This window comes from Dendrobates tinctorius, unplaced genomic scaffold (genome assembly GCF_039654945.1).
Source record: "Dendrobates tinctorius isolate UK_male_01 unplaced genomic scaffold, ASM3965494v1 ptg000016l, whole genome shotgun sequence".
Taxonomy (NCBI): Eukaryota; Metazoa; Chordata; class Amphibia; order Anura; family Dendrobatidae; genus Dendrobates; species Dendrobates tinctorius.
The window spans coordinates 512999-801356 of NW_027361684.1; the positions used below are offsets into that span (position 1 = coordinate 512999).

Here is a 288358-nt window from a genome sequence, read left to right on the forward strand (position 1 = left end):
TCCGGTGACTCATTCATAACACCTTTCTTTCTTTCTCTCTCCCTCTCTGTTCTTTCCCCTTTTTCTCTCTCTCTTTGTTCTTTTTTTTCTGTCCCCTCTTTCTTTCCCCCTCTGTTCTTTCTTTTTTTCCCCTCTTTCTTTCTCTCTGTTCTTTCGTTTTCTCTCTGTTTCTCTTTCTTTCTCTCTCTCTCTCTCCTTTCTTTCTCTGTTTTCTTTTTTCTCTCTCTCTGTTCTTTCTTTTCCTCAGTACCCACAATGCCAGCCACTGTGCCCTCAGTACCAGTCAGTGTGATCAGCAGTGCTAAATGGGTGTGGTTGTGGCGTGGACATGGGTGTGACTAGTTGTGAAATGGGTGTGGTCGGGCGGCCGGTAACCAATCATCATAGTGGAAGTCGTCTGTTTCCATCAACTTTGTTATATGTGGGCAGTGGGCACCTCTAGTAAGGTGGACACGAGATGGCGGGTCTTGTCACCTCTGCCTCACACATAAGTTACTATGAGGAGTACTTTTTTCCTGCCACGTTTCTTTCTTGGCCTACTGAGAGAAATGTTTTGACCAGTTGAAAGTTATAAAACCTGAGGATTGTGCATGTGTGCGCTTCCGGCATGTAGTAATATGTGTGTGTGTGTGTATATATATATATTTACTTACTCCGACCCCTATATAAACCCTGCCACTCCGACCGCCATCCACTTTCCCATGCTCCTGTTCCTATCCTAGGGTCTTTTTTGTCCCCCCTTGGTCCTCCACATGCTGAACATCTGGGACATGACTAATATTGCGCAATGTGCGCTTGTTCATCGGCAGATACAGCGTCGTGTCCAGTGTGTGAGGAGACGGCGACTTGTCTGTGGCGTCAACCCCTCTGCTGCCATGTTGGGCACAGCCTGTGATGAGGAGCGTCTCTTCCTGTGTATCCGGCCACAGGCTGCACACCGGAGGCTGCTCCTTCTGTCTGGGGAAGTTCATGAAGCAGAAGCCTCTGTGTGACTCATGTGAAGTAACTTGTCTGACAGGTCATGGGTCCAGGTCAGCAGGTGATTGCAGACTATTAGCTGGTTTCGATGTTAGGTACAGGTGAGTCAGGACTAGATGTTGGGTGGAAGCCTTCCAGTATTTGTAAGGCCTCGTGCACACGCTGAGTATTTGGTGAGTTTTTACCTCAGTATTTATAAGGCCTCGTGCCCACGCTGATTATTTGGTGAGTTTTTACCTCAGTATTTATAAGGCCTCGTGCACACTGAGTATTTGGTGAGTTTTTCACTCAGTATTTGTAAGACCTCATGGACACGCTGAGTATTTGGTGTTTTTTACCTCAGTATTTGTGAGGCCTCATGGACATGCTGAGTATTTGGTGTTTTTTTACCTCAGTATTTGTGAGGCCTCATGGACACCAGGGCTGTGGAGTCGGAGTCGGAGTCGTGGAGTCGGAGTTAGTTTTGGTTGGAGTCGGAGTCGGTAGAAATGTACCGACTCCGACTCCAGCTTTAAAAAAAATGTATTAATATTTCATAATTGAACTTTCATATGAATTTTATAAATGTTACTCAAATATATATGTTCTATCAAACTATGAACAACAGTGATAAGCAGTTCTGCTGGAGATAGAGACATTTCTTACTTCTTGTGTGTCACTGTTCTCCACTGCCCTTATCTAATCTTATACTTGGTTAACCTCATGCTGCCCCAACCCCCCTACTTACAATGTATGAAACTGAAAGTGAAAATGTGTTGCAAATTCTTAGTAGTAAAGCTCCTCCTCTAGACTAGATCATACTAGGTGTGCATCTTCCAAGCATCTCACAGCTGCCTGCTACTCAGAAGAGGAAGACTGTAAGAAGTATTATCCTTTCAACAAACTTTGCATCAGTTAACTGTGAGTACATGAGGAATAATAACAGTATTACTGACCACTATATCAGTTGTACGACCTGGCAATAATTTTGTACAATTGTTTTTAGGAAAAACAATTGTCATTTGGATTGTGAATGCAGAATTAAAAACCTGAGAAAGTCAAAGAAGCATCACATTAAATCAGCTGTATTTGAACATTTCACCATCACTCAAGATAGAAAACATTATGTCTGTCAGTGTATGACAAATGATCCAGATGAAAACAAATGCTGTGAAGCCAAGATGAGTGCATATTCAGGCAAAGATAAAAATGCTCCTACCAGAGCTTCTAATCTAAAGAGACATTTACAGCGCTTTCATCCAGAAGTACTGAAAGCAGTGGATGAGAAAGACTGCATCCAAACCAATGAACCAGTGCCCAGCTCTTCCAGCCAAACAAAGGAGAAGAACTTTGCAGCCATCAGTTGCAAGATATTTTGTCAGTGACAAAGTTACTGTGACAATGACAGTAGATACATGTAAAAAACAGATCATAGAGCTTGTTGTAAAGGATAGTGTGCCTATTTCATTATTATCACGACCAGCTTTTATGTGTCTGAATGGGGAAATGGCCCGCAAGCTTGGTGTTTCTCTGGAGAGAGAGAGAATTAGAAAATTAGTAATCGAAGAAGCTTTTAAACAAAAGGAAGAACTTAAAAAAACTCTCAAGGGACGCTTTCTGTTTCTTAAAATGGATGCCTGCACACGTCACAGAGTGAACTATTTTGCCATCAATGTCCGATTTGTTTGTGACAAAAATGAAATAGTTACCAAGACATTGGCAGTAAAAGACACCAAAGCTCATCACACCAGTGAGTTTCTCCAGGTCTTGGTGGAAAAGGTTCTGCAAGACTATGAACTTAAAAAAGAGCAAGTTCTTTCTGTCGTAACTGACAATGCTTCAAATATGATAAGTACTATTAAGCTAATGAATGAGAGTAATGATGGTGACCAGCAGCTAGAAGAACATTCTGGGTCCACAGACACAGAAATGTTTGAAGTAGAGGAACACAGTATTGTAACTGAGGAGCAAACTGAAGTTGCTTCAGATGAACAGCAACATGATAGTTTAGATGATCTTGTTGAAACTGTGTCAATATGTTCTTTCATTCATCACATGCGCTGTGTTGTGCATACGCTACAGCTGGCTATAAGAGACAGTCTGCAAGAAGGACATGCTGCTGCACTGATTGGCAAGGTGAGAAAATTGGCTACTGTTGCCAGAACCCCTAAAGTTGACTCAATTTTGAAGAGACGTGCTGGAAAAGGGGCAATTATTGATCAAGCCACATGATGGGGCAGTACTTACTTAATGATTCAGCGCTTGGTTGAACTGAAAACCTTTCTTGTAGACATGGCTAACCCTCAACTGACGCTAAATGAAAGTCAGTGGAATCAGGTGACTGAGCTGGAAAAATTGCTAGAGCACCCATTTACAGTGACTAAAAAATTACAGGCAGAGGACTTAACTCCAGGTATTTTCTTAAAGGAGTGGAAGAACCTGATGTTTCGCCTGTCCCAAAGAGGAGGGTTAATTGCAAGTGGCATTGCTACATCAATGAAACGGAGAGAGGAGCTACTATTACAAAATAACATTCTTTTGGCAGCTGTTTATGTAGACCCAATGCATCCGATTCTTCTAGATGATCAACAGCTAAGTAAAGGAAAAGAAGCTCTGTTTGAAATAGCAGTAAGGATGAAAGGGTTGCAGAACAGTCAGGAGGAACAAGGAGAATTTGGTCGTCCTGCCACATCTTCACCCTCATCATCAACTGATGAAGAATTTAATTTCTAAAAATATTTGGATCACAAGGACCGTGCAAAGCGTTCCCGCATAGAAGAAGAGTCATCCCCATCAAGGAACACAGCCAGTACATTTCAGCAGAATTTTTCATGTGCACTAAAAGAAATTGAGAAATTTGACCGTTCATCAAAAATAACAGTGCAACAAGCGATTCCTCTGTATCCTGACATTGTCAGAGATGTTGCCCGAGTGGTTACTGCTTTGCCACCAACACAAGTTAGTGTAGAGAGGTTGTTCTCTGCTCTCAAAATAATTAGATCAGATTTGAGGGCATCCATGAAGGAGGATCTGACAGAGGCAATACTTTTTCTGAGGACAAATTTATAGATTTCTTCTTATTAACTGCATAAAATGGTTTATTGCATAATTACTTACAGTTTAGAAAAGTTTATAAAAGTTATTTGCTATATTCTAATTGTATTCTAATAAATGTAGTTTTTGCTCTAAGTGGTCTGATTACTTATATGATGGTGAGAAACTGAATAAGCACGATGTTTAATATTTTACAACAGTAAATTTGTTGTTATGAATTTGCCATTTATGAAGGAGTCGGAGTCGGAGCCGGAGTCGGAGCCGGAGTCGGAGTCGGAGCCTGATAAAATCCAGGAGTCGGAGTCGGAGTCGCAACTGTGGCTTACTGACTCCACAGCCCTGATGGACACGCTGAGTATTTGATGTTTTTTACCTCAGTATTTAATCCCTTCCCGCTCCTCGACGCACAGTATGCGTCATGAAAACTAGTGACTTCCCGACCACGTCACATGACCCCGTCACAAGACCGGGGGGCCCACAGAGTCTGAACAGCCCGCAGCCCGAGGCCCTGGCTACCCTTAATCCACCGCTGGCTAACATGGTACTATACACTGTCTGTGGAACTGCTGCGGATCCGCAGCAGATGCCGCAGCGTGTGCACATACCCTTAGACTGTTTTTTTTGTACAGGTATTGCTTATTGGAATTAAGAGCAATTCCATTTAACATGAAAATATTCACTAAATGTACATTTTTATCTTTCATCAAGCTGTATAACTTCTATTAGTTATTTTTCTTGCAATTAATGATACAATTAATTACAGTGCTCCTGGACTCCGGGATAGCGTCTATCTATTTGTGCACAAGTGCACAGAGGAGGAGATGGGTTCCATTCATTCCCATGTCTTAAAAGATAGATTTCTAGAGAGCATGGTGCAAAAGGAGCTGATAATACGCTATTACAACCCATAATAAAACTAGAGCAAAGTTCACAAATTTTCAGACTTCACATTTAACCATTCTTTACTTTATTGTTCAATTGTTCTTGGTGGTATCAGCAAAATAAAAAAAATTTTTCAAAACTTTTCATTACTCTTTCATTTGCATACTTTACAAAATCAGCTTAAAAGGGGAAATTCCAACTTGGACATTTATGGTACATCTAGTGGTTGTCTTTGGGAACTGTTCAAGTGTACAGGAGGTATGGATAAGGTAAAACAAGTACCAGTAAGTATTCCATCACTATGTTATACTAACGCAAGAATCATGCCAAAGAAATAAAATAATTGCAAGAAATACAGTATATGTGTTTACTATGTGTACATATATATTTAACATCTAGACACTGGAACTTTTGTAATACTTAGATATTGGGACATTTACAGTATTTTACTTGGAAAATAATGTCTATATTTAGCAGCAAAGTATTAATATTAATATGCGTGACAACCCTTTCAATATATTTTTAGGCACAGCAGGGAGAAGAAGGGAAACATTGATATTGCTTTTTTATGTAAAAAAGTGTTTCGGTAACAGAAATATCACAAGAAATGTGATCATTTCTGGACCTGTGAGGGTCTGACAGCTGAGACATCCACTGATCGCAAGAATAGGAAACTTTTTTCCACTGTTAGAACATAGTGGCAGTGTGCATACTAGACCACCGCTCCATTTATTGTCTGTGGGACTGCCACACCCCATTCTGGCGACCTGTAGGGGTGGGGGTTCTCACTGGTTGGAACCCCAAATTATCCAGGATTTAACACCAACCCTGTGAATAACCCTTGTGAGAATCATGTGGGAATAGTGGATGAGGGCAGGTATATCTCGCCCAGATTCCTTTCCTATGTGGCCTAGTCTGGTCAGTATCGCACCTGCTTACTAATGGATAATGGGAGGTGGATATAAAAGGATGCCAGGTGGTTGTGTGAGTGTCTCAGCCTGGGAACACAGAGAGCCTGTCTGTGTGAGAGACACACGTGAGTGGAAGCAGTGCCCACTGCAACTGTGGTTTGGCTGGTCGGGAGAAGCCCGCCAGTTGGTAGTTAGGTAGTCCATTGTTTAGTTAGTGCCGGACAGGCAAGGATTTGTTTTATGTTTTATTTCCTTTTGCATTGCTTTCACCGTTAATAAACCTGACCCAGGGTCAGTTACACCCGAATCCCAGCTCTGCGCCTGAGTTTCATGCTGAATGCACGTGACCTTTGACCCCAGCAAAGGCGATACCGGAGTGTTTTATCACATTGTGGTGGAGAATGCGGGCATCACATTGCAAGCATGAGCATGGAGGACGTGGTGAAAGCGCTGGTACAGTCCACCGCCGTCTAGCAAGAAGCTAATCGGGTGATGATGGCCCAGCTGAAGGAGTTGGTGGACATGACAGTTACCGATCGTTCGCTTCTCCAGCAGGTGGCGCAGCACTTGGCAAGCTTACCTGAGCTTAACCTGGAAGCCGAGTCGAGAGTGATTCACGTGAGTCGGTACTGGCAGAAGATGACGACCGAAGATGATGTCGAGGCATACCTGACCACGTTTGAACGGACGGCGGTGCGAGAAAAATGGCCGAAGGCACGATGGGCTGGCCTGATTGCCCCGTTTCTTTCCGGTGAAGCCCAAAAGGCGTATTATGACTTAGAACCTGAAGCTGCGCAGGACTTTGACAAATTGAAAGCCGAGATCTTGGCCCGGCTGGGAGTGACGACCGCTGTCCGTGCACAGAGAGTGCATCAATGGACTTATCAGCCGGATAAACCACCGCGGTCACAGATGTTCGACCTGATCCACGTGACGAAGAAGTGGCTACAACCCGAGGTGTTGACAGCGCCAGAGATAATCCAGAGAGTCGTCATGGACAAGTACCTGAGAGCTCTACCGCCAGCCCTGAGGAAGTGGGTAAGCCATGGAAATCCTACGACGGCAGATCAACTGGTGGATCTGGTTGAACGTTACTCCGTGGCGGAAGGACTCCGAGACGACGCTACCCCACTTCGTTCTTCATCATCTCCACGTGGAACCAGTAAGACTGTTCCAGGGAGATGGGGAGATGGAAAAATCCCTAAGACAGTGGGGGAGGAAAACGGGACTGCCCGCACTGCAAGGCCGAGAGTAACGAACTATGGCCTAAGCAAGGGGCCCGTTAGGTGTTTCCGCTGCCAAGAGATGGGAGATATTGCTGCGAACTGTCCGGTCACTACTGAACCCATGCAGTGCGACGTCACAGACTCTAAAAACCGCATGTCTATGGTTGCACGGGTAGTGAATGTGAATGCCGGTCAAAAGGATGTGGAAAAACACTTGTGTGATTTAACTGTTGATGGCAAAAATGTGGTGGCATTGTTAGACTCGGGAAGTGTGGTGACTCTGGTGAAGGCCAGTCTGGTGTAAGCCCCGACTGGACCATCAGACAAATTTTCTGTAACGTGTGTGCATGGAGACACCTGTTCGTACCTCACCACGGTCATATGCATTACAACTTCCTATGGGTCTGTGCAACATAAAGTGGGACTCGTCCCGGCGTTATTGCATGATGTTATCCTGGGCCGGGATTTTCCCCACTTCTGGCAATTGTGGGAGAATCAGTTGATACCCCAGGGTAATAGTGTACATGATTCTTCTCCCAGGGCACGTGTGGGTCCCGAACCCCTGGAAGAGGTCTCCCCGGAAGACTCTGGGGAAGAGTCTGCGGGAAATGACCTGCCGTTCCCGTTTTCAGTCATGGCGGGTGATACGGAGGAGACCGGGGAAGAGGAGGAGGCCGACAGCCGTCCACCTCCCCGTTTGCCGGATTTAGAAGTTCAGAAAGATGACTTCCAAAGCGAGCAAATAAAGGATCCTACCCTTTCTCAGGCTAGGACAAATGTAAAAGTGATAAATGGGGTACCCGTAGAACCTGGCTCTAGGCTGGCATATCCTTACATGGTTCTGGAGAATGATTTACTCTATCATATAGAGAAAAAGGGGGAAGATACGGTGAAACTATTAGTCGTGCCAAAACCCTACTGGTGGCAGGTGCTGGACCTGGCCCACGGACATGTGATGGTAGGTCACCTGGGAGTCCAGAAAACCACCGAAAGGATATTACACTGTTTTGTTTGGCCAGGCATGCATCACGATATTCGTGTATATTGTGAGTCTTGTCCTGACTGCCAAGCCTCTGCACCTAAGCCCCGGTTCTGTAGCCCTTTGGTACCCCTACCTATTATTGAAGTCCCGTTTGAGAGGATTGGGATGGATTTAGTTGGGCCCCTTCCACGGTCTGCACGTGGACACCAACATATCCTGGTCATCTTGGATTATGCCACTCGTTACCCAGAGGCCATCCCTTTGCGTAACACGGCCACCAAGACGATTGCCAAGGAACTGGTGCATGTGTTTAGTCGGGTCGGTATACCGAAACAGATACTCACCGACCAGGGGACTCCCTTTATGTCCAGGGTAATGAAGGAGCTCTGCCGGTTGTTACAAATCGAACTGTTACGCACATCCGTGTATCACCCTCAAACAGACAGGTTGGTCGAACGGTTCAATAAAACTCTGAAGCAGATGCTGAGAAAGGTGATAGACAAGGATGGGAAGAACTGGGACTATTTACTTCCGTATTTGCTTTTTGCCATCAGGGAAGTACCCCAGTCTTCCACGGGATTCTCGCCTTTCGAGTTATTGTACGCCCGACGTCCTCGCGGACTATTAGACGTTGCAAAAGAAACCTGGGAGGGTCAGGTCACTCCGTTTAAAACAGTGATAGATCACGTCACACAAATGCAGGACCGTATTGCGGCTGTTATGCCTGTCGTCAAAAAACACATGATACAGGCTCAAGGAGCCCAAAAAAGAATCTATGATAGGGGCGCCAAGATCCGTACGTTTGCACCCGGAGATAGGGTGTTGATCCTGGTCCCCACGGTGGACAGTAAGTTCCTGGCAAAGTGGCAGGGCCCCTTTGAGATCAAGGAAAGAGTTGGTGAAGTGAACAACAAAGTATACCAGGCGGGTAAACGGAAACCTGAACAGATTTATCATGTAAATCTGATAAAGCCCTGGAAGGATCGGTCTGCCTGGTCAGCGGAGCTGGCCCGTCCTGTCTGCTCGCATACCATACCGGAGGTACGGGTTGCAGAGACTCTCTCGGAGCGGCAAAAGACTGAGGTCAGGCAGTTTCTACTTCACAACCAAAAGTTTTTCTCAGAAAAACCGGGGCAGACTATGCTAATGAAACATGACATCGTAACGGAACCTGGTGTCACAGTTCACGTAAAGCCCTACCGAATCCCGGAAGCGCGCCGTGAAGCCGTTTCCCGAGAAGTGAAGGCAATGTTAGAGTTAGGAGTCATTGAGGAATCGCACAGTGCGTGGTCCAGCCCGATTGTGTTAATTCCTAAACCGGACGGCACCATCCGGTTCTGCAATGACTTCAGGAAACTGAATGCGGTCTCAAAATTTGATGCCTATCCTATGCCCCGGGTCGACGAGTTAATAGATCGGTTAGGAAAAGCCCGGTATATTACGACCCTAGATCTAACAAAGGGGTATTGGCAGATCCCTCTGGCTGAGGCTGCCAGAGAAAAGACGGCATTTGCTATGCCGGAAGGTTTATTTCAGTATGTGTATATGCCGTTTGGACTGCACGGGGCACCGGCGACCTTCCAGAGACTGATGGATCGAGTCCTGAGGCCACATAGGCGGTACGCTTCGGCCTATTTGGATGACATTGTCATTTACAGCTTGGACTGGGAGACTCATCTCCAGAAAGTACAAGCTGTGATTGACGACCTGTGGGAGGCAGGTCTAACCGCGAACCCCAAGAAATGTCACATCGGGCTAGAAGAAGCCCGGTATTTGGGGTATGTAATTGGGAGGGGTGTTGTTAAACCCCAGGTTTCTAAGATTCAGGCGGTTCAGGACTGGCCACAACCTGTCAACAAGAAGCAGGTGCAAGCCTTCCTGGGGATCGCCGGCTATTATCGCCGGTTCATACCCAATTTTGCAACCATCGCTACCCCCCTGACGGATCTTACAAAAGGGAAAGACTCCGTCATGATTAAATGGAGTTTAGCGGCTGAAGAAGCCTTCCATAGCCTAAAACGGGCACTTTGCTCTCAGCCCGTACTGGTGACTCCGGACTTCCGCAGCGAGTTTGTGGTACAAACGGATGCCTCTGATACCGGTATCGGGGCCGTACTCTCACAAGTGAGGGACGGAGTGGAACACCCAGTCCTCTATCTCAGCAGGAAGCTGAATAAACACGAGCAAAGGTATGCAGTCGTGGAAAAAGAGTGCCTCGCCATTAAGTGGGCTCTAGAGGCCCTCAAATATTACCTGGTGGGCCGAAAGTTCAGGCTGATCACTGACCATGCCCCTCTCAAGTGGATGCACTTGAACAAGGAACGGAATAGCCGGGTGACCCGGTGGTTCCTTGCCCTGCAGGCCTACACTTTTAAGGTGGAGCACCGCCCAGGGGTACAGATGGGAAATGCAGATGCCCTGTCCCGAGTGCACTGTTTGGCGGGTGTCATTGCTCGACCGGAGTGGTCTGAGCAGAGGGGGGGATATGTGAGAATCATGTGGGAATAGTGGATGAGGGCAGGTATATCTCGCCCAGATTCCTTTCCTATGTGGCCTAGTCTGGTCAGTATCGCACCTGCTTACTAATGGATAATGGGAGGTGGATATAAAAGGATGCCAGGTGGTTGTGTGAGTGTCTCAGCCTGGGAACACAGAGAGCCTGTCTGTGTGAGAGACACACACACGTGAGTGGAAGCAGTGCCCACTGCAACTGTGGTTTGGCTGGACGGGAGAAGCCCGCCAGTTGGTAGTTAGGCTGTCCATTGTTTAGTTAGTGCCGGACAGGCAAGGATTTGTTTTATGTTTTATTTCCTTTTGCATTGCTTTCACCGTTAATAAACCTGACCCAGGGTCAGTTACACCCGAATCCCAGCTCTGCGCCTGAGTTTCATGCTGAATGCACGTGACCTTTGACCCCAGCAAAGGCGATACCGGAGTGTTTTATCACACCCTTTAATTGTTATTTGTCTGATTGTCCACAAACTCAGGTGTTTTGGCCAAAACTTACCAGATCTCCTCCAGTCCGGGCTTTTGGGTACAAGCTCTTCAAGCATATTTCAGACATTTGTGTTATTTAGAATCATAGAATGGGTAGAGTTGGAAGGCAGGATTCACTAAATCATCCCAGTCAGATGTCTATACAAGCCTCTGTTTGAAGACTTCCATGGAAAGAGAACTCACCACCTCTCGTGGCAGCCTGTTCCACTCATTGATCACCCTAACTGTCAAAAAGTTTTTTCTAATATCTAATCTGTGTCTCCTCCCATTCAGTTCCATCCCTTTGCTTCTAGTCTTTCCTTGTGCAAATGAGAATAAAGATGATCCTTCTACAATGTGACAGCCCTTTAGATATTTGTAGACTGCTATTAAGTCTCCTCTCAGTCTTCTTTTTTGCAAGCTAAATATTCCCAAATTCTGTAACCGTTCCTCACAGGACATGGTTTGCAGACCGGTCACCATTCTGGTCGCTCTTTTCTGAACTTGCTTCAGTTTGTTGATGTCTTTTTTAAAATGTGGTGCCCAAAACTGGACACAGCATTCCAGATGAAGTCTGACCAAAGAGGAATAGAAGGCAATAATGACTTCACGTGATCTAGACTGTATACTTCTGTTAATACATCCCAGAATTGTATTTGCCTTTTTTGCTGCTGCATCACACTGTTGACTCATGTTCAGTCTGTGATCTATTAGTATACCCAAGTCTTTTTCGCATGTGCTGTTGCTTAGCCCTATTCTTCCCATTCTGTATATGCATTTTTCATTTTTATTGGCCAGATGTAGTACTTTGCATTTTTCCCTGTTAAAAACCATTCTGTTAGTTGCTGCCCACTGCTCCAGTTTATTTATATCTTTTTGAATCCTCCCTCTCTTTTCTCTAGTATTAGCTATCCCTCCTAGCTTTGTATCATCAGCAAATTTAATCTTATTTCTAAAGTTATAAGTCTAGGTTCACAGAGTATTTTTCAGGTGAAAAAATGCAGTTAGTTTTTCAAGAGGAATCCACATCAGTTTTTTTCTGAAGTGTTTTAAGAAGAAATCTTGAAGTGTTTGAAGTGTTATTTTACACAATGCATGTTACAGCCTTTGAACCAGTGTGAAGTTAGGAGTAGATTCTGCTCGGACTCCACAATCAAAGAAGATGACATGTCACTTCCTTTTTTAACCAGACTTTTTTGGAAACCTCTTTGGAAAAAGAAAATGTTTTAAAAAAACTCATAATATGAGCATCAAGGTGGATCGTCCATTGAAATGAATAAGAAGAATTTCTAAGGGTATGTGCATGTAACGCATTTTTTAGGCAGACTCTGCGCGCCTTCGTCCAAGAGACGCCATATGCACATAGTTTATAGGTACAATTCATAAAAGCTTTGAAGAGTCGTAAAATTTAGGTGCATCTGAATTTTGTGACTTTTTTGCATCTTCACTCCAGTCTGGCCCAGTTCTGCCAAAATGGTATAGCTGAGGCACGGTTGGTACGTGACACCACAGCTCATCTAATTCATGATGAGCTGTGGCATTCCGTACTCCAGAAATCTTACTCCAGTCCCTGAGTGGAGTAAGATTTCTGGCGTAGCGCACAGCACTTGTCAGATGCTCCAGCTCCATAAAGAGGCGTGCACTTCTTCATGAACGAGGAGCGTCTGGCTACATCAACGCTTGGCTCTATGAGCATTTGAACTGGATTTTGGAGCAGATCTGCTTTGAAATTCTCCTTAAAGAGCTCCGTGCGAACTTAGTCTAATGGCTGCTGTTTATCTGAATCTTTTGTTTGTTATTTATGATGATTAATGATTGCATAGAGGCAGCATTAATCGGAGAATTGATTTCCCTCCTCCTTACACCTGATTGTATGGCATTAACCAGTACAAATTTGTAGTTTATGGTTATTACTGTTATTAACAGATTAGAGATCTCAGTGGCTTAAACATTACCCCGGCAGTGCAAGAACTCATACAGGGCATATTTATATGTGCACATTGTGTCTTTTCTCCGCCATGCAGTGTGTGTACCGGTGCTTGTACACTTTATATAAGATCTTAATCTGTGCGGTTATTGCCGCTGGTCTCTCTCTCCTCACCTGGTATCTAATACGGGACTTCTACAATGGTATGTATGGCTGACTTTCAATACTATCCATTTTATATAATTGAATTGATCCAATCCAAACAGATAAGTAATAGTTATTTCTAAATTTAATAACATTCTCTTCGCTATGGTAACTTTGAATCATCCTGGAAAGCACTTTAATTATCGGATATGTTTGTAAAATTTAATCTTATCTTGAAAAACGTAGACATTGGATGAAAGGGATAAATCCGAGCATTATTTATAGGAAAATACTTACAATTCAGGAAGCAGTCACAGGGCTTTGTACGGAATAACATATTGTTATCCAGTGTTTTGTAAGAGACAGGAAAATTCTGCCTATTATTATCATTTTTTTACTTTGTATTTAAAAATACATACGAAAATCTCGCCGAATATAAACTGTGTAAAGATGACATGATAGCAAAGAAATACGACGAGGAACATTGCACTCCCTGCATGTTTATGTATCTGTGCTAAAGAAACTTTGGACTTCAAAATCGATCTCAGTTGCATCGCTTCTTGTTGCTTGTAATGCTATTGGGAAAAAGTACAGTTGGATAACCAATCAGGGTTGTCAGCCGTCCTGAAATTCTTTCCCCTCTCCGTTCAAAGAATGTGATGTGTCCTTGAAGTAGGAGAAACCTGTACAGAGTTTATGACCGTATTTGTCACCCTTTCTGTTCTTTTTGTAGCTGTGCTCTCTTTTCCACAGTTCATGTGCACAGTATATAAAAGGTTTGACCTTACTCATTTCTGCTCTATTTTCTTAGACCCGTGTTTGAGACTCTTAAATGAGGCTCCACGGACTTTATTTGCATATTCGTATTTCTCAGGGAGCAATGCACCTAGGATTTCACTGATTGAGCGCCTTTGCCGGCTGCCGCACTGTTTTCTTTGACTGGTCTCCTTGAGGTCAGTGATTGTTTCGTGATGTTGGTCCTACTAGGCATTGCTCCCACCTAGCCAGAATCCTACTCCCACACTGATGAGGGGCAACACCCCGAAACAGCTGTCTGTGGATGGATCCCTGGCCTTGGTAATTCCCTTGTCATATCTGTAAACTCGTAAAGAGCTGGATATTGACTTAAAGGGACACTAAATATGGTGGTAATGGTGGTTTCCGAAAGGAGCCACTCCTTGGCTGGGTCCTTCCCTGGAGGAAGATCTGGCTAGTCCCGTGTTTGAGACTCTTAAATGAGGCTTCACGGACTTTATTTGCATATTCGTATTTTCTTAGGTGATAGACACTGTGGTAGTATATCTATACTTTTATTTCCTATAAATACATTTGTGTGTTTTTCCCTTGGGTACTTTACTTTATTTTAGAAAAAAGAAACTTTTCAAAAAGTTTTTTCAATGTTTTTTTAAACATTGTTTTCCTATATTTTTTCTATTTAACCCCTTTACCACCTTGGGTTTTTCCATTTTTTAGTTTCTGTTTTTCGCTCCCCTTCTTCCCAGAGCCATAACTTTTTTTATTTTTCCGTCAATATGACCATGTGAGGGCTTGTTTTTTGTGGGACGAGTTGTACTTTTGTACAACACCATTGTACTTTTGAACTAGGTTCTTTTTTATTTAAGTGGTGAAAAAAAATCCAAAGTTTCTAAACAAACAAAAAAAAGTCACCATTTTCCAAGATCCGTAGTGTTTCCATTTTTCGTGATCTGGGGCTGGAGGAGGGCTTATTTTCTGAATGCCGAGCTGAAGTTTTTATTGTTACCATTTTAATGCAACCAAAAAACGTAATTCTGACATTTTAATATGTTTTCTCGTTACGCCACTTAGGCTACTTTCACACTTGCATTCTTTTGCGCTGCGCGTGTTTTTAATGCGTTTTCTTGTTTTTTGCTCATGGTTTTTATAAAAAAAGCATGCGTTTTTAAACGCAGAGGTGCGCATGACTATGCGCACATCAGCGCTCCCATAGACTTTAATGTGGCTTTGGGTGAATTCCGTGCACATTGCGTGCGCATGCGTTTTTTGAGACAGGTCGGACGCACCAAAAATGCAACAGGTTGCATTTTGTGCGCCTGGGCGCACACTACAAAAATACGCATGCGCATACAAACGTGTACAAACGCATGACAATGCGCACCCATGTTAAATATAGGGAAAAAACGCATGCGCATGTATGCACAAAAACGCAGTGCAAAAAAAATGCATGTGTGAAATCAGCCTTACCGATTGGATATTTATATATTGACTAGCTGAAGAGCCCGGCGCTGCCCGGGCATAGTAACTAACTGTGGTTAGTTATAGCAAATTATAATTATCCTCCATCCCATAGTCCCGTGCCCATATACCCATCATACATATCCTCCATCCCATAGTCGAGTGCCCATATAACCATCACACATCCTCCATCCCATAGTCCAGTGCCCATATACCCATCATACATATTCTCCATCCCATAGGCCCGTGCCCATATACCCATCATACATATTCGCCATCCCATAGTCGAGTGCCCATATACCCATCATACATATTCTCCATCCCATAGGCCCGTGCCCATATACCCATCATACATATTCGCCATCCCATAGTAGAGTGCCCATATACCCATCACACATCCTTCATCTCATAGTCCCGTGCCCATATACCCATCATACATATCCTCCATCCCATAGTCCCATGCCCATATACCCATCATACATATCCTCCATCCCATAGTCCAGTGCCCATATACCCATCACACATCCTCCATCCCATAGTTCCGTGCCCATATACCCATCATACATATTCTCCATCCCATAGGCCCGTGCCCATATACCCATCATACATATTCGCCATCCCATAGTCGAGTGCCCATATACCCATCATACATATTCTCCATCCCATAGTCCCGTGCCCATATACCCATCATACATATTCGCCATCCCATAGTAGAGTGCCCATATACCCATCACACATCCTTCATCTCATAGTCCCGTGCCCATATATCCATCATACATATCCTCCATCCCATAGTCCCATGCCCATATACCCATCATACATATCCTCCATCCCATAGTCCAGTGCCCATATACCCATCACACATCCTCCATCCCATAGTCCAGTGCCCATATACCCATCACACATTCTCCATCCCATAGTCCCGTGCCCATATACCCATCATACATATCCTCCATCCCATAGTCCCATGCCCATATACCCATCATACATATCCTCCATCCCATAGTCGAGTGCCCATATACCCATCACACATCCTCCATCCCATAGTCCAGTGCCCATATACCCATCATACATATTCTCCATCCCATAGGCCCGTGCCCATGTACCCATCATACATATTCGCCATCCCATAGTCGAGTGCCCATATACCCATCATACATTCTCCATCCCATAGTCCCGTGCCCATATACCCGTCATACATATCCACCATCCCACAGTCCAGTGCCCATATACCCATCACACATCCTCCATCCCATAGTCAACCATTATGACATCATAATGAGCGGCGGGGCTTGATGATATCAGCGTCGCCATGGCAACCATTGTGACATCACAATGAGGGGCGGGGCTTGATACGCACACACTGTTTCCCCATTATGTAGATAGGGGCATTATGACATCATAATGAGGGGTGGGGCTTGACGCGCACACACCTTTTCCACAGTATGTAGACAGGGGCAAAATTGTTTGGTGAATTGGAACGTGCGGGGTTAAAATTTCGCCTCACAACGTAGCTTAGGATGCTCTCGGGGTCCAGACGTGTGACTGTGCCAAATTTTGTGGCTGTAGCTACGACAGTGCAGATGCCTATCCCGGACCTACACACACACACACACACACACACACACACACACACACCCAGTCGATCCAAGAAATATCAGCTCTTAAAGCGAAACCCAAAGCACAAATGCAAATCTAGCTTCATCACATGACGCATGCCCCTGAGATAGAATGTGCACCAAAGTGGATTTAGAAGCCCAGTGCGCCAAACTGGCTCTTAAAGGGCCGACGCGCCTAAGTGATTCTTAAAGGGCCGGCGCACCAAAATGAGTCTTAAAGGGCCGGCGCGCCAAATCGAAAGCTGAGTGACCCCAGGCTCCAAATCGGAGGCTGTTTGACCCCGGCCTCCAAAACGGATGCTGATTGACCCCGGCCTCCAAATCGGATGCTGATTGACCCCGGCCTCCAAATCGGAGGCTGAGCCACCCTGGCCTCCAAATTGGACCCAGAGAGGCCCCGCCCACCAAATCGGACCCATAGTGGCCCCGACCACCAAATTGGGCACTGAGGGGCCCTGCCCACCAAATTGGACCCTGAGGGGCCCGCCCACCAAATCGGACCCAGAGTGGCCCCGCCCACCAAATCGGACCCAGAGGGGCCCCGCCCACCAAATCGGACCCAGAGGGGCCCCGCCCACCAAATCGGACCCTGATGGGCCCCGCCCACCAAATCGCACCCTGGTGGGCCACGCCCACCAAATCGGACCCAGAGTAGCCCCGCCCACCAAATCGGACCCAGAGTGGCCCCGCCCACCAAATCGGACCCTGAGGGGCCCTGCCCACCAAACCGAACCGAGTGGCCCTGCCCACCAAATCGGACCCAGAGGGGCCCCGCCAACCAAATTGGACCCAGAGGGGATCCACCCACAAAATCGGACCCTAAAAGGCCCCACCCACAAAATCGGACCCTGAGGGGCCCCACCCACAAAATCGGACCCTAAGGGATCCCGTCCACCAATTCAAGCCATGAGGAGCCCAGGCCACCGAATCGGATCCTGAGGGCCCCACCCACCAACTCAGACCCTGTGGGGCCCCACAGGCCAACGTGGCTCCTGAGAGGCACCCACAGTAAAAATGGATCCTGAGTTGAAAGTCTTGCAGGGGCAGCAGGCAAGTCTCTTTTAAAGGGGCAGCCAGGGCACCATTTCAAAGCACTATCTGTACTTCCTTCAGGAAATACACATCTAGTATTATTATTCAGTTGATTTCCACAATTAGTTGGGCCCGAACCGCTACACGCACAAACTCCGTTGAGGTGTGGTTTCGAAGACAGCGTCCACGAGTGGTGTGCTAAGTATTTTTTGTGTCGATCGGATTTGTAGTTTTTGCGCAATTTGCGTTTGAAAAAACATTTTCCTGTCATTGGAATGAACTGTCTCAATGCTTTTCAATGGGGAAATTTTGCCACAGACAAAACATGCCCTGAGGCGATTGAAATGGCAGTTAAGCTCATTGATATGCACAGGCACATCCAGTTACTATACCAACGCCTGCGAACTTCACATGACGCCCCCAGGACACAGATTCTGCCAGATAATATCAGCTCTTAAAGCGAAACCCACAGCACAAATGCAAATCTAGCTTCATCACATGACTCATGCTCCTGCGAGAATGTGCGCCAAATCCGACCCCGTCCTCCAAATCGGAGGCTGAGCCACCCCGGCCTCCAAATCGGAGGCTGATCGACCCTGGCCTCCAAATTGGAGGCTGAGCCACCCCGGCCTCCAAATCGGAGGCTGAGCCACCCCGGCCTCCAAATCGGAGGCTGAGCCACCCCGGCCTCCAAATTGGAGGCTCATCGACCCCGGCCTCCAAATCGGAGGTTCATCGACCCCGGCCTCCAAATCGGAGGTTCATCGACCCCGGCCTCCAAATCGGAGGTTCATCGACCCCAGCCTCCAAATCGGAGGCTCATCAACCCTGGCCTCCAAATCGGAGGCTGATCGACCCCGGCCTCCAAATCGGACCCAGAGTGGCCCCGCCCACCAAATCGGACCCTGAGGGGACCCGCCCACCAAATCGGACCCTGAGGGGCCTCGCCCACCAAATTGGACCCTGAGGGATCCCGTCCACCATTTCAAGCCATGAGGAGCCCAGGTCACCGAATCGGATCCTGAGGGGCCCCACCCACCAAATCAGACCCTGAGGGGCCCCACAGGCCAACGTGGCTCCTGAGAGGCACCCACAGTTAAAACGGATCCTGAGTTGAAAGTCTTGCAGGGGAAGCAGGCAAATCTCTCTTAAAGGGACAGCCCGGGCACCATTTCAAAGCACTATCTGTACCTCCTTCAGGAAATACACATCTAGTTATTATTCTACTTCTCCGCTTTTTCTGAAATTAATGCGGCCTGAACCGCTTGACGCAGAGACTCCATTCAGGCGGCATTTCGAAGCCCTCTGTGGGGATAGGTGTGCTATATATTTTTGGAGTTGATCCGATTTGTAGTTTTTAAAAAAATCGCATTTTAAGCAAAATTTTTCCCATAGGAATTCATGGCAACCTTTCCATGACCCCCAACTGACATGGATTGAAGCCACAGCGCAGGTGCAGTGACCTTACAAAGATGGCAGCTATGCAAATGCAGCTTCCACACATGACCCGTATTATAAAAGAAGCTGACAGATCGCTGATTCAAGGTCTTAAAGGCAATGAAAACACCTCCAACTGCATATTAACACATAAAGAATGGGAAAACAAGTTCACACAGTGGTGGACTGTCCCAATACAAGAACTACACCCACTCCAAGAACATATCAAACATCAGGAGAAAAATAGGAGTCAAAGGTAAAAAGTATGTAGAAAGGTAACAGACTTTATTAGATATTAAGCATATAAGATCACACATAGAGCGTAACAATACATAATACACAATGCAATCCAAGATCAGTACAAATTTAAAGCGGCGTTGTGAGCCAGCGAAACGCACGTTGGGGTCGGACATTTGGACGGGGGACTCCCCTATTACAGCCACCTGACCCTGGTAAGCTCCTGTGCCATACACATAACTTTGATGGGAATTTTCTCCAGCGTTACTATGGGTCTTAGCATGGGTTTTTATACTGGGAGGTGTTACTCTATGGGATTTTCTATGCCAGTCCTCCTCCTTCTCTTTCTGCATTTGTATTGATCTTGGATTGCATTGTGTATTATGTATTGTTACGCTCTATGTGTGATCTTATATGCTTAATATCTAATAAAGTCTATATAAATAAAAAATGTCTGCGCTGAAATATACGCACTTGTTTTGTAGAGCACCCTGGTTATAAAACTATAACTATGCGTCACCAGAGTAATTTGCAGATCAGTAAAGACATTTCTAAAAAAATATAATATAAGCTCATGAAAAATTAGAAATAAATAAAAAACTGCGCAATGGACATATAAAATATGGGAACACTGTGGACAAAACTATTAATACCTCAAAATGTGTCAAAACTAGAGTTGAGCGAAACGGGTCGAAAAATTTCAAAAGTCGCCGACTTTTGGCAAAGTCGGGTTTCATGAAACGAAACCCGACCCTAGGATGAGGTCGGCCACGAGGTCGGCGACTTACGCGCCAAAGTCGCGTTTCAAAAGTTTGTTTTGCGCTCTTTTTCAGCCAATCAGGATCCACGGACACTGTGGGCAACGTGATGACATAGGCAGGGGTCACCACCATCTTTCAGAAGGGCATGCAAGTGATTGGCTTGCTTTGGTGGGCGTCACAGGGGGTATAAAAGGGCGTGCACGCCGACCGCCATCTTACTTCTGCCGATCTCAGTATAGGGAGAGGTTGCTGCTGATTCTGTAGGGAGAGCGTTAGGCAGGGAAGAAGACAAAAAAACTGCTTCTGCTGCTAGCGATTTGGCCTGCACAACACACCAGTCACTGTGTGTGCAGTGCAAGGGGAGGCTATATAGTGGTGTATCAGTGGTGTTGGTTGTTGGGCTGCCTTCTAAGGCTTCCTGACATTCCTGCATTGCTGTTTACCCACTGCTCCGCAAACTGCTTTTTTAAAAGCAATCCCAATTTTTTTTTTTGTCCTGAGAAGAAAAAAAAACTGCTTCTGCTGCTAGCAATTTGGCCTGCACAACACACCAGTCACTGTGTGTGCAGTGCAAGGGGAGGCTATATTGTGGTGTATCAGTGGTGTTGGTTGTTGGGCTGCCTTTTAAGGCTTCCTGACAGGCTCGCATTGCTGTTTACCCACTGCTCTGCAAACTGCTTTTTTAAAAGCAATCCAATCTCCCTTATCCTCTAGTCCCTTTTGTCACAGCTGTGCCATCGAGCCTGTGACATAGCGCTCAGATATCAGTGGGCCTCACACAATCCAAAAGTGTCCAGTGTCCAAAAGTGTGTGCAGAGATTCAAAATCTCCCTTATCCTCTAGTCACTTTGGTCACAGCTGTGCCATCGAGCCTGTCACATAGCGCTCAGATATTCATTGGGCCTCACACAATCCAAAAGTGTCCAGTGTCCAAAAGTGTGTGCAGAGATTCAAAATCTCCCTTATCCTCTAGTCACTTTGGTCACAGCTGTGCCATCGAGCCTGTCACATAGCGCTCAGATATCAGTGGGCCTCACACAATCCAAAAGTGTCCAGTGTCCAAAAGTGTGTGCAGAGATTCAAAATCTCCCTTATCCTCTAGTCACTTTGGTCACAGCTGTGCCATCGAGCCTGTCACATAGCGCTCAGATATTCATTGGGCCTCACACAATCCAAAAGTGTCCAGTGTCCAAAAGTGTGTGCAGAGATTCAAAATCTCCCTTATCCTCTAGTCACTTTGGTCACAGCTGTGCCATCGAGCCTGTCACATAGCGCTCAGATATCAGTGGGGCTCACACAATCCAAAAGTGTCCAGTGTCCAAAAGTGTGTGCAGAGATTCAAAATCTCCCTTATCCTCTAGTCACTTTGGTCACAGCTGTGCCATCGAGCCTGTCACATAGCGCTCAGATATTCATTGGGCCTCACACAATCCAAAAGTGTCCAGTGTCCAAAAGTGTGTGCAGAGATTCAAAATCTCCCTTATCCTCTAGTCACTTTGGTCACAGCTGTGCCATCGAGCCTGTCACATAGCGCTCAGATATCAGTGGGCCTCACACAATCCAAAAGTGTCCAAAAGTGTGTGCAGAGATTCAAAATCTCCCTTATCCTCTAGTCACTTTGGTCACAGCTGTGCCATCGAGCCTGTCACATAGCGCTCAGATATTCATTGGGCCTCACACAATCCAAAAGTGTCCAGTGTCCAAAAGTGTGTGCAGAGATTCAAAATCTCCCTTATCCTCTAGTCACTTTGGTCACAGCTGTGCCATCGAGCCTGTCACATAGCGCTCAGATATCAGTGGGCCTCACACAATCCAAAAGTGTCCAGTGTCCAAAAGTGTGTGCAGAGATTCAAAATCTCCCTTATCCTCTAGTCACTTTGGTCACAGCTGTGCCATCGAGCCTGTCACATAGCGCTCAGATATTCATTGGGCCTCACACAATCCAAAAGTGTCCAGTGTCCAAAAGTGTGTGCAGAGATTCAAAATCTGCCTTATCCTCTAGTCACTTTGGTCACAGCTGTGCCATCGAGCCTGTCACATAGCGCTCCGATATCAGTGGGCCTCACACAATCCAAAAGTGTCCAGTGTCCAAAAGTGTGTGCAGAGATTCAAAATCTCCCTTATCCTCTAGTCACTTTGGTCACAGCTGTGCCATCGAGCATGTCACATAGCGCTCAGATATCAGTGGGCCTCACACAATCCAAAAGTGTCCAGTGTCCAAAAGTGTGTGCAGAGATTCAAAATCTCCCTTATCCTCTAGTCACTTTGGTCACAGCTGTGCCATCGAGCCTGTCACATATCGCTCAGATATCAGTGGGCCTCACACAATCCAAAAGTGTCCAGTGTCCAAAAGTGTGTGCAGAGATTCAAAATCTCCCTTATCCTCTAGTCACTTTGGTCACAGCTGTGCCATCGAGCCTGTCACATAGCGCTCAGATATTCATTGGGCCTCACACAATCCAAAAGTGTCCAGTGTCCAAAAGTGTGTGCAGAGATTCAAAATCTCCCTTATCCTCTAGTCACTTTTGGTCACAGCTGTGCCATCGAGCCTGTCACATAGCGCTCAGATATCAGTGGGCCTCACACAATCCAAAAGTGTCCAGTGTCCAAAAGTGTGTGCAGAGATTCAAAATCTCCCTTATCCTCTAGTCACTTTGGTCACAGCTGTGCCATCGAGCCTGTCACATAGCGCTCAGATATTCATTGGGCCTCACACAATCCAAAAGTGTCCAGTGTCCAAAAGTGTGTGCAGAGATTCAAAATCTCCCTTATCCTCTAGTCACTTTGGTCACAGCTGTGCCATCGAGCCTGTCACATAGCGCTCAGATATCAGTGGGCCTCACACAATCCAAAAGTGTCCAGTGTCCACAAGTGTCTGCAGAAATTCAAAATCTCCCCTGTCCTATAGACACCTTGTACCTTGTTTTACATTACTATATAGTTTGTTGGATTTTGTCTACATTTCTACCAAAAATGAGGAAGGCTGGTGGAAGAGGCCGTGGAATTGGGCGGGGGTTGGCAGCTGGTAATGATGGTGTTGGTGGTGGATCTGATGGTAGTGGCAAGAGCAAAATAGGACCGAATGCAGGAGGTGCTGACCCTGCGTCATCATCTGGCTACATAAGGCCTCGAACGCTTAGTTTTCTAGGAGTTGGCAAACCGCTTTTAAAGCCAGAGCATCAGGAAAAAGTTTTGTCTTACATTGCTGACTCAGCCTCCAGCTCTATCGCCTCCTCTTCTTCAGTTGTAAAAAGTAAAAGCACTGAGTCGTCATTGGAGGCTCATGTTCATGAACCACACCTTTCCTTGTGTCCTTCACCCCAACCAAGATTGAAGGATGACGCAGGCCATACTACTGATTACTCCATGGAGCTGTTTTCACATACCATGCCTGGATTATCAAGTGAAATGGTGAATTACCCAGGCCAAGATGAATCTGACATGGAGTGCACTGATGCACAGCCGCTGATGGATGATTCTGCTGGTACATTCACTCAGAGCACTACATTGTCCTCGCAGTGTACAGAGCCAGATTCTGACCCTGATGAGACTCAGGTGCCCCTTCCCGCACACTATACCACCATACACGGTGACACAGAGGAAGGTGCACATGACATAGAAGAGGAGGTGATGGATGACCCAGTTGTTGACCCAGATTGGCATCCATTGGGGGAAGAGGGTGCTGCTTCCAATAGCTCAGATGAGGAGCATCCACAGCAGACATCGACATCGCAACAGCTGTTATCTGGCAGGCCTGGAGCACTCCAAAGACAGGTTCCAAACATCAAAAGAGTTGCTGGACAGCTTGTCCAGAGGGTCAAAAGATCACAGCGTGCTAGGCCGCAAAATGTCTGCCAAAGTAGGAAGAGTGCAGTGTGGCACTTTTTTGACCAAAATCCTCATGATCAGGCCAAGGTTATCTGTAAGAAGTGCGCAAAGACCTTTAGCCGAGGGAAAAATCTGAAAAATTTGAATACCAGTTGCATGCTTAGACATTTAACCAGCATGCACTTGCAAGCGTGGACACAACACCAAACCTCAAGTGCCACATGTGCAACTGATCACAACGAAGGTAGTCAGCAACGCTACATTGTTTCCCCCACTGTAAGCCCACCGGTTAGCACAGCAGCAAATGTTGAGGTGTCGTTGCAAGGCCACATCAGTCAGGGAATCCCACTGTTATATCCACGAAAGACTGATTCTAGGCCATCAGAAAGAACACCAACTCCATCACCATCATCAACCCTCTCTCAGTCCGCCCTGTCCACCGCTACTTCCACCATATGCAGCTCTCAAGTCCAGCTCACCCTCCCAGACACTATGACTAGGTCAAGAAAGTACTCAGTCTCTCATCCGCGTACACTGGGTTTGAACGCCCACATTGCCAAACTAATCTCGTTTGAGATGATGCCCTTTCGGTTGGTGGAAAGCACAGCTTTCCGCGAACTCATGGCCTATGCAGTACCACGCTATGACCTACCCAGTCGCCACTTCTCTCGCAAAGCCATCCCAGCCCTCCACCATCATGTGAAAGACTGCATTGTCCATGCACTCAAGCAGTCAGTGAGCGGAAAGGTGCACCTCACAACTGATGCATGGTCCAGTCGGCATGGCCAGGGCCGTTACGTGTCCATCACTGCGCACTGGGTTAATGTGGTGGATGCAGGGTCCACAGGGGACAGCGGTGGTGGGACAGTGCTGCCTAGCCCACGGTATAGGAAACAGTTGGCTGTAGGCGTTCGACCCTCCTCCTCCTCCTCCAGAAGCGAAAGCTCGTCCACAGAGCGCAGTCGTACGAGCACTCCATCTGCAGCTGCCACTGTTGCACACGATGTGTCCCCCTATCGAGCAGCTAGTGGAAAGCGTCAGCAGGCTGTGTTGCAGATGATGTGTTTGGGCGACAGACACACCGCCGAGGTGCTGGCCGAGTACTTGAAGCGACAAACTGAGTCATGGTTGGGCAGTGTACATCTTGAGGCAGGCAAGGTAGTTAGTGATAACGGCCGTAATTTTGTGGCAGCCATAGCCCTTTCAAAACTCAGCCACATACCTTGCTTGGCTCACACCTTGAACCTGGTGGTGCAGTGCTTCCTCAAAAATTATCCGGAGTTAACAGCCCTGCTCCAGAAGGTGCGAAGACTGTGCGCGCACATCCGCCGGTCGCCTGTACACTCCGTTCGTATGCAGAAGCTACAGCGATTGCTCCACCTTCCCAACCACCTCCTCATTATCGACATTGCAACAAGGTGGAACTCCACCCTGCACATGGTGGATTGGCTGTGCGAGCAGAGGCAGGCCATAATGCATTTGTGGGAGGATACACGGCCAGGCACTTTGAGAGCAGACATGGAGTTGACAGGTGTGCAGTGGTCGAAGCTGAAAGACCTCTGTAAAGTCCTTCAGTGTTTTGAGGAATGCACACGGCTGGTAAGCGCAGACGACGCCATCCTAAGCATGAGCATCCCACTTATGCGTCTGCTCATGCAATCTTTGACGCACCTTAAGGAGCAGGCGTCTGCAGCCAATATTGATGAGGAGGAAGAGGAGGAGGGAATCCTTGATGACATTCAGCCATTGTCTGCTCAGGGACCTCTCCTGGACGAGGTGGAGGAAGAAGAGGAGGAGGAGGATGATGATGGGCATGATTACTTAGGGGAGGAGGATGCATCTCGTGGGGCAAGTGAAAATGTTGGCGTGGCAAGGTCTGGTACAGGGTTTGTGCGTGACTGGAGGGACGTGGATTTGCCAGAAAGTGCTCCTCCACCCAGCACTCGCAGTGCATCATTGACACCGGGAACATTGGCCCACATGTCAGATTATGCCTTGCGGATCCTAAAAAGGGACCCCCGCATTGCCAAAATGATGAACGATGACGACTACTGGTTGGCCAGCATCCTGGATCCACGCTATAAAGGCAAATTACAAAACATCATGCCACAGGAGAACCTTGACCTAATATTGGCTAATAAACAAGCAACTCTGGTAAATCGGTTGCTTGAGGCATTCCCAGCACACAGCAGCGGTGATGGTTCTCACACGAGCCGTACGGGCCGGGGGCAGCTTGGCAGAGGTGTTCATGGTACACACAGCAGAAGTGGCGTTGGAGACAGGGGTTTCATGACAATGTTGTGGACTGATTTTTCAAGTACCGCTCACACAACTGGTAATACTGCATCGATGGAAAGTGACAGGAGACAGCAGTTGTCAACTATGGTTACAAACTACTTTTCCTCCCATATCGATGTTCTCCCACACAGGTCATTCCCCTTTGACTATTGGGCCGCTAAACTGGACACCTGGCCTGAATTGGCACAATATGCCTTACAGGAGCTCGCTTGCCCAGCTGCAAGTGTGCTATCGGAAAGAGTCTTCAGTGCAGCTGGATCAATCCTGACAGAAAAAAGGACCCGTCTGTCAACCCAAAATGTGGATGATCTAACCTTCATTAAAATGAACCACGCATGGGTTTCCAAGGATTTTGTCCCACCTTCCCCTGATGACACATAGGGTGACAGAAAAATGGCTTGCTTTGGTCCACCTCTTCCTGGGACTTCACCTATTTCGCCTTTTGCATCAGCTGAATGTCCAACATCAACATATGCCACTTTCTAAAACTCCCTAACTGTGCTGCCTCCCCCCCATGGCCGGGGTCACCACCTAGCGCACGACACCGTGCGAGTGCCGTTGCCCTGGACAGGTGGGTAGGTCGACTCTTGGGCGCGGGCACTGGCACAGGGTCCCTCATAGTGCAATCAAGTGTCTCTGACGGTGGTGGTGCACACCCGCGGTCAGACACACCGCTGTACTATTCGGGGCCCAGTGCCAGTACCGATGCCCACGAGTGGGCCCCCCTTGCTTGGGCAGGGCCCCAGCATTTGCAATCTTTACCTCTCCCTGCTCCTCCGCTGTGTAATCTGGCCGTCAAATCCATACTGTGCCTGACACCGTCTGAGCCTGCCTCCTGATGTATAGACATATATTTTGAATGTGTACGCTATCCATACATGTTATCTGGGGATACGGTACCCTTTCTAACCTTTGTGCAATCACGTGCAATCCATACTGGGCCTAACACCGTCTGAGCCTGCCTCCTGAGACATATATTTTGAATGTGTACGCTATCCATACATGTTATCTGGGGAAACGGTACCCTTTCTAACCTTTGTGCAATCACGTGCAATCCATACTGGGCCTGACACCGTCTGAGCCTGCCTCCTGAGACATATATTTTGAATGTGTACACTATCCATACATGTTATCTGGGGAAACGGTACCCTTTCTAACCTTTGTGCAATCACGTGCAATCCATACTGGGCCTGACACCGTCTGAGCCTGCCTCCTGAGACATATATTTTGAATGTGTACGCTATCCATACATGTTATCTGGGGATACGGTACCCTTTCTCACCTTTGTGCAATCACGTGTAATCCATACTGGGCGTGAGAACGGCTGGCGAGCTGTTAAGCAAGCTACAGCACCTGTGGTTTGCACACGTAAGTTTTTCATTTTTTCAGGAATGACGGTTAGGCCTAATTCTGGAACTGCGGTTGACCTGCACTTACTGGGAAATCATTGTTCGTGGGTAATAATTGTAATCAGTGATCCCCATCACTAACGTTGTTCAGCGGGTTATCTGCACCTGTAAGCGACAAACGCTGGCCTTTTCAGTGTAGCGCACATGCAGCCACGGACATGTAAGGGCATGACACACCAGTTATTGGCCAATCTCATGTGCCAGAGCCTCACGTGTCCCTCTAGTAAGCCGGACTCGGACCGCGGGGCATGACGGAGTCTCGTTCGTTAACGGAATTAAGCTTGCAATGTGTGCATCTGTTCTGTAGCTGGCATGGTTGAGGTTTCCCAGGTGGAGTCGAATTTAACCGTAGGCTCCACTCCTGGTGGTGCCCTTCTGGACATTCCTTTAAGGTTCAGCTTTGCAACCATACTGCCCACGTAAAACAAACACTTTGCCTTCATGAACGCTGTTTGGAGGGTCATGACTCGTGGGAATAACGCCGCCCAATCAGTTAACCTGCTAGAGAGATCCTTCGTTGCTCCCAAGCATGACATCACACTCCCTAGGAAGAAGGTAATGCCACTGTGGCGACCGTACTCCTGGGGGCGACACAAGTGCACTGATGCCCAGCCACTGCTCGATGAATCTGCTGGTACATTGACCCAGACCACTACATTCCCCTCGCACGCTACACGACCTGAATCTGACCCTGATGAAACTCAGGTTACCCTTCCCATATACAGTTCCATCTTACACGGTGACAAAGAGGAAGCTGCAGATGAAAGTGCAGGTTCGGCCCACCCGCCATCAGACACACCACCGTACTATCAGGGGCCCTGTGCCAGTGCCATCGCCAACGAGTGGGCCCCCCCTGCTTGCTCAGGATCACAGCACTTGCAAAGTTGAAATACTGTGCAGTGAGATGGAAGATGGGGACGACGAGGAGTCCAGACAAGTACAGGGATTCCCTAGCGAGGAGACTTATTTAATTGTTTTCAATGTTGGGACAGCAATTTTTGGGGAGCACTATACTCTGGAGAATGATAGATGGGGCCCACCATACACTGGAACATTCCAAAGGTGGACATCAGACACTGGAGCAGCATTTACAGGGCCCATTATACACTAGAGCATTAGAAATGGGGCCCATTATGTTTGGAGCATTATTTGGGCCCATAAGACAGTGGAGCTTCATCCATGGGGACCAACATATACTGTAGCATTATGTGGAGCTCATCATATACTGTTTCAAACATTATATGGGACCAATGATTCTGTATGGAGAAATAGATGGGCCTCTTCATGAGATGTAAAAAGTGAGGTATTTTTCATTGTACTATACCGCTATTTCTCTGCCGTATCGGAGCATGATGAGTTGTGGTATGTGTTAAAGGGGCGCTCTTTCGCCCAGGGCACATGAAAACCTGCAGCCAGCCCTCCCCCCCCACAACTTTAGCCAAATAACCCCCATTTTTCAGTGCGTAACTTGTATTATGAAGTTAATTAAGGTTGACAAGCTTAAGTAAGAAGAATTGATGCTTTTGGCATTCAAATGGGCACTGTAGGTGTGTTTCCTGTCCTCCTCTCACTGCCGACTTTTATTCCCCATTGACTTACATTGGGTTTCGTGTTTCGGGACGACCCCGACTTTTCCCTATAATCGGACGATCTTGCTCGACCCGACTTTTGAAAAAGTCGGGTTTCACGAAATGAAACGCGACCCTAAAAAACCAAAAGTCGCTCGACTCTAGTCAAAACGTATACTCCAATGCATATAAGGGTGGCGGGAGTGTGGCCGCTTACTTGGAGCTGAACTGATCTAGTAAAGTACCCTGGTTGCGAGACTCTAAGTCCCCAGATTAGTTTGCAGATCAAATAGAGGCGTTTTTAAGAGAATAAGCCCATAAAACAGTAAGGCTTTGTTCACATACAGCGTTTTTTAGTGGTTTTTACCGCGGTTTACACTATAAAACTGCTAAAAATAAGCTTCCCAGTTATTTCTATGCATTTTGCACTTTTTGTGCACATTGATGCGTTTTTTACCGCGAAAAAAACGCATCGTGGTAAAAAACGCAGCATGCTAATTAATTTTGCGGATTTTTCCGCGGTTTTGGCTTCTTCCATGCGTTTTGAAACCGCTGCGGAAAAAAACGCATCAAAACCGCCGCGGAAAAATAGTTGCAGTTTCCTAATCCTGTCCAGCTCTAAGGAAGCGGTTATATTCCCGCCCACTCTATATGAACTGGAACACACTGCTGGACACATTTGAGGTATATTAACAGATTTGCTCATAGTGCTCCCATAATTCTTATGTTCACTGCATAGTTGGTGACGCATAGTTATAGTTTTATAACCAGGGTGCTCTACAAAACAAGTGCGGATATTTCAGCGCAGACATTTTTTATATATATTATTTTAAATTACAACAGTGTGGTGTGTTGCCTTGTCGTGCAGCGGGTATCGCCCTAGAAGTACTAGCGCCCCCAACTATCTATTCTTTTTTATCTAATAAAGTCTGTTACCTTTTTTACATACTTTATCACCTTGACTCCTATTTTTCTCCTGATGTTTGAAGGTCTTAAAGGCGCAGCGACGCCAATGGCTTCTGAAAAGCCCCACCCAGTGATGGCTAACCTTGGCACTCCAGCTGTTGTAAAACTACAACTCCCAGCATGTCCTTGCAACCTGCAGCAGTTGAGGCATGCTGGGAGTTGTAGTTCTCCAACAGCTGGAATGCCAAGGTTCGCCATCACTGCAGTCAGAAGCCAAAGTGGCTTTAGAAGCCTAGTGTGCCAAAGTGGCCCCTGAGGGGCCCGGAGTGCCAAAGTAGCCCCCGAGGCAAAATGGCAACTTGTGTCAACATGGCTAAAGTGGCTACCAAGTGGCCAAAGTGGCTACTGATGTGCCGAATGTGCCAAAGTGGCTACCATGTGGCCAAAGTGGCTACCGAGGTGCCGAATGTGCCAAAGTGGCTACCAAGTGGCCAAAGTGGCTACAGAGGTGCCGAATGTGCCAAAGTGGCTACCAAGTGGCTAAAGTGGCTACTGAACAGCCGAATGTGTCAAAGTGGCTACCAAGTGGCCAAAGTGGCTACTAAGGTGCTGAATGTGCCAAAGTGGCTACCAAGTGGCCAAAATGGCTACCGAGGTGCCGAATGTGTCAAACTGGCTATCAAGTGGCCAAAGTGGCTACTGAGGTGCCGATTGTGCCAAATTGGCTACTGAAATGCCGAATGTGTCAAAGTGGCTACCAAGTGGCCAAAGTGGCTACGAGGTGCTGAATGTGCCAAAGTGGCTACCAAGTGGCCAAAATTGCTACCGAGGTGCCGAATGTGCCAAAGTGGCTACCAAGTGGCCAAAGTGGCTACCGAGGTGTCGAATGTGCCAAAGTGGCTACCAAGTGGCCAAAATTGCTACCGAGGTGCCGAATGTGCCAAAGTGGCTACCAAGTGGCCAAAGTAGCTACCGAGGTGCCGAATGTGACAAAGTGGCTACCAAGTGACCAAAGTAGCTACTGAGGTGCCGAATGCGCCAAAGTGGCTACCAAGTGGCCAAAGTGGCTACCGAGGTACCGAATGTGCCAAAGTGGCTACCAAGTGGCCAAAGTGGCTACTGAAATGCCGAATGTGTCAAAGTGGCTACCAAGTGGCCAAAGTGGCTACCGAGGTGCCATATGTGCCAAAGTGGCTACCAAGTGGCCAAAATGGCTACCGAGGTGCCGAATGTGCCAAAGTGGCTACCAAGTGGCCAAAGTGGCTACCGAGGTGCCGAGTGTGCCAAAGTGGCGACCAGGTGGCCAAAGTAGCTACCAAATAGCCAAAGTGGCTACAGAGATGCCGAATGTGCCAAAGTGGCTACCAAGTGGCCAAAGTGGCTACCGAAGTGCCGAATGTGCCAAACTGGCTACCAAGTGGCCAAAGTGGCTACTGAGGTGCCGAATGTGCTAAAGTGGCTACCAAGTGGCCAAATTGGTTACTGAGGTGCCAAATGTGCCAAAGTGGCTAACAAGTGACCAAAGTGGCTACCGAGGGGCCAAAGTGGCTACCAAGTGGCGGCCAAGTGGCTACCGAGGTGCCGGATGTGCCAAATTGGCTACCAAGTGGCCAAAGTGGCTACCGATGTGCCAAATGTGCCAAAGTGGCTACCAGGTGGCCAAAGTGGCTACCGAGGTGCTGAATGTGCCAAAGAGGCTACCAAGTGGCCAAAGTGGCTACCGAGGTGCCGAATGTACCAAAGTGGCTACCAAGTGACCAAAGTGGCTACCAAGGTGCCGAATGTGCCAAAGTGGCTACCAAGTGGCCAAAGTGGCTACTGAGGTGCCAAATGTGCCAAAGTGGCTACTCGAGGGGCCGAAGGTGCCAAAGTGGCTACCAAGTGTCCTAATTGGCTGCCAAGTGGCCAAAGTGGCTACAGAGGTGCCAAATGTGCCAAAGTGGCTACCAAGTGGCCAAAGTGGCTACCAAGGTGCCGAATGTGTCAAAGTGGCTAACAAGTGGCCAAAGTGGCTACAGAGGTGCCGAATGTGCCAAAGTGGCTACCAAGTGGCCAAACTGGCTACCGAGAGGCCGAATGTGCCAAGTGGCTACCAAGTGGCCAAAGTAGCTACCATGTGGCCAAAGTGACTACAAAGGTGCCGAATGTGCCGAAGTGGCTACCAAGTGGCCAAAGTGGCTACCGAGGTGCCAAAGTGACTACCAAGGGGCCAAAGTGGCTACTGAGGTGCCAAATGTGCTAAAGTGGCTACCAAGTGGGCAAAATGGCTACCAAGTGGCCAATGTGGCTACTGAGGTGCCGAATGTGCTAAAGTGGCTACCAAGTGGTCAAAGTGGCTACCGAGGGGCCGAATGTGCCAAAGTGGCTATCAAGTGGCCAAAGTGGCTACCAAGTGGCCAAAGTGACTACAGAGGTGCCAAATGTGCCAAAAAGGCTACCAAGTGGGCAAATTGGCTACCAAGGTGCCGAAAGTGCCAAAGTGGCTACCAAGTGACCATAAGTGGCTACTGAGGTGCCGAATGTGCCAAAGTGGCTACCAAGTGGCCAAAAGTAGCTACTAAGGTGCCAAATGTGCCAAAGTGGCTACCAAGTGGCCAAAGTGGCTACCAAGGTGCCAAATGTGCCAAAGTGGCTACAAAGTGGCTACAGAGGTGCCTAATCTGCCAAAGTGGCTACCAAGTGGCCAAAGTGGCTACAGAGGTGCCGAATGTGCCAAAATGGCTACCAAGTGGCCAAAGTGGCTACCGAAGTGCTAAAGTGACTACCAAGGGGCCAAAGTGGCTACTGAGGTGCCAAATGTGGTAAAGTGGCTACCAAGTCGGCAAAGTGGCTACCAAGTGGCCAAAGTGGCTACCAAGGTGCCGAATGTGCCAAAGTGGCTACCAAGTGGCCAAAGTGGCTACCGAGGTGCAGAATGTGCCAAAGTTGGTACCAAGTGGCCAAAGTGGCTACCGAGGTGCCAAATGTGCCAAAGTGGCTATCAAGTGGCCAAAGTGGCTTCTGAGGGGCTGTGTGCACCAAAGTGGCTACCAAGGATTCTTGCATGCCAAAATAGATACCAAGGGGCCAAAGTAGCTAACAAGAGGCTCCACACATCAAAGTGGCTACCAAGGGGCCAAAGTGGCTACCCAGGGGCAGGGCCCTGCATGCCAGACCTGCTCCTGAGGTTCATTGGCACCAAAGTGGTTTCTGAGGGGCCCTGGGAACCAGACTGGCTCCTGAGGGGGCCCGCACAACAAAGTGGGTCTTGGACTTCACATACTAAAGTGTCCCCTGAGAGGCCTCGCATGCCAGACTGGCTCCTGAAAGGCCCTGACATCATAGTGGCTGTTGAGGGGCCACACCATGCCAAAGTGGCTTGTGAGGGGCTGTACTACGCCAGTCGCTCTGGCTTTTACCAACCTAAGATGATTTGCACCACAAGAATGTCCACAAAATATTTCCATGAAAACGCGATATGCGCTTTTGTCCATTTTTATTTTTCAGGGGTACAGCTGCAATTAAATGGTTGCTATCATTACTAAGGTCCCCATCACACTGAGCGAGCATCCGATCCATGACGTTTCAGCAGTACCCCGCTGTGACGGCGGCAATTGCTGCGTGTGACAGTGGGATACAACATCGCAGGGGGCATTCCTGAGCATGGCAGATCCCAGTCCCAGCCGTTTTCATCGCTGGGGTGTCATGCAGCATACACTCCCAGCGAAGAAAATTGTTGATTGTGACCGCTGCGCTTGCAACGCTGCGATGACAGGTATGCGACGTTGCAGCGTCGCAATCGTCAGCGGTATCATTCAGTGTGAAGGGACCTTAAGGACTTACTAGGCCACTAATTGTACAATTTTATTGAGTAAATAGGGACCCCTGCACTGCTATAAGAAATGTATGTGACAAGCTTCACTGACTTCTATAACAAATGTTAGTGGCCTGATTAATGAAAATTGCCTCAGAGTAAAACCATTTTGGTTGTCCATAGCAACCAGAGGTCAGCTTTCATATTTGAAACTGCTGAGGTAAAATGAAAGCTGACCTCTGATTGGTTGTCTGTCAGGCAGTTTCACTGTGTGAGGCCTGCTCTTCCTAATCTGCTAGTCACCTTCTAATTTCTGTGTTCGGTGAATAACATAAAGCAGAATTTCTGAAGGAATTTCCACTGAGGTAAATCTGCCCCATAATCTGCCCCTAAGGGTGTATTCACACGTGTGAGAGGAGCAGTTAACAAATCGCTGCCATTTTTTTCTCATAGCAAATTTTGCCATACAGTATTATGTAAGGGCTGGGAGCCAAAAAATAGGGTGAGTCATTGTTTCTTTCCCGCAGCCCTAAAATACAGTATTTCACCTATGTTATTAATTTCCATGGGGGGAATTATGCCGTGCTTATTCCAGCAGATTTGCTACAGGTTTTGTGGCAATAAGGTCGTTTCACACAGGAGACTCTTTGGCGCGAATATTGCCGGACATTTTAGCTCTACAAATAACAACCTATTATTTTCAATGGCCGTATTCACATGGCCACATGACATCACATGGCCACATGTGAATATGCCCATTGATAACAGTGGGTCATGATTTTTAGCAAGAAAATTGTCCGCAATTTTAATGCCAAAAAAATCGCCCCTGTGAAACGGCCCTAATGCTGTGGATGTGCTGCGTGTCTGTAACAATTTTGCAGTCTGCAGTAAATTTGGGAAAATTTACTAAAATAGGTCTCAGGCATACAGCAGAGTTTTATCATTGATTTTTCAATAATGTCTGGAGGCGAAAACCAGGAGTGAAACTCAAAGACAAAATTTATACTGGAAAGATTTGCACCAATTTTGTATTTTGCAGCTACTCCTGATGCTTTTACAGGGCTTTTCATGGCCCCTTTATAAACGTCTATGCTAAAGTCACCTGCAAAAATGCCCAGCCAGATGTTTTTGCAAGCGATTTTCAAGGCTCCCGTAGGTTATAATGGGCAATTTCCCAGCACTAATGCGCTTAAACGGGCTTAAGTACACACAGTCTGATCTTTACATCCGAATTCGACCGATTATTTATTCTGACTGTGTGTACTAGCCCTAAATGTGACTTCATTAGCTACATAAAAATAGTTTGTTTCCATTATGGCCGTCCCTATTAACCCCTTTCCTACAATGGACGTAATATACCGTCCATGTGACCTGGGACCTAATTCCCATGAACGGAATATTACGTCTAATGCGATCAGCTGCACTCACGGGGGGAGCGCAGCTGATCGCGGCCGGGTGTCAGCTGATTATCACAGCTGACCCCCGGCACTATGTGTCAGGGGCGGTCACGGACCGCCCCCGACACGTTAACCCCTTGCACACTGCGATCAAACACGATCCCGGTGTACCGGGGTTAAAGGGAAGCATCGGCAGGGAGGGGGCTCCCTCCGTGCTTCCCTGAGCCCCCCACAGCAGCGCAATGTGCATCGCTGCTGCGGGGGTCTCCTTCCCTGCAGGTCCCCGGATCTAATATGGCGACGGTGACTTTTGGGGGCCTGCAGGGAGCTGGCTTCCTCATGCCTGCAAAGCGCAGGCAAGGAGGAAGCCTGCAGCAGTGCCTGTGACAGATTGCTGATCTGTCATTGCGATCTGTGATGTGACAGACCAGCGATCTGTCACAGGACAGTGATGTCCCACCTGGGACAATGTAATAAAGTTAAAAAAAAAAAAAGTGTAAAAATAATTTAAAAAAAAAAAAAATCGCTAAATAAATTTAAAAAAAAAATATTCCCTAATAAATTCATTTTTTGGAAATAAAAAAAACAATAAAAGTACAAATATTTGGTATCGCCGTGTCCGTAATGACCCACCCTATAAAACTGTCCCATTAGTTAACCCCTTTAGCGAACCCCTTAAAAAATAAAAATAAAAAACGAAGCAATAAATAATGATTTATTATCATACCGCCGAATAAAAAGTGCAATAACGCACGATCAAAAAGACGCATATAAATATCCATGGTACCGCTGAAAACGCCATCTTGTCCCGCAAAAAACGAGCCACCACACAGCATCATCAGCGAAAGAGTAAAGTTATAGCTCGCAGAATAAAGCGATGCAAAAATAATAATTTTTTATATAAAATTGTTTTCATTGCATAAAAGCGCCAAAACATAAAAAAAGACATAAATGAGGCATCACTGTAACCGTACTGACCCGAAGAATAAAACCGCTTTATCAATTTTACTGCACGCGGAAAGGTGTAAACGCACCCCCCAAAAGAAATTCATGAAACGCTGGTTTTTGTTCATTCTGCGTCCCAAAAATCAGAATAAAAAGCGATCAAAAGATGTCACGTGCCCGAAAATGATACCAATAAAAACGTCAACTCGTCCCGCAAAAAATAAGACCTTACATGACTCGGTGGGTCAAAATATGGAAAAATTATAGTTCTCAATATGTGGTGCTGCAAAATCTATTTTTACAATAAAAAGCGTCTTTTAGCGTGTGACAGCTGCCAAATATAAAAACCGCCATAAATAGTAAATCAAACCCCCCGTTATCACCCCCTTAGTTAGGGAAAAATAATAAAATTAAAAAAATGTATTTATTTCCATTTTCCCATTAGGGTTAGGGCTAGGCTTAGGGCTGAGATTAGGGTTAGGGGTGTGTTGGGGTTAGGGTTGGAGTTAGAGTTGGGGGGTTTCCACCTTTTGGGCACATCAGGTGCTCTCCAAACGCAACATGGCATCTGATCTCAATTCCAGCCAATTCTGCGTTGAAAAAGTCAAATGGTGCTCCTTCCCTTCCAAGCTCTGCCATGTGCCCAAACAGTGTTTTACCCCCATATATGGGGTATCAGCCTACTCAGGACAAATTGCAAAACAACTTTTGGTGTCTAATTTCTCCTGTTACCCTTAGGAAAATAAAAAATTGGGGGCAAAAATATCATTTTTGTGGAAAAAAATATGATTTTTTTTATTTTCACGTCCGGGCATTACAAACTTCTGTGAAGCACTTGGGGGTTCAAAGTGCTTGCCACACATCTAGATAAGCTCCTTGCGGGGTCTAGTTTCCAAAATGGGGTCACTTGTGGGGGGTTTCAATAGTTTAGGCACATCAGGGGTTATGCAAACGCAACATGATGCCCGCAGACCATTGCATCAAAGTATGCATTCCAAAACGTCACTACTTCACTTCCGAGCCCCGACGTGTGCCCATACAGTAGTTTTCTCCCACATATGAAGTATCAACGTACTCAGGACAAATTGAAAAACAACTTTTGGGGTCCAAATTCTCCTGGTACCCTTGGGAAAATAAAAAAATTGGGGACTAAATGATCATGTTTGTGGAAAAAATATGATTTTTTTATTTTCACGCCCGGGCATTATAAACTTCTGTGAAGCCCTTGGGGGTTCAAAGTGCTCACCACACATCTAGATAAGTTCCTTAGGGGGTCTAGTTTCCAAAATGGTGTCATTTGTGGGGGGTTTCCACTGTTTAGGCTCATCAGGGGCTCTCCAAAGGCAACATGACACCCGCAGACCATTCCATCAAAGTCTGCATTCCAAAACTTCACTTCTTCCCTTCCGAGCCCCGACGTGTGCCCATACAGTAGTTTTCTTCCACATATGGGGTATCAGCATACTCAGGACAAATTGGACAACAACTTTTGGGGTCCAATTTCTCCTGGTACCTTTGGGAAAATAAAAATATTGGGGACTAAAAGATCATGTTTGTGGAAAAAATACTAATTTTTTATTTTCACGCCTGGGCATTATAAACTTCTGTGAAGCACTGGGGGGGTTCAAAGTGCTCACCACACATCTAGATAAGTTCCTTGGGGGGTCTAATTTCCAAAATGGTGTCATTTGTGGGGGGGTTTCCACTGTTTTGGTACATCAGGGGCTTTCCAAACGCGACATGGTGTCCGATCTCAATTCCAGCCAAAAACGTCAAATGGCGCTGCTTCCCTTCTGAGCTCTGCCATGCGCCCAAATAGTCGTTTACACCTACATATGGGGTATTAGCGTACTCAGGACAAATTGCACAATAACTTTTAGGGTCCTGTTACCCTTGGAAAAATAAGAATTGAGGGTGAAAAGATCATTTTTGTGGAAAAAATGTTTTTTTAATTGTACCGCTGTACGTTATAAACTTCTTTGAAGCCCTTGTGGGTTTAAAGTTCTCACCACATATCTAGATAAGTTACGTGGGGGGTCTAGTTTCCAAAATGGGGTCACTTGTGGGGGGTTTCCACTGTTTAGGTACATCAGGGGCTCTCCAAATGTGACATGGCGTCCGATCTGAATTCCAGCCAATTTTGCATTAAAAAAGTCAAATGGCGCTCCTTCCCTTCTGAGCTCTGCCATGCACCGAAACAGTGGTTCCCCCCCACATATCATGTATCAGCGAACTCAGGAGATATTGCACAATAACTTTTGCAGTCCAATTTTTCCTGTTACCCTTGGTAAAATAAAAAAAATTGAACCTGAATTATTTTTTTTGTTAAAAAAAAAGTTAAATGTTCATTTTTTTTTAAAAATATTCAAAAAATTCCTGTGAAGCATCTGAAGGGTTAATAAACATCTTGAATGTGGTTTTGAGCACCTTAAGGGGTGCAGTTTTTATAATGGTGTCAATTTTGGGTATTTTCTATCATATAGACCCCTCAAAGTGGCTTCAAATGTGATGTGGGCCATAAAAATAAAATGGTGTTGCAAAAATGAGAAATCGCTGGTCAGCTTTTAACCCTTATAACTTCCTAACAAAAAAAAATTTTGGTTCCAAAATTGTGCTGATATAAAGTAAACATGTGGGAAATGTTACTTATTAAGTTTTTGTGTGCCGTATCTCTGTGATTTAAGGGCCTAAAAATTAAAAGTTGGAAAATTGCGAAATTTTCTAAATTTTCGCCAAATTTCTGTTTTTTTCACAAATAAACACAAGTTATTTGAATGAAATTTTACCACTAACATGAAGCACAATATGTCATGAGAAAACAATGTCAGAATAACCAAGATCCATGGAAGCGTTTCAGAGTTATTACTTCATAAAGGGACAGTGGTCAGAATTGTAAAAATTGGCCTGGGAGTTAACGTGCAAACCACCCTTGGTAGTGAACAGGGGCTGGCTGGCACTTTTCAGCCGGGGGGGCAATCACAAGCCAGTGGCCCTCCAGTTGCGGTGCTTTTGCCCTGCTTATTATCTCTGGCCGCTGCATTAAAGCAGCAGAGATAATAGGCTTTAATAACAGGCTGGTACATAGATATGGGAACAGAACGGAGCTAGCTGCATATATATGGGAGCAGAACCAAGTTTGCAGCCTACATAGATACTGTAACAGAAGCAAGCTGACTACATAGACACGAGACCAGAACCAAGATTGCTACGTAGACAAGGAAACTGACTGGAGCTTACTACAGAGATATGGGAGCAGAACCAAGCTTACTACAGAAAAATGGGAAAAGAGCGGAGCTTACTACAGAGATATGGGAGCAGAACAGAGCTTACTACAGAGATATGGGAGCAGAACCAAGCTGGCTGCCTACATAGATACTGTAACAGAAGCAAGCTGACTACAGAGATATGGAAGCAGAACCGAGCTTACTACAGAGATATGGGAACAGAACAGAGCTTATTACAGAGCTATGGAAGCAGAACCAAGCTTACTACAGAAATAAAGGAGTAGAACCGAGCTTACTACAGAGATAAGGGAGCAGAACCGAGTTTAAAACAGAAGTAAGGGAGCAGAATCGAGCTTACTACAGAGATATGGGAGCAGAACCAAGCTTGCTGCCTACATAGATACTGTAACAGAAGGAAGCTGACTACAGAGGTATGGAAGCAGAACCGAGCTTACTACAGAGCTATGGAAGCAGAACCGAGCTTACTACAGAAATAAAGGAGTAGAGCCGGGCTTACTACAGAGATAAGGGAGCAGAACCGAGTTTACAACAGAGATAAGGGAGCAGAATCGAGCTTACTACAGAGATATGGGTGCAGAACCAAGCTTACTACAGAGATATGGGAGCAGAACGGAGCTTACTCCAGAGATATGGGAGCAGAACCAAGCTTACTCCAGAGATATGGGAGCAGAACGGAGCTTACTCCAGAGATATGGGTGCAGAACCAAGCTTACTACAGAGATATGGGAGCAGAACGGAGCTTACTCCAGAGATATGGGAGCAGAACCAAGCTTACTCCAGAGATATGGGAGCAGAACGGAGCTTGCTCCAGAGATAAGGGAGCAGAACCAAGCTTACTACAGAGATATGGGAGCAGAACAGAGCTTACTACAGAGATAAGGAAGCAGAACAGAGCTTACTATGTCTACTACAAGATACAGAAACAAAACCAAGCTTATGGCATACATATTGAACCAGAATCTAGATTACTACATCAATACAGTATCAGAACCAAGGTTACTGCTTAGATATGGTACCATAACTCAGCTTACTTACAAACATACAACTCCAGAAACACGGACATTTAAACACAGAATATGGCAGGGGCATTGCCAGGGTCCTTAAAGCTCAAGGGTCCAAGCCCCAAAAAGCATGTCTCCCCATAAGACCAACCTTTAGCCATTTAAAATAGCATGTATATATAATTACAGTATACCACTGTTGCTACCCAAAAACACACAATGCAAAGACCAATATGATCAATATTACTACTATAAAAGGCCAAAATAATACGTCTGCACAATGCCCACTACCATTACCACCACAACGCGAATACATAATATAATATGACCATTACCTCTACATTACAACACACTCTAATCAGACCAATGACACCACCATACACCTTCTACTACATAATGAACGAAACACATTAAGCTGTTACTAAATAAATCAAAGAAACAAAAGCTACTAAAAAGAGCACTAGTCCCACCTTACAGGAACCGTATATTGGTAGATACCAGTCCTGCAGAACACACACATGATTACAGTCAGGGCTGCCACTAGGAATTTCGGGGCCCCATATTGGCAACATTTTCGGGACCCCTTGAGACTCCACCCAGGCACCACCTCAGTTCTGCCTCCACACCTCGAGCCTGCCAAAGTCCGACCGCCCGCTCTTGGAAAAACTCATCTTCTACACCACATCCTCACCAATCTATTAACAGTTCCCAGCAAACACCAGATCACATACATAACCAGCAGCTTTTGTTTTGGCCAAAATAATTTTTAAGCCACCACCACAACAAGGTAGACTCTTTTGGCCGGGCCATATTCTACTCTTACTTATTAAACATTTCCTAAAATATCCAATACTCTTTTCAGGTTTATTTTTATTTATTTTTCTTTAAGGGAATGAGTCGCATATATTTTTTAGAATGACCATTAATACCATATACAAGGGACAAAAATTGTCACACCATGACCAGACCATATATTACCACCACATAGCGAGCGAATAATACCATATATAAGAAACAAATACCTCCATACCATGACCAGACCACATATTACCATCACATAGTGCCAAATAATACCACATACAGGGAGAAATACCGCCACACCATAACCAGATCACATACTACCACCATATAGTGACTTAATACTACAATACAGATCTTTAATAAAAAAATACACAACACTAATGCCATTAAACACAGGAGCTTTGTATATAGTGTACAGGTAATACAGAGCTCACCAGTGACATTATACACAGGAGCTCTGTATACAGTGTCAGTGTCCAGTTAATACAGTGATTACCTGTGACATTATACACAGAAGCTCTGTATATAGTGCACAGTGAACAGGTTATAGTGTATAGTGTCAGTGTACAGGTAGCACACTGACTCACCAGTGACGTCTCCAGCTGATGTCCCTCATCTTTGCTTTTCTTTTTTATGCAGCCAGGACTCGTCTCTGCATAAAATAACACAAAGTTACCTTGAGCACGGCTTCCAGAGCACATTCCCCATTTTTCCCCTTTCTTCTACACTACACATCTAAATACAGACGTGCACCCACCATTAATATATAATAATCCACCATTCCAAATATAAATTATAATTCACCACTGCGCCCCCACCAACAATAAATAGCCCACCTAATAAATATATACATTAATTAGCCCCTGTACTCTTCCTCCAATTCATTACCAGTCACTGCATCATCAATGTCCCCCAATATGTGCCTCCTGCTCCCCCAATTCATTATATCTATATGCCCCTTCCGCCCCAATTCATTGTCATGTCTTTCTCTCCCACCCTCTATTCATTATCAACTGCTCTACCCCACATTCAATACATCATTTACTCCCATCACCCTGAAAATTCATTATTTGCTCCCCCCAGGTCCTCATTTGTTCTCCTCATCCCCCACCTTCAATTCAATTGCTGTCCCCATCCCTCATTTCATCATTTGCAGTCCCCCTCACTTCATCATTCGCTGTCCCCCTTTCCCCCTCTCTTCATCATTTGCAGTCCCCCTTACCCCCTCACTTCATCATTTGCAGTCCCCCATTCTCCCCCCATTTCATGTGCAGTTCCCTTTCGTTCAGGTGCAGTCCCCTATCTCCTCCCTCACATCATCATATGCAGCCCCCCCTCCGTCATTTGCAGCCCCTTCCAATATTTGCAAGCCCCATTCCATAATTTGCAAATTGCAGCACCCCCCTCCATCATTTGCATCACCCCTTTCATCATTTTCAGCACCCCCGCCATAATTTGTAGCCCCCCTTCATCATTGGCAGCCCCGCTGTCATCATTGGCAACACCCCCTCCATCATTTGCACTGCAGCACCCCCCTCCATCATTGGCAGCACCCCCCCTCCATCATTGGCAGCACCCTTCCATCATTTGCACTGCAGCCCCCCTCCATCATTTGCAGCACCCCCCTCCATCATTTGCAGCCCCACTATCATTTCAAGCTCCCCTCCATCATTTCCAGCACCCCCTCCATCATTTGCAGCCCCCTCCATCATTTGCAGCACCTTCTCCATCATTTGCAGGCCCGCTCCATCATTGGCAGCCCCCTCCATCATTGGCAGCCCCCTCCATCATTGGCAGCCCCACTTTATCATTTCCAGCACCCCCTCCATCATTTGCAGCCCCCTCCATCATTTGCAGGCTCCTCCATCATTTCCAGCACCCCCACCATCATTTCCAGCACCCGCTCCATCATTTCCAGCACCCCCTCCATCATTTTCAGCACCCCCCTCCATCATTTCCAGCACCCGCTCCATCATTTCCAGCACCCCCTCCATCATTTGCAGCCCCCTGTATCATTTGCAGCCCCCTGCATCATTTGCAGTCTCCTCTGTTATGATTATGAACTCATTTTCTGCTCCACCAGTTGAGAGTTCCCCTTCAGTTCTCCCTCTGGTGGTGACAGGAGGTAGTGAGGTTGGTTTAAGTGGTAGTGATCTGTCACCTGATGAGGAAGATGACGACTGGATCTCTGGAGTATCAGACTGGATATAAGACAGCCGACGCCCTATCCTAGTGTTGGTGATTCAGTCTGCTTCTCAGGTCCTGGACTTCAGCTCTCTTCCAGTCTTCTCAAGTTAAGTTTGTTTTTTGCTTATGTTCACACTTATATCCAACCAGTCCCTCATAACTAAATGAGCGGCAAAAGAAGAGATCCCACAATAAACTTGAATTAAAAGGTATATATTTTTATTAACAGAATTCTAAAAACAATGTGAATAAGCAGCAAGATAGCCATGATAGAGAACACCTAATTGAAAATGGGCTATAACATTATGCAGGGTATTGCACAGATCACAACACATGAGTAAAGGGTTATTTAATGTAAATCCATTATAATAAATGATAAACAATGAGGAATTCTAAGTGGAGAATAATCCCTTAATACAATAATTAAACCACCCTGATTAAATCCATGCTGCATAAGTAAAATACACCATACACATGCTGTCAAAAAAACCCCACCAAATGGCAATAAGCCACAAGAGGAGATAGACCGTTACCAGAGCTCCATTATTGAGGACCATGAATCAGTCCAAAATAAACCCAAATAGAAAAAATGAAAGGAGCCAATGATATCTACTTGTGGCACTGGATCAAAAGGTGTCCCCACACCCCGACGCGCGTTTCGCCACCAGCTTCTTCCAGGGACGTGTCTACAGGCAGGGTGACCATGCTTTTATATATCGAGAGGCCAATCAAAGAGAAGAAAGGTTGTGAGGGGTGGCACCCGTCAGTATGATCGGCGCATAGTGCGTCCGCCCACCTCCCCTAGCTCACTTCCCGTCGACGCTCAATGGCACGCAAGCTGTATGTTGCGTGTCAATATGTGAGCGTCATAGGAAGCGACAGAGATGTGAGAGGAGGCACATGCGCACCACTGTCAGATCGCCCCTTACACAAACAACTAAGGAAGCCATCGGCAACGACCCAGATATGGGAGGATACTCACACACACCACTATCTGATCGCCCCTAGATAAAAAGAGATGGGAACAGGCAGCTAAAATACCAGTCTTAGTATCTATGATCCAAGGACATGAAAAAAGACATAACCAAAAAAGGGGGAAAATAAAAATAAATATAAAGGTGGCAATGTGAATTGATTAAAGAGCCAAATAAATCCTCATATCAGAACAATATGAGTATATAAAAGTGACTAGTGACTAATAAAGTGACAGTGCATGGCCAAAATATATCCATATTTTACCAACGGTGTACATAATTTATTATTATACTAAAAAAGGTGTAATGTCATACTCATATAGTCACAAATGTGAATATAAAATTGGGAAAGTGACATTCAAAGTGACGGGTGCATACTAGAAATATAAATTGTTTATTATAATAAGACAATACCATGTCATCATACAAAAAACATATCATATAAAAGTGCTACACAATTCAGAGAAATAAAAAAAGGGCCATGAAAGAGCAAGAAGAAAAGGCTTCTTCATTCAGTCCTTTATTCGCTGGTAGCTGCAGATCCCAACCTGGATGCCGTGAAAGAATTCTCAAGAAAGGCCTAGGTGAAACTAAAAACACAACAGTTAGGCTGAGTTCACACGTGGCGTTTTTTTCGCGTTTCCACGGCGGTTTTAACCGCGCGATTTTGCCGTGAAAACGCGAAAAATAAGCATCCCATGCATTCCTATGGGATTCCGCAATGCTGTGCTAATGCTGCGGTTTTTACCGTGGCGGAATCGCTTCGCTGTAAAAAACGCAGCATGCTCATTAATTTGCGGAATCGCGGCGCTCCCGCACCCATAGGAATGCATTGTTCCGCTTTCTTCCCGCATGTGGCTGTGCCCACCATGCGGAAAGTAAGCATAACAATTGCGGATGGTACCCACGGTCCAGAGGAGAGGAGACTGTCCTCTGGGCTTTGGGTACCATATCCCTGTAAAAAATAGAATTTAAAATAAAAAATATTGTTATTCTTACCTTCCGGCGTCCCGCACAGCATTCCCGCCTCTCTCCACGCTCCCGTTTCCAGTAGTCCTTTGCGAAAATGCCCGCGATGGCGTCCGTTCTCGCGGGATCGCGAAGTCTCGCGGTCATTCGCGCGACGTCATCGCGAATTACCGCGAGACATCGCGATCCCGCGAGAACGGACGTCATCGCGGGCATTTTCGCAAAGGATTGCTGGGAACGGATGCGCGGGACGCCGGAAGGTAAGAATAACACCATTTTTTATTTTTTTTTACATTCTATCTTTTACTACTGATGCCGCATAGGCGGCCTCAATAGTAAAAAGTTGGTCACGCTCGTCAAACACTATGTTTGACGAGTGTGACCAACCTGTCAATCAGATCTCCAAGCGATGCTACAGATCGCTTGGAAAACGCTAGCATTTTGCAAGCTAAATACGCTTGCAAAATGCTAGTTTTTCCGCGGAAAAATCGCGGGAATTTAAAATGCGATTTTCCCGCGGAAAGGAATTCCTGAACTCTTGCGGTAATTTCCGCGAGAGTTCCGGTACGTGTGCACTTAGCCTTAGAATATAACATAAAAACGCTAAAAAGCAAATAAAGAATCCCCACCCTATAAAATGAATGCCTCTACAAAAAAGAGGAGAAACCCATGTTCTCGTTCAGACCAGCAGGACTAAGAGTACCCAAGCGATAGATCCACCGACATTCCAATTGAGCTAAAGCCCTACCCAGATTACCACCTCTAAGGCCCAAATCCCATTGATCTATGGCTTTGAAAAGTAAACCCCTAGGGTTGCAATCGTGATACATCTTGAAGTGTCTGGGTATGCTCTTTAGAGTTGTCATATCTTCAACCGTGGCAGCCTTTTCAATATCAGGAACATGTTCTCTTACTCTCAGTTTAAATTCTCTTGTAGTGAGTCCCACATACACTTTCCCACAGGGGCACTCCGCATGGTATATTACCCCATTTGATGTACAAGTGAGATGTTTCCAAATGTGGAATGTCCTTGATCCATGAGCATTTTTGAAGGTCCTAGTTTTAGTAAGATTTAAACACGCCTTGCACAGGCCACAAGGAAAAAACCCAGGATTTAACACTTTTTTATTATTATTAGATGTGTTACCTTTATCATAATGACTATGGACTAAAAGGTCCTTTTTACGCTCAAGCAACATTGATGGTCATTTGGTGGATCTTATCCTAATTTTACTGGAATTTATCCTGACGCATAATGTTTTCATTTTTAATGGAATAATCTATCGTCAACTCCAAGGTACAGCTATGGGGGCTTCTTGTGCCCCCTCCTATGCTAACCTCTTTTTGGGGGCGTGGGATATAGCCGGAAAATGATTCAGAGAGGCTATAAAAGAGCTTTGACCACGTCTAGAAATGAGCTATTATTCAGTGGCAAAAAGAAAATGACCAAAGAGGATAATACACAGGTACGTTTCATATCTACTTTTAATGGCCAATGGCAAAACTTACGGGAGATTATTCAGAGACATTGGGACATTTTATTATCAGATCCCATTTTGAAGCAAATTTTGCCAGAAACACCACAATGTGTTGCCCGACGTTCAGTCAATTTTAAGGACCTTTTAGTCCATAGTCATTATGATAAAGGTAACACATCTAATAATAATAAAAAAAGTGTTAAATCCTGGGTTTTTTCCTTGTGGCCTGTGCAAGGCGTGTTTAAATCTTACTAAAACTAGGACCTTCAAAAATGCTGATGGATCAAGGATATTCCACATTTGGAAACATCTCCCTTGTACATCAAATGGGGTAATATACCATGCGGAGTGCCCCTGTGGGAAAGTGTATGTGGGACTCACTACAAGAGAATTTAAACTGAGAGTAAGAGAACATGTTCTTGATATTGAAAAGGCTGCCACGGTTGAAGATATGACAACTCTAAAGAGCATACCCAGACACTTCAAGATGTATCACGATTGCAACCCTAGGGGTTTGCTTTTCAAAGCCATAGATCAATGGGATTTGGGCCTTAGAGGTGGTAATCTGGGTAGGGCTTTAGCTCAATTGGAATGTCGGTGGATCTATCGCTTGGGTACTCTTAGTCCTGCTGGTCTGAACGAGAACATGGGTTTCTCCTCTTTTTTGTAGAGGCATTCATTTTATAGGGTGGGGATTCTTTATTTGCCTTTTAGCGTTTTTATGTTATATTCTAACTGTTGTGTTTTTAGTTTCACCTAGGCCTTTCTTGAGAATTCTTTCATGGCATCCAGGTTGTGATCTGCAGCTACCAGCGAATAAAGGACTGAATGAAGAAGCCTTTTCTTCTTGCTCTTTCATGGCCCTTTTTTTATTTCTCTGAATTGTGTAGCACTTTTATATGATCTCTTCTTTGTATGATGACATGGTATTGTCTTATTATAATAAACAATTTATATTTCTAGTATGCACCCGTCACTTTGAATGTCACTTTCCCACTTTTATATTCACATTTGTGACTACATGAGTATGACATTACACCTTTTTTAGTATAATAATAAATTATGTACACCGTTGGTAAAATATGGATATATTTTGGCCATGCACTGTCACTTTATTAGTCACTAGTCACTTTTATACATTTATATTGTTCTGATATGAGGATTTATTTGGCTCTTTAATCAATTCACATTGCCACCTTTATATTTATATTTATTTTTATTTTCCCCCTTTTTTGGTTGTCTTTTTTCATGTCCTTGGATCATAGATACTAAGACTGGTATTTTAGCTGCCTGTTCCCATCTCTTTTTATCTAGGGGCGATCAGATAGTGGTGTGTGTGAGTATCCTCCCATATTTGGGTCGCTGCCGATGGCTTACTTAGTTGTTTGTGTAAGGGGCGATCTGACAGTGGTGCGCATGCGCCTCCTCTCACATCTCTGTCGCTTCCTATGACGCTCACATTTTGACACGCAACATACAGCTTGCGTGCCACTGAGCGTCGACGGGAAGTGAGCTAGGGGAGGTGGGCGGACGCACTATGCGCCGATCATACTGACGGGTGCCGCCCCTCACAACCTTTCTTCTCTTTGATTGGCCTCTCGATATATAAAAGCACGGTCACCCTGCCTGTAGACACGTCCCCGGAAGAAGCTGGCGGCGAAACGCGCGTCGGGGTGTGGGGACACCTTTTGATCCAGTGCCACAGGTAGATATCATTGGCTCCTTTCATTTTTTCTATTTGGGTTTATTTTGGACTGATTCATGGTCCTCAATAATGGAGCTCTGGTAACGGTCTATCTCCTCTTGTGGCTTATTGCCATTTGGTGGGGGTTTTTTGACAGCATGTGTATGGTGTATTTTACTTATGCAGCATGGATTTAATCAGGGTGGTTTAATTATTGTATTAGGGGATTATTCTCCACTTGGAATTCATCATTGTTTATCTTTTATTATAACGGATTTACATTAAATAACCCTTTACTCATGTGTTGTGATCTGTGCAATACCCTGCATAATGTTATAGCCCATTTTTCAATTAGGTGTTCTCTATCATGGCTATCTTGCTGCTTATTCACATTGTTTTTAGAATTTTGTTAATAAAAATATATACCTCTTAATTCAAGTTTATTGTGGGATCTCTTCTTTTGCCCCTCATTTAGTTATGAGGGACTGGTTGGATATATATGGTTGAAGTGCTCTGTTTACTTTTTGGGACTATTGGTTGTTATATTATGTTCACACTTGCGGTCACACTTGTTGGTCAATTCAGTTTCTTGTGTAATCAGCCTGCCCCTGCTGGGGCTATGCTGAATGTCCACTCCTATTTATCAGTATTTGCCAATCTGCTTTTTGTCCCTTATTAGATTGGCCTCTTTTTGCTCTGTCTCAGAATATTTCAGAGTGCTGATATTGGTTTTGAAGAAGTGTTGGACAATATTTTTGTAGGTTGTTTTTGGCAGATTGCAGACAGTGTCTTTCCTTTCCTGTCCTTTCATCGTTTGCTCAGCCTATTTTCCTGCCTTTGTTTGTATTTTCATCTTGTTTCACCGTCAATACATGTGGGGGGCTGTCTTTCCTTTGGGGTCTGCTGTGGGTCAGTTAGTTTGCCTCTTTTCCTGCTTTAGGCTTATGTAGCTCTCCGGTTGTGACGAGGCGTCTAGGACCATCGTAGGAACGCTCCACGACTGCTGCTAGTTGTGCGGTTAAGATCAGGGATCTGCAATCTGCACAGTTACCAACTTCTCTGGTTTTCTGAGACTTAGCTTGTTGTCTTTTTTTTTTCCCTCCTCGGTGACCCATTCATAACACCCCTCCATTATTTCCAGCACCATCTCCATCATTTCCAGCACCCCCTCCATCATTTGCAGCCCCCTCCATCATTTGCACTGAAGCCCCCCTCCATCATTGGCAGCCCCCTCTATCATTTGCAGCCCCACTATCATTTCCAGCTCCCCTCCATCATTTCCAGCACCCCCTCCATCATTTGCTGGCCTGCTCCATCATTTCCAGCACCCCCTCCATCATTTGCAGCCCCCCTCCATCATTTCCAGCACCTCCTCCATCATTTGCAGGCCCGCTCCATCATTTCCAGCACCCCCTCCATTATTGGCAGCCCCCTCCATCATTTCCAGCACCCGCTCCATCATTTCCAGCACCCCCTCCATCATTTGCAGCCCCCCTCCATCATTTCCAGCACCCGCTCCATCATTTCCAGCACCCCCTCCATCATTTGCGCCCCCTGCATCATCTGCAGCCCCCCCATCATTTGCAGCACCCCTTCCATCATTTGCAGCCCCCTCCATCATTTGCAGCACCTCCTCCATCATTTGCAGGCCCGCTCCATCATTTGCAGGCCCGCTCCATCATTTGCAGCCCCCCTCCATCATTTGCAGCCCCCCTCCATCATTTGCAGCCCCCCTCCATCATTTGCAGCCCCCCTCCATCATTTCCAGCACCCGCTCCATCATTTCCAGCACCCACTCCATCATTTGCAGGCCTGCTCCATCATTTCCAGCACCCCCTCCCTCATTTGCGCCCCCTGCATCATTTGCAGCCCCCTGCATCATTTGCAGCCCTCCATCATTTGCAGCCCCCCCTCCATCATTTGCAGCCCCCCTCCATCATTTGCAGCCCCCTGCATCATTTACAACCCCTCCATTATTTCCAGCACCCCTTCCATCATTTCCAGCACCCTTCCATCATTTGCAGCCCCCCTATATCATTTCCAGCACCCCCTCCATCATTTGCACTGCAGCCCCTCTCCATCATTGGCAGCCCCCTCTATCATTTGCAGCCCCACTATCATTTCCAGCTCCCCTCCATCATTTCCAGCACCTCCTCCATCATTTGCTGGCCTGCTGCATCACTTCCAGCACCCCCTCCATCATTTGCAGCCCCCTCCATCATTTGTAGCACCTCCTCCATCATTTGCAGGCCCGCTCCATCATTTGCAGGCCCCTCTATCATTTGTAGCCCCACTTTATCATTTCCAGCACCCCCTCCCTCATTTGCAGCCCCCTCCATCATTTGCTGGCCTGCTCCATCATTTCCAGCACCCCCTCCCTCATTTGCAGCCCCCTCCATCATTTTCAGGCCCCTCCATCATTTCCAGCACCCCCTCCATCATTTCCAGCACCCCCTCTATCATTTCCAGCACCCCCTCTATCATTTGCAGGCCTGCTTCATCATTTGCAGCCCCCTCCATCATTTGCAGCCCCCTCCATCATTTGCAGCCCCCTCCATCATTTGCAGCCCCCTCCATCATTTGCAGCCCCCTCCATCATTTCCAGCACCCGCTCCATCATTTCCAGCACCTCCTCCATCATTTCCAGCACCTCCTCCATCATTTCCAGCACCTCCATCATTTGCAGCCCCTTCATTATTTGCAGCCCCCCTCCATCATTTCCAGCACCCCCTCCATCATTTGCACTGCAGCCCCCCTCCATCATTGGCAGCCCCCTCTATCATTTGCAGCCCCACTATCATTTCCAGCTCCTCTCCATCATTTCCAGCACCTCCTCCATCATTTGCTGGCCTGCTGCATCACTTCCAGCACCCCCTCCATCATTTGCAGCCCCCTCCATCATTTGTAGCACCTCCTCCATCATTTGCAGGCCAGCTCCATCATTTGTAACCCCACTTTATCATTTCCAGCACCCCCTCCCTCATTTGCAGCCTCCTCCATCATTTGCTGGCCTGCTCCATCATTTCCAGCACCCCCTCCCTCATTTGCAGGCCCCTCCATCATTTGCAGGCCCCTCCATCATTTCCAGCACCCCCTCTAACATTTGCAGGTCTGCTCCATCATTTCCAGCACCCCCTCCATAATTTGCGCCCCCTGTATCATTTTCAGCCCCCTCCATCATTTCCAGCACCCGCTCCATCATTTCCAGCACCTCCTCCATCATTTGCAGCCCCCTCCATTATTTGCAGCCCCCCTCCATCATTTGCACTGCAGCCCCCCTCCATCATTTGCAGCCCCCTCCATTATTTGCAGCCCCCTTCCATCATTTGCACTGCAGCCCCCTCTATCATTGGCAGCCCCCTCTATCATTTGCAGCCCCACTATCATTTCCAGCTCCCCTCCATCATTTCCAGCACCCCTCCATCAATTGCACTGCAGCCCCCCCTCCATCATTGGCAGCCCCCTCTATCATTTGCAGCCCCACTATCATTTCCAGCTCCCCTCCATCATTTCCAGCACCTCCTCCATCATTTGTTGGCCTGCTCCATCATTTTCAGCACCCCCTCCATCATTTGCAGCCCCCTCCATCATTTGTAGCACGCACCTCCATCATTTGCAGGCCCGCTCCATCATTTGCAGGCCCCTCTATCATTTGTAGCCCCACTTTATCATTTCCAGCACCCCCTCCCTCATTTGCAGCCTCCTCCATCATTTGCTGGCCTGCTCCATCATTTCCAGCACCCCCTCCCTCATTTGCAGCCCCATCCATCATTTGCAGGCCCCTCCATAATTTGCGCCCCCTGTATCATTTGCAGCCCCCTGCATCATTTGCAGCCCCCTCCATAATTTGCAGCCCCCTCCATCATTTCCAGCACCCGCTCCATCATTTGCAGCCCCCTCCATAATTTCCAGCACCCGCTCCATCATTTGCAGCCCCCTCCATCATTTGCAGCACCTCCTCCATCATTTGCAGCCCCCTCCATCATTTGCAGCCCCCTCCATCATTTCCAGCACCCGCTCCATCATTTCCAGCACCCCCTCCATCATTTCCAGCCCCCCTCCTTCATTTCCAGCACCCCCTCCATCACTTCCAGCACCCGCTCCATCATTTGCAGGCCTGCTCCATCATTTCCAGCACCCCCTCCATCATTTGTAGCCCCCTGCATTACTTCCAGCACCCCCTCCATCATTTGCAGCCCCCTCCATCATTTGCAGCCCCCTCCATCATTTGCAGCCCCCTCCATCATTGGCAGCCCCCTCCATCATTGGCAGCCCCCTCCATCATTTCCAGCACCCGCTCCATCATTTCCAGCACCCCCTCCATCATTTGCAGCCCCCCTCCATCATTTCCAGCACCCCCTCTGTCATTTGCAGGCCTGCTCCATCATTTCCAGCACCCCCTCAATCATTTGCGCCCCCTGCATCATTTGCAGCCCCCTGCATCATTTGCAGCCCCCCATCATTTCCAGCACCCCCTCCATCATTTGCGCCCCCTGTATCATTTGCAGCCCCCCTGCATCATTTGCAGCCCCCTCCATAATTTGCAGCCCCCTCCATAATTTCCAGCACCCGCTCCATGATTTCCAGCACCGCTCCACCATTTGCAACCCCCTCCATTATTTCCAGCACCCCTCCATAATTTGCAGCCCCCTCCATCATTTCCAGCACCCGCTCCATCATTTGCAGCCCCCCTCCATCATTTCCAGCACCCCCTTGTCGGGATCCCTCAGATACTTCTTTCATCCAAAGGACCGATGTTCTTGGGTGTAGGACACCATATGTCTCTAACTGATTGCCCCGTCGAGAAGAATTACACAGACACAAGCTGTATGATACAACTCGGGATGCCTGCTGAGCGCCTCTGCCCCCTCAGTCAAGCTTTCCCCTTTTATGATAAGGAATTTAGATATTTACAGACATGCGCAATAAAGAAAAGAAAAATAGTTACTTCTACAACAGCTTTGCCATGTAAGCAGGAAATATTTGACCTTGGTTCACAAGGGAAAATGGCTGAGTCATATCCCTGAAGAAAAAAATAATGTCCAGCAGATTTTATTTAACTCATTCAGTTCTTATCATTCCCCCCTTTGACATCTTCATTTTCCACAATCTGGAACACTGGATCCTGCAACAACAGCATATAGTGGCTCGTTCACCAGGTACTATCCCAGGCCGACGGGTTGCCCAAGGGAGACAGGTCTTCTACCTTCTCCATCCCCCAGATACTGAAGCCACGTCCATCATTGCAAGAGTACGCTCCTTCATGCCAGAAATGAGATGTCAACCTAGGACTCAAAGGAATAATAGTTAAATTCTTGTTGTTTACAGTCAAACTTCCTTATCTATTTCTACATCTTTTCTTGCATACAGAGATACACCAAAAAACAAGTTTCAACAGCACATATATTATAAGGAGACAAACGGCAATACGTAATAAACTTAGTATAATCCCAGCTATCCAGCCTCCAATACCCTTAAACCAATTAGCTGGATTAAGAAAGGAGAAAGTGTCTGACCACCAACTATCTTTAGTACGATCATTGTCTTTATCATACTGATCTCTAAGTCTTTGAACATCCTCTATTTTTAATTTTAACTTTATAGTACTGTTGGGATCTATATAATGACAGCAAGCGGGTCTGATGACCTGACACATACCACCTTGCGCTGCCGTTAAATAATCTAGTACTATAGTATGTTGATTAGTGACTATAATAAGCTGATTTTGGACAGCAACAGTGGTGTTCAGTATATCCAGTATATCCCAGATTTGATCATCCAAATAATCTGTAGCCCTAACCAATTTATCCCACATTTGAGTAATCATAGGATAAATAAAAATAGAGCTGACAATTTTATTGGCCACACTCATCTGCACTATATGTGGTCTCCCAGAGAGGCGAGGTGTATTGTCAGCGGCTCTTTTGTATAACGTGTGTTTAGGTATGCTCTGAGTATTCAACTGGTCGTTCGGAATAACAAAAGTAGCTGGAGTCAAACGACCCAGAGTACAAGCACCTCTTACCCCTACTGGCAGCCATTTATATGCATTGTCTCCACATACCAAGAACATGTCACTAGGTAAGTCCCATAGGGCTGAATGTTGTAATACCAGTCTATGCACTAAATCGATGAATGCAGATGCATTCTGGAGCATGCACCAAGGTGGAGATTGTCCTAAGGGACTACAATAACCTGCATCAGGATTTCCACAAGGAGAGGTTCCCTTCTCATATCCAGAGGACTCGTTACAAGGCATATTACCGGGAACTTCAATACAAGTTTCGTTAGTGCCCTGGGGAAATAAATTGGAATATTCCCATGACATATTATGTAACCTTCTCTCTAGCAGCATTGGTTTGAAGGCATCAGTAGAGTGAGAAGTTACATTAAAACTAACTTGTAGACCATATGTTGGAACTTGCCCCAGGTAGGTTAACCGAGTTCTATTCCTGGGTACCCAAACCCCTCCTTTATATGCCAAATATTGAAGGTGTGTACTACTTCCTGAAAGGTTACCCTGCCACCAAGGGTATCCTACCCATCCCACAATGGGTATACCAACAGTCATATTCCATAACTTCACATTATTTGTGGCATTATTAGCAAGTGTATCAGAACAATTAGTCCAGGCAAATAACTCTTCAGGTGGAACAGGAATAACCAGAAACGGAATACTGTGGCTGATACTGGTGAATACGTGCAGATCCAGCAATCTGCTGGAGACTGAGTGTCATTTGACCAGTCTTTCAGTAATTTTTCATGATGTTGTATAAACTTATTATTCAAGGACATTGGAGAATTTAAACTGTCCCACGCAGCTACTATCATTAATATAGACAATGCAGAAAAACCAAACCAAAGCATTATGCACTCTTATGTATTGCTAACTCCTGTGGCTAGTTTGCAATGTGATGTGTGGATCCAGGTTGGTCATCCTTCCAACTTAACAGAAGTAGGCGTTGTTAGGAGTACTTGGTAAGGTCCTTGGTATCGGGGTTCAAGCGTTTTTCTGAAGTGTTTCTTGACATATACGTAATTACCGGGTTGCAAGCAGTGAGTTCCTTCCACACTGTCTGGATCTGGAATGGAAGAGAAGAATAGAGAATGCATTTGAGTTAAATGCTTTTGCAACTGGATCACATAATTCGTCAAATTATCCACATTAAGTGTTAAGACCTGTGGGTAGTACAACCCTGTGTTTGGTGGTCTTCCAAACAATATCTCGAAGGGTGACAGTTTAGTTTTCCCCGTAGGTGTGTATCTTACTGAGAATAATGCTAATGGGAGACACTCTGGCCATGGTCTACGGGTCTGTTCCATGGTTTTCTGTATTTTTAATTTTAGTGTCCCATTCATTCTTTCTACCTTCCCTGAACTCTGTGGGTGGTAGGGTGTATGAAACGCCTGTTCTACACCTATCATTTGCATTACATTTTGCATTACCTCAGCAGTAAAGTGTGTGCCTCTGTCTGATTCAATTGTTTCAGGTACACCGAATCGTGGTACTAGTTCCATCACTAGTCTCTTTGCAGTGACTCGAGCTGTGGCCGTTTTCACTGGGTAGGCTTCTGGCCATCCAGAGAACATGTCAACACACACCAGAACATACTCATATGGTCCACTTCTGGTGAGTTGAATGTAGTCGATTTGCAGTCTCTGGAAAGGATATAACGGCCTAGGACTGTGTTTCCGTGGAGTCTTCACCACTTGTCCAGGATTGTGTGCTAGGCATATGGGACAGGTGGTACAGTGTAGCTGCGCCACCTTCCCAAACCCGGGAGCAATCCAATCGTTCGTGACTAGGCGTGTCATTCCATTGGCGGACATGTGAGTTGGAAGATGAACTGCTTCTGCCATCCTTGGGTACAAAACCCTAGGCAGGCAGTACTTCTGATCTTTCTTCCATATTCCGTTCGTTTTTTCGGCACCCACCTTCTCCCAAGTTTCCTTGTCCATCTGGGCGGAATCTTCTTGGAACTTTTGTAAGTCTGTAAACAATCCTGATGCATCTTGGTGCACTATGTTTACCTTTTCTGGAGTCCCCAAGGCAGCTTGTTTCGCCGCCTGGTCTGCTTTTTCATTGCCTTTTGCTTCCATGTTGTCCTTTCTGGTGTGTGCTGGCACCCTCATAACGGCTACCCCCTGTGTCTGGGCCACATTCTCGAGGATTTCTCTGATCAGTGTGGCATGTTTTATGGGTGTTCCTGCTGCTGTCATGAAACCCCTTGTGCGCCACAAAACCCCAAAATCATGTACTATCCCAAAGGCATATCTTGAGTCAGTGTAGATATTTGCTGTTTTTCCTTTGGAAAATTTTAATGCCTCATTCAGAGCTGTTAGTTCAGCTTCTTGTGCAGACATATGGGGTGGAAGTGCCTTTGCTACAATAATCTCATGTGGTGACACCACAGCATATCCTGTGTGGAATATTCCACTCTCATCGGCATATCTGCTGCCATCCACAAAAAGCACAAAGTCTGGATTTGACAATGGTGTGTCAGTGACATTGGGCAAGCCAATAACTTCTTGCTGCATCAGTTCTATGCAATCATGTTCAACCTCGTATGAAGGCTCAAAAGAAAGTGATAATGTGTTCTCATCTACATCCCCCCCCTTCAGAATCTGCAATTGGCAACAGTGTAGCCAGATTCAAATTCTGAGTTTTGGTAAACGTAACATTAGGAGGCATGAGTAAAGCACATTGCAATCTGAGTTGTCTAGCCATAGAAATATGTTTAGAAGAAACCTGATTCAGGATACCGTATATATCATGTGTGGTACAGACAGTTAGTGGATTGTCTAATACGATATCAGAAACTTTGTCAAGTAGTAATGCAATTGCAGAAACTGCTCTAACACAGGATGGTGTTCCTTGTGCTACAGAGTCTAATTTGGCAGAATAGTATGCAAGAGGTCTAGTCTTTTTGTCATGTTTCTGTGTCAAAATGCCAGTAGCATGCCCTCTGATTTCAGCGGCCATTAGTTGAAAAGGTATATCATAGTTGGGTATACCTAATGCTGGGGCTGATACTATGGCCTTCTTTAGGTACTGAAATGAGGTCCGTGCAATATCAGTCAATTGGAAAGGTGTTGTGTTGATGCAATCATACAGTGGCTGCATGTGTTCACTAGCATGTATGACCCATTGGCGGCAAGAAGAAACCAAACCCAAAAAGGCTCTCAGCTGTGGAGGAGCCACAGGTACTGGTGGTGGCACTGGCAAAGGGACTGGATAGGGTGGAGGCTCATGCATTTTCTCTCCTAGGTCCCCTATTATGGACTTCTTTGGATATACCCATTTCCCTGTCTTCTCATTGTATTCCCACTTTTCCTTCTGAGCAACTTGTGAGCACTTTAAACATGCTTCAACTTGTTCCCCCCATCCCGCATCTGCGATTTTTCCTGATTTTGTGTCTTTTATCTCTTTCCATTTGTCTTCGTTCAAAGCCTCTCTCCCTTCTACCTTGAATTTTTTTAATACCTTTTCTAGGTTCCTTGCTGCACTTCTTCCATATCTATCCTCAATTATATCACATAACCGGTCTCCTTCTTCGGGTGTCTTTCCCTGACTGTTCCCCATCTTTATATCCTGTTTCTCTTGTTCCTTCCTGTTAGTCCTCTGCCTTAGGTGGTGTATTGGGTAAGCTCAAGACTAGGCTCTACTATACCTTGTTACCTTCTTCCTAAGGTGCTAACAGGCTAAATGGGGTGTCTGTTCCTCCTTGTACTACGTGTTTTGTGTACTTATATGCTATGTAACATCCGAACAGAAACACTCCCACAACACACAGGATTGTAAACAAAGTATCCATCTGTCGGGGGTTCTTCAGTCATATCCTGTCACAGGCTCATTTCGTGGTCCTGTGCTCATTCGGTCACACTATTATCTGTCACAAGGTTTATTCATAAAGGGTGTTGATTTAAGCTTAGGCGGTGACCTCCCCGAAAGGACGCTGTCACATAACCCAGTTAGGCAATATCACCACTCTTTGAACGAATACCTACTGTGCAGCTTATTTTTCTACTTTCCACAATCTTTCGAATCAAGGCAGCCACTCAACAACCTCCTTGGTTCCTAACGCGGAATCGTCTATTGTGAAAAACGTGTCCGTCCGGGCTGCGCAGTATGAACTGTTCACCCAGCCTTAGATTCCGTAATGTTAGACCTCTCAACGTATCATTCAATGGGATATGTGTATTTAATGCTAGTAATATCCACCATTCATCTCCCTTACGTACGTGGTGAAATTTTTGTATATTCAACCCTGGGACTGTTCCCGCAAACGTCCATGCACCATACCCATTTTGATTTGCATCAGCTCTTCTCCTAAAGATAGCAGTATACAGGCAGAATCTACAATAACCTCTCATTCGAGCAGAAGTTACATATGTATGTCACACCCTATTTCCTCAGAGTTCTTATATGGACCTGATTTTATGGCCCCCTCCTCTACTAGATTCCCCTTGATACGGACCTTAGTTAAAATGATATATTATGAAGAGCAGAGAAGAGAAGAATGATCTCTTACCTGGCCAGGTGTTTAGGTCTGCTGTTCACAATTTCATCAGTAACCGGAGTGGTCCGTAGGTCGGGTGGTCTCGGAGAGGTGCCTATTTCAGGTCCCTGTTCGGGCGCCAGGAAACTGTCGGGATCCCTCAGATACTTCTTTCATCCAAAGGACCAATGTTCTTGGGTGTAGGACACCATATGTCTCTAATTGATTGCCCCGTCGAGAAGAATTACACAGACACAAGCTGTATGATACAACTCGGGATGCCTGCTGAGCGCCTCTGCCCCCTCAGTCAAGCTTTCCCCTTTTATGATAAGGAATTTAGATATTTACAGACATGCGCAATAAAGAAAAGAAAAATAGTTACTTCTACAACAGCTTTGCCATGTAAGCAGGAAATATTTGACCTTGGTTCACAAGGGAAAATGGCTGAGTCATATCCCTGAAGAAAAAAATAATGTCCAGCAGATTTTATTTAACTCATTCAGTTCTTATCATTCTCCATCATTTGCAGCCCACTACATTATTTCCAGCACCCCATCCATCATTTGCAGCCCCCTCCATTATTTCCAGCACCCCATCCATTATTTCCAGCACCCCATCCATCATTTACAGCCCCCTGCATCATTTGCAGCCCCCCATCATTTCCAGCACCCCCTCCATCATTTGCGCCCCCTCCATAATTTGCAGCCCCCTCCATAATTTGCAGCCCCCTCCATCATTTCCAGCACCCCATCCATCATTTACAGCCCCCCGCATCATTTGCAGCCCCCTCCATAATTTGCAGGCCCCTCCATCATTTCCAGCACCCGCTCCATCATTTCCAGCACCCCTCCACTATTTGCAGGCCTGCTCCATCATTTCCAGCACCCCTTCATCATTTGCAGCCCCCTCCATTATTTCCAGCACCCCCTCCATCATTTGCAGCCCCCTGCATCATTTGCAGCCCCTTCCATCATTTCCAGCACCCCCTCCATCATTTGCAGCCCCCCTCCACCATTGGCAGCCCCCCTTTATTCATTTACAGCCCCCTCCACCATTCGCAGCCCACCTCCATCATTTGCAGCCCCCTCACCCACTTAAATCATTTGATAAAGAAAAAAAAAAAGTTTTTCGCACTTACCTCACCAGTGATCCCCAGCAGGCACAGCTGCAGCTCCTCTTGTCATGGCATGGCAGACGCTGTACCTGGAAGGAGCCCATACATTGTATCATTCTCTGCAGTGAATCAGCTAGACTGTATGGGCTGTAGTCAGGACCTGCAAGGAGCCCCTACATCCTAGCTACAGCCATGTCACATGACCAGAAGTCCAGGGAGAGCGGAGGGAGAGAGTGGAACTGCAGCAGCTGTCAAGGTAAGCTATGCACAGCTCAGAGAAAGCTGCCGGCCCACGTGTGCGCCTGGGGGAGCGGCCCGGGGGGCATATGCCTCCCCGCCCCTGGTAGTGAAGGGGTTAAAATCTTGCTGCTAGAGAGATTATTCATTGCAATCAGAATTTCTAGTGAAATCAATAAATCAAACTGAGCAGCCACAATTTCTTACATACAGACTCTGCCTAGGACAGTCTGCCTGTTCTTCACAAGTGTCCGGACCCCGTACATTTCATCATTGTGGGTCCCAGCGTCCCCTTGAAACAAATGGTGGTGACATCACACAGGTCCTTTAGCCTGCACCCAATATTATATGATGGTGACATCCCTACATCACCCCCATTGGCTTCATATACAACCCATCCCAGGTTGTGCCATCGCTATTCACAACATTCATATTCTAACTTTACTTTCTCGACACCTGATACACAGCTGTAAAGCTGGCTGTGCTGTTCAAGCACCATGTATTTCCTTCAGGAAATGCCCATCTAGTTATATTTTAAAACTACAGTATATTTAATTCTTTTTGATTTATTTTAAAGTACATGACCTAACCCATGCATATACTAAATAACAATTATTTTTGCATTTTGTCAGCACCCAATCCACCAACTCCTCCCCCTCCATGTGTCTTGATGTGTCAAAATGGTGGAAGCTGTGAAAACAACCGCTGCCGGTGTCCAGATAATTATACAGGGGAGCTTTGTACCATAGGTAATTATAACATTTATTTAAAGCAGATATGTAATCTCAAGGCTAGGTGCGGACAGCCGTAGATTCTCTCATCGGGTCAATTATGCAAATAACGCTGATCAAACTCTGAGAGTTTGATCACAGTGTGATCCGATTCTCTTGGATGAGGAGACGATGGAGAAAAAAATTCTCCATGTTCTCCTTTCTGTTAGTCCATGGAAATCCGAGTGCTGTCCAATGGTTTCTACAGACACAAAGACTTGAATGGCCGAGTGTAATCCGAATATCGAATCAAACTTGGGCATGCAGTGATTTTTTTCCACAGATCGTCTCAGTCCAACGAAAAAATTTGATTAATGCACAGCCCAAAGAATAACATTGGTCCGACTGTGATGGGATGTTTTCTTGGATCACACTAGGACATAAAGTACGATCAGGAACACGAGCCCTCTAGGATTGTCACATAAGCAGCAAATATTACCTATCCACAGGTTAGGCGAGAAATGTTTGATTCTTATCGATTATGAAAAAAGGGTCCCAAAGTCTCCTGTCTGAATGAAGTACTAGTGAGCATGTGCTGCCAATGCTTTATTCACTGTTTATCAGAAGATTTTTCACACATGCTCACTGCCGTTCCATTCACTCAGGATCTTGTACATAGGCGATACATATTGTTAACGGGACAATCTATTTTTACAATTTCCCGATATAAGAGCAGTATATTAGTATTTTAATAATTTAAGTTAGTGTTGGATATATCACATTATTTATGTTAAATAATACCCAATAAGAGTCATATTTAAATAATTCCAGTGGATAACATGGAAAAAGGGAAATGTTTTGCTGTCCATTTGGATAATATACCCACAATCCACATCCTGTTACTATTGTGCTGCTAAGTTCTGTAAATTTATTTCCATCTTTATGTTATAGAAAACTTTTGTAGAGGCTCTCAAGTCTGCCAGGGTGGAATATGCTTCACTTTTGGTGATATCCTGGTAGACATGTATGGATACTCAAAAGAGACCTGCAATGCTACCGACGTGAATGGTAAGTATTGTAACTGGTATTTGTAGACTCTATTTTGTCCATGTCGTAAAACTTCTGGACAATACTGAAAAATCAATAAAGACATAAATACAGATCATGATTGTATTCAGGGTCGGACTGTGGTGTTTCAAGCTCAATAATGGCACCTACACATAAATATTACGGTGCAGAGAGAAAGGGAAAAGTTGCCACATAGTAAAAAAATACATGTATGCCTTTATTATTTAAAACTCACTGGCCTCGTAGTGTGCCGGTGTCTCTGTATGTCCAGGGACCCAGCACTTACCTGGGTGCGCCAGATGATTATGTTGGCCCTGGTCATCTCGGTAGGGCAGGTAGTGAACCCTGCATGTGGAGCGCCCCGCAGGCCCAGGGGTTATTCGTTACCGGGCCGGTCAGGCTCTTTTAAAGGGGAAGTGTGTCACTGTGGTGATAGTGACCCGGTCCATGGCCCTGGGTGTCCAATGAAGATGGAAGTTCAATGAGGGGGAAGATGGTAGGATAATTATAGGGAAAGGGGTAATCATGACGCCACCCATAGTATTCGGCTAGGGTAGCCGACGCTGCTATACAGATCCTCTGGAACGGTGGTACGGCAGCAGAGACGGTGTAGCTCTCCACGGGCAGAGCTGTGTCCCAGGGCAGCTAGGATGTTACTTGGTGAGTTGGTGACTGTGATATTATGTGCAATGTTAAGCAAGTGGGATGCGATTGACACAAATGACACAGTGAGTTGCAGTTTCATGGCTTTTACTCACATTTGACCTGTGTGCTCAGGTGTCCCGCTTAGCACTGTGTCCTCCATGTAAGGGGTCCAGCCAACTCTCAGTTAATTTGGGAAACACCGTTCCAGGACTTCCTTTTGTGTTTTCCTCTCTTTCTGGTTGTCTCCCTGTGCTGGTCTTTCCTTTCCTCTCGCCTAGCACCTTCACAACAGTGTCCCTAAGCCAGCAGCCTTGGACCTTTGCCGGGCGACGTGGGTCAGGCCCCGGGATCCTCTACCTGGCCACCTTTTCAGGGAATTGATGTGGATGTGGCTGAGGTACTTGCAGTCACCTCAGCCTCCGGCTTGCCAGCTGAGTCTGTCTTCTTCTCCACTGGTCTCAGGGGCCGGTACCCTCACTGCGACCTAGTCCGTCCAAACTGGAGCGGGCCCCATGGGTGGCTGCTGCACTTCCCGTGCCCCTCAGGACTCCTTCTGTTCTCTCTAAACTCCCTTTCAGTTCTTCTTCCTTCACTCTGGCTTTGACTCCTCTTACTCCTTCGCTATCCCATCACCAACTGACTGGATCTTCCAGAAAGATCCTTTACGTCAGACTTAACTCCGCCCACTCACTGTCATCTCTCTGTCACTGATTGGCTACACTCCTTGTCACCCCATCTCCTTAGCTCCTCCCTCTTCTCTACCTTTCTCACTAACTCCCCAACACCCTTTCCTTGTCGGCCTGGGATCTGGCCATCCTCCCAAAGGGTACACCCAGATGCCCTGACTGAACTAGCGTGTGTTGGGTGCAAGTGTTGAAGTCCCAGGTGGTGCTCTCTCCTTACCTGAGGGTGGGATACCACACCTCTGGATGAGGTGCAGTACCTCTGTGGCGACCGGACCCTCAGGGGCACCACATATGCTCGCATCCCTGCCTGTGTTTTTAAAAGGCCTGTGCTCCTAAAGACATTTTTTTTTCTTTTTCCGTCTTCTTCTCTCTGTCAGGTCCACCAGGCATGTAAACAGTACCCCACCAGGCCAGTCCGACCCAGATTGTGTTATTCACCTGTATTGATGTATTGCTTCAGTATGTCAACAATTAGGAACAACAATTAAATCTAGCATATTTTCCTTATTTCAACAGCTAACACCCCACGGGCTACCATTCAATGTAAGAGTCATGGTGGAAGTCTAGGTTACGAAAACTTTACAACTCAATATTGTAATGAGAACCTTGAAACCTTAGCAAATAAGGTGATTTGCAGTTACTTTCTTCTTGTTATAATTATTACATTACTATTATATTTTGTTAGTAGTTTAATTGCCATATTGTTACATGTTGTTGTGGAGCATATTAGCATTTTATTTTACCCTAACCACTGGAATGATGAAATAGGGACAAACTACCTTATAGCAGTAAACTCTTTTTTTTTTATAAAATGCAGTGGCATTTCAGAAAAAAAACATGGATTGAGAAAAGCCAGTCATGGGAGGAATAGTCTGCACATGGGGAGAGGTGTCTGCTGGGTGGCTGCTCATGGCGCCTCCCTGCTGGTTCCGCTAGATTGACATGTCACTGCCTATTTGCCTATAAATAGAAAAACCTGTCAAACATGTTGAACCAAGCGGTTTGCTCCAGAGGGAAGCCACCAACCAGACACTTCTCCTTGTATCTAGACACTTTTCCCCATGCTGGGCTCTTCCTCATACTGTATTTGCTCTAAAATTCCACAGCATTTTACAGTAAAACATTAAACTGATGACTCGTTCTCATTAGTATTAAATAGAAAATGGTAGCACACCAAATATGAAATATGTGAAATACGAATAGCAAAATGGCTTTAGTAATACATTTCATAATGGCTTTTGTAAGGCATATCAAATATGAAATAAGTGAAACATGAATAGCATAATGGCTTTTGTAATCTAGAAAAACATATGAGATACTTAGCACAAAATTTGGCCAAAAGATGTGAGCCCATTCACCAACGACAAGGTGATCTCAGATTGAATGGGTCCCTATACTGACTGCCTGGTGTGAACTGACCTCTGGCTAGTAACATGGTAAAGCCTGTATATATAGGACGATAGGAACCAAACATGTGATTGAATGCGATTAAAATCACCACTTGATGAAGGGCGGAGTGCTCAGTCAGAAAAACAGTATACAAGTAATAGAAAAACTGACAGCACATCTAGAACTAGTCTGAATGGGTGCATACCAAAAGGCAACTTACATATTAAATAGAAAATGGTAGCACACCAAATATGAAATATGTGAAATACGAATAGCAAAATGGCTTTAGTAATACATTTCATAATGGCTTTTGTAAGGCATATCAAATATGAAATAAGTGAAACATGAATAGCATAATGGCTTTTGTAATCTAGAAAAACATATGAGATACTTAGCACAAAATTTGGCCAAAAGATGTGAGCCCATTCACCAACGACAAGGTGATCTCAGATTGAATGGGTCCCTATACTGACTGCCTGGTGTGAACTGACCTCTGGCTAGTAACATGATAAAGCCTGTATATATAGGACGATAGGAACCAAACATGTACATGATTGAATGCGATTAAAATCAAGTTACTAGCCAGAGGTCAGTTCACACTAGGCAGTCAGTATAGGGACCCATTCAATCTGAGATCACCTTGTCGTTGGTGAATGGGCTCACATCTTTTGGTCAAATTTTGTGCTAAGTATCTCATATGTTTTTCTAGATTACAAAAGCCATTATGCTATTCATGTTTCACTTATTTCATATTTGACATGCCTTACAAAAGCCATTATGAAATGTATTACTAAAGCCATTTTGCTATTTGTATTTCACATATTTCATATTTGGTGTGCTACCATTTTCTATTTAATATGTACCGTAAGTTGCCTTTTGGTATGCACCTATTCAGACTAGTTCTAGATGTGCCGTCAGTTTTTTCTATTACTCGTTCTCATTAGGATCAGACAACAGGATGATTGAAAGTACAGAAAACATAATATTAATACAGATAGGTCCTGAAATAATTTTTTTTCTAAAGATATAAGAACACTTTTGTAGTAGTTTTCATTTGAAAATGCCTACCATCGAATATTTAAAAATCTTATTCTTATTTTAATCTAAGGTGTAAGGAAAAAAATACACGTCCCTCACAGGTTTATTCTTCAAAAGGCTTCAATCTTTATTCAATAAAAAAGACAGCAAGTTGAAGAGGGAAGAGAGCTTGCTGCAACTTGTTTGATGTACACTGTCTTTTTTTTAATAAAGAAGCCTTTTGAAGAAGAAACAGGAGAGTGCCATGTTTATTTCTGATACCTTGTGGAAAGATTAATATGGACTAGGCTGGACTGTGATGACTATAAACACCACCAGAATCTGGATTGAAAACTATGTGACTTACAGTATGTACGTGAGGTGCGCAGTAATCGGTACATTGGGCTTGGATCGGAACTTAGTGTTGGTTGTGCCTTGTACATGGATGCTATGGTGGGCAAGTGGAGATGAATGTGTGAGTGTGAGCCTCAAAATTACTGTTTCCAACAGGAGAGACCGCAATAGTGTAAGCAATTATTACTCAAAGAGGTTGTCCACTACTCAGACAACCCCTTCTCAATCTGAATGTTTGCCCTTGTTAAAAAAACAGTTATACTCACCTCTGGCACTGGCTAATCTCATGTGAGCAAGAGGAGCGCAAGTGCCGTAAAAAGGGTTGTCCTAGTATCATAACAGTGCTTGTTGCTTAGTGACCCAAAACCTAGTGACAGGTTAACTTTAAAGGGAATCTGATCTGTCACCTCATTTTGGCGCGGTATTTAAATGACTTGGGTCCGGTCCGATGGGCAGTGTTTTGGGTCCTTTCCTCCACCCCTCCTTGGCCGCTGTCCGCAATTTTTCAGGTAATTTCCATACTTGGCCTCCATATTATGCGCGTGCGCATTGCAATCTGGACTCATGCACACGCAGTATGCTTTGCCCAACTGCAGGCAAAGCCGAAAAGCATTAGTGCACATGCGCCGGTGAATCATGTCCCGAAACAAATCAAAATAGTTCTGGGACATAGTTCACCGGTACATGCGCACTAATACTTTTCGGCTTTGCTAGCAGTTGGGCAAAGCATACTGTGTGGGCGCAAGTCCAGATTGTAATGCGCAAGTGTAATAAGGAGGCCAAGTACGGAAATTACCTGAAATATGGCAGACAGCGGCCAAGGAGGGGAGGAGGAAAGGACCCAAAACACCGCCCATGGGACCGGACCCAGGTCATTTAAATACCTCGCCAAAATGAGGTGACAGATTCCCTTTAAGGGCAGGTGCAAATGGCCGTAGATTCTCTCATCCCAGAGAATCAGGCCAATTATTTTATTTGATCAAACTCTCATCCAACTGTGAGCATAGTATGATCCGATTCTCTCGGATGAGGAGAAGATGTAAAAAAAAATGTTTCCATTTTCTCCATTATGCCAGTGATGTCATCCGAGTTCAGTTTGATGTTTTCCACAGACTTATTGATTTGCATAGCTAAATGAAATCTGATCATTGGATAAAACTGGAGCGATCTTTTCCTCAGACTTTCTGTGTCCGAGGAAAAGATCGGACATGTGCACGGCCCCATAGACAAACATTGGATCGCACTTTGACCAAAAATACACTTGTCTGCGTCTGCCCTAAGTGTGGCCACTAAAGAGCATATTTAGATTTCAGGATTGGTTACTTTTGAAGAACTGATTACACCTCTGTGCTAATTTATTACTTTCTTCTCTTAGACTGACATTAGCCCAGACAATGCAGAAAAGGTTGCCGCTACTACACAGGTCCTCACCTCTGATCCCGAGAATCTAAAATCAGATGACATTTCAAATGCAATGAAGATTGTAAACAGAATACTGAATGATTCCTCGATAGCTTCGGAAAAGCATAAGGTATGTACGTTACTTTCTAAAGTAAGTAGATATTGTTACAATTAGGGAGCTATAAACGACAAAGGAATTTGCGCAAAATAGGCCCCGACTCATTAAGACTGACATCTTGTGTAACATTCTAAATGAAGGGAGGGCAGGGGTAAAATGCAGCACATTCATCAAGAAGAATGTGCTGTACTTCTCAAGTTTTCATATGCCTCCCCTCTGCTGTTTAATCTTTTGAGATAAAATTGTGGAATGTTTTATGACCAGTGAGTGCTGCAAGAGAGGAGCCAGAAGACAACAGCATCTGATTTCTCCAACTCCAGCACTTTTTTTTCCTTCTTCTTCTCTCTGTTGGGTCCACCAGGCATGTCACCAGTACCCCGCCAGGCCAGTCCGACCCAGATTGTGTTATTCACCTGTATTGATGTATTGTTTCAGTATGCCAACAATTAGGAAGAACAAACAAATGTCACTAATTTGCAGTATTTTAACAGCTAACACCCCATGGGCTACCATTCAATGTAAGAGTGAAGGTGGAGAAAACTACTTGATAAATTGGGGCCATTGTAAAAATGTAAAAAAGGAGAAAAGCCAGCGCTACTTGTGGTCAGAACGCAATACATAAAGTGCATATGCACATATTAATTTCTAACTGTATTTCAAAATGAGACATTTAGCAAAAAATTGATCAATCATTTGAGCTACCCCGCCATGCCAAGGCAATCTCATATGGGGCAGTCCTACTCTACGTTTTTTATATTCGCTGTGCCATTGCGGCCTCCTAAATGTATTAAAAGCAAGACCATATTAAGTGCACACTGTACCTGAAGCGTTTCTGAATCACTCTCAATTGTGCCAGAAAAGGTGAGCGCAGATGAAGGTTGACCAGGTCCAGACAGACATTTCAGGTTTAACCTCCACACTCTCCTGACCAGCAATCACAGATGAAGGGTGATGCAGGCCCAGACACAGCTGCACAATTAAACAGAGCCCTGGGGCAGGGCTGGGCTACTGTGTGTACAGCAGCCTAGATCAATCATAATGAATACAGAAAAAGCGGGAACAAAAACCAGCGCGCACAGCAACCATGGTGGTCAGTCACAAACCAACATCAAGTAAAAAAGGAGAGAAGCCAGCGCTGCTTGTGGTCAGAACGCAATACATAAAGTGCATATGCACATATGAATTTCTTTATCGCCTTATTGGGGGACACAGATTACCATGGGTGTATGCTGCTGCTGCTAGGAGGCTGACACTATGCAAAAAATAAGAAAATTGGCTCCTCCCCGGCAGTATACACCCACCGACATATACTAAGTACCTCAGTTTGTGCTTAGTGTCTGTAGGAGGCGGACCGGGATCTCCCCAGATCCGCAGATTAATAATCCCTTTTTTCTTTTAGGTTTTTTAGCCGAACCTTTTAATCTTTTCTAATTTATTTTTCAGGTTCAACGTCGGGAAACAGGGTGTAGCTATCACTCTGATTTCCCATATCATGCGGCTGAGCAAGCAGTGTGGTGTTACCCACATCGCAACTCTCAGTACGGCAGGCAGGACTTTTTCCCTATCACCATTCGGTGCTATGGGCGGATGACAGGTGGCCGGTCCTTGCCAAAACAACTCCTCATCCCTATCCCGGGACAGGGCTGAGAGGAAGACGGCGGTTACCATCGCTCCCAACAAAAGGACGCCGTCTTCTACATGACACGGGTAAGAGGACCTCTCCCAGCGGCCTGCTCCCTATTCATGCCCCTGCAGTCATCCTCTTCAGGGACGTCAGGTAAGATCCTGAATGATCCCTTAGCCCCGCATATCTCAGGAAGCACAGTGCTGCATTTGAAACTCCCGCCTCTACTCCTTCACTACATCCGCGCGTCTCTCATATCAGCCGCGCTCCTTTTTAATACAGAGGCACATAACACCGGGGGTCTTCCTGGGCACAGGGGAGTCTTTTTTACATAGCAGGGTAGCGCAGGCGCACCTTAATTAGCGGCGCTGCGGACATCACTATAGAAGCTCGGGCAGGAAGGGAGACCGCTTTCACTTTCACTTTCAGTCACGCTCCCTTCTCCCCGCTCTGAGCGCGCTCCCTTTTACTCTGGGCACGCTTTTTCTCGCGCCCATCCCACACCTATCACAGCTCGACTTTCTTTTTTGGGGGATGTCAATCTCCCTTTTTACCGCGCCCCCTCTACTATTGCCCAATCACCTCCTGGCGCCGAATCCCGCCCTCCGGGCTCACAGCCTGTTTCCTCCTGCAATTTCACTGCTTCCTGCGCTGCTTGGGGGACACATCAGGGTCCGGCTGCTCGTCAGATTCTCGGTAGGCTCGGCGCTTAATGGCAAATTGGCTCTCCTCTGCTGTCCTTTTCTGTGTGGTGCAGCCATAAGGTGTAACTTTCCTATGCTCAACCTGCAACGGCTCTGTCTTTCAAGCCCACCGTTACCCATTACGCCTGTGCATGCTGTAAAAAGAAGTGGGCTTCAGGTCAGTCGTCACCCCTCTGTCCATCCTGCAGTCCTTCAGTTATGTCGGCCTCTCAGGAGCACACCGATCCCCGGGATGAGGGTACTTCCCCTCTCCCAGAGTGGGCCGTTGCAATGTCGCAATCGGTCTCCGATCTGACTAAAGTCTCTCAGTCCCTGGTCCAGGTCTTAGAACGTTTGCCTCAGCTATCTACAGCCAGCCGTGCACCGACCACCTCTCAGGGTGAGTCGTCCGCACCTGACCGCGACCTTCAGAGGGACAGGCCGAGTAGGATTTCTAGGAAGCGTGTTCTGTCTGGCTCGTCTTCCAGTTCGCTAGGCCCATCTGCTTCTCCCAAGTGTCCCTCTCCTTCTTCAGAGGACGACCCTAGGTCAGACGACGATCCCCAATCGGGATCTAGTTCAGAAGCAGATAACATATCTAAAACGCGCAATATGGTCGATAGCCTCCTTTCTGCCATCTTCCAAACCCTGGATATTAAGCAGGACAAGCCGCCTCCTCAGGAATGTTCTGTTCCATTTAAGCGAGCGAGGCCTCCATCCCGAACCTTTCCAAACCACAAGGAGTTCGATACTACTCTAACCAAACACTGGGAGCACCCTGAGCAACGCTTCTCAGGCCGCAGGTTCTTAGATGTCCTGTATCCTTTGATGTGGATCTGCTCACAAAATGGACCAAAGCCCCCGAAATGGATCCTCCCATCTCTCGTATAGCCTCTAAGACGGTTCTATCCCTTCCGGACGGGGCATCGCTTAAGGATCCAACAGACAGGCATATAGAATCTCTGGCTAAGTCTATTTTTGAGGCATCCGGCGCCTCTCTCTGTCCTATTTTCGCCTCCTCCTAGGTGGCGAAAGTCATTTCAGCTTGGGCTAAAATTCTTCGCAGAGGCATCTTAGCGGCAGCTCCTCAGGACGAGTTGGCAGATCTGGCAGATCAAATTAATCATGCGGGTAAATACCTCTTAGCCGCCTCCTTGGATGCGCCTGGGTGCGAAGCAAGGGCTAACAGCAACATAGTAGCCGTACGCCGAGTCCTTTGGCTAAAGTCATGGAATGCGGATACCACCTCTAAAAAGTCGCTTACCAATCTGCCATTCCATGGTTCTAGGCTCTTTGGAGCCAAGCTGGATCAAATAATTTCTGATGCCACTGGTGGTAAAAGCACTTCTCTCCCCCAGTCTCGACCAAAACGCTTTTTTAACAGAAAGGGTTTCTGGCCGTTTAGGCCCTTTCGTCCCTTCTCGTCCACAGAGAGATCTACCCAGCAAAATCGGCCTTCCGCTTCTAGGGAGCGAGAGCAGAAAGAAACCAGCTTACAAACCCGCTCCCCGCTGGAGATCTCGAGGACAATACTCCAGGTCTTCAGGTGCCTGTTCCGGTAGGTTCTCCTCCAAGTGACGGGTCACCCCCATCTGGAAGTTTTTCCAGGGTGAAAGGCAGACTTTCCTTTTTCGCGGATGTTTGGCTGTCTGTTATCGACGACGCTTGGGTCAGGGAAATCATCGCATCCAGATACAAGATCGAATTTGCTTCCCAGCCAAACAGACGATTTTTCCTGCCTCGACCTCCAAGACACCGGTCCCACATTCCAGGATTCTTTCAAGCCGTTTCTTCCCTTCTTTCCGCCGGAGTGATTGTTCCCGTTCCCTCAGACGAACGGTTTTAAGGGTTCTACTCAAATCTCTTCGTAGTCCCGAAAAAAGACGGGACCTTTCGGCCAATCCTGGATCTCAAATTGCTCAATCGCCATGTCAAGATTCTCCACTTCAAAATGGAGTCGCTTCGATCGGTGATAGCCTCAATGGAACCCGGAGAATTCCTCTGCTCTGTGGACATACGGGATGCTTATCTTCACATCCCTGTTTGTTTGCAACATCAGAAATATCTTCGATTTGCGATTCAGAATTCTCACTATCAGTTCAAGGCTCTTCCCTTCGGACTAGCCTCCGCTCCCCGTGTTTTCACGAAGGTAATGGCAACAGTCATGGCCATCCTTCGCTCCAGGGGGATCCTCATCATCCCTTACCTGGACGATCTCTTGATCAAGGGCTCGTCCCGTCAAGACTGCCTTCAAAGCCTCCAGATAATCCTGGACACGCTCTGTCACCTCGGATGGATAGTCAACAAGGAGAAGTCCATTCTGAGCCCCACTCAGCGTCTGACCTTCTTGGGCATGGAATTCCACACGGATCTAGCTCGGGTGTTTCTCCCGTGGGAAAAATTTTCGGCTCTTTCCAAGGGAATCCGAGCCCTAAAGAGTCAACGCCTATTCCCCTTCGATCCTGCATGAAAGTTCTGGGGAAGATGGTAGCTGCCATGGAAGCAGTGCCCTTTGCACAATTTCACCTTCGCCCCCTCCAGCTTTCCCGTCTTTCAGCTTGGGACAAGAGCACGGTGTCTCTGGACCGCCCCATTCTCCTCCCTCTCAGAGTGAGGCAATCCCTGACTTAGTGGACAATGACAGCGTCAGTTCTACAAGGGAGGTCTTTTCTTCCACTTCAGTGGCAAGTCATCACTACCGATGCCAGCCTTCTAGGATGGGGAGCGGTTTTCCATCAGAAAACGGCCCAAGGATGCTGGAATTCACATGAAGCTCTCCTCCCTATCAATCTTCTGCAGATCAGAGCAATCTTCCTGGCCCTTCTTCGCTGGCAGGCTCTCCTTGTCGGCCTGCCGGTCTGCATTCAGTGGGACAACGCCACGGCTGTGGCGTACATAAACCACCAGGGGGCACTCGCAGCAAGCAAGTAATGTCAGAAGTGGCCAAGATACTGCGCTAGGCAGAACGTTATGTTCCGGCAATCTCCGCCATTCACATTCCAGTGGTGGAAAATTGGGCAGCTGACTTTCTGAGTCGTCAAGGCCTAGCATCCGGTGAATGGGCTCTTCATCCCACAGTCTTCGATCAGATATGCCAGCGTTGGGGCTCGCCGGATGTCGATGTCATGGCATCTCGGATGAACCACAAAGTTCTGCGCTTCGTAGCCAGGTCCAGGGACCCTCTATCCGTCGGTTGCGACGCCCTAGTAATTCCGTGGTCCCAGTTCCATCTTCCTTATCTGTTTCCGCCTCTTGCCTTGATCCCTCGAGTGGTCAAAAAGATAAAATCGGAAGGCGTGCCAGTGATTCTAGTGGCGCCAGACTGGCCGAGACGGCCTTGGTACTCGGAACTGGTGAACATGCTCGCGAACATTCCCTGGAGGATTCCAGACCGTCCGGATCTTCTCTCGCAAGGCCCCCTTTACCACGAGAATTCTCAGTCTCTGAGTTTAACGGCATGGCCATTGAGGCCGCAATCCTGAGAGAATCAGGTTTGTCCAACCAGGTGATCCAGACTATGATCAATGCCAGAAAACCCGCCTCTTCCTGCATTTACCATAGGTACTGGAAGGCTTTTTTCCGTTGGTGCGACGGTAAAGTCTTTCCGATGTCCTTTTCTATTCCATCCATACTTGGGTTCCTCCAGTCTGGTTTAGAGGCGGGTCTGTCCCTCAGTACCCTCAAGGGCCAGGTCTCCGCTCTATCTATCCTCTTCCAAACAGAGCTCGCTTCCTTGTGGCAGGTTAAATCCTTTCTCCAAGGGGTCGCCCACCTGGCTCCTCCTCATCATTCGCCAATAGAACCGTGGGATCTCAATCTCGTTCTTAGCGCTCTTCAAAAGGCGCCATTAGAGCCTATCCAGGACATTCCGTTATCCTTTCTCAGTGGAAGGTAACTTTCTTGATTGCCATTACATCCATCAGAAGAGTTTCTGAGTTGGCGGCCTTGTCATGTCATTCCCCTTATCTGGTTCTCCACCAGGATAAGGTCGTCCTCAGGCCCGTTCCTTCTTTTCTTCCAAAGGTGGTATCCTCTTTCCACATTAATGAGGATATCGTCCTCCCATCTTTTTGTCCCGCTCCTTCTCACCCTCTTGAGAAGTCTCTCCACAAACTGGATGTAGTTCGAGCCTTGCGGGTCTATCTTGCCAGGACTGCTTCACTTCGCCAGACCGATTCCTTGCTGGTCATCTCTGAAGGTCGCCGGAAAGGGCTTCCGGCATCCAAATCCACGATCGCTCGCTGGATTCCTTCTGCCATTGTGGAAGCGTACCGCCTTCCGGAAAAACAGCACCCTCCGGGAGTGAGGGCTCACTCCACCCGGGCTGTGGCAGCTTCGTGGGCCGTTCGACACCAGGCTTCGGCCTTGCAAATTTTCAGGGCTGCGAACTGGTCATCTTTGCACACGTTTGCGAGGTTCTACAGGGCTCATACCCAGGCCTTGTCTGATGCAGTCGTTGGTAGGAAGGTCCTGCAGGCGGCGGTGGCGCACCGGCCGACCTAAGCCCTTCCTGTTCTTTCATTCTTTATTGCTGTTCCCGCCCTTGGGACTGCTTTGGAACATCCCATGGTAATCTGTGTCCCCCAATAAGGCGATAAAGAAAGATGGATTTTTGGTTCTTACCGTGAAATCTCTTTCTTGGAGCCTTCATTGGGGGACACAGCACCCTCCCTGTTTAACCCCTTACCGACAAAGGACGTAATATTCCGTCCATGTGACCCTGGACCTAACTACCATGGACGGAATATTACGTCCCAGCGATCAGCGGCGCCCACGTGGTGAGCGCCGCTGATCGCGGCCGGGTGTCAGCTAATTATCATAGCTGACACCCGGCACAATGTGTCAGGGGCGGTCACGGACCGCCCCCGACACGTTAACCCCTTGTACACCACGATCAAACGCGATTGCGGTGTACCGGGGGTTAAAGGGAAGCATCGGCAGGGAGGGGGCTCCCTCCGTGCTTCCCTGAGCCCCCCACGGCAGCGCAATGTGCAGCGCTGCTGCGGGGGGCTCTTTCCCTACAGGCCCCCAGATCCAAAATGGCGACGGGGGCCTTCGGGGGCCTGTAGAGAGCTGACTTCCTCACTGCCTGCAAAGCGCAGGCATGAGGAAGTCTGCAGCAGTGCCTGTGACAGATCGCTGATCTGTCACAGTGATCTGTGATGTGACAGATCAGCGATCTGTCACAGGACAGTGATGTCCCACCTGGGACAAGGTAATAAAGTAAAAAAAAAAAAAAAAAAGTGTTAAAAATAATTTAAAAAAAATCGCTAAATTAGTAAAAAAAAAAAAATATTCCCCAATAAATCCATTTTTTTCAAAATAAAAAAAACCAAAAACAATAAAAGTACACATATTTGGTATCGCCGCGTCCGTAATGACCTGCCCTATAAAACTGTCCCATTAGTTAACCCCTTTAGCGAACCCCTTAAAAAATAAAAATAAAAAACGAAGCAAAAAATAATGATTTATTATCATACCACCGAACAAAAAGTGCAATAACGCGCGATCAAAAAGACGCATATAAATATCCATGGTACCGCTGAAAACGTCATCTTGTCCCGCAAAAAACGAGCCGCCATACAGCGTCATCCGCAAAAAAATAAAAAGTTATAGCTCGCAGAATAAAGCGATACAAAAATTATTATTTTTTACATAAAATTGTTTTCATTGCAAAAAAACGACAAAACATAAAAAAACGACCTAAATGAGGTATCGCTGTAACCGTACTGACCCGAAGAATAAAAACGCTTTATCAATTTTACCGCACGCAGAACGGTGTAAACGCACCCCCCAAAAGAAATTCATGAAACGTTGGTTTTTGTTCATTCTGCGTCCCAAAAATCGGAATAAAAAGCGATCAAAAAATGTCACGTGCCCGAAAATGGTACCAATAAAAACGTTAACTCGTCCCGCAAAAAATAAGACCTCACATGACTCGGTGGGTCAAAATACGGAAAAATTATAGCTCTCAATATGTGGTGATGCAAAACTATTTTTACAATAAAAAGCGTCTTTTAGCGTGCGACAGCCGCCAAACATAAAAACCGCCATAAATAGTAAATCAAACCCCCCGTTATCACCCCCTTAGTTAGGGAAAAATAATAAAACTAAAAGAAAATGTATTTATTTCCATTTTCCGGCTAGGGTTAGGGCTAGGGTTAGGGCTAGGGTTAGGGTTAGGGCTAGGGTTAGGGCTCAGATTAGGGTTAGGGGTGTGTTGAGGTTAGGGTTGGAGTTATAATTGGGGGGTTTCCACTGTTTGGAGACATCAGGTGCTCTCCAAAGGCAACATGGCGTCTGATCTCAATTCCAGCCAATTCTGCGTTGAAAAAGTCAAATGGTGCTCCTTCCCTTCCAAGCTCTGCCATGCGCCCAAACAGTGTTTTACCCCCACATGTAGGGTATCAGCCTACTCAGGACAAATTACAAAACAACTTTTGGGGTCCAATTTCTCCTGTTACCCTTAGGAAAATAAAAAATTGGGGGCAAAAATATAATTTTGCGGAAATTTTTTTTTTATTTTCACGCCCAGGCGTTATAAACTTCTGTGAAGCACTTGGGGGTTCAAAGTGCTCTCCACACATCTAGATAAGCTCCGTGGGGGGTCTAGTTTCCAAAATGGGGTCACTTGTGGGGAGTTTCAATAGTTTAGGTACATCAGGGGCTCTCCAAACGCACATGACACCCGCAGACCAATCCATCAAAGTCTGCATTCCAAAACGTCACTACTTCCCTTCCAAGCCCTGACGTGTGCCCATACAGTAGTTTTCTCCCACATATGAGGTATCAGCGTACTCAGGACAAATTGGACAACAACTTTTGGGGTCCAATTTCTCCTGTTACCCTTGGGAAAATAAAAAAATTGGAGACTAATTGATCATGTTTGTGGAAAAAATACGATTTTTTTATTTTCATGCCTGGGCATTATAAACTTCTGTGAAGCCCTTGGGGGTTCAAAGTGCTCACCACACATCTAGATAAGTTCCTCAGGGGGTCTAGTTTCCAAAATGGGATCATTTGTGGGGGGTTTCCACTGTTTAGGTACATTAGGGGCTCTCCAAAGGCAACATGACACCCACAGACCATTCCATCAAAGTCTGCATTCCAAAACATCACTACTTCCCTTCCGAGCTCCGACGTGTCCCCATACAGTAGTTTTCTCCCACATATGGGGTGTCAGCGTACTCAGGACAAATTGGACAACAACTTTTGGGGTCCAATTTCTCCTGCTACCCTTGGGAAAATAAAAAAATGGGGACTAAAAGATGATGTTTGTGGAAAAAATACGATTTTTTTATTTTCATGCCCGGACGTTATAAACTTCAGTGAAGCACTGGGGGGTTCAAAGTGCTCACCACCCATCTAGATAAGTTCCTTGGGGGGTCTAGTTTCCAAAATGGTGTCAATTGTGGGGGGTTTCTACTGTTTTGGTACATCAGGGGCTTTCCTAACGCAACATGGTATCCGATCTCAATTCCAGCCAAAAACGTCAAATGGCGCTGCTTCCCTTCCGAGCTCTGCCATGCGCCCAAATAGTGGTTTACACCCACATGTGGGGTATCAGCGTACTCAGGATAAATTGCACAATTTCTTTTAGGGTCTTGTTACTTTTGGAAAAATAAGAATTGAGGGTGAAAAGATCATTTTTGTGGAAAAAATATGATTTTTTAATTGTACTGCTGTACGTTATAAACTTCTGTGAAGCCCTTGGGGGTTCAAAGTTCTCACCACACATCTAGATAAGTTCCTTGGGGGGTCTAGATTCCAAAATGGTGTCATTTGTGGGGGGTTTCCACTGTTTTGGTACATCAGGGGTTTTCCAATCGCGACATGGTGTCAGATCTCAATTCTAGCCCAAAACGTCAAATGGCGCTGCTTCCCTTCCGAGCTCTGCTATGCGCCCAAATAGTCATTTACACCCACATATGGGGTATCAGCGTACTCAGGACAAATTGCACAATAACTTTTAGGGTCCTGTTACCCTTGGAAAAATAAAAATTGGGGGTGAAAAGATCATTTTTGTGGAAAAAATATGATTTTTTAATTGTACCGCTGTACGTTATAAACTTCTGTGAAGCCCTTGTGGGTTCAAAGTTCTCACCACATATCTAGATAAGTTCCTTGGGGGGTCTAGTTTCCAAAATGGGGTCACTTGGGGGGGTTTCCACTGCTTAGGTACATCAGGGGCTCTCCAAACGCGACATGGCGTCCGATCTGAATTCCAGCCAATTTTGCATTGAAAAAGTCAAACGGCGCTCCTTCCCTACTGAGGTCTGCCATGCGCCGAAACAGTGGTTCCCCCCCACATATCAGGTATCAGCGTACTCAGGACAAATTGCACAATAACTTTTGCAGTCCAATTTCTCCTGTTACCCTTGGTAAAATAAAGAAAATTGAACCTGAATTATTTTTTTTGTGAAAAAAAGTTAAATGTTCATTTTTTTTTAATATTCAAAAAATTCCTGTGACGCACCTAAAGGGTTAATAAACTTCTTGAATGTGGTTTTAAGCACCTTAAGGGGTGCAGTTTTTAGAATGGTGTCACTTTTGGGTATTTTCTATCATATAGACCCCTCAAAGTGGCTTCAAATGTGATGTGGTCCCTAAAAATAAAATGGTGTTGCAAAAATGAGAAATCGCTGGTCAATTTTTAACCCTTATAACTTCCTAACAAAAAAAATTTTCGTTCCAAAATTGTGCTGATGTAAAGTAAACATGTGGGAAATGTTATGTATTAAGTTTTTTGTGTGCCATATCGCTGTGATTTAAGGGCATAAAAATTCAAAGTTGGAAAATTGCAAAATTTTCAAAATTTTCGCCAAATTTCCGTTTTTTTCACAAATAAACGCAAGTTATTTGAATGCAATTTTACTACTAACATGAAGTACAATATGTCATGAGAAAACAATGTCAGAATCACCGGGATCCATGGAAGCGTTCCAGAGTTATGACCTCATAAAGGTACAGTGGTCAGAATTGTAAAAATTGGCCCGGGAGTTAACGTGCAAACCACCCTTGGTAGTGAAGGGGTTAAGTTGTACCGTGTTGGGTCCTTGAGTCCCTTGTTGGGTTGGTATATATGTTTATAGTTGCGTGGCTTCTCCTACTGCTTTTTCACCAACTGAGGTACTTGGTATCTGTTGGTGAGTGTATACTGCCGGGGAGGAGCCAATTTTCTTGTTTTTTGCATAGTGTCAGCCTCCTAGCAGCAGCAGCAGCATACACCCATGGTAATCTGTGTCCCCCAATGAAGGCTCCAAGAAAGAAATTTTACGGTAAGAACCAAAAATCCATCTTTTTAACTGTATTTCAAATGAGACATTTAGCAAAAAATTGATCAATCATTTGAGCTACCCCACACTTTATGTATTGCGTTCTGACCACAAGCAGCGCTGGCTTCTCCCCTTTTTTACTTGATGTTAGTTTGTGGCTGACCACCACGGTTGCCGTGCGTGCTGGGATATGTTCGCCGCTTTTTCTGTATTCATTATGATTGATCTAGGCTGCTGTGCACACACAGCAGCCCAGCCCTGCCCCAGGGCTCTATTTAATTGTGCATCTTTGTCTGGGCCTGTATCACCCTTCATCTGTGATTGCTGGTCAGGAGAGTGTGGAGGTTAAACCTGAAATGTCTGTCTGGACCTGGTTGGCCTTTATCTGCGCTCACCTTTTCTGGCTCCATGGGAGTGATTCAGAAACGCTTCAGGTATAGTGTGCATTTAATATGGTCTTGCTTTTAATACATTTAGGAGGCCGTAATGGCACAGCGAATATAACAAACGTAGAGTAGGATTGCCCCATATGAGATTGCCTTGGTGTGGCGGGATAGCTCAAATGATTGATCAATTTTTTGCTAAATGTCTCATTTTGAAATACAGTTAGAAATTAATATGTGCATATGCACTTTATGTATTGCGTTCTGACCACAAGCAGCACTGGCTTCTCCGCTTTTTTACATTGTAAAATGCTTCTAATTGATCATTCACATGACAGTGATTTCTCTCATATGCAAAAAATGCTCTGAGTTTCATCAGTGTTTTTAGAAAAATATTTAGAATTGAGAGTCCTCAGTGGTTGATCCCTTTTAATGGCTAACTGAAAAGATGGTAACAAATTGCAAGCTTTGGAGACTACTTAGGTCTCTTCATCAGGGGTATTTTTCTATCTACTGGCTAACATGGTACAAAGATATACAGTGGGTATGGAAAGTATTCAGATCCCTTTACATTTTTCACTCAATGTTTCATTGCATTTCGTAAATTCAAAAAAGTTCATTTTTTCTTATTATTGTACACTCTGCACCCCATCTTGACTGAAAAAGGTGGGGTGCAGATAGGTAAGTGGTGGGCAAGGAGAAGTGGTAAATGGACATGGTAGGGCATGTAGAGGTGTGGAAATGAGAATTGATGAACGTTATTTATGCATTAAATTTTTAACACCCATATGATTTCAGAGAAAAAATGGCAATATGATATAGCTATGGTCGAAAATAGTCCAAAGGGCCACTACCAGACAACTGTGGCAGTGGTTTATCTCCCGTGAGAACAAAAGATTGGGTGTTGCTATCCAACATCCCTATTCTGTCACCGCCATACACGTTAGATGGTCGCCGGTCCCCATGAGTTCAGCCACCTTTCATGTAATGTGTATGATGTGTATGAATGATCACCTTTATGGTTGAGCCTTCAGAGACCGGCAAAAGGTTTTCATAGAAGAACTGCTGAGTGATTTATGGTGAATAGTACTGCGACAGGGAACCACTTATACGCTCTGAACCCTATTTTAATATGATATAATAATTCACTATAATGCCGTAAAGCATTACAATTGGTTAAAGTTTAACCTTCCTTTGTGAAAATAGTGACATTTCTGACTCATCAGTGGCTGCATAATATGACTTGCATAATCATAATGCTTTCTTTCTGCAGGCGGTAGTTTCTGCGGTTAGTACCGTTAGCCAGATTTTAAGCGCTCAACCTGATAAATTTAGCAACGAAATTGTAGAAAAAGAAGCAGAAAGGTAATTGATATGCATTTCATTTTTGAGGTAATCATTACCACTTTACGAATATTTTTTTTCCAAACTGATCTAATTTTGAGAGAATTATAGTTCTCATAGTTTATCGCAGTGAACTCTGTCAGCAAAACAAATAACCAGACCACTACGGAAAAGAACCTCTTTTATTGTACCTTTTAAAGCTCAAAGGGAATCTGTCAGTAGGATCAACCCTTCTAAAGGCCCCGTCACACATAGCGACGCTACAACGATCCCGACAACGATACGACCTGGTAGGGATCGTTGCTGCATCGCTATGTGGACGCTGGTGAGATGCCAAACAGTCAGATCTTCCCAAAGACACAGCAGCGATGCGGCGACCCGTACCGACCTTTGTAACGATTCAGACCAAATCCACGCCTATGTGTCTCGCTTCTAAATCACTAACGAGGTCGTTGGTACGGTGTCAAACATACCGATGCATGCTACCCAGCGGGACCTCCACGATCAAAAAAATGTCCAGGACATTCCGACATGACCAGCGATCTCACAGGAGGGGCCTGGTCGCTGCTACCTGTCAAACGTAGCGAGATCGCTGCTGAGGTCGTTGTTGGGTCACAAAACTTGTGACTCAGCACCGATCTCGCTAGCAATCTCGCTGTGTGTGAGATGGGGGCTTTAGTCGTCTATATGGACCTGTAGGTCATAGAAAGGTGAATTAAATGACACCCTGAAATCTACAATCTGATGTCTATTTCCAGAGAAATACATATTTTTCTTAATATGTAAATGAGCTGATAAGATCTATGGGTTGGACATAGATCTCCTTGATAATCTGCTTTAAAAGCATATTGAAAATGAAAGGGGCGTTACCAGTGTGACACATGTAATGACTGACAGCCTGCTCTGCTGATGTCATCCGAGTGCAGTCTCACATCCATGGACTCGGACAATGGAGAAGATGGAGAAATTAGGTTCTCCGTCTTCTTCTCCTCAGTGTGCTCTGATTCTTTTATGGCCGGGATCACACATGCGAGGAATACGGCCGAGTCTCGCATGTTAATACCTGGCACAGCCGCCGGCACTCGGATCGGTGCGTGCGGCCACATAGCAATACATGGAGCTGCACGCTCCGCTCCTGAGTGCCAGCAGCAGTGCCGGGTATTAACATGCAAGACTCGGCCGTATTCCTCGCATGTGTGATCCCGGCCTATCCGAGAAAATCAAATCAAACTAAGTTGATACTCTGATCAAAGTCTGACAGAGTTTGAGCCAAGTGTCATTAGCCTTATCAGCCCAATTAAAATCATCGATCGTGTGACCCTGACCTAAATGTTGTAAATTAGTAAAAACTATATGCATGTTTCAATAAACAAAAATCATATTTTCAATAGCTTAACCAGGACACTGGAGGCACTTTCTGTGAACAGCACTGGACCTGTGTTATCAGTGGTGCAGCCTAGCATTGCGATTGAGACACGTCAGCTGTCTACAATGAATTTGAGCGGAATCTCGTTTATGTCATTAAGAGGTATAACTCACTACTCCACTACTCAGTAAGATCTTTATCAATTCTTCATTCAGATACAGATAGTTATCTATCCCTGTATTGCATCACTTCCTGGATCACTAACCTCAGAATAATCAGGAAATAATTAAAAAAAATTCAAGTTACTCTAATCATTTCTGAACAATTCTGTAGAACAATCCAATTTCGACAATTTTATTTTACACAAAGATATTTGTGCCTTGATCATTACAGCGCAGTAAATGGATCGTGATACAGGACAAAAAGTGAAATGCTTTGATATGATCAAAGTACTGCTGTAAAATACTGGATAATAAGATATTGTCATTTTGCCAAATTGAAGATGAAAAGAAAATCAAACACCAAGCTGCTATTAACAGGAAAGTCAGCAACATAATAAAAATGAAAATAGACTTAGAATGGTATAAAGGTTTCTAGGGAAGAAGTGTTTAATAAGGGATTAAATTAGTAAGAAACTACATTGTCTTGTGATGGCTCATACTGAACATCAGCTACTAGATGATTAGTATATTATACAGTATTTCTTAGGGCTCAAGGCATGCTTGTTTGTCAGGTGAAATAATTTTTAATCACATGTAAAGAGAACCTGTCACCAGGTTTGGCCGATATAAGATACGGCCACCGCCTTTCAAGTCTTATCTACAGCATTCTATAATGCCGTAGATAAGCCCCTGATCTGATCTGAAAGATAAGAAAAATAACTTTTATTATACTCACCTGGAGGGGCGGTCCAGTCCGATGGGCGTAGCAGGTCTTGGTTCGGCGCCTCCCATCTTCTTGCGTCGCCGCCCTCCTGCTTGCTTCACAGGCTCTCTGGCATCGCGTTCCTGGTCAGGGAGGCCCAGCGCCTGCTCACTGCAGTACTTTACTCTGCCCTCAACAGGGCAGATAAGTATGTCTGCGCAGGAGCGCGGTGTCAGGGAGGCATTAAGCAAGTAGGAGAGCGGTGATCACAAGAAGATGGGAGGCGCCGGACCTGGACCTGCAACACCCATCGGACTGGACCGCCCTGCAGGTGATTATAATAAAACTTAATTTTCTTATCTTTCAGATTGTATTGGGGGGATTATCTACAGCATTATATAATGCTGTAGATAAACGCTGAAAGGTGATGGCCATATCTTATATCAGCCAAAACTGCTGACAGGTTCGCTTTAAAACACCACTGCAGCGGGTTTTTTTTATTTCAGTGCTGGAGTGGTGCAACTAATCCGAGTTCCCTGCCCTTAGTATTATACTCACCAGCCGCAGTCTTCAGCTGTTCCTGGCGCCGATCTGGTCACAGGCTGCCATCTTGTGACCACAACTTCTAACTGACCAGAAGGCAGAGGTAGCAGTCACAAGCTGTCAATGTAAGTCTATGAGAGCCCTTTTCTGCCTCTCATAGTCTTACATTGAGATGTGACTTACGGCTCACCCAGCAAACACTGAAGCCTTCCGGCAGGTGACTCCCTGGAAAACACCGACTGGAGAGGAGCCGATAAAAGATGAAGATGGCTACTGGTGAGTATAATACTAGGGACAGGGAATTGAGATTAGTTGCATCACTCCAGCACTGCAATAAAAAACAAAACGCTGGAGTGGTGCTTTAAAATTAATCATACTCGCCAACAAAACTATGCTCCCACTACTCTACGCTACTCTCATCTGTGGCACCCTCCTATCTTCTGTGTATACCACTGATAGATTATGTTTTATCTCTGGATTTGGTATCACATGATTTTAATTTTTTTGTGTTTGCCTGTATACAGGATTAACGGATGATCTGGTGTCAAGTAGAATAATTGTTGATAATGACACTTCCAATTTTGTACTCAATGAAACAGCAGAAGTACAGATTTTTGTCAAACCAGTAGGAAGTAAGTACATAAGGCCATGGGAATGGATGGGTTTTGAACAAAAAAATGTAATCTGGTTACATCACCATTTACTTTCCCCACAAGTTCTCCAGTGCTCCTACTCGTCACTACAACATTGTAAAGCAAAGGTAAAAAGACTAGCATGGGGCATCGCTTCCTGAGAGGGCAAATATGTCCTCCTCCTGTCCTGACATGGGTGCATGTGATGTGAAACAAAACCTAGACACCATGTGTTTATATAATTTAGGTGTTCGTTTTCCACATATACTGTGATATATACATGTGCTTCTGATTGATGATAAACTGTAACATCCATCACTATGGCGTCCCAATATAAACCATAACATATGTCCAAATATGAGTTGGCGTAAGGAAGAGAATAGTGCTTAGCGTCTATCGTCATATTTCCTAGACAAAGTTTACGCCATCTAACTGTTAACATTTATAAGTCCAGGCTGTTAAGAAAAGAAAAAACAGCACACAAAAAGATAAAACACGAACAAAAAACATCATCAATTGCAGCCAGAAAAATTATCACATTGTCCACAAAAACTTATCTGAATGAGAAAAGTATACAACATATTATTCGAGATAATGTCATTCCAAATGACTGAGCTGATTAAGGTGGTTTTGCAGTTTGAAAAGGATAATCTTTAAGTGTATAAAATACTTAAAATTACCAAAATGTCCCCAAAATTTTAATATCAGCGTCTTTCAAAGATCCTGGCTGCTATGCTTCTATCTTGTGAGCAACATATGAGAGAGTTTCCTATGTCAGCAAAGCATATGTGCAGCATGGTGGCTCCGTGGTTAGCATTGTTGCTTTGCTGCACTGGGGTCCTGGGTTCAAATCACACCAAGGACAAACATCTACAAGGAGTTTGTATGTTCTCCCCATGTTTGTGTGGGTTTTCTGGTTTACTCCCTCTTAGTGTAAGCACCAATGGGGACAGTGATGTTAATGTCTCTAAAGCATTGTAGAATATGGTGATGCTATATAATCAAAGAGTAATAAATAAATCAGCAGTGTTTGTGTGAAGAATGCTGGTGGAATGTTCATATCAATAGCTAAGCCTACCAATTTCCCTGTGTAAGCATCAGTCATGATTGAAAAGGGGGCTATTTTAGCAATTGAACTGAGCCAAATCGCCAGTTTTGTTCCCGTGATGAATCATACAGTCTTTAGGTGTAGTGTGAAAGTAGAAGCTGCTGGGTTCTAGGAAAACCAGTCAGTTTTATGGTGCAGATAAGAAACTGATCTTCCCCTGTAACTGGGACTAACATACCAGCCCCAGTTACAGTGGAAATCATGAATAAAACAAATGTATTAATATGTTCAAATGCCCTCTTCCTAACCCTAAAGTCTTCTAAGACCTTATGGGGGCCACGTTGAGCAAAATAAATGAAAAAATAAATACATAAAAATTAAGGAAACAAAAGAACAAAACAAAACTGTTTTCTCCTTCGCCTCATTGGGGGACACAGATACTGTGGGTGTATACTTCTGCAGCTAGGAGGCTGACACTAAGTGAAAAAAAGAGGTTAGCTCCTCCTCCGCCGTATACACCCTCGCCCCTTTTGCGGGCGGAAATCAGTTTTTTGCTTAGTGTCCATGGAGGCACACGTCTGGTTTTTCTCCATTTTTTTTTTTTGTCTTTTTCCCATGAAGATGAGACATGGGCAACGGATCCTATTGAAAGGGTCCGATTTCCCCAAACCAACAAAGGTCAACACGTGCGAGTGTCCCTCCATGTATCCTCTCCCATGTCGTGGGACACAATGCCGGACTTAGCCCTGACCACTCCTAGGTATTGAAACCATGGGCTGTACAGAGGCACAAGACTAGTCTGTGCGGCCCCCACTGCTCCACCAATGCTTAGACTGCGGTGCTGCAAGGTGGCGGATGGTCCCTCTCCTCACCCCCTGAAGGGGTTAGATGGAGCTAGGGTGCCTGCACCGTCCTATTTTTTTATCGAGGCCCCTCACATACCTGCGCTCAGGCTGAAGAGGGTCATCGGTGAGGATTGGGTCTGCGAGGGCTCCTGCAAAGATCCGAGGGCTGGAGCCCCCAGCCGGCGGAAGCCAACGGCCATGCAAGGCAAGAGTGGCTGGATCCGTCAGGCGGCGCCTCGCTGGTTAGTAGTGCCATGTTTTGTCAGCGCCATGGAACCGCGCCCCCCCCGGTCAGGTAGGGGAAAAAATTGAGGCTGCGGCTTTAGCCGGAGCTAGGCTGCAGCCAGAAGTCCCGCCTCTGGGCCGCGCGTCACTTCCGGCGGCCCACCCTGCACTGGGCGGCGGCGAAGAATTTTAGGCCCCGGCTTCGGAGCGCGGCTAGGCCGCAGAATGGAAATTCCGTCCCTAGAGCGGTTTGACATGCTGGTGACTCATTCCGACAGCTGGTGGCGCGCGATTTGAAGGTGGAAGCGTCCAAGACGGGGGGGTGCAGGACTGGGGTAAGTGCTGCCTGAGAGGCCACGCTATAGGGGAACCGAGGTGCTACCTCCTCCCCCCTCCCCAGCAGCGGACAGATACAGCATGTCCGAAAAAGCAAAGACGCACACAATCTTTTACGCTGCATGCATCTCTTGTCGGGCTGTGTTTCTGTGGGCGCAGAGCAAGTGATTATGCGAAGCCTACAAATCCGAACGCGCCCAGGAGCCCTCCCCTGCGACCGTGACCAGTGTGTCGAATCCCCCGGAGTGGGCCCTATCACTGTCACAGTCCATGGTGTCGCTTACGAGAGCAATAGAGTCCCTTCAAGCCCCAGATAGGGGCAGGGACAATGGCTCGCCGGCCTTAGAGGGAACCTCCACCTCACAAGAGCCTCCGGCTTGCAGGGGCCGCTCTCACTCCAGGCAGACCCGGAGGAAACGAATCCACACGGTGTCGCCCAGTCCATCCGGTGCCTTAGCATCCGTAAGCTCTGCTTCTCGCTCCCCGTCACCAGTGGTTGATAGCGAGCAGACCTCAGGTTGCGACTCAGACGAGCCCCTTGACCTGGACACTCCAGGGAAACAGTGGACAGCCTCATAGAAGCCATCAATCAGACCCTGGGGATTGAGGATGATCCTGCAGCGGCTACGGGGCATAAAGTGGCATTTAAGCGAGTGAAGCGCCTGCACAGAATTTTTTCCTCTCACCCGGAGTTTGAGGACATAGTGCAGCGGCACAGAGAACGTCCAGACAGGCGTTTCTCGGGTCAAAAGGCACTCGAAACAAGGTATCCGCTTGCGCCGGACCTCCGTAAAAAATGGATGGAATCCCCGATGGTGGATCCTCCGGTTTCGCACCTAGCCACTAAGACCCTGCTATCCGTCCCTAGTGTTTCCTCGATTAAGGATCCCACGGATAGCATTATAGAGTGCTTAGCTCGCTCAGTATATGAGGCGTCAGGGTCAGCACTCGCTCCCTCGTTCGCAGCAACTTGGGTAGCCAAGGCTACGATATCATGGTCAGAAACATTAAACAAGGTCGCGCAGGAGCAGGATCTACCTGCAGAGATTTCGGAGGTCGCAGGTCAGATGGCGATGGCCGGAGACTATGTAATCAATGTGTCTTTGGATGCGGCCAATTACTCGGCACTTGCTACCGCTAATGCAATTTCTATCAGAAGAGCCCTATGGTTAAGGACATGGCGAGCCGATTCTACTTCTAAGAAGTCCTTGGCTTCCCTGCCTTATCAGTGCGGCCTCCTATTTGGGGAGAAGTTGGATCAACTTATCTCCAACTCCACAGGAGGAAAGAGCGGGTTTCTCCCTCAACAAAAGGTCAAAATGCTTTTTCGTCACCCGTTTCAGGCACGATTTCGGGCCTTTCGCAACCCCGGGTGGACTATAGCGGCCAATTCTGCCGCCTCAGGCCGCCCCAACCAGGATAGGGAGTGGCAGGTCTCATATAGAGCCAACCCATTGGGGAGAATGCGTACTCAGCAGCCCAGATTGAGGGGATCCAGATGCCAAAGATCGTTGGCCAAATGACTCGAGGCCTTTACCAGACGACACCAGCAAGGTGGGCGGCCGCCTACTCTGGTTTCACCACGTCTGGGTCAATGTCGCTCACAACGCATGGGTAAGGGAATTGGTGGCCTCAGGTTACAAAATAGAATTTGTCAGATTCCCTCCAAGACGGTTTTTCCTTTCCCGGCTTCCCAGGGTGGACACCCAGGCAAGGGCTCTATTGGGAGCCATCAAATCGCTCCAGCACAATGGAGTCATTGTTCCAGTGCCGGAACATGAAAGAGCTCAGGGGTTCTATTACAACCTTTTTGCGGTCCCCAAAAAGGACGGGTCTGTCAGGCCTGTTTTGGACCTGAAGCTTCTGAGCAAACTCATCAGGATCAGACATTTCCGGATGGAGTCTCTCCGTTCAGTCATATCGGCCATGGAGCAGGGAGAATACTTGGCCTCAATAGACATCCAGGACGCATATCTGCATATTCCCATTTTTCCTCCTCAACAGAAGTTTCTACGCTTCGCCATCAGCAATCAACATTTTCAGTTTGTAGCGCTACCCTTCGGGCTAGCCACGGCTCCCAGAGTGTTCACAAAGGTTATGGCAGTTGTCATGGCCATACTGCATTCTCGAGGCATAGTCGTCTTGCCTTATCTGGACGACCTCTTGGTCAAAGGCCCGTCAATACGAGCATGCGAGGAAAATGTCAACATCACGCTTAGGATGGTTGGTCAATGCAAAGAAGTCATCCCTTGTGCCAACTCAGAGGATCTCCTTCCTAGGAATGATCTTCGACACTTGCCGAGGGTTGGTAATTCTCCCACAGGAAAAGGCGCTAGCTCTCCGGCAGGGAGTCCGGACATTTCGCCAACCAGTCCCTCATACCATCCGATCCAGGATGAGGATTCTAGGGAAAATGGTGGCAGCAATGGAAGCGATACAGTTCGCCCAGTTCCATCTTCGCCCCCTGCAGCGCGCCCTCTTGTCAGCCTGGGACAAGAATCCTTTCACGCTCGATCGGCAGTGCTGACTGTCCTCTCAAGTCAGGCAGGCGCTCGGATGGTGGATAACCAGTTCCTCTCTGACCCAGGGGAAACCTTTCCCCCCAGATCATTGGCTGGTAATGACAACCGACGCCAGCCTCCTCGGCTGGGGAGCGGTGTTTCGCCACCATACAACCCAGGGACGGTGGTCGCCACAGGAGGCACACCTCTCGATCAACTTATTGGAGATACGATCAATTCGGCTGGCTCTGCAGAAGTTTCATCACTTTCTAGCTGGCCACCCTGTCCGGATTCAATTGGACAACGCCACGGCGGTGGCTTACATAAATCATCAAGGGGGCACCCGCAGCAGAGCAACCATGCGCGAGGTGGGGCACGTTCTTCAGTGGGCCAAAGCAAACCACTCGGTGATTTCAGCCGTCCACATCCCGGGCGTGGAAAATTGGGCGGCAGACTTTCTCAGCCGGCAGGGTCTTGCATCCAGAGAGTGGTCTCTACATCCCGAAGTTTTTCAGCAGATTTGTCAGCTGTAGGGAACTCCGGATGTGCACCTGATGGCGTCCAGAGTGAACGCCAAGGTGCCCACATATGTCACTCGGGCCAGGGACCCGCAGGCAATCGCCATGGACGCGTTGGTTCTGCCATGGAACCAGTTTCACCTCCCATATCTATTTCCCTTGCTGCCACTACTTCCGAGGGTCATCAAGAAGATCAAGACGGAAGGGGTTCCGGCGATTCTGCTGGCCCCAGACTGGCCCCGTCGAGCATGGCACGCAGATCTAATGCAGCTGCTCGCCGACGTTCCTTGGCGCCTGCCAGAGCGCCCAGATCTACTTTCTCAAGGGCCAATTTGCCACCCGAACTCAGGGGCCCTGTGTTTGACGGCATGGCCGTTGAATCTTGGATTGTAACCCAGGAGGGGTTCAGGAGCAATGTGGTCGCTACAATGATTAGCGCCCGGAAGTCTGCTTCAGCACGAATTTACCACCACACCTGGAAGGTGTTCTTTGCTTGGTTTCGAGGCCGCGGTGTTTCTCCGCTGAGATTTTCGACTCCAACATCTTGGCTTTTCTCCAGTCGGGCCTAGACTCGGGCTTAGCCCCAAGTTCCCTCAGGAGACAAATATCGGCCTTATCCGTCCTGTTCCAGTTCAGAATTGCTACCAATCTGCAGGTGAAGACTTTCATCCAGGGAGTCTCCCACTTGGTACCTCCCTATAAGGCACCTATGGACACTTGGGACCTTAACCTGGTCCTGAGTGTTCTGCAGGAAGCTCCATTTGAACCGCTTCAGGATATCTCCTTGAGGTACCTTTCCTGGAAAGTGGTGTTCCTATTGGCCATCACTTCTATCAGGCGGGTTTCATAACTGAAAAAAAGTTCAAAACTGTCATGTTAGTCAGAAGTGGCCAGGAACCAGTTAGAAAAACCGTAATAGTTCCCCCACCAAATAGTAAGGACTAACCATAAATCGTGGAGTACTCACAATCACATGCAAATAGAAGAAGAAAATTGAGTAACCATAAACCACAGCAGAAAAGTATGAAAAGAAATAAGAACAATCTTTATTTATTCACATTAAAAGAGAATATGAAACATTCATAAATATATTTGAGGTGAAAATAAGAAAAGGACAATCCTGATGACAGAGAAGGTAATCACCCCTACCTATGATCAGAGTGACAATGGGCCATAAGACCACATACATAAATGAAGTCATTATGCATAAAAAATGCTTGGATATTAAACTCAACAATCAATAACTGGCCCCAAAAAGTGTAACATACGGTAACAAATACCATAGATGACAGCAACATGTACTTCCATAAAAGGGTTAATCTGTTAGTACCAAAATCATGCCCAGTACCCAGCTGCCATAGTCACTCACCCATAATATCGCTGTGAAGGAGGGGAGACAGCCCACTCAACCCCGACGCGCGTTTCGCCAATGGCTTTCTCAAGGGGAGGTGTCTGTCTGGCGTCATCTATCCATATTATATACGCGGCGTCCCCGGTGTGGATAATCAAGGCGGCGCATGCCCAGCTGAACTGAGCGGTTATCATGCGATGCCTCACCGCCATCCATGAGTCGTGCGCATAGGTGGTAAAATATCCACTCAGACGTCATCAATATGCGCGCGACCCACGTCATGATGGCCCGAGCATCGCGCACCATAATCGGCAAAGCCGCGCAAGCGCACATGATCAGCGCCATTTTCATGAAGACGCACTGGGAGCAGCCATAGTACAGGTGTTAAATAAAGCCACAGTGCCGCCCTAACTCATGTTGTTATCAAGATTCAGGATTAAATGTATTATATGCATAATGAATCCTCACAAAAATCTCTACAGCACATAGTATAATGACCTGGACAGTATATGACATATCTGTGAGGAAAGCACGCACGTATTCAACACCATATTTAGGGGGATTTTTTGTTAATTACCATAGTGACAACGTCAAAATAAAAGACACTATAACCCCACTAAAAAGAATTATGGCAAAACAAGGCGCTGAATAATCATAGGTAGGGGTGATTACCTTCTCTGTCATCAGGATTGTCCTTTTCTTATTTTCACCTCAAATACAGTATATTTATGAATGTTTGATATTCTCTTTTAATGTGAATAAGTAAAGATTGTTCTTATTTCTTTTCATACTTTTCTGCTGTGGTTTAGGGTTTCAGAACTGGCAGCCCTATCCTGCCAAGCCCCGTTCCTCACTTTCCATAAGGATAAGGTGGTGCTCAGACCAGCCCCTCCTTTTCTTCCGAAAGTCGTGTCCTCTTTTCACATTAATGAAGATGTTGTCTTGCCTTCATTTTGTCCAGCACCGGTGCACCGTGTGGAAAAGGCTCTTCACACGTTAGACCTGGTAAGAGCCCTCCGGAGGTACGTGTCGAGGACGGCACCCTTTCGTCAGATGGACACGCTGTTCGTGCTCCCCGAAGGGCGCAGGAAGGGACTCGCTGCCTCAAAGTCGACCATATCCAGATGGATTCGTTTGACTATTCAGGAGTCCTACCGCATTAGAGACATGCCGATTCCAGCAGGGATCAGAGCGCACTCTACCCGGGCAGTGGGCGCCTCTTGGGAGCTTCGGCACCAGGCTTCGACGGAACAAGTTTGCAAGGCAGCAACCTGGTCAAGCCTGCACACATTTGCCAAACATTATAATATCCATGCTCAGGCCTCGGTGGATGCGAGCCGGGGTAGAAGGATTCTCCAAGCAGCGGTGGCGTGCCTTTAAACAAGAGGTGCATGTAGCTTGGATCGGTGAGTCAATCTCCCACCCAGGGACTGCTTTAGGACGTCCCATAGTATCTGTGTCCCCCAATGAGGTGAAGGAGAAACATGGATTTTTGTGATAAACTCACCGTAAAATCCTTTTCTCCGAGACGCTCATTGGGGGACAGAGCACCCACCCTATTAGCCAGTTGGCTCTTGGTTTATTTAAATTTATATGCATTTACTAATTTGATATAAGGGTGGTGTTTTGGACATGTTGTACCTGTATTAAGGCTGATTTTGTTGTCCTCCTACTGCTTTCGCACCAAGCTGATTTCCGCCCGCAATAGGGGCGAGGGTGTATACGGCGGAGGAGGAGCTAACCTCTTTTTTTCACTTAGTGTCAGCCTCATAGCGGCAGAAGCATACACCCACAGTATCTGTGTCCCCCAATGAGCGTCTCGGAGAAAAGGATTTTACGGTGAGTTTATCACAAAAATTCATGTTTTAGCTGCACCCTCATAAAAAATGTCTAATATAATAAATCATTTCTACGGAAAGGGGAACACAATTTAAAGTGTGCCATTTTGTGGTCAAAAAAATGTGAAAAATATACACATATTTCATTTTTTTTCTTAATATTTTCTTTCTCTATAAGCAAAATAAAATTAATATATAAATTCCAGAAACATTAAGCCTCATGCATCACGAAAAAAGAGGCAAAAATTATTTTGCTATCCCAACCCAAAATTTTTTAGAGGCATTAAAAGCGCATGTATAATAAAACCCCAAAATGTGCTTGGTTAGGAATAATGTTAAATTACCCAGTTCTAAACTGGTTAAAGATATTTTTTCAAATGTATTTTTTTTTATTATTATTAGTGATGAGCGAGTATACTCATTGCTCGGGTTTTCCCGAGCATGCTCAGGTGTGCTCTGAGTATTTTGGCGTGCTCAGAGATTTAGGACAAACGAGCATGCTCAGGAAAACCCGAGCAGCGAGTATACTCACTTATCACTATTTATTATGCTTACTTATATAGTAGCATTAATTCTACCGACATCATCACTGTCCCCATTGGGGCTCACAATCTAGATTCCCTATCAGTATGTCTTTTAAGTGGAGGAAACCCATGCAAACATGGGGATAAAATGCAAACTCCTTGCAGATGTTGTCCTTGGAGGGATATGAACCCAAGACCCCAGCGCTGTAAGGCTGCAGTGCTAGTCACTGAGCCACCATAGACAATCTCTTGCATAACACAAATACATCTTTAGTATTCGGAGTTCCATATTCTAACACACAGCTCTGAATTCCCCATTTTGGCTGTATTTCTGTAAAATTCATTCTCTGTTGCTGTAATTGTAACACTTGTGTATTGATTCATAATCCCATAAAAGGAATTTGTATAAATCTGCCTTCAGTATTGGAGTTATGATAAACCTACAGTTACTGGATGCTGTTAAGTTCACAGAGCACCAAGATTGCCATAAACGTTTTGCAAAATAATTCAAACTGAACATTTTAATCTAGGACAAAAAAGCATTACAAAGATTTTATTATTTAACTTTTTTTTCTTGTGCAGAAACGAATGACAATGACACTGTTGGATTTGTCCTGTATCAGAATGACAATTTATTTCCTTCTAAGCATAAAAAAACATTGGGTTTTCGAAAGAAGATAATTTCTGCCAGTATTTCTGGAGCGAGTGTTAACATTCAGTTTAGCTTCAATCAGCAGGTACCTTTTTGATATTGGCTTTATTTCACAGTATTAGTTTGTTACTATAGGTTACTAATTTTTTCAACGGCTTGTTCAATAAACCACCCAAAAATTGTGATCTAACGCATAGAGAATTGCGAACCAAACTCAGTCTAAATGGATATTATTCCTATGCATTTGCCTTTTCCTTAGTGAGAATTTCCTACCAAAATTACATTTGGAATATTTCCTCTACCTTTTGGTTTTCTCTACAACACACTAACATTTCATTATCCCAGTGCATTGGGAAACTTCAGCACTAGACAAAAGTTTTGAATCATAACTTTTAGTTCCATTTTCTTAGCCCCTCCACCCCTGGGCCATTTTCGGTTTTTCCTTTCTTCCTCTCCTTCTTACAAGAACCATAACTGTTTTTTGCCTTTTTTTTGGCTGGTCCAACTGTACTTTTGAATGACACCATTCATTATACCATATAGTGTACTGGATAACGGCTAAAAATCCCGTCAAGATTAGTCAAATTACAAAAAAAGTGCAATTCCACAATTTTTTTTTAACCTGCTCATTACATGGTGAAACTAACTGATTTTCTAGGTCAGTGCAAATATTCAGATACCAAACATGTATAGTTTTTTTTTTTTATTTAAGTGATGGAAAAAAATCCGAAACTTGTATATAAATTTTTTTTTGCTTTTGCCACCATTTTCTGAGACCTGTAGCAGTTTCATTTTTGGGATATGGAGCTGTGTGAGGGCTTATTTTTTTCAGATCAGATGTTTTTACTGATACCAATTTAAGGTAGATACGATGTCTTGATTGCCTCTTATTGCATTTTAGTGCAATGTTGCAGTGGCCAGAAAAACATAATTCTGGTGTTTCAATTTTCTCTCTACACTATTCACCTCTCAGGTTAACTTTCAGGCTAATCTTATATTTTACTAGATCAGACATTTCTAAACGCAGCAATACCAAATGTGTGCATTTTTTTAAAATTTGTTTTATTTTCAGAGGGGCAAACTGAGAGTGATTTGCACTTTTGTGTTTTTTTTAAACTTTTTTTTAACTTTTTGTTGTATTAAATAGTCCTTTTAGTGGACTTGAAGCTGCGATCAATTGTGCTATACATAGCAGAAATAATGAGTCGGCGTTCACAAGGAGGGTCATACTGACAGGAACGGTTGTCTTCAGCAGACCCTCAGCTGTTATGAAAGCATCATCGCCCCGTGATCATGTCATGGGCATGCCGACAGGAGCATGGAATGACGCGCGCCCCTGTCGGCGCATTTTAAATCCCGTTCATCCCACGGCTGTTAAAGGTACATGATGGCTGATTATATCAGCCGTCATGTGCGGGTTATGATGCAGGCTCAGCGCGTGAGCCCGCATCAAAGGCAGGGGCAAGACATTTAATGTAAATATACGTCATACCTCATGAAGGTGCTAAAAACATCCATAGTTTATGCACATATATGAAAACTCCCAATGCTTATGTTCAGTATTTTGGATCCGGTGTACACCCTATTGAAAGAGGACATTGGACACCATGCATTGCTGGATCAAATTTTTAAGGAATGATTCACAAATACCTCATTAGAGCACACTGATTATATGTCCTGCTGTGCATTGATTACAGCACAATTCTGATTAAAGATAAAATAGATGTCGATAAATTCTGTATAGATAACAGATGGGTCTATAGTCCCTCCATCTCTTCAGATGGGCTAAGGATACCCAGTTTCATACTTTCATATTTCCCGGCTATTGTTTCCTGAAATCCTAAGATTCCTAAAAACTTGTTGGGTTGAGAAACATATTTCATAGCTTGTTGCTTGCAGACAAAAACATGACAAATTCAATGATGATAAGGATGGAAATATTTGGTCTATTATATAACTTGTTTCTTGACAAGCTAATTACCAATAAGCCAGATCATTCGGTGTGCATACCAGACATGAATCTCTGATGATAGCATTCTTTTTTTCTCTGAATAAAGTACATTATTTTTCTCTGGATTTATTTTTATTATAGGTCGATACATCATCATATATTCTACTTCAATACGCTTGTGTTTTCTGGGACTATAAATGGAGTGAATGGAATACAACTGGCTGCCAGAAGAAAATCTCAAATCAGTCAACCTCAAATGAGACCTCATCTAATTCCATCAAATCATTACAGTGTACCTGCAACCACACAACTAACTTTGCTGTTTTAATGGTACTGTATATTTTTTTTTAGTCCCTTTGAGCTCTGAAATCACCCATCATTTATGTGAGAAGCTACAGAGGGTGAAATAAGTATTGAACATGTCACAAATTTTTTAAGTAAATATATTTCTAAAGGTGCTGTTGACATGAAATTCTCAACAGATGTCGGTAACAACCCATCTAATTCACATAAAGGCAAAGAAATCAAACCATATTTAATTATATACTTTGTACAAAAGCCTTTGTTGGTGATGACAGCTTTGAGGAACCTCTTGTTTAAGAAACTAGTCATTTCATTGATCAGGTGTGATTTTGGCCCAGTCTTCCAAACAAACAATCTTCAAATCCTAAAGGTTCTGTGTGTGGTCTCCTTCTATGAGCTCTGAGCTTTAGTTTCTTTCATAAATTTTCTAATGGACTCAGGTCAGGCGACTGGCTGAGTCTTTCTAGCAGCCTTATTTTATTTTTCTGAAACCAATTGATAGTTTCTGTGGCTATGTGTTTGGGATCATTGTCTTGCTGAAATGTTCACCCTTGTTTTTTCGTCATCATTCTGATAGATGGCAGCAGATTTTTATCAAGAATGTCTTGTTACATTTGTTCATTCATCCTTCCTTCTATTATATGATGTGTGCCAGTGCCATATGCTGAAAACAGCCCCACACCATGATGTTCCCACCTCCAAACTTCACTGTTGGTATGGTGGTTTTGGGGTGATCTGCAGTGCCTTTTTGGCCTCCAAACATGGTGTGTATTATGGCATCCAAAGAGTTACATTTTGTTCTCATCTGATCAGAATACATTCTCCCAGCATTTCGCAGGCTTGCCTAAATGTTGTTGAGCAAACTTTAAATGCACTTAAACATGCTTTTTGTTCAGCAATGGAGTCTTGCATGGTGAGCTTGCACACAAGCCTTGGAGATGGAGTGCATTGCTTATTGTTTTCTTTGACACAATTGTACCTGCTAAAATCATGTCTTTCTGTATCTTTCCACTGGTGGTTCTTGGCTCTTGGACAACTCTTGATAATTCTTTTCACTCCTCTGTCTGAAATCTTGTGGGGAGCACCTGTTTGTGGCCGGTTTAAGGTGAAATGATGTTCTTTCCACTTCTGGATTATGGCCCCAACAGTGCTCACTGGAACTGTGAGGTCCAGAGGTTAAGAGGAAAGTGTGATGAGATTAACTTGCATTGTTTGAGTATTTATTCAATTTGCATAGTTTGTCCTTCTCTGTTTTGCAAGTCAATAAAATAGCTGGCCTGGACAATGTGTAATCAACATATTAACAAGCATCTATTGTTTAGTTACCCTGTGTCTCTGTCATCATGGATAACAACACAATATGTTACAACAAACGTCAATTTAAAACTCAATATTACAGGCTCATATGAACAATAGTCTGTGTTTTCTTGACCAACCAAAGAACAAATACATAAATTCAAAAGTCAGCATAAAGATAACAGTCTATGCCTCCTGGCTTACTGAAAATAGACATTTGGATAACTAAATGCTTTGTCGTCAAAGGAGCCTACTTTAGTTTAGAAATTCTTCTGTAACCAATGTCATCACTATGTTTTGCAACAATGAGTTTGTGAAGGTCTTGAGACAGCTCACTGGTTTTACGCATAATAAGATTTCTGTTGTAGCGCCTTGGTAATTGTTCACCTTTTTATGGGCCATAAGTTGAACCTGCTGATATTATTTTTTACTAAGTGAAGTAGGATTACTTTCTAATTACTGATAGATTTCAGCTGGTAACATGACTTTCCATGGCATTTTTCACCTCTCTTTCTTCATGTGTTCAATACTTTTTCCATTTGTAATTTCTCATTATTACACATAATTTAATTTATGGCCATCTATGGTTTGATTTCTTTGCGTGTGTGAATTGGGTGATTCGTCACCGACATCTGGTGAGAATTTCAGATCAATAGCACTTTTAGATATATATTTACTTAGAAAATTGGTGACGTGTTCTACTCTTATTTCACCTGCTGTATATGCGATGGAGAGGAGCAGTCACAAGAGACCTCTTTGGGTAATGGGGTTCAATAGTGCCTCTGCCAACGTGACATTATTAATATAAATTTCCTGTTGTAGGTGGGAGCCCTGTTATAGATTTTACATCAAAGCCCAGGAGATTTAAAGCTCTGAAAACTTTGGAAAGTTATGAAACTTTGCACATTAGTTTCTAAGGGGAAAAAAATTGCAGGTCAATGGATTCCAAACCCCTGCTTTTTCCCTATCTATTTCCCTGTCTCCACCTGCATTTATTCCTGAACATACTCATTGGAGTACACAAGATGGCAGTGATGGGTCAGCACCTGTCTCCCCCTCTGAGTATTCTGCTGATTACAACAATTTCCTGCAGTAGCTTAGCCCCAACGGAGCTAACCTTTTCACTGCCAGCATCTGTACTCCAAATTAGTACGTTCTGATATGAATGGAGCTCAAAATGCAGGCAAATAAACCTTGGAAAAGTAGTGGTTTGAAAGTTACTCACATGCAATATTTTTACAGTAATGAAGTCAAATCGCCTAATGAAGAGATTTGAAAAGTCTCATAATTTTCCATGTTGAACAAAATTATATATATTTATCATAGTTATGTTTAAATAATGTCCTTACCCCCACGCTAAAATTAATTAATTGGTAATTTAAACTCCTCATCTCTATTTATTATGCATAGTTAGTTCCATTATACATTACTTTCCTAAATGTTTTTTGTCCTTTACTATATTAGTGAAATGTGTTGCCTTGCATTATTCACATTGCTGGGGCCAGTAGGCACAAAATATTTGTCACCCTAAACCTTAATCCATCAAGCAGCTAAACCATTTTCCACACACAATTTTGTACCATGTTATTCCTATGTAAGCCATATAAACCTATATTTTTTAAATTAAATTAAGAGGGAAAGATTCTAAAAGTAAGATCAGTGCTTGTGCATAAATCAATTATATGGGTAACATAGGTAAAGATAGGTGAATCCTATCATGCCCATGAAGCTTCATTTTTATGTATATACTGACATGGACACAATATTTTTTGAGGGACCCGTTCACTAGAGTTTGTGGTCACATGTGAATTACAGTCCTAAGGAGAACTATTAGCATAACTTGTAGGTACAAAAATCTTCAAGTAATCCTGGAGAGGCATAGTAGATCAAAGCAGACATTTTATAATAGAAATTAATTGGAATTCAAGGTTAAGAATCATAGAATCATAGAATCATAGAATCGTAGAGTTGGAAGGGACCTCCTGGGCCATCTGGTCCAACCCCCTGCTCAAAGCAGGATTCGCTAAATCATCCCAGTCAGATGTCTGTCCAGCCTCTGTTTGAAGACTTCCATTGAAGGAGAACTCACCACTTCTCGTGGCAGCCTGTTCCACTCATTGATCACTCTAACAGTCAAAAAGTTTTTTCTAATATCTAATCTGTGTCTCCTCCCATTCAGTTTCATCCCATTGCTTCTAGTCTTTCCTTGTGCAAATGAGAATAAAGTTGATCCTTCTACAATGTGACAGCCCTTTAGATATTTGTAGACAGCTATTAAGTCTCCTCTCAGTCTTCTCTTTTGCAAACTAAACATTCCCAAATCCTGCAACCTTTCCTCATAAGACAGGGTTTGCAGACCGGTCACCATTCTGGTCGCTCTTTTCTCAACTTGCTCCAGTTTGTTGATGTCTTTTTTAAAATGTGGTGCCCAAAACTGGACACAATATTCCAGATGAGGTCTGACCAAAGAGGAGTAGAGGGAAATAATGACTTCACGTGATCTAGACTGTATGCTTCTGTTAATACATCCTAGAATTGCATTTGCCTTTTTTGCTGCTGCATCACACTGTTGACTCATATTCAGTCTGTGATCTATTAGTATACCCAAGTCTTTTTCACATGTGCTGTCACTTAGCCCTATTCCTCCCATTCTATATATGCTTTTTCCATTTTTATTGCCCAGATGTAGTACTTTGCATTTCTCCCTGTTAAAAACCATTCTGTTAGTTGCTGCCCACTTCTCCAGTTTATTTAAATCTTTTTGAATCCTCTCTCTCTCTTCTCTAGTATTAGCTATCCTTCCTAGCTTTGTGTCATCAGCAAATTTAATCAGTTTACCCTCAATTCCTTCATCTAAATCGTTGATAAAGATGTTGAACAATACAGGGCCCAGGACAGAGCCCTGTGGTACCCCACTTGAGACATTCTTCCAACTGGATGTGCAGCCATTTACGACCACTCTTTGGGTCCGATCACTAAGCCAGTTATGAATCCACCTAACAGTTGCCTTGTCCATTCCATACTTAATCATTTTTTCAATAAGGATTGTATGAGAGACTTTGTCAAATGCTTTGCTGAAGTCAAGATATACTATATCTACAGCATTTCCTTGATCCACCCAATCAGTGATACCGTCATAGAAGGAAATTAAGTTAGTCTGACATGACTTATTAGTTACAAACCCATGCTGACTCTGTTTAATCACTTCATTCTTATCCAGGTATTGACATACATGTTGTTTAATAATTTGTTCAAAGATCTTTCCTGGTATAGAAGTCAGACTCACCGGCCTATAGTTACCTGGGTCCACCTTCTTCCCCTTTTTGAAGATAGGAACAACATTTGCTCTTCTCCAGTCTTCTGGCACTTCTCCTGTTCTCCAAGAATTTTCAAAGATTATGGAGAGGGGTTCAAAAATTTCTTCTGCTATCTCCTTCAGTACTCTGGGGTGTAATTCATCTGGACCTGGAGACTTGAATTCATTTAGGTTAGCTAAGTGTTTCCTCACTATCTTTCTGTTTATAGATATCCTGGATTCTTCTATTCCCTTAATAGGACAGTGAATAACAGTTGATGTTACATTTCCTTTCTGAGAGAAAACAGATGCAAAATAGGAATTTAAAAGTTCAGCCTTCTCAACATCCTGTCTTACCATTTCATCATTTTCATCCTGTAAAAATCCTATAGCATCTTTGACTTTTCTTTTACTTTTGACATATCCCCAAAATCCTTTATTATTGCTTTTGACAAGTATTTATATGCAGTAAATCGTATTTATACATCACATTTTGTAGAGTTTTCAGAATTTCCTTTAAATCATTGAGCAAGATCTTTGTAGAATTTTTATTAAAATTCTTCCCTTTTACTTTTACAATACTACTACAGAAAGCCCATTGTAGAAATGTATGTGACCCAGTAGCGTAGCTACCGGGGGGCAGAGGGTGCAGTCTTCTCAGGCCCCACGTTCACAGGTGCCCACCCAGAGCTACAGCTACTCTAAACTGTATCGGTGTGTGCAGCGCACTGATACAGTTAAATTCTGCGGTAGAGCAGGGAGACATGATCTCCCTCCACTACCGCTAAGCCTACAAAATCTGTAGATAGCACGTCGATTTAAGCCTTCGGTGTAAAGAAAAGCAGGAATACGCTCAGACGAGGCTGGGGTGGCACGATGACATCCTGTCTGTCGGCAGACTCCTCGGGATCCATGGTTTGGTGAGTGTGTCACAATCCATTTTTGGATGTGTGGCAGCTCTGGTTCCATTATGATTTAAATGTAGCGTTTTTCCTTTTCAGGCCAGCAGGAGTTAATGTCAACCTTCCCTTGCTGCAACTGCAGAGTTGCTAGGTCAGCTGATGTGTGTGTTGATCACTCCTACCATCCTTTAAATAGTTACCTGATGCGTCAGCTGACTGTCGGTGATAGAGCAATCTGTATTGATCAAGCCTGGAGTAAGGAGCTCTCTGGTTGCAGGGCTGAATCTGCTGGTTTTGTGGGGTTCATGGCCCTGATGCTTTTCTTCTGCTGTGCGGTGCTTTGCAGCAGACAAAGTTAAGCTAAGTTTTGCGTTTTTACCTCGACTGTCTCATGCTTGTCACTGTCCCCGGCAAGTGCACTAGCCAGGGCAGTGTGAGGTAACAGTGAGGAACGAGGTTCGCAACAGTGGCGGGTGCAAGGACCCTCTTAGTCCATTAGGGAAGTGTAGGGTCATGCTCAGGTTGGAGCTCAGGAGGTGTCCATCCCTCATTCGCTATTGGTATGGCTTTTCTCTCCACTTTACCATCCTGTTGTGTGTTGTGCCATCCGCTGGACCGACCGCTGTTATTTATATTTTATTTTAATATTGCTTGTGGGGGGACTATTGGGGGCCCTACATACAGTGAGGGGGGTTACAGGAATACTTGGGGCCTTGCATACAGTATGGGAGGGCTACTGTGGGTCCATGCATACAATGTGGGGGGGGTAATGAGGTCCATGCATACAATGTGGGAGGGCTACTGTTGGACCATGCATACCATTTGGGGGGGGTTATTGGTGGCCATCCATACAATGTGGGGGGTTATTGTGGGCCATGCATAGAATGTGAGAGGGCTACCGTGGAGCCACATATACAATGTGTGGGGGCTACTGGAGGTCAAGTATACAGTGTGGGAGGGGTACTGTTGGACCATGCATACAATGTGGGAAGGCTACTGGGGGCTATGTATATAATGTGAGAGGGCTACTGAGTGCCCTCATACAGTGAAGAGGGCTACTGGGGCCATTCATACAGTATGGGGGGCTACTGGGGGTCATGCATACAATGTATTGGGGAGGCTACTGTGGGCCCTGCATACACTGTGTGTGGGGAATACTGAAGGCAATGTATACAGTGTTGGGGTGACTACTGGGGGCCACACATAGTGTGAAAGGACTACTGGGGCCATGAAAAAGGTTTGGAAGGCTACTGAGGGCCATGCAAATGTAGGAGGGTGGACTGATGTGTGGACCTGTCTGACGGAAAAGTGAATGTAAAAGGTGTAATGTACGATGCTTTATTATAAATTATATATGTGGGGGGCAACAGCTAGAATTAGTGAGAGACGTTGTAGAATTGAGTTCTGGCCACTAGATGGAGACATAGGGATAGTGAGAAGAGGAACCTAACAGCAGCTGAAGCTAGGAAATGCCAAGTCATGGTGGGCGGAGTTACGGCAACTAAGGAGGGGAATTCCCAGGAAAGGGGATAAATGGAACAAGAGTCACAGGGTTAGACAGATCTCTCTCAGGGAGCGACAGAGGACAGAAGAGCTCAGGAGAAGATAGACGACAACACAGCTCAGGAGAAGACAGCGGAGAGAGACTGATAGTCGGGAGGAGGCCCTGACAGGACAGCTGCAGAACGAAGGACGCAGGACAAAGGAGGCCTGGGGTACCGGACGGCTAGACACCGAAGGGGTAGTAAGTGTCGCAGCAGGCAGACTCGGTGGCCGTTGGCCTAACGGCAGCCATGGTGAAAGAACCTGGGGGGTCATCACCAACAGGAATAGGAGGAGGTGATAGGTACCCGGGCCAATGGGCAGAATCTGTCGTATTGCTGTGGATGTCAAAGAAGACACCCAATAAAGTGGACCTGAGTGAACGGATTCCTGCATCTGTCTCCAGTTTGTTCTGCAGCCAAAAGGGACCACCCCCCAGTCGTCACACGTTACTACACAAAAAGTGTGAGGGACTACTGGAATACTGACAGCCATTCAAACAGTGTGGCGGAACTACTGGGGGCCATCCATACAGTGTGTGGAAGAGGACTACTGGAGGTCAAGCTGACAGTGTAGTGTAATAGTGGGGGCCATGCATACAGCGTGGTGGGACTACTGGGGGCCATGCATACAGTGTGGTGGTACTACTGGGAGCCATGTATACAGTTTAGAGACTACTGGGTGCCAAGCAAACAATGTTGAGGGACTACTGGGTGTTATCTTACAGTGTGTGTGTATTTCTGGGGGCCATCATACACTGGAGAGACTACTCGGGACATCATACAGTGTGGAGGGGCTACTGAGAGCCATCATAAAGTGGGGGAGGGGCTACTGTGGACTGTCATTCAGTGTGGGGGAACTATATATGGGAGGACTCGGAACATTATGTTAAGTGGGCACTTAAGAAGCATAATTGTTATAGGGCACTACGGGTATTGTGACTGTCAAGTGGGCACATTGGAGCCATTATTACTTTGTAGGGGCAAAATGTTGGCAGTGTTTTCTAGGGCATTTAAACAGGGAAGTAATATTTTCTACAGGGCAATTTTACCATCTAGAGGGCACAAAGGAGGCATTATTACTATGTAGGGGGTACTGTGGTGGGCATTATTAGTAATAAGAGAATCAGTAATAGGGACACATACAGCAGCGGCTCAGTATTGGAGTATCAGCAGGATGAGGAGTTTGTGCAGGCTGGGGATGGATGGGGATGATGCTGGAAATGTGAGAAGTCAGTTGTGTCTTTCTTATAATCTCTGCAGATGAGTCTTGGCTGGAGAACTTGTCATGTCTCTCTGGGTCTGTTTGATAAGACAGGAAATGTGAACCACTGCATCAGAAAGGAAGTCAACTGTAAGTCACCTAAGATGGCTGTCATATAATCTCTTATGTGTTCTGCAGCACTGGTATCTACCACTATATTGTCACTATATGGTGGTAATATCCGTATTAATCTTTGTATAGAGATTGTCAGTAACAGCATAGTAATCTGCTGAGATTATGATCTATGATTAGGGTACGCCACCATAGTTGTACACATGGTTACCTAGTCAAGGACCCACTTAGATGTTTCGTCTCCCCTGAGCTAGTTACTAGAGATGGGTGGACAACTGGATGTTCGGGTCCGGTGGGTTCTTCTGAACAGTTACAAAAAGTTCGGGTTTCGGTAGCAGAACAGTACCCGAACCAGGACGCCATTCACTTGAATGGGGGCGCCCATTCAGTGTTTGCCATGCTGTCATTTGCATAACAGTACGGCAAAAATAGCTTCTGATCCGCGGTGATATCATCCCCGCCGGTGAGAGAACTGTGGTTCCCACGCTGCCAGAAGACAGCATGAGCACTCAGCTGTGATCTGAGGTATAAAGCTTACCTCCGGTCACTGGTGTCAGCTGATGGGACTACTGATCCCATCATCCGACACCTGCTGCAGCTAATTACAGTGAGAGCCGGCCAAAGAGCCAGAATTGGTGCATCTAATAGATTTGCCTTATCTGGGCAGCTGCGGGCTTCTATTTTTAGGCTGTGGGGGCCACTATCCATAGCCCCTTACCAGCCTGAGAATACCAGTCCCCAGCTGTCTGCTTTAGCAAGGATGGATGTCAAAAATGGGGGGACCCATGCCACTTTTTTAAATTATTTATTTAAATAATTAAAAAAAACAGCATGGGGACTCCTCTATTCTTGATAACTAGCCTCGCTGAAGCTGACAGCTGAGGCTTGCAGCCCCCAACTGTGAGTTTTGTCTGTCTGGTTAGCAAAAATACAGGGAAACCCAAGCCGTTTTTTTTTAATTATTTATTTACAGCGCAGGAGCAGCAGATGAATACTCCCATCCGCCGCTCCTGGTCTCACTGTTATTAGCAGCTGCAGGTGTCGGATGATGGGATCAGTAGTCCGATCAGCTGGCACCAGTGACTGGAGGTAAACTTTATACCTCCGATCACAGCTGAACCCTCACGTTGTCGTTTGGGAACCGCGGCTCTGACAGGCGGGATGATTTCCCCGCTGATCAGAAGCGGTGTTTGCCGCGCTGCCATGCATATGACAGCATGACAAACACCTGGTGTTCGGCCCCAGAACCCGAATAGTAACACAGACTTCCTGGTGAAGTCTGTGTTCGGTGTCTGTGCCCGAACAGTAGGTGTTCGGTGCGGACGCCGAACATTACTGTTCGGGTTCGCCCATCTCTACTAGTTACGCCTCTGATTGTGCCCTAATGCAAGATCTCCATACTAATTAACATATCTTCAAACATCCAGGCCGTGACCGTTGATCCTTTAGCATTATCAGTAGATGCACTGTGCATCACTGCAAAGGTCAAACAAACTAAAGAATAGCGAATATGGTTCTCCGAGCTTCAAGTTATTAACTACAGTTCTGAAAATCAATATATTGAAAAGCACACTACAATATATGCACTCATGTTGTTGTGGAAAAGCAATTGTCACTACTGATATTCTAATCTATATTTGTGTTTTTCACTTTTAGAAATTTAAAGAAAACATAAATTTTGCTTCCTTGAACATTGTGTCACTGGTTGGCTGTGCACTTTCTGTAATTGGATTAAGCATTACTGTTATATTTTTATTGTATGAAAGGTAAGTTGTACAAAAGCACCAATTGTAGAGATTTTGTTTTAAATTTTTTTCTACTCATTAAGATAAATATTAGGAGTGACCTAATACTAGGACAACTGTGGCAGAGTTGACCAAACATATATGGGCCTAGTGACACTGAATTTGCCTTTAAAAAGAATCTGTCAGGTGATTAATGCTTCCAAAACTACAGGCAGCATGAATTGCTGCTTGGCTGCATAATTGCAGTTAGGTATAATATTCCCTGAAATGCTCTGATTTCAAAGAACCTCGCTGGACTAGTCTGGTCTCAGGCTATGGTGCCCAGCCGGCTAGTCCCAGTAGGCTATTGACAGGTCTCTCATTATGTACACGCGAGGGGGAGACCTGTTAATCACCTGCAGTAACACTGGGAAGTATCGGCTTGGGTACTGTAGCCGGAGACAAGACTTGCCCTGCTTCGCCACCCAGCCAACTCTTTGCAGCAGATAAATGACAGGTCTCTGCTTCGCGTGTACCTAGAGAGAGACCTGCCATTTACTTTCAGTGGCACTGGTTCTTCAAAGTATATTTTCTTTGAGACACCAGGCTACGAATGATGCTGCCCACGGTTTGAGCAGTATGAATTGCCTGACAGGTTGTCTTCATTAACACCACCCACAGTGGAGCTTGGCAATAGCTTACTTTGCTCTTCTTTTACAGAACACACATAAATCTGCCAGACCATACCTTCATGTGTACGGTGGGAGGTCTGGTGCTGGTAATGACAGTTTGCACAGATGATGGGTATCTTTGTATTGGCTATCTAGACTCTGCGACAGACATGGATTATTAACCTTGCTCTCAGCACGCCCATAGATGTTCTCAGTGGCCTTTACCCTGGCAGGACCGTCTATACCTCATACTGGATCCCAAATGTGGGCATGTAATATTGGGTCTCACAGTACCGTTTATATACAGGAATAATTTTTAGATCATATTGAGTGACTTTGGACAATCTATTTGTTAGAAGGATTCCCCAAATGTACAGATATAACAAAGGTTACCTAAACGCAGATGACTAACGTTTGTGGCGTACATCCTTCTCTGTACCCCTTTAGCAGCACCATAGGACACACACGTATATGGGCCTTGGTATTGGAACTGCTATTTTATATGTTTATATATTTACCAGAATTACATATATAATTGTCGTTTATTTTTATGATCTATTGGTAAACAACAGCGATTTGTTACCTAAACAATTAATTGGATTTATGTGTGTAAGGGTGTGTGCACACACTGCGGATTCTGCTGTGGTTCCGCAGCGGATTTGGCCGCTGCGGGTCCGCAGCAGTTTTTGCTGCGGTGTACAATACCATTATTCCCTATGGGAATAAAAAACCGCAGTGCAGACGGTGCAGATTTTTCCGCGCGGTTTTCCTGCGGTTTTGAAACCGCAGAAAGAATTGACATGTCAATTCTTTCTGCGGATTCCGCTGCGGTTTGCCATCTCCTCCATTGTGGAGATGAAAAACCGCAGGGCAAAACCGCAGATTTACCTGCGGATTTTACAAAATCCGCGCTGCCAAATCCGCACCCCAATCCGCAACGTGTGCACGTAGCCTTACGTTGTATTCTGATATTTGGGGAGACGGTTCGGATTCCTGCCTATATTTTTATGCACTGTATATCGCTACTTTTGTTTTTAATGTAATGTGTAATGTTGTTCACGTTAGTGATCTTTACTTTCATATATCTTAGTTGCCTTATCATATTATGGGTTGATTAGAGCCTCTTTATGCACCACTTTATAATTATTTACTGTCTTGGACATTGTATTTATTTTCTATTTAATTCAGAAATCAACGTATAATATATCATATCATCTATGTACAACTAACATATTTACGATTTGATTCTTTTTTGACCATTTTGTAATTCCAGAACAAAAAAGCCAACTTCATGGCTTCTGATAAGTTTTTGCTCATCTTTCCTGATTTTTTACATTATCTTCATCATTGCAATGGAGACCTCAAAATACACCATTGTGACAGAAAATCCAAACCAGAATGATTCAGAAAACAGCTTCTTTTGGAGTGACGTGGAGAAGGTGCACGATGGAGCGTGCACTGGACTGGCTGCTCTGCAGCACTACTTCCTATTGGCAGCATTCGTACTGATGGCGCTATTGGCATTGGAGCTTTATTTCCGCATTGTTCATGCCAGTCTTCACTTGCCGGAATACTTTAAGAAAAGTGCATTTATTATAGGATGGGGTAAATCATTTATGATGCAGGATGCATTTGTATATTAATATATCTTCTTCTCTGTGGACATGGTATGGTTATATACTGTATCTCCGTTGATAAATTTCATGTGTTTAAATGAGGTACTCTCTAAGCTTGCAGTCTATGACCAAACATTAAATGGTTACTGTCCATTCAGCACATTTTGCAGATACCAATGGTACATTGACTCTAAAAAATCTTGTAACATACAGTATCTTATTAGCTTTTTTCTGTACTCATGAGCCACTTCTGCTCCCCCTTGCCATCTGAAGTTATCATCCATTCTGAAAAACAGCTAAATTCTGTCTTTGTTGAGTCTTGAAAGACTGGCAGCACAGTGAGGTGTCAGTTTATATGGTCTATTATAATCTATGGGAGAGTGGAGGAAGAGTGACAATCAGCACCGTGAGAGACCAGATAGATCATACAACAGTTTCTACCAAATTTATTTAACTTCAATGCTGGATTCACAGCCACACAGCACAGTACTTGAGCAGGAGGCAAAGGAATGAGATAGTGAGGTGTCAAGTTACATGATCTATTAAACTCTATTAAGGGGGAGGAGGAATGAGAATCACTTAGCACATGGATCATACAGCAGCTTCTACCAAATTTTGCTGGATTCACAGCCACCCAGTTTAGTACTGCTTTGTAACATCTTCCCTATTATTGCAATTGTCCGTGTGGTACAGTGAAAGAATGAATCCATCTCTATGAATTTTGTGCTGTATAAGGGCAAGATCATAGCAGGTAGTCTACATTCACCAGCTCAAAAATTACTAACAATTAGAGATAGAGCCTGCTGAGGGAAAAATGCAAAAAAACCCCTCTAAAATGTATATGTCTTTAACCCCTTCCCTATGTAGACCAATTTTTTGGGGGGATTTTCATTTTTTCTTCCTCATATTCAGAGTGACAACTTTGTTACTTTTCCATTAATATTGATAATTGACAGCGTCATTTTTGCGGGACAAGTTGTTCTGTTGAATGACGCCATTGATTTTACTATACAGTGTACTGGAAAACAAGAAACCATTCCAGTGAAATTGCAAAGAAACCCTTGTTGTTGCCATTTTTCAACACGTGTAACTTTTTTATTGTTCATTCAATTGAATTGTTTATTAGTTCCATTTTAGGATAGATAAAACATTATGATTGCTTTTTTTCATAAAATACAGCACCTCTACCACCATCAGTACAGACATATATTACCATAATCACCATGACTATAGAAATCATAAGAACCACTATCAGTACAGGAATCTATCACTAGAAGCACCATTAGTACAGGAATACAACACCTGAACCAATAACAGAACAGAAATACATCACCACAATCACCATCAGTGCATCAATACATAACCAGAACCACCATCAGAGCATGAATATAGCTATAAATCTTAGTACATCAACCAATTGTAATGTCAGGTCAGATGTCACAAATACATAACTAGAACCACCAATAATATAGCAATAATACACCAATCATAATCAGTACACTATCACCATCAGTATAGGAATACGTCACCAGAACCATGACCAGTACAAAAATACAGCATCACAACCATCATCAGTATAGGAATACATCACCAGAACAACCATCAGTACATTAATACATAACAAGAACCAGTATCAGTGCATGAATACATGACCTCCCCAGAACCACCATATACAATTGTATTGTCAGGAACACTGCACTGCACTTGCTCACTGAGCCAGTGCACATGTCCTGAGTACGAAAGATACCTGTGGAGCGGGGCAGCAGCGGTGAAGATGCGTGCTTCAGACTAGCAGGGCCTGAAGCAAGTGACTGCTGGGGGCGTGGCTTAAGCTCCACAGAGCTAGGAGCTGAAGGAAAACTCCTAGAAAGGTAACTATGGGACAAGTTACCAAGGGGCATAGGCAGAGACGTAAGCCAGATTAAGCCGGGGTCAAAGCACGAGAGAGCACGACAATACCAAAGGGTTAGACAGAGCGGATAATCAGCACATAGCAATAGATCAGAAAACCAGAACGGGCAATAGACTGTACAATAGGGACAAACTGTAATGGAGTAACGATAGCCAAGCCAGGAGGTCAGAACCGGAGAAGACGATAGTACCAAAACGTGAGACAGAGAACAGAGTGCGGGGACAGACCGGGTCATACACGGGAAGCAAACAAGCAACGCAGTATGCACGCACACCAGGGGTCAGACACACAGCCAGAATAACAGTATAGCTGACAGAGAATGCTAATCTGGAGTGAGTATAAATACCCCTTCCAGATCCAAAGAGAGGCCGGCAAAAGTTAACCCTGCGAGAACAGGACATTAACCATGTCCTAACCATGACATGTATTTCATGAGCCTGCAATTCCCAATATATCCTTAACAATGGTAAGAAAACATTAAGAGTTAAGAAATAGTGTTATGGTGGGCACCAGCCAATGGTATAGGGATCCACCAAATGCATACTGTAAATGTATACTACAGAAACAAATTCAAGAAGTATGCATACAAAGGAATCACCATAAAAATGACAACATTTTTTATCGTTACAGCAAAATACATTAAAAAAATAAATATATTTAAAAACAATTAAAAAGCCCAGTGGCTATAAAATTCATGCCAGAACAACCAAATAAGTTTATATTGGACCCTAAAGAGGTCAGAGTATTTTAAATTACCATGTGACATGCAGGGGTGATAGTGAGATATTTATTTATTTTTAATAGCGCCATTAATTCCACAGCTCTTTACAGACATTATTGGCACTGTCCCCCATGGGGCTCACAATCTAAATTCCCTATCAGTATGTCTTTGGAATGTGGGAGGAAACCGGAGTACCTGGAGGAAACCCACGCAAACACGGGGAGAACATACAAATTCCTTGCAGATGTTGTCCTTGGCGAGATTTGAACCCAGGACTCCAGCGCTGCAAGGTTGCAATGCTAATCACTGAGCCACTGTTTAAGAATTATTTTTACCAGCCATCATCAGACTGCGGACCGTACAGTACTGATGAGACGTAGTCAACATCACAAAGAAACATTGACATCCAGGTACCTTATAGATGATGTGTTCTCTAATTGGAGTTGTTCTCTATCTTTTCTTCTCAATCTGATCCAGAGAACATGATGACTTTTCACAACCACAGCTCGCTTCTGTAGACTTCCATCTTCTCTGGTCTTCTTCAGCTGCACAAAATATGATTTCCACACTATCCATCTTAAGGTACATTGCCTCTATACTGTCCTCTCCTTTCCATACCAGGTACCTGTTTACACTATTCCCTCGCACTGTGTCCCTACTTTACTTGTCAGTCTCTAAACTGTGTCTCCTCCTCACTCCCTCTCTGCTTACTGTCCCCTCTATTCTGTGCTTTCCCAATGTCTCCCTCTCTGTACTGATCCTCACACTACCCAGTCTTTTTCTGTGCCCCGTCACACTTTTCTTTCCCATACAGTCTCCTCACACTCTTCCTCTAAATACTGTCCTCTCACACATATCTCCCTGCACACTGCCACCCAATGCTGTCCCCTCTCTATAAAGACCATCTCTTTTCTACCCCCAAGTCTCTATACAGTTCCCATCACACTTTTCTCCCCTTATACTGTCCTCAAACACATTCCCAGTTAACATCTCCCTGTGACAACTCGCACTGCTACATTAATCAGCCCGACAGCTCCCCCATCCAAATGTTCCACCAGCCTCACCCTAGATAGGCCACTGCTCTACAAACTAACTCAAAGATAGAGCCCACAGAGAGGAAAAGTGATGAAAAATAGAGGCTAAAGTGATGTAATCACCAGAAATATTGGTAAAAATGGAAGCTGGCACATTTAGGCGGGCTGAACTGCAGGTATGAAGAGCCTTGGGATTCCAAAATGGTTTTTATTAATACCAATGCATTTCTGTGCCAGATTTGTACCTTTCTCAAGGTGTAAAAAAGCATTGGTCCGGCGCAGAAACACTTTGGTATTAATAAAAACCGTTTTGGAATCCCAAGTCTCTCCTAAACATGCCAGCTTCCATTTTTACCTTTATACCTCTGAAAGAACCATTTCCTCCAGCCACAAGGCAGCAGCAGTGGCTTTCCATGCCTGCACAAAACACCTTTAGGTAAGTGCTACCATCCCTTATACCTATCCCTTACCAAAGGCTAATGGCCTTTTTTGTGTGCACTTCTGTCCCTCTCCAGAGCTTTTTAGTGACAAGAAATAGTGTAATTTCTCTTATACATACATAAGCACTTATTTTCAAAAGTCACTTAAAATGACAGGTACTCTTAGGGATATATCTCGGATGAGGATCACAACGCAATGCTAAGACTGGCTGTTGGCTCTCCCGACCTGAGCGTGACAGCTGCATAGAAATACATGGTGTCACACTCAGGTTAGGAGAGTTGAAAGACAGTCAGAGCATTACGTTGTGATCCTCGTCCAAATTATATGGCTATGTGACTCTTTTCTTATGGTTAGATTTGGTTTGTATTATCTTTCTACTTGGAATTACATTTATTTTGTTTTCTGTGTCTTCAGGACTCCCTGCAATAATTGTTGCTGTAACAATTGCAGCAACATATCCAGAAGAAAACAACTACAACCGAAAAGAATTGTAAGTAAAATAATCACACTCAAAATGTTACTGTTCCAGAATGTTTAGTGTCATAACTTCTGTATAGAACTCTTTAGAACCCAAGGGTTGAGAGCCCAATTCAATATTGATGCTTTTTTTTTTTTTCAAAATTCTTCAAGGTTCATCACTTTAGCTCTAAATTCAAAATGTTCTTTATTTTTTCTTTAACCTTTTTTTTTATTAATTTTCTACCACAAAAATTACATACTATGCTAAAATGTCACTTTGTACAAAAAAATTGCACATACATAAAATTATATAAGCGGGGGATTGATGTGCACTTGCACAGAAACGTTACTTTTTAAAAAGCCATAATATATGACTCGGTTGCAAACATTTGTAAAACAAAAACCAATCCAACAATGGTGAACATAATAAAGTGAACACATAAAATAAACATTGAAAAAGGCACAAATGAAAAAAGAATGGTGCAAATAAAAAAAAAGTTGAAAAACACCAAGGTCTAAAAAAAACTGGCGCAAATGCACTAATAAATCGAATGGGCCCCTTAGCCTCTGCTCACAGGTTTAGTGTCATCTATTTGTAACGGATCCAGTTAAAAGAAATACAAAACCTACATCCATTGCAAATGGAGCAAAAATGGATGCACACTGTAGTTTCAGTTTTGCATCTGTATTTGTTTATATGGAAGAGCGAACCCGACCTGTAAAGTTCAGGGTTTGTACCTAGATGTCCGGTGCTGAACTCCGAACATGGACTTCTCCCAAAAGTCCGTGTTACTGTTCGGACTTTGGACGCTTAACAAAGCTTGTTGAGAGACTGCAGTGCAGCCAATCAACAAGCTTTTAAGCTGTGGGCATTTCTGGAGCCATCACAGCCATGCCACGTGTTGGCATGGCTGTGATTGGCTGGCACCAACCGTCCAATCATGACCCAGCCTGTATAACAGCCAGATTCCAGGTGGCGACGTTGCTCGAGTTAGGGACACCGAACAAAAGAACATAAACCAAAAATTGCTTATATACGAGAATAAATGTATGACTATATATAAATAAAATATCCTCATGTGTTAGAACAAATAATAAAAGTTGATGTCCGAAAAAAATTTGAATGGCTGAACCACTCCAATTAGAAAACCTAAAAAACCTCCAAGGCTAGGATAAAAAAAACCGTGGGAGGAATAGTAAATAATACAAAATAATGAATAATAAAAAAAATAAGAAAATATAAAAATAATAAATATGCAAATTAAAAATAGGTAAGTCCTCCCCACTAAAATGAAATGGCTAGGCAGCAATAGATTAAATAAATATATACCTGAGTGTAGATTAGGCTGGCCACCGGTGTGCGGAGCACTCCCGGACGCGCGTTTCGGATCAGCGTCCTTCGTCAGGGAGTAGGACTTCTATTTATATCTCTTGCAGTATATTACCTGCCATTTCACTGATTCTGTGGTCACTATTTATCAGTGTATCCACTGTGCAGCGTTTATATATTAGTTTATCATGTCCTTCTTACTCTTTATGGCTATCTAGCAGTCATTTTAGGATAGGGCCACTGCATATACGTACATATACTCTTTTTTTATATATAATATCCATGACATAATTTTTCTATATTACTGCTATTTCTTAGTAATATATTTTGTTGTATGTATATATACAATGCATATATTTTAGTGTGTGGACACCCTTTTTTTGTGCGCTATTGCATTGATTTGTCACATTTTATACCATTAATGGCGCTTTTACTTCACTCGTTCCTGCCTCCATATTATTTCTATATATATATATATATATATATATATATATATATATATATATATATACACACAGTTGTGGCCAAAAGTATTGACACCCCTGCAATTTTGTCAGATAATTTTCAGGAAGAAACTGAGTATTATTGCAAACACAAATTCTTTGTTATTATTATCTTCATTTAATTTGTCTTAAATGAAAAAACACAAAAAGAATTGTCCTAAAGCCAAATTGGATATAATTCCACACCAAACATAAAAAAGAGGGTGGACAAAAGTATTGGCACTGTTCGAAAAATCATGTGATGCTTCTCTAATTTGTGTAATTAACAGCACCTGTAACCTACCTGTGGCACCTAACAGGTGTTGGCAATAACTAAATCACACTTGCAGCCAGTTGACATGGATTAAAGGTGACTCAACCTCTGTCCTGTGTCCTTGTGTGTACCACATTGAGCATGGAGAAAAGAAAGAAGACCAAAGAACTGTCTGAGGACTTGAGAAACCGAATTGTGAGGAAGCATGAGCAATCTCAAGGCTACAAGTCCATTTCCAAAGACCTGAATGTTCCTGTGTCTACCGTGCGCAGTGTCATCAAGAAGTTTAAAGCCCATGGCACTGTGGCTAACCTCCCTAGATGTGGACGGAAAAGAAAAATTGACAAGAGATTTCAACTCAAGATTGTGCGGATGATGGATAAAGAACCTCGACTAACATCCAAACAAGTTCAAGCTGCCCTGCAGTCCGAGGGTACAACAGTGTCAACCCGTACTATCCGTCGGCGTCTGAATGAAAAGGGACTGTATGGTAGGAGACCTTGGAAGACCCCACTTCTTACCCCGAGACATAAAAAAGCCAGGCTGGAGTTTGCCAAAACTTACCTGAAAAAGCCTAAAACGTTTTGGAAGAATGTTCTCTGGTCAGATGAGACAAAAGTAGAGCTTTTTGGGCAAAGGCATCAACATAGAGTTTACAGGAGAAAAAAAGAGGCATTCAAAGAAAAAAACACGGTCCCTACAGTCAAACATGGCGGAGGTTCCCTGATGTTTTGGGGTTGCTTTGCTGCCTCTGGCACTGGACTGTGTTGTGAGTTCATTTTCCCCTTCACTACTGAGGCCAAAGGAACTCCCTCTTCTGGTGAAGAAAGGTAGTGAGCCTGATTGTCAAACACCTGGGGCTGATGATGATGATTGGCTGAGTGGAGTTAATGACTGGATATAAGGCTGCCGACGCCCTTCTGGCCTGCGGGTGATTTCTCTGTGGACTTCTAGGAAACCAGTCTGATTCCTGGTCATCTAAAGCTAAGATTTCTGCTTTGCCTTTTTGCATTAGTGTTTTGTTTTCCTTGCTTTTCTGGATTCTGCCATTCCCTGCTGGGGTGAGCTGAATCTCCTTTTGCCTGTTACTCTGTCTTCAGAATATTCCTGAGTACTGACATAGCTTTTTTGAAGCCTAGCGTCTTCAGGGCCTTTTTTACTGTCAGTTTGTTGGCTCTTATTTTCATAGGGTTTTTCACGGATTGCAGACAGCAGCCTTCCTGTCCTTTCCTATCTAAGCTAGCGTGGGCCTCATCTTTGCTCAGTCTATCTTTCTGTGTTTTGTTCTTTCTTCTTGCTTCACCGTCATTATATGTGGGGGGCTGCCTTTTACTTCGGGGTCTGCTCTGGGGCAGTTTAGGTTTCCCTTTCTGTCTTTAGGCTATGTAGTCCTCCGGCTGTGATCGAGGGGCCTAGGGCATCGTAGGAGCCCCCCACGGCTACTGCTAGTTGTGTTGACAGGTTCAGGGGTCTGCAATCCGATAGCTGCCAACTTCTCTGGTTTTCTGGACTTAGCTAGCATTTCTATTTTTGCCTCCTACGGTGACTCAATCATAACAGGACTGCTTGACCGTGTGCATGGCATTATGAAGTCTGAAGACTACCAACAAATTTTGCAGCATAATGTAGGGCCCAGTGTGAGAAAGCTGGGTCTCCCTCAGAGGTCATGGGTCTTCCAGCAGGACAATGACCCAAAACACACTTCAAAAAGCACTAGAAAATGGTTTGAGAGAAAGCACTGGAGACTTCTAAGGTGGCCAGCAATGAGTCCCGACCTGAATCCCATAGAACACCTGTGGAGAGATCTAAAAATGGCAGTTTGGAGAAGGCACCCTTCTAATATCAGGGACCTGGAGCAGTTTGCAAAAGAAGAATGGTCTAAAATTCCAGCAGAGCATTGTAAGAAACTCATTGATGGTTACCGGAAGCGGTTGGTCGCAGTTATTTTGGCTAAAGGTTGTGCAACCAAGTATTAGGCTGAGGGTGCCAATACTTTTGTATGGCCCATTTTTGGAGTTTTGTGTGAAATGATCAATGTTTTGCTTTTTGCTTCATTCTCTTTTGTGTTTTTTCATTTAAGACAAATTAAATGAAGATAATAATACCAAAGAATTTGTGATTGCAATCATTTTCAGGAAGAAACTGAGTATTATCTGACAAAATTGCAGGGGTGTCAATACTTTTGGCCAAAACGATATATATATATACATTTATCATTGTACATTCATTTTATTATTAGCTATTTTATTATTTTTTCATCTGTTATGTGATCTGTGCATGTATGTGTACGTATGTGTACATGTATGTATCCATGTATGTGTATGTGCGTGCATGAATATGCTTGGACATATGTATCTATTTTTTATATAAATCAGAATTTGGTACTTACCTATTTTTAATTTGCATATTTATTATTTTTATATTTTCTTATTTTTTATTATTCAATATTTTGCATTATTTACTATTCTTCCCACGTTTTTTTTTATCCTAGCCTTGGTGGTTTTTTAGGTTTTCGAGTTAGGGACAGTATAAAATAAATAAATTAAAAAATGTCATCGCCCATGGACTTGACTGGGAGTGACATATGGAGACTCGTTCTTGAGGCTGCATAGGTCACGCACAGACATTTATCATGAGCGATGACATCAGCAAAGTCATTGTCCGTGAAACCTGACCGGGAGTGACCTATGGAGCCTCATACTCGAGACCCCATAGGTCACTTGTGATCATGTCACCGCTCATCATTCTGGCTCTCACGCTGTCGTGAGACCCAACGGAGTACAGCTTGCTTCTCCAGTCTATTGGAGCCATGTTGTCTGAACGGGGCTCCATACACTGGGAGATGGAGATGAGAATCGTCATGGGACCTCCATGTGAACTATGCAGACCGGTGTGGGACCTCCATTTGGACTATGGCAGGCTGGTGTTGTTTTTTTTTTAAATAAAAGGGTGAAAAAGAAAAATTGTTAGGGAGTTTTTATTTCAATTAAAGATATCTTTTTTTTCTGTGTTTTTTTTTCTCTTTTTACTTAATGGGATAGTAATGGGGGTGTTTGATAGACACCCTAAACATTACTAACCCCTGAGGTTGATGTCAGCGGACATTACACAGCTGACATCAACCCCACAATTCCATTACCTAGATTGCCAACACACCAGGGCAATCGGGAGTTGCCGAGGCTAAGTGCCGGAATTGGCCCATCTAATGGATGTGCCATTTCTGGGATGGCTGAGGGCTGGTTTTATTAGGCTGGGAAGTTGCCAATAGCAATGGATCTTCCCAGCCTATTAACATCAGCTCACTGCTGTCTGCTTTGCCTTAGCTGGTTATTAAAAATCGTAGGGACCTCATGTCATTTTTTAGGGTCTCCCATTTTTAACAACCAACTCAAGCAAAGCTGTCATCTGTGAGCTGGTCTTATTATGCTGTGAAAGGGCCAATATCCTTGGACCTTCCCAGCCTATTAATATCAGTCCCCAGCTGTCCACTTTGCTTTAGCTGGTTCAGAAAACGGGGCTCCATAGACTGGAGCGGCAGCCACTGCCGGGTCTCATGCTGTACTCTGCCTTGTATTACAGGGTGCAGCGTGAGAGTGTAAGGTGTACAGTGTGGTAGACATGGTCGAGGCGCTGCTTTCCCATGCCCTGGCACCATACAAATAATTTGTTTCCCAGTATGCTATCTTGTGTAAGGTGCATAACACTCCCTTGTATGCTGGAAACCTTTACTGTCTCCACACTCACGGTTCCAGGAACAGCCGCACACACATCAGGGGACATCCAGTTCATTTTATCAAGTCCAACTTTACTGAACAATTCAAGTACATCAATCTTTAACATGCAGTATCGAGCACAGCCCACTCCATCAACACAGTACATATCAAGAACGATATATACTTCACGTGCCTTCAGCCCACTCCATCTTTAACTGTATCCTTTACTATTCCTATATCTTATACACTAATATAACATACCACTGCCTATCTGCCCTAATGTTTCTATTTATCATTACCTAACTACTAGCTTGTATTCTATAATTTCCCCACTCCTGTGCTGAGTGTACCAGAGCTACCTTAGGCGTTACCTTGCAGTACCAACACATCAGCATCATTGCTAAGACAATGTGCATTAAATACATTACACTCTACACATTTTACATTTCACAATATAGCATAATAACACTGTATGTCAATATTCACATGTCGTAGCTGCTTTTCGTTCTGACCCAAAGTCAGGTAAGCTAGATCACCAGTGAGTCCAAATTAGGAGTTTTCGCCCTCAATTTACAAGAGCTTGGAGACAAAGGAGACTGCTCACACACGGGCTGTGGGCAAATCACTTTATCTGATGTAATGAAATGCAAGGCAATCTTTTATACCATTTACAACAATATGTAATTCTATGGGGCTCATGTGGCCCCCACCATCACCTTAGGGTCGTACCTTGTTTACAATGTACCCAGAACATGATGTTACTGACTATTGAGAACATATATGATAAGAAGCATTTTTCCCTTGAAGAGGAGACAGGCAAACTGAATAAATGAAAGGCAAAAGGCAAATCAAGAATTAAAGGCTGTTAGGCTTTTAAAGGCAAATCATTAACCCTTCTATATCAATTTCCCTCTTTTGTAAATGGTATAACCTTTGCCACAGGGTCAGATGATGTTCACAAAGGAGCTACTGTCTCATGGGTCTAGTACCCATAAGGGGGCTTCCTACCTGCTTCGCCCATCCACCCTCAGTGTGGACACTCACTTTCCCCATCAGCAATGGCTATCTGGGGTCTATGATACACTACAAAAGGTTCAGCCTTAGATTCTTTTCTTCACACATACATTATTCAGTAGCTTAAGTAATACATATATTAGCGCTTTTACGGCTACATAAAACAATAAGCAAAACAACAAAATTTGCATACAAGTCTGTACAATGCCAAAAATCCATCCTGCAAGGCCATTAAACCAATTTGCTGGATATAGAAAAGAGAATGTGTTACCCCACCAGGAGTCTCTGTTTGCACTGTGTTGTTTTAACCATTGGTCTCTAAGTTCACCTATTTTGTCCATACTGCCCCTGATCTGGAGATTGCAAGCAGGGTGATATAATTACAACAGGTGGGACCAATTATCTGACACATTCCTCCTTCTTTTGCTTTCAGGTAATCTAGTACTATAGTATGTTGGTTAGTAACTATGATTAATTGTCTCTGTATTGTATTAGTTTCATTAAAAACTTCAAGAATCTGGAAAATCTGATCGTCCAGGTAGTCGGTAGCTTCCACTAATTTATCCCACATTTGTGTTATGAAGGGGTATATTAGCATACTACTGAATATTTTATTTGTTATCCCCATTTCTACTAGATGCGGCCTACCATTTGGCCGGGGCTTATTGTCTGCAGCCCTTCTATACAAAGTATGATTTGGAACTGCTGCTGTGTCTATTTTACTATGAGGAACTATGAAAGTGGCTGGTGTTAGTTTGGCAAGAGTGCAAACTCCTCTTATGTCTGTGCTCACCCACCTATAGGCACGATGTCCACAAACCAAGAATACTCCTTCAGGGAGAACACAAACGTGACCCGGGGTCTGTATACATTGGTATAAACTCAAAAGTCCTGACATAGGCTTATGAGCACACCAAGTATTATTCATTTGTTTTCCACTTATACCAGATGTACATTTACCCCTTTCTTTCCTTATTATTTTACCCATAGATGTTCTACAGCCTTCAACACCATGTTGGTACACCGTCTCATTAACCTGTGTTTGATCATGAGTGTATATACGGAAGCAATTATTGTCCTCACCACAGGTATTTGCTCCAGTGTGTTGAAGACTGAACCACAGTCATAGTAACATAGTTAGTAAGGCCGAAAAAAGGCATTAGTCCATCCAGTTCAGCCTATAAAATTCTGTCAGAATAAATCCCCAGATCTACGTCCTTCTATAGAACCTAACAATAACTGTAAGATACAATATTGTTACGCTCCAGGAAGACATCCAGGCCTCTCTTGAACCCTTCGACTGAGTTCGCCATCACCACCTCCTCAGGGAGGGAATTCCAGATTCTCACTGCTCACTGCCCTAACAGTAAAGAATCCTCTTCTATGCTGGTGGAAAAACCTTTTCTACTCCAGACACAGAGAATGCCCCCTTGTGACCATCACTTTCCTTGGTATAAACAGATCCTCGGAGAGATATTTGTATTGTCCCCTTATATACTGTACTTATACATGGTTATTAGATCGCCCCTCAGTCGTCTTTTTTCTAGACTAAATAATCCTAATTTTGCTAATCTCTCTGGGTATTGTAGTTCCCCCATCCCCTTTATTAATTTTGTTGCCCTCCTTTGTACCCGCTCTAGTTCCATTATATCCTTCCTGAGCACCGGTGCCCAAAACTGTACACAGTACTTCATGTGCGGTCTAACCAGAGATTTGTACAGAGGCAGTATAATGCTCTCATCATGTGTATCCAGACCTCTTTTAATGCACCCCATGATCCTGTGTGCCTTGGCAGCCGCTGCCTGGCACAGGCTGCTCCAGGTAAGTTTATCATTAACTAGGATCCCCAAGTTCTTCTCCATGTCAGATTTACCCAGTGGTTTACCGTTCAGTGTGTAATGGTGATATTGATTCCTTCTTTCCATGTGTATAACCTTACATTTATCATTGTTAATCTGCATCTGTCACCTTTCGGCCCAAGTTCCCAACTTATCCAGATCCATCTGTAGCAGAATACCATCTTCTCTTGTATTGACTGCTTTACATAGTTTTGTATCATCTGCAAATATCGATATTTTACTGTGTAAACCTTCTACCAGATCGTTAATAAATATGTTGAAGAGAATAGGTCCCAACACCAACCCCTGCGGTACTACACTGGTCACAGCGACCCAGTTAGAGAATATACCATTTATAACCACCCTCTGCTTTCTATCACTAAGCCAGTTACTTACCCATTTACACACATTTTCCCCCAGACTCAGCATTCTCATTTTGTGTACCAACCTCTTGTGTGGCACGGTATCAAACGCTTTGGAAAAATCAAGATATACCACATCCAATGACTCACCTTGGTCCAGTCTATAGCTTACCTCTTCATAAAAACTGATTAGATTGGTTTGACAGGAGCGATTCCTCATAAACCCATGCTGATATGGCGTTAAACAGTTATTCTCATTGAGATAATCCAGAATAACATCCCTCAGAAACCCTTCAAATATTTTACCAACAATAGAGGTTAGACTGGTTTGTCTATTACATTACTTAGTTCTCTTAGTACTCGTGGGTGTATGCCATCCGGACCCAGAGATTTATCTATTTTAATCTTATTTAGCCTCTTCTTGGGTTAGATTGGTAACCCTTAATATAGGGTTTTCTTTGTCTCTCGGCATTTGACATAGCATTTCATTTTCCACCGTGAATACCGTGGAGAAGAAGGTGTTTAATATATTAGCTTTTTCCTCATCATCTACAACCATACTTTCCTCACAATTTTTTAATGGGACTACACTTTCACTTTTGATTCTTTTACGATTGATATAGTTGAAGAACAGCTTGGGATTAGTTTTACTCTCCTTAGCAATGTGCTTCTCTGTTTCCTTTTTGGCAGCGTTAATTTTTTTTTAGATAAAGAATTTTTCTCCTTATAGTTTTTTAGAGCTTCAACAGTGCCATCCTGCTTTAGTAGTTTAAATTCTTTCTTTTTACTGTTAATTGCCCCTCTTACTTTTTTGTTTAGCCACATTGGGTTTTTCCTATTTCTTGTCCTTTTATTCCCACAAGGTATAAACCGCTTACAGTGCCTATTAAGGATGTTCTTAAACATTTCCCATTTATTTTCTGTATTCTTATTTCTGAGGACATTGTCCCAGTCAACCAGATTAAGGGCATCTCTAAGCTGGTCAAACTTTGCCTTCCTAAAGTTCAGTGTTTTTGTGACTCCCTGACATGTCCCCCTAGCGAAATACGAGTGAAACTGTACAATATTGTGGTCGCTATTTCCTAGATGCCCAACAACCCACAGATTTGTTATTCTGTCAGGTCTGTTAGATAGTATTAGGTCTAAAAGTGCTGCTCCTCTGGTTGGATTCTGCACCAATTGTGAAAGATAATTATTCTTGGCTATTAGCAGAAACCTGTTGCCTTTATGGGTTTCGCAGGTCTCTGTTTCCCAGTTAATATCCGGGTAGTTAAAGTCCCCCATAACAAGGACCTCATTATGGGTTGCAGCTTCATCTATCTACCTTAGTAGTAAACTTGCCATGATTTCTGTTATATTTCGGGGTTTGTAACAGACCCCAAAGAGAATTTTGTTACTATTTTTCCCTCCATGTATTTCGACCCATATGGACTCGACATCCTCATTCCCTTCACTAATATCTTCCCTTAAAGTGGACTTTAGACAAGACTTTACATAAAGACAAACCCCTCCTCCTCTCCGATTTTTACGATCCTTTCTAAACAGACTGTAACCCTGTAAGTTAACTGCCCAGTCATAGCTTTCATCTAACCATGTCTTGGTTATTCCCACTATGTCATAGTTACCTGTAGATATTTCTGCTTCTTGTTCTTCCATCTTGTTTGTCAGGCTTCTGGCGTTTGCAAGCATGCATTTTAGAGAATTTTGCTTTGTTCCAATCTCCTCCCTGTTGATTGTTTTAGAAATTTTCTTACCTCCCTTCGGAGTATGTTGTCTTGGATCTTCTTTGCCACACCTCATATCATTTATCAGTATAATATCAGGTTTCATATTCGTGTCTAACGTTTTTCTTCCCATCCCCTCTTCTTCTAGTTTAACGCTCTGCTGATGAGTGTAGCGAGTCTTCTGGCGAATGTGTGTTTCCCAGGTTTGTTGAGGTGTAGTCCATCTCTGGCGAGGAGTCCATCATACAGGTAATTCACACCGTGGTCCAGGAATCCGAATCTTTGTTGTCTGCACCATCGTCTTAGCCAGTTGTTCGCATCAAGGATCCTGTTCCATCTCCTGGTGCCATGCCCGTCTACTGGAAGGATAGAAGAAAAAACTACCTGTGCATCCAGGTCCTTTACTTTCTTCCCCAACTCTTCAAAGTCCTTGCAGGTTGTCGGTAGGTCCTTCCTTGCCTTGTCATTGGTGCCAACATGTATCAGAAGAAATGGGTGGACGTCCTTGGAACTGATGAGCTTTGGTATCCTATCGGTCACATCCTTGATCTTCGCACCTGGGAGGCAGCATACTTCTCTTGCGGTTATATCCGGTCTGCAGATGGTTGCTTCTGTGCCTCTCAGTAGTGAGTCTCCCACCACTACCACTCTTCTTCGCTTCTTGGCTGTACTTTTTGTTGTCACTTCTAGGTGTTGCTGTGTGCCCTTTTCTTCTTTGCTTGCTGGTTGTGCCTCATCCTTAGGTGTACCATCGTCATCCTCCACAAGGCCTTGGTATCGGTTTGTCAGTTGTGTGGTTGGTGATGTCTCTATGGTCTTCTTGCTTCTTTTGGTCACATGCTTCCACTTGTCTGCTTTTGGATGTTCTCTGACACTTTCTTCACCTTCTGTGACCAGTAGAGATGCTTCTGTTCTGTCTAGGAAGTCTTCATTTTCTTTGATGAGTTTCAAAAGTTGCAATTCTTTTTTCCAGAATTCTAAAAGGGCCACTAATCTACACTTCTGGCAGGTGAAGTTGGATTCTTCTTCTGGTCGATCTGTGAACATGTAGTACATGTTGCAGCTCACCATGTAGGTTGTCACATCTGCCATGTTGCTCCTAGATCCTGCTGACTTGCTGCGTGTCTTCCTTCTTGTGCAATCTACTCAATCAGGCAAGCTTTCTTGCAATAATGTCCTAGAGGCAAAAATTTGGCGCGCGGTTCGGCGATGCTTTCCAAGCAGCTGGTCCCGGCTGTATCCAAAGATCCTCTTGCTTAGGGAGACTCTTTGCTTTTCCCAGAAGGCACCTGGAATATGCAAATTATCTTCCTCAAGCTTCAATCCCTGGTTCGTAGATGCTTTCCAAGCAGCTGGTCCCGGCTGTATCCAACGATCCTCTTGCTTAGGGAGACTCTTCGCTTTCCCCAGAAGGAACCTGGAATATGCAAATTATCTTCCTCAAGCTTCAATCCCTGGTTCGGCGATGCTTTCCAAGCAGCTGGTCCCGGCTGTATCCAACGATCCTCTTGCTTAGGGAGACTCTTCGGTTTTCCCAGAAGGCACCTGGCATCATTGGGAATGGGGTCTGAGTGAGGGATTTCAGTCCTCCTCCTGGCGACCATATTTCCGACATCTGAATCATATTCCCACCACCACATTTGTACCTTAGGCTGCGTTATATTAAACTGAAACCAGGGATTAGCGGCCCATCTGATTATAGCCAATGAGGCAGATATATTGCGGGGCACATCTTTTCCCCAAAACCTAGATTGAGTCCAAGTCTCATTGTGTATGCAGTGTGGGGTTAATACCTTCCATGGCTCCAGAGGTAAGGCTAAGTATGGCATAGTCCTTGCAGATACTGGGCTGTGTGTACAGATCCAACAGTCTTTCGGTTTCTGTCCTTCCATGTCCTTTATGAGAAGAGCATGATGCCGAATAAGTTTGTTGTCTCAGTCAGCATTTAAGAGTTTATCCTGTGTCACTGTAGAGTGCAGTAACCCTGTCACTGCCAGCGAGGTGATGAGGAGAACAGTCATTCTGCTGTTGAAAGGACCTTATTGCAGTGACTGGCGTGGATCCAGGTGGACTTTCCCTCAAGTTTTACTGAGGTGGATGTGGTCAGCTGGACTTGGAAGGGGCCGACAAATCGTGGGTCCAGGCTCCTTCTCACGTGTCTGCGTATAACCACCCAATCACCTGGATTCAGCTGATGCACATCTGCACTTTCATTAGGATCTGGACTGGATGAGAACAGCACGTTTCGTGTTCCAAGCAGGGAGCCACCAATGGGTGCTTTGCTATACTCCAAGCAGGGAGCCGCCAAAGGTGCTTTGCTACACTACTTTGTGGTGTGGGGTGCAGGTGTTGGAGTGTGGTCAGGAGTCTCCACCTTATCTGGATGGTGGGGTACCACACCTCAGGAGGAGGTGCAGTACCTCTGTGGCGACTGAGCCTCAGGGGCGCCACATATGCACCACATTAAGTCTTTCCTGCAAGGCCTGGACAGAGGCTGTCATAGAACCGTGTTGCATTTGTAGCACCTGTGGGAAGTACAGACCAGTCTTTGGTGCACTTCCAAACAGGACTTCAAAGGGAGACAAGCCTGTCTTTCTATTTGGAGTGTGTCTGACTGAAAAGAGTGCAAGAGGCAAGCACTCTACCCAGCTCTTTCCTGTCTCTGCCATGGCCTTTTGAATTTTCAGTTTAAGTGTCCCATTTAGTCTTTCCACTTTCCCACTACTTTGTTGCCTATATGGTGTATGAAATGCTTGCTGTACACCCAGGGCCTGCATGACTTCCCTTATTATTTCTCCCATGAAGTGTGTACCCCTATCGCTTTCTACGGTTTCTTGGACACCATACCTGCAGATCAGTTCTTTCATCAGTTTGTCTGCAGTTGTTTTAGCAGTTGCACATTTTACCGGATAGGCTTCCGGCCAACCAGAGAAGAGATCTACACCTACTAGGACATTTGCATACACTCCTACCTTTGGTAGCTGTATGTAGTCAATCTGCAGTTTCTGAAACGGGTAGAGAGGCCTAGGTGTCACTTTCTTAGGGACTTTTATTGTTTTACCTGGGTTGTGCTGTGCACAGATGAGGCATGATTGTACAAGTTTCGCGGCTGCGTAACTGAAACCAGGAGCTATCCAGAAGGCACCTACCATGGCACACGTGACTTTTTGAGGTGTGAGTGGGGCCATGTGTTGCTTGTGCCATTATTGGGAACAGGGACTTCGGTAGGCACAATTTATTCTTATTCTCCCATACTCCGTCTGAGTTCAACTCAGCTCCCAGTCTCCCCCAGTGTACCTTCTCTGTTTGGGCAGCCTGTTGCTGGAAAGATTTCAGGACATCTAGGCTCAGTGTGGCTGGAATACGCTAACTCCCCACCACCGTCCACTGCAACCTAGGCCGCCTTGCTGCTACTTTAGCAGCCTCGTTCACCCTTCTGTTGCCCTCTACCTCCACGGAGTCACCTTTTGTGTGTGCTTTTACCTTGACAATGCCAACCTGGACTGATAACATCAATGCCTCCATCAATTGTTTCACCAGCTCTGCATTTTTAATGGGCTTACAGGCTGATGTAAGGAACGCTCTGCTTCTCCAGATAGGGCCATAATCATGGGCTAGTCCCCATGCATAATTCGAATCTGTGTAAATTTTACCTGCAGCGGCTCTACACGCCTCAGTGAGTGACTTCAACTCTGCCTCCTGTGCCGACATGTGAGGAGGGAGTGGTTCAACTCGGATTACCTCATGTGAGGATACTACTGCATATCCAGTGTAGAATCGCACATCCTGGTGGTATCTGGAGCCATCTACAAAAAAGAAAACTCAAAATCTGCTTTAGGAACAGGTTTTTCATGAACGTGTGCAAAACCCACTGTCTCCTGACTCATCAGTTCTATGCAGTCATGTTCATGCGTCATGTCAAAGTATTCTTCCTCACTTGCTAATATGGTCACCAATTCCCCCTTTTCTGAATCCACAGGCAGGAGGCTGGCTGGATTCAGAATGTTACACCTTTTGAGGGTGACATACTCAGGAATTAGTAGAACACATTCAAGTCGGAGCTGTCTGGCCATAGACAGATGTTTTGGTTGAACTTGTACGAGTATGGAATGGATGTCATGTGGGGAATAAATTGTCAAAGGAAAAGTCAATGTGATTTCACATGTCTTTCCTAGTAGTAGTGCAGCTGCTCCTACCGCACGGACACACGTAGGTGACCCTCTGATCACTGGGTCTAATTGTGCTGAGTAGTAAGCTATTGGTCTCTGTTTCCCTCCATGTTGTTGTGTCAGTACTGCGGTAGCATGTCCTCCCTGCTCTGTGCAAAACAAGAAAAATGGCTGGCCATAGTTTAGAATGTCTAAGGCCGGGGCTGACACAATGAGCACGTGAGACCTTGCAGGTAAAGTATCATTAACCCTTCTATATCACACACTACACAACTTTTTGTCTTCAGGGGCAGATATACGACAGTCTCAGTCATACCCTTACATACCTCACCTGTTTAAAAATGGTTGAGCGCGACCATGGCAAAACCTGCAAGACATCAATGCACACCTAAAATGAATAAAATACACTTTCACATTAAATTCACATAACATTTAATGCTACTTCTGTCCAGGGGCAAAAGATGACTTTTTGCCAGTCAGCCTTGCCTTCGGTCCCCCTCAGTTTGGACCATGGAACACAGAGTCCGAGTTATTTTAATAATACTGGCCCTTTGGCCAACACAAAAAAACAGCTGCCCAACAGTCCATGGGCACAGCAGGCACACCAGGTTGTCCATTTTCACACGGGTCCGCATGACCCCAGTCCCATTAGTTTGTGGGCCCCAACACACAGTGTCCAAGTACTTTTCAACTTACAATCCCCATGGCCAACATAACAACCGCTCCAACAGTCCAGGCGCACAGTCCTTAGATATCTGACCTGGCACGATGCCCAGGTAATCCATTTCCTTCCATTCTCCCTTTTTTGTAAATAAAATGCACAGTGCACAGTGCTGTCACCATGTCAGGCTTGCAGCCCTTGGGGCAAAGTTCATTGGAAAAAGGCGCATAGTTCATGGAAAACATTGGGACAGAGTTCATGGGGCAATTGCACACAGTCCATATGGGCTACAAGAGTTTCAGACCCTTTCTTTGGCCACATTCATGCAATCCATCAGGTGGGTGCACAAAGGTGTGCAAAATAACTTGTAGGGAGGAAAACGCAAAACTGTTGCACTCTTGGCGGTCCTGGCCAATGTCGGTGCTTCCTGACACATTTAGGGCCTCTTGCCCTCAGGGATGCAGAACAGCCCCAATTGTTTTAATTTTCGGTGCTACCAGCACCTGTACACATGGCCAACAGGCTCTGGCTGCCATTAAATATTTGAACCTTCCTGTGGCCATGTTCAAACCCATGTTTCACTGATACCTGTTTTGTCGACATAGACAAACTGCACATGTGCAAAAGACACATAATATATTCAATACCATAATACAAGGCAATATATTACAGTTTTCTATAAAATGGTAACACCTTCATGTGGCAATACCATAAACGATGAGTGGTAATACATAGTTATACATGTAGCAGTACCGCAGGCAATTATCATAAAACACATTTGTAAACATCAAGAACTGGAAGACAGTCAGAGGGAAGGGAAGCATGAAAGACATTATATCTCATCCCCTTGATGATAATGTGTGTAAATCGCTGCGGAATATGTTAGCACCATATAAATATAAAGATTATTATTATTATAGTCCATACAGTGGTAGAGGACTCACCCCTTCTCAATATTGTCCAGATTCTCACTGACCAGTTTGACCAGAGGTAAGAGGTCTCTCCAGCTCCCACAGAGACCAGTCTCAGAGATGTTTCCACCATTACACACAGTTATGAGCAGGTCAGCTACCTTTTTAGCCCAGCTACACCTGATAGATTGGAGGATGGGAATGGCCGATCCCACCCATCACTTACCAGTCATTCCTAACAGCTCAACCCTTTGCCGCTCCACTAAGTAAAATTTCTCTATCAGTGCTGGAACGTTGTGCAGGTGTCATATCACGGAGAACAGCTGACCTCTCATCCCATACTTGTTGGCAGCAGACTCCACCTTGCTGCCTGTCTACAATATATATATCTTTGTCTATGCAGTGCCTTGAAAAAGTATTCATATCCTGTGAAGTTTTCCCACAGTTTTTCATGTTATACCCACAAACTTAAATGCATTTCAATGTGATTTTATGTGATATACCAGCACAAAATTGCAAGTATTTGTGAAGTATAAAAGGAAATGGTACAAGATTTTCTAAATATTTTAAAAATATGAATCAGAAAATTGTGATGTGCATTTGTCTTCATTCTCCCTGAGTCATTACTTTGTAGGACCACCTTTTGCTGCAATTACAGCTGCATGTCTTTTGGGCTAAGTCTCTAGCAGCTTTGCACATCTAGAGGCACAAATGTTTGCCCATTCTTCTTTGCAAGCTAGCTCTAGTTCAATGAGATTGGATGGTGAAAGTCTGTGAATAGCAATTTTCAAGTCTTATCACAGATTCTCAGTGGGATTTAGGTCTAGACTTTGACTAGGCCATTTACACACATGAATGTACTTTGATCTAAACCAGTATTTCCCAAACTGAAATCCTCATGGCCCCCCCACAGATGATGTTTTAAGGATTTCCATAGTATTGCACAGGTGAGAAAATTCCTGATGCCTTGATGATACTTCCACCACCTGTGCCATACTAAGGAAATCTTGACAACCTGACCTGCTGGGGGCTGTAAAGACTGGAGTTTAGGAAACACTGATCTGAACCATTACTTTGTAGCTCTGACAGTATTTTTAAGGTTTGTATCCTGATAGAAGGTGAACCTATGCATGAGTCTCAAGTCTTTTGTGGCCTCTAACAGGTTTTCCTCCAGGATTGCCCTGAATTAGATGCATTCATCATTCCATCATATCTGACCAGCTTCCCTTTCCCTGGTGAAGAAAAGCATCTCCATAGTATAATGCTGCCACCACCATATTTAACGGTGGAGGCAGCATCATCATACTTCTTGATTATGTTGCACACCGTGGACAAAGGAACTTCAAGTTCTCTGGGGATGGACTTGTAACCTTGAGATTGTTGATATTGTGCAACAATTTTTTTGTCAAGTCCTCAGACAGTTCTCTTCTCTTTCTGTCGTCCATGCTTAGTGCAGCACACAGACAGACACACAATGCAAAGATTGAGTCAACTTCTCCCCTTTTTATTTGGTTTCTGGTTTCAGGTGGGGTTTTCATATTGCCCACCCCTGTTACTTGTCACAGGTGAGCTTGAATGAGCATCATATGCTTGAAGCAAAGTTGTTTACCTACAATTGTGGAAAGGTGACAACAATTTTTGTCTTGACCATTTTGGGGGGTTTGGGGTGAAATTATGTCCAATTTGCTCTTTTCTCTCAAAGGAAAATATAATCAGTATGTGTATAACAAAATATATGTAATTTTCTGGGAGAAATACTTTATTTTCTGGAACCTTTTCAAGTGTGCCAACACTTTTGGAAATGACTGTGTATATAAATATATATATATTGTTGCATAGCGATCACTAAGCGTGTAGGGATACACTTGCTTGGCAGCGATATTTAAACACACAGCCAGTTTCTTCATTTATCTCAATCCATTTCTGGTTTATTGACAACCATAAACCATTATAGGCCATGCAAACACCACAGATTCGACCTATTAGTCCATTTCAACTGTGGTTATGTCCGCACAATATACTGTATATATACATATACACACAATTTTTTTTTATTACCTAAAGAACCAAAAAAATGTTGGTGTCGCGGTAGTTGTACTGAGCTGATAAGTGATGTTGCCAGGTTGATGTGCAGTGAAAAAAAATGTAAAAATGAAATCTAAAACACAAAGCTGTAAGTGCATTTTTTCATTGATGGCTTAATTTGATATTGCTCTTGTTCAGCTTTTTATTTCAGTTAATTGTGATAATGGGAATTACAATCTCTTCTTTCTGCCTCATTACAGCTGTTGGCTTCTTGCTGAAAATAAAGAAAACAAGTTTGATATATCTAAGCCAATGCTGTGGTCTTTTCTCCTGCCTGTTGGCCTCATCCTTATATTAAACATTTACATTGTGGTAGCAGTTGTGTTCACAATTTCAAGGAAAAATGCAGAACTAACCAGGTAACAGGTATACACAGTTATTGGGGCAGGGCGGAAAGGCAAGTAATTGGGCATAGCCTTTAAGTTCAGGTTTGGGACCCTTCCGCATACTTGACAACTTTTGACAACAAGAAGAAGCTGAAATAATGGGGTGCTCACTGTATACAGTTGGTGCTCAGGAGTAAACAATGGGCAGTCGAAATTCAGGTAACTCCAGCACTCAAAGTTAAGGTTTTTATTTGTGAAAAAAATCCTCAGTTACAGACGAGACACAAATGGATATAAAGATTCACATTTCATGAGACCCAAGTGAAAACAAATAATTCATCGACGTTTCGGCTTTATAACGCCTTTCTCAAGACATATCTGTAGGGAGAGGGGTCCAAAGTCTCCTGTTGTGTCGTTCATATGTGTTCCTTGGCCAAGTGAAGTGAACCCCACAACAGGAGACTTTGGACCCCTCTCCCTACAGGTATGTCTTGAGAAAGGCGTTATAAAGCCGAAACGTCGATTAATTATCTGTTTTCACTTGGGTCTCATGAAATGTGAATCTTTATATCCATTTGTGTCTCGTCCGGAACTGAGGATTTTATTCACAAACAAAAACCTTAACTTTGAGTGCCAGAGTTACCTGAATTTTTGATTAAAATAACTTTTGACAACAATCATTTGAGATTGACCAATCATTTGCAACCAGCCAGCTTTTTTCGTAGCCTCACACTTTTTGATGACACAGACCCTCCACGCTTTTTCCCCATCTCAACATCCCATTCACTTCCTGAATAAACCTCTTGGAACATCTAGTTTAAGGGTATGTGCACATCACATAATGTAAATGTCTTTTTCAGGTCCACCTGGAATCCACCTGAAAAAATGCTAAAAACATCTAAAAGAATGAACATACGCACTGTAATGTCAAAATAACTTGCTCTGCATATGTAGCATGTTTTGCCACTTCTTTAACCTGCTGTAGGCTTCAAAGCGTCTGTCTGTTCTATATTTCTCTTTACTTGGGAAACCGTCACTATTTTATATATAGAATGTAAAACAAAGCCAAACACAATAGGCAGCCAAAAACACTCTTCATATGGAACACAGTCGGCGTTTTCCTGGGATGTCTTCTGAGGCCGGGGTCACACTAACCGACGCAAAATACGGTCCGTAGTTTACATGCATAATATGGATGAATGACCCCTAAATAGTGCTCCGTATGTCATCCGTAAGCAAGGTGTGGTCGCGTATTTTGCGCATGTCAGCATCTGTATGTAATCCGTATGGCATCCGTATGCCGAGATTTTCTCGCCGGCTTGCAAAATGGACATATAATGGAGCCCTATGACAGTGTCCCCAACCCGACATGAAATGACACCTGGTTTACATTCATTAAACCATTTCATTTCATTGTTTTTTTATATGTCCCTGACTAATAATTAGATGAGGGATGTGTGCAAAATTTTGGAAGTGTAGTTGTTATTTTAATGGGTTAATTCGTTGTAAAAAAAAATGCTTGGGCTTCCGCTGTAATTTGTCAACCAGAGAGGTTAAGCAGACGTCACTGAGGCTGCGGGGAATCCCCGGCTGATCTGTGAATGAACTAATGACCGTGGGAAAAAAGTCAGAAACTTTCCCACGGTAATTAGATAATCTACAGGCAGCCATTGAGGCTGCACAGAGCTGAATCAATTCATTTAGTAGTAGTTTACAGTGGGGCTGGTCACATTAGCACCGGTCCTCATTGTAAACTATTTAACCCCTTCTGATGGATTGCAGCGTGGGACATGACTGAATGGCGGAGAGGTAAGGATATTGGTGATTTTTTATGTGTTTTTTTTTTGCAGGTCATCGTTTTTTTGGGATTACCAGACTAATAAAAATTTGTCAAAAACTTGGGGTAGTTATTTCATTAAAGGGAATCTGTCACCCCTTTTTTGAGATATCATATAATTATATCATTCAATTGTGTGTCATATAAGGATTCCCTTAGTACTTTTGCTTCCCCCTGACCCCGCACCTTTCATGCATAAATACCTTTTTTATATCGGTTCAGATGTATGTAAACTGCCGCTGTCCGATCCGCTAGGCGGGGCTTATTCAACTACTCCCCCCCCCTGTCTTGCTCTACGCATTTCTTCTTGTGTAGAGCAAGACAGGGAGGGGGGAGCAGGTGAATAAGCCCCGCCCATTGGACCGGACAGCGGCAGTTTACATACATAGCTATACTGTAGATTGTATTTTATTTGGACAACTTATCCAAAAATCACTTCCAGACAACATTTTTATGGACACATTAAAAAAAACATAATTAATCATTATGATTTTAAGTTATATATGATAACAACCCATAATTCTGATACGAACACATCAGCATTCACTATGAACGCTAACAAAAAGAGGATAATTAAAGTCATAATAATCTCTACAACTTTTTTCATCTTCAACAAAATTCATGGACGCCTTAAATTTTTTTACTGACAGGAGAAAAACGTGCAATATTTTTGGTGGACTGCCCAAAAATTTCTGCACAGTTGGTAACCTTGGGTTTCAGGCAGGTGTGGCCCAGGAAATTTGCTTACTTTTGGACTGTTTCCTCTTATCTATAGCTTTTCAGAGCTTATGAGAGAGTTGAAAATTTTGCTTAAGGCCAAATTCAAACACTTTTCTAGACAATTTCACAAAAATTACAAATCAAAATAAAACAGACATTTAGTTTTTACTTTGCCCTTTTACTATAAGTTTTCAGTCAACCTTGCACAGCTTATCCGCATTAAGTTGTATTATGGAAAACAAGAGATCTTTTTAATTTTTGAGGAGACCAGTACAGCAGGAAGACAAATTAACCCAATGTTGCAGAAAAAAGTGAGAGTAAAGGCGACCATATACACTAGATAAATATGGGCAGACTAGCAGTCGTTTAATGGTCCGACAAATAGTTGATCACCTTTGGGAAAAACAACTTCTCAACTGCATCAGCCACGTTGCTGATCTTTGCCCCAAATAAACAAAACAGCTCAATTGGTCTTTTGAGTGACCACAAACATCTTTTTGACAGCTATCAGTTAAAATGAACAATTATTCATTTCAGTGATCCAGCTGACAATCATTCGTTACGGTTGGAATCATCTGGTTCAACTGACTTTTTTGCAATCTTTATGGAGGCCATAAAGCTGGTTTCACATGTCCAAGGTCCACGGTCTGAGTGTAAACTGCGATTTCTGGACCAGCTGCCAGTATTTGGACCAAATCATAACAGCATAGGCATATATGAGCATGTCGATTTCGGGTTAGGAGACTCATGGCGATCCGGACATTGCAGTTCTTGAATATTGTATGCATGAAACCAGACTAAGCCATTAACACTTCTTCTGTGAACTACATTTGAAAAAAAATCCCACTCGAAACTCTTGAATCATACTGTATGGAATACAGTTTATAGTTATTATATATTAAAGCCCTAATTTGGTTTATGCCAAAACTCGTCCTTTTGGCATACAGTGGACCAGTATGTGTTGGGAAACGTTTTGTTGTTGTAGTGGATTATGCATTTTTATGCATAAGCAATGTATTAAAACATAAACTGTCTAGGATCTAATGGGTAATGTTTTTCCATGTGGAGAGTGACATGCCTGGCATGCCAGTGTAAGGAGGCTTATAAGCCATGTATTACTAATATGGGAGGGATGACAGAGCTTATTAATCATCAGAACCTTCCACTCCCGTCTCCAAGACTTTACACGTGCTGCGCCAATTCTTTGGAATGCACTTCCCAGGTCAATACGATTAGTCCCCAATCCCCACAAGTTTAAGCGTGCCCTGAAAACGCATTTATTCAGACTGGCCTGCCGCCTCAACACATTAACCTAATCTATCCCTGAGTGGCACAGTCAAAAGTTTTACCATAACCAGGTTCCCCGCATCATGTTCCCACATGCTTTATGCATCTATTAGCCCTCTGTGTCTGTACTGTTACACACTTAACATTATGGCTGGTCCAAACAATCAGGGCAATTGTTACCACCCACCTTTTGTGTCTACCTCTTTCCTCATAGATTGTAAGCTTGCGAGCAGGGACCTCATTCCTCTTGGTATCTGTTATAATCTATGTGATTATTGTTATGCTGTAATGTCTATTGTCTGTACAAATCCCCTCTGAAATGTAAAGTGCTGCGGAATATGTCGGCGCTATAGAAATAAAATGTATTATTATTATTATTATTATTACCTTCTAGTGTTTGAGAAGATATTATACTTATTCACTATTATTGTATTTTTGTGTTTTGTATCTAGAACAAAAAAACTATCATTTTTAAAGAAGACATTGGCCACATTCTCAGTTTCGTCTCTCCTTGGAGTCACCTGGGTAGTTGGGTATTTGATGCTCATAGAGACTGATGACAATACCCACTTAATTTTCAGCTTCATATTTTGCATATGCTGCTCAACTCAGGTAAATTACTTTAATGTCTAAGGACAAATCAATATCAAATATATTATACAGAATAATAGTAGATACTGTAGATATAAGTATATAGCCAGGATATACTATTAACTAACTGTTGGTAGTCTGCCTTCACCCAAGGTGAGGGGGCTGTAGCAAAAGTACTTGTTCCCGAAATCGTTGGGGTCTTGGAGATAAGACCTTCACTTGTTACAATGTCACGTAAAATTCTAGTTTGGGGAAATTACAAACTAATAATATAAACACATAGGATCTTATTGTTGTGTTCTCTATTGTATAACTGAACCTGATACTTCTGATATAGGACTGTATTGTTTTCGGCACCCTAATTCTTTAATTTCTTTATCTGTTAAAATAATTTAGGGGATATTGGGGAGTAGCACCCGGTGTTCAAACAGCATTTTGGTTATACAGTAGCTGCAGTGACCCAATAGTGTCCTTTAGTGTTGGGCCACTTGATAACATTGTCCGACCACATCAAGCACTCATGAAGTCCAGCATTGGATAACTCCATCTGATGATGATGGTGGATTGGGTTTTGTTCTATGGTTAAGATAAAAATAAAAGAAACCATAAGCAAGTTGGAGGTTGAGGTATTCAGTCTCCATCTTAGATTAGGTGGAGAACCCCTGTAGACCGTTTAGTGGTAATGCTCATGGGAGGTCCTACTCCTGGAACCCCTTATTTTGTGTTTGTGATGGTTGTAAGATGCTTGTGCTTACATAGTGTTTTACCTGTTTTATCACACCTGTTCTTTTAGTTTTGCTCTTTTAATTTTGTTTTGCTCAGGCTAATAAAGTCCCAAATAGGTGACTCCCCCCTCTATAGCATTCATATGGACAGAGGTTGTTCTAATGGGACAATCCCTCTGAGATTTCCTCTTATTGATTATGTAGACTAGACTTGACAGTTATCCTTTTTACTGAAATATCTTTAATACTCTTTTATGTTTTATACCCAGGGTGTTCAGGTCTTTGTATTTTACACTCTAAGATCCCCCATATTCCTGAAGAAAGTAGTTGTCATTATTCGTAAGTTTAATTCATGCAAGGTGTACATGCATTCCGAGAAGTACTGGGTTAACAAGCTTCGTCAACGGACAACAAGAATCCACCGAGAAAAATTTAGAAACCTGACAGACTCCACCGCTGATTTATTTCCTAACAATTTGGAGAGCGGAGAATAATTTTGTGTGTATTGTATTACTTTTGTGTTATTTTTACTTTCTGTTTGAATGTTTGTCCTCCTGTGTGTTAATTTTTTCACATGTGACGGTCGCTGCTGCTTTATTAAACAAGTACTGTATATAGTAAAACGTGCAGATAATGCATCAAGTCATCATTGTCTTTAACTAATTATTCATCCTGTCTCATACTATTTACCCCACAATCAATGTTATTCAGCTGAATGGATAATTCCTCGCTGACATTCCCGTTTCGCTATTTAGTAAGCCTGCACCGTGCTCCAGCCCCAAAGCAAATTTAAAAAGTGTCATAAAAATGGCAAACTAAGAAGGAAAAGTCATAGAATTATGAAAATCACAGGATCGAAAGACATGTCGGGATGAGCGTATTGATCCACGGAGGGCCGAATTTGAGTCAGATGTCTTGGAATTCACAGATTCACACTTTGAGATTTGATTCCCAGTTTGCAAAAAGAATAAAAAACTTTTCCGACACCAATTCCTACACTGCTGTAGCATCAGACAGCAGGCTAATATATTTTATCGTAGTCGCGCCCCATAATGCCCTACTGCTATGACATCTAGTGGATTATCATACCTTGTACAGTGGTGGTCAGTACCGGGGCCATCACAGATCAGCGACACCCAGCAGAGAACAGTTTGCATGAAGAGTCATTTTCCATCTCCAGAGTCACTGGGTAAGTCTCTCTTTCTCCTATAGAGTGTAAGCTCTATGGTCAGCAGGGACCTCTCTTTCCTGTAGAGTGTACACTCTTATGGTCAACGGGGTCTTCGGTCTCTTTCTTTTCTTTAGTGTGTAAGTCAGTGTGGTCCTCTTGTAGAGTGTAAGCTCTTATGGTCAGTGGGTTCCTCTCTCTTCTGTAGAGTGTAAGCTCTTAGGGTAAGCGGAGTCCTCCCTCTACTGTAGTATGTAAGCTCTGAGGGTCAGTGGGTTCCTCTCTCCTGTAGTGTGTAAGCTCTTAGAGCCAGCAAGATCCTATCACTCCTGAAGAGTGTAAGCTCTTATGATCAGCAAGATTCTCTCTCCTCTAGAGAGTAAGCTCTTAGGGTCAGCGGGGTCCTCTTTCTCCTCTAGAGTACCCTTAACAACTGCAGTTAAAAAGCATATTGGCGGACGTTAAGGAGTTAATTACCGAGCGCGGAATTATTAGAGGCAGGTGATGGCTGAATAATGTACAGCTTATGTTCGCTAATAACGTATTGTGTCATAACAGAGCTGTTAATTATTGCAAAGTGTTTGGAATTTCCAAGGACGTATGCATCCTTACAAAATAAGTCCTTGGTGCATTTGCACAAATAGTCTCTATGTTTTTAAGACTGAACATCTGCTGTTCTCATGCACGTACAGCACATGTTCTTATTCTGCATCTTTTTACAGTCATTATTTCTAGGCATTTAAATTCTTACTTAGTAAACACTGTTTTTGATCAAAAAAAGCAAAAAGCTGTCCCACCGCGACAAGGTGTACCCAATTGGGACAGTGGACAGTATGCTTTTTTTTTTTTAAATCAAAAACAGTGTTTACTAAATACCCTATGTTAATTATTTATTGCATTTGCTTTTTTACTTATTTATTTTCATTAGGTTATATGCACACATTGTCTTTTGTTTGGATTTACTACATTAAAAAAAGCAGTCAGGGTTGTCTAGCACTGCTAGGCTCCCCAACTTCAGATTATAAAATACAGGACATTTCTAGCAGAAATATTGCTGTAAAAAAGTGAATCTTATAGTCTGAAAAATATAGTAATACTTATTTAAAGTACTCATATAATACAGCCTTTTGGTGGCCAAATTATACCAGCATAGAAATGCTTATATAATATGTTCATTTCATTTCCAAAAAAATAGTACTGCATACCTCCCAACATTTCTGTGAACAAAAGAGCGCAAAGTTTGCGGTGCGTGTGGCAAATTTTCAGACCACGTACCTAACCACACCCATGTCCACGCCCCCTCACCACCACACCCATTCATGATTGCCGTTCAGATTGTTTTATGACCCATAATCAAAAACAGAAAACATAAATGTTTATTTCCAGCAAGTAATGAATTAAAGTATTTTATTATTTTTATTTATTATTTTAAAATAAGAATATTTTAAACTTCAAAATTCTATTTTCAAGCGAATCTATGACCTAAATCTGCACTATGTAAAAGCTGCACATTACATGACAGATAAAAATATTGTGCTTTTGGTTAGTAGGATCAATTAGAGACTACAGTCAACTTATTGTTGTGCATTTCTGCTGAAATCATGAGAAGTGTGACACTCACCTCTCTCGACAGTGATGTTAAAAGAAGCCACAGAATCACTGGCATCAGTGGTCCCTAACCCCTCTGAGCTAGCACAGCTCAGTGCTGGGCAGAACAGGCAGGTAGTTTGCAACTACTTGTCTGTAAGGTCTTAGCCCCAGATAACCCCTTTAATAGCCCACATTAACCAACAGCACATTATTATTATTTGTGCCATTTTGGCATTAAAGGAGAGTACTGTATACCTATCATGTTAAGGCTATATTCATATTATGTTTTTGCCACACGTCAGTTGTTCCATCAGGTCTTCTGTGTGAAGCCTTGAATAATCGGATTTTAGCAGAACACATGACTAGAGATGGGTGGGCACCTGGATGTTCGGGTCTAGCGGGTTCGGCTGAACAGTTACAAAAAGTTTGGGTTCGGGGACCAGAACAGTACCCGAACCAGATCCTGGTCCCCATTCACTTGAATGGGGGCCAGAACATCCAGTGCTTGCCACGCTGTCATGTGCATCACAACATGGCAAACACCGCTTCTGATTGGTGGTAAAATCCTTTCCACCGGTCAGACAGCCATGGTTCCCACTACTGTTCCCATTAGCCAACACCTGTTGCAGCTATGCAGCTAGTAACAGCAAAAGCAGGAGTGGCTAATGGGAGAATTCATCAACTGACACCCCCCACTGTAAAGAAATAATAAAAAAGAAACGGCGTGGGTTCCCGTGCATTTTTGATAACCAGCCAAGCAAAACTCACAGCTGGGGGGCTGCAACCCTCAGCTGTCAGCATCAGCAAGGCTGGTTATCAAGAATAGATGGTTATCAGGAATAGAGGAGTCCCCATGCTGTTTTTATAATTTAAATAATTTAAAAAAACTGAGTAGGGTCCCCCCATTTTTGACTTCCAGCCTGTCTAAAACAGACAGCTGGGGGTTGGTATTCTCAGGCTGGTAAGGTGCCATGGATATTGCCCCCCAGCCTAAAATTAGCAGTCCGCAGCATCCCAGAAAAGGCGCATCTCTTACTGAAAGAAACTGTGTTTCTTATTTTTAAATAGCATTTTAAATAAAAGACTTTATTCTGGCTGTGTCTTTATTTACAATATAACTAGAGGATTAGTAATGGATAGGTGTTTTATAGACGACTCTCAATTACTAATACGTGAGGTTGATGTCACCGGACAATACAAAGATGATATCAACCCCACAAATATGAATCCCTCTTTCCACCACTACAGGGCAAGGGGGATGAACTGGGCAAATGCCAGAATTGGTGCATTTAATTGCTGCACCTTTTTTGGGCTGCTGCGGGTTGCTATTTTTAGGCAGGGGGGCCAATATCCATGGCTCCTTACCAGCCTGAGAATACTAGCCCCCAACTGTCTGCTTTAGCATTGCTGGTTGTCAAAAACGTGGGAGACCCCACCCTGTTTTTTTTTTAATTTATTCTTGGTAACCAGCCTTGCTAACGATGACAGCTGAGAATTGCAGCCCCCAGCTGTGAGTTATGCCTGGTTGGTTATCAGAAATACAGGGGAACCATGCTGTTTTTCCTTAGCTATCTATTTACTGTGCGGGAGCCACCTGATGAATACTCCCATCAGCCGCTGCTGCTCTCACTGTTATTAGTCCCACCAGCTGACACCAGTGACCGGAGGTAAACTTTATACCTCCGATTGCAGCTGAGCGCTCATGTTGTCTTTTGGGAAACGCGGCTGTCTGACCGGCAGTAATGATATTACCACCAATCAGCAGTGGTGTTTGCCACGCTGTTATGCACATGACAGGGCGACAAATATCTTGTGTTTGGGGCTGAAACCGAACAGTACCACAGACTTCCTGGTGAAATCCATGTTCGGTGTCTCTGCCCGAACAGTAGATGTTCGGTACAGATGCCAAACTTCACTGTTCAGGTTAGCCCATCTCTAGTCCTGATACAAGAAGGGGCATGTCGGTTGCTTTTCACTAGTATAGTGCAGGAAACGAAGCTCCTGGCTGGACTGCTGGGCGGAGTATCAAAATTGGGACTGTCCCGCTATGTACGGGACGGTTGAGAGCTATGCAGCATATAGTGTTCAAATAAGCCAGCCATGTATTTCCACAATATTCTGCATTTAGTGTGCATTTTAGAAAAGTGACAATTTCTCTTCTTGCCACCCCCATTACCTGCACAACCTCTACACTGCCTCCTGGTTTTTGTGGTAGTGAATAGTTACTAATAGAGCTCTGTTTAGGGTTGTCATCCGGCTTTTCCAAATTTCAGAATTGAAAATCTGTCTGGTTATATATAATGAATCCGTAATGATAGCTATTTCCTGTCGCCACAGTTGGAAAACATCACAATTATAAATCTCTCTCTCGTATGAAAAATCACTTCTCGTGTGAAGTTCTATCTTCAGAGAATGGAAGGCATTGTGTTTCGGAGCAATGATCTGCCTAGGGTTAGTCTTGCTTGTACTGTACATACAATTTAGGTCAGCCTGTAACCTTCATGCTTGTATGAGTTTATCGCAGTAAGAAATCCAGCCTCGCAGGTACTTGGTACGTAATGATGTCTGGCAGTCGCTCTGGGTGTGGTAACTTCAACAATGCAGAACGCTACTGCCGAAAGCTTTCCGTGCCATTGTGAGACAGTGAAGCATATTAAAATGACAAGACATGGTAAAGGGAACAGAGCAGGTGAAAATATACATTACATCCATCAGTTGGACAGCATGGGGCTTTTTAAACTTTTTACATAAAGGTGAATAAGATTTAGATAAAGGAAAACTCTCGTTACAACATAAAACCATCAGCGCGGGGAAGGATTTATGACGGCAATAACTTCTGGATAATATTATATATCTAATGGAAGTAAAACTTAAAGCGGGACTATGGTAATTTTGTTTTTACTTCATTTACCTCCAGGCATTGCAAAGTTATGAATTGTTGCAAAATTTTTCATTGCCTTATTTCACTTCCTTCTCTCCCAAACACTATATTGCAGTGATGTTTCAATGCCCAGTTCATGCTCCTTTCTAGGCTCTTTTTCAACTGCTGCTCAGAAAAATCGGAATAACATAATATAGTTACTGGGAGGTGGGAGCTATTACCCCAGACTCACTAAAGTTGTGGGGCCCACCAGGAGCGACTGCCACTCCTAGCTGTATCAGCATTTATCGTATGCTTATACAGTTAAATTCTGGAAGAGTCAGTATACTGATGGTGCTGACGGACTCTCCAGGATCCAGGGTTACTTGAGTAATTTTTATCTTTATTTTATGACTCACTATTTTTAGGGGCCTGTGGGGGGGGCATTATACTGTGTAGGGGGGCCTGTAGGGCCACTTTATTCTGTGCGGGGCTGAGGACACAATAACATTTTTTGCACGGCTTTGGGGGCCATCATACTGTGTGTGATACTGTGGGGGTATCCATCACTGTACAGTTACTATATGTGATAACAGCAGGGGGAATCACATATATCCCACTGCTGCCACCAATTTGTCAGGGAACATAACTCCGCTGCCTCCAATTGTGAGAACAATTATGCAATTGGCTGACGAGTGATGGATGAGGCAGCGGCTGTTTCCATTACTAGACCAGTTATTAAGCAACTCAGAGTGAGCGTATGGTTTATACACCTCCGATTCCAAGACGTGGAATATATGGCTTAATTACTGACATGCAGCACGCTTTGGGGTATGCCTCAGTTCACACTGCCCGCATTCTCCACCATATGTAGTGCAGCGTTATCCACACTGAGCAGTGATGAGGCAGTGACCCCAAAAATTTCAAAACAAAAGTGTCTTTAATGTCCAACTCACAGCAAAACACAGCACACAATATCCTCCACATCACAGCCAGGAAACATATCCTCTAGATTGCAGCCAATAAACACACCAATCCACCTCCGAGACCGGTTGTTGTGGGTGATAGCACCACAGCGTACGCTGTGGGTGCCAGGCCTTTCAGATCCCTTAGCTGTTTGGCTCCACTTGTCTGTGTTGCCTCACACAAGTGGAGCTCTGCTGAGCCTTCTGCTCTGCACTCTTGCTAAAGCAAAACTAACACTGACCCTGACATACCCAAATCCTTTACTGCAGGGTTTTTAACTGGAATTCTGTGGCCATGGGCCACATGGAAAACACGGGCCGGGGAGGAAACAGACTGCCCCACTACCATCCTGTAGTCCGTTTAAAAAATAAAAGCCCAGCAGGTTTTCTTAAATCTGCCCAGGACAAATAGCTTGTCCAAGACCTGTATTCGCTTTTAGTCTGCATTGAAATCACAGCTACGCCTGTGACTGCGATGACTCTCATGGCATCAATATGCCTCAGTGTGCATCCTGAGGGGAACATACAGCGACCCCTACATGTGACGCCTGTTATTGCCTCACTATATATATATATATATATATATATACTGTAACCTACTCAAAAAATGAATACACCAAACGGAGTCCAACATTAAGACTCAAATAAATTTATTACATAATTACCAATGGGTATACAGAACCAGACATAGTAACATACCATAATTACAAAAAAATACATGTAAAAAATACATATAAAAAGGACAAAGTGACCACTATAAATACATAATCATACAAAAATGATGAGGATAATAATAATAAAGTGCATAATATATATGGGCTGAAAAATCAGCTACTCATAAAGTGCATAAAAAATGCGCAAAAATTATTAAATATATAAAGCCAAATCATATATACCCGTAATGTGTGGCTCAATGTGTCCAGGCTCCCTCCAACGTACGTTTCACCCACCGTGGCTTTTTCAAGGAGTGTAGTGCAAATGAGATAAGGGAAGTATATATATGTAACCCCAACCAATGAAAACCATAGTTCCTAGATTTAATATTAATAAACAAAGCCCATGTGCAAAATACAGAGCCTTACAATATATATGTATATATACTGTATATATATATACAGTATATACACACACACACATATAAACACACTGTGGCTTGCAAAAGTATTTACCCCCTTGGATTTTACCTATTTTGCTGCATTACAAACTGTGTTTAAATATTTTTGTAATCCGATTTGTGTGTGATATATCAGCTCTAAACAGTCTAAGTTGATGAAGTGAAGTGAGAAAAATAAAGACATACCGTAAACTAAATTTATGGGATCAAATAACTAAAATTTGGCATGCGCCTATGTATTCACCCCTTTTGCTATGAAGCCCCTAAACATTTCTGGTGCAAGCAATTACTTTCATAAGTCATATGCTTACTGAAAGGAAGTTCACCTGTGTGCCACCTAAGTGTCACATGGGCTGTCAGTATATACACACCATTTCTGAAGGGGCACAGAGGCTGCAACACCATTAAGCAAGAGTCACCACTAACCAAACAACACCATGAAGACCAAGGAGATCTCCAAACTAGTCAGGGACAAAGTTTTTGAGAAGTACAAGCCAGGGTTGGGTTATGAAAAAAATATTCCTATGTCTGATGATCACCATAGCATCATCAAATCCATTATCATCACATGGAAAAAACATGGTACCACAACAAACCTGTCAAGAGAGGGCGGCCCAGCAAAACTCTCAGCCTGGGCAAGGAGGGAATTAATCTGAGAGGCAACACAGAGATCAAAGGTAACCCTGAGGGAGGTGCAGACTTTCCATTCCAAGCAGAGACTGCAGTATCTGTCCATACTGCCACAATAAGCCATACACTTCATAGAGGTGGCCTTTACGGAAGAGTGGGCAGTAAAAAAAAAGCCTTTACTTGTACACAAAAAGTGTAAGGCTTGTTTTGAGTTTGCCAAAAAGACATGTGGGAGATTCCCCAAAAGTATGGAGGAAGATGCTGTGGTCCAAAATTGAACTTTTTGGCCACCAATGTAAAACATTAAGTCTGGTGCCAAACCAACACAGCTCATCACCACAGTGAAACATGGTGGTACAGAATCATGCTTGGGGATGTTTTTCGGCAGCAGTGATAATGGTCCAAGTCAAGGGGAAGATGGATGGTGCGAAATATAGGGATATTCCTGAGCAAAACCTGTTTCAGTCTGTCAGTGATTTGAAACTGGGACGGAGGTTCACCTTCCATCAAGATAATGAATCAAATTATACTGCAAAAGAAACACTGGAGTGGCTTAAGGAGAAGTGTATACATGTTTTGGAATGGCCTAGTCAAAGCCCAGACCTTAATCCAAATGAGAATCTGTGGTTAGAGTTGAAGATTGCTGTTCACCAGAGGAAACCATCTAACTTGAAGGAGCTAGTGCAGTTTTGCCTTGAGAAATGGGCAAAAATCCCAGATGGTGATGCCCATCCCAAATAAGTAATATGTGGAAAGCTCATAGAAACTTATCCAAAGTGACTTGCAGCTGTAATTGTAAACTAAGGCTCTGCAAAGTACTGAATTTAGGGTGGTTAATAGCTGCACACTGAAGTTTTCAGTTATTTTGTGCTACTTGTTTACTTCACAGTAAAAAGAAAACCAAATGTTCATAGTTGCAGGCATGTTCTTTACATGAACTGATGCAACCCCCAAAAAACAGTGAAATTCAAGGTTGTGAGGCAGCAAAAAATAAAAAATGTCAAAAGGGTGAATACTTTTGCAAGCCACTATATATATATATATATATATATATATATAGTATATATATATATATATATATATATATATATATATATATAGCCCAATACAATCACTGTCAGCTCCATAATAACAAAAGGATCTACCAGCTTCTACCAGTCATTTATACAGGCCAATTAGACACCCGTTACAGGTAGTGTATGGCTTCAGAGGTGCGGTTTACAGAGCAAAAAGGAACACAGCTATTAAGTTTTATATATTCAATTCAGAAGGGTAGGCAGTTTTTATGAAAAATATACAAATACATTACAAAATGGGAACAAAACAATACAGTATATACAATTACATGGAATTAAAAGGGAGAATGAAAGAAAAGTACTGAAACTGATGTTATAGGAATGGCTCTAATCTTTATGGAGGGAAGCACTTTGATTAGGAAAATACAACACTTTCACAATGAACTGTGTCTTCCAGAAAATGACAGAAACCCAAACTAAGATTTTTTTTATCAAGATTACGCCCACATAACTCCTCTTGGTGAGCTCATATGGGGACTGGTTGTGGGATGTGCTATGTCTTTTAGTAGATTATAAGATCCCTAACTTTGAGTATGTCTTCACCCTTGGAGGTCCCAGGATGGAGATATCGTGGTCATGTTCCCTATCACGATTTTACCTTTATATAGAGATGAAACATGGCATGGATAGCATCATCCATGTCCCCAATATTAAGTTGTATGTGTTCTGCTGGACTTACAGTGAGTGAATGCGATATATTTGTCCCTTCATTATGACGGTGAAAATACATCTCCCATAAATATTGGGTCGATGTTTTCAGTGCTTTAAACAAATGAGGCTCTTGCCTCAGAAGTGTACTTCTAGCCTCTGAATATTCGAATATACGAATCATAGGCTGGTTCTCAAAGCAGATCTCTGCTGTTATTACATGGTCACTGCAGGATGTCCTACTTCAATGGAGGTTGAAGTGTCAGCTCTGTCTCACTTCCCCAGTTATAATTAGTCCCATATGTTTAATGTGAGGGACATCTGTCCACCCTCTGGAAATGTCTTTATGGATTTTAATTTTTCTTTACGACAGGTGGTAATATCATTATTGGTCTTTGTATAGTGAGTTAATTTCAGTAACAGCATGGTCACCTGCTGAGGATCCCCTTTATCTACTAAGATTTGGGTGTGCCCCTTATACTGTTAACATTGTTACCTAGCCTAGGGCCCATTCAGATGTTTGGTTCCCTCCTCCCCTCTTCAGTTCTGAACCCTTAGCTATGCCACAGACCATATACTATATTAAAACAGGGACTTTCCCAGGGGCGTGGCTAACAGCCTAAGGAGCAGGATGTGCTGATCAGAGCTCCTCTCATCCCAACTACAATCCAGCCATTTCTAAACCCCCTATAGCCCATCCACTCTCACCTGGGGCTGTAGTGACTTGGAGGAGACCCGTGGGGTGAACCCTGCCTGCTGCGGTCGCGTCCAGACCCATGGAACGAGGAGGATGCATACAGCCTACTTGCAGGCCCGGGACCTGTCGGAGGTGCATCTGGCCCGCCGCTGACCTGGAAGCACGGAGATTTCCTTCCCGTGACTGGAACACTGATGACGGGGAGAAACAATCACTTACGCCTCTCCATCCCCCGACAGTCCTGACTGGACTGCGGTGAGAGCCTGCGTGGGACTGCTTGGTGAGCCAGGAGAGAACGCGGTGTCTTCTGCGGCCTGCACTTCCGGTGAGACCGTGACCTGGAGCGGGTGATCCGCCGCCAATGCTGATAGCGGGAAGCGCGGTGGTAGCGCTGAGGAGGTAACAGGAGGGGGCACTAATAAGCTAATACCCGGAGGCGGGTGACTCACTGGGGACACGAGGTACCCGGAGATCCCCCGGGCTAGGAGTATACTGCAGGAGCCATTCTACAGCCCCTTTACAACCTCCTTCTAAATAGCAGAAGCCCTATAGAGCTGATATAACCCTAATTTCAGCCAGATCCCAGGATTGGGGGACTATTTTTTCTCTGATTTTACTGCAGCTGAAAAGAGAAAGTAAAAATCTGTATGACTGGGTACTATATTCATCTCTGCCTCATGGTACAATATAAAGGAGTGGGGCTCCACCTGCTGACTACTTAGTGCTACTTCACGAATTCTGTACCTTCAGTTTTTCATATGGTAAAAATCAAGTATATCTAATGCCCATGCGGTGTCCATAGCTCATTTGTATAGATATAAAAGCACCGATATAGGATTGTACAAGCTCAATTCAGAAATACGCTGGTGCATAGTTGTGGATTACAAAAATTACCCCATAACCTGATGAAATTCAACACGGAGGACATGGGCGGCCCTGATAAACTATGATCATGGTGCACTAGGACCGCCACCACGGGCACAAACACACACTCAAATGTATAATTAAACTCCATGATTTGAAATGCAGAGCACAGGAGGTCTCTAAGCAATGCGTCCCAAAAAATCCACTGCATCTGAAATCAATACTCGATCGATCACACATTTACTGTCCCAACGTACAAAACCGGCAAGTCACGTCATGTCAGCATCACAATCAACCTCATTGAGTTCTAGAAGTCCCCCTCAGAGGTCACAACAAACTGACCCGACTGTTTCGGCAAATATGATTCCAATGACAATGGAGAACCTACTGGCTACCATTCAGAAGACATTCCGAGCTGAACTTTCATCTGCTGTGGACAATTTTACACAACAAATCCAAGATATTGCCCAAAGAACCAATGTTCTAGAGAAAAGAATGGACGATACCGCTGATACCATTGAATATGACAGAGAACAGCTACAGGAGCAAGATGCTAGAGTTGAATTCCTAGAGCTTAAATGTAAGGACTTGGAAAATCACTCACGACGGGCTAATATTAGAATTAAGGGGCTACCAGAAAGCAATACTAATTTAATGGAAACTGCCTCAAACCTCTTCGGTGCTCTCCTACCTCAGGCGGACCCTGCCACTTTACGAATAACCAGAATTCATAGAGCACTGGGAGGACCTAAACTGGACGCTTCACCAAGGGACATTGTCCTTAAAATGCACCATGAAGAATCTAGAGACCTGATCCTGACTGCAGCTCGTAAAATGCATAAACTACGAGGGGTCCCAGATACTGTTTCTCTGTTTCCTGACATCTGCCCGGTGACTTTGCTGAGGAGAAGAGCCATGAAAGATATAACAATGGCTCTAATCAAGGCAAACATCAAATATAGATGGGGATTCCCACATGCATTAATCTTCTCACATGGTAACACTACCTATTTGCCAAAAAATCAAGAAGAAGGTAAAAAGACACTAGAAAAAGCGGGTATCCCGGTGCTGGATTCAGGAGCATTACCACAGAGACAAAGACCTCGCAGAGACTGGACTGAAGTCCGCCGTGCAAGGCCCAACAGACCACAGCACAACAGTTAATTTGCTACCTGAGGCCTTTGTAGAGGCATGTGCTGAGATCGACCCAAAGAGTAGTTAAAAAAAAGTCAAGACATTGTTCTGACGTTACTGCAGTGCTAATTAACATCCGTTATAGAGAGTTTTAAAATATGTTATTTTCCTTTTGTTTTAGAGTGCTGTGCCCTTGGAGTATTCATGCTACTCCACCTTGGAATATTGCTGTCTTAAGGTACTGTCACACTTAGCGATGCACCAGCGATCCCGACCAGTGATATGACGCGGTCAGGATCGCTGGTGCATTGCTAAGTGGTCGCTAGTGAGCTGCCACACAGGCAGATCTCACCAGCGACATCGCTGGGGATGGGGGGTCACTACTTACCTGTCAGATGAGGCGATCCTGACGTCCTCCCACCCGCGTCCACGCGTCGCTCGTCGGCGCCACAGGAAGCCCAACAGGAAGCTGACGACGAGAAACGGTCCAGGATGTTCTCGCGCGATCAGCGATAATCAGCGGGGGAGCCAGTCGGAGGTAAGTATCAGACAGCGATATCGCTAGCAATATCGCTATAACGTCACAAAAAACAGTGACGTTATAGCGATATTGCTAGCGATATCGCTTAGTGTGACAGGCCCTTTAGGTCCTACTGATAATGGACCGACATGCTTTAGCCCACAAACTGGTTATTGGTTGTAACCGTTTATCTTGTTGTATTTTCCCTTTTTACCTTACTGCTTTTCTTTTCCCTAAAATAGTGCTGAAGAGATTTAAAGGTACAGTTGATATGATAGATGATGTGGAACAATTCACTACACACTTTGTCATTTTAGGTGATTTAATAGGATTTCCTCACACAACTTATTTGTTTAAAACATTATCGCACAATGTTAGGGGGTTTAACTCCCCGATAAAAAGAAAACGTGCATTTATTGATTATCAAAAACATTCCCCTGATGTGATATTCCTACAGGAAACTCATTTTTCTAATAATTCATCCCCCAAATTCCTCCATAAGCTTTACTCAAGATTCTTTTTAGCTTCACATGATAAAAAAACTAGAGGAGTCGCCATTCTGCTTCACAATTCTTTTCCGTTTACACAAGAGGACATAATTAAAGACACAGAGGGCAGATATATAATCCTCTGGGGTAAGGTGCAAGAGAAACGAGTTTGCTTGGTTAGTTGTTACGCACCTATGGCGCCCCTGAGGCTCGGTCGCCACAGAGGTACTGCACCTTCTCCTAAGGTGTAGTGCCCCACCATCCAGGTAAGGTGGGAACTCTTGTCCACGCTCCAACACTCACATCCCACACCACAGAGTAGTTCAGCAAAACCACATTGCGGCTCCTTGCTCAGAGGGTAGCGGAGCACCTTTGGTGGATCCCTGCTTGGAACACTAGACGTGCTGGGAGGCGGGTGGAGTTAGAACATAAAAAAGAGTGGGGAGGTTTAGAATTAGAGATCAGTCTGTCAGGTCAGTCTGACAGGAGGTTGGAGAGAAGGAAGCCACTCGGATAGGAGTGGGGATCCCTGGAAGAGGAATGGAGGAAGGAGTGCTGCAGCTACCTCAGTGACCTGAGCCAGCTGGCATGGGAAAGGAGAGAAGAAGGACATTGAACTGTAACCTGAGCTTCTATAAGAAAGAGAGATTAGTACGGAACGAAGGAGCAACAGAGAACAGAGAGGACGTGGGTTAGAGGAAAAACCCTGCCTAGAAGTTCTAAGCGCAAGGCCGGGGCCTGGTCCCCGAGGTTGTCTGAACACTTATGGTTCTGCAGCAGACACCGATGTAGTAGTCGGCTGTAAATGCACTACTCCCATCTAAGACTTGGGGCACAACAGCACATGGATAGTGAGCCGGGACTCAGGAGAAGGGAGTCCCCGAAGCAGGCTACAGCTGTCTGCCGTACACGTAGAGTTCTTGGGAACATCTGTCAGGAGGAACTCCAGTGTAACTCAGTACTAGGAGATCTTCACACTTAAAGGCGCTGCAGAGGAGACGTTCAGAAAGGTACATGTTGACGGAGTGTTGGAAGGGAGCATACCATCTTGCCTGGAGGTTGACTGAGTCTCTGACCCGGAGGACACGGCCCGGAGGCAGGCACCTGTGTGTACTACAGACTTTGAGTAAAGCTTTGGAACTACAAGCCCCGGTGTCCTCCATTCATTCTTGCGCTAACACACTCAGCACCACTACATCTGGGTACCAGCTTCCAAACCGCCTGCGCCTCTCCTCATCCATTGCACCTACACTGCCCTGGGGCTACAGCTCCACCTGTGGGGAGCTTCACCATCTTGGCTGCACCACACCACTAGCCCCAGAGGATCTGCATGCAGCGTCGGCTTAAGATCTCCCTTGCCGAGCACCACAGGTGGCGTCACGAACTATTTCATTAAAATATATTGCAAACCCCCCATTGATTTGGGCACCCAGGGCCACGGACCAGGTCACCGCCACTGTGACACATACCGCTGACACAGGCCCAGCACCGAGCACCCCACGGCCCCGGGAGGGCGACCCACACCCCCAACCTTACAAATGAAGACCATTAAATCAATTGCAAGATCACTGAACTCCGTTCCATACGACAATATCATATGGGGGGGGCGATTTCAACTTGACCATAGATGCAACACTTGATAGCTCTAATAATAAGAGATCTGACATATCACAGAAAGAAAAAACTGTACTTAAAGCTATTCTCCAAGCTCATAACTTGGTTGATACATGGAGAGAAACTCACCGACAAACAAGTGGTTATACTTACTTTTCTAGAGTCTACCGTTCATATTCCAGGATAGACTGGATTCTTACTAACTCAGAAAATATACCTTCACTGTTGTACTCTAGACATATCCCCTCTTCATGGTCTGACCACGATAGTGTACTCTCTGTGATTAAATTTGACCTAGCAACCTCACGACTCTATAAATGGAGATTAACGAATCCTTATTATCGGACCCCCAAATGAGATCATTAGTTGAACGCGAACTTAAAACCTTCTTTCTCTCGAACATTACTCCTGATGTGTCTATGGGCAACGTGTGGGTGGCCTACAAAAAATACATCACGGGTATATTTATTAGGATTGCGTCCCAAAAAAAGAGAGACAGTCTCCAAGAACAAATATCACTTGAAAATGAGCTTCTTAAATTAGAAATCGCCAACCAATCATGCCCCTCATTATACCTAACCAAACGAATATACGATTTAAAATTGCAATTAAATACTTTATTAACTACTCGTACTGAAAGCGCAATACGGTGCACACAAACATTTTATCGGTTTTCCAACAAAATGGATTGAATGCTTGCAAGAAAATTAAAGCAAACAGAGAGATTAAACTCTGTCTTCTCTATAAAAGACGAGCAGTCCCAAACTACTTTTAACCCAAACAGGATTTACAAAACATTCCAAAATTATTATCAAAAGCTGTACACTGATAATACGAATTTCTCTTTGCCCAAACTAAATGACTTTCTGGCTAATGTCCCCCTACCCTCTTTAACCCCGACTTACGCTACAACACTACACTCTCCTATTTCTGAGGAGGAAATTGCCTCTACTATCAAACATCTAAAAATTGGGAAGGCCCCAGGCCCTGATGGGCTAACAGCACTATATTATAAAAATGTTTCGACAATACTGATTAAACATATCCAAGCATACTGTAATAGCATGTTATCAGGTCAGCCAATGCCACCAGAATTGTATACTGCACATATTGCAGTTATTCCAAAGCAACAGAGGGATCCTTTACTTAGATATAGAAAAGGCTTTTGACACTGTCATCTGGCCATATATGTTCCATATACTGTATAAAATGGGGATTTCTCAACAATTAATTGACTCACTTAAGCTCCTCTATAATAACCTGGTGGCTTACTTGAAGTTACCTTCGACCACCCCCGAACCAATAGTTATTAGCAGGGGAACCAGGCAGGGGTGCCCTCTGTCCCCTGCCCTATTCGCTATGGTGATGGAACCACTGGCTCAAAAGATCCGCCTACACCCCGACATAGTGGGCCAAAATGTGGGTAAACATGAATACAAGGTCAGTCTTTTTGCCGACGACCTCCTATTAACTTTAAAGAATCCTCACGTATCGCTACCTAATCTTATAAAAACACTTAATCATTTTGAGGAGGTCTCTGGACTTAAGGTTAATATGGATAAATCAGAGATTATGTTCCTGAATATTTCACCGACGGTCCAAGCTTCCATACTAAGTAACTTTCATTTCCGACATGCAAAGCAACATATCACTTATTTAGGAATTAAACTTACAAGTCCAAATCCACTCTGTTTAAATATAACTATGCCCCTCTCCTTCATAAATTACCGCAAACTCTTTCAAAATGTTCTTCCCCAACCCTTTTTTTTTTTTGGGAAGGATCCACTCAGTAAAAATGGTTACATTGCCTCAATTTCTATATTTATTCCGATCCCTGCCTATTCCGATACCTCAACTGACATTTAAAATGATAAACTCACACATTCTGCACTTTATTTGGAACAATAAAAAACCCCGTATATCCCAGTATACCTTGTTTAGACACAAAAGACAAGGAGGACTCTCACTACCGAATTTTGCTCTCTACTATAAGGTGGCCCAGATTGCTCAATTGGCAGCGGTGAACGCTGAACAGCAGTCACCTATCTGGCCACAAATAGAAAACTCACACATAGCACCTTACACCTTGGAAAGTCTGATTTGGGCCATGGGACATTTACCAAAAGATTTGGATATACACTCGCCATATACCTCTCATTCACTACGTGTATGGAGAACCAATAGATTTCAATTCGCATTGCAGTCTCAACCATCTCCACTTTTAAAATTGTTCAACAATCACATGTTTCCGCCAGGGGTAGCGTCAAGGAATCATACATGGTGGACACAAAATAAATTAATTAGGCTGCAAAATTTATCTACTCACTTTAAACTAATGCCAAAACAAGACTTCATCACAAAACATCAAGTACCAAGGTCTGAAACTTTTAGGTTAGAACAAATTTTCCATTTTTTACAAACATTAACTGCAAACTCAGCGGACTCTAAACCTACATCTTATGAAGTAAAATGTCTATATGACCCATTGGGAAATGGTCTTATATCCCATCTTTACTCTATGTTCCTACAACCTAGGGAGTGCTTGAAAATGAAGGTTATGGAACAATGGGAGGAAGATTTACAAATCTCCCTTACACCTCAAAGGTGGTACAAATGCTATGAAAATATAGTAAAAGGTAGTAATCAAGTTTCACTCACTGAAACGTCCCTTAAATCGTTTCACAGAATACATTATGTTCCCAGTTTCCTACACAGCGTTTACCATACGGTACCTGGCAATTGTTTCAGGGGTTGTGCTGATGTCGGAGACACACTCCACATATGGTGGACATGCCTGATAATGAAGTCTCTCTGGAAAGACGTCATAAAATTAATCAACACTGTTCTGAATAAGAAACTACTATCACCGACAGTGTTACTTCCAGGGGACATACCAATCCATGCCAATAATAAAATGTGCCGACTTATTGATTTTATTAGTATGGCAACTAGAAACCACATAGCCAGTAAATGGAAAACTAATACGTTGTCAATACTACAGGTGAGAAAATGAGTTGACCTAATGAAATGAGTTGACCTGTATGAAAAAATAGAAGCCATTAGATCTGACTCTTTTGATGTTTTCAGAGGTATATGGGAACCTTGGATCCAGGCGCAAAACAATGATGATCTACTTAGAATGATATCCCTATCCATGTAATATATAAATATAGTTATTATCACTGTTGAACATAGAACATGAAACAAATATTCCACTATTTCGCATCGACTCATTTCTTAATAACAGCACTCATTGTCCATCCCCCCTCTTTCCCCCTTCCCCATTAACCCTAACTTAGTTGTGTTAAGACTGTTATTCTATAGTTTTATAAAGCTAAGACTATGATAATAAGGATATCGTATATTTTTCCATTTATCCTCTCACATATGTCCCCCTGCGAGGGGACCCTTGTGCTTTGATATCAATGTCTTTCATGTTTAAAGATATTCATGTTTTCAATAAAATCGTTGAAACTAAAACAGGGACTTTCCCTGCCTGATCCTCACTTCATACTCAGCAGGGGAATCACCATACTCTGCTTCTTTGAATGTAGTGTACGGATCTTGCTGAGCATCAGTTGAATAATGGATCCTGTACATAGTATGTGCCGTCCTGCTCATCGTTATTGGCACCCATGAAGTTTAAGTACATAATGTGGAATATCTCCTGAAAAAAAATCAAGTGAATTTTTTTTTGTATAGAGCACTCATGTTAAATGCAAAAGAGCAAACGATAAGCAATAATTTAAAGCAAAAAATAGGAAAACCCTACAGCTTGTTGTGACACTGGTATTGGCAACCTTTACATTGAATTAGCATGAAAACACATTTTGACTCGCCTGTGGTAAATCACAAATGAGAATCAACTGTGATTAATTGTCGGTGCCCAGGTCTCATTAATTTGCCAATGAATGATGACTTCAGTATTTTAAAAAGCCACAAGATAGGTTCTGTTCCTTTATCACAATGGTGAAGAAAAAGGAGCTGTCTGAGGACATCAGAACTGCTATTATTAGCAAACACAAGATTTCCTAAGGGTATAAGACCATTTCCAATCAACTTAGTATTCCAAGTTCTTGTTCGCTAGAGATCTGATGGCTGACACCCCTATGATTCCTAGAACTTGATTTTAAAGATTGTAAATGGAGCTTTGGTTGATCATGTGCACATCCACTCCATTCACACGTGGCTTTTCAGATTCCTGGTTCTCAGGATCGATGGGAATCCCATCAGTCGAATCTCCAATGATTGTGAAGTTGTCCCTTATCCCATGGATAGCGGATAACTTATGAAGTTGAGATAACCCCGTTAAAAGAATGGTGACACAGGGGTGTGTTATAATATGTGGGTTGGTGTGGATTCTGTTGCAGGGCTACTTTTTTTTCCCAGTCCAGCTCTGATGGCTGGTGCACAATAGTCTAATAGAAAAAAAAGGATGAAATAATGTAATAGAGAATGCTGGTTCATAGAAAAGTGTCCAAAACAACATACAGTACTATGCAAAACTTTTAGGCAGGCATGTAAAAAATGTTGCACAGTAAGAATAGAATATTTTTAGAAATAGAAGTGTATAACTTGTTAATTGATAGAAAAAAGCTATTAAGTGACAGTAACAAAAGATAAATTTAAAAAAATCAGTATTTGGTGAGACCGCCCATTTCCTTCAAAAGAGCATCATAATCTTCTAGGTCCACTTTTACTTACCCACAGTTTTTGAAGGAACTTGGCAGGTAAGTTGTTACAAACATCTTGGAGAAGTAATCACAGATCTTCTTACAAAAACGTACACAAATCCTTCTGTCTCATGTAATGTAGGGCACATACTGTATCTTCTTTACTCTAAATACAGTTCCTAATGACACTGGCTATATGTTTAGTACTGTTGCTCTTCTAAAAAATACATTTGGAACCAATCAGATGCCTCCCTGATGGTATTGCATGATGGATAAGTACCTGCTTGTATTTTTTGGAGGACACCAAGAAAAGGGAAATGATAATGACTGTAGATGCAGTGATCGGACCAAGGAAACTTAGTTCAGCAGGTGAAAGACACATCATTCTTACTTCCCTGGAAATTGGAAAATGTCCAACAATGCCATCAGCTCAGACCTAGCAACAACCAGTGGGACCCAGCTACACCCATCTATTGTTAATAGAAATCTGCCCAGAAGTGGTCTTCATGAAAGAAATGCAGCAAAAATCCATACGTTAGACATGCAAACAAAGTCAGTGGTTCAATTATTCTTGAACATATAGGAACTGGGGTGCAGAAAAATGGCTATAGGTCCGATGAGTTAAAATGTGAAATATTTGGCTGTAACAAAAAGCAGTTTGTTCAAGAGCAACTGGGAAGCAGGAGAATAATAGAAACCCATGAAGCATGGTGGAGGGTTCTTGAAATTTTGGGGGTGCATTTCATCAAATGGGTTTGGTCAGTATTAATGATGTGTTCAAGGCAGAGAAATTCAGGCAGAAACTTATCTATTATGCAAAACCATTAGGCAAGTGTCTGATTTGCTGTATGTTTGGAGTCGCTGTCCTGCTGTTGTAGAAGTTGGGAGTTGATGTCATTAACAATTATCACCAGTAGAAATAAAAACAAGGGGACCTGTATGTGATGATGTGTTGCCATCAAGCCCTGATCTCAACATCATCCAGTCTGTCTGGAAGCTTTTGAAGAAATAGAAGGATTTGTGTAAGCCTACCAAAGAAGATCTGTGGTTAGTTCTTCAAAATGTTTGGAATTACCTTCCCATAGGTGGATTATAATGAGAAAAATTTGAGCTACCACCCAGGGCCCAGGGCTCTGGTGGTGATCATCACCAGGTTGCCCTCATTGTAATATTTTGTACGCCGACATCTGCAGCTCACGTATCCCGGCAGGGAGCCTTCTTGGCGCTGCACTGCTGACAATGCACAATGGCAGTGGAGCTCCCGTCGCCTTCCCTGTGATGTGACAGAGCGACAATGTCATCAGCTGGCTTCATCGCGCTAGCATGTACACACTGGCCAGTAGAAGTGGAGGTTTAGGGACAAACGCAGAGCACCAGGGGAACAAAAGCATGGTGAGTACTTTTTATTATTAATATGTGTATGGAATGTGATGACTCATACTGTAGATAGGAGGCTATATAAGGGTTCACACTGTATACAGGAGGTTATGTGCAGGCTCATACTGTACATAGGAGGCTATATGGGGCTCATACTGTATATGGGGAGCTTTGTGGGGCTTATAATGTATATAGGAGGCAATGCGGGGGCACATAGTGTGTATAGGAGGCTATGTGTGGGCTCATACTGCATATAGGAGGCTATGTGTGGCTCATACTGAATATAGGAGGCTATGTGGGGCTCAATCTGTATATAGGAGGCTATATGGTGGCTCATACTATACAGCTCTGAATTCCAACCAGAGTACACCTCATTCTACTTAATGTGCTTCTGATTAGGTGATCACCTGAACCAAGTCTTATTTAACGAAGGAAAGTATAAAAAACCCTGCTGTGGTGTTCACAATCCTCTTGCAATAAGACAAGCTGGATGGCAAAACAAGTGCTAGTAATATCCCAAAAGCAATAGGAGTGAAAAAGTAACTTTTAACCATGCCAAAGTGTGGCACCCCCAGGGGTATGGTCGCCACAGTGGCTTTGCCTTCCTCCAGGGGAGGGTAATGCCAGGCTTGAAGGCAATGATGGGTCTCTCTCGCAGTCAATCTATGCATGCAACACAGTTCCACTCCAGGCCAGCAGGGGGAACTCTGAACCGGGATTAAGGGGAGGAGTGCTCTCTGAGGGCCAAGAGGAGGGGGTGGTTAGTTAGTTAGTCCTCGGAGGGTGAAGTGTGCAGACATGTGGAAGGAGCGCTGACATAGAGCGGAGAGGATAAGCTCATCTCTGGAGAGAGTGCATGAACTGGAACCTGGTCTCCACGGTTGTACGGATACTAACAGTCCTGCAACAGACACCAGAGTAGTAGAAGGCTATAAATGCCCTACTCCCATCTAAGACTTGAGGGCACAACAGCAGCTTGGATAGTGAGCCGGGACTCAGGAGAGAGGAGTCCCCGAGATAGGCCTGCCGTGCAAGTGAGGTTCTTGAGAACATCTGTCCGGAGGAACTCCAGTGTAACTCAGTACTGGGAGTACATCATTCGAATAAGTGCTAGTAAGGAGACTGCACAACCCACTTGCTGAGAGAGAATTCCTGAATTGCTTCCAGGCTAGCCTGCTCCAATACCATCTGTAATCAGGACCCTGGACTGCAGTTACCAAGTAACCGAAATTGCACCCCGCTGTGTCTTGTCTGCTTCCTACCTTTCCGGCATCGCTACATCCCCGTGTCGACCACATCTACACTGCCCTGGGACTATAGCTTCACCTGTGGGGAGCTTTTACATCTTTGCTGCACCATACCATTTGGCAAAATATTGATCAATACTTTGAGCCACCCCACCGCGCCAAGGCAATCTCATGTGGGGGGTCCTACTCCATATTTTTTATTACTCACTGTGCCATTACGGCTTCCTGAATATTTAAAAAGCAAGACCATATCTATTACAAATGTACCTGAAACATGTCTGAATCGCTCCCATGCAGCCAGATGAAACAAGTGCAGATAAAGGCCAACCAGGTCTGAACACAGACATCTCAGGTTAAACCTCCACACACTGCCCAACTAGCAAACACAGATGAAGGGCGATGCAGGCTCAGACACAGATGCACAAATTATAAAGGCTGGGGCAGGGCGGGGCTGCTGTGTGTGTGTACAGCAGCCTAGATCCATCACAATGAATACAGCAAAAATGGCGAACATAACCTAGCGCGCACGGCAACAGTGGTGGTCAGCCATTGGCAGCGCTGCCTTCTCTCTTTTTATATTTGCATACCAAATATATGTTTTTATTGTTTTATTTTTAATGTTGCAAAAGGAGAGTTGATCCTGATATAGAAGGGTTAATGTTTTTCCTTCTTATTCTAGAAATTGTTTATATATTACTCAGCCTTATAGTCTCATATTCAAGGATTTTATACTTCTTACCTCATGTGCAGTGTTTTTAAGATTCTGCAAAAGCATGCTATGGCTACATGGTAAATAAAATCGCCATGACCTGAGCAACATGGGGGCTACATGAGTAAGATTGCTGTAAATGTTATAAGAGACAACATTCTTGTGTGAATAAACAGAAAAGTGACTTGCTCACAACAAGCTTGCATTGTTTTCTCCGAGCACTCGTTATTTGAGTGTCTTATCTCTTAATTCGTCCTCACTGGTGATCCAGCATATCTGACTTTGGGTCAGAACAAAAACAGCTACTATAATCCTACTATATGCCATTGATTCAGAGCTAGTGGGAGGAAACTAGCTGCTATGATGTCTATCATACACATCACTGCTCTTTATTACTTAGTTATTACTTAGTCAGTGCACAGCAGAAGAAGTAGCCTGGAGAGAATTATACAGCACTCCTGTACTGATCAGTGTAGATGTGTAACCAGCTCTAGGGTGAGGTAAAAGACTTGATAGAAGGCTCAGCATTATTTTTCGGTGTCTCTCTCTGCCTGTTCTCTTATTTCTCACACCTCCTCTCCCTCTTCTCTTCATAAAGTATAATAGAAGGTATAAGCTGACACATCATTGTACTAGTAGTCTGTCTTGTCTTGAGCAAGGTGATTTGAATTGATTCTTCAGAGTAACACAAAAGAAAGAATAGAACTGCACTGGAGTAAATCCTCTTTCACAATTGTAGATGTAAGTCCCTTATTTTATCTGAAGTATAGCAGCCCATTTCAACAGTTAACGGTGTTCGACTTGAAAAATCACATGTATGTATATCGCCAAAAAACAAGAACAGCGGCACTCACCACGGCGAAAAACGAATTTCAGTCCTTTCGGACGGCCGCTTCACGAGTGATCGCTTCAATGGATCCAGGACCCGTTGAAGCAATCACTCGCGAAACGGCCGTTGTCCACTCTTCTCTCCCAGCATTTCTCCTTGAACCTGCATGTTCACTTGTTCTTGTGTACACCACACATGGTGAAATAAAGGACTGAACATTTGTTTCTCAACGTGGTGAGTGCCGCTGTTCTTCTTTTTTTGGTGATTCTTCCGAGTGAATAGTAAATTCAGGAATCAGAGGTCTAGGGAAAAAGTGGCTCAAATGTGGAGAAAGAAGGTCCACTCTTTGATAAGATATACTGTATTACAAAGCTTCTTATATTTGATTGTTGTTAGGCGTCAGGTTTCTGCATCTGCTCTGCAGGAACCTAGAGCCTCACATTCTGCGGTCTCCTGCTGTCTATCTCCCACAGAGAAGATTGCTTTGCAGCAGATCGCTCCAGAGACTAAGTCCCTCTGTTCTCCTAATGGGCATGGAGATCGGGAGTCATGTGCCCAGGTCCTGCTCCAGATCTCATAGGTCCATCTCAGAGATCTGGAAGCTTCCAGAAGGTCCCGGCTATAAAAAGTGCGCATGACCATTCGGCCATGCACTAGTATAGTCTCTAGTTGCTACTGTGTGAATGATGATGGATGTATGAACCTGTGAATGACTCTTTAACATTCCCTCTGTGCATTTACCTGAGGCCTGTGACACTAACAGGCTCAGCTTTTTGTATGTTTATGTTACAGCGCCTCTGTGAGTTAACAGAGTCCGCTTTTCCCACTTTGGGTGAAATTGAACCCGTGCGCATTATACCGCCATATAGCATGTCTGCCATTACTCAGCAGCAGTTATAACACCTTCTGCAAGGTGTACCCCGAGCGGCGAACGCACTTTATTATTTATTTATTTAGTACATTCCGCCGTTCCTAACAATTGTACTGATGACTTACGCAAAGTTTGTTGAAAGCACAGTACCCATTTAATCTTTTAGATAAAATGCCTAAAGAGGACATGTCTCCTCTCTTCTTACTGTGTGTACGGAAAGTATTCAGATGCCTTTACATTTTTCACTCTTTGTTTCATTGCAGCCATTTGGTAAATTCAAAAAAGTTCATTTTTTTTCTCATTAATGTACACTCTGCACCCCATCTTAACTGGAAAAAACAAAACAGAAATGTAGATTTTGCAAATTTATTAAAAAAGAAAAACTGAAATATCACATGGTCATCAGTATTCAGACCCTTTGCTCAGACGCTCATATTTAAGTCACATGCTGTCCATTTCCTTGTGATCCTCCTTGAGATGGTTCTACTCCCTCATTGGAGTCCAGCTGTGTTTAATTAAACCGATAGGACTTGATTTGTAAAGGCACAAACCTGTCTATATGACCTCACAGCTCACAGTGCATGTCAGACCAAATGAGAATCATGAGGTCAAAGGGACTGGCCAAGGAAATCAGAGACAGAATTGTGGCAAGGCACAGATCTGGCCGAGGTTACAAAAGAATTTCTGCAGTACTCAAGGTTCCTAAGAGCATAGTGGCCTTTATAAGATTGGGGCCACCAGAAGTCTTCCTAGACCTGGCCGTCCTGCCAAACTGAGAAATCATGGATGAAGAGCCTTGATGAGAGAGGTAAAGAAGAACCCCAAGATCACTGCGGCTGAGCTACACAGTTGCAGTAGGGAGATGGGAAAAAGTTCCACAAAGTCAACTATCACTGTAGCCCTCCACAGTCAGGCCTTTATGGCAGAGTGGCCCGACTCTTCTCAGTGCCAAACATATGAAAGCCCACATAGAGTTTGCTAAAAAACACATGAAGGACTCCCAGACTATGAGAAATAAGATTCTCTGGTCTGATGAGACAAATATAGAACTTTTTGGTGATAATTGTAAGTGGTATGTGTGGAGAAAACCAGGCACTGCTCATCACCTGCCCAATACAATCCCAACAGTGAAACATGGTGGTGGCAGCATCATGTTATGGGGTGTTTTTCAGCTGCAGGGACAGGATGACTGGTTGCAATTGAAGGAAACATTAATGTGGCCAAGTACAAAGATATTCTGGATGAAAACCTTCCAGAGTGCTCTGGACCTCAAACTTGACTGAAGGTTCACCTTCCAACAAGACAATGACCCTAAGCACACAGCTAAAATAACAAGGGAGTGGCTTCAGAACAACTCTGTGACCACTCTTGACTGACCCAGCCAAAGCCCTGACCTAAACCCAATTGAGCATCTCTGGAGAGACCTGAAAATGGCTGTCCACCAAGGTTCACCATCCATCCTGACAGAACTGGAGAGGATCTGCAAGGAAGAATGGCAGAGGATCCCGAAATCCAGGTGTGAAAAACTTGTTGCATCATTCCCAAGAAGACTCATGGCTATACTAGCTCAAAAGTGTGCTTCTACTCAATACTGAGCAAAGGGTCTGAATACTTATGACCATGTGATATTTCTGTTTTTCTTTTTTAATAAATTTGCAAAAATTTCTACATTTCTGTTTTTTTTTCAGTCAAGATGGGGTGCAGAGTGTACATTAATGAGAAAAAAATGAACTTTCTTGAATTTACCAAATGGCTGCAATGAAACAAAGAGTGAAAAATTTAAAGGGGTCTGAATACTTTCCGTACTCACTGTATGTCTGTTTTAGTAAATACATGTAATTCCCATGTAGCACTCTGGGAAAAGATGCTACTGAATTGTTATTTGATGAAAAATATAAATATTTATTGAAACAGACATGTCCGAGAGGTGACAGTTCCTCTTTAACCACATCATGACATGCGCCATCCTTGCTGTAACAAGCAATCAGAATGTCACATTTATCCCAAAATGATATCAATAAAAACAAAGTATAAGTCATCACACAGTTCCATCGGCTGAAAAATAAAAATATTACTGGTCTCGGAAAATGACGACACAACGCCAAATATTTTTGTTTTAAAATTTCTGAAAAGAAACAAAAACCTGGACATGTTTGGTATCGCCGTAATTGTACTAATGAACAGAATCATTTTTAACCACACAATGTACACTGTTAAAAGAATTCCCAAAAAACAGAATTGCATTTTTTCCACAATTTCTCTCCACTCCAGTACACTATATGGTAAAAAGAATGGTGTCACTCAAAGCTACAACTCTTTCCGCGAAAAGCAAACCCTCATAAGTCTATGTGGACAAAATTTATTGCTCTGGGAAGAGGGTGAAGAAAAACTGAAACCACAAAGAAAGGAAATTGGCCTAGTCGTGAAGGGGTTAAGGTTTGCTTTTCACTAAATACATTTGTAACCTACTAACTGAAGAGCCTGGTGTTGCATGGGCATAGTAACTAACTGCCATCCCGCTCTCTCCCTCCTTAGCCCCGCTCTCCACTCGCCATCCTGCTCTCTCCCTCCAAAGCCCAGGTCTACACCCGCTGTCCCGCATCTCCCTCAGCAGCCCCGCTCTCCATCCACCATCCCGCTCTCTCCCTCCACAGCCCCTTTCTCCACTGGCCATTCCATTCTCTCCCTCAGCAGCCCCGCTTTCGCTTCACAGCCCCGCTGTCTCCCTCTGGATGTTTGTCAGAGTAAAAACACTTAACATGTAATATATATATATATATATATATATATATATATATATAAATGTGTATGGTAGTATGTAGCACTGTCCTATATAAGATACACATGATGCACTATACATAGTAAGCAAATACACTATATTGACATTATGGACAAAGGTTCATTACAGTTATGTACACATTACACATTGTAGGGGTTGTACTCACGGGTGCGACAAGAGGAAAACTGGAGGCTTCTTCCTTTAAAAGTTCATGTGGGTTTATTGCTTCATAAACCCAGAAACACAAACAAAAATGTAAACAGCCTTTAGATCAGGCAAAAACAAAGCATAAATGTCCATAGCAGGGCTCTGCTCCACCAAGCCTCAGGGCACACAGGCTGGGGTAATGTCCAGCGCTCAGGCTCGGTCTGGAGCCACCCACACAGGAGACCTTCTCCCTCCGAACACACAGACCCTGTGCCAAACAACAGCCTCCATCATATAGGCTGTAACCACACCCAGATGTCAGGTATGTGGGTAGCCAGACCCATCCATCTCTCATAGCTACCAGCAGCCCAGACCCATGTGCACCAAACAACATTTTAGTGCTTACAAGCACCAAAGAAAATACTCCGGGCTACATCACAGAGAGCAACCATCTCTGTGATACATACCTCCCATCGATTACGTGACCATTAGCCTCCTTATATACATATTACATGTGGCATAATTAAAACACACCAGAAAACTCAAGATTTTTGTGTGAACATATCCTAAAAAAGAAAGCATAATTTATAACCGTAAATTTTCTTTCCTTTAGTCTGAAGTAGCCGCATCAATGGGGATTTTATCCTCCTGGAACAAAGGACGGGAGATAGCAATTAGTTTAAATTGTCTTCCATCTATATATACCGGCTTCCATTGTGTAGTCTTTAGTGATGAGCGAATGTGCGTGGATAACATGTTATCCGAGCATGCTCGGTGTTATCCAAGTATCTTTGGGCGTGCTCAAATAATCTGTCAGAGTCAGGGTGGCTGCATGTTTTGCGGCTGTTAGACTTAATACAAGCAGCGATTGACTGTTTGTTTGGCTATTCCCTCATATGTTGCAGCTCTCTAACAGCCGCAACACATGCAGCCTCGGGGACTCTAACATATTATCCAAGCAAGCCCAAGATACTCGGTTAAGACAGAGCATGCTCGGATAACACGTTATAAGAGGCTGGGTCAATTGGAATCGAGGTGGATATGGAAACTAAAAGCGGTCCACCCATACGGCCTTAATGAATGCCTGTCATTCGCTCCTTTTCTATAAATTATCTTATACTTCCCCTCTGCTGCTGTTCCTTGAGTGGCATATCTTGTGTCGTTGGTTTTAACTATTGTTTTTATTTTGCTGTCTGTTCAGTTCTTCTGATGAACCTGATGAATTTCTCATCAAATAAAGATGAAGACCGGGGGTCCTTTGCCGTTATTCTATGGACTGTATTACTATGTTGGAGGCTTCTTATACCTCTTTGCGTATATTCTTTAACATGAGAAATATGTATTTACATACGTGTGTATTTATCTATTTAATCTGAAGGTTTACTGATGCATATATATTTTGCATCGCTGTCTAATTATGCGTGGGATTAATTATTATCAATACATGACGGGTTGGCATCTATCCTTACCATGTCTCTTATTGAGATATGTGTAATAGAGCATATTGTTATATTCTTGCCATAAGTGGAATTAACTATTATTAATAATTTTGCCTATATTGCCATTTCATCATGGTGTATTGGTAGATGTTGGAAATATATTTTGTTATGCGACATATGCTTTGTTGTACTTCTATATTTACACATAACCATGTTGACGATATTAATCTTTGTCATCTCCCATATTAGGGGTTTCTAGTATAATTGTTGTTACCCCGTTTTGTTATGCTACACACTAGGTACCTATATGTGCCCCTTTATACCATCCAGTATAGGTTTATTGCACTGTTTTTTGCCAACCCTGCGCTCCGCATACCACCCTTTTATAGATCTGATGTTTTCCCTTACACTTGCCCTTTTCCAAGATGGCCGCGGCTTAGCTGTTTGCATTTGCGCATGCGCGGGTTGATGCGACTTCCGCCACACACAGCGTGCCTTTGACACACCCCCTGAGGAAGGAAGATTTGCTTCCAAAACGTACGTCGGGGCTCTTGCAGCATGGGGTGTCCAGTGTCTCTCTTCCTGGTATGTGTTCAGTAACTCTGGTCTTAGCAACTTGACTTTGTTTTGGGTAGCTGATCGGTTGGGGATTATACCCGTAATTTCGTATTAACTGGCCGGTTATCCACTATGTCCTCACATGTTTGCTAGGACTATTTAAATCTACCTATTTTTTAGATATAACCTTCTTCACTACCAGATGTCACGTTGTATAAATTTGACTACGATTGTTCTATGGACACTGTGCACCTTCCGCCCTGCTATTTCTTGTGTCACTCTTGTTCTGCCACTGTGCCATTTTTAAACCTGTGTCTTCAATAAAGATTTGTGATTTTTCTATCTACTTTTGAACGTTTATGCACTGGTCCTTCTCTCCTGCTCATATATATATATACATATTTACAGTGTATCCCACACTGATTTTCTATGGGCTGATTTAGGTGTTTTTGATTACGACTTATATTAAACGTACTCATGATATCTGATGTTACTTTGTTTCAGCCCTATGCACTGTCATCTATGCTTATCGTTATCCAAGCATGTTCACTCATCACTAGTAGTTATCACATATAATCCATGTAATCAAAAGATCTTAGACCCAGAAAAACTGCAGAAAAAGCCCCCCAACTTTATTGGGAGGAAAAGTTTGTGCTGCTGCTTCGGACTAAAGAAAAGAAAATGTACTGTAAGAAAGTACGTTTTCATTGTCCTACAGCAGCAGCACCAATGGGGATACATCCAATTAATCATCCTTGGATGCCTAAAGTGGCATGTAAAAGTTTGGGCACCCCTGGTCAAAATTACTGTTATTGTGAACAGTTAATCAAGTCGAAGAGTAAATCATAATTTTTTTTCTTGGAAAATTCTTCCATTTCTGTGAGATTCCCGGGTCATCTTGGAGGCACTGCTATTTTGGGGTCTATCCAAAGATTTCAAATGATGTTCAGATCAGGGGACTGTGAGTGGCATTTTAAAACCTTCAGCTTATGTGTTTTGAGATAGTCTATTGTGTACTTTGATGTGTGTTTATGATCATTATCCATGTGTAGAAGCTAGAGATGAGCGACTTTGCCTTTTTTCGGGTCGAGTCGGGTTTCATGAAACCCGACTTTCTCAAAAGTCGGGTAGAACGAAATCGGCCGATTATCGTGAAAAGTCGAAGGCCGACTGAAACACGAAACCCAATGCAACTCAATGGGGAACCAAGGTCGGCAGGGAGTGGAGGACAGGAAACACACCTACAGTGCCCATTTTAATGCCAAAAACATCAATTCTTATTCCTTAAGCTTGTCAACCTTAATTTACTTTATAATAATAGTTAGGCATTGAAAACTGGGGGTTATTTGGCTAAAGTTGTGGGGGGGGGGTAGGGCTGGCTCCAGATTTTCGTGGGCCCTGGGCCAAAGAGTGTCACTGGGCTCCTTTAACACATGCCACAATTCATGATCCTCTGATACCGCAGAGAAATAGCGGCATAGTACAATGAAAAATACTTCTTGCATCTCATGACTGATATCCATTTTAAATTCTCCAATAGCTCCAAAAACGGACAGTATATTACTCCATACAGTATTATGGCCACCGCATAGTGTGCCATACAGAGTAATGAGGCCCATATATGTTAGGAACGGTGGAACGCACTAAATAAAATAATAATAAAGTGCGTTCACCGCTCGGGGTCCACCGTGCAGTAGGTGGTGGCAGACAAGCAATATGGCGGTATAATGCACACGGGTTAAACTTCACCTGGAGTGCGCAGAGCGGCCTCTGTTCACACACAGAGGTCCAGCAACAAGAAACATACAGAACGCTGAACCTGTTAGTGACACAGGCTTCAGGTAGATGCACACACGGTATCTGTTCATAGGAGCAGGACCCAAGACAGAGGAGCTGCGTCCCTCTAGACCTACCGTGTGTGCGGTGTCGCTTCTGCGGACGCCAAGGAGGGCTGCAACTGCAGCGCGGCATAGGACACTGCCGCTCAACGACAAAGCCAAAAAGCAAGCGCGATGTCGGACGCTAGCGTAGCGGTGCGGTGAGCGCCATGGCTTAAGGCTTACCACTGACTGGCGCTGACTGCTAAACTAATTCGCTATCCACATGCGTATTACAGAGGGAAGGGGTTTCAAATGAGTCAGTCACCAGAATCATGCATCCGTCACCATTCACACATAGCAAGTATTGTCTATACTAGCGCATGGCGAAACGGCCATGCGCACTTTTTATAGCCATGCGGGACCTTCCAGATCTCCGAGATGGAGCAATGAGATCTGGAACAGGACCTGGGCACATGACTCCTGATCTCCAATGGGAGATCGTCTCGTGAGCATGCCCAGTGGGAGCACAGAGGGACTTAGTTTCTGTGGATGGATACCATGTTTTGGCATAGGTGGTTTCCTTCATTGGAGACTGCCCTTCCCGTGGTTGTTCCTTCCCGGGGAAAGACCTGGCTAGTCATTGCTTGCGTTGAGAAACATGTGATGGTGTCTCCGCGGCTGTTGATTTACATGCTTTTGCATATTTCCCATAAGGGATGGGGGCATTGCTCTAGATCACTGCGTTGAGAAACATGTGATGGTGTCTCCGCAGTGTTGGATGTTGATCTCCATGAGGTCACTCATCCTTATGTTCATAGCCTTTCACTAGGCATTGCTCCTACTAGCCAGTTTCCTACTCCACACTGATGAGGGGCAATACCCCGAAACAGCTGTCTGTGGATGGATACCATGTTTTGGCATAGGTGGTTTCCTTCATTGGAGACTGCCCTTCCCGTGGTTGTTCCTTCCCGGGGAAAGACCTGGCTAGTCATTGCTTGCGTTGAGAAACATGTGATGGTGTCTCCGCGGCTGTTGATTTACATGCTTTTGCATATTTCCCATAAGGGATGGGGGCATTGCTCTAGATCACTGCGTTGAGAAACATGTGATGGTGTCTCCGCAGTGTTGGATGTTGATCTCCATGAGGTCACTCATCCTTATGTTCATAGCCTTTCACTAGGCATTGCTCCTACTAGCCAGTTTCCTACTCCACACTGATGAGGGGCAATACCCCGAAACAGCTGTCTGTGGATGGATACCATGTTTTGGCATAGGTGGTTTCCTTCATTGGAGACTGCCCTTCCCGTGGTTGTTCCTTCCCGGGGAAAGACCTGGCTAGTCATTGCTTGCGTTGAGAAACATGTGATGGTGTCTCCGCGGCTGTTGATTTACATGCTTTTGCATATTTCCCATAAGGGATGGGGGCATTGCTCTAGATCACTGCGTTGAGAAACATGTGATGGTGTCTCCGCAGTGTTGGATGTTGATCTCCATGAGGTCACTCATCCTTATGTTCTTAGTTTCTGGAGTGGTCTGCTGCAAAGTATTCTCTGCAGTAGAAAGACAGCAGGAGACCGCAGAATGTGAGGCTCTGGATTCCTGCAGAGCAGACGCAGAAACCTGACGCCTAACAATATATTTCTCCATACAGAATCATTGGTCCCATATAATGTTTGAAACAGTATATGATGAGCTCCACATAATGCTGCAGTATATGTTGGTCCCCATGGATGAAGCTCCACTGTGTTATGGGCCCAAATAATGCTCTATATATAATGGGCCCCATTTCTAATGCTCTAGTGTATAATGGGCCCTGTAAATACTGCTCCAGTGTCTGATGTCCACCTGTAGAATGCTCCAGTGTATGGTGGGCCTCATATATCATTCTCCAGAGTATAGTGCTCCCCAAAAATAGCTGTCCCAACATTGAAAACAATTAAATATGTCTCCTCGCTAGGGAATCCCTGTACTAGTCTGGACTCCTCGTCGTCCCCATCTTCCATCTCACTGCACTTGGACTGTTTAGGCAGAGGGCGTACAGATGTGATGTCATTGTGCTCTCTGACCAGAATGTCATTGTCAGGAAACGCGGAAGACGTCACGGCGGTGGAGTAGGGAGAGGTAAGTACTTCACCTTTGCAAGTGCTGTGATCCCGAGCAAGCAGGGGGGGCCCACTCATTGGTGACGGCACTGGCACAGGGCCCCTCATAGCATGGCGGTGTGTCTGATGGCAGAGACACTTTTGCGTATTATGAGGGGCCCTGTGCCAGTGCCACCGCCCATGAGTATGCCCCCCCCACCTGCTCAAGGAACCTGCACTTTCATCTGCACCTTCCTCTTTGTCACCGTGTAAGGTGGTATAGTATGCGGGAAGGGGAACCTGAGTTTCATCAGGGTCAGATTCTGGCTGTGTAGAGTGCGAGGGGAATGTAACATAGTAACATAGTTTTGAAGGCTGAAGGAAGACCTTATGTCCATCTAGTTCAGCCTATTTTTAGTGCAGCTGTTCTGCATTGTTGATCCTGGGGAAGGCAAAAAACCCACAGAGTAGAAGCCAATTTTCTTCATAGGGAAAAAATTCCTTCCCCTAAGCTGGGTCAACCATCCACCTATAATATTATGTTATTCGTAACCTTCTATACTGTTACTCACAAGAAAAGCATCCATTGCTTTCTTAAATTCATTCAGTGAGTTGGCCATCACCACTTCCTCAGGAAGAGAATTCCAGAGCCTCACTGCTCTTACCGTGAAGAACCCTCTTCTATGCTGGTGCAGAAATTGTCTTTCCTCCAAACGAAGAGAATGCCCCCTTGTTCTTGTCACAGTCCTTGGTACTTAATGTGCGTCAAAGTTTGCATGAGCAGACGCATAAGTGGGATGCTCATGCTTATGATGGCGTCGTCTGCGTTTACCAGCCGTGTGCATTCCTCAAAACACTGAAGGACTTTACAGAGGTCTTTCAGCTTCGACCACTGCACACCAGACAACTCCATGTCTGCCTGCAAACTGCCTGCCCGTGTATCCTCCCACAAATGAATTACAGCCTGCCTCTGTTCGCACAGCCTCTGAACCATGTGCAGGGTGGAGTTCCACCTTGTTGCAACGTCGATAATTAGGCGGTGCTTGGGAAGGTGGAGCAATCTCTGCAGCTTCTGCATATGACTGGAGTGTATGGGCGACCGGCGGATGTGCGAGCACAGTCTTCACACCTTATGGAGCAGGGGTGTTAACTCCGGATAATTATTGAGGAAGCACTGCACCACCAGGTTCAAGGTGTGAGCCAGGCAAGGTATGTGTCTGAGTTTTGAAAGGGCTATGGCTGCCACAAAATTCCGGCCGTTAACACTAACTACCTTGCCTACCTCAAGATGTAGACTGCCCAACCATGACTCAGTTTGTCGCTGCAAGTAGTCGGCCAGTACCTCAGCGGTGTGTTTGTTGTCGCCCAAACACATCATCTTCAACACAGCCTGCTGACGCTTACCACTAGCTGTTCGATAGTGGGACAACTCATGTGTAACACTGGCAGCTGCGGATGGAGTGCTCGTGCGACTGCGCTCTGTGGACGAGCTTTCGCTTCTGGAGGAGGGTCGACCGCCTACAGCCAGCTGTTTCCTATACCGTGGGCTAGGCAGCACTGTCCCACCGCCCTTTGCCCTTGCGACGACACCTCGACATTTGCTGCTGGTGGTGTGCTAACCGGTGGGCTTACAGTGGGGGAAGCGATGTAGCGTTGCTGACTACCTTCATTCGGAGTAAGTGCACATGTGGTACGTGAGGTTTGGTAGTCTGTCCACGCTTGCAAGTGCATGGTGGTTAAAAGTCTAAGCATGCAACTGGTATTCAAATTTCTCAGATTTTTCCCTCGGCTAAAGGTCTTTGCGCACTTCTTACAGATAACTTTTGCCTGATCATTAGGATTTTGTTCAAAAAAGTGCTACACTGCACTCTTCCTACAATGGAAGACATTTTGAGACCTTGCACACTGTGCTAATTTGACCATCTGGCCAAGCTCTCCTGCAACCCTTTTGGTTTTTGTAACACGTTTTTGGACTGCTACGGTCATGCCAGATAACAGCTGTTGCGATGTCATTGCCTGCTGCGGATCCTCCTCCTCCTCTTCTGAGCTATTGGCAGTGGCACCCTCTTCCCCCAATGGATGCCAATCTGGGTCAATAACTGGGTCATTCATCACCTCCTCTTCAATTTCATGTGCACCTTCCTCTGTGTCACCGTGTAAGGTGGTATAGTATGCGGGAAGGGGCACCTGAGTTTCATCAGGGTCTGATTCTGCCTCAGTACACTGCGAGGACAATGTAGTGCTCTGAGTGAATGTACCAGCAGAAAAATCTAGCAGTGGCTGTGCATCAGTGCACTCCGTGTCAGATTCATCTTGGACTGGGGAATTCAAGATTTGACTGGCTAACCCAGGCATGGTATGTGAAAAGAGCTCCATGGAGTAATCGGTAGTGTGGCCTGCCACATCCTTCACTTTTGGTAGGGGTGAAGGACACAAGGAAAGGTGTTGTTCCTGACCAGGAGCCTCCACTGACGACTCAGTGCTTTTATTTTTTGAAACTTCAGAAGAGGAGGCAAGAGAGCTGGAGGCTGTGTCAGCAATGTAAGCCAAAACTTGTTCCTGAAGCTCCGGCTTTAAAAGTGGTTTACCTACTCCCAGAAAAGAGAACCTTCGAGGCCTTGTGGAGCCAGACAATGACGCAGGCTCAACACCTCCTGCCTTAGGTGCTATTGTGCTTTTGCCACTACCAACAGACGCAACACCACCACCACCATCGGGACCAGCTGGCAACCCCCGCCCACTTCCATGGCGTCTTCCACCATACTTCCTCATTTTTGTGAAAATGTACCCAAAATACCACCAGCTATATGGTATTGTAAAACAAGGTAGAAGGTGTATCTACTATTGGTGAGAATTTGAATCTCACTATAGATTTGAGGATGCAGAACTATTGTCTCAGGCCCAGGAGAGAATACACCTCAATGTAACAGGCTGAAATTGGATGGTGTATGACAACGTTGGAAGGGTGTCTATAGGATTGGTGAGAATTTGAATCACACTATAGATTTGAGGTCGCTGAACTATTGTCTCAGGCATAGTAGAGATTACACCTCAATGTACCAGGCTGAAATTGGATGGTGTATGACAAGTTGGAGGGTGTCTATAGGATTGGTGAGATTTTGAATCTCTCTATAGATTTGAGGACGCTGAACTATTGTCTCAGGCTCAGGAGAGATTAAACCTCAATGTAACAGGCTGAAATTGGATGGTGTATGACAAGGTGGAGGGTGTCTATAGGACTGGTGAGAATTTGGATCTCACTAGAGATTTGAGGACACTGACAATGATGCTCTCCAAGTATGGACGCAGGCAGCCTAATAAGCAGGACTGCTGCACACACAAAAGGGTGGAAAAATGAACGCTTGGTAACTGTGCAGAAAAGAGGAAGAAAAGTATTTTTGCTTTTAAAAAAGCAGTTTGCACAACAGTGTGCAAACAGCAATGCAGCTATCAGGGAGCCTTATAAGGCAGCCTAATAAACAACAGAGCTGATGCACAAAAATAGAGCCTCCCCTGTCACTGCACACAAAGTGTTGTGTTGTAAGTGGAAATCGCTAACAGCAGAAGCAGGTTTTTGGTTATTCTTCCCTGCCTAACGCTCTCCCTTATTCTGAATCAGCAGCAGCAACCTCTCCCTAATGCTAAGATCGGCAGAAGTAAGATGGCGGTCGGCGTTCACGCCCTTTTATAGCCCCTGTGATGCCACACAAAGCCAGCCAATCACTTGCATGCCCTTCTCAAAGATGGTGGTGACCGATGCCAGTGTGCGTCCTCCATCACTGGCTGAAAAAGGGCACTGAAAGCATCTTTTGAAACGCGACTTTTGCGCTCTGGTCGCCGACCTCGTGGCCGACCTCACGCTATGGTCAGGTTTCGTTTCATGAAACCCGACTTCAGCGAAAGTCGCAGACTTTTGAATATGACCAACCCGTTTCGTTCAACTCTAGTAGAAGCCATGCAATTTTTAACTTCAGCTTTTTTTTACAGATAGTGTTATGTTTGCATCAACAATTTGTTGAAATTTCATTGAATCTATTTTCCTTGTGAAATATTCTCTGTGCCATTGGTTGCAACACAACCCCAAAGCATGATTGATCTACCCCCATGCTTAATGGTTGGTGAGATGCTCTTTTCTGAAATTTTGTGCCCCTTTTTTCTCCACACATACCTTTGATCATTGTGGTCAAAAAGTTCTATTTTAACCTCATCAGTCCACAGGACTTGTTTCCAAAATGCATCAGGCTTGTTTAGTTGTTATTTTGCATACTTCTGGCACTGAGTTTAATGATGAGGACGTAAGAGAGGTATTCTTCTGACGACTCTTCTATAAAGGCCACATTTGTCCAGGTGTCACTGAACAGTAGAACAATGTAGCACAAATCCAGAGTCTGCTAAATCATTCTAAAGGTCTTCTGCTGTCAAGCAGAAGTTCTGATTTGTATCAGTAGCAATCCTACGAGCAGCTCTCACTGAAATTTTGCTTGGTCTTCCATACCTTATCTTGACCTTCACTGTCCCTGTTAACCGCCATTTCTTAATTACATTTCTAACTTAGGAAAGGGCAACTTGATAACACTTCGCTATCTCTTTATAGCCTCCTGCTTTGTGGGCCTCCACCATTTACATTTTCAGAGTGGATGCTGTTGTGAGCTCATTTTCGGGTTTGCCTCTGGCTTCTGGTGAGGGTTATGGAGCTGGCTGTGCTGACAGAGGAGTAGAGAGTTCTCTATCTGGACTCCCTCTGTTGGTGAAGGGAGGTAATGAAGCTGATCTAAATGGCAGAGACCGGCCACCTGAGGAAGAGGACTGTGATTGGACATCAGGAATTTCTGATTGGATTTAAGGCAGCCGACTCCCTAGTTTCTTGCTGGTGATTTCTCCTGACTGTGGCTTCTGGTTTCCAGTTTGGTTCCTGCCTTCTAAAAGCTAAGTTTTCTCTGCTATTGTTCATATGAGTTTTCGTCTGGTTTACTTAGTTTTTGTGTTCAGCTAGCTGGGACTCGGCTGAATCCCCATTTTGTCTATGATCAGTTGATCTCTTTTGCTCTGTCTTCAGAATATACCTGAGTGCTGATATAGGGAATTGAAGTCTAGCGACTTCAGGGCCTTTTTCTATCAGACGTGTTGGACATTTTTTGGCAGGGTTTTTTGCGTGATTGCAGACAGCAGCTTTTCTTTCCTGTCCTTTCTAGTTAGTGAGGGCCCCATTGTTTGCTCAGCCTATCTTTCTATCTGTGTTTGTGTTTTCATCTTCTTTCACTGACAATACATGTTGGGGGCTGTCTATTGCTTTGGGGTCTGCTCTGGGGCAGTTTAGATTTTCCCTTTCTATATTTAGGCTTATTTAGTTCTCCGGCTGTGACGAGGCGTCTAGGACCACCGTAGGCATGCTCCACGGCTACTGCTAGTTGTGTGGATAGGATCAGGGGTCTGCAATCCCCTAGTTACCAACCTCTCCGGTTTTCTGGGCTTAGCTTGCTTTTTGTTTTTTCCTCCTCGGTGACTCATTCATAACAGGATGCTATCGTCCGCTGGCCTGGCTGTCTTTAGAAAGAACGCATGGACCAGGGCTCATCCCACTGGTAGCTCATACTCCTTTCCTGTGGGCATAACACTACTTAGACAACACAGGCTGAGGGTAACACACTACAGTAATAATTTATTGGATCACCAACAGCTAATAACATATAGTACAGTTCGAGCAAGTAAACAACATGGTGCAAATGACACACTTGCTTTTCCGTTGGCTCGCCGGAAATTAAAACATCTGTGACTTCGAGGCTTCCAGGGCCAACTGTCTCAACCAGTAGCACCCGGCTTTTGGAGGGCATCCACAAAGAGGAGGTAATGGCAAGCTTAGGAAGGTATGTGGCCAAGAAACCTTATTGTCCGAACCTGGGTTTTCCAAATGTCTCAATGAGTTCAGTGATGGGCATTGGATAAAATCTGTATTCTTCTGGTTGGAACCATGGTGCCTTGGCTGCTGTCCTCTAAAGTCTCTGGAAACAGAGGCAGATCCCCCTTTTATAGTTCACAGCTCTTATTCAGGCATTTTTTTACAGGACTGGGGAAGGTGGGAGATAACCCCTCATTGTTTGAGAGTTCAATTAACCTGCATATTCTGTCCTTCAATGTTTGCAGAACAAAAAGCTGCATGGACTGATGCAAAAGGTAGTCAGCAAGCATTCAACAAATCAACAAACATCAATTGAAGTTACAACAAAAGTCAACGTTCAGGCTTATATGAACAAAGGCTTATGACACTTTGGCTTGATGAACAATATGTCTGCAATAATTAAGAATAAATGCAGTCTTATCACACATGCCCTTTTGGCCCAATAAGGGCATTTTATTATCACTGAGGCCTGCTCTCTCTTGATCTTCTGCAAGAGTCTGGAAATCATCTGTATAGGCGAAAACAGAAACACATATGCTAAATGGAACCTCCATGGTATTGATTATTATTATGCACTTATATAGCACCATTTATTCAATGGCGCTTTACATGTGAAAAGGGGAAATATAGACAAGTATAATAAACATGTGTAAGACAAGGGACACACAAGTACATATGGAGAGGGGACCCTGCCCGCGAGGGCTCACAGTCTACAGGGATGGGTGAGGATACAGTAGGAGAGGGTAGAGCAGGTCGTGCGGTGGTTCAGTAGACCGAGGATCATTGCAGGCTGTAGGCTTGTCGGAACAGGTGGATCTTCAGGTTCTTCTTGAAGGTTTCCGTTGATGGTGAGAGTCTGATGTGTTGCGGCACTGATTGATAGAGCGCTCAGTGCCCCATCTCCTAGCAGTGCCTTAACATGCACAAGGATGCAGAAAACAAGGAAAAGATATGAACCCTGTGATGGGTCAGCACTGCTGAAAACATTATATACACCCTATTTTTCAGACTATAAGATGCACTTTTTTCCTCCAAAAATTTGGAGGAAAATGGGGAGTAGGTCTAATAGTCCGAATGTACCTGCTGTAACTGTGGATGCAGAAGTGGAAGAGCGGTGGGAGAGCAGCAGTGGCAAAAGAGCGGATCACAGGAGACAGGAGCCGGCTGCTGCGGCAAACACCTGTGCTTATTGTTAAAGAGAAATGAATATTCACTGCTCCCCACGCCCATAATCCCTTCCACCTCAATGCACTGAAGATGGCCCCAAGAGGTGGGAGAGACTATGGGCGTGTGGAGCAGTGAATATTCATTTCTCTTTAACCCCTTCACCCCCAAGGGTGGTTTGCACGTTCATGACCGGGCCAATTTTTACAATTCTGACCACTGTACCTTTATGAGGTCATAACTCTGGAACGCTTCCATGGATCCCGGTGATTCTGACAATGTTTTCTCATGACATATTGTACTTCATGTTAGTGGTAAAATTTCATTCAAATAACTTGCGTTTATTTGTGAGAAAAACGGAAATTTTGTGAAAATTTTGAAAATTTCGCAATTTTCCAACTTTGAATTTTTATGCCCTTAAATCACAGAGATACAGAACACAAAAAACTTGATAACTAACATTTCCCACATGTTTACTTTACATCAGCACAATTTTGGAACCAAAATTTGTTTTTGTTAGGAAGTTATAAGGGTTAACAGTTGACCAGCGATTTCTCATTTTTACAACACCATTTTATTTTTAGGACCACATCACATTTGAAGCCACTTTGAGGGGTCTATATGATAGAAAATACCCAAAAGTGACACCATTCTAAAACTGCACCCCATAAGGTGCTCAAAACCACATTCAAGAAATTTATTAACCCTTTAGGTGCGTCACAGGAATTTTTTTGAATATTTAAAAAAAAATGAACATCTAACTTTTTTTCATAAAAAAAATACTTCAGGTTCAATTTTTTTTATTTTACCAAGGGTAACAGGAGAAATTGGACTGCAAAAGTTATTGAGCAATTTGTCCTGAGTAGGCTGATACCTGATATGTCGGGGGGAACGACTGTTTCGGCGCATGGCAGAGCTCAGAATGGAAGGAGCGCCATTTGACTTTTTCAATGCAAAATTGGCTGGAATTCAGATTGGACGCCATGTCACGTTTGGAGAGTCCCTGATGTACCTAAACAGTGGAAACCCCCTACAAGTGACCCCATTTTTGAAACTAGACCCCCCAAGGAACTTATCTAGATATGTGGTGAGAACTTTGAACCCACAAGGGCTTTACAGAAGTTTATAACGTACAGCGGTACAATTAAAAAATCATATTTTTTCCACAAAAATGATCTTTTCACCCCAATTTTTATTTTCCCAAGGGTAACAGGACCCTAAAAGTTATTGTGCAATTTGTCCTGAGTACGCTGATTAACCCACATGTGGGGGTAAACCACTATTTGGGTGCATGGCAGAGCTCGGAAGGGAAGCAGCGCCATTTGACGTTTTTGGCTGGAATTGAGATCGGACATCATGTCGCGATTGGAAAACCCCTGATGTACCAAAACAGTGGAAACCTCCCACAAATGACACCATTTTGGAAACTAGACCCCTAAGGAACTTATCTAGATGTGTGGTGAGAACTTTGAACCCCCAAGGGCTTCACAGAAGTTTATAACATACAGCCGTACAATTAAAAAAATCATATTTTTTCCACAAAAATGATCTTTTCACCCTCAATTCTTATTTTTCCAAGGGTAACAGGACCCTAAAAGTTATTGTGCAATTTGTCCTGAGTACGCTGATACCCCACATGTGGGGGTAAACCACTATTTGGGCGCATGGCAGAGCTCGGAAGGGAAGCAGCGCCATTTGACGTTTTTGGCTGGAATTGAGATCGGACACCATGTCGCGTTTGGAAAACTCCTGATGTACCAAAACAGTGGAAACCCCCCACAAATGACACCATTTTGGAAACTAGACCCCCTAAGGAACTTATCTAGATGTGTAGTGAGAACTTTGAACCCCCATGGGCTTCACAGAAGTTTATAACATAAAGCCGTACAATTAAAAAATCATATTTTTTCCACAAAAATGATCTTTTCACCCTCAATTCTTATTTTTCCAAGGGTAACAGGACCCTAAAAGTTATTGTGCAATTTGTCCTGAGTACGCTGATACCCCACATGTGGGGGTAAACCACTATTTGGGCGCATGGCAGAGCTCGGAAGGGAAGCAGCGCCATTTGACGTTTTTGGCTGGAATTGAGATCGGACACCATGTCGCGATTGGAAAACCCCTGATGAACCTAAACAGTGGAACCCCCCCACAAATGACACCATTTTGTAAACTAGACCCACCAAGGAACTTATCTAGATGTGTGGCGAGCACTTTGAACCCCCCAGTGCTTCACAGAAGTTTATAACGCCCGGGCGTGAAAATAAAAAATTCGTATTTTTTCCACAAACATGATCTTTTAGTCACCATTTTTTTATTTTCCCAAGGGTACCAGGAGAAATTGGACCCCAAAAGTTGTTGTCCAATTTGTCCTGAGTATGCTGATACCCCATATGTGGGAGAAAACTACTGTATGGGCACACGTCGGGGCTCGGAAGGGAAGTAGTGACGTTTTGGAATGCAGACTTTGATGGAATGGTCTGCGGGTGTCATGTTGCCTTTGGAGAGCCCCTAATGTACCTAAACAGTGGAAACCCCCCATAAATGACCCCATTTTGAAAACTAGACCCCCTAAGGAACTTATCTAGATGTGAGGTGAGCACTTTGAACCCCCAAGGGCTTCACAGAAGTTTATAATGCCCGGGCATGAAAATAAAAAAATCGTATTTTTTCCACAAACATGATCAATTAGTCCCCAATTTTTTTATTTTCCCAAGGGTAACAGGAGAAATTGAACCCCAAAAGTTGTTGTCCAACTTGTCCTGAGTACGCTGACACCCCATATGTGGGATAAAACTACTGTATGGACACACGTCAGGGCTTGGAAGGGAAGTAGTGACGTTTTGGAATGCATACTGATGGAATGGTCTGCGGGTGTCATGTTGCCTTTGGAGAGCCCCTAATGTACCTAAACAGTGGAAACCCCCACAAATGACCCCATTTTGGAAACGAGACCCCCTAAGGAACTTATCTAGATGTGAGGTGAGCACTTTGAACCCCCAAGGGCTTCACAGAAGTTTATAATGCCCGGGCATGAAAATAAAAAAATCGTATTTTTTCCACAAACATGATCAATTAGTCCCCAATTTTTTCAAAAATCGTATTTTTTCCACAAACATGATCAATTAGTCCCCAATTTTTTCATTTTCCCAAGTGTAACACGAGAAATTGGACCCCAAAAGTTGTTGTTCAATTTGTCCTGAGTACGCTGACACCCCATATGTGGTACGCTGACACCCCATATGAGGGAGAAAAATACTGTATGGACACACGTCGGGGCTCGGAAGGGAAGCAGTGACGTTTTGGAATGCAGACTTTGATGGAATGGTCTGCGGGTGTCATTTTCGTTTGGAGAGCCCCTGATGTACCTAAATTATTGAAACTCCCCACAAGTGACCCCATTTTGGACACTAGACCCCCCACGGAACTTATCTAGATGTGTGGTGAGCACTTTGAAACCCCAAGTGCTTCACAGAAGTTTATAACGCTCGGACGTGAAAATAAAAAAAAACATTTTTTTCCACAAAAATGATATTTTTGCCCCCAATTTTTTATTTTCCTAAGGGTAACAGGAGAAATTGGACCCCAAAAATTGTTTTGCAATTTGTCCTGAGTAGGCTGATACCCTACATGTGGGGGTAAAACACTGTTTGGGCGCATGGCAGAGCTTGGAAGGGAAGGACCACCAATTGACTTTTTCAACTCAGAATTGGCTGGAATTGAGATCAGACCCCACGTTGCATTTGGAGAACCCCTGATGTGCCCAAACAGTGGAAACCCCCAATTCTAACTCCAACCCGAACCCCAACACACCCGTAACCCTAATCTCAGCCCTAACCCTAGCCCTAACCCTAGCCCTAACCCTACCCTAACCCTAACCCTAGCCCTAACCCTAATGGAAAAATGGAAATAAATACATTTTTTTATTTTATTATTTTTCCCTAACTAAGGGGGTGATAACGGGGGGTTTGATTTACTATTTATGGCGGTTTTTATGTTTGGCGGCTGTCGCACGCTAAAAGACGCTTTTTATTGTAAAAATAGTTTTTGCATCACCACATATTGAGAGCTATAATTTTTCCGTATTTTGACCCATCGAGTCATGTGAGGTCTTATTTTTTGCGGGACGAGTTGACGTTTTTATTGGTACCATTTTCGGGCACATGACATTTTTTGATTGCTTTTTATTCCAATTTATGGGACGCAGAATGAACAAAAACCAGCGTTTCATGAATTTCTTTTGGGGGGGTGCGTTTACACCGTTCCGCGTGCGGTAAAATTGATAAAGCGGTTTTATTCTTCGGGTCAGTACGGTTACAGCGATATCTCATTTAGGTCTTTTTTTATGTTTTGTCGGTTTTATGCAATGAAAACTATTTTATATAAAAAATAATTATTTTTGCATCGCTTTTTTCTGCGAGCTATAACTTTTTTATTTTTTCGCTGATGATGCTGTGTTGTGGCTCGTGATGACGTTTTCAGCGGTACCATGGATATTTATATGCGTCTTTTTGATCGCGTGTTATTACACTTTTTGATTGGCGGTATGATAATAAATCATTATTATTTGCTTCGTTTTTTATTTTTATTTTTTAAGGGGTTCGCTAAAGGGGTTAACTAATGGGACAGTTTTATAGGGCGGGTCGTTACGGACGCGGCGATGCCCAATATGTGTACTTTTATTGTTTTTTTTTTTTATTTCCAAAAAATGGATTTATTGGGGGAATTTTTTTTTTTTTTTTTTTTCTAATTTATTTGGCGATTTTTAAAAAAAATTATTTTAACACTTTTTTTTATTTTTTTTAACTTCATTAAATAGTCCCAGGTGGGACATCACTGTTCTGTGACAGATCGCTGATCTGTCACATCACAGATCACTGTGACAGATCAGCGATCTGTCACAGGCAGTGCAGAAGGCTTCCTCATGCCTGCGATTTGCAGGCACTGAGGAAGCCAGCTTCCTGCAGGCCCCCGAAGGCCCCCGTCGCCATCTTGGATTCGGGGGCCTGCAGGAAAGGAGCCCCCCGCAGCAGCGCTGCACATTGCGCTGCTGTGGGGGGCTCAGGGAAGCACGGAGGGAGCCCCCTCCCTGCCGATGCTTCCCTTTAACCCCCGGTACACCGCGATCATGTTTGATCGCGGTGTGCAAGGGGTTAACGTGTCGGGGGCGGTCCGTGACCGCCCCTGACACATTGTGCCGGGTGTCAGCTGTGATAATCAGCTGACACCCGGCCGCGATCAGCGGCACTCACCACGTGGGCGCCGCTGATCGCGGTAGACGTACTATCCCGTCCATGGGCATAGGGGCCCAGGTCCCATGGACGGGATAGTACGTCGGATGTCAGGAAGGGGTTAATAATGGGCACATTATTAGCCGCAGCCGCCGGCTTCCTGCAGCGGCTGGGTGATCACGTGTGCCCGCTATTAAATAGAATGAATATTCACTGCTCCAAACCACATGCTATATATATATATATATTATATACACTCACTGGCCACTTTATTAGGTACACCTGTCCAACTGTGTGTTAAGACTTAATTTCTAATCAGCCAATCACATGGCGGCAACTCAGTGCATTTAGGCATGTAGACATGGTCAAGACAATCTCCTGCAGTTCAAACCGAGCATCAGTATGGGGAAGAAAGGTGATTTGAGTGCCTTTGAACGTGGCATGATTGTTGGTGCCAGAAGGGCTGGTCTGAGTATTTCAGAAACTGCTGATCTACTGGGATTTTCACGCACAACCATCTCTAGGGTTTACAGAGAATGGTCCGAAAAAGAAAAAAAATCCAGTGAGCGGCAGTTCTGTGGCCGGAAATGCCTTGTTGATGCCAGAGGTCAGAGGAGAATGGGCATACTGGTTCGAGCTGATAGAAAGGCAACAGTGACTCAAATTGCCACCCGTTACAACCAAGGTAGGCAGAAGAGCATCTCTGAACGCACAGTGCGTCGAACTTTGAGGCAGATGGGCTACAGCAGCAGAAGACCACACTGGGTACCACTCCTCTCAGCTAAGAACAGGAAACTGAGGCTACAATTTGCACAAGCTCATCGAAATTGGACAGTAGAAGATTGGAAAAACCTTGCCTGGTCTGATGAGTCTCGATTTCTGCTGCGACATTCGGATGGTAGGGTCAGAATTTGGCGTAAACAACATGAAAGCATGGATCCATCCAGCCTTGTATCAATGGTTCAGGCTGGTGGTGGTGGTGTCATGGTGTGGGGAATTTTTTCTTGGCACTCTTTTGGCCCCTTGGTACCAATTGAGCATCGTTGCAACGCCACAGCCTACCTGAGTATTGTTGCTGACCATGTCCATCCCTTTATGACCACAATGTACCCAACATCTGATGGCTACTTTCAGCAGGATAATGCGCCATGTCATAAAGCTCGAATCATCTCAGATTGGTTTCTTGAACATGACAATGAGTTCACTGTACTCAAATGGCCTCCTCAGTCACCAGATCTCAATCCAATAGAGCATCTTTGGGATGTGGTGGAACGGGAGATTCGCATCAGGGATGTGCAGCCGACAAATCTGCGCCAACTGTGTGATGCCATCATGTCAATATGGTCCAAAATCTCTGAGGAATGCTTCCAGCACCTTGTTGAATCTCTGCCACAAAGAATTGAGGCAGTTCTGAAGGCAAAAGGGGGTCCAACCCCTTACTAGCATGGTGTACCTAATAAAGTGGCCAGTGAGTGTATATTATATATATAACAAAACACAATGATAAGCACTCCCATTCGTGTGGACCCATACAGACAGGAGTGCCATAAAAGAGGTATCTATATAAAATAACACGAAACAAGAGAGATACTTCCCAGCATTAGCATCTGTCCCTTCAGGAAGACAATAAAAAATCACAGAGGAAGGAGGGGAACTAGTAGTTATACATAGATGGAAGACAATTTTGTTTTTTATTTTTTTTTCTGTTGAACCACAATTCAAAAGCAATGTCTGATTTTCATTAGTTGATATTCAGTAAATTTAAACTGAAAATTACTTTAGTCAGTTTCAAATAATTTCAGTGACCATTGTGAGTTTTCCTTCCTGTACTAGAAGGGTTCCAACGATTTTTTCCACGCCTGTAGGATATGTATGTAGGTACAGCAGATACGTGGGATGCAGTGACGAGACACGAGACGGATGTAACTTTAGGTGGTGGCTTTTATATATATAGATGCCGATAGGGCTATCCTGAGCAACCGAACAAGATAACAACAATTGTCTTCGCAGGGACCAAACACAAAGAAACACGGGTAATGAGAACACGACTAACCCGGCAAAGGCCGGTCACTATAGGCCCGCGGTATAGCCGACTACGGGTCCTTAGTTACTATGTGTCACTTAGCTGTCATGACGTCCCACGGCGTGCTGTCCGATGATGCTTCGGCATCGCAGCCGCTAGGCCCAGCCACTGAGGATCTGGCGGAGGCTTCAGGCGTTCCTACGCCCAGGTGAGGTGGGGGCTTAACAGGCCCTAGGAGAGTCCTTTGGCAGGGTAACTTCCCGCAGAGGCAGCGGGATACCAGCTGGTAGTGGGAGGATGGAGGCCGCAGCCCCCGGGCAGGGACGGGCCGCAGTGCTGCTGAGTGGCGGCTGGTAGGCCGCTGGCACAGCCTGGGGCTGTGCTGGGAGTCCCATGGATGGTGAGGGGCAGGCCCAAGCTGCGGGCTGAAGCGGGGCAGTGGCAGCTGCGGGCGGCAACGGGCAGGCCGCAGCCGTGAGCTGGGATGAGGCGACTGTGGGTGGCAGCGGATAGGCCGCAGCCGCGGACTGTAGTGAAGCAGCAACGGCCGTGGGCAGCAGCGGGCAGGCCTCAGCCATGAGCTGGGATGGAGCAGCGGGCAGGCCGCAGCCGCGGACTGGAGTGAAGCGGCGACCTTTGGTCGGTCGGCTCGGTGCCGTCTCCCTGCGGTCCACAGCGAGCCTCCCTCCCGTCTCTCCTGCCGCTGTTTTCCTCTATGGTGGCTGCTGGAGGCTCTCGCTCTCTGGCGCGCTTGAGGTTTCCTGCTCATCCTCTGCCGATCTGCTGACTCACCCTCGCTAGCGTCCTCCGCCCCTTTTATATTGGCTCCTCCCCCAACCGTTCTGGAAGTCTCTGTCGTCCATCCTCTAATTCTGTCCCCCGGAAACAGACCCCCTAGGAACCTTGATGACGGTCCCCTTGGTTCCGGCCCGGACACGCGGCGGGGACCCTTCCTCCTACATGTGCACACATTAAGTATTTGCAACAACATTTCTGGACTAAAAAATTGTCTCTTGGCAGGAAAAAAGCTGTGTAAAATTACTAATTTTGTATGCATTTTGTGATGTGCTATTGATGCGTTTTGCTGCAAAAAAAATCTGCCAGGAAAAAAAAGCAGCATGTGAATGAGATTTCAGAAGTCTCATTCACTTTGCTGGTACAGTAAAACGCTGTGTTCTTTCACTGCAAAATGCAATATGTGAACAAGTCTCTATATTTCATGCTTTCCAAGGGAATGTTTAATTGGCACAATTTAATCTAGGCAGTTTTTTAGGAAACTTCTCTATTATTCCTCTCAGAGAGCAAACCAACAAACAAGCAGTCAAAGGTCCCATAAAAAATAGAATTTTATTCAGTAATGCATTATAAAACCACATGGACACTGAAGTACATGGAAACAGGGGGGGAAAAGGAGAGCGTGCACAAATGGCATATGAAAGCCTTAGAAGACATAGAAGCAATCATAGAGCCTATGTCGCCACATTGGAGTCTCTTTAGCTACCGGTAGTGAATATGAGCACTTGCTCTGTATCTGTCTCATCATGGTATATGTCACATAAATCTTGCAATTACCGGTTTTTGATATATGTGCCCCTTGACCTTTCATAAAGGTTTTTACTTTATTATGGTCCATGATATTCTATAGGGCTGGCTAGTCTGGGTCTGTGCGGGTGGTGTATGCGGCTTTCATATGCCATTTGTGCACGCTCTCCTTTTCCCCCCGTTTCCATGTACTTTAGTGTCCATGTGGTTTTATAATGCATTACTGAATAAAATTCTATTTTTTATGGGACCTTTGACTGCTTATTTGTTGGTTTGCTCTCTATATAGGTTGCATTTGTCTTCATAAGTCCAAAATACCAATACTTATATGTGGTTCATACTCCATGATTTTTGAATCATTCTGTTATGCAAATAACCAATTTTCGGTTTCCACATATATTATGTGTGCCACAATTGTATTTTACTCTATTAATCCTCTCAGTAGATGTACAAGTTAGACTGGAAAGAAAGAGCAGATGAAACATAAGACATGCTAGATCCGGACATTTGAGAGCCATTGCTTGATTAATTGAAACCTTTTCTCACCTTCGACAATTCTGTATTATCACAAGTCTGTATTCCCAGACTTGTGATAATAGCAGAGGTGACAGAGTATGAAAAGATGTTTATGTAACCTGGGAAAAAACAGGAAAATCACAGTAATGAATTTAGAAGTCTACGAATTATGTAAATATAGTCAATGAAATAAATGTACTGTAAATGAAAAACCGGGTATTATAAAGGGAGAACATTTGTACAAACTATTTGAGCCCACAATGTCAATATTTTTATGGGAAAATCATTCCAAATGGTTTACATCTTTTGTAGTATAGAGAGTCTTTTGGGGGAAATTTTGTCTTAAATGCATGTATTTTATTCTAAAAGAAATGTTAAGCATGCCGAGATGAGGAGACTTAAAGCCACAATGCTCCTCTGAGAAATACGCAAATTGCCTCTTTAGCCCCTTAACGACCGCCGATATGGCTTTTAATGGCAACAGTTAAGGGTACTTATTCCTCAGCGCCGCTTTTTTTTAACGGCCCTGAGAAAAAAGGGTACAGTGTCCCCCAGCGTCTGAATTTCTCTGGGGTCTCGGCTACTGGTGGTAGCTGAGACCCCAGAGAACATGATTCGTATCGGTTTTTACCGACCCCGGTGTTGCGATCGCCATTATTCACTGGAAAAAAAAGATAGATTTCCCATTTATTTCTCTCCACTGATGTGATCTAGCACATCAGAGGAGAAAGAAATGGGGTTCTTCGAGTACCCTCGGTGTCTGCGATGTCCCCCAGGCCCTTTGGCTCTGTCCCCCTGCATCTTCTTCCGGGAAAAAAATGGCGGCATCCGGCAACAATAGGAGATTTCTCCTATTGGTTCATTTTGATCACTGTGATAGACCCTATCGCAGTGATCAAAATAAAAAAAAAAATAGTAAATCAAACTACCCTTTATCACCCCCTTAGTTAGGTAAAAATAATAAAGTAAAAACTGTATTTATTTCCATTTTTCTATTAGGGTTAGGGTTATGGTTGGGCTTCTAGTTGGGGTTATAGCTAGGGTTAGAGTTGGGGCTAGGGTTAGGGTTATGGTTGGGGTTATAGCTGGGGTTATAACTAGGGTTAGGGATGGGCTAGCGTTAGGGTTATGGTTAGGGTTGGGATTATTGTTAGGGCTGTGCTAGGGTTGGAGTTAGAGTTGGGGTGTTTCCACTATCTAGGTACATCGGGGGTCTCCAAACACGACATGGGGCTCACTAGTGATTCCAGCCAATTTTCCGTTCAAAAACTCAAACGGTGCTCACTCCCTTCTGAACCCTGCCATGTGCCCAAACAGTGGCTTTCCCCCACATACGGGGTATCGGCGTATTCTGAAGAAATTGCACAACAAATTTTGTGGTCCATTTTCTCTTGTTACTCTTGTGAAAATAAAAAAGTTTGGTTCCAAAATATTTTTTGTGTGAAAGAAGTAAAATGTTCATTTTTTCCTTCCATATTGTTTTAGCTCTCATGTAGCACCTGAAGGGTTAATAAACTTCTTGAATGTGGTTTTGAAAACCTTGAGGGGTGCAGTTTTTAGAATGGTGTCACTTTGGGGTATTTTCTGTCATATTGACCCCCCAAACTCACTTCAAATGTGAGGTGGTCCCCCCAAAAAATGATTCTGTAAAATTTGATGAAAAAATGAGAAATCGCTGGTCAACTTTTAACCCTTATAACGTCCTAACAAAAAAAATTATATTCTAAAAATTGTGCTGATGTAAAGTAGACATGTGGGAAATGTTAAGGGCACAAAAATTAAAAGTTTGAAAATTGCAAAATTTTCTAAATTTTTGCCAAATTTCCATTTTTTTCATAAATAAACGCAAGTCATATCGAAGAAATTTTTACCACTAACATGAAGTACAATATGTCACGAAAAAACAGTCTCAGAATAAGGGGGATCCGTTGAAGCGTTCCAGAGCTATAACCTCATAAATTGACAGTGGTCAGGATTGTAAAAATTGACTTGGTCATTAAGTACTAAATTGGCTCTGTCACTAAGGGGTTAGAGAGGAAGAGGATTAGAACTCAAGTACCATCTATTGGAAGTAGCAATCCTAAAAGTCAATATCGACCCTTTAACGAGCCTTGACACATGACTTAAGATAAAAGACCAATCCAGAATCTAAAGAGAAAATGTCAGTTTTGTTTAATTACAAATTGTGCACCATTTCACTTTTACAGGTTCTTTCTTACCTTGCGCATTGCTAGATTAAAGGGGCAACATATTGGTGATAACACCATGTGCTGCATGAATTTAAAAAGATAAAAAATGAAAACTTGTAGTTTTTTTAATTTTATTTATGCAGCAGTAGTGGCAACATATATGTCACACATTAGATATGTACTTGCGCTTTAGGTGACTTTTCAGAAAAAGCTTTTGTGTGCGTACATAAAGAAACACAAGTTTTGGACATTATATGGATTGTATTTGGCTTTTTAAGCACTTGCAACCCTATGCACTAGAAGTCTCAGTAGTTTCTCCTTTTGTCTTCTGCTTTTGTTTGCCTCCAGCTTCTTCCCCCCTCCCCTCTCCATAGAGTTTTAAGGCAGCAGCTGAAATTTGTTTGAATATACCAATTTGTACAGATTTGAGCATTTTTTGAAAGCAAATGATGAGTGCTGGAGACAAAAAGTGGCAGATAATTTTTTGACAAACGTACTTTTATTTAATAAGATATGTTAAAAAGTTTCCTATTTTGTACTGTTAATTTATGAAGAAAAAAAAAAAAGAAGTTACTATTCAACTGAGAACCCATGATTGATCTTCAAATTGGAAGTTAGAATCTCTTTTTCTGAGCTCCTCTCTGCTGACTTATAATCACATTAAAATATTTAACTTTATCTGTATTCATAAATCAGTATAGAGAAGTTTAAAAAAAAAAACTTACTTGCATCCATCAGAACAGATTGTCAGTTAGCAATTTGGACCCTACTGAGTTAATTTATGTTAAATCCAAGTGGGTGTTCTACTCCCAGCACTTTCTAATCATGCAGGAAATTAGACCAGGAAATCACTATCATTTCACATACTGAGAAACCTGCTGTAAGCTATGGTGGGGGCGTGTTCTTCTTTGCCGAGTGTTTCTGCCTGTTTACGATTGGTCAGAATCATACAGGGGGAAGAAGTACACGCCCAGTGAAAGCTTTCTGATAACATCCATTTAGACCTAATGAAAATTAACTCATTATGTGCCAAATAGTTGTTTGCTAATATCTATTCAAAAGAAAGGCAATATTAAAAAAATGAAAAAGTGTTTTATTTTGCTGTGCAGCTATCATTACATCATATGTCCAGCTCAACATGAACATTTTGGAGATAAGTCCTCTAAGTTAAGAAAAAAAGTGTTTAAATCCTTTAACATCTCAATACACTGTTAAGGTTTTAGGGAAATTGACAACTGTGTGGAAGCTTGAGACGTTCATGGTTTTTTTTGTTGCATTTAATGAACATTGTCAGCGCTGATGGCGCCACCAGCAGCGTTATTATCCCACTTCTATGCCTCCTTGAAAAAAATGCTTCAGGTGATGATAGATGAGTTGGTGGCACAGGAGGACGAGGAGGAGGAACAGGGACCATTCACAGCAATATAAGGCCAGTCGTCCACACTTGACTTGGAGAGTGTGTTCCAGTACCAGCAGCAGCAAGGTACACAACTGTTCAGCCAAGGAACAATTTTGCAGGATGAGGATGAGGAGAAAAAGTGTTTACAGCACGGTTTCAGTTAAAGCAGCTCAATGACATTGCTGGAGCATGGCTGGGTTGATACAGATGATATACCCACCAAGGACAGCTTGTCGCTGCCTTTGGGCAGCCTGGCACATATAGCTAATTAATGCTGCTGTGCCTGTGCAACGACCGCCCTGTTGCCCGGACTTTTACCAGTGCTGATTACTGTGTGGCCATCCTGCTGTATCCCCGCTACAAGGACAGCATACCATTCTGGCTGACAGGATCGGAAAATGCAGGAATACAAGCACACACTAGTAGACGTACTGCTGACGTTGTTACCGAACGGTCAGTGGAAGAACAAGGCAGACGAGGAGAAGAATGTCGCCAATGCAGCACGACACAACATTCAGCACCAACATCTGATACGGTCTGTATTAGCAGGAGGCAGCATTTCAACAACATGGTGCAAGAGTATATGTCACACGTCTCCACGTACTGAGTAATGGATCTTCCCAATTTAACTTCTGGGTCTCCAAATTGGACACATGGACTTAGCTTGCCCCTTTTTGCCGTGGAGGTGATGGCCTGCACTGTGACAAATGTACTGTCAGAACATGTGTTTAGCAAGGCAGGGAGTGTGATCACAGACACATCCGCCTGCCCACAGCTAACATGGGCAAGCTCACATTCATTAAAATGAACCAGGTGTGGATCCCACATGATCCGTACCTTTGGCAGACTAGAATTAACCCCTGTTGGCTACTTGCTCCACCTCCGCCTTCACCTCTTCCACCTCCACCTGGACCTCTGGCTCTTGGTTCAAGATATTAATTTATTCTATGCTATTTTAAGTTATTTCCCCATCCACATTTGTTTGCAGGACAATCATCCTGCTCATATCCACAATTTGCTTCCTTTTGCAGCACCCTAGCCCTTACTATGACCATTTTAAAGCATTTTACAGCACAGAAGTTCGGATCCACATTGACTTCTTTGGGGTTCCGGTAGAGTTCTGGTACCGAAACCTAACATTGGACTACAGTTTGGTCAAAGCCGAACATCCAATGGTCTGCTCATCTCAAATAACAACCAGGAATATTGCTCATATGAAAGTCCTGTATTCTCATTTAGAAGAAACTGATACTTCACAAAAATTAAGCTCTTGCACTGGGGGAAGAATGTAATGAGTTTAGCCTTAGCAGAAAATTATACCATAGACTTGTGTGGTTTTAGACGGATTATAAAGAGATCATCAAATCGAGGACAAGATAAATAACGTCACATTAGTTTCACTTGAAATAGGTGCACACAAAGCCTCAGACATTTTTTTTCTAAATCAGTTTGTAGAGATATAATTTTGCAGTATTGTGTTTCAGCGGTTGACACTTAATGACGCAGACCTCAGGCAGGTGTTCATAGGAGGTTCTCAATGTCAGGTGCGAGGCTCTTCTGCAACAGATCCCTGACTGTCACAACAACCCATTGGTGCCCTGTGATCACGGGAGAGGGGCGTTGATGGGCATGTCTTAGGACGCCCATCTGTTTTGCACAAGTTAAATGTCAGTGTTAGAGATTGACAGCAGATGTTAGGGGCACATGACAGCTGATCAAATAAGCTATCATGTGCCAGGAAAGATGTGGGCTCAGGGTCGGAGCCTGCATCAAAGGCAGACAGACGCCTTGGACGTACCTATACGACCAAGGTCGTAAAAAGGTTAGAATGCTATTTTAAATAGATCAAAACAAAATTGTTTGTGTGACCCATTTAACATTTTTTTTCAAATTTTTGTCTGCATTGACCTTTATTCACAAGTTTTCATCAGAAATCTTCCTGTAGGATCCGTAAATCAGACTGGAAACTGATCCTAATATAATGACACCTCTATGACTAGATTCGTCCATCTAGGTTTTCTGTCTGTATTTGGATCGCAATGCATGGGCTAACCCTGGTCTCCTGACAGTCTATAATTGCCTATGAGTCTGTCAGGCTAAGGACTCATTCACACTACTGTATTTTCGGTCTGAGTGCTGATTGTGGAAGAAGCGGACATTTGTTGTTCATGCTGCTGTTAAAAAACAGACATGTCAGCGCGTTTTTCCCACGGTGGGTGGAACACACTGACGTGAGCAGACCCATCTCCTTGAATGGGTCTATGTGTGTAAGGGTGTGTGCACACTAGGGTGACCGGATCTCATATGGGGGGGAAAAAATGTCAGAATCTTGTTCATCTGGACTCCACAAAACGATTCCCCTTTCCAGATATTGAGATAGCCAAAATTTCAGCTCGATCAAACGACGTTAACCCGTGCCGCTCGTTGCTCAAAGTTTGAAAAAATCCAAATTGAGGTATTTTAAGATTTAGGTATTTTGCATAGTCTGTTAGACTATAAAGAATGTGACAACAACATTGCAGAAATAGCCCTGACCAAATTTTCGAACCATTTTTGGTATTTGAATGCAGAGTTGGTGGGATTATCGTTTTTTGATCCCACCATTACAGACAATGAAAAGTTGTTAATGGCTAATAAATTGCTCAGTAGCACAGATGAACCATCAGAGCACGCTAACCTACATGAGTTGATAATTTTACATAGTTATCTAATCTATTCTAGAGCTTTTGTTAAAGTAGTTTTTGAAACGTCAGAATATAATGCTCGGCATTTGCTTACAACTTGCAGGACATATTGCTTTTGTTCTTCATCTTTTGTCAGAAGGTCGTTAAAGTCGGTTACTTCCTACCTCTTTTAATTTTTCTTTCCTAACTTTTGGATTTACAACCCTAGCGTGCTCTGATGGTTCATCTGTGCTACTGAGCAATTTATTAGCCATTAACAACTTTTCATTGTCTGTAATGGTGGGATCAAAAAACGATAATCCCACCAACTCTGCATTCAAATACCACAAGACGAAAGAATCTAATTACTAAAAATATTGGAGAAAGAGAAACCAATCACAAACTAAAATGTTTCTATACTAATGCACAAAGCATGGGCAACAAACAAGGAGAATTGGAACTACTAACACAGGAACAGAAATATGATGTCATTGGAATCACTGAAACTTGGTGGGACAATACACATGATTGGAATACAAGACTAGAAGGATACAACTTATTTGCAAGAAACAGACTTGATAAACGAGGAGGGGGTGTCGCATTGTATGTTCGAAACGCGTATATCTGCACAGAGATTGAAGCTTCAGAGACTGGGAGTTCTGTGGAAACTGTTTGGGTAAGAATACAAGGACAGAACAATGGAAAGGACACCATTGTAGGCATTTACTACAGGCCGCCTGTGCAAGCCGAAGATATAGATGAACTCTTTATGCATCAGATGGCCAAGTTCTCCAAAAAATATGACATAGTTGTCATGGGAGATTTCAACTATCCAGACATTTGTTGGGAATCTCTCTCAGGCAAAACTAACAGGTCAAGGAAATTCTTATCCTCTCTTGCTGACAACTTTATCTTCCAAAAGGTAAGGGAGAAAACAAGGGGAACTGCTACCTTGGATCTAATCCTTATAAACAGGGAGGAAATGGTTGAGGAGGTAAAAGTGGCTGGGACCCTAGGAGGTAGCGACCATGCTATTTTAGAATTTTGGATTACTAGAGGTGGAAGACCTGTGAAGACTCAGACGTCAAGGTTAGATTTCAGAAAGGCAGATTTTAAGAGATTCAGAAAGAGAATTGGAGGGATCCAATGGCTGGATATCCTTAAAGACAAAAATGTCCAGGAAGGATGGAAAATCTTGAAAAATGAAATTCTCAAAGCACAGTTGTTAACAATTCCGAAAAGAGGGAAGAATAGGAAGCATTTAAGGAAACCAGGATGGATGAACACAGAACTTAAGCACATGCTAAAAAGGAAGAAAAAAATGTTTATAAAATGGAAAGAGGGAGGCATATCTAAAGAAGAATATAATGCTGTCTGCAGAACCTGCAGGGCACAAATCAGATTAGCTAAAGCTGAAAATGAACTGAGGCTTGCAAGAGATGTCAAAAGCAATAATAAAGGATTTTGGGGATATGTCAAAAGTAAAAGAAAAGTCAAAGATGCTATAGGATTTTTACAGGATGAAAATGATGAAATGGTAAGACAGGATGTTGAGAAGGCTGAACTTTTAAATTCCTATTTTGCATCTGTTTTCTCTCAGAAAGGAAATGCAACATCAACTGTTATTCACTGTCCTATTAAGGGAATAGAAGAATCCAGGATATCTATAAACAGAAAGATAGTGAGGAAACACTTAGCTAACCTAAATGAATTCAAGTCTCCAGGTCCAGATGAATTACACCCCAGAGTACTGAAGGAGATAGCAGAAGAAATTTTTAAACCCCTCTCCATAATCTTTGAAAATTCTTGGAGAACAGGAGAAGTGCCAGAAGACTGGAGAAGAGCAAATGTTGTTCCTATCTTCAAAAAGGGGAAGAAGGTGGACCCAGGCAACTATAGGCCGGTGAGTCTGACTTCTATACCAGGAAAGATCTTTGAACAAATTATTAAACAACATGTATGTCAATACCTGGATAAGAATGAAGTGATTAAACAGAGTCAGCATGGGTTTCTAACTAATAAGTCATGTCAGACTAACTTAATTTCCTTCTATGACGGTATCACTGATTGGGTGGATCAAGGAAATGCTGTAGATATAGTATATCTTGACTTCAGCAAAGCATTTGACAAAGTCTCTCATACAATCCTTATTGAAAAAATGACTAAGTATGGAATGGACAAGGCAACTGTTAGGTGGATTCATAACTGGCTTAGTGATCGGACCCAAAGAGTGGTCATAAATGGCTGCACATCCAGTTGGAAGAATGTCTCAAGTGGGGTACCACAGGGCTCTGTCCTGGGCCCTGTATTGTTCAACATCTTTATCAACGATTTAGATGAAGGAATTGAGGGTAAACTGATTAAATTTGCTGATGACACAAAGCTAGGAGGGATAGCTAATACTAGAGAAGAGAGAGAGAGGATTCAAAAAGATTTAAATAAACTGGAGAAGTGGGCAGCAACTAACAGAATGGTTTTTAACAGGGAGAAATGCAAAGTACTACATCTGGGCAATAAAAATGAAAAAAGCATATATAGAATGGGAGGAATAGGGCTAAGTGACAGCACATGTGAAAAAGACTTGGGTATACTAATAGATCACAGACTGAATATGAGTCAACAGTGTGATGCAGCAGCAAAAAAGGCAAATGCAATTCTAGGATGTATTAACAGAAGCATACAGTCTAGATCACATGAAGTCATTATTTCCCTCTACTCCTCTTTGGTCAGACCTCATCTGGAATATTGTGTCCAGTTTTGGGCACCACATTTTAAAAAAGACATCAACAAACTGGAGCAAGTTCAGAAAAGAGCGACCAGAATGGTGACCGGTCTGCAAACCCTGTCTTATGAGGAAAGGTTGCAGGATTTGGGAATGTTTAGTTTGCAAAAGAGAAGACTGAGAGGAGACTTAATAGCTGTCTACAAATATCTAAAGGGCTGTCACATTGTAGAAGGATCAACTTTATTCTCATTTGCACAAGGAAAGACTAGAAGCAATGGGATGAAACTGAATGGGAGGAGACACAGATTAGATATTAGAAAAAACTTTTTGACAGTTAGAGTGATCAATGAGTGGAACAGGCTGCCACGAGAAGTGGTGAGTTCTCCTTCAATGGAAGTCTTCAAACAGAGGCTGGACAGACATCTGACTGGGATGATTTAGCGAATCCTGCTTTGAGCAGGGGGTTGGACCAGATGGCCCAGGAGGTCCCTTCCAACTCTACGATTCTATGATTCTATGATTCTATGAAATGGTTCGAAAATTTGGTCAGGGCTATTTCTGCAATGTTGTTGTCACATTCTTTATAGTCTAACAGACTATGCAAAATACCTAAATCTTATAATACCTCAATTTGGAGCGGCACGGGTTAACATCGTTTGATCGAGCTCAAATTTTGGCTATCTCAATATCTGGAAAGGGGAATCGTTTTGTGGGGTCCAGACAGACAAAATTGCGACATCGATTTTTTGCGGTCACCCTAGTGCACACGCTGCGGATTCTGCTGCGGTTCCGCAGCGGATTTGGCCGCTGCGGGTCCGCAGCAGTTTTTGCTGCGGTGTACAGTACCATTATTCCTTATGGGAATAAAAAAACCGCTGTGCAGACGGTGCGGATTTTTCCGCACGGTTTTCCTGCGGTTTTGAAATCGCAGAAAGAATTGACATGTCATTTCTTTCTGCGGATTCCGCTGCGGTTTGCCATCTCCTCCATTGTGGAGATGTAAAACCGCAGGGCAAAACCGCAGAGCAATCCGCAGGTAAAACCGCAGCTCTCTTGAATGAGCCACTAGCCTAAGTTCACACCTGAACATATAAAAAATCATCTGTTTTTCATCCGGAAAAATAAAAACAAATAATTTTTCATTTGTCTCCTAGAAATGTGACCTTAGGCTCCCTTTATTGTTCAGGGACTTCTCCACTGCCAAGTGTCTTTCCACCAGGCTCAGTAGGTCATCTACGTTCTGAGAATCTCCTTGGACAACCCAGCTTTGCATGGATCTTGGCAGTGAGTGGAAAAATCGGTTCACTAGTCTTTCCACCATCTGTGCTGGAAAGCTGGTCTCGGGCTGCAGCCATTTTTGCACCAGGTGTAACAGGTCGAACATCTGGAACCGGGGAGATTTGTCCCTTTAGTAGCGCCAGAGGTACACCAGTTGTGCTTGGACAGCTAGGGTGACCCCCAAACGTACCATAATCTCTGCCTTCAGTTTGTTGGACTCTTTGGCATCCTGCACGGTAAGGTCATAGTGTGCTTTCTGACGTTCCCCCAAGGCATTGAGCTAGGACCTCTGCCTATTGCTCTGTGGGCAGTTTCCCTCTGTCTGCTACTCTCTTAAATGCAGTCAGGAAAGCCTCGACTTTGTCTTGTAGATTTTTCTTCTGTAAGGCAGTCAATGCTGTGCGTGTGCCGCCTGACAGAGACTGAGACGTTAACTGAGACGTTAACCGGGTACCGCTTACTGAATCCCCGGGGGGGGATTTTCGTCGAGCCTCGCTTAATTTTGGCAGGACTGTGCCCTATACATACCCGGCCACCGGAGTCTCCTTACTGAGGACTCCATGGGACGTTTCAAAGACTCAATGTTGCCAGCCGGGAAGGTCCCCACGGGACCCCACCGGATCTACGTTGTGCCCACGGCTGTTGGTGCCATCATCTGCTCCGGGACCTATTCTGACAGGAAAACGTCTGATTGATAGGTGACTGCTTTGAGAGCAGTTTCACTCGTTAGCCCAACGCTGATATCCCCTCAACCAAATCCCTGTATTCCCTGTACTGCCCGTTATTTTCTTCACGTTTACCTACTTCCCTGCGTGGAGTAGTGGGACGCCCTCACACCCAGGGCGGTGGGGTACTCGGTACTGGGCCCAATAAGCTTTAATGGGAGATGTCGCAGCGGCTGGGACCCGGCCCGTGGCCCTGGATGCCCATTGTAAAAGGCAAATGTTCAGTGTGCTGATTGTAGTGAAAGTTTATGAGTGATTCGTGACGCCACCTGTGGTGTTCGGCAATAGAGATGTAAGCCGACGCTGCAGACAGATCCTCTGGGACAGATGGTGTGGTGCAGCAGTGATGTTATAGCGCTCCACAGGCAGGGCTGTAGTCCCAGGGCAGTGTAGGTGAAGTGGCACTTAGATGGTGTAGTGTCAGGCGCGAGGGATGTAGCAGTGCTGGGCAGGTTGGAGTGGGAATAAGTGGAGGACACCAGGGCATGTAGTTCCAAAGCTTTACTCACAGTTTGTTGTACAAACAGGTGCCTGCTTCCGTGCCGTGTCCTCCGGGTTAGGGACTCAGTCAACCTCCAGGCCAGATGGAATACTCTTTTCCAACACTCCGCCAACATATGTGCCTTTTCTCAACGTCTCCTCTTATAGCGTCTTTGAGTGAAGTACTCCTAGTACTGAGTTACACTGGAGTTCCTCCTGTCAGATGTTCCTATGAACTCTACTTGTACGGCAGACAGCTGTAGCCTGCTTCGGGGACTCCTTGCTACTAAGTCCCGCCTCACTCATATGTTGCTGTTGTGCCCCCAAGTCTGGTGTGGGAATAAAGTGGTCACTACTTCTATTCCTCCGGTGTCTGCTGCAGAACCATTAGTATCCGTACAACCTCGGGGACCGGACCCCGGCCTTGCGCTTAGAACTTGAAAAGGGTTCTCCTCTAACCCTGGTCCTTGTCCTCTTATTCTCCTTACGTTCCGTGCTAATCCTTCTTCCCAATGGAGAATCAAGCTTCCTTTCTCTGTCTCTTTCCTGTGCCAGCATACCCAGATCACTGTGGCCTGCTGCAGCACTTCCTTCTTCCATCCCTCTCCCGGGGATCTTCTTTATCTCACACTCTGTCCTTCTACATCCTCACTCTCTGACTGAATGAAAGACTGACTGACTCAACTCTTCCCACTCTTTTGTGTGAACTAAACTTCACCCACCTCCCAGCACGTTTCGTGTTCCAAGCAGGGAGCCACCAATGGGTGCTTTGCTACATTCCAAGCAGGGAGCCGCCGAAGGTGCTTTGCTACACTACTTTGTGGTGTGGGGTGCAGGTGTTGGAGCGTGGTCAGGTGTTTCCACCTTACCTGGATGGTGGGGCACCACACCTCAGGAGGAGGTGCAGTACCTCTGTGGCGACTGAGCCTCAGGGACGCCACAGTAGCTCCCTGGTTTATTAAAACCTGTTAACCGTTGATCTGCCTCCTGTCTGTCACTGCATCTGCCAGCCTGCCCACATGAACAAGCCCTAAATCCCAGCCACTGTGCTGGAACTGTGAGATGTGTAGTTTTTTGCGCATTGAAAATACACAGGATCAAAAACTCTCTGTGGAAGCTTAAAGGGAATATGTAATAAGCTTTTCGCTACTCAATCTGACAGCAGTATAATGTAAAGGCCCTGTCTCACATAGCGAGATCGCTAGCGAGATCACTGAAGTGGCACCGATTTTGTGATGCAACAGCGATCTCACCAGCGATCTCGCTACATGTGACACATAGCGGCGACCCCCCCCACTGAATATCGTGCTCGAATATCCTGGACCATTTTTTCATCGTCGGCATCCCGCTGGCCAGCGCGCATCGCTGTGTTTAACGCTGACGAGCAACTTCATTGGCGACGCAGAACTCAGGGACGCATGCGGGAGTCGTCAGAAAAGCTGCTGTGTGACAAGGTACCAACGACCACCGAGGTCGTTATATGGATCGCCGTCAGATTGCTGAGTCGTTGAAGAGATCTGCTGTGTGGCAGCTTACTTGCGACCATGTAGCGACGCACCAGCAATCCTTACCAGGTCGTATCGTTGTCGGGATCGCTGGTGCGTCGCTATGTGAAATGGGACCCTAAGGGAAGAGACCCTAATTCCAGCAAAGTCTCACTTATTGAACTGCTTGCTATCATTTTGATAAAATCCATGTTTTATCTGCTACCAGTTCTCTGAATGCTAAGCTCTGTAAAACCACGCTCACCCCACTGATTGGCAGCTTTCAGTGTGCACTGTGCATAGACATAAAGCTGCCAATCAGTGGTGGGGGTGTAAGGGTGTGACAGAGACTGTCGTGTTGCTGACCATAAAGACAACAATTGCGTAGTGTGAATACTGACATACGTTTTTTGGTGATAAGTAAAAACGTATAGAGTGTAGTGTACTAATAGTGTAACACAGAGCCTAGTTGGCCATGAGAGACTGGGTGGGCCAACTGAATACTGATCTGAGCATAGAAAAAGACCCCCAAAAGTTTCAAAAAGATAACATTTTTTGGAGGAAAGTCATTTCTATTGCTGAAAGGCATCCAAATAGTGAGAGAGGGAGTGATTTCCATTTCATCAATAAGGATCTCATTTCTGTATATAATGGAGGGAAATTGTTTTCGTATAAAGTAGAATACAAGGTTGTGAGATTAAGTCCTAGGTGTTTGAGAGAGGTGGTGCGCCAGTGGTATTTAAAGTTACTCTAGAGGTGATCTAAATGGGAGTCATTTATGCTAAGTGGAAGGGTTTCAGTTTTACTTGTATTTGTTTTATACCCTGATAATTGGCCAAATTTTAAAAGCAATGAATGGAGGCTGGGGGGCGATGTATGCGGCTTCGTGTTAGGAGGCTATCATCAGCAAAAAGGGATAATTTAAATTATTTGCCTTTAAACTGAACTCCTTTAATGTCTGGTGATGCTCTAATGGCAGCAGCCAAAGGCTCAATGCAAAGGACGAAAAGTAGAGGGGAAAGCGGGTAACCCTGTCTGGTCCCATTTTTTATTTTAATTGGCTTAGAGGAGCTATGAGGAAGATATATTGTAGCTGAGGGACTAGAGTATAATCCCTCAACAGCTTTTAAAAAAGGGCTTTCCAAGCCATATGTTCCAAGGGCCTTAAGCATAAAAGGCCAACTGAGGCGATCAGGAAAAAGAGTCATTTTAACGGTATTAAAAGGGTCCGGTATGTGCCCAGTAATGTGTTTTAAAAATTATCGCTCTTTAGGTGAGAGCAAGGCAGGCCCATTATTAAGACACTAGATGGTGGCCCGATTCTAATGCATCGGGTATTCTAGAATATGGCCAGCGGGAGACCGACGTTCAAAAGATGGTCCAGGACGATCCACCACGATCGGCAATCTCACAGCTTTGGAATGTGATTGACAGGTTGGTCACACTTGTCAAGCATAGTGTTTGACAATTATGATCAACTTTTTACCTATGCAGCATCAATAGTAAAAGATAGAATGTAAAAAATAATTTAAAAAAAATTTAAAAAAAGGTTATTCACACCTTCCTATGTCCCCCAATCTCCTCTCCATGCTCCCGGCATCTTCTGGTCCCAGTAATGCTAAGCGCGAAGGACCGGAGATGACGTCACTCTCGCGAGAGCGCAACATCATCAGCGGTCTTTTGTGCAAAGCATTACTGGGACCGGAAGATGCCGAGCGCGTGGTGAGAGGAGTGAAAGAGACCGGGGGCCGTCGGAAGGTGAGTATATCACTATTTTCTATTTTAATTTTATTTTTTACAGGTTTATGGTACCCAGGGCCTGGAGGAGAGTCTCCTTTCTTCCGAACCCTGGGTACCATCCGCACATTGAGCGCTGTGCCAGTCATCACCCGGCTGCGTCGCCGCTGATCTCCATGCAGCAGGAGATGACCCGCGGCAATCGTCGGGAGGTCAGCGGCTAGCGCCGCAGATCTCCCGACAGTATCGGTGTCGTGCGTCATTCGAATTCCGCGCCAATTCGCAGCCGGACTGCGCCTGTCGCTGATTGGTCGCTGCCGACCGGGCGCAACCAATCAGCGACGCAGGATTTCCGTTACAAACAGACAGATACAATTAGACGATTATATGGTAGATAGGGATGGGTCTTTTATATTGCGATATCAGTTTGGGGCTTTGTTTAAAAAGTGCTTGACAGTTTGGGGTTTAGAGGCCAATAGGTTTTCACTATAGTCAATTGGAATTGTTGCTGCAACAGAGGTAGATTGGGGTCCTACCTTCAAGAACGGTTCAAAAAGTTGGCAGGTGATATAAACTCTATGTTCACCCTCTTTTGAAGCAAAAAAAAGGGTTAGTAGCAATTGTTCTCATGTGCTGCTCTTCCTTTTTCCCCTTTCTTTTTTCACCGTAGGCAGAGCATGGCTGGTATGGATATATTAGGCCACTCGTTCACTTACTGGGGATCATTGAGAGCCGACGTTAAAAAAAAGGGCTTCAATTGGGGTTTTCCAAGAATAATGTTGTAATAAGTTATATAGGAGTTTGTGGTATGTATTGGTGTCAGGTACTGCCAGTCTTTCAACTTTTCGAAAAGGTTAGATCGCGCCTCAGAAGCGCTGGTGTTACATATTGGCGGGAACAATTTGGGGTTTAAACAAGGATATCCGAAATATTTGTTGTGTTTGTGGGTGTCATATCCAACCATGAAGATAGTTTTGTCAGATATTGTGCCCAGAAAGATATGGCAGGCTGCTCGATCAGTAGAAAAAATTAACATAACAAGAATAAAAGTAAGTAGCGCTGTGGGGAGTTTCGCAGCCAGGAATAAGGAGGTTGTAGTTAGGCATGTGTGGCACCCCTGAGGGTTCAGTCACCACAGAGGTACTGCACCTCCTCCTGAGGTGTGGTACCCCACCATCCAGGTAAGGTGGAGACACCTGACCACACTCCAACACCTGCACCCCACACCACAAAGTAGTGTAGCAAAGCACCTTCGGTGGTGGCTCCCTGCTTGGAGTGTAGCATAGCACCCATTGGTGGCTCCCTGCTTGGAACACGAAACGTGCTGGGAGGTGGGTGGAGTTTAGTTCACATAAAAGAGCGGGAAGAGTTGAGTCAGTCAGTCTTTCATTCAGTCAGTGAGTGAGGATGTAGAAGGACAGAGAGTGAGAAAGAGAAGATCCCCGGGAGAGGGATGGAAGAAGGAAGTGCTGCAGCAGGCCACAGTGATCTGGGTCTGCTGGCACAGGAAAGAGACAGAGAAAGGAAGCTTGATTCTCCATTGGAAAGAAGGATTAGTACGGAACGTAAGGAGAATAGGAGGACTAAGGATCAGGGTTGGAAGAGAGAACCATTCCCCAAGTTCTAAGCGCAAGGCCGGGGTCCGGTCCCCGAGGTTGTATGGATGCTAATAGTCCTGCAGCAGACACCGGAGGAATAGAAGTAGTGACCACTTTATTCCCACACAAGACTTGGGGGCACAACAGCAACGATAGTGAGGCGGGACTAGGTAGTAAGGAGTCCCCGAAGCAGGCTACAGCTGTCTGCCGTACAAGTAGAGTTCATAGGAACATCTGACAGGAGGAACTCCAGTGTAACTCAGTATTGTGAGTACTTCACTCAAAGGTGCTATAAGAGGAGACGTTCAGAAAAGGCACATATGTTGGCGGAGTGTTGGAAGGGAGTACTTCATCTTGCCTGGAAGTTGGCTGAGCTCCTGACCCGGAGGACACGGCATGGATCCGGGCACCTGCACCTGCAACAGACTGTGAGTAAAGCTTTGGAACTACATTCCCTGGTGTCCTCCACTTATTCCTGCGCCAACCCGCTCCGCACTGCTACATCCCCTGCGCCTGACACTACAACATCTAAGTGTCACTTCTCCTGCTCTACCCTGGGACTACAGCCCTGCCTGTGGAGGGCTATAACATCACTGCTGCACCACACCATCTGTCCCAGAGGATCTGTCTGCAGCATCGGCTTACATCTACATTGCCGAACACCACAGGTGGCGTCACGAATCACTTATAAACTTTCCCCTTTTTACAATGGGCGCCCAGGGCCACGGGCTGGGTCCTAGCTGTCGTGACATCTCCCATTGAAGTTTATCGGGCCCGGTACCGAGTACCCCACAGCGCTGGGAGGGCGACCCACATGAAGACTTGAAATCCGGGAAGGAAATTTATGGCGGTGTGATGGGGTTCATTTGAACTCAATAGGTATTGATCAGTGGGCTCTCAAGATTCAAGAAGGGGTGAAAAGGGCATGTTTCTTGTTGAAGGGACTCGCATTATAAGGTGTTCAGGTAGCACTTGCTGTGGCGAGGGGGGAAGGAGGTTCTTGGAGTTGGTGTCAAAATATTGATGGACGTTGTACATTGTGGAGATGGGAGCATCCTATTGGTTTTGGAATTATGATAATTGCCTGGCTGTTTTTTTGGGCTCTCAGGAGCGGTGGATGAAAATTTTTTTCTGCTATGAGGTGCCCCTGAGCCTGTGGTTGTGGCTGGAGATATATTATATATATATATATATATATATATATATATATATATATATATATTTGTTTTCCCCTCCGGTTTTGGGTTTTGGTGCTCCAAGAACCTCCTCACCCAAAGTTATTTATTACTGTTATGTTAGTTGTAATAAGAGGTGATTTGGCCAATTTAATCCAAAATGGTGTTTTGTCTGTTTATTTGGGAGAATCTGGGAATATTGGGTCTGGTAAAGAAGGGTAATTTCTAAGAAAAGGAAGCCTCTACAAAACTGCAGTCATGAACTGTTTATGTTTTCGTTCATGACGTGCTTGTCTTTGGAGTGAAAAAAATGTGCTTTGCGTACAGCGGAGGTGCATCTAAAATTCAGTGACATTTTCTTAATTGCAGGCATTCTTGTAATTTTCAAGACTGTACAATTTTTCTGCTGGTGAGCAATTTCTTTTCTTATTTTTAATGCTGTATTCACGCAGAGATGACACGCTGTGATACTCCGGCTAAACATTGTGGTCACAACTTTGGGGAATAATTGCACAGCTTTCACAAAAATGTTTCTTATCTATTTTAGAAGGGAAAGAGAGGAGAAATATTTGTGTGGACGTAAGAACCGTAGGGATTCATTAGCATTCATTGTTTTTAACCTTGCTCTCCTTAAGAAGCATAAAAATGGATTAGCAGAAAATGAGACCGTGAGCGAGGATTTATTTTACTTCTGGAGTTACGTTTGCTGTACAGTTGGGCCATGTTCCCACAATAAGCTTTTGGTGAGTTTTTGATGTTGCAGATTTTCTGCAACATTTCTGTACATATTAAGTAAATTAGGTTACTTGTGTTTTTTCATTTAGTTTTTGACGCTGCTTTTTTTTAATCTCTTTTTGTTACGTCAAGTCTTAAATAAAGCTGCTTTATTTTTTATACTTTCTGGTATAAAAACGTCATGTGCGGATTACATGCTTTTTGATGCATTTCTGCAGAGGAAACACACGAAAAATGCAGATGCATTTTTTTACATGTTAATTTTTCACAAGTAATGCAATTCCGTGGGAAAAATGTGCACATTCTGTGAAGCTTTTCAAGAGAAATTGACATGCTGCGAATTTGAAACATGCAGCACAGCTTAGTTTACGCTGAGATAAAAAAAAGCACAGTGGGCATAAGATTTCTATAAATCCCATCCACTTTGCTGGAACCGGAAAACAATGTTTTTCTTTGTACAGCAAAAATATGCAGCATAAAAAACTCACCAAAAGCTCAACGTGGGAATTTAGCTGTGTGGGCTTTTTGCTCAGTTAGAGATCGTGCACATGCAAGTCAATGAGACTGTGGAAAACATTGTACTGCACTCAGATCACACTTGAGTGCAGTCCTATTTTCACAGACTGATAGAATGGAGACATTTTTTCTCCATCTTCTCCTCATCAGAAACAACCAAATCACAGTTGATCAAAGAGTGATTTGCACCTAGCCTTAGGTTACATTCATGCCACTGTATTTTTGGTCAGCGCGCTGTCCGTGGAAAAAAATGACATCACACGGACAGTAATAGTATAACAAATCTCCAAAACATAATAAATAACTTACTAGTGAGGTAATTACCATACTTCATTGAAAAAACGAGGTTGCATAACAGCGGCGACTCCTTAATAAATGCTAACAAAACGGAGAAATAGAGTCTATGCTAATTTACAAAAATATCAAATTTTATTAGTCATAGAAAAATGACAAGATGTAAATACATGCAAAAAGACAACATTAAATAGATGAGCAGACTGTGTGAAGAGAGGGAACATACACAATAAAAGTGACCTCAATATCCTAAAATGTAGCTAAAGTGAGCTGCTATCACAATGGGTACATGCGGGACAAAGTGATGCTGCCTCTATGCTCAAAAATCTCACATAAACTTGGATAATCCCAGATGTAACAAACATAATGTTAAATCTAAGTGTTCAAGGCTCTCCCAGGTGTAGTCTAAGTAAAGGTAATAAGAGTACATTGACCAAAAGTTATCACACATGTTAGGAGAGCACCGGACACTGAGACATCATGTGGAACTGGGATATCACAATTACCTGCGAAAATGCTTGGCAGCACAGTTGAAATGGTTAAATCAGCAATGATGCATCATAAATAAATAATTACCCGTCATGCTTCCAAATGTGAGGGCAGGAGAAACGGACCCCGACGTACGTTTCGATGTATTAACCTTCCTCAGGGGGCGTGGCTTTAGTGTGCCCAGGTTCCCATATAAATACCCTGTTCATATAAATACCCTGCCAGTACTACTATCCCCATCGGACTGTGGATTAAGGACCCCACCAAGAGCTACGATAAGTGTTGCTTGAAACTTAGACTGTCACACTCATTTTGCTTATTTCATTTAATCCTTGTTGTTCTAATAACTGTTTGCCACTGCTTATTAACTCCCTGCGAGGAGATTACTTTAACTTTTACTGTTAAAAGAATAAATAGTACTGTTATATCGTACTGCTCTTCAATCCCTGCATACTGCATCTCAGCACCTGCTTACATCTGCATGAGAATAATTGTAGCATGCTTTTTTCTGAGACTCATCCATTCAATTCTATGGGTCCGCAAAAAAAAAGGTCAGATCGCATTAGGTTAACAGCGATATGATACTGTCCAGCGCCTGCATGCAGACTAATGCGACGGGTAGAAAATTATCTTTATTCTCCCCACCAGCATTCGGTATTCAGTCATAGGGGCGGGGGCGGCGCTGGTTCAGTCATGCTCGGACTATACAAAGTGGCCACTGTAAATGCTCCCCCAGCCCTGACTGACAATTTCTCTATATTGAGGTTCAGCTTTCACTCAGGTCCACGGGCGCAGTTATAGCGGTGACTGACCCGATGCCCCAGCCCCTATGACTGAATACAGAAAGCTGGCGGGAGAAAAAAGATCATTTTCTCCCCGCTGCATTCGGCTGCATACAGCATCATAACGGTGTTAACCTTCAAATTAACCACATATCTGCAGGTTAACAGCATTGATGTCATGACCCAGCTGTCGGGTGACCTGGGACCAGGGGCTCCTTCCCTGTTCTAGCTTGCCCTATTCCCCAGGAAACATCTGAAGGTGAAGATGCCAGGGCCACCACTTTTGCCTTATCTCCTCAATCAGCCTTCCATCTGTTCTCTACCCCCACCCAGGGAAGAGGGACGCTATTGTGCACCACAGTACACCAACCTGACAAACAAGGCAACACAAACAAGGGTAAACTGAAAATAGTAAGCCTTACAAATATTCACTCATATATAACAGATTAATGCACTGGGGAGTAGAGAATGGGGGAATAGCTAAAGTAAGAGGAGGTAAGGGAATTATCACACTTACAAACTATGCAACAGTCACAGATAACTCCTTCAAAACTCCTTCTGATATAATCCTCTCCTCAAAGCCATGCAGCAAAAGCTAACTCTGACATGGGTTTGAATCAGGACCCAGATTATAAAGGGTGTGGGAGGAACGGCCCCCGTCGAGTGCCCGGGCCGGAACCATGGGAGCCGTCATCTAGGTTCCGGGGGAAACTGTCCCCGGGGGGACAGGATTCAGGGACGGACCACTGTGACAGACAGATGGGCTGGGGGAGGGACCATTATAAAGAAGGCAGGGAATTCCCGGGGTGATGAGTCAGCAGATTGACACAGAGAGAGAAGGAGTCAGTGGGAGCGGCTGCAAGGGAGAGCAACTCACCAGTGCCAGGGAGGACGCTCGCCGAGGACTCCAGAAGGACGGTACCAAGGCGACTATCCGGGACTTGTTGCATCGCTCCAGCCCGCGGCCACTGCGGCCCCAGTTCAACCAGCGGCCGCTGCCGCTTCCCCTCAGCCCGCGGCTGCGGCCTCCTCGCGGTCACCCGTGGCCGCTGCTGTCCCACCCGAGCCCGCGGCTGCGACCTGTTCCCCACTGCCAGCAGCCATCCTGTTCACACGAGTGGCCGCGGCAAGTACAGCACCGCCGGTGGCCATCACTGACCGCGGACCTCCCGTCGCAGCCGTTAGCTGCGCAGGTTGCCTACCCATCGCCACCACACATTGCTGCCGCTTGCCCCAGGCCAGGGGCTGTGGCCCAACCGTCCAAGGACCCCGCCGGAGCCTGTGGGGCTCCAGTGTCATCAGCGCGCCAGAGTGCGCGAAGACTTCGTCATCGTCTCAGCAACTGGGCCCAGCATCTACTACGCCGAAAGACCACCAACCCGAACGGCGAGGGACATCTGGACGGCTAAGTTGACTTTATAATTAAGGACCCGTAGTCGGCCATACCGCAGCCCTATAGTGACCGGCTGTTGCCGGAAGTAGTAGTGTTCTACCGTTTTGTGTGTGCCTGTATAGAGCCCCTGCGAGGGCAACCCTTGTTACCCCTGCTTTTGGTGATCAGGCCGGAACTGAGGAAAGTTCCCTCTGGCCCTATAAACGTTAATACAGAAAGCACCTACTTGTGTCGCGACTCGTCACTGCATCCTGCGCACCTGCGAGTACCACAAGTGAATGGGAGTGGCTGAGTTCAGCTGAGAGTTCATACTCCCAGAGTTTCCAACATGGCCATTTAACCTCTGCTCGGCCAAAAGAAATAAACACCATTTAAAAAGAAGTGCTTCTATTCAGCGCAGGAATAGGAGCAATCAGACGCTGCGTTCTTCTAGCTCCTCTCTGTTGTGGTAACCCCATGACAGTACCCCCCTTCCACGAGAGACCTCCAGAATCTCAGTACCGAGTTTATCGGGATGTGCCATGAACGTCAGATGCTGGTACCCACATCCTCTTCTCAGGACTGTATCCCCTCCAATGTACCAGATACTGATGCGACCGATGAGCAAAACGAGAATCCATGATTTTCGCAAACTGAAACTCCAAGTTTCCATCGACAATGACAGGAGATGGTGGTAGTGGTGATGGTATTAAAAATGTAACTTATTTTTTGAGGAGAGATCGATGAAATATATTATGGATCCTAAAGGTGGGCGGCAAAGCAAGGTGGAATGCTATGGGATTGACGATGGCTACGATCTTATAAGGACAAATAAACCTGGGACCCAGTTTCCAAGATGGAACCGTCAACTTAATGTTCCTAGAGGACAACCACACCAAGTCACCAACACACAGGTCCGGACCCACCAAACATCTCCGATCAGCCACACACTTATATTTGGATCCCATCTCCTCAAATTAACTCTCTGCCATACAGATATAATAGATGATGAAAACCGTTCCTCATCAGGTAATCCAGAAGGATGATTTTTATAAAATGAGCTGAACTGAGGATGGAACCCATATGCCCCGAATAAAGGAAACTTGCCAGTAGATTCATGGCAACGATTATTTACTGCAAATTCCGCTAACGGTAAATAGGTAACCCAATCCTCCTGATTCTCAGACACAAAACACCAAAGATAAGTCTCTAGATTCTAGTTAACCCGTTCAGTCTGCCCATTAGACTGTGGGTGAAATGAAAAAGAAAATGACAGATGGATCCTCAGACGGGTGCAAAATGCTCTCCAAAACTTGGAAACAAACTGTACCCCCAGGTCAGAAACAATATCGGATGGGATCCTATGTAATTTTACAATTTCCCCGATGAAAATTTGCGCCAAGGACTTGGAGTTTGGTAAAGCTGGTAATGCAATAAAAGGAGACATCTTACTGAATCTATCTACCACCACCACAATTACAGTATTCCCCACCGACATGGGTAGATCCATGATAAATTCAACCGAGAAGTGAGTCCAAGGTCTACTGGGAATCTCCAATGGTTGGAAAGCCCCTGACAGATAAGCATGAGAGGTCTTAGAATGCGCACAAACACTGCAGGCGGTTACATACTCCCGGAATCCTGATGAACCCCTGGCCCCACCAAAAACACTGACTAAGAAAATCAGTGGTGGCTTTACTACAAGAATGTCAGGCCAAGATGGAATCGTGATGTTTACTGAGGTATATTAATACGAAGATTAACAGGAAGAAACAGTTTACCTAGTGGACAGGCAGCAGGGGCGTCCCCGTGAGCTTCAACAACCTCTACTTGAACATCAGAGCATATAGACGCCATAGCCACCCCTTTTTGTAGGGGAAAACAATGAGATAAGGCAACTTCCTTAGCATTTTTGTTCCCCAGCCTATATGTGACAAAACAGTTAAACCTGATAAAGAACAGTGCCCATCTTGCCTGTTGAGGCAATAGATGTTTCGTCGATTCCAAATATATCAGATTCTCATGATCCGAGATCACCATAACCAGATGAACCGCTCTCTCAAAAAAATGACGCCATTCTTCAAAAGCCCACTTGTTTGTCAAGAGTAGCCTGTTACCGATGTGATAATTTTTTGACAGTTTTTTTGAAAAATTGTGAAGTACAGTAGTCAGATGTATGGGACATCTTTTTCTCCAGGATCCATTTTTGTGCTTGCGACGCCATTTTGTTGTTTACAAGATAAATTTTGCAATTAGGTGAAAGTTCGCAGCTGTTATGAAACTAGACTGTTCCAGCTTGAACAAGGTATAAGATATGAAATTCTGAAGAATGTGCTATTGTTCTATTCTCTACATCATGTAACTAGGGAGATATTCTCATTTTCTTGCAATATTATTGGCCTATAAAGTGAATGTATTATGACGATGCTATTGGTAGTTGAGAACTTTGCATAATTAAGCAAAAGATTATAAAAGAAGTGACTAAAATAAAGGGGCTTAATGATCTGTCTTGATCCTCCCGTACAGAGACCCCCGTCTCCGTGTGGTCATTTCCAGCTGCTAGCAACGCCCTGTGAACTAATTTGGAAGTCACTGGATCAACCGTGAAGGGTTAATTTAGCTCTCCCTCAACAAAATAAGCATATGGAAGCCATTTACCAGGAGATACACCTTATGACAACACAGCCCCCGCTCCCACCTCAGACGTATCAACCTCAACGATAAAAGGCAGAGAGACATCTGGCTGTATGAGGATCGGTGCAGATGAAAACACCTCTTCAAAGTATCGCATGCCTCCCTGGTGGGACTGGACCACGTGGAGAAGTCGGTCCCCTTTCTAGTCATATCCAGGGCTGCCACTAGGAATTTTGGGGTCCCATAGTGGCAAAATTTTCGGAGCCCCCTTGAAACTCCACCTAGGCTCTACCCTAGCCCTGCCTCCACCCCTCGAACCTTTCACAGTCCCACCATCCTCTCTTGGAAAAACTCCACTTCTGCACCACATCCTCACCAATCACACATTTACAGTTCCCATCAGAACATGCATAGCCAGCAACATTTTGTTTTGGCCAAAAGATTTTTTACTCTGCCACCACGACAAGGTAGACTCTTTTGGCTGGCCCTATTCTACTGTAACTTACTAAACATATATTAAAATATAAAAAATCATAAGGAACCCCTAAAGCACATATACTTTATTGGTTAAAAAAACACAATTGGTTCAAATCACCAATACAAACAAAAAAACAAGGTGCAAAAAGGAATACCTTCAACAAAAAAACCCTAAACAAGGGGTTTGCCTAGGAGTCCCTGGTATGTAGCCTAAGCCCTGACTGCCGTGGTTGGCATCCTGGGGGTACATAGTGGCGCCCCCCGCTCATCGTAGACTGTCCCTATGGGCCCTGATAAACCCTGCAGCCACTAGGGGATCCCTCTACCCAGATAATAAGGGGACCCCTAACATTAAACATACACCAAAAGAAGATTTAAAAACATAGTGAAGAAACACATATGGCAGAATATGGCATTAGAATGATGAAAAAGATAATCTTCCCTCGCAACAGGTCTGTTATATAAAATACTATATTAAGGGAGATACTCCTCCTATATTCAAATTTCCAACAGACCTGAGACCAATCAATACGCTCGCATAAGGTCAATTGTTTTACTTAGACCCTTAAATATATACATAAAGCGCGTGCAGTTCATTTGAAAGACATTCAGATTTCATCGAGGTCTCAATTGCTAGATACACATATAACACATAACCAATAAAGTATATGTGTTTTAGGGGTTCCTTATGATTTTTGTATTTGATACCTCATTCATATCTACTATTTGACATATATTAAAATATCCAATACAATTTAGGTATATTTATTTTTCAATTTTTAAAATGACCAATAATATCACAAGGGTTGTACCACCACACCATGACTAGTCCACATATTACCACCATATAGTGAACAATAATACCACATACAAGGATCAAATACCATCGGCCATGACCACATTACATATTACCACCACATAGTGACCGAATAATACCACATGTAAAGAACAATTACCATCGCACCGTGACCAGATCACATATTACCACCACATAGTATCCAAATACTACAATACTGATCATTAAAAAAAGAACACAATACTAATGCCATTATATACAGGAGATCTGTACTTACAGTAGTATACAGTGTCCGTGTGCAGGTAATACAGTGATCACCGGTGACATTATACACAAGAGCTCTGTATATAGTGGCATGGTACAGGTAATACAGTGATCACCACTGACATTATATACAGGAACTCTGTATATAAAAACAATACAAGAAAAAGATCATGCATATACGTAGGATCACCACACAAATACACATATAGTTAGAAAAATATATTTATTGTTTACAAAAAAACAAAAAGCACCACACAATTAAAAACCATTAAAACAGTACATAGGGAAAAGCATGGTCACCAAAAATATCATAAATGATGGTCAGAATTTATACAACCACTGACGGCAAAATAATTAATTATTGCACTAGAAAAAGAAAAGAAGAGGAGTTCTTTTTCTTCAATCTAAACATGCTGCTAATGTAAACCAGTAGACATGAGGGAAGAGAAGAAAACTTATCAATAATGAGCAAGTAAGATACTTGAGTCACCCCTGATCTCCAATTGAGTCACAAGTTCAAATGTCATAGGCAGACATAGATTAATATCACACAAACATATTTGTAATGTATATGAACAGGACGTAAGTGAGTTCAATCCCACTACCAACCAAAGTTTCGTTTCATGAAACCCGACTTTTCCAAAAGTCGGGTCGAGCAAAATCGGCCGACTATAGGGAAAAGTCGGGGGTCCCACCGAAACACGAAACTCAATGTAAGTCAATGGGGAATTAAAGTCGGCAGTGAGAGGAGGACAGGAAACACACCTACAGTGCCCATTTGAATGCCAAAAGCATCAATTCTTATTACTTAAGCTTGTCAACCTTAATTTACTTCATAATACTAGTTACGCACTGAAAAATGGGGGTTATTTGGCTAAAGTTGTTGGGGGGTAGGGCTGGCTCCAGGTTTTCATGTGCCCTGGGTGAAAGAGCGCCCCTTTAACACATACCACAACTCATGATGCTCCGATACGGTAGAGACATAGCGGTATAGTACAATGAAAAATACTTCACTTTTTACATCTCATGACGAGGCCCATCTATTTCTCCATACAGAATCATTGGTCCCATATAATGTTTGAAACAGTATATGATGAGCTCTACATAATGCTACAGTATATGTTAGTCCCCATGGATGAAGCTCCACTGTCTTATGGGCCCAAATAATGCTCCAAACATAATGGGCCCCATTTCTAATGCTCTAGTGTATAATGGGCCCTGTAAATGCTGCTCCAGTGTCTGATGTCCACCTTTGGAATGTTCCAGTGTATGGTGGGCCCCATCTATCATTCTCCAGAGTATAGTGCTCCCCAAAAATTGCTGTCCCAACATTGAAAACAATCAAATAAGTCTCCTCGCTAGGGAATCCCTGTACTAGTCTGGACTCCTCGTCGTCCCCATCTTCCAAATGACTGCACAGTATTTCAACCTTGCAAGTGCTGTGATCCTGAGCAAGCAGGGGGGGCCCACTCATTGGCGACGGCACTGGCACAGGGCCTCTGATAGTACGGTGGTGTGTCTGACGGCGGGTGGGCCGAACCTGCACTTTCATCTGCAGCTTCCTCTTTGTCACCGTGTAAGATGGAACTGTATATGGGAAGGGTAACCTGAGTTTCATCAGGGTCAGATTCAGGCCGTGTAGCGTGCGAGGGGAATGTAGTGGTCTGGGTCAATGTACACGCAGATTCATCGAGCAGTGGCTGGGCATCAGTGCACTTGTGTCGCCCCCAGGAGTACGGTCGCCACAGTGGCATTACCTTCCTCCTAGGGAGTGTGATGTCATGCTTGGGAGCAACGAAGGATCTCTCTAGCAGGTTAACTGATTGGGCGGCGTTATTCCCACGAGTCACGACCCTCCAAACAGCGTTCATGAAGGCAAAGTGTTTGTTTTACGTGGGCAGTATGGTTGCAAAGCTGAACCTTAAAGGAATGTCCAGAAGGGCACCACCAGGAGTGGAGCCTATGGCGTAATTTGACTCAACACGGGCAACCTCAACCATCCAGCAACAAAAAAGATGCACACATTGCAAGCTTAATTCCGTTAACGAACGAGACTCCGTCATGCCCCGCGGTCCGAGTCCGGCTTACTAGAGGGACACGCGAGGCTCTGGCACGTGAGATTGGCCAATAACTGGTGTGTCATGCCCTTAAATGTCCGTGGCTGCATGTGCGCTACACTGAAAAGGCCAGCGTTTGTCGCTTACAGGTGCAGATAACCCGCTGAACAACGTTAGTGATGGGGATCTGGGATTACAATTATTACCCGCAAACGATGATTTCCCAGTAAGTGCAGGTCAACCGCAGTTCCGGAATTAGGCCTAACCGTCATTCCTGAAAAAATGAAAAACTTACGTGTGCAAACCACAGGTGCTGTAGCTTGCTTAACAGCTCGCCAGCCGTTCTCAGGCCCAGTATGGATTACACGTGATAGCACAAAGGTGAGAAAGGGTACCGTATCCCCGGATAACATGTATGGATAGCATAGTGTACACATTCAAAATATATTTCTATAGATCAGGAGGCAGGCTCAAACGGTGTAAGGCCCAGTATGGATTACACGTGATTGCACAAAGGTGAGAAAGGGTACCGTATCCCCGGATAACATGTATGGATAGCGTACACATTCAAAATATATGTCTATACATCAGGAGGCAGGCTCAGACGGTGTTAGGCCCAGTATGGATTGCACGTGATTGCACAAAGGTTAGAAAGGGTACCGTATCCCCGGATAACATGTATGGATAGCATAGTGTACACATTCAAAATATATGTCTATAGATCAGGAGGCAGGCTCAGACGGTGTCAGGCCCAGTATGGATTACACGTGATTGCACAAAGGTGAGAAAGGGTACCGTATCCTCGGATAACATGTATGGATAGCATAGTGTACACATTCAAAATATATGTCTATAGATCAGGAGGCAGGCTCAGACGGTGTCAGGCCCAGTATGGATTACACGTGATTGCACAAAGGTGAGAAAGGGTACCGTATCACCGGATAACATGTATGGATAGCATAGTGTACACATTCAAAATAAATGTCTATAGATCAGGAGGCAGGCTCAGACGGTGTCAGGCCCAGTATGGATTACACGTGATTGCACAAAGGTGAGAAAGGGTACCGTATCACCGGATAACATGTATGGATAGCATAGTGTACACATTCAAAATATATGTCTAGAGATCAGGAGTCAGGCTCAAACGGTGTCAGGCCCAGTATGGATTACACGTGATTGCACAAAGGTGAGAAAGGGTACCGTATCCCCTGATAACATGTATGGATAGCATAGTGTACACATTCAAAATATATGTCTATAGATCAGGAGGCAGGCTCAGACGGTGTCAGGCCCAGTATGGATTACACGTGATTGCACAAAGGTGAGAAAGGGTACCGTATCACCGGATAACATGTATGGATAGCATAGTGTACACATTCAAAATATATGTCTATAGATCAGGAGGCAGGCTCAAACGGTGTCAGGCCCAGTATGGATTACGCGTGATTGCACAAAGGTGAGAAAGGGTACCGTATCCCCGGATAACATGTATGGATAGCATAGTGTACACATTCAAAATATATGTCTATAGATCAGGAGGCAGGCTCAGACGGTGTCAGGCCCAGTATGGATTACATGTGATTGCACAAAGGTGAGAAAGGGTACCGTATCCCTGGATAACATGTATGGATAGCATAGTGTACACATTCAAAATATATGTCTATAGATCAGGAGGCAGGCTCAGACGATGTCAGGCCCAGTATGGATTTGACGGCCCAGACTACACAGCGGAGGAGCAGGGAGAGGTAAAGATTGCAAATGCTGGGGCCCTGCCCAAGCAAGGGGGGCACACTCGTGGGCGTCGGTACTGGCACTGGGCCCCTCATAGTACGGCGGTGTGTCTGACGGCGGGTGTGCACCAGCACGGTCAGAGACACTTGATTGCACTATGAGGGACCCTGTGCCAGTGCCCGCGCCCAAGAGTCGGCCTACCCACCTGTCCAGGGCAACGGCACTCGCACGGTTTCGTGCACTAGGTGGTGACCCCGGCCATGGGGGGGGAGGCAGCACAGTTAGGGAGTTTTAGAAAGTGGCATGTGTTGATGTTGGACATTCAGCTGATGCAAAAGGTGAAATTGTTCAAGTCCCAGGAAGAGGAGGACCAAAGCAAGCCATTTTTCTGTCACCCTGTGTGTCATCAGGGGAAGGTGGGACAAAATCTTTGGAAACCCATGCATGGTTCATTTTAATGAAGGTTAGATCATCCACATTTTGGGTTGACAGACAGGTCCTTTTTTCTGTCAGGATTGATCCAGCTGCACTGAAGACTCTTTCCGATAGCACACTTGCAGCTGGGCAAGCGAGCTCCTGTAAGGCATATTGTGCCAATTCAGGCCAGGTGTCCAGTTTAGCGGCCCAATAGTCAAAGGGGAATGACCTGTGCGGGAGAACATCGATATGGGAGGAAAAGTAGTTTGTAACCATAGTTGACAACTGCTGTCTCCTGTCACTTTCCATCGATGCAGTATTACCAGTTGTGTGAGCGGTACTTGAAAAATCAGTCCACAACATTGTCATGAAACCCCTGTCTCCAACGCCACTTCTGCTGTGTGCACCACGAACACCTCTGCCAAGCTGCCCCTGGCCCGTACGGCTCGTGTGAGAACCATAACCGCTGCTGTGTGCTGGGAATGCCTCAACCAACCGGTTTACCAGAGTTGCTTGTTTATTAGCCAATATTAGGTCAAGGTTCTCGTGTGGCATGATGTTTTGTAATTTGCCTTTATAGCGTGGATCCAGGATGCTGGCCAGCCAGTAGTCGTCATCGTTCATCATTTTGGCAATGCGGGGGTCCCTTTTTAGGATCCGCAAGGCATAATCTGACATGTGGGCCAATGTTCCTGGTGTCAATGATGCACTGCGAGTGCTGGTTGGAGGAGCACTTTCTGGCAAATCCACATCCCTCCAGTCACGCACAAACCCTGTACCAGACCTTGCCACGCCAACATTTTCACTTGCCCCACAAGATGCATCCTCCTCCCCTAAGTAATCATCCCCATCATTATGCTCCTCCTCCTCTTCTAACTCCACCTCGTCCAGGAGAGGTCCCTGAGCAGACAATGGCTGAATGTCATCAAGGATTCCCTCCTCCTCTTCCTCCTCGTCAACATTGGCTGCAGACGCCTGCTCCTTAAGGTGCGTCAAAGTTTGCATAAGTGGGATCCTCATGCTTAGGATGGTGTCGTCTGCGCTTACCAGCCGTGTGCATTCCTCAAAACACTGAAGGACTTTACAGAGGTCTTTCAGCTTCGACCACTGCACACCTGTCAACTCCATGTCTGCTCTCAAAGTGCCTGGCCGTGTATCCTCCCACAAATGCATTATGGCCTGCCTCTGTTCGCACAGCCGCTCAACCATGTGCAGGGTGGAGTTCCACCTTGTTGCAATGTCGATAATGAGGCGGTGGTTGGGAAGGTGGAGCAATCGCTGCAGCTTCTGCATACGAATGGAGTGTACAGGCGACCGGCGGATGTGCGCGCACAGTCTTCGCACCTTCTGGAGCAGGGCTGTTAACTCCGGATAATTGTTGAGGAAGCACTGCACCACCAGGTTCAAGGTGTGAGCCAAGCAAGGTATGTGGCTGAGTTTTGAAAGGGCTATGGCTGCCACAAAATTACGGCCGTTATCACTAACTACCTTGCCTGCCTCAAGATGAATACTGCCCAGCCATGACTCAGTTTGTCGCTGAAAGTACTCGGCCAGCACCTCCGCGGTGTGTCTTTCGCCCAAACACATCATCTGCAACACAGCCTGCTGACGCTTTCCACTAGCTGCTCGATAGGGGGACACCTCGTGTGCAACAGTGGCAGCTGCAGATGGAGTGCTCGTACGACTGCGCTCTGTGGACGAGCTTTCGCTTCTGGAGGAGGAGGAGGAGGGTCGAACGTCTACAGCCAACTGTTTCCTATATCGTGGGCTAGGCAGCACTGTCCCACCACCGCTGTCCCCTGTGGACCCTGCATCCACCACATTAACCCAGTGCGCAGTGATGGACAGGTAACGGCCCTGGCCATGCCGACTGGACCATGCATCTGTTGTGAGGTGCACCTTTCCACTCACTGACTGCTTGAGTGCATGGACAATGCGGTCTTTCACATGATGGTGGAGGGCTGGGATGGCTTTGCGAGAGAAGAAGTGGCGACTGGGTAGGTCATAGCGTGGTACTGCATAGGCCATGAGTTCGCGGAAAGCAGCGCTTTCCACCAACCGATAGGGCATCATCTCTAACGAGATTAGTTTGGCAATGTGGGCGTTCAAACCCAGTGTACGTGGATGAGAGACTGAGTACTTTCTTGACCTACTCATAGTGTCTGGGAGGGTGAGCTGGACTTGAGAGCTGCATTTGGTGGAACTAGCGGTGGACAGGGCGGACTGAGAGAGGGTTGATGGTGGTGATGGAGTTGGTGTTCTTTCTGATGGCCTAGATTCAATCTTTCGTTGATATAACAGTGGGATTCCCTGACTGCTTTGGCCTTGCAACAACACCTCAACATTTGCTGCTGTGCTAACCGGTGGGCTTACAGTGGGGGAAACAAAGTAGCGTTGCTGACTACCTTCGTTGTGATCAGTTGCACATGTGGTACTTGAGGTTTGGTGTTGTGTCCACGCTTGCAAGTGCATGCTGGTTAAATGTCTAAGCATGCAACTGGTATTCAAATTTTTCAGATTTTTCCCTCGGCTAAAGGTCTTTGCGCACTTCTTACAGATAACCTTGGCCTGATCATGAGGATTTTGCTCAAAAAAGTGCCACACTGCACTCTTCCTACTTTGGAAGACATTTTGCGGCCTAGCACGCTGTGCTATTTTGACCATCTGGACAAGCTGTCCAGCAACTCTTTTGATTTTTGGAACCTGTCTTTGGAGTGCTCCGGGCCTGCCAGATAACAGCTGTTGCGATGTCGATGTCTGCTGTGGATGCTCCTCCTTCTCATCTGAGCTATTGGAAGCAGCACCCTCTTCCCCCAATGGATGCCAATCTGGGTCAACAACTGGGTCATCCATCACCTCCTCTTCAATGTCATGTGCACCTTCCTCTGTGTCACCGTGTATGGTGGTATAGTATGCGGGAAGGGGCACCTGAGTCTCATCAGGGTCAGAATATGGCTCATTACACTGCGAGGACAATGTAGTGCTCTGACTGAATGTACCAGCAGAATCATCTATCAGTGGCTGTGCATCAGTGCACTCCATGTCAGATTCATCTTGGCCTGGGTAATTCACCATTTCACTTGATAACCCAGGCATGGTATGTGAAAACAGCTCCATGGAGTAATCAGTTGTATGGCCTGCGTCATCCTTCAATCTTGGTTGGGGTGAAGGACACAAGGAAAGGTGTGGTTCATGAACTTGACAATCCAATGACAACTCAGTGCTTTTATTTTTTGCAACTTCAGAAGAGGAGGCGATAGAGCTGGAGGCTGAGTCAGCAATGTAAGCCAAAACTTTTTCCTGAAGCTCTGGCTTTAAAAGCGGTTTGCCAACTCCTAGAAAACTAAGCCTTCGAGGCCTTGTGGAACCAGACGACGACGCAGGCTCAACAACTCCTGCATTCGGTCCTATTTTGCTTTTGCCACTACCATCAGATCCACCACCAACACCATCATTACCAGCTGGCAACCCCCGGAATCGGCAGAATAGGAATCTCCCTAGAGTGTAGGTCTGTAAGAACGGAACATGTCCTCAACTTATCCTTACAGAGTGACACACAGCTTCACTGTGGCCGTGATAACAGCCGTTACACGGTACTGAGAGAGGAGCGTGCACGTACACCGCTGTCCGGTGTCCGTAAAATTGTCAAGCTCCGTGTTTTTTAAGTATACGGACTGACACACGCTGTCTCTCTATAGTTTTGAATGTGATCAAACAGCAAATATACTTAACTGTTTGAAAAGCAGACAAAACTAGAAGGTGGAGGTCTGTAAGAACGGAACATGTTCCCAACTTATTCTTACAGAGTCACACACAGATAGCTTCACTGTGGCCGTGATAACAGCCGTTACACGCTACTGAGAGAGGAGCGTGCACGTACACCACTGTCCGGTGTCCGTAAAATTGTCAAGCTCCGTGTTTTTTAAGTATACGGACTGACACACGCTGTCTCTCTATAGTATTGAATGTGATCAAACAGCAAATATACTTAACTGTTTGAAAAACAGACAAAACTAGAAGGTGAAGGTCTGTAAGAACGGAACATGTCCTCGACTTATTCTTACAGAGTCACACACAGATAGCTTCACTGTGGCCGTAATAACAGCCGTTACACGGTACTGTGTGAGGAGCGTACACCGCTGTATGGTGTGAAAAAATGCACACTCAGTACCTCACCAGGACAAAAAAAAAATTTGGATTGCTTTTAAAAAAGCAGTTTGCAGAGCAGTGGGAAAATAGCAATGCAGCTATCAGGAAGCCTTATAAGGCAGCCTAACAACCAACACAGCTGATCCACCAAAATATAGCCTCCACTTGCACTGCACACACAGTGACTGGTGTGTTGTACAGGCAAAATCGCTAGCAGCAGAAGCAGTTTTTGGTGTCTTCTTCCCTGCCTAACGCTCTCCCTACAGAATCAGCAGCAGCAGCAGCTCTCCCTATTCTGAGATCAGCATGAGTAACATGGCGGTCGGCGTGCACACCCTTTTATATCCCCTGTGATGCCCCCCAAAGCAAGTCAATCACTTGCATGCCCTTCTCAAAGATGGTGGTGACCCCTGCCTATGTCATCACGTTGCTCACAGTGTCCGTGGATCCTGATTGGCTGAAAAAGGGCGGAAAACAAACTTTTGAAACGCGACTTTGGCGCTAAAGTCGCCGAGCTCGTGGCCGACCTCACCCTAGGGTCGGGTTTCGTTTCATGAAACCCGACTTTACCAAAAGTAAAAAAAAAGAGAAATTAATCCAGCTCACCGCACTGCCTTGCTGGTAGGATCCAGATCCGGCGACTTTTGAAATTTTTCGACTCGTTTCGCTCAACTCTAATAAGGAGCTGGTGGCTCAGATACAGGTAAATGAACTAATACATCAACGCAGACCAGTCAGTAAAAGGAAAAGTCATGGTCGCCCCATCAACTGGAATAAATGCATGCAGCCAAAGTGGTGTATGGAGACCCACGTGTTCCGACACCTAGAGTGTCTTTCTCAAGATCTATGTCTGCCTATGACATTTGAACTTGTGACTCAATTGGAGATAAGGGGTGACTCAAGTATCTTACTTGCTCATTATTGATCAGTTTTCTTGTCCTCTCTCATGTCTACTGGTTTACATTAGCAGCATGTTTATATTGAAGAAAAATAACTCCTCTTCTTTTCTTTTTCTAATGCAATAATTAATTATTTTGCAGTCAGTGGTTGTATAAATTCTGACCATCGTTTATGATATTTTTGCTGACCATGCTTGTCCCTATGTACTGTTTTTAATGGTTTTTAATTGTGTGGTGCTTTTTGTTTTTTTGAAAACAATAAATATATTTTTCTAACTATATGTGTATTTGTGTGGTGATCCTACGTGTATGCATGATCTTTTTCTTGTATTGCTTTGGTCTACTTTACATGCATGTAGTGATCCCCTTACTATTATTCATAGCAATATTACATTGATTGTGCCCACTCATTGTTGTTCTTACACGAACTCTGTATATAGTGGCTGTGTACAGGTAATACTTGATCACCAGTGACATTATACACACGAACGCTGTATATAGTGTACAGGTAATACAGTGATCACCAGTGACATTATGCACTGGTACACACTGACTTACTGGTGACGTCTCTAGTTGAAGTCCTTCATCTTCGTTTTTCTTCTTCATCTAGTTCAGACTGCCATCATTTCTTCAGCCAGGACTTGAAGAAAAAAGCGACCATGTCGCCCTGCACTGTAACAGGACCTCTCCTCGCCACACTGAAAACAGTATCCTCAAAAATAATGCCCTTTAATTAGCCCCTACTGTAATAATATCACACATTCTGCACCCCACGTGTCCTCCCATTTTGGACCCCACGTGTCCACCCATTCTGCCTCATGTCTCACCATATTGCCCCCATAGTCATCCATAATAGTATAATGCAGCCCCATAGCGGTATAATGCAGCCTCATAATACAGTGCACCCCCATAGTATAATGCATCCCCAAATTATTATAATGCACCTCATAATTTAATGCAACCCCACGGTAGTATTGAATGCTGTTTTCCACTCATCCCCCTCTTTAATGCGAATGAGATTATGCGCCCCCTGAGGTCCAGTTTTGAAGACAATTTTGCTCCTACAATCTGATTAAGGAGGTCCAGGATGAGAGAGCGCGAATATGGATAATGGACAGTGATAAAAATGAGTTTGCGGAAATCTAGGCATAGGGCGTAACCCATCTTTTTTCTTTGGAAAAAAGAACCCCACGGCAATGGGGGATGAGGATGGTCTGATACGACCCTTTGCCAAACTTTCCACAATATAGTCCTTCATGGCCTGTCTTTCTGGACCAGTGATATTATACAGTCGGCTCTTAGGCAGCTTGGCACCAGTAACAAGACTAATGGCGCAGTCATGAGGATGATGGGGAGGGAGTTCTTGGCAACCCTGCTCTGAGAACACCTCCCCAAAGTCAGACAGGTATTTAGGCACAGACTGGGTATCCACCCTAGCAAGCTGGGTACCCAAGCAGTGTCCTTGACAATATTCACTCCACTTTACCACTTCATGAGTTTGCCAATCTACTACATGATTGTGCAATGCGAGCCAAGGAAATCCAAGAACCACAGGTGAGGGCAGACCCTCTATCACATAACAGTCAATCACCTCAGAGTGCATGGCCCCTACCTGAAGATGTAAACCACAGATGACTTGAGTAAAATACCCCTATCTCAAGGGGGTGGAGTCTATGGCGATTATGGGTATGGGTCAAGACAGTGAATGTGGATTGAGGCCTCAAACCTGGACGGACTTAGCTTCGATCAAGTTAAACCAGAAATGCAGACACATGTACCTTCATTTCACCCAGGTGAATTTCTGTTGGCAGAAGAAAATTGAGTCCTACCCACGGAGGTGATGAGTACACCCGGGTTGCTAACCTCCCTGCAACTAGGGCCTTTCAGTTTTCCTTGTGGCTGTTTACTGCGAGATATGGAAGGGAACGTGGCAACGAAATGGCCCTTTTTACTAAAGTAAAAACACACTCCCTTTTTCGCCGCACAACAGACAGTTTTCCAGAATGAGTTCCCGCACCCACGTGCATGGATTCCTCAGATGACTTGGTGACAATATCCCTTGGTACAGGACCTTCCACACCTTGGGATGTCTCCTGATGTCTCTGGCGATGACGGTGATCAACCCAGATGACCAGAGATATGGCCGCCTCAAGGGACACTGTAGTGTCAAACAGGGCTAAAGCATCCTTCACCCTTACTGTAAGCCCCTCACAGAACAGGCTACGGAGAGTGGAATCATTCCACTTTGTGTCTGCCGTGGCCCACCTCTGAAACTCAGAGCCATACTTCTCTGCCAGCCGGTCTCTTTGCTGAGGTCTCTTTGCTGAAGTTGGTACAGTGTGGACTCAGCCAAGGAGATGCGGTCTGGGTGATCGTATATAAGGCCCAGCGTCTGAAAAAAATCCTCCACTGTCTCAAGCGACTGGGAGTCAGACGGGAGAGAAAACTCCCATGCTTGGGGGTCCCCCTGAAGGAGCGATATTATCCCCACACGTTGCTCCTCTGTACTTGAGGGAACAGGACGTAACAAAGTACAGTTTACAAGCCTTCCTGAAAACAGTGAACTTTGTTGGTAACCCCGTGACAGTTATTTTTGGTGACAGATTCCATTTAACTTCTCCTACCGTGAGTCGGACCCAATAGATAAAGCTATCCTCTGGTTAACTAAGTGCTGCAGGCCACAAAATAGATAAAATAATATTCATTAAATTTTCATCCAGAAAAGAGGATGATTTTTCATCTGAATAGACAATAGGGTCCCTTTAAGTGGGCTTTTCAAATTCAGTTTTTTGCTTGGTAGATAGATAGGGAAGAGTCCTAGAAAGAGAAGGACCTATGGCCCTAATTTTAGCAGATCTGCTTTGAAAATGGGTGTTGTGTGTGAAGAAGGGACACCATACTTATATAGCACATTCTGAAGTAAGCAAAGATTAAATGGCAGAAGGATTCCTCATCTCATGCAAGTGGGAGCCTCCAGCAAGCTTTATTTATACTAGATAAGAAGTAAAAGTGTGCCTAGACCTGAGGGCCATAGAAAGAGTTGATAGCCACACTGGGACATGATACAGTGGCACACCAAGTGGCGTGTGGCCCACATTAAATGGACTTTGAGAATAGTGAGAACTCATAGCGATGCATCTCAGCCGGTGAGATACAGGGTGGGGAGCGGATGCAACCCTCAGGCACGGCCACCCTTCCCGTTACATAAAAAAATTAAAGACCTAGAAGAGATTTGTCATAAGTTTAACGTGAGACTAAAGACAATTTAATTTTTATAAATTACTGAATTTATATCAAAAACAAGATTTATAAAATACCTTCAGTAAATTATACTGACTTCACATCCAATTGTCTGTCACCAGCATCTTCTAACAACTCACTAATGTCAACTTGATATTGTTTTTGCCGAATAATATGTCATAAAAGCTTTTATTTTTCTCTCTGAGAATGTCTCAATTTCTGGAAAAGTAAAGCTGAAAAGGTCAAGAGTTATTAATATTTCTCTGTGTTTTGCTATCTAATCACAATTCTCAAATAGCAAGCTGTCATCACAAAAGGCACAACCATGGTGCACAGTCGCAAAATGTCTCGCTATGATTAATGACTTAGGAATGCTACGTAAGATTGGTAATTTAGAAGTAATCATTTAGCTCTTTCAGGATAATTATTATTTTAGCTAAGTGAATTAAAATAGCTTTGTCTTGTTGGAATGTTTTATTTAATCTTTCAGATGTTTTTGCTTAGTGTTTTTATGTCTTACTTTTCAATGTTGTGTTTATAGTTTTTAGTGTACCTACTGTAGAAAAAACTGTTCAGTGCTGTTCGATCTCATGACTAGTACTATGGTTGAGCTTTTACCTCTAAAGCACAGTTATGTGTACCTATTCCGTCCTCAGCTAAATGCACGGGGTTCATATAGCTTATACAGGAAGCTAAACCGCAATACCGGGGGTCCAATAAGAAGACTGTAGGTTAAATCTGTGTTTATTGAATGCGATGGTATATAGATGCACGGTGAAACTACAAATAAGCACATAATACAAACAATCAGTATAGCTACATAAAAATACATATATACATTACAGATTACCTGCGCTAACAGCTAACCAGGGGAGAGCTGACTAAGGGGGGTGATCTAGGACAGGAATTAGACGAAAGAAGAGTGATTATGTACCGACGATGCTGACATAAGGGGAGGCAGAGAAATGAGATGTCAACATGAAGCAGGCTTGGCAGAAAATGGCAGACTGGACAGAGAAAGGGGGCAGTCTTAGACCATGATGCCTTGTAACTTACCGAGTGTGCATTGGGAATTGGAAGGAATGAATCAGGAGGTACAATGTATGACATCATGCAATTATATCTTTTGGCCACTAGATGAAGCTAAGGAAACAATAAACATTAGCTAAGGAAAAACCTATAGCAATATGGTATGTTTTCAAAACAGGTAATTAAGAGTCATTTCTTATATCGGAGACAGAACAGTACCTCAGAACTCTCCTTCTTCCTAATTTACTAAGAGGAACTAAGCTTTGTTATGGACACAATGGAGTTGCAATTGGTCATGTCACTGTTTTTACAACATGTAATGGTGGGGACTCAAGTTCTGAAATATTTTAGCAACAATTCAGTAATTATGGAAGGGCCACAAGTCCGCAATGGTGCTTACTTAAACGGCACTTGTCACCTTGGAAAACACTGTTCACATTGTGTTGATCAAAGTTGTGAGCAGTGACTGTAGCCGCTCCATACATGCCCTCAAGACTGAAAGCTGGCAGCTTCTGAGAGGACATACAGGTTCATCTTACAAAATTAGAATATCAACAAAAAGTTCATTTATTTCAGTTTTTCAAAACAAAATGCAAAAAGTAAAACTCACATACTAGATAGAGTCATTACAACCAGAGTGATGTATTTCAAGTGTTTATTTCTGTTAACATTGATGATTATGGCTTACAGCCAATGAAACCCAAAAGACATTATCTCAGTAAATTAGAATACTTTATAACACCAGATTGAAAAATGATTTTAAAATCCAAAATGTTGGCCTACTGAAATGTATGTTCAGTAAATGCACTCAGTACTTGGTCGGGGCTCCTTTGACATCAATTACTGCATCAATGTGGCATGGCATGGAGGCGATCAGCCTGTGGCACTGCTGAGGTGTTATGGAAGCCCAGATTGCTTTGATAGCAGCCTTCAGCTCGTCTGCATTGTTGGGTCTGGTGTCTCTCATCTTCCTCTTGACAATGCTCCATGCATTCTCTATGTGGTTAAGGTCAGGTGAGTTTGCTGGTTAATTAAGCACAGTGATACTGTTGTTATTAAACCAGGCATTGTTACTTTTGGCTGTGTGGACAGATGCCAAGTCCTGCTGGAGAATGAAATTTACATATCCAAAAAACTTAGCAGCAGAGGGAAACATGAAGTGCTCTAAAATTTCTTGGTAGACAGCTTTGCTGACTTTGGTCTTGATAAAACACAGTGGACCTACACCTGCAGATGACATAATCTTTGAAAATTCTTGGAGAACAGGAGAAGTCCCAGAAGACTGGAGAAGAGCAAATGTTGTTCCTATCTTCAAAAAGGGGAAGAAGGTGGACCCAGGCAACTATAGGCCGGTGAGTCTGACTTCTATACCAGGAAAGATCTTTGAAAAAATTATTAAACAACATGTATGTCAGTACCTGGATAAGAATGAAGTGATTAAACAGAGTCAGCATGGGTTTGTAACTAATAAGTCATGTCAGACTAACTTAATTTCCTTCTATGACGGAATCACTGATTGGGTGGATCAAGGAAATGCTGTAGATATAGTATTTCTTGACTTCAGCATAGCATTTGACAAAGTATCTCATACAATCCTTATTGAAAAAATGACTAAGTATGGAATGGACAAGGCAACTGTTAGGTGGATTCATAACTGGCTTAGTGATCGGACCCAAAGAGTGGTCGTAAATGGCTGCACATCCAGTTGGAAGAATGTCTCAAGTGGGGTACCACAGGGCTCTGTCCTGGGCCCTGTATTGTTCAACATCTTTATCAATGATTTAGATGAAGGAATTGAGGGTAAACTGATTAAATTTGCTGATGACACAAAGCTAGGAGGGATAGCTAATACTAGAGAAGAGAGAGAGAGGATTCAAAAAGATATAAATAAACTGGAGAAGTGGGCAGCAACTAACAGAATGGTTTTTAACAGGGAAAAATGCAAAGTACTACATCTGGGCAATAAAAATGAAAAAGCATATACAGAATGGGAGGAATAGGCCTAAGCAACAGCACATGTGAAAAAGACTTGGGTATACTAATAGATCATAGACTGAATATGAGTCAACAGTGTGATGCAGCAGCAAAAAAGGCAAATGCAATTCTAGGATGTATTAACAGAAGCATACAGTCTAGATCACGTGAAGTCATTATTTCCCTCTACTCCTCTTTGGTCAGACCTCATCTGGAATATTGTGTCCAGTTTTGGGCACCACATTTTAAAAAAGACATCAACAAACTGGAGCAAGTTCAGAAAAAAGCAACCAGAATGGTGACCGGTCTGCAAACCCTGTCTTATGAGGAAAGGTTGCAGGATTTGGGATTGTTTAGTTTGCAAAAGAGAAGACTGAGAGGAGACTTAATAGCTGTCTGCAAATATCTAAAGGGCTGTCACATTGTAGAAGGATCAACTTTATTCTCATTTGCACAAGGAAAGACTAGAAGCAATGGGATGAAACTGAATGGGAGGAGACACAGATTAGATATTAGAAAAAACTTTTTGACAGTTAGAGTGATCAATGAGTGGAACATGCTGCCACGAGAAGTGGTGAGTTCTCCTTCAATGGAAGTCTTCAAACAGAGGCTGGACAGACATCTGACTGGGATGATTTAGCGAATCCTGCTTTGAGCAGGGGGTTGGACCAGATGGCCCAGGAGGTCCCTTCCAACTCTACGATTCTATGATTCTATGATTCTATGACATGACTCCACAAACCATCACTGATTGTTGAGACTTCACACTAAACCTCCAGCAGCTTGGATTGTGGCCTCTCCACTCTTCATCCAGACTCTGGGACCTTGATTTCCAAATGAAATGCAAAAATTACTTTCATCTGAAAACACCTTGGACCAAAGAGCAACAGTCCAGTTCTTTTTCTCCTTGGCCCAGGTAAGACACTTCTGGCGTTGTCTATTGGTCATGAGTGGCTTGACACAAGGAATGTGACACTTGTAGCCCATGTCTTGGATACGTCTGTGTGTGGTAGCTCTTGAAGCAATGACTGCAGCAGCAGTCCACTCCTTGTGAATCTCCCCAAAATTTTTGAATGTCCTTTTCTTAACAATCTTTTCAAGGCTTCGGTTATCCTGGTGGCTTGTGCACATTTTTCTACCACACGTTTTCCTTCCACTCAACTTTCCATTAATATGCTTGGATACAGCACTCTGTGAACAGCCAGCTTCTTTAGCAATTACTTTTTCTGGCTTACCCTCTTTGTGAAGTGTGTCAATGACTGCCTTTTGGATATCTGTCAAGTCAGCAGCAGTCTTCCCCATGATTGTGGAGCCTACTGAAACAGACTAAGGGACCTTTTTAAAAGCTTTAATTATTCTAATTTACTGAGATAATGACTTTTGGGTTTTCATTGGCTGTAATCCATAATCAACAACATTAACAGAAATAAACACTTGAAACAGATCACTCTGTTTGCAATGACTCATTATAATATGTGAGTTTCACTTTTTGTATTGAAGAACTGAAATAAATTCTAATAGGTGTATACCGTATTTTGCGAATTATAAGACGCACCCCAAATTTTGAGACAAAAATAGGAAAAAATTTTTTAAATATTTTAAATGGTGGTGCCTCTTATAATCCATGCGTCTTATAGCCGTGGCTGCGATGAAGCGGGGTACCAGGGTCACTGCTGGAGGAGGCAAGAGTGGCGCGTTGCTGCAGGCCGTAGGCTGGGATGAGGGGGTGTTCTGATGTGCGCCGCTGCGTGTGAAAATGGCTGCGGTGCTCTGTGGTGCAGGGGGGCTCCCTCGGCATTTTTGAAAGCCCGGAGCCCCCCGCACATCCATTACTGCGATGTGATGGCCTCCAAGAATATGGCGGACTGGGCGGCACATGCTCAGATTTAGATCTCCGGACGAGATCTCGTTGCCAAGTTCTCAATCAGATCATGCGCTGCCCAATATCAATGGCGGTAATGTAGTTAATGGTAGAATAGTTCGTGACGCCACCCGTTATGTTTGGCAAGTATGGTGTTAGGCCAACGCTGTATGCAGATCTGCTGGGACTGATGGTGTTGTGTAACAAAGATGGTATAGCTCCCCACAGGTGGAGCTGTAGTCCTAGGGCAGTGCAGGTGCAATGGATGAGGAGAGGCGCAGAATGGTATAGATGCTGGTGCCCAGATGCAGCGGTGCTGAATGTGTTAACGGCGAATGAATGGAGGACACCAGGGCTTGCAATTTCAAAGCTTTACTCACACTTCGTGGTACTCACTGGTGCCTGCCGCCGTGCCGTGTCCTCTGGGGTAGAGACTCAATCAACCTCTCGAGTCAGGGGTCAGGGGTCAGGGGTCAGGGGTCTCCTCTCCAACACTCCACCAACATGTGCCTTTCCTGAACGATTCCTCTATTGCGCCTTTTAGTGTGAAAAACTCCAGTACTGTAGTTCTCTGGAATTCCTCCTGTCAGATGTTCCTAGAACCTTACTTGTATGACAGACAGCTGTAGCCTCTATCGGGGACTCCCTTCTCAGAAGTCCTGGCTCTCTATCCAGTTTCTGTTGTGTCCCAAGTCTTTGATGGGAGTAGTGCATTTACAGCCAACTACTCCACCGGTGTCTGCTGCAGAACCATAAGTGTCCATACAACTTCGGGGACCGGGCCCCTGCCTTGCACTGAGAACCTATAGGCAGGGTTCCTCTTCCAACCCACAACTCCTCTCTGTTCTCCTACTCCTTCGTTCTGCGCTGCTCCTTATCTCTCTTATGGAAGCTTAGGTTGCAGGTCTACGTCTTTCTCCTTCTCTTCTCTTTCCCGTGCCAGCTGGCTCAGATCACTGAGGCAGCTGCAGCACTATTTCTAAACTGAACTAAAGCTGAACTCAAAACTAACTTCAGAACTGAACTCCTCTCGCCTGACCTCCTGTCAGACTAACCTACAAGTCTCTACTATAAAAAGTATAGTATAAGTATATATAAAGTATATACTATATAAAGTATAGTATAGTATATATAAAAAGTATAGCCCTCTTTTATACTAACTCCACCCACCTTCCAGCACATCTCGTGTTACGAAGCAGGGTTCCACGAAGGGTGCTCTGCTACCCCCAGCCTGAAGCTGCTAGGCGGACCTACTGAACTATCCTGTGTGTGGGATGCAGGTGTTGGAGTGTGGAAAGGAGTTCCCAACTTACCTAGGCGGTGGGGCACTACACCTTAGGAGAAGGTGCAGTACCTCTGTGGCGACTGAGCCTCTGGGGCGCCACACAGCAACGTGCCACTCTTGCCTCCTCCAGCAGCGACCCTGGGACCCTCATCCACCGCGACCGGTAAGGTATATCCGCATTATAAGACGCACCCCCATTTTCCCCCAAATTTGGGGGAAAAAAGTGCATCTTATAATCCGAAAAATACGGGGTATAGACGGAAGACAATTTAAACTAATTGCTATCACTTGTCCTTTGTTACAGGAGGATAAAATCCCCATTGGTGCTACTGCTACAGGACAATAAAGAAATATCATTGCTAGTGTTGAGCATTCCGATACCGCAAGTATCGGGTATCGGCCGATACTTGCTGTATCGGAATTCCGATACCGACTTCCGATATTTTTTCAATATCGGAAGTCGGCATCGGAATCGGAAGTTCAAAGTTGATTGACAGCCTGACGTCATCATGATGCGCGGTGTGTGCGCATCATGATGCGCCGTCATTTCGGGCCTTCCGGGGGTCTCTGTCGGCCTGCCGGGGGGCTGTGCCGGCCTGCCGGGGGGCTGTGTGGACTGCCCGGGGTCTGTACCGGCCTGCCGGGGGGCTGTGCCGGCCTGCCGGTGGTCTGTGCACCCTGTGGGGGTCTGTACCGGCCTGCCGGGGGGCTGTGCCGGCCTGCCGGTGGTCTGTGCACCCTGTGGGGGTCTGTACCGGCCTGCCGGGGGTCTGTGCCGGCCTGCCGGTGGTCTGTGCACCCTGTGGGGGTCTGTGCCGGCCTGCCGGGGGGCTGTGCTGATGTCCGGGGGTCTGTGCAAGCATCGTCCGATGGGACTACAAGTCCCATCTGGCGATGCCTGCTACCATGACAGTGATTGACACATTAGCCAATGATGGGACAGTAGTAGTCCCATCATCCGGCTAATGTGTTAAATGTTAAAAAAAAAATAAAAAAATACTACATACATACTACATGCATGCTACATACATACTACATGCTACATACATACTACATACATACTACATACATACTACATATATACTACATGCATGCTACATATATACTACATATATACTACATGCATGCTACATACATACTGCATGCTACATACATACTACATACATACTACATACATGCTACATACATACTACATATATACTACATGCATGCTACATACATACTACATACATTCTACATGCTACATACATACTACATACATACTACATACATACTACATACATGCTACATACATACTACATATATACTACATGCATGCTACATACATACTGCATGCTACATACATACTACATACATACTACATGCATGCTACATACAAACTACATGCTACATACATACTACATACATACTACATACATACCACATATATACTACATACATACTACATACATACTACATACATAACACATATACTACATACAAATTCCCACGCAGCAATGGCATAAAGTGAGACTAGGGACTTTTTTTTTTTTAAGTGGCGGAGGAATACAGTGCGGAAGGATACCTACCTTCCGTCATTGGATTCCTGCAGCCCGTAGAGAACGGCAGCAACAGCTGATGCTGCAGTTCTCTACCCAAGATCGTCGTGGGACACACTCGTGGACTGCTTCGGATCGTGGGTGAGTGTTTTTGTGGTTTGTTATGTTAATATTTATTCCGTAAAAGACAATGGCTTCGGGGAACAATGTGACAAGTATTGGTAAGTATGTTACTCTATGTTATATGTACTGTATGTCTATGTATGTATTGTATGAATGTATTGTATGTAGTATGTATGTAGTATATATGTGGTATGTATGTAGCATGTAGTATGTATGTAGTATGTATGTAGCATGCATGTAGCATGCAGTATGTATGTAGCATGCATGTAGTATATATGTAGTATGTATGTAGCATGTAGTATGTATGTAGTATGTATGTAGTATGTATGTGGTATGTATGTAGCATGTAGCATGCATGTAGTATGTATGTAGTATATATGTGGTATGTATGTAGCATGTAGTATGTATGTAGCATGCATGTAGTATATATGTAGTATGTATGTAGCATGTAGTATGTATGTAGTATGTATGTAGTATGTATGTGGTATGTATGTAGCATGTAGCATGCATGTAGTATGTATGTAGTATATATGTGGTATGTATGTAACATGTAGTATGTATGTAGCATGCATGTAGTATATATATATAGTATGTATGTAGCATATATGTAGTATGTATGTAGCATGTAGTATGTATGTAGTATGTATGTAGCATGTAGTATGTATGTAGCATGCATGTAGTATATATGTAGTATGTATGTAGCATGCAGTATATATGTAGTATGTATGTAGCATATATGTAGTATGTATGTAGTATGTATGTAGCATATATGTAGTATGTATGTAGCATGTAGTATATATGTAGTATGCATGTTGCATGCATGTAGTATATATGTAGTATGTATGTTGCATGTAGTATATATGTAGTATGAATGTAGCATGTATGTAGTATGTAGTATGAATGTAGCATGTATGTAGTATGCATGTTGTATGTATGTAGCATGTAATTTTTTTTTTTTTTTTGTACATTCAACACATTAGCCGGATGATGGGACTACTACTGTCCCATCATTGGCTAATGTGTCAATCACTGTCATGGTAGCAGGCATCGCCCGATGGGACTTGTAGTCCCATCGGACGATGCCTGCACAGACCCCCGAAGCCTGCACAGCCCACCGGAGCCTGCACAGCCCCCCTGGCAGGCCGGCACAGCCCCCCGGCAGGCCGGCACAGCCCACCGGAGCCTGCACAGCCCCCCTGGCAGGCCGGCACAGCCCCCCGGCAGGCCGGTACAGACCACCGGAGCCTGCACAGACCCCCTGGCAGGCCGGCACAGCCCCCCGAAAGGCCCGTACAGACCCCAGAGAGGCTGTACAAGGGAAAAACAGGATTTTTCTTATTCCGATACCGGAAGTCCCATAGACTTGAATGGGACTTCCGGTATCGGAATCGGCGATACCGATACTTTTTTTTAATATCAGCCGATCCATTCCGATCCGATACTTTGAAGTATCGGACGGTATCGCTCAACTCTAATCATTGCCAAAAATGTTTTAAAAATATATGCAACACAAAAAGCTGATTTTCAAATAGCAAATAAGGGTTCGTCTTTTAAGAATCTCCTCTCTGCTGGGTCAGTCGTCCTTTTGTTCTTTGCACATGCTGACATGACAAGATGTTTATAGAAACCCATTGATGGCGACTCACCATAGTCACCTGATGGTTTGTTGAGATGTGAATGTCATGCCATCATACACTAGCTTTTTTAATACATGAAAGCCCCTTTAACAGTTTAGCGAAAAAAATAATAATCATTCATGGGGTTATATCTATTTAAAATTTCTAGATTTTAGGTGAATATAAAGTGAATGGAAATCCCAAAGGAATCCATGTGCTTGTTAATGACTATACATTATAGCACATTTAGGATATGAACATCAGGTGGGAATGTAAATGAGTTATATCTGAATGTCATAACATTTGGAGCAAAGTCACAGAAGCAGATGTTTCTTTTCAACAAACCAAATTACTATGAAATCCTGAATATTTATACTGTATTCTGGTACATATGACTCCTGTAAATGAGAAATCTGTGCTTACAACTACGATTTTTTCATCTTGTGCAGAATTAACAATTAAGGCTGGGTTAAGCAATTGGGCCAGTCATGTCTGCAAATTGTGTATGCAATTGACACCATGTGCAGCTCCAGATGTTCTCTCGCATTGTAGACTGGTGCTGCAGCTGCCTTCTATTGCATGTGTGGCACCCCAGGAGACCGGTTGCCACAATGGCATTGTCTCTCTCACAGGAGGTGATGTCAGGCCTGAAGCAAGGAGGGACTCCCTGGCCAGGTATACACAGCATGCAACACAGTTCCTGCTCCGGGCCAGCTGGGGGAGCTCTGAACCCGACTTCAGGGGAGCTGCTCTCTCTGGTCAGGAGGAGGAAGTTAGTTAGAGTTTCAGGGAGTCAGTGCAGGGAACTGGACGAGCAAGGAGCTTGTTCCCAGACTGGAGTGCATTCTGAGTCAGAGAGGAAGAGAAAAGTATAGGGAAGCTTGGGAAGAGGAGCTGTGACCATACTCATCACAGAGCTCAGCACTAGAACTGGACACCAGAGTCCATGGCTGCAGAGCACTATGGTCTCATCAGCTAAATCCGGAGTGCAAAAGATTTCAGGTCTTCTGGCCCCCATCACACACCTGAAGGCACAGCAGCAGGTTAGAGCCCAGAGACGCCACGAGGAGCGACACCTGTGAAAGGCTCAGGCTGCCTGCCATGCAGGTAACGTTTTCTGACAGACAGTGAAAGGAACAGAGGACTGAGAAGAGCTTTAGGCAGCAAGGACCTCAAATAGAGCAGCGCAGTAAGGAGGCCTCCAACCCACCTGGCTGAGTGGATCTTGAGTTGCTTTGGGCTGCCCGGACCTCCATTGTCACCTGTAACCAGTGCTCCGGTCTGCATCTCTATGCATCCAGTAAAGGTAAAGGAAACTACAACCCTGCTGTGTCCTCAGATTTGTTTGCTATACCATCTGCCCTGCACTACAACCACCATCATCATCTCATCACTTACACATACAGTTGCCCTGAAGGTTAGTTCTACCTGTGGAGAGCTGTAACAACTCTGCTGCATCACCATCAGCCCCAGCGGACTCTGAAGCAGCGTCGGCGAACACCTTATTTTCTGAATACCACAGGTGACGTCACAAACTAATTCCCTTTTAAATCATCCCCTATAAACTTTATTAAACATTTACATTGGACGCTTCCCCTTTAAGAACTGCCCGGTACCGAGTACCCCATGGCCCTGGCAGGCACTCCACATGCGCTATTATGGTCTATAATATAAACCAGAATAATGTTTTCTGTGACTCTGACACTAGCCACTTCTCATGGCCAAGCCGTGAGTCAGAATGTTCAAGGCGTCCAAGGTCAGAAGCCAGGAGAGTACATCATAAATAGTAGGAAGAGACAAACGTGTAATCAGGTAACTTTCCGAGGTCAGAGTACCTGGAGGATAACAGATCAGAGCTGAAGGGGTTAAACAGATGGATGGTCAGAATAGAGTCCAAGGTCAGGCAACAAAAGATCAAGTATACAGAACTCAAGGCACAGGAACACAAACCTCACAAGATGAATGTACGTTTGGCAGAAGTCTTGGAGAAACAGGTCAGTTAAGTAGCATGGCAATCACCTGGAATAATGAACACTTGGAGACAGCATACGTCTCCCAGTCTCAGATTGGATAGTCCAGCTGTCAATCAACACACTGACAGCTCAGCACGCTGTTATGAATGAGTCACCGTAGGAGGTAAAAACAGAAATGCTAGCTAAGTCCAGAAAACCAGAGAAGTTGGCAGCTATCGGATTGCAGACCCCTGAACCTATCAACAACAACTAGCAGTAGCCGTGGGGGGTTCCTACGGTGCCCTAGACCCCTCGATCACAGCCGGAGAGCTAAATAGCCTAAAGACAGAAAGGGAAATCTAAGCTGCCCCAGAGCAGACCCCAAAGCAATAGGCAGCCCCCAACAAATAATGACGGTGAAGCAAGAAGAAAAAACACTAACACAGATAGAAAGATAGACTGAGCAAATGATGGGGCCCAAGCTAACTAGATAGGACAGGATAGGAAAGCTGCTGTCTGCAATCCACGAAAAACCCTATCAAAATAAGAGCCAACAGACTGACAGGGAAAAAGGCCCTGAGGACGCTAGGCTTCAAAAAGACTATGTCAGTACTCAGGTATTTTCTGAAGACAGAGCAAAAAGGCAAAAAGGAATTCAGCTCACCCCAGCAGGGAATGGCAGAATCCAGAAAAGCGAGGCAAACTAAATCCAAAACACAAATGCAAAAAGGCAAAGCAGAAAACTTAGCTTTTGAGGAGCAGGAATCAGACTGGTCTCCTAGAATTCCACAGAGAAATCACCAGCGAGGCAGAAGGGCGTCGGCTGCCTTATATCCAGTCAGAGATCCCCGTCGCCCAGTCATCCTCTCCCAGCTCAGGTGCTTGGTAATCAGCCTCACTACCTTCCTTCACCAGAAGAGGGAGTTCATCAGACCTCAATGGTGAAGGGGAAAATGAACTCATAACAGCACGCCCTGTATCAGATTGAATGGCCAAGTTGTCAATCATAAGTACTGACAGCTTCAGCACTCCCCTTTACCAGATTGGATGGCTGAGCTGTCAGTCACTGCATTCCAACACACTGAGGCCAGAACCGAGTAGGCCAGAACTGAAAGATGGAAAAAGCATTTTTGGAGGGAGGAACTTGAAGAGGATACTGGGTCAGGTGATAGCTGTGGCACAGTTACCAAATATAAAAGGCTGGGATGTGTGTGATGTGTTGTGCTTCTATGATTACTCCACAAACAAGTCCAGTGCTGATGACGCCATCATCACCATTACTATCCCACTTCTATGCCTACTAGAAAAACAAATCTTCAGGCGATGATAGATTAAGTAGCAGCACAGGAGGAAGAGGAGGAGGAACAGAGACCATTCACACCATTATCAGGCCAGGCATCCACACATGTCATGGAGGATGGGTTCCTGTACTAAAAGCAGCCAGGTGAACAAATGTCCAGTCAGGGAACAGTTTTGGAGGAAGAGTGAGGAGGAGAGTGAAGAACAACCGTGTTCACAGCAGGGCAACACTCAAACCGGCTTACGGGCATCACTGGGGCATGGCTGGGGGGATAAATAAAATACAGGCGATACAGAAGACTCAGATGTTACACCTCCCACTGAGGACAGCTTGTCGTTGCCTCTGGGCAACCTGGCACACATGAGGCAATACATTCTGCTGTACCTGCGTAAAGACCGCCGAGTTGCCCAGATTATTACAAGTGTTGTTTACTGGGTGGCCACCCTGCTGGATCCCCACTACAAGTACAATGTGCCAACCTTACTTCTGTCACTAGAGCATGATCAGAAAATGCAGAAATACAGTGCCTTGTGAAAGTTTTCACCCCCTGGAACGTTTCAACCTTTTCCCACATGTCATGCTTCAAACATAAAGATACCAAATGTAAATTTTTGGTGAAGAATCAACAACAAGTGGAACACAATTGTGAAGTTGAACGAAATGTATTGGTTATTTTAAATTTTTGTGGAAATTCAAAAACTGAAAAGTGGGGTGTGTAATATTATTCGGCCCCTTTACTTTCAGTGCAGAAAACTCACTCCAGAAGTTCATTGTGGATCTCTGAATGATCCAATTTTGTCCTAAATAACTAATGATGATAAATATAATCCACCTGTGTGTAATCAAGTCTCCGTATAAATGCACCTGCTCTGTGATAGTCTCAGGGTTCTGTTTGGAGCACAGAGAGCATCATGAAGACCAAGGAACACAACAGGCAGGTCCGTGATACTGTTATGGAGAAGTTTAAAGTCGGATTTGGATACAAAATGATTTCCAAAACTTTAAACATCCCGAGGAGCACTGTGCAAGCGATCATATTGGAATGGAAGGAGTATCATACCACTGCAAATCTACCAAGACCCGGCCATCCCTCTAAACTTTAATCTCAAACAAGGAGAAGACTGATCAGAGATGCAGCCAAGAGGCCCATGATCACTCTGGATGAACTGCTGAGATCTACAGCTGAGATCAATCAGTTGTACACTGCACAAATCTGGCCTTTATGGAAGAGTGGCAAGAAGAAAGCCATTTCTCAAAGATATCTATAAAAAGTGTCATTTAAAGTTTGCAACAAGCCACCTGGGAGACACACCAAACATGTGGAAGAAGGTGCTCTGGTCAGATTAAACCAAAATCAAACTTTTTGGCAACAATGCCAAGCGATATGTTTGGCGTAAAAGCAAAACAACTCATCACCCTGAACACACCATCCCCACTGTCAAACATGGTGGTGGCAGCATCATGGTTTGGGGCTGCTTTTCTTCATCAGGGACAGGGAAGATGGTTAAAATTGATGGGAAGATGGATGGAGCCAAATACAGGACAATTTTTGTTACACCACAAACAGAGGCTTTTGGCACAGTACTCCCAGAGGCTTTTTGGTAAAGTATAAACAAAGGCTTTTTGGCACAATACACATACACCCCTTTTGGTAAAGCAGAAACAGAGTCTACTTGGCAAAGTACTCACAAAGGCTTTTCGGCACAGTACTCACAGAGGCTTTTTGGAACAGTACAAACTGAGACTTTTTGAATAAGGCTGCAAACTAGAATTTTTCTTTACACACACGAATCACAAAAGAGGGCTGTAGAGTAGAGATTTATTTTTAAAACACTACTCATATAGACACAGCGGTAGAATCAAATATTTTTTTCTGCCCACAAATGGCTGCAGAGTTTAAGTTTTTTTTAGATACACTACTCACAAATAGACAGCTGAATTGTATACTTTTTTTTTAGAAACACTACATGTATCGGCACAGCATTACAATAAAATAATTTTTTTAATCCCACAAATGGGAAAGAGACAGGTGCATAGTAGAATATTTAGATACTCTACTCACAAAAAGACAGCTGCAGAGTATAAATTTGTTTTAGAAACACTGTTCGTATTGTACAATAAAACAATTTTTTTTACTCACAAATGGGAAAGAGAAGACTGCAAAGTTAAATTTTTCAAAGAAAGACTACTACTAAAAAATAGCTGCAGAGTAGAAATTTTTTTTTAGAACCACTGTTCGTATAGACACAGTGGTACAGTAAAATAATTTGTTTGGCCTACAAATGTCAAAATGACAGCTGCTGAAATTTATGCATTTGCCACACTACTATAAAAGACAGCGGTCAATACACGACACAATAATATTATGTGCAGACTCTTGTTGAGTTATCTATTTTGTTCATTACGTGAACTTTGCCTTGCATTTCTGGTTGATTCCATATTCCTGGGTTGGCTAAATGTGGTAGCAATGTTTTGGACACACATTAAACATTCTACTTGTGTCAAAAATGTATGTGAAACCTAAATGTGGCATCCACAATGAACATGATATATTACAAAAAAAAAATGTGGCAACCTCTAGTAGCAGCAACATCACCAGCATTGCTGATAGCAACCATGCTGTTTTTTTAAATATTTAAATAAATAATGAAAAAAACGGTGTGGGGTCCCCCCCATTTTTGAAAACTAGTCAAGTTAAAGCAGACAGCTTGGGGTTGTTACTCTCAGGCTGGTAAGAGACCATGGATATTGGCTTCCCCCAGTCTAAAAGTAGCAGCCTGCAACTGCTTCAGGAAAGGTGCCTCTATTAGATGGGGTCCCCATGTCGGTTCTTTTAAATTATTTTATTATTTAAATAATTTAATTAAACAGAGTGAGGACCTCTCTATTCTAGATAACCAGAAATGACAAAGCTAACAGCTAAGGGTTGCAGCCCCTTGCTATTAGTTTTGCCATGCTGGTTATCAAAAATAGAACAGACTCACACATCATTTTTTTTAAATGTATTTATTTATAACGCAGGCCCCGACTGATGAATACTCCCATCAGCGGTGTCTGCTGATGCTGTTATCAGCAACAGCAGGCATAGGCTGATGGGATTATTAAGAGGAGAAACACAAGAGCACGCAATAAATCCCATATAAAAAAATGCAAATTTTTATTAATATTAAATTAGTAACAATAGTACAAAAAATGGATAGCAACAGGTGTGCTCATAAACAGTATGGACAATATGTCCCATGACCCAACCTCACACCCCCCAGATGGAAAACCCGGTGAATATGTACCGTGAACCTAAAGTCATGTCTTAGATCGAAATACCAGCCCAGCAAATCTAGAGTAAACAATCTAAGTAGCAATAGCCAAATACATCCATGCCAATGCCCACACACAGTAATAGTCAGAGAGATAAGACCGGTGCTGGTTAGGATCAAAAGACCATATAAAAAGACCAAAGAACAACTCACCGGGGAGGGGGAGAGGAAGGGGTCCAACAGTGGGGCCTCCGACGCGCGTTTCGCGACGTCCCCCGCCGCTTTATCAAGGAGGAGAATAAATAAGAAAGTCCCGGTAGGGCCTTCAAATAGCCCATGACCCGGTCACATGGCCGGCGTCCACCAATAGGAGAGGCACAAGCGGCGCATGCGCCGTGGTGTCTGCAGGTCCTGTACTGCAGTACGGCGTCCACACACTGCGCATGCGTCGGGAACCCGAGGCAAAGCGCACTATGTTAAGGGATGCCGACCGCAACATGGAGCCGCACACCACACGGCAATGCGCACGGCCAGACATGGATTTATGGGACACAATGTGAATGGTCCCAGATCCAAGAGTCTAAATCAAGGGACCAAAGTTGCATACAGATACATCTAAGGGTGGCCATGCTGTATATACATAGTGAATATACACTATAGATAATATGCAAAATACCCCTAACAATAGCATATACAGCGGTACAAAAAAGTGTAATTTCCAAATAATTATAATAGTCAAATATAAAATCACTGGAAATAAAGTACAGTAAAATATACAATCAGAAAGGGGAAAACCACATTCAATAATACAGCATATTGCAAGGAGTTAGATCTGTTGGGACGTCCATAGATGTTCTTGACTGTAGACAGTAAAGTATTGGATCCACTGTATAGGGCTAGTTGAAGCCGAACCGGGGCACATAGAGAAATAGACTGAAAAGTAACAAACAAAAAATATATCAAAAAATATTTTTAAAAACAATAAAATTAAAAAGAAAAATAAAAACAACCACTGCAGAACAACATGGGAAATATGGAGTCATGAAGAAACCACAAACAAAGAAAGCCATACCACAATATGTTATTTCAGGTTAACGTCTAAACCCAAAACGAAGAGAGAGGGGAATATCGCGTTAAACACGAAAAAGAGGAGGAGAGGTTAGGGGAGGGCAACCAACAAATCGAGTTGGAAATGGAGTATTATAAAAATGCAGTAAAACTTAAAGACTCATTTAATCCTCTAGGTTTCATGGTGTCCAAACGGACAATCCATTTGACCTCCATTTGCCCAAGAATTTTTTTATGATCCCCACCCCTTATAGCCATATGTAATGCATCAATCCCCCTAATTTTCAACAAGCCTGCATCACAATTGTGGTAGGCCCGGAAGTGTCTGGGGATGGTTTTAAGTTCAGTGGGATCAGATACAGTCCTGGCTGCGCCAATGTCCCGCACGTGTTCACGTGTCCGCACCCTCAGCTCTCTCGTGGGGAGGCCCACATAAATTTTGGGGCACGGACAGGTTGCGTAATAGATAGCATTTAACATGCCACATGAAATCAGTTGTCTAATTGTGACCTCCCTCGTACCATCCGAGGAGCTGAAGGTGGAACAGCGCAAGACATTGGCGCAAGCCAGGCAGTGTCCACACCGAAAAGAACCACATACCGGACCACTTGTCCCAAAAAAATTCTTGGGAGTGGGCACATAGTGGCTCCGAACCAAGAAGTCCCTCAAATTCCTAGAGCGGCGTGGCGTCATGGAAGGGGAGTGCCCCAGGGCAGTCCTCAGGGCTGGTTCTGTCTCCAGAATGGACCAGTGTTTTTGTAGAATAGTGCACATATTGCGCCATTCATGGTTATATGTAGATATAAAGCGTGTAGGTCCATCTCTGTCTTGTCTGCCGATCCTCGTAGTGGGTTGTAGAAGACCACTACGCGGGGTACACCTAGCTCGATCATAGCCCCTCTTAATACACCTACGGCTATAACCCCTCTTGAGAAAACGATCACTCATGTCTTGAGCTTGTTTCTCAAATCGATCATTGGTGGAGCAGATGCGTCGCATGCGAAGGAACTGTCCGACTGGGATGGCCCTCACAGTGGCCGGATCATGAGCCGAGGATGCATGTAGTAAGGAATTGACAGAGGTGGGTTTCCTGAAGACTTCCGTCTGGATACGCCGTTTGACATATAAGTGTGATGACAGGGTTGTGGATTTCCTGGATGTCCGTCTGGAGATCGACATTGATCGGCGTATCCAGACGGACGTCTTCAGGAAACCCACCTCTGTCAATTCCTTACTACATGCATCCTCGGCTCATGATCCGGCCACTGTGAGGGCCATCCCGGTCGGACAGTTCCTTCGCACGCGACGCATCTGCTCCACCAATGTTCGATTTGAGAAACAAGCTCAAGACATGAGTGATCGTTTTCTCAAGAGGGGTTATAGCCATAGGTGTATTAAGAGGGGCTATGATTGAGCTAGGTGTACCCCGCGTAGTGGTCTTCTACAACCCACTACGAGGATCGGCAGACAAGACAGAGATGGACCTATACGCTTTATATCTACATATAACCATGAATGGCGCAATATGCGCACTATTCTACAAAAACACTGGTCCATTCTGGAGACAGAACCAGCCCTGAGGACTGCCCTGGGGCACTCCCCTTCCATGACGCCACGCTGCTCTAGGAATTTGAGGGACTTCTTGGTTCGGAGCCACTATGTGCCCACTCCCAAGAATTTTTTTGGGACAAGTGGTCCGGTATGTGGCTCTTTTCGGTGTGGACACTGCCTGGCTTGCGCCAATGTCTTGCGCTGTTCCACCTTCAGCTCCTCGGATGGTACGAGGGAGGTCACAATTAGACAACTGATTTCATGTGGCATGTTAAATGTTATCTATTACGCAACCTGTCCGTGCCCCAAAATTTATGTGGGCCTCACCACGAGAGAGCTGAGGGTGCGGACACGTGAACACGTGCGGGACATTGGCGCAGCCAGGACTGTATCTGATCCCACTGAACTTAAAACCATCCCCAGACACTTCCGGGCCTACCACAATTGTGATGCAGGCTTGTTGAAAATTAGGGGGATTGATGCATTACATATGGGTATAAGGGATGGGGATCATAAAAAAATTCTTGGGCAAATGGAGGTCAAATGGATTGTCCGTTTGGACACCATGAAACCTAGAGGATTAAATGAGTCTTTAAGTTTTACTCCATTTTTATAATACTCCATTTCCAACTCGGTTTGTTGGTTGGCCCCCCTCCTAACCTCTCCTCCTCTTTTTCGTGTTTAACGCGATATTCCCCTCTCTCTTCCTTTTGGGTTTAGACGTTAACCTGAAATAACATATTGTGGTATGGCTTTCTTTGTTTGTGGTTTCTGCATGACTCCATATTTCCCATGTTGTTCTGCAGTGGTTGTTTTTATTTTTCTTTTTAATTTTATTGTTTTTAAAAAAAATTTTTGATATATTTTTTGTTTGTTACTTTTCAGTCTATTTCTCTATGTGCCCCGGTTCGGCTTCAACTAGCCCTATACAGTGGATCCAATACTTTACTGTCTACAGTCAAGAACATCTATGGACGTCCCAACAGATCTAACTCCTTGCAATATGCTGTATTATTGAATGTGGTTTTCCCCTTTCTGATTGTATATTTTACTGTACTTTATTTCCAGTGATTTTATATTTGACTATTATAATTATTTGGAAATTACACTTTTTTGTACCGCTGTATATGCTATTGTTAGGGGTATTTTGCATATTATCTATAGTGTATATTCACTATGTATATACAGCGTGGCCACCCTTAGATGTATCTGTATGCAACTTTGGTTCGTTGATTTAGACTCTTGGATCTGGGACCATTCACGTTGTGTCCCATAAATCCATGTCTGGCCGTGCGCATTGCCGTGTGGTGTGCGGCTCCATGTTGCGGTCGGCGTCCCTTAACATAGTGCGCTTTGCCTCGGGTTCCCGACGCATGCGCAGTGTGTGGACGCCGTACTGCAGTACAGGACCTGCAGACACCACGGCGCATGCGCCACTTGTGCCACTCCTATTGGTGGATGCCGGTCATGTGACCGGGGTCATGGGCTATTTGAAGGCCCTACCGGGACTTTCTTACTTATTCTCCTCCTTGATAAAGCGGTGGGGGACGTCGCGAAACACGCGTCGGAGGCCCCACTGTTGGACCCCTTCCTCTCCCCCTCCCCGGTGAGTTGTTCTTTGGTCTTTTTATATGGTCTTTTGATCCTAACCAGCACCGGTCTTATCTCTCTGACTCTTACTGTGTGTGGGCATTGGCATGGATGTATTTGGCTATTGCTATTTAGATTGTTTACTCTAGATTTGCTGGGCTGGTATTTCGATCTAAGACATGACTTTAGGTTCACGGTACATATTCACCGGGTTTTCCATCTGGGGGGTGTGAGGTTGGGTCATGGGACATATTGTCCATACTGTTTATGAGCACACCTGTTGCTATCCATTTTTTGTACTATTGTTACTAATTTAATATTAATAAAAATGTGCATTTTTTTATATGGGATTTATTGCGTGCTCTTGTGTTTCTCCTCTTAATAATTATATGCTTTGAGCTTACGCCTAGGGTGTTGGAGCTGGGTTGTTCCTTGTCTCCTCATCACCCTTCACTTATGGGACATTCGTTGCTATAGGCTGATGGGAGTAGTACTCACATCAGCCAATGCCTCTGAGACCGGCGGTAAGCTTTTTATCGCAGCTCTCTGACCAGTGGTAATATTCTTACAGCCATTCAGAGCCACCGATGCTTCTCGCACTGTCATGCAGATGACAGCATGAGAAACACCCGATGTTTGGGGTGCTGAACCCGAAACAGTAATATGGACTTCCTGGAGAACTAGGATACTAGGTGTTCAGTACAGACACTAAACTTTACTCTTTGGGCTCACCCATCACTAGTTATAATCTATTCATACTAGAATAAGTGTAATCTGATATCCAAAGCAATCAGTATTGGATATTGAGTTGAAAATAGTCACTGTGCCTGTAGTACTGCTGAAAAATAATGTAAAAAGAAAAAAAATAACAGTTCCTGAAATGTTTCACTGCACCAACGGTGTTATCAAGGGACTATAAGTTTATGATCATAACCCTATATTCCTTTGATAATTACTGCTTTTTATTTTATTTGAAGCCGTATATTGAGGATAATGAAGCTGCAATGCGGCGCGTGGTGGTAGCTGTGGACGAGGCACTCTTCTGAGATGCCCCACCACGTTACATGAAAGTTGAGGTCCTGGCTGGGAGGGTGGACTGTGCTGAGAGGGCATTATGCCTATCCAGGCCATGTGTAACCAATGTTGCTGGTTTGTCAGGACCAGATTGTTTCACGGTTCAAAGAGAAAGACCACCATTCAAAAATTAACTCTTTACTAAACGGCAATTTGGTAAGGGTTATATACAAGGGATAACGGATACAAAGTCTTATGAACGTTTCCTTTGCTACATTATCCTATGCTAACACATTACACAATACACACATTACACAGGCATTCTCAATTCACATTACATGTCATTATCACATTACAATTTACATTACACACATTTCAACAACAATCTTGTTTCTTCAAGGGGGAATGTGGGCAGCATGTCCATATCCTTGCCGAGCCAATCAAAGAGGCAGCAAAACTTGTCAGCATGGATACGAGAGGAATTAATAATGTCATCCCTCTCATATTTATCCTGGAAAAAACACTCACCGGAGTTCAAGAGGGGAAAGAGGAAGAACAGCAAGTTGTACCTGTTCATAGCCAGCTGGTGTCTGTGTAGGGAAGGTGACCTGACGGACGGACAGACGTGTCAGAACAGAGAAAGGAAGGTTTGCACAGTTTAGACAGGTGTCAGTTTCTACAGTGGGGAAACAGCTGAGAAAGTGTAGTGGACGTGCAGTACCTTGGGTTGACCATTAGTGGGCAGGGAGGAGTGTGAGCAAAGGACTTGACATCAGCTTAGGGCTTAGGAAACCGTTGGTCATGGGGGGCGGAGTTACAGGGAACCGGGAATGATATAAATTTGACAGGAGGGTTCCAGAAAGTTCCAGTCCCCAGAGGGAGCTCCAGTGACAGGAGGACTACGACAGTTTGTGCACTGTGAGGAAAACCGAACCAGGGGGACTGAAGAGAGAGAAAGTCAGGGGGTGGTCCTGACACCAGAGTACCGCAGTATACACGAGGCACTGAGGTAAAGCATACCGTATTGAGAGATAGACGACTGATCAGTAAAAGTGCTGTTGGTTTACGGGCCTAAGGCGGCCACAGTGATGGATCTGACAGGAGCGTCGAAGAGTGAAGAGGGGATGGTACGTAAATGTACATCCCCGGTGTAAAGTACAGTGTGCGGGAAGCGGCCCTGGAAACGGGGGGGGGGCGATAAGTGAAGTGAGGCAAAGTGAATTGAAGTGCGGTGTACTTCGGTGGCCGTCAGGTGGACGGCAAGAGAATAAACTTGGACCTGTTGTACCCGAAACTTGCCTCATCGTGTGTCTGTACGTCACTGCGCGGTATATCGAGGGACCACCCCCCTGCTCGGCCCACCGACCCTACATCTGTATGGGACCCTCAAGGACTATGCTACATGCTGCATGATTTGGAGGTTGAAGTGAAGTATAGTAGCAAATTGATGTGGAGGGGGAAATAGACTTTGCCAAGACTGTATGTCACAATGCTTGTGTGATGGATGGCATATTGTCAACACTATGCAAATCTATGACTATTGGATAGCCCCATGTTTAGACCCTTGCTACAAAAGCAAAATAAGAAAACTTTTCTCCAGCTTCTGAAAGGGAGTACAGATTGGCTGATTACCAGAATAAGCTGTTTACCTGCTTTGCAAAGATTCTGTTGAGAGGACATCTGCCTCCCACATCACTGACCAGCAGACCCCTCTTCAATACCTGCATTCAAAATGCTCCCCAACCTGTACAAGCGTTAGGGTTGCAACAAGTAACAGATGCAGCAACAACACATTATATTTGACATGACGAACCAGATGTTTATTCTGCCATTGCGACAACCAGATGCACTTCAACAAACAGAGATGCATCAGCTGAACACTCAAGTTCAGTTGTACTTAGACTGAGTCCTTTTTCAGGCAAATACCCTGAGCCCAATCCCATGGACTTCTGCATCAACAGATTGGATCAGTGGCAAGAATTTGCTCTCTTTGTTCTGGGCGTACTGTCGTGTTCAGCCTCCAGAGTCATGTCAGAGAGAGTGTTCAGGTAAGATGTTGGCTTTGTTACAACAAAATCGACCAGGTTATCTGTAACAAGCATGGAATCCAAACATTTGTCAAAACTAATCACTGTTGACTTTCATTCATCTATGACTGATGCCAATAATGAAATCGCCCATACGACCAGTGCCAATATCTCACACTGAGCAGGGCATCTACTCCCTGTCCATCATATCATCTGCAATGCTGCTGCCAGGGTTACCATTGCTGTCCTACCTTGCCACACGTCTCCTTAACTGCTTCCTTCTAACTCTCTACCATGTGGCTTCTGCCGCTTCCACTGCCACTATAGGGCCACACCAGCCACACATCTCCTATCTGTACTCTGTGTTGTATAGTGGTAGATAGTATTGATTCTACCGGAGCTGCCATTGCTGGGCCTACACTGCCACACATCTACTTACCTGCTCCACCTTAATGTTCTTCCATGCAGCTTTTGCTGCTGCCACTGCACAGCCACAGAACCAGACCATACTGCTGTGCCAAGGCTGCCGTTGCTGGGCCTAGATTGCCAGAAATCTTTGTGCCTTTCCAGTATTGGTTCTCTACCATTCAGCTCAGTCACTACCACTGGATAGCCACACCAGCAACATACTGTATTTCCTGGCTGCCTGACCCCTGTGTTTATAGTGATAGAATGTACTGCTCCTCTTTTGAAGGTACACAAATGTGAAACAGCTCTCAAAACGGAGTTAATTTTTGGAAAAGCTCGTAGAAAAATTATTGCTTGTTCACTTTGAAAACAGCTAGCCTGTTCCTGCTGCCTAAAAGAAGAGATAATTTTTGGATGACTTGTTAAAAAATCTTTGCAATTGCTTAACCATTTTCTGAATACAAAAGCTGTTGCAGTTCACCAAAAAAGGGATATTTTTTACACTCTTAGTTAAGACGTCATTATTTATTTACATTCAAAACTTTATACCTGTATTGTCTTCCTAAAATAAAGGGGTCACTGTTGGACAACTTGTGAAAAAGCTGTCTCTACTTCATTTCTCAAAGCGTCGTAGCATCAAATCAAAAGTTTTGGGAATGCTGCAAACTATGGCTATTTATAAAGTTAGCAATTTCTGACATTTCAACATGGCAGATACTGGGCCTCCAATTGTTCCCTGGCTGCTATGACAGCACCAATAGCGGCACCCCACATTCACCTCATTGGCGGTAATATAGGGCTCCCCCGTCTGTAATCACTTAGATGCCATGCTGTCCTGCAGTAAACCACTGGCCAAGTCGAGTCGGCCTGAACAAGAGAATTGTTTGCAATTATTCTTCACTCTAGCTCAATGTTCCCCAACTCCAGTCCTCAAGAGCCACCAATAGATCATGTTTTCAGGATTTCCTTAGTATTGCCCAGATGATAATTGCATCACCTGCACAGGCAATAGTTACATCACCTGTGAAAAGCTAAGGAAATCCTGAAAACATGACCTGTTGGTGGCTCTGAGTTTTGAGGACTGGAGTTGGGAACACTCCTCTTGCTAATAGAAGGTATACCCTACTCATTGAAAAGGTTAAGCATAAGATGACTTTTTTTTCCTTTTAGCACTGTCTTTTTTGTATTTATTTTTTCACCAGACAAACATTAGAAAGGAAAAGGGAAATTAAAGGATGTACACAGATGATACTGAATAAGCAAAAAGCAAATGCATCAAACTAAAATCAAAATTAAATAAAGCAACATAAAAATAAGCCTGTCACGGCAGGCAACACGAGTTATTTCTCTGTTCACAAGTTATGACATTTGCCTTCAGAAGTTATATGCTTGAATACATATCTGCTGAATAGTAGCTGAGTCTAAGTACAGTCATATGTAAAAGTTTGGGCACCCCTATTAATGTTAACCTTTTTTCTTTATAACAATTTTGGTTTTTGCAACAGCTATTTCAGTTTCATATATCTAATAACTGATGGACTCAGTTATATTTCTGGATTCAAATGAGGTTTATTGTACTAACAGAAAATGTGCAATCTGCATTTAAACAAAATTTGACCGGTGCAAAAGTATGGGCACCCTTATCATTTTCTTGATTTGAACACTCCTAACTACTTTTTACTGACTTCCTGAAGCACTAAATTGGTTTTGTAGCCTCATTGAGCTTTGAACTTCATAGCCAGGTGTATCAAATCATGAGAAAAGGTATTTAAGGTGGCCACTTGCAAGTAGTTCTCCTATTTGATTCTCCTATGAAGAGTGGCATCATGGGCTCCTCAAAACAACTCTCAAATGATCTGAAAACAAAGATTATTCAACATAGCTTTTCAGGGGAAGGATACAAAAAGTTGTCTCAGAGATTTAACCTGTCAGTTTCCACTGTGAGGAACATAGTAAGGAAATGGAAGAACACAGTTACAGTTCTTGTTAAGCCCAGAAGTGGCAGGCCAAGAAAAATATCAGAAAGGCAGAGAAGAAGAATGGTGAGAACAGTCAAGGACCATCCACAGACCACCTCCAAAGACCTGCAGCATCATCTTGCTGCAGATGGTGTCACTGTGCATCGGTCAACAATACAGCGCATGCATAACGCCTTTTTGTATGACCAAACAACAATCTTTGTTTCATCAGTCCACAGGACCTTCTTCCAACATGTAACTGGCTTGTCCAAATGTGCTTTTGCATACCTCAGGCGACTGTTTGTGGCGTTCTTGCAGAAACGGCTTCTTTCGCATCACTCTCCCATACAGCTTCTCCTTGTGCAAAGTGCGCTGTATTGTTGACTGATGCACAGTGACACCATCTGCAGCAAGATGATGCTGCAGGTCTTTGGAGGTGGTCTGTGGATTGTCCTTGACTGTTCTCACCATTCTTCTTCTCTGCCTTTCTGATATTTTTCTTGGCCTGCCACTTCTGGGCTTAACAAGAACTGTACCTGTGTTCTTCCATTTCCTTACTATGTTCCTCACAGTGGAAACTGACAGGTTAAATATCTGAGACAACTTTTTGTATCCTTCCCCTGAAAAGCTATGTTGAATAATCTTTGTTTTCAAATCATTTGAGAGTTGTTTTGAGGACCCCATGATGCCACTCTTCATAGGAGAATCAAATAGGAGAACTACTTGCAAGTGGCCACTTTAAATACCTTTTCTCATGATTTGATACACCTGGCTATGAAGTTCAAAGCTCAATGAGGTTACAAAACCAATTTAGTGCTTCAGGAAGTCAGTAAAAAGTAGTTAGGAGTGTTCAAATCAAGAAAATGATAAGGGTGCCCATACTTTTGCACCAGTCAAATTTTGTTTAAATGCAGATTGCACATTTTCTGTTAGTACAATAAACCTCATTTGAATCCAGAAATATAACTGAGTCCATCAGTTATTAGATATATGAAACTGAAATACCTGTTGCAAAAACCAAAATTGTTATCAAGAAAAAAGGTTAACATTAATAGGGGTGCCCAAACTTTTACATATGACTGTATTAATCTTCTCAGGTGAGGAATGGAGACACAGTGTGGTCTCTGCTCACTGACACACACGGTGCAGATATTTACTCAATGTCATAGGGCATTATTCATCGCTGAGTTTGCTTGAATATTACATGAAATCATGCATATGTTATAGTCTCTACAAAATATCATTTCTAAAGAAAAACAGACTATCACTCGGGCTATATATCCATGCTCACAATGTCTACTCGTGTTATTCTGGATTTTTCTGCTATATAATATCACAGAATAAACTTGTAAATTATCATCTGTGTGTACTCTCATATGCCAGCAAAGAGATCTGTCACCAAAAAGAAAGGAAGCATGTTTAATGTAATATATATATTTTTTTTATGGGCTTAATATCACAAAGAGATTTTGTTAATATATAAATCAGAATGATGGAATGTGTAACTGCATGAATATATGAATATTTTTAATTGATCTTTTTTGGCTTTTTTCTTTTTAAATAAGGGATATTTTTCATACATAAGAGATTGTGCTACTATGTCACCACACCCCAGAGAACGCCGATGTGGTGAAACTCGAGTCAGACTGCTCATGTTTGCAGATTTTTATATTATCTCCTGTAAGTAGAATAGAGAAGTTGCTGAGAGTAACTATGATTCTGATTTGATAGGATGAGTGAAGGATAGAGATTAGCAAATCTTTTAAAATTAGAATTTGACAGATTTTCAAATTTTTGCCTGGAAATTCAGTTACATGCCACCATAGTAAGGACACGTTTATAAGATAATCTGAGCACAGGAACATTTTTTTGTTTAACCCATCCAATTGTGGAAATTATTATTATTCCAAGATCTATTGATTAGAATGAACTTTGCTCATGGGACAACCCATTTAAGGGTTAAATAGCAATGATAAGAGGTAGGTACACTCGCAGCTGTTAGGCCTCTTTCACACTTCCATTTTTGACAATCAGTCAAAATCCGCCAAGTTTTGAAAAAAACGGATCCGCTAGTTTTTTTTGCGGATCCGTTTTTTTCCCCATTGAGTTGCATTACTGGCGGATCGTGACTGATGGTCATCCGTTGGATCCGTTTTTGTGAGGATCTGCCAAATTTTTTTCATCCGCCGGCATGCCTGGACGGACCCTGTAACGTTTTTTTTGTGGTTGGATCTGCATTTTCCAGTGCGCATGTCCGGAGAAAGGAAGTCAGGGAGAAAATTAACCCTGAACTCCTTTCTGGCGGAGGAAAAAAAAATTCTCTCTCTCTCTTTTCTCTCTCTCTCTCTCTCTCTCCTTCCCGGCCAGCGGTTCCTTTAAATTTCCACATCCTGCGGATCCGTCAAAAAACGGATCCTGTGGCTTCCGTTCACATCAGTTAGGAACGGATCCGCTTGTCCGCCTTTTTGGCGGATTTTAACTGACACAAAAAACTGAAGTGTGAAAGAGGCCTTAGCGTCAGCTCCCGAATCTGCTCAGTGCATTCGCATCCGACAAAGGATGTATTAGTACGTTCTACATCTCTAAGGGGTTAGTACTGTTGTCCCTGGATCACATACAGGGCATCCTGACAAGTCTACAAACTTTCTATGGTAACCACCGTGAAGTTACAGCCAAGAATATGGCAGGCAGGATTGTAACAGTTCCCTGAAACCTTTTTACTGGACTTTCAATCCCAAAGTCCCCTGATGCGTCCTCGTTCATTTTTTGAACAGAAACATGTTGGGACTACAATTATTTTTACTGGGTCATGTTGAGGACTCTTTTTTTTAAATAAATAAAGGTTCGAGATTTTGGGGCACTTTCAAAAAGTAACACTAATAGTAGTTTGGGGGCTCCTTCACAAGGAAGTAGTAAAGGTAGTGATTATAGGGGATACTACCCCCCACTCAGGCATACGAGGGTCTTGAGCCAATCAATACACTATTTTTCAGATTGGACGGGAATCATCAATAGACATGGGAAAAGCTGCCGTTTGTGTTTGATGACCACACTGTTGTTACCTCACATATTGTGCGTTCATTACATTGCTTACAGAACACTCTAGGCGATGACCCTCTAAGGCTAGTTTCACACTTGTGTTAGGAGGCGCAGCGCACGGCTGCCGTGCAGCTCCGTCCCCTTTGCGCCTCTTCCAGTCAGCTCCTCCTATGGGTGCATGACGCTGCATGCGACCTGCGTACCCTATCTTTAGCATTGGGTATGCAGGCCGTGCGCTGGCATGCTTTTGGCGGCGCATGCACCCTTTTGACGGTGCGCAGAGCGCACCAAAATGCAACACGGTGCGCTTGGCGCACGTCGGCGCACCGTCAAAAGGGTGCATGCGCTGCCAAAAGCATGCCAGCGCACGGCCTGCGTTCCCAATGCTAAAGATAGGGTACGCAGGTCGCATGCAGCGTTATGCGCCCATAGGAGGAACTGACCGGAGGGGGCGCGAGAGGGGGCGGAGCTGCACAGCGGCCGTGTGCTTTGTCTCCTAACGCAAGTGTAAAACTAGCCTAAGACTCTGGTTCACTGACAGGATGACCTAATGAACACCATTGATGCTAACAATTAATAATTACTGTATACAGTATATGTAATTTTGGAGCATAACACTATAAGGCCATTTAAGTGAAAGTATTTTTTGTGTTTGTATGTTTACTAGTGGCAATCTCCATGTTTTATCCATGCTAAGTAAAAGTTATGTTTCGAAGGTCTACCTGTATTGGAGTTTACATTGAGCTTAGCAGGATGACAATTCAATTCAAGGTGACTGCAATAATTTTTTACCTCAATTTTAAAGAAAATTCTTCCAAAAAATGTGATTTATTAAAGGACATGGCAGGGGTGGTGGACAGTGGCGTAAAAGATTCAGATGGGTCCTGGTGCAAAATTTGGACCTGGCCCCCTCACTTTTCATATTTATCAGATGTATGGACTCTCGTAGCATTCTACAATATATACGTGTTAATCTCCTCTCCCGTTATGTAGTAATGTCCCCCATTCTAGGCCCATTCCAGGTATATATGTCCCCCATCTTGGTCTACATGATCGCCATCCTGGAATATATGTCCCCCATCCTGGTATATATGTCTTCCATCATGGTATATATGTTCCTCATCTTGGGCCTCTCCTGGTATATGTTCCTCATTCTGGGCCCATTCTGGAATATATGTCCTCCATCCTGATATATATGTCTCTCATCCTGGGCCCAACCTGTTATAGATGTACCACATCCTTGTATATAAATCCCCCATCCTGGTATATATGTGTCTCATTCTGGGCTCACCCTAGTACATATGTTCTCTGCTCTGTTGCTCTTCTTTAATGCATAAAAAAATAAACAATTCTACTCACCTTCCTCAGTTCCCATGAAGCGTGTCTGCTTCTGTAGCTGGTACAGAAGCCAGCAGATGACTTTATCGTGCAAAGGATGGGCAGCATATGACATAGCTGCCATGTGCAGCCATTGACTTGCACGCCAATGTCAGCTGCTGGCCTCTGATTGGCCGGCAGCATGTATTGCCGTGCGAAGAGTCAGCGGGTCTCTGAGCCGCAATGCATTTCAGCACATCCAGCTGAAATAAGCTCTGCCATCGACAGACCCCTACACCTCCAGGCTTCTCACTCTGCGACCGAGATTGTTACCCCTCTGATGGTGGGAAGTGTGCACAATTAGCTGCTACGCTCTATGTCAATGGTCCCCATACAAAATTCTTTTATTCATCTCTGTTGAATATTTCAGAAAATACGGAAGAAGGAATCTAAGGACAAACGTGCACATCGACATGGTGTGAACTATGCTGTAGTTTACAAATTACAGAAAATTAGATTTGCAACCAGAATGAGGCTTTCATCTAGATAAAGAAAACATTTATTTTTCACCATATGTTTACGATATTTATTAACAAACTCTATAATGTGCACTAAGAGCTGCCACGTGACTTAATTATCTTCTTTTAATTTTAATAAATATGGACAAAATAATTACTTTCACACTGTAATCAATTAACCACAACAGTTTCTCATGTGTTCCTTGCTGAGCATAATTATAAATGTTAATGTGTTAATCAGTGCAATCCAGGCAGGGAGCAAAGACAGAACTCTTACCGGAGAATATGCCATTCATTATGACATCAACAATCATCAGATAATAACACAATGAGTATAGCAGGTGGAAAAGAACACACGGAAATTATTTTACATTTTGCCCGCCTGTTCAGCATCAGTAATGAGATAATGACCTTAAAACAACATTTTGACAAGTTGCCATAATAGATCAGAGAATTTCTCTGCATTTATGGTAGGTCTAAGAAATAATTTTCCTTCAGTATATCTCAGAAATGTTAATGGGAACCCAATAGTAGGCTTATGCTGCCTGAACCACGGACAGCATGATCAGGGTACAGAGTGCATTATTTGAGTCATCTTACTTTGAAATTCCGGCTGGCGGTCATGTGCCTTGGATGCGTAATTGAGGCATGTCCTCAGTGGCTTATCCTTGCCCCTCTTCACATGACTATGAAGTCTCTCCATATGTAGTGTGCATGGGGAGGGACCTGTCAATCTAGGAGAACAGGCAATAAAGAAGCCGCCAAAGAAAAGCTTCGGACTTGTCATCCAAAACACATAGTCATTGGCCCGCTTTTCAAAGTATGCTTTACCTGAAATACTTGCTCACTGACAAAGAGATAAAACAACCTTTATTGAGAAAATGTAATTACTAATAAATATACAGAAAGTGCCAACACTATTCATGCCTTGATCCAACCCTAACCCTAACACAACCATAACATGACCCTAACCCCAACGCTAACACAACCTTAATACAACCCTAACCCTAACACAACCATAACACGACCTTATCCCCAACGCTAACACAACCGTAAACCTTAACTACAACCCTAGCCCCAACACAAACCTAACTCTAACTCTAAGCCCAACCCTAAGCCTAACTCCAACCCTAACTGCAAAGAATGGAAAAAATGAAAAAAAAAATATTTTATATCTAGGTGAGTGACAAAGGGGAATTAGATTTACTATTTTTTTTATTTTGATCACTGTGATAGGATCTATTACAGTAATCAAAAGGAATCAATAGGAAAAATTCTCTATTATTGCCGGGTACCGGCTGTTAGGAATGGTGGAACACCCTAAATAAAAATAAATAATAAAGTGTGTTCGCCGCTCGTGGTCCAGCATGCAGTAGGTGTTACACCGCTGCTAGTTAATGACAGACAAGCAATATGGCGGTATAATGCGCACGGGTTCAACTTCACCCAATGTGAAGCTTACTGTTTGCCACATGGTGTTTTTTTGCCTTCCTCTGGATCAACATGTTAGGGCAGGTTAGGACACGGATATAGGTTGAACTAGATGGACTTAAAGTCTCCCTTCAACCTTAATAACTATGTTACTATGTTGCTATGTTACCCGAAGTGCGCAAAGCGGGCTCTGTTCACACACAGAGGCGCCGCAGCATAGACATACAAAAACGCTGAGCGTGTTAGTGTCACAGACCACAGGGAAATGCACACGCGGTATCTGGTCACAGGAGCAGGACCTAAGGCATATGAGCTGCGTCCGTCTAGACCTACCGTGTGTGTGGCATCGCTACTGCGGACGCCAAGGAGGGCTGCAACTGCAGCGTGGCATAGGGCACAGCCGCTAGTCGACAAAGCTAGGAAGCAGATGCAATGTCAGACACTAGAGTAGAGGTGCGGTGTGCACAGTGGCCTAAGGCTTGCCACTGACTGGTGCTGACTGCTGCACTAATTCCCTATCCACATGCGTAATATCAGAGGGAAGGGGTTTCAAATGAGTCAGTCACCAGAATCATACATCCGTCACCATTCACACATTTAGCTTGAAAAGTCTATACTAGCGCACGGCTGAACGGTCAAGCGCGCTTTTTATAGCCGTGCGGGACCTTCCAGATCTCCGAGATGGACCAATGAGATCTGGAGCAGGACCTGAGCACATGACTCCCGATCTCCAATGGGAGATCGTCATGCCCAGTAGGATCACAGAGGAACTTAGTCTCTGGAGCGGTCTGCTGCAAAGTAATCTTCTCTGCAGTAGATAGACAGCAGGAGACCACAGAATGTGAGGCTCTGGATTCCTGCAGAGCAGACGCAGAAACCTGACGCCTAAGACCGGCTGGCAGATTTCGGCGAGCGCACTGCGCATGCGCCTGCCATTTTTTTCCAGTAATCTGATGTGGAGGGCCATGGGACCAAGCAGGAGGGCACATGGATGGTGGAGGTATCGGGGGGCTCGGGGTACCCCATTTCTCTTTTCTCTGATATGTTAGATCAAATCAGAGGAGAGAAATTAATTTTAAATCAGACTTTTTTGTGAATAATGGAAATCACGTGACAGGGACCGTAAAAACCGGCCCTTATCATGTTCTCCAGGGTCTCAGTTATCCATGAGGGGTCCTACACCCTTATTTCTTAGCACAGTTAAAAAGTGGCGCTGAGGAATAAGTACCATTAACTGACGCCTTTAAAAGGCATATCGGCGGTCATAAAGTGGTTAATGATAACTATATTTGTAAACAAAAATGGACTTTGAACATCAGACAGGGTAGGAGCGTTATGTGACCACCGGACTTCTGCTGAGCATGTCAGCCACCTGTGCCAATCATCTCTAAATTCCTCCCACCACCACTGTGCCTTGTCTTGTCTAAAACAAAGAAAAAGCTTGAGCATAACAAACACAAAGAACAAGGGAAGGGCGGGAAGGATACTTTACTTCCAGGACCCACAGAGAGAGTAAGAGTGTTTTAAAAAAGGTGCTAGGTATGACTGGGAAGGGGCTAAATCCCTTCGTGATTGGGCTACTACTGGAATAAACCATTCATAAAAACAAAGATGTGGGGGGGAGAACAATATCCATGAATATTAACACCACTAATTTGCTGTTTTTCACTCTTTTGATGTATTTTTGAGGTCTATTTTTTCAAAGATAGCATTGTCTATATCACATATGTATTGTACATTATGTAGATCGTTAGAAAATCTGGCAGTGTGAAAGGTGTCAGGTTAAGTATAATATATCTGTAATAAATCCAGTTAACGGCAATCTGTCAGCAGCTATTTTATCTGAGGACAACATGAGATAGGGGTTAAAACACAGAATTCAACAATGTGTCACTTCTCAGGCTGTTTACTTACACTGAGGGTTTTATCATTTGGACATTGTCATTGCTGGGACTAGCTTTCTCATGCCAAAGTTGTCGAGCCACACCCCCTCCTGTGATAAGCATCTCACTGTCAATAGACAATGCACACTGACCCCTGTGTGGGCGGGGTTAGCTTCCTAAGCTGTGCTGCATTCTACATCTAAAAACTGTGTCACAACTGCTGCACCCGGTAAACTAAGTGATACACCAATGGAATCAGGGTTTCTTTTCCTACATTATGCTGCTGTCAGATGCGGCAGCAAAAATTTGGTGACAGTTTCTATTTAATTAGTGTTTTGCGTTATTATTGCATACTATTGCAGTTATTGTGACTTTGTTACTCTGCATTGTGGTGCAATCGAGAAAATCACAAATATATTTCCATTCATTTTCTTTCAATGTATGTCTGGATGGATAACAGAGCCCATATGGCTGCGGAAAGATGATTCCAGGTTACAGAAAGAACATTGATTCAATGAGACCACTAGGTTTTACTAAGAGTACAATCTAGAACAGTTGCTAAAATGTGCACAGTCCCAGCAGGTAAGATAATGCTATATGTGAGCAATCAGAGATGAATAGGGTATTAAGAAACCAGGTATTATTATGGAAATGTGAGGCTTTCAAGGAACAATGCATCTTCCAATCAATATAGAAATGGAGCAGACACGTCACATTAATATAAAGCACTATCCTAAGACAGACAATAGCACTGATTGCATAAGAAGGCGCTCACTTGGGTCCAAACTTGATTGAAAGGACACCTAACCCCATTACTGAAAATTACCAAATCTACTTGTGATTGCGGAAAGAAGGACGCATACAGCAACACTTTACTTTTATGATATGTGCTATTTTTTTCTCCAATTAAAAAACTACATTGAATCCTTTTTTTATTTCAATAATATAATGTAATTTTTTTAAAAAATGATTGTACTCCCGTTTGAAAAATTCTTTCTCCTTGTTTCTTGTTTGCTTCAAACAGGATTAATGTAATTTTATTTCGGAGGAAAGTGCTCAGTAAATTAATGTCATTAGACTTTACCTTGTTTGTTGTACAATAGGTACAGGAGTATTGAAGGATGTGATATGAATCTGAATGAAATGGCTGACTTTTATTGCTTTGAGCGTCCTTGTTAAAGCAACGTAACCTGCATTAGCAATTTTACTGAATAAGATTTAAAGGGGTTATTCTATAAACAACATAGGTGATAAATGTAGGATTTGGGATTAATTGCAGGGATTCTCCAGCGAAAATGAGAACAGGGATCCTTATTTTCAGGGTTGCCAACCTACTCATACTTTTTTTTTCTTACAACTGGACGTAAAACACCACTTAAATTTAACGTACTTAAACTATGACCCTTTCAGAAACCACACCTCCATGGCCATCAACAAAATACCCATATATATATTTGGAAATTAGTGATTGCAGCTCTGGACGTGACAGGAGTATAAGACATGATGTAGCTGTAAGAGGAGGGCAAGACGGTAGTCGCAGCCGAAGACACCGGGGCTCTGGTGTCCTGACCTCCTCCCACAGGAATATCTTCAGCATCTACCGGTGTACCTGTTCTGGTTGCTGGTCCACGGTCAGGGACTCCACTGCGGTGTGACCCAGCTCCTGCACACTTGCTTCCAGCACATGAAGATGAAATAATGGACATGGATACCGGTTCTAATGCAAAATCAACACTTTTACTCTCTTCCTCAATGGTCCCGAACACATCAGTTACATCACAGTCCACACAGCATTCCTCCTGCACTTTCCCTTTCTTACTTTCTTCGCCCTCACGTACATTAAAGGGTAGTAGCACCCTTGGCGGTACCACAGCTTCACTACTGTAGGACCTGAGTACATAGGGGATCCCGCTCATCCATTTCATCCCGGACTTGCCAGCTTCAGCCCTATTGAGAATCTGCCACATCATGAACATTCTGTGCCCTGCACGACTTTTGGACCATGTTTCCTTTTCCATTCCTGCTGCTGACGTGAACTGCAACTTCCCCAGGTGTTCCAGTCTTATCCAGCACCCGTCTGACTATGCCTGTGCTTCTCCACTTAACAATGTTGCATAGCTGCTATGTTGTCCTGGGCTAAGAGCCCTTATGGACCTGTCAGGCATGCTCGCCCTTCTGCCTAATTCCTACAGCCTACACAACCTTAACCCATAGCAGCTCCTCCTACAATTAACCCTTAAGCAAACTTCCTAACAGCTATACCTAATAAGGCCCACTAGTATGCCCCCACCTAGTGGCCCGTTCCAGAACTATGCTTACCCATTCTATAAACTCTATACCAAGGTTCCCCAATTCCAGTCCTCAAGGCCCACCAACAGATTATGTTTTCAGGATTTCCTTTGTATTCCACAGGTGAAGCAATTATCACCTGAGCAATACTAAGGAAATCCTGAAAACATGATCTGTTGGTGGGACTTGAGGACTGGAGTTGGAGAACCCTGTTCTATACTATAACTTCCCTCCTCTAATCCCCTAATCTGTACAGAAATGCAATACAATAGTCATAATAAAGCATATCTTACAGTATGTACAATATGGTAACACATCATGTGGCAATATCAATAAGACAGTCAGTAATACACAGCCATGTAGCAGCACCGAAGTATAACAGTGTATTTACATCAAAGCTCTTAAAGGGGAGGGGGCATAAAGGGGTGTTCTATCCCAATCCCCTACATAGCAGCCAGAGATGATTGAATCTTTTGAAATTTGACATTGCCTTCTTCACTGAACTTCTTTTCTTTTAAATTGGATTTGCAGCAAATTGATTTTCAGCAAATCACAAGCATTGTTAAGTTTTTTAATAGCCCTGAAAAGATGTATAATACTCTTAGTTTTTCTAATTGTATTTAACCTCTTTTGAGCTTTTTAACCCCTTAATGACCAAAGGTAATTTAGCTTTAGTGGTTTCGTTTTTTGCTCCCCTTTTTCCCAGAGCCATAACTTTTTTATTTTTCCGTCTATATGGCGACGTGAGGGCTTATTTTTTTGCAGGACAAGCTGTAATTTTGAATGACACCATTGGTTTAAACATATCGTGTACTGGAAAGCAGGAAAAAAATTCCAAGTCCTGTGAAATTGCAAAGAAAAGTGAAATTCCACGCTTGTTTTTTTTTTTACCATGTTCACTAAATGCTAAAACTGACCTTCCATTATGATCCTCTAGGTCATTACAAGTTCATAGACATCAACCATGTCTAGGTTCTTTTTTATGTAAGTAGTGAAAAAAATGCAAATCCATTTTCCAAGACCTGTAGTGTCTCCATTATTTGTGATCTGGGGCAGGGTGAGGTATTATCAAGGAGCCTTACATAACTTAGAATATATGATATAAAACCAACCTTTATTGAAGTCTAGATATAAGACGACACTACCACACACAAAAACAATTAACCGTGTCACCTACTTTACCCTACACTGAGGGATCCTGATATTAAAACTGCCTAGCAGCGGAGGTTGCAAAAAAATAAAAAGAGGGGGAGCACACTAAGGCGGTAAATGAGGGACACCAGCCTGTTTAACAAAGGTAATCCACTCACCTGATGTGGTTGTGAAGGGTCACAACCACCTAAGGAAGTTTTGGCCGCTACAGATCCCGGGATGCAGATAAAACAGTAGAGAAGAGAAAGGCCGGGGTTCGTCCGCGCTAGACCACAAGGAACCAACCGAAGATGCAAGCAAACCTTTATTCACATTCAAGCCAGGATGAGGTTCATCCTATCCTGCATCAAAAAAACTTGAGTACCCCTTTTCTGTTATCAGTATATTTGATTTGAATATTCATTATGTCATGTCATATCATTATGTCATAATGCCTTCCATTGTTTTTCACCCTAATGTGGAGTTATCAAGCAATATAAGGGCTGATTTAGGGTGAGCCATTGTGGAGCGGGGGCGCCATTCCACTGACCAGTAGGGTGCCAACCTCCACTGTTAGGAAGGTTTACAGATTTAGGGAACAGTTAGTCAGGTACTCAGTTGTTTGCACATGTCAATTTATTGTATTGTCAATTGCACTCTTTTTTGCACTTTTTTCTATTGTTGCCTACCTACCGTGTTTCCCCGAAAGTAAGACCCTGTCTTACATTAATTTTACCCCAAAAAGTCCCACCCTGTCTTACTTTCGGGGGAGGTCTTACATTAGCCGAAAAAAAATGACAATTTCTTTTTAACCAATAAATTAACATTTATTAACATGCTGTTATACCCCATAACAGTGCCGTATCCCACTGCACACAGCCCCACACCCCATAACAGTGCCGTATCCCACTGCACACAGCCCCACACCCCATAACAGTGCCGTATCCCACTGCACACAGCCCCATACCCTATACAGTACATGTTTCCCTACTTGGTTTTTAAATGCTGGACGTTTTCCTCTGCGGTGCGGCTGTGGGTGCAGAAGGCCTGTGCTGCAGGGAACGCTGTGCCAATCAGCAGGGAAACAGCGGTGACGTGGGGCTGGGGCGGCCAATTACAGCCCGAGCTGCTGGACCAATCAGTGCTCGAGCCGGGGGCCGGCGGTGACGTGGGGAACAGGGGCGGCCAATGAGCTGTTGAGCTGGGCGGATTGCGGAGTTAACACGGCGAGTTAACCCCATGAGTGCTGGACCCGCCCAGCTGCACCTGAGGACACCTCTGGAGCCTGGGGACCCAATGGGGGACAGCGGCGGCCCAAAGGTAAGGGCCTTACATTTCACAGCGGCCCCAACCCTGCCTTACATTCGGGGGAGGCCTTACATTGAAGGACCCCCCGTAACCCCCACCCTGTCTTACTTTCGGGGGGGGTCCTACTTTCGGGGAAACACGGTAGCAATCATCATTGTGGCAACCCCTATATTTTCCTTTCCTGATTGAGTGAATAGTTGTCTGCTGCACTCATACAGGGCTATCTAGGAGCTTTAGGGTACAGCCGTCGTGGAGCGGGGGCGCCAATCTCGTATATGTTTAGGGTGCCAACCTCCGCTGCTAGGCAGTTTTGATATCAGGATCCCTCAGTGTAGGGTAAAGTAGGTGACACGGTTCATTGTTTTTGTGTGTGGTAGTGTCATCTTATATCTAGACTTTAATAAAGGTTGGTTTTATATCATATATTCTAAGTTATGTAAGGCTCCTTGATAATACTGTTTTTTTGACCTTACTGGTTTCAATTTTCTTAAAATATTCTGGGGCAGGGTGAGGACTTATTTTTTGTGCGTCGAGCTGCCGTTTTTATTGATATCATTTTGGTGCAGGTACGAACTTTTGATCACCTGTTATTGTATTTTATTGCAATATAGCAGCGACCAAAAATACGTAATTCTGACATTTTTCATTTTTTAGTCGTTATGCGGTTACCGATTGTATTAATTCTATTTTTACATTGATAGATTAGGCGATTACCAAATATGTATATATTTGATTTTTTTATTGTTTTATTTTAAATGAGGTGAAAGGGGGGTGATTTGTACTTTTATATTGAACTTTTATATTGTTTTATTTTTTAAAAAGATTTTTTTTTTTACTTTTTGCATGCTTCAATAGCCTCCATGAGAGACTAGAAGCTGCAGTACTCTGATCTCCCCTGCTACACACAGGCGATGATCAGATCACTATTAGGAGTGGATGACGATGGTGGTGATGATGACACCAAGCTACTTGAGGATGACAAAAATACAAACTTGATGAAGAAGAGTAAGGTCGGGATCACACTAACGTGTGTGATGCGAGAAACTCGCGCGAGTCTCTCGCATCAACACCCGGCACTACCACCAGCACTCAGAACAGGAGCTGCAGCTGCATAGAAATACATGCAGCCGCAGCTCCGGTCCTGAGTGCTGGCGGCAGTAGCGCCGGGTGTTGATGCGAGAGACTCGTGCGAGTTTCTCGCATCACACGGTAGTGTGATCCCTGCCTAAGAGAACAATTGGAAGATTGCTCTGATTGCTGACCAGCTTGCTTTTTTTAAATGAGTAGGTGATGTTTCTTCATAGGCTGAAAGAAAGCCATAGCTCCTAGTCTATTCGAGCCTGTATGTCTATGGCTTATTTTACTTCTGCACAGCCGGCAAACTGCCAAAGAAGAACTCCTACACCTGAGATAACGGCATGCATGACTCACCACATGACCAGAGCTTGTAGATACTGTTTAGCTTCCTCCACCAACAGTACATGCAGCATGTTTCTGATGAAGGTCAAGGCATAAGATGGAAACATTAATATAATTTTGAATTTATTGGATTGCATGAATAAATATCCTTTCTTTATTACATTTACCTGAGTGCCATCTAATGTACTTACATTTTGCTGAAAAGGGATCGGTCATAAACTTCCACTAACATAACCATTGAGGGCATTCATTTGTTAAATGTCAAAACCATTTCCAAACATTCAAAGTCTGGGAAAGATTTGTCAGCTTTTCCTTTATTTTTTATTTTTTTTGTCCAGATGTGTGTAATAAATTACAGACATTAAAATGGAGACCAGATGTAACCAACAGCATATTTAACAACACACTGCAGTATCACACCAATTAAGTTACTTGACTTGCATAAACAGTCAAAAAATTATCCCTTTTGGGGGAAGATACATGCATTGCTGTAGTTTATAGACAGATAGTGCAAAAGCTTTGATTTTTGCTAAATGAAGAAGCAATAGATTTTTCATAAGCAGAATAGTAACATTTGTCATTGACAGATTAGAAATCTGGTTATGTACACCATTAACTGTTATGGCAGCAGAGGATGTGGACTGAGCAGAAAGTTGACTTCAGCTGATGGTGTCGCTGCCAGAAGCTATATCCTACTGCGGTTATTGTGATGGGGGATGAGATACATCTCTATTACACCCCCAGCTTCCTCTTCACTCCTGAGCTATTCAGAGACAAAGGAGACCAAACGTCACTTATATTTGGGACTGCTACTGCTTGGTTGATTACTGCCAGCACTGCTGGTTGTGTTAGAACTTCTGTTAGTAGCAACCACATTTGTATCCATAATATCAGTTTTTTTTTTCTATTGCTCTGCCATGTCCAAACCCAAATGGGCAAAGGTATAACCGACCACCGAAAAGTGCGACCACCAATCAGAAGACATATCCTAAGAAGAGGCCTTTCATATATTTCCAGCATGTCAAGCTCCGACTCTTCCTTTCCTCCGATCTTTCCCACAGATACTACCTAAGGATAGGCCATCAATGTTAAATTCCCAGACAACCCCTTTAATAAAAGGTATAATCTGTCCAAAGTATCCATTATTTATTAATTATTGTCAGACAAGAAGTAGCCATCATAGAGTGCTTTAGACAAGAATTCCTGATCTACCTGTCTAGCTTTCTTTATGGACAAGTACAATTTTGCAGTTGCAATTCATTTTTTCTATGGAGTTTTAAACAAAAATCTGAAAATGTTACCCTTCGGGTTACGCATCTTATCAAAATCTTGGGCAGAATATGAATACATATAGGAGATTGTTTTATTTTTGTCTTTGGTTTGAACAAAGCAAGCTAAAATATTCTTCTCGCTGTACTAAAATCTGAAGTCTTTGTTTTAAGTATCTGAGACTTGTCACCTTAATGCACTATAATGTACGTATGGGAAATAAAAGGCTTCATCTTCAGAGACACAGAAGCACTTTAAGCTTTCAGTTTTTAAACTGACTGTTCCCCCCAAGGATATACAGTGCGGCGCCCCCTGTTTATCATGTCAGGGCTCACCCTTGAGCTGTAGCTCTTCCGATATCATTCTACATTGTGCTTTGCTTTCTCATAACTGACTGAAAGCAATGAAGCTTTATAGAGAAATCTATAAACATCTATATACAACTCAATAAAAGTGAAATAGTAAATGAGAGCTGGAATTTATTCTAGTTGTTCAGGATATTATCATAAATTGTTTTTTGAAAAATTACAATGGAATTTAGCTTAGATTAATTGTTTGATATTTTAAGGCAACCTGTCACGTTGTATGTACAGTGTCTCTGTGGACGGCACAGTGTAGAGATGGAGAAGCTGAGCAGAATGATGTATAGGTTTGTTGGAAAAGATTCAGTATAACTTATATTTTATTCATTGAAATCCTGGTGTTTATATGCATAGGAGTCCAGTAAACAATCTACGGTGAGGATTAAGGATGACATTTGTACATGACATTTGATGTCTGAATTTTACCCCTGGATTTCTAAGAAATAAATTTTTCTGCACGCCGTACAGCTCGATTTTCGCTTTGTTCGTTATCCACTATGTTTGAGCAGCATGTTTCTTTGCTACTAAGTGCCGTTTTTGAGCTGGACTCTTTCTGTTAGGAACGGCGGAACGCACTAAATAAAAATAAATAATAAAGTGCGTTCGCTGCTCTCGGGATCCACCGTGCAGTAGGTGTTACACTGCTGCTAGGTAATGACAGACGAGCAATATGACGGTATAATGCGCACGGGTTAGACTTCACTCGAAGTGCGCAAAGCGGGCTCTGTTCACACACAGAGGCGCCGCAACATAAACATACGAAAACGCTGAGCCTGTTAGTGTCACAGACCACAGGGAAATGAACACACGGTATCTGGTCACAGGAGCAGGACACAAGGCAGAGGAGCTGCGTCCGTCTGGATCCTACCATGTGTGCGGCATCGCTACTGCGGACGCCAAGGAGGGCTGCAACTGCAGTGCGGCGTAGGGCACGGCCGCTAGTCGACAAAGCTAGGAGGCAGGCGCAATGTCGGACGCTAGAGTAGAGGTGCGGTATGCATAGTGGCCTAAGGCCTGCCACTGACTGGTGCTGACTGCTGCACTAAATCCCTGTCCACATGCGTAATATCAGAGGGAAGGGGTTTCAAATGAGTCAGTCACCAGAGTCATGCATCCATCACCATTCACACATTTAGCTTGAAAAGTCTATACTAGCGCATGGCCGAACGGTCATGCTCGCTTTTAATAGCCGTGCGGGACCTTCCAGATCTCCGAGATCGACCAATGAGATCTGGAGCAGGACCTAAGCACATGACTCCCGTATGAGCCTGCACAAAGCTTCCTATATACAGGATGAGCCTCCACACAGCTTCATGTATAAAGTGGAAGGCCGCACAAAACCTCCTATATACAATGTGAGCCCCCACATAGCCTCCTGTCTACAGTGAGATGCCGCACTAAGCCTCCTGTATACAGTATAAGCCCTCACATAGTCTCCTATCTACAGTGCGAGGCCATACAAAGTCTCCTATATACAGTATGAGCCCTCATATAGTGTAGGGTCTAGCAGGTTCGCAGGAAACAGTGACGAGACACTAGATGGATGGTGGTTTGTGGAATAACTTTTATCAAACTGTAGCCGCTGGGCTCGGCTGAACAAACATAAATTAATGACAAAACAAACAGTCCACTCAGGGACTCAATAATCTTAACAAGACTATATTGCAACTTAGCCTTCCAGGGGGCTGCCGGTTTCGTGAGCGTGGCCACGTAGAGGTCGCTGAGGCGGCTGTCCTGACGCTTCGCTACTCCAGAAAGGAATGGGCTCCACAGGCCCTAAAGAAAGCGATGCCGGTGGGGCGCAACAGGCCCTGAAGAAAACAATGCCGGTGGGGCGCAACAGGCCCTGAAGAAAGCGATGCCGGTGGGGTGCAACAGGCCCTGAAGAAACGATGCCGTGGGGCGCAACAGGCCCTGAAGAAAACGATGCCGGTGGGGCGCAACAGGCCCTGAAGAAAACGATGCCAGTGGGGCGCAACAGGCCCTGAAGAAAGCGATGCCAGTGGCGCGTGGTGATGACGCAGTTCCCCAGATGACCTGTAGCCGTCCTTTATCAAGGAGTCTCTCCCAAGGCCGGAGTAGCGGGCCTTTTAACCTCGCCTATGACGAGGTGGCGTATCTTCAGGCCGGTTATGGCAAGGTCGCCGTGGGGGGAGAAGGCTGGGAGGAAGTGTACGAGCCTCTGTGGCTTGGTTACGTGTACTTACGGCCACAACTTGAGGTAATGTTCCTCCTCCACAAAGGCGGGGAGCAGCGGGGATGATGCTCTGAGAACGGGGCGAGGAGCCGTCTCCGGTAACAGTCTCTCACGTCTCTCTTGTCGGTAAATGCGCAGTTTTCTCCTCACAGGCTCCTGTCGGTGTGTCTGCCAGTCACCCTGCTTCCTGCCTTCACCCTGGCTCTCTTCCAACTGCCACCTCAGCGTGCCCCCTGCTCCTTTTTTCCTAGCCCCGCCCCCTGTTGCCCTGACAACTTCAGTCGCATGTCTCTCTTTGTAATCCTCCTGATGTGGTTCCTTCATTAACCCTGATGGCGGTCCCCTTGATTCCGGCCCAATCACTATATGGGGGTCCTCCTCCCCACATTCCTCCACCCTGTAAGCTCGCCAGTCCTTGGGCGAGGGTGTTAGTCTATTGAGATTGGCCTGTAAAGGTGTCAATATTCGTTGCCATACGAACTGGTCTTGTTCATATCGTTTGGCGGGGTTTGCCGGCTGTTGACAGCTCGGAACGTCTAAGTTCGACTGGAGTGGAATCTTCTGGGGTGGTGGACGTCGGTGGGCTGCATGATGCAGGCGGGTTAATTGTGTCAACTGGCTCATTATTGGGTGGAGGGCCCTTGGGGTCTGGAGGGAAATCCTCGTCATCCGAGTCCCAGCATATGGACTCCGGTTCGGATGTCACCGGGACGGATTCCAGTTGTTTCGGGTCGGTGGAAATACACGGGCGTAACATATTACGATGCACAATGCGGGTGGGCAGTGTTTCATCCTGCTCGGGCCATATTTCGTACACAGGTCCTTGTGGATGGATACGGCGTAGTACCCGATAAGGACTCTCTTCCCAACGTGACTCCAGTTTGTTCTGGGGGCGTTGATCCAGTACAAGCACACGGTCCCCGCTTTGGAGATGAGGAGGGGAAGTTGTATTCTTCCCTGGGTGTTCCCAGTCTTGGAGTTTGGTATGTACAATTCGATGAAGAGTTTGCAGCCTGTGGCGATGATTTCGAACCCAAGACGACACTCTGGTCCATGGTCGAGGCTCTTCGGGGTCCAACTCTACCTCCGTGATCCCTTTACCCTCTCGTCCAAACAACAGGGAATAAGGAGTATAGCCCGTAACTCGATGTACCTGGTTATTATAAACCCATACTAATTCAGAAACATATTCAGGCCAACAAGCTTTCTTGTCACTCTCCAGAGTACGTAGCATTTGAATCAATGTCCAATTAAATCGTTCACAAGCCCCATTCCCTTGCGGGTGATATGGTGTGGTCCGGGATTTGTCAATCCCATAAAGATGATGTAGTTCCTCCATAACTTTCCCCCAAAAACGTGCTCCCTGGTCGGAATGTACACGTTGAGGACAGCCATACACTTGTATAAAGTTTCTGCAAATTGCGGAGGCGGCCGTCTCCACGGTCTGGTCCCGAGTAGGGGTGACCACAGCGAACTTGGTGAAATAATCCACCATGACGAGGCAATGTTCGTAACCCTGGAATCCGGGACCAGTGTGCAGGTAATCCACCGTTCGGAGCTCAAGGGGTGCTGAAGTCACAATCGTCTGTGTTGCGGCTCTCTGAGCGGACGGTTTGGCCAGTTCACATAAGCGGCAGGTACGGAAACTTCGTCCACAACAGCCGACAAGCGTGGGTGATAAACTTTCTGTTGTAACCATTGCAAAGTCTTTTTAATTCCAAAGTGGGCCCCTTTTTCGTGAGCCACTCGAGCCAGTTCGTGTAGTTGAGCTCCGGGCGTAACCACCTGCCAAACAGTCGTTGAGGTGGTTTGCGAAGTGATTTTACGGTACAGTAGTCCCTTTCAGATAATCAGCCTCTCCCATTGTTGCAGCATCAGCGACAGGTCTTGGGTCAAAGTTTGCCATTGAGTATCAGTGGGTAATTGACCAGTGGCGACCCATATCCGGAGAAGTCCAACTTCTTCATCTTCTTGTTGTTGTTGCAGCCACTTATCCCGAGATTGTTCCAGGATGCCCCTGTGGGCCTCTGGGGAAGATACTTTTGAATCAACATTGGTGAACACGGCAGCGGTAAGAGCGAACAGTATTTCCTCTCCTTCTAATTCTTCGTCTCGATTCTGTCCGGGAGTTGTATGTCGAATCCTGGAAAGGGCATCTGCATGAACATTCTCGGCCCCTCTTTTGTAACTAATCTTATAATTGTACTTCGCCATCCGGGCCACCCATTGCTGCTCCAAAGCCCCCAATTTGGCGTTTTCTAAATGAGCCAGTGGAATGTTGTCAGTTCGGAGCCCGCTAGGTACTCTGCGAATCTCTCCATCATAGCCCACACCACTGCGAGGAGCTCGAGCTTAAAAGAGCTGCAATTGTCAGGGTTACGCTCGGAGTCATGGAATGAACGGCTTCCATATGCGATCACCCTCTCCCGGCCATCCTGAACCTGTGACAACACAGCCCCCAGCCCGTGAAGACCCCCGTCAGTGTGCAGGATGAACGGCTGAGAGAAATCCGCATAAGCCAACATTGGGGCATCCGAAAGTGCAGCCTTGAGATCTCGGAAGGCCTCTTCCTGAGGGTGTTGCCACTGGATTTTTCGCCCATTGGCCCCAGCGGGAGCCCCCTTCAGCAGGTCATGCAGGGCTCGAGCTCGACATGCAAAATTCTTTATGAAACGACGGTAATATCCAGCTAACCCCAGAAAAGCCCGCATATCTTTCACCGTCTCGGGGGTAGGCTACTCCTGGATAGCAGCAATCTTCTCCCGGGATGGCCTCACACCCTCTGCCGAAACGACATGACCCAGATACTCAATCTGAGAGCAAAAAAGGTGGCATTTCTGAGGCTTCACCTTCAACCCGTACTTTTGCAACCGTCTGAGTACCTGTCCCAACCGCTTCAGGTGGTCCTCGAAGGAGGCGGCATAGACAATGATGTCGTCCAGGTAGATCAGCGTGGCCTCAAAATTGAGATCCCTAGACATCGCTCCATCAATCGCTGAAAGGTCCCGGGGGCGTTGGCCAGCCCGAATGGCATCCGATTAAACTCAAACAGTCCCATGGGCATTATGAACGCCGTCTTAGCTCTGTCTTCCTCTGACATGGGCACCTGCCAGTACCCACTGGCCAAGTCCAGGGTCGAAAAATATGTTGCCTTCCCCAACGCGGACAGGGATTCTTCTATGCGGGGCAATGGGTATGAATCTTTAATAGTGCAAGCATTCAATTTACGATAATCCACACAGAATCGTAGTATACCATCTTTCTTCCGGACCAACACGATTGGGGGCGCCCAGGGGCTTTGACTTTCCCGTATAACCCCTTTTTGAAGCATTTGGGCCAGCAAAGTTTTCACCTCTTGAAGGGGTTGTGGCGGAATCTGTCGGTATCGTTCTCGGATAGGGGCCGCTCTTGCTGTGGGGCTCTGATGAGTGATGGCGGTGATACACCCGAAGTCGTCCTCATGGCTAGCAAATACTTCATGGTACTGTCCCAGTAATGCTTTTTCTTGTGAAAGTTGGACTGCAGTTAGTCCAGAAAGCTCGGCCCGCATCTGCTCCAAAATATTTCGGTCCTTCTCTTGTATCGAGACTTCGTGGGCCTGTAAGGTTCGTATTGTTACTTCCCAAGGATCCTTGGGGTGTACTCGCAATTGAACCGCAGGAGCGGGCAACACTTCTTCTAAAGGCTTTACTAGTTTGGCCAGTACAGTCCATGCTTTCAGAATAGTATCTCGGTCTTCAAGGTTAACGCAATGTACCAGGACGGTTCCTTTTTGCACCGTAGCGAGGGAACGGGCCACCAGTATGCCAGGAGGTAAGTGCTCTGAGCAACATGGCTCCACCTGCACCTCCACGCCCTCCAAAGGTATCGGGGCCCGAATTGGCAGGGCCATCACTGTCTGTTCAGGAGGCAGCACAAGCAGGGGTGCCGCTGACGCGATGACCTTGCCCAGAGCCTCACCCTCCTGGCAGTCCTGATGCACCCGTGCACCTCGCACCAGCTGCTGGAAAACCTGTCCCTGGGCTGTGCGAGAACCCCACTGCTTCAGTATCTTTTGTGTGGGATCATTAAGCAACAGGTTACCAAACTCTTTTAAAATATTCATGCCTAGAGTGACGGGGTGTCGTTGATCAGCTTCTCCTTGAGTGAGCATCACCCGTCTACAACCAAGGGGTTTACTGCACAACGTCACCTGCACCCACACTACACCGGCAACCGGGACCGGCAGTTGGTTGGCGGCTACTAGTTTAATCATGGGCCCCCACTGAGGCCTTGATGCCTCCGGAAAGTTTTGTTGAAAGTACACTGCGGGCATAGTGACTACTTGTGACCCCGTGTCCACCAGACAACGGACGGCCCGGCCCTCTATTTCTGCCCAAACTACCGGACACTTTGCTACCAAATCTTCGGGACTTCCACCACCCCTAGTTGTGGTTTTCAGCTCCGAGCGGCGTCCCCCTAGCCCGGAGCCCTTTAGTTTAATGGCCGCCGGGGTGGGTATCTCCCACGCCGCGGACACTCGCGGGCGAAGTGACCTGGTTCTCCACACTCAAAACACCGAGCTGATATAGGCTGACCTCCCTGCGGGGAACGTGACTCCCAGGGGCCGGAATTAAAGCTAGGTCTCCCAGTCCCAGTTTCGGTTCTTCTCTTTACTTCGGCCAACTCGCCCTTAATATTCTTCAATTCTCTCTTCATCTCCTCTACCAACGGAGGCTCCTCACCTGCGTTTGAGGAGGCCTCCACACCTCGGACCTTTACCACGGTGACCGCCATCCCTTGCTCTCGTACCCGTGCCTGACTTCCCACTTCTGAAAAGTCTATTTGAGGATTCATTCTGATCTGCTCCCGTAATGCCTGCTTTATTAGTGGATCTCGCAGTCCAGTCACCAGTAGATCACGTTGGGTAATGTCAACAGGTCCTACCCCTACTCCGTCTTTTCTTATTCCTCCGCCACTGTAAAAAAAAAAAAAAAGTCCCTAGTCTCATTTTATGGCATTGCTGTGTGAGAAATTTCCCATGCAGCTTTTGCCATAAAGTGAGACTAGGGACTTTTTTTTTTTTTTACAGTGGCGGAGGAATACAGGGCGGAAGGATACCTACCTCCCGACACTGGTTTCATGGAGCCCGTAGAGAACGGTAGCATCAGCTGATGCTGCTGTTCTCCATGCAAGATCGTCGTGGGACACTCGTGGATTTCTGCGGATCAGGGAGTATATTGTTTGTTTGTTATTTTAATATTTATTCCAAAAATGACAATGGCTTCGGGGATCAAAGTGACAAGTGATGGTGAGTATGTACTCTATGTTATATGTACTGTATGTCTATATGTATGTATTGTATGAATGTATTGTATGTAGTATATATGTATGTTGCATGCATGTAGTATATATGTAGTATATATGTAGTATGCATGTTGCATGCATGTGGTATATATGTAGTATGTATGTTGCATGCATGTAGTATATATGTATGTTGCATGCATGTAGTATATATGTAGCATGCATGTGGTATATATGTAGTATGTATGTTGCATGTAGTATATATGTATGTTGCATGCATGTGGTATCTATGCAGTATGCATGTTGCATGTAGTATATATGTAGTATATATGTATGTTGCATGCATGTAGTATATATTGCATATATGTATGTTGCATGCATGTAGTATATATGTAGTATGCATGCTGCATGTAGTATATATGTAGTATATATGTATGTTGCATGCATGTAGTGTATATGTGGTATATATGTAGTATGCATGTTGCATGCATGTGGTATATATGTAGTATGCATGTAGTATATATGTAGTATGTATGGAGTATGTATGTTGCATGCATGTAGTATATATGTAGTATGTGTGTTGCATGCATGTTGTATATATGTAGTATGTATGTTGCATGTAGTATATATGTTGTATATATGCATGTTGCATTCATGTAGTATATATGTTGTATGTATGTTGCATGCATGTAGTATACATGTAGTATGCATGTTGCATGTAGTATATATGTAGCATGCATGTTGCATGCATGAGGTATTTATGTAGTATGCATGTTGCATGCATGTAGTATATATAGTATGTATGTAGCATGTAGCATATATGTATGTTGCATGCATGTAGTATATATGTAGTATGCATGCTGCATGTAGTATATATGTAGTATATATGTATGTTGCATGCATGTAGTGTATATGTGGTATATATGTAGTATGCATGTTGCATGCATGTGGTATATATGTAGTATGCATGTAGTATATATGTAGTATGTATGGAGTATGTATGTTGCATGCATGTAGTATATATGTAGTATGTGTGTTGCATGCATGTTGTATATATGTAGTATGTATGTTGCATGTAGTATATATGTTGTATATATGCATGTTGCATTCATGTAGTATATATGTTGTATGTATGTTGCATGCATGTAGTATACATGTAGTATGCATGTTGCATGTAGTATATATGTAGCATGCATGTTGCATGCATGAGGTATTTATGTAGTATGCATGTTGCATGCATGTAGTATATATAGTATGTATGTAGCATGTATGTAGTATGTATGTAGCATGTAGTATGTATGTAGTATGTATGTATGTTGTATGAATGTAGTATATATGTAGTATGTATGTAGTATGTATGTTGCATGTATGTAGCATGTATGTAGTATGTATGTAGCATGTAGTATGTATTTTTTTTTGTATATTCAACACATAGGCTGGATGATGGGACTACTACTGTCCCATCATTGGCTAATGTGTCAGTCACCATCATGGTAGCAGGCATCGCCCGATGGGACTTGTAGTCCAATCGGACGATCCTGCACAGACCCCTGCAGCCTGCACAGACCCCCGGACAGTCGGTACAGACCACCGGCAGGCCGGCACAGCCCCCCGGCAGGCCGGTACAGACCCCCGCAGCCTGCACAGACCCCCGGACAGTTGGTACAGACCACCGGCAGGCCAGCACAGCCCCTCGGCAGGCCGGTACAGACCCCCGCAGCCTGCACAGACCCCTGGACAGTCGGTACAGCCCCCCGGCAGGCCGGCACAGCCCCCCGGCAGGCCGGTACAGACCCCCGGCAGTCCGCTCAGACCCCCGGACAGTCGGTACAGACCACCGGCAGGCCGGCACAGCCCCCCGGCAGGCCGGTACAGACCCCCGCAGCCTGCACAGACCCCCGGACAGTCGGTACAGGGGAAGCGCCGCTGATTGCGGCCGGATGTCAGCTGATTATCACAGCTGACACCCGGCACTATATGTCAGGGGCGGTCATGGACTGCCCCCGGCACGTTATCCCCTGGCACACTGCGATCAAACATGATCGCAGTGTATCGGGGGCATAGGCACGAGAGCCTGCAGCAGCGCCTGTCAGATCGCTGATCTGACACAGCGCTGTGTGAAGTGTCAGATCAGCGATCTGAAACTAGATAGTAATGTCTTCCCCTGGGACAATGTAATAAAGTAAAAAAAAAAAGTATTGTAAAAATAATATAACAAATCCCGAAATAAATTCTTTTTTTGTAAATAATAAAAAAACAATAAAAATGCACATATTTAGTTTTGCCACGTCCGTAATGACCCCACCTATAAAACTGTCCCACTAGTTAACCCCTTTAGTTAACCCCTTAAAAAAAAAACGAAGCAAAAAACAATGCTTTATCATCATACCGCCAAACAAAAAGTGCAATAACGCGTGATCAAAAAGAAGAATATAAATAACCATGGTACAGCTGAAAACGTCATCTTGTCCCGCAAAAAACGAGCTGCCATACAGCGTCATCACCAAAAAAAATAAAAAAGTAATAGTTCGCAGAATAAAGCGATGCAAAAATAATTATTTTTTATATAAAATTGTTTTCATTGCATAAAAGCGCCAAAACATAAAAAAGGCATAAATGAGGTCTACAGCTGTAATCGTACTGACCCAAAGAATAAAACCACTTTATCAATTTTACCACACATGGAATGGTGTAAACGCACCCCCCAAAAGAAATTCATGAAATGCTGGTTTTTGCTCATTTTACGTCCCAAAAATCAAAATCAAAAGCGATCAAAAAATGTCACGTGCTTGAAAATGATACCAATAAAAGCGTCAACTCATCCTGCAAAAAATAAGACCTCACATGACTCAGTGGGTCAAAATATATAAAAATTATATCTCTCAAAATGTGGTGATGCAAAAACTTTTTTTTTTACAACAAAAAGCGTCTTTTAGCGTATGACAGCTGCCAAACATAAAACCCCCCATAAATACTAAATCAAACCCCTCTTTATCACCCCCTTAGTTAGGGAAAAATTATTAAATTAAAGAAAATGTATTTATTTCCATTTTCCCATTAGGCTTAGGGTGAGGGTTAGGGCTAGGGCTAGGGTTAGGGTTAGGGCTAGGGTAAGGCTGTGTGCACATGATGCGGATTCTGCTGCGGATTTCCTGGTAATGGAGCAGATGTCAAACCGCTGCGGATTCCGCACAAAGAAGTGACATGCTGCGACTTTAAAACCGCAGCAAATCCACGCGAAAAAATCTGCAGCATGTGCACTGCGTTTTTCATTTGCCATTGAATATAAAGATACTATACAGCGCAGCAGAAACTGCTGCGGATCCGCAGGACCAAATCCGCTGCATATCCGCAGCATAATCCGCAACGTGTGCACACACCCTTAGGTTTAGGGCTAGACTTAGGGCTGAGATTAGGGTTAGGGGTGTGTTGGGGTTAGGGTTGGAGTTAGAATTGGGGGTTTCCACTGTTTGGGCACATCAGGAGCTCTCCAAACGCAACATGGCGTCTGATCTCAATTCCAGCCAATTCTGCGTTCAAAAAGTCAAACGGTACTCCTTCCCTTCCAAGCTCTGCCATGCGCCCAAACAGTGGTTTACCCCCACATATGGGGTATCAGCGTACTCAGGAAAAATTGGACAACAACTTTTGGGTCGAATTTCTCCTGTTACCCTTGGTAAAATAAAAAAAATCGGGGAATAAAAGATCATGTTTGTGGAAAAAAAATGTGATTTTTTTATTTTCACGCTGTAAGAAAATGTTCTTATCGGGAGAATTGGAAGAGCCGGATAAAATTGCAGACAATTCTTCTCGAAGCTGAGGTTGAAGTTTATTGGAGATGCACGGAAAAACAGATACAGAATAACAGAGGAGTTGGAATATGCGGGCAAAAACAGGAATTCAGACAGGCAGAGATTCGCTAGGAAGTCTGGCGATGATAAGGCCCCGTGTGAGACTATGGGTGCCTTTTTATACCTGATACAAACAAAGACTTCTGCATTTTGCCGCAGAAGGGCGTCCATAGTATAATTTTAAGGCATACATATGGTAATTCACAGAAATAGGTATTTTAGAATATAATGATATATAATATGACATTTTTAATTAAGTTTTCGTTACACCACATTAAAACCCCATAGAAGTCATTATTACGTATGGCTATTGCCTTCAATCTCATCATTGTCTCCAATCTATGTCCATAAATTCTTACATCCTGACATTCTAATTACTTTACTTTTCGCTACCACACTATCATGTATAAGCATATTGACCATATATTTGGTGACCTATGGCCCTATTGATTGATCCAATCTTCCTCTATGCACATCTGCTGAAGTTGGTAAGAGATGTGATCTCATTTTCCATCCTCCATTTAGTACATTTTATTAGCTCTTTTGTAAAAGTTGAATCTTCTCTAACTTTCAACAAAATGGCTGCTAGAGACAACATGGCCGCTCAGTATATTATGGCTGACCATTCTCTTACACACGCCTGGGCGTTATAAACTTCTGTGAAGCACCTGGGGGTTCAAAGTGCTCACCACACATCTAGATAAGTTCCTTGGGGTGTCTAGTTTCCAAAATAGGGTCACTTATGTGGGGTTTCTACTGTTTTGGCACATCAGGGGCTTTCCAAACGCGACATGACACCCGCAGACCATTCCATCAAAGTCTGTATTCCAAAACGTCACTACTTCCCTTCCGAGTCCCGACGTGTGCCCATACAGTAGTTTTCTCCCACATATGGGATATCAGCATACTCAGGACAAATTAGACAACAACTTTTGGGGTCCAATTTCTTCTGTTACCCTTGGAAAAATAAAAAAATTGGGGACTAAAAGATCATGTTTGTGGAAAAAATATGATTTTATTATTTTCACGCCCCGGCGTTATAAACTTCTGTGAAGCACTTAGGGGTTCAAAGTGCTCACCACACATCTAGATAAGTTCCTTGGGGGGTCTAGTTTCCAAAATGGTGTCATTTGTCGGGGGTTTCCACTGTTTTGGCACATCAGGGGCTTTCCAAACCGACATGGCGTTCGATCTCAATTCCAGCCAAAAAAGTCAAATGGCGCAGCTTCCCTTCCGAGCTCTGCCATGCGCCCAAATAGTCATTTACCCCCACATATGGGGTATCAGTGTACTCAGGACAAATTGCACAATAACTTTTGGGGTCCTGTTACCCTTGGGAAAATTAAAATTGGAGGTGAAAAGATCATTTTTGTGGAAAAAATATTTTTTAATTGTACGGCTGTACATTATAAACTTCTGTGAAGCCCTTGGGGGTTGAAAGTTCTCACCACATATCTAGATAAGTTCCTTGGGGGTCTAGTTTCCAAAATGGGGTCACTTGTGGGGAGTTTCCACTGTTTAGGCACATCAGGGGCTCTCCAAACGTGACATGGCACCAGATCTCAATTCCAGCCAATTTTGCATTGAAAAAGTCAAACGGCGCTCGTTCCCTTTCGAGCTCTGCCATGCGCCCAAACAGTGGTTCCTCCCACATATCAGGTATCGGTGTACTCAGGAAAAATTACACAATAACTTTTGCAGTCCAATTTCTCCTGTTACCATTGGTAAAATAAAGAAATTGGACCTGAAGTAATTTTTTTGTGAAAAAAAGTTAAATGTTCATTTTTTTTAAACATTCAAAAAATTCCTGTGAAGCACCTGAAGGGTTAATAAACTTCTTGAATGTGGTATTGAGCACCTTGAGGGGTTCAGTTTTTAGAATGGTGTCACTTTTGAGTATTTTCTATCATATAGACCCCTCAAAGTGACTTCAAATGTGATGTGGTCTCTAAAAATAAAATGGTGTTGTAAAAATGAGAAATCGCTGGTCAACTTTTAACCCTTATAACTTCCTAAAAAAAAAAAATTTTGGTTCCAAAATTGTGCTGATGTAAAGTAAACATGTGGGAAATGTTATTTACTAAGTTTTTTTGTGTGCCATATCTCTGTGATTTAAAATTCAAAGTTGAAAAATTGCTAAATTTTCAAAATTTTCTCAAAATTTCATTTTTTTCACAAATAAATGCAAGTTATACGAATGAAATTTTACCACTAACATGAAGTACAATATGTCATGAGAAAACAATGTCAGAATCACCAGGATCCATGGAAACGTTCCAGAGTTATTACCTTATAAAGGAACAGTGGTCAGAATTGTAAAAATTGGCCCGGGCATTAACATTCAAACCACCCTTGGGAGTAAAGGGGTTAAAAATTTAAAAAAAAAGCCCCACCCCAAAACTTAAAATAATTGAGATTTTGCTTTCATATAAAATATACTTTATTACGTGCAACAAAAAAGATCCTGCACGTATTAGATATAAATATGACTACAATAACATAAGAAAGTCACCCCTTCGTGACCGGGCCAATTTTTTAAATTCTGACCAATGTCACTTTATGTGGTCATAACTCTGGAACGCTTCAACAAATCCCAGTGATTTTGATACTGTTTTTTCGTGGCACATTATAATTTATGGTAATAGTAAATTTAGATTGATATGTTTTGTATTTATTTATAAAAATATCAGAAACTTGACAAAAATGTAAAAAAAATTGCAGTTTTCAAACTTTGAATGATTTAATCCAGATAGTCATACCACAGACAAACATTAATAAATAACATTTCCCACATGTCTGCTTTACATCAGCACCATTTTTAAAACTGTCATTTATTTTGTTAGCCTTTTAGGAAGTTTAAAAATGTAGCAGCAATTTTTCATTTTTTCAAGGAAATTTACAAAATTTATTTTTTTGAGGGACCTATCCAGGTTTGAAGTGACTTTAGGGGTCCTATATATTGGAAAACTCCAAACATGATACTATTTTATAAACAGCACCCCCTGACATATTGAAAACTGCTGTCAGGTAGTTTATTAACCCTTCAGGTGATTTTCAGGAATTAATGCAAAGTGGTATAGCCGGAATGAAAAAGTGTTTGTTTACCACCTAAATGTCGCTAACTTCTGAACTGACCGCTATATCCGGGAGACTCTAAGGCCGCTATTTGGCCATGAACTGCTATCGCAATCATCAGGATCACAGAATCATGATCTCAGTGTATCAATTAGATTAAAATGCAAGCCCCCACAATCTTTTAACCATTTATTTGATGTAGTCACTTTTGACAGCTGCAACTAAGGGGTTAAACAGATGTGGACGGTGCCAACACAGATCATTTGTGATACAGCAAGTTGTCAGATATAGTGGACAGCCAACAGCTGCTGGATTGTCACCTTTATGGGGATGATATTCTCTTATATCTCAGGTCAGTATATATATGTATTGGCGGTCTTGAAGGGGTTTTTTAATAAGTTATGTTGAGTAAAAAGTAATCAGTAAAAAACATATATATACTGTATAAATGCAATTTAATCTTTTGTTATTTTCCATCAATCTCAACTTAATAGAGGTTACGAGAATAAATCCAATTCTTCGTGAATCTGTAGACCTTCATATCTAATACACAGCTACCATTCTTATTTCCTTAAAGGAACAAAACTGCATTAAAACACAAATATAATAATTTACGGCTGTGGAAATTGATCATGGTAGATGGACTTAAAAGCATAAAACAAAAACCTCCTGGGGTTTGTGCAATTCCATCATTTCTCCTTAATTAACTTAGGACAGTGCATTCTTTCCTTACCTCTGGTTATACTCCTTCATGTTTTGTATTTTGCCCCACAGTTTAATCTTGCTCATCTTCAATCCCATTTTCTTCGCCTGACCCAAAATTGACCTCCACAGTTACGTGTTTTTCTCCATGTCATCAATTGACTGATGGTGGTGTCCTCTTCCCTTCTTAATACCTTATTTAATTACTTGCCCTTGACTACATCACTTCTCCTTTTCTATGTCATTTTAAAATTGGATCACAAGTTGCCTATTAAGTGTGATACAGGCCTTCTCTGATGCCTTCACATATTGTATAAATGTCATTGTTCAATCTCCTATATTCCCAAAGCTTTACTGATCTCACGTACCAGCCTTCCATTTATCATCATGCTGACTCCGCAAGGTCTTCTGCCTGAGTTACTGCAACTCATAAATGCAAAGACTTTATTGTAACATTTTATTACACGTGACTTGCGTGTCGGCAGAATTAAGCTGGCAGATATTCAGTCGATGAATTATTTTATCCCACATACCCATGCATGAAAATGCCTTAGGTGTCCATGTAACAAGAAAAAAAATGCCATACGTGAAGCCTATTTTTGGAATTCATAAATAAATTGTTGGTTTGTGTCTAATAATAGTGTTGAAATAAGTCAAATTCATTTTAATTAAAAAAATTCTAACTAAAAATCCCTGTAATGTTTCTCAAGGATGTGCTTCCTTGGGATAATATCTACTGCGGATGTCTTCCTCCCACCACTGGTGTTGAGACATGGGAGCCACCTTACTACAGTGTGACATCACCCACGACTATTGTAGCCAAAGGATATCACTGATGTAATTATTTCCAGGCTTACATTGTAGGAACACAATTTAATTACGGTGGTCCCTCAAGTTGCAGTGGTTCATTATTTCCAATATTTTTTCCTGGGTCATCGAAACTTTAAGCAATGTTTAATGTACAATGCATCCTATTCTTTTAATCTGTGTAGCAAGTGATTGATATTAAGATCTAGCCAATCAGAATGAGTTTGTCACTTTAGAACATGAGCTAATTACAGTCTATGTGTGCCTCTTGAAACACACTGCTTCTTTGTGTAGCATCATGGGAAAGTCTCAAGAAATCAGCCAAGATATCAGGAAGAGAATTGTGGCTCATCCTTGGGTACAATTTAAAGATACCTGAAGATGCCTCGTTTATCTGTACAAACAATTATACACATGTACAAACAAGATGGGAATGACCAGCCATCATACCGCTCAGGAAGGAGATGAGTTCTGTGTCCCAGAGATGAACATGCTTTGGTCTGACTTGTGCATTTCAAACCAAGGACAAAAGCAAAAGACCTTGTGAAGATGATGGTAGAAGCTGGAAAGATTGTGTCAATATCCACAGTGAAATGAGTACTGTATCAACATGGGCTGAAAGGCCACTCTGCCAGGAAGAAGCCTAAGAACACCATTCCAATTGGGAAACACGGGGTGGCAGCATCATGTTGTGGGGTTGTTTTACTGCAGGAGGGACTGGTGAACTTCACAAAATAGATGGCTTCATGAGAAAAGACGATTATGTGAAAATACTGAAGCAACATCTCAAGACACCAGCGAGGAAGTTAAAACTTGGCAGAAATGGGTCTTCCAAATGGACAATGAGCAGAAACTTACTGCCAAAATGGTAACAAAGTGGCTATAGGATAACAAAGTCAATGTTTTGGAGTGGCCATCACAAAGCCCTGATCTCAATCCTATTGAAAATGTATGGGCAAAGCTGAAAAGGCTGGTGCGAGCAAGGCGACCTACAAACCTGGATCAGTTACAGCAGTTCTGTCAGGAGGAAAGGGCCCAAGTTCTGACCAACTATTGTGTGAAGCTTGTGGAAGGATATCCCAAATGTTTCACCCAAGTCATTCAGTTTAAGGGCAATGGTACCAAATACTAATGAAATGTATGTAAACTTTTGACTTTGCAGTAATAAAATGCTTTAAAACATTCTCTCTCAAATTCAATCAATCAAATTTATTATTATCGCCAAGTACATATTACATATATACAAGGAATTCTTTGTGGCAAAGAGGCAAGATAATATATAACAACAGATACAACAAGTAACATCTAACAAGACAGATACAGTATATAGTCTACACATGACGATTTAATTGTTGAACAGAGAGTGGATAGAAGCTGTTCATATGGCGGTTGGTGCTGCATTTGTGGACTCTGAAGCAATGTTCTGAAGGGAGTAGTTGGAATGAGGAGTGTCCCGGGTGAGAGGGATCGGATGAAATTTTCTATGCATGGGATCGAATACTCTTATCATAAAGATCCTGGATTATAGGCAGGGGGGAACCTATAATTCTCTCTGCTGTTCTGAAAGTCCTTTGTAAGCGGAGTTTGTCATGCGCAGTGGCTCCCCCATACCAGATTATCAGAGAGGAACAAATCACAGATCTGATGACAGCATTAAAGAATAAGATCAGCAGATTCTTAGACAAACCATATCTTTTCAGCTGACGCAGGAAGAACATCCTTTGTTGTGCTTTTCTTATACTGTAACAGCATCCATGTTTTTCCCCCATTTAAGATCATGAGAGATGATAACACAAAGGAATTTGGTCTCTGTGACCCTAAGAACCACTTCGTCATGGATGTAATAATAATAATAATCTTTATTAATAATAATCTTTATTTTTATATAGCGCTAACATATTCCGCAGCGCTTTACAGTTTGCACACATTTTCATCACTGTCCCCGATGGGGGCTCACAATCTAAATTCCCTATCAGTATGTCTTTGGAATGTGGGAGGAAACCGGAGTACCCGGAGGAAACCCACGCAAACACGGGGAGAACATACAAACTCCTTGCAGATGTTGTCCTTGGTGGGATTCGAACCCAGGACCCCAGCGCTGCAAGGCTGCAGTAGATGTAGATTGGAAGTATCTCATGTTGATCTTTCCTAAAATCCACAACCATCTCAGCAGTTTTTTTAGTGTTGAGTACAAGATTATTGGCTTTACACCAGTCACATATTCTTTCCACCTCACTCCGATACAAGTCTTCAGCATTTCCCCTGATGAGACCAATCAGTGTCATATCATCGGCAAATTTCAAGATTTTTACTGAGTCTGCTGAAGAGATGCAATCATTCGTATAGAGAGAAAACAGTAACGGGGACAAAACACACCCCTGAGGTGCCCCGATGTTTGTGACCAAGGTGTCCGAAGTGAATGGTCCAACTTTTACACTCTGTATCCTGGCTGTCAGGAAGTTATAAATCCACAAGCATAAGCTGAGAGGGACTCCAAGAGCTACCATTCGGGTCAATGGTATGGAACGCTGAGCTAAAGTCCATGAAAAGAATACGGACATATGAGTGCAGTTCATCTGTATGATCCAAAATGTACTTCAGTGCCAGATTGACAGTGTCGTTTGCCGAACGATTCTCCTTATAGGCAAACTGAATTATTCTGGCATTTGGCAAATATTAATAATTCTGGTAATCCTAATTGACCTAAAACGAGGAAGGTTTATTCTGATTTCATGTCAGATATTGAGAAAAACATGCAGATGTGTCTTTTTATTCTCGTATACTATATGTAAACTTCTGGTTTCAACTGTAATTGAACTATGTAAACACCTTCCTTTATCTTTGTACCGGATCATCTTTTCATGTTCTTATTTGTTCTTCTCACTTAGATCATTGGAAGTGACACAGAGTTTGTATTACATTATATAAATCACATATAATCCTTTGTATCTCATTCTATAAAGCCATCCTACCTTGGTCGTGTTTCAGAATACAACATATTGCTTTCAACTGTGCTGATCATGCAAGAGGAAGATGGTGAATCCCTAAGGCCATTTTGCAATAAGTGAATGTTACTCAGTTAAAAAATGTACCTGTGCAGCAAATGGTATCCAGATATATTTAGCTGAGGAGAAGCACAGAGCCCAATGAAGTGGTTACGGATGGGAGATATCTGGAAATGAAGAAAATTTAACTCGTACATTGCTTTGGAGCTAAGCTTTTTTAGACTCTTTGAGCCATAGAATACACTCTGTGTATTTGGTTTTGCTGTAGTTTTTTGTGCTTTGTACAAACAGGGGCTTGGCTCCCCCTCTCTAAGCATTTTGTCTATATAGCCTCCCATGGGCAGGTGTCAGAACAGTCAGGTCTGGGTCCTGCTCTGCCCTCATGTATTTTGAGGTCTGCTAACATATTGACAGGTTTCATACTAGAGATAGGTCCATCCTGATTGGGTATGGGTCGCCCTCCCAGGGCTGTGGGATACTCGGTACCGGGCCGGTGTCAGTGGGATGTGTCACAGCAGCGGTGACCCGGACCGTGGCCCTGGGCACCCAAGTAACGGGGGAATGTAGTTAATGGAATGGAATAGTTCGTGACGCCACCTGTGGTGCTCGACAAGGGAGGTGTTAAGCCGACGTTGCATGCAGATCCGCTGGGACTGATGGTAGGGTGCAGCAAGGGTGTAAAAGCTCCCCACAGGTGAAGCTATAGTCCCAGTGCAGTGTAGAGGTGGTTGGCACGGGGATGTAGCAGTGTCGTAAGGGTAGGAAGCAGACAAGACACAGCGGGGTGCAATTTCTGTACCTTTACTTGATAACTGCAGTCCAGGGTCCTGATTACAGATGGTAACGGAGCAGACTAGCCTGGAAGCAACTCAGGGATTCTCTCTCAGCAGACGGGCTGTGCAGTCTCCTTCCTAACGCTTGTTTGAATGAAGCACTCCAGTACTAAGTTACTCTGAAGTTCCTCCTGTCAGATGTTCCCAAGAACCTTACTTGCATGGCAGACAGCTGTAGCCTCTCTCGGGGACTCCTCTCAGACTGAGTCCTGGCTCTCTATCCAAGCTTCTGTTGTGCCTCAAGTCTTAGATGGGAGTAGGGCATTTACAGCCTCCTAATCCTCTGGTACCTGTTGCAGGACCATTAGTGTCAGTACAACCGTGGAGACCAGGCTCCAGTTCGTGCGTTCTCAAGCTGAGGGAGCTCTCCTTCCTAGCTCAACCTCCAGCTTCTCTCTACACGTCTGCACACTTCACCCTCTGCAGACTAACTACTACTCCTTCCTCCTGGCCCTCAGAGAGCACTCCTCCCCTTAATCCTGGTTCAGAGTTCCCCCTGCTGGCCTGGAGTGGAACTGTTGCATGTATGGATTGACTGCGAGAGAGACCCATCATTGCCTCCAAGCCTGGCATTACCCTCCCCTGGAGGAAGGCAAAGCCACTGTGGCGACCATACTCCTGGGGGCACCACAT

At 44.1% G+C, this 288358-nt stretch overlaps 1 protein-coding gene across 1 annotated transcript; it reads left to right on the plus strand.

The window, feature by feature from the left end:
* Positions 1-12959: 12959 nt before the first annotated feature.
* ADGRG7 (adhesion G protein-coupled receptor G7) lies at positions 12960-138529 on the plus strand. Its single transcript, XM_073565224.1, has 16 exons — positions 12960-13118; positions 61325-61441; positions 62354-62470; positions 64318-64427; positions 67937-68092; positions 81319-81410; positions 82781-82917; positions 84687-84794; positions 94563-94717; positions 96725-96913; positions 106913-107022; positions 108925-109256; positions 113790-113865; positions 132598-132756; positions 137020-137179; positions 138153-138529. Exons 1-16 carry the CDS (start codon positions 12980-12982, stop codon positions 138375-138377), a joined length of 2382 nt encoding a protein of 793 aa, XP_073421325.1. The 5' UTR covers positions 12960-12979; the 3' UTR covers positions 138378-138529.
* The last annotated feature ends 149829 nt before the right edge of the window (positions 138530-288358 follow it).

Coding starts and splice junctions, on each gene's coding strand:
- ADGRG7 (XM_073565224.1), top strand. CDS start 12,980: ATGTGCACATTGTGTCTTTTCTCCGCCATGCAGTGTGTGTACCGGTGC. Junction 81,411..82,780: donor GTAGAAAAAGAAGCAGAAAG/GTAATTGATATG, acceptor TATTTTCAATAG/CTTAACCAGGACACTGGAGG. Junction 113,866..132,597: donor AACTACAACCGAAAAGAATT/GTAAGTAAAATA, acceptor GCCTCATTACAG/CTGTTGGCTTCTTGCTGAAA.